The sequence below is a fragment of the Lithobates pipiens genome, unplaced genomic scaffold (genome assembly GCF_037356315.1).
Source record: "Lithobates pipiens isolate NorthernLeopardFrog02 unplaced genomic scaffold, aLitPip1_a1.2 Scaffold_3, whole genome shotgun sequence".
NCBI classification, from domain to species: domain Eukaryota; kingdom Metazoa; phylum Chordata; class Amphibia; order Anura; family Ranidae; genus Lithobates; species Lithobates pipiens.
In genome coordinates, this window is record NW_027507790.1 from 60,596,759 (window position 1) to 60,812,319 (window position 215,561).

Genomic DNA, 215,561 nt, shown 5'->3' on the forward strand with positions numbered 1-215,561 from the left:
CGCAGCTCTGCCGCTGTCATTCGGCGAAGCCGCGACGACGTCACTCCCGCGCATGCGAACGGGAGCCGACACGCGCGGCAGCTCCGTCGTTGAGAATGCCGCGCTCAGAGCGCCTGCGCGCCGCTGTCTACGGCGCATGCGCCGTAGACAGCGGTGCCTGTTTTCGGGCAAATATCTCTTAAACCATATAGGTTTAGGAGATATTTATTAGACCTACAGGTAAGCCTTAATCTAGGCTTACCTGTAGGTCAAAGTGGTTTGTAAGGGTTTACAACCACTTTAAAAAAAAAAAGTGTCACTTTTATTTCTATCACAAGGAATCTAAAAATCCCTTGTAATAGAAAAAAATGATAGGACCTCTTAAATATGAAATCTGGGGTCAAAAAGACCTCAGATCCTATATTTACACTTAAATACAATAAAAAAAAAACACCATTGTCAGAAACCGACCTCCCGACGAAGAGGATACCAGGGTTATGGCAGCTAGCAGGTGCCATAACAAAGATATCCCTCATGAAATTTAGGACGTAAATTGACATGCGGTGGTCCGGAAATGGTTAAACACCCACTGGAGCTCTTTGATGTCAAGCCGTTTTTTTTTTTGTTTAAGAACTTAGCTTTGAGCCACCTCCGACACTTCCGGGAGTATCAGAGGTTCTCATCCTGACCCTCCCCCACCATTCTGACATCACCTGGGCACTAGAAGCTGTAAAGGAAGCTTCATGCCCCTTTTATGGGAGGTGGAGGCTTCCATCTGCCTTCATCCTATAATTCTTTTAGGGTTTGTTTACTCTTGCGGCAAGGGGCAGCCACCCCTCTAAAAAGCGCTGCGCATTCAAATGGCTTTCCACAGGCGATATGCTGCAAAGAAGCGCAGCTGCGGCATAAGTACATCCCTGGCTTTGCGGCTTAAGGGCCCTTTCACATTTGTGCGACTTGGGACTGCAAGTGGTACGCCATGAATTCCAAAGTGTACCATTCATATCTGTGCGACTTCAAAGTAGTCCCTGCACTACTTTGATGCGACTTGAGGTAGAGGTAAAGGGAGAGGTAAAGCAGGGTTACTTACCTGATCCTCTGCTCCCCCGGCAGACGACAGTGCACTATGCTCCAGCAGTGGACCGTCTCTCAGCATCATCACATCCAATGCTATGGATTCTGCATCAGTCTTCTTCCAGACCACTGAAGAATGGGGGAGAAGAGGGTGGGATGGGGGTGGCAGTCTAGCTGAGCAGAAGATCATTAAATCTTTTCCATGCCCCTAGACCTAAATGAGCAGTTGACCCTTGCAGTTTGGGCAGAGCCCCACTCTCCCCTAGACTATACTTGCAGTTTGAGCAGAGCCCCACTCTCCCCTGGACTAAACTTTCAGTTCAGGCAAAGGCCCACTCTTCCCTAGACTAAACTTGCAGTTCGGGCACAGCCTCACTCTCCCCTAGATTACATTTGCATTTCAGGCAGAGCCCTGATCTCCCCTGGATTAAACTTGCAGTTCAGGCAGAGCCCCACTCTCCCCTAGACTATATTTGCAGTTCGAGCAGAGCCCCACTCTCCCCTAGTCTATATTTGCAGTTCGAGCAGAGCCCCACTCTCTCCTGGAGCCCCACTGTAAGGTATATTTTTCAAGATTCCTGTAGCCGTGCTTTAAATATAATAGTTTACATATTTGAACTCTATCCAATAAGTTAAAGCGTACCTTTACCCATTAAAATAATATTTTCTCTCCTAATTCTCCCCTTAACACTTCCTCACCTAGGTGACTATTACATAGGGACCCCTGCTGCCGCCTCCTGGCTCTGTTTGTTGGACTGATGAAAAAATAGACGTAGGGGTGATTTATATGGCGAGTGTGTTCCTTCTTCCTTTTGGAGCTGTTGAATACTAAAGTCATTTCTAGTGGCCAAACACTAAAACAAATCTGCTCCTGATATCGGCGACAGTGTGAGAATTAGATTCTGCAGAGAACCATTTGCTTTTTTTTTCTTCAGCTCCTGGTTCCAGGGCTGCAAAACACACAGCATGAATTTGGTGGGAACTCTGCTCTGCCTGCACTAGCTCCTGCTTCCAGTGAAGTGTAGTTTATTAGTTACATATGACTAAAGGCCCCTACACACGCTTTGATTTTCGGGCGACAGAACGTCCAATTTTTGTGGCATGCTTAGTCTTATGTCGAAAGTGAAGAGGCTACTAACGATACGAGAATTTATTTGACAGAATACAACGTCAGAAGTAACGCAACATGTTGAATAGTTTTGTATGCATTCTTTAGTTTCTGAGCATGCGTAGTCTTGCTCTTATGATTTTTTTTGTACAAAAATCTTACTAATCAATGAAAATCAGATGTGGAGTTCACATCCTAAAAATTTTTATAGTCCGCACCTACAGCTTTTGTCTGCCGAAAAAGTAAAATCGGCTGTTGAAATCACTGTGCTAACGGTAAGATTTGCGGGTGATCAGTCGTCATAACACGATGAAAATCGGGAAAAAATCAAAGTGTGTGTACAGGCCTTTAGGCTTCTGCCAAAACACATCAGCGCTATTGTTTTATGCCGCATACACATGACCAGACTTTGACAGACTTGGTTCGGCGGACTGGAATTTGTCAGACAATTTGATCGCGTGTGGGCTACAGCTGACTTTTTCTTCCCAAAAGTCAAGCGGACCTAGAAATAAAACTTGCTTCAAATCTTTCCGACGGACTCGATTGGTCAAAAAATCCAGTTGTCTGTGTGCTAGTCCGACAGACTAAAACCGACTCTAGGGCAGCTATTGGCTACTGGCTATGAACTTCCTTATTCTACATCATCACGTTCAAATCCGTCAGACTTTTGGAGTGATCGTGTGTGGCCAAGTCCGTTTGTTTGAAAGTCCGTCGGATTGTCTGCCAGACCAAGTCCGTCGAAAAGTCCGATCGTGTGTACGCGACATTACTATCACTTCGATGTAACCAATAAGCTACACTTCAAGGATTCCAGTGTTGCTGGCTCTTTCTATTTCTTAGGACCTTCTGGTACCTCTAATAGCCAAGCCTCCTAGGGAAGGTGGTGTGAATGCCAGAAGACAATTTTGGAAGCTTTCCTCTGCTGGACCCTCTCATATGATCAATTCAGGAACAGACAGCATCTCTGGCAGTGATGGGCGCTTGTTGCACCAGAAATACACGTAAGCTTGTAACCATAGTCTTGTGTCCCTGCTACAGTAGTTTATGTTTACTACATTTTTTTATTTCCCTTTCAGAGTTCTCTGGGGCCTGGCTGACTGATACAGAGTTCCTTAGTGGTGGGCTTAGGGTATCCTGTATTTCAACCCTGTTGTGTGTGAGGTCACATTGAGGGTCAGATTTCATGTGCAACCTGGTTGTTTGCCCTACTGAAGTAAGGTCTGGGCTCTTGAAAAGTCTGAGGCCCCTTTCACACAGAACCCTCCAGTCTCTTCTATGGAGCGGCAGATGTCAGCAGACATGTCCGCTGACACCCACCACCATCCGACCCTGTCTGCCAAAAACAGGCGGATTAGGGGCCTATTCCATATCTGTCCGGCGGATCAGATGAAAAGGATAGGCAGTCTGTTTCCATGTGATTGCCCAATAGAGGAGAGCAGGACCGTGTCCGAAAGATCCCCCGCTGAGCAAGCGGATTCTGCTTCACAGAGGCGACTCGGTGAAAGGGGCCTAAAGAGTAAATGTGTGTTGATGCCAAGGTGCTCCTGTGCCAACTTAAAAAAAAAAAATATATATATATATATTCATAAGTGTGTATATACATGAACTTCTTTTACAGTGTTAAAAAAACTGTCATCTACTAGATCTATTTTGGCTAATCTAAAGCCTTCCGGCTAACCTTAATCTGTGCTACTATTCTTCTCAGCCTCCCAGGAGGTTTGTGCCAGTAAGTCTATATGGATGATGGAGATAGGCAGCATGCATAAACCATTGCAGCTATGATAGCGGTTGTGTTTGACATGCGGAAAGAGCATGCCCAGAGCTATCTGTACCTAGTGCATTATTGGTTGAGACAGAAGTAGTATGCGAGATACAGACTTTGATCGAACCCAAAACTTTTAGAAGAATATCTACAAATTGTTTTCTACATTAAACCATTGTTTTTTTTTTTTTTGTTCATCAATTTCTGAATAGGAAGAAGTGATGTAATGTGACCTATAACATTTGAAGATTCTTCAGGGAGCAATAGCTCTATAGGATAGTGACCAGTCAAGAACTGGAACAGTAAGAACAACCAGTCTTATATTGCTGGAAACTTTTTTTTCATCTTTTTTTTTTTTAAAAGCTGCAAAGTCTAGTAGTCTACGAGCACACCTTTTCCAGAGATAATGATAGCAACACTTTTCTTGTATGAATGGATCTTATCTTAAAATCAAAGATGCCAACTTGTCCAGACTATGTGGGAAAATGGAAAAGGGATTTAGGCATCACCTTGACCAATGATCAAAAATGGAAGATGCTAAAGTTATGTCACAAAACTTAAAGTGGTTAAAAGCATTTTTATTCAATACAATTTTCTCTCTCTATCTATCGTATATACTCGAGTATAGGTCGACTCGAATATAAGCCAAAACCCGTAATTTACCACAAAAAAAACTGGGAAAACTTATTGACTCGCGTATAAGCCGAAGATGAGAAATGCAGCAGCTACTGTAAGTGGAAAAGAGAGTCAACAATGCCCATCTGCAGCTGCATACCTCCCTGTGTACCTCCCTGTGTCCATTGCAGCCTACCTGTGTCCTGTGCATGCCTCCGTGTGCCAATCTGCAGCCTCTGTGTCCTTCTGCAGCTCTGTGCCCATCTGCAGCTCCGTGTGCCATTTTGCACCGATCAGCATGTCATAAAAACATACGGCGGCCATTCCACTGTTCAAAAGCCGCGCCTCCCCGCCTGTGATAGGCGGAACACTCAATTTCCCAGCAGTCAGTGTTCCGCCTAGCACGGACATCCGCTCATCCTCATACTACGGACGAGGATGAGAGGATGTCCGTGATAGGCGGAACACTGACTGCTGGGAAATTGAGTGTTCCGCCTATCACAGACAGGGAGGCGCGGCTTTTGAACAGTGGAAAGGCCGCCGTCTGTCTGCACGACACGCTGATCAGGTAGGCAGACGGCGGTGACTCGAGTATAAGCCGAGGGGGGCACTTTCAGCCTAAAAAAAAAGGGGCTGAAAATCTTGGCTTATACTCGAGTATATACGGTATATCATATGACGTCAGGATATTAAGTCACTGTCTGCCCCCCGGGGGCTTGCATCGTGGCAATCATTGTTGCAGGGAGTCAGTTTGACACACCGAAACACTGATCTAGGTAAAGAGTCTCACGGCTGATCACAGTGTCAACAGGAAGAGCCAGTGATCGGCTTTTCCCCACTCGCATCTGTCAGACGCAAATAGAGGAGAGGCGATCAGCTGCTCCTCTGACGGGGGGGGGGGGTCTGTGCTGAATCGATGAATCGATCAGCGCAGCGCGCCCCCCCCCCCCCCCCCCCCAAGATGCCTACACTGGACCACCAGGGATGCCACCCTAACCACCAGGGATGCCAATCAGTGCCCACAATGGGCATCACTAATTGGCAGGCATTATTTGGCATCCATCAGTAACATATATTAGTGTACAATGCCACCTATCAGTGCCCATCCATGCCGCCTTTCAGTGCCCATCCGTGCCGCATATTGGTGCCCATCAGTGCAGCCCCATCAATGCCCATCAGTGAAGGAGAAAAATTACTTATTTACAAAAGTTTTGTAACAGAAAAAAAAAAAAAAAAAAAAAAAAAAAAGACCAAAGCTTTGGAAAAAGTTATTTGTTTAGCAGAAAATAAAAATCCCAGAGGTGATCAAATACCACCAAAAGAAAGCTCTATTTGTGGGAACAAAATGCAGAAAATTTTGTTTGGGTACAGTTTAGCATGACTGCACAATTGTCATTCAAAGTGCGACAGCGCTGAAAGCTGAAAATTGGTCTGGGCAGGAAGGTGTATAAGTGCCCAGTATTGAAGTGGTTAACATATTCGAGTTCTATGGCTTAACTGCCTAATAGTCTTGCCCAAATATAACAGAGGGCAAGAACAGCTTGCTGCCTATACCAAGTCTGCTGGAACTACAGTTATAGAATGATCATATTTCAATTTTTTCACCATTTTTGGGATTGATAACGTTTTTGACCATGGAGACATGTTTTTGAAGGTGTACAATGGCCACAATGAAAGGATCCCTTTCGGTTTGTCCGGTAGCCAGGTTTTACTTTTTGCATACCTTTCTTAAAGTGACCGATTTTTGGCTTTCCTTATGTTACTGCTCGAATCTCTGGAAGGATCTCTAATGCCGCGTAGACACACAATTGGAATTTTGGTTGGAAAAAGCTCTGATGGTTTTCCCGATGGAATTCCGACGGGATTTCGCTTAAGCTGTCTTGTATACACATGCTCACACCAAAATCCGACTATCAAGAATGTGGTGACGTACGACAGGACTAGAAAAAGGAAGTTCAATACCCAGTAGCCAATAGCTTTCATCTCATAGTTGAATCTGAGCATGCTTGAGTTTTTGCGCGTCGGAATTGCATACACACGATCAGAATTTCCGAAAGTTTTTCCATCTGAAAAATTGAGAACATGCTCTCAAAATTTTTGCTGGCAGGAAATCGGCCAGCTAAATTCCCCATGGAGCATACACATGGTCGTATTTTCCGATGAAAAGCTCTCATCGGTCTTTTGCTGGCCGAAATTCCGATCGTGTGTATGCGGCTTTAGATCTTTGTCTTCTAAGAGGCTGGCCAATATTTCCTCAAGATCTGCAAAATCTCTCCAGATTGCCCAAAAAAAGTTCAAATGAAATGCACAATGTCTTCATCACATGATTGCTTCTTTGGTTCAGAGAATCTTTAGACTGGTTTCTTACTTTCTGAAAGGATTAGTGCCTGGTACACTATCAGTTTTTTTCCGTTCAACCCAGCAGGGCTGAATGAAAAAAGATTGAGGTGCTCTTGTAACTATTGTGTTCTGACAGGGGGACTGCACTGCCCCCCCCCAAGCCAGAAAACACACCGGTCAGTGCTGCCACTGATCAGATGCTGGTTTTTCAGCATGCCCAGTCGGCTTCTGTTGAACTGGCTGATATTCGGCCAGTGTGTACGAGGCTTTATAAAGTTCTCTTTTAGGGTACCCTCATCCTACAAATCTTTTAAATAAGACCCAACTCTCATTCATGAAATCACTGGCAATTTAGTTTAGCCCTCGTGAATTGTCTGGTCGGGTAACCTTTTTTCAATGCTTTTGGGTGATGACTAGTCCAATGTAATAAAATGTTTGTGGACATTGGCTTCCTATAAATGGTACTGTGCATCTTTCCATCATTACTCCTACTTATTTTTAGATCCAGAAAATCCAGAAAGTTTGACTCCATCTGAATCTCGCTGGTTAAGAACATGCCAGTGTTATTGGCTTTCAATTCTTCCACAAAGTGATGAAAAGTTTCTACACTGTCCTTCCATAAGTTGAATACATCATCACTGAACCTTGCCAAGAGCAAGATCCTTAATGTGTAAGTCAGCATGAAGTCACAAAAAAAAGATCACATTTCCTCACCAACCTAAAACAAAGTTGGCATACATAGGGCCACAAGCTTTGTCCATAGGTGTGCCCATAGCTTACACCGTGCCAATATAAATAGAATATTACTGTGTTCCAACACAAACTGAAGCAGCTGTAAAATCCCTTCAGCGGGCTCTCAAAAAGCATGCACAGGCCTGGATGCCTAGGTTATGCGTGATGTTACTATACAATGCTTCTACATGTAGGATGGCAAGATATGTATCCGGTGTGTCAAACTGACTATTTTATTCCCAAATTCATGGGTCTCGTCAGTATAAAAAGGTAACGTGGAACACATACGGGACACCGAACTCTGTCCACATATCTGCTCGTGCTCTCAGTCAAGGTTTGGTTTCCTGAAAAAATGGGATGAGGTCAGGACTCTGTACAAGCCAGTCAAGTTCCTCAAACTCACTCATGCATGTCTTTATGTACCTTGCTTTGTGCACTGGCGCACAGGCATGTTGGAACAGGAAGGGGCCGTCCCCAAACTGTTCCTACTAAGTTGGGAGCATGAAATTGTCCAAAATGACTTGGTATTCTGACGCCTTAAGAGTTCCCTTCACTGGAACCAAGCCCAACCCCACATCATAATCCCCTTTCCACAAAATGATTTGGACCAGTGCACAAAGCAAGGTCCATAAAAACATGGATGAGCAAATTTGGGGTGGATGAACCTGACTGGCCTGTATAGAGTCCTAAACTCAACCTGATAGAACACCTTTGAGATGAATTTGAGTGGCGACTGCTAGCCAGGCCTTCTCATGCAACATCAGTGCCTGACCTCACAAATGCGCTTCTGGAAGAATGGTCAAACGTTCCCATAGACACACTTCTAAGCCTTGTGGACAGCCTTCACAGAAGAGTTGAAGCTATTATAGTTGCAAAGGGTGGGCCAACTCAATATTGAACCCTATAGTCCAGTGATGGCGAACCTTGGCACCCCAGATGTTTTGGAACTACATTTCCCATGATGCTCCACTACACTGCAGAGGGCATGAGCATCATGGGAAATGTAGTTCCAAAACATCTGGAGTGCCGAGGTTCGCCATCACTGCTATAGACTAAGACTGGGATGCCATGTGCGAGTAAAGATACTTTTGAAAATATAGTGTAAGGCCCCTTTCATACGGACGGATAGAATGGTGCTTTTAGCTGCGGATTTTCTACCGCAGCTAAAAGCACACAATGCTTTCCTATGGCCCCATTCACACACAGCGTTTAGCTGCGATTTCGTTACATGCGGTTCGTGGGAATAGAAAAAATAGAATTGAATGCATCCAGGTGCGATGTAGCGCAGCTATATGCACATAACCACAGGTAATCGCAGTCTTTTGTGTCGATTGCGGATAGCAGCGTGAGAAGGGATTCAAGGGACCAAAAAATAAATTAAAAAAAGGGTTGCTACGGGAACGACTTTATTAGACAACTGCAGCTGAACGCAACTGCACAGAAACGCACATAAACGCAGGTAAATGCACTGTACAAATGCAGCTGATCGCTGTGCCTGAAGTCTTGAATTTTACAGAAAAAAAAACAAACATGCTAAACTGCGGCAGAACAGCCGTCCGTGTGAAAGGGGCCTAAGGGACAAACTTTTTAAAACTTCTACAGAATATTTGAAGGTTTGTAGCTCTCAGAATTAAAGACCTAACAAATCAATGACCCATGGCTTAGACATCCAATCTTACTATATAGTACTGTAACTGTATATCTGTACAGGAGATATTTATATCTTATAAACAATGTCTGGGCTCAGAATGGCCTACTTTTTTTTCTTCTTCTTGTTGTTTTAGTACCTTATCTGTCTGCCTACTTATCTCTACTTGCAATGTTAGGAAGTGGACAGAAACAAAGAATTAATTGGACCTTCTTGAAAAAAAATCTGAATAAAAATTTAATGAATAAAAGAAAAAAATTAAAATAAATAAATATCACTGTCCAGGTAGCTTATCCTGTATTCAATTGTTACAGAGCACAAAAACCTGTGTAAAAATTGCACGCCTTCATAATGAATAGAGGGTACTACAAGGCACATTGCATGCCAGTGTAACGTGAAGATCTGTTCATGTCAATTTTTACACTTACTTTTTTATTAGTACACATTCCTAGAGGTATCTTTCAGATAAGCAACAGAACAACAATTCACCATATGCACCTTCACTGCTCATTATAAAATGATCTATTGTTTGCTATAATATACAGCTATACATCATTAGTAGGTTTAAACAAAAGAAATACACATACTTTGGTTGATCACATTTTATTTATTTTTTATTTTTTTTATGTACATTTTCTTATTGAAGTTATACAAATAAATGAAAAAAAAGCAACACACAAAAAATAAAATGGAAGGAAATTAAAAATGAACACACCTTTATCTCAAAATCTATCCACTGCATTCATTTTATTACTAAAACAGACATCCAATTTCAGATTTGTCCCAAGCAATTTCACTACAACTTACATTTTCAAACAAACACATTTCATCCATAAAAGGTTGTTATAAGAACAGAATTAGCTGGGGATATTACTTTAAATTTGACCTACATGTGTGTGAAACCAGCTGTTATTAGATCTCTGTTATTAAGGCTGGGTTCACACCTATGCGAATTTCCCTGCTTCCAATTTGCATAGCAGGAGAATGTGACTGGCTCCCTATGGAGCCGGTTCACATATCTCCGTTTGCGGCTGCGGAGCGCACTGCGTCTTTGGCTCGTTTCAGGGCCGAATTCAGGCATAGATTCGGCCCTGATTCGTCCCTGAAACGGGGAACAGGAACGCACAGTGTTACTGTGCTATCCGCAGCCGGTTCCAGTGTGAACCTGGCCTAAAGGTTTTTCTACTTTCAGCATAAATGGGCATCTGGAACACTTTGGATTTTCTCTGGAACACTTTGGAGATGCCACAGTGGCAAATCCAGCTTTCACTGTGAAAATACATATGGACTCAAATTTCTACCATTTGATGCTAGGAACGCCAGCTTCCACTTATCTGTCATATATATCCTGCAGCCACTATGACACACCAGTGGAAGGGGACAAGGCTTCCCAGCACCTCCAGATTTATAAAATGTTTATCTGGTTCATGAATGGGCAGCATAGTGAAACGCCACAATGGCAGCCTTTGGCATAAATGTTATAGAACACATCATTCATGTCAATGAACCAAAACAGCTCTGTGCAGTCAAAAAACTAGGTTTCAAGACCCAGCCATTTAAAAACACAAGAGTTATTCTTTGCCCTGGCATACCCAGAAAGTAATCTAAACACCTGACTGACAGATATCTAGATGAGGACTTTTTTTTTTTGTGCTGAAAGTGAAAAAAAAATCCTTTAGATGAAACCTGCAAAAGTAGCAGCCACAAAAGATAACCAAGACTCAATCCAGCAGAGTCTTTCTAGGGATTCCTGTAAGTAGGTCAGCTTTGGACTGTAGAACAGAGAATGGAATGGGCATCTACAACCTAATCACTAGCCGATTGCCACAAAGACTACTACAATGTCCTGCACTGAATTGATAAGGCTTAAAAAATAAAGCAGTTCACTCACACATCAGCACACACGAAGCAGACCAATTAGCCTTTGATTATCCTTTATGAATCTCAAGCACGAGGTTTTTTTTTTTTTTTTTTTTACAGAATATCGCTTTCCTGAATACACAATACTCTGTTCCATTATCGTAGCAAAAGAGTTAAAAGGGCACTTTTTTTTTACCTTTTTTTGGGCATTTGATTTTTTTTTTTTTCATTTTTGGCTAACACACAATAAATATCAAATCTTAAGAAACAGACAACATAAAAACGAGAAAAAATGCAATCCAGGTAATGGCAAATAAAATATCGCTACATAACCCTTGTGGCCTGAAGTCATGATAGTACAGAGAAAACCTGCTTTCCTTTTTGGAAAGCCGACCCTTAATGAGTCTTTTTCGGCATTGAAGGGTTTAATGCTTATTGACCAAAACATTAAATAAAAATTCAAGTATTGAGAAACAAAAATTTTAAATGCAGTGGTGCATGATCATGCTATATAAGTGGTTGAAAAAAAACATTTAAGCTGGCCATACCAGACTGCCATTTTGTTGACAAAAGCTCACTGCTTCCTTTTGCTTATTCCGAGTACAATTTTTCAACAACTTTATGCTCAGCTAAACATTTCCAGCATTATGAACATCAAACTACTGATATTCTTGTTGCACATAGCAATCATTTGTGAATTCCATACGTAACAAAGTTATTGCACACAATGCTCAATGACGCATTGCTTATGAAAGACACATAGGATGTGGCCAGCGTCTAGATCATGGCTGCAACACTGCATCAAACAGGTGCTCACGTGTTTTGGGTCCTCCTGGTGACCCCACGGCCTCCATCTGAGGTAACACCGTGAAAATACTATAAAACTTACCATTGTTTACTACCCAACAGAGATGTATGACAACACAAGGCGATACAAACAGAAAAAGATAAGCAATCTACTGCCTGAATATGACCAACTGCTAAAACAAGACCTATAAACCAGGAGTTATGGCATAATACTTCTGGATCTTCGCAGTCCTTATTACATTGTAGCAGCTCCACATAGGTCCAATGGTGGCCACTACAAGAATATTGTCTGTGCCAGGATTTACTATCATTTTTTTTTCCAGATTACTTATTATGGCCAAAAAGTGAATAAAAACAGAAGCCAAAGTCTTTAATGAAGTCACGTGGAATTATTCTGTTGAAATGTATATACTATGAATGATACGGTCCTCTGTAGTGGCAAAATCCCATATGCCAGAACCTAAAGCTACTTTTTAAATCCTTCGAGGACAGTTTTCAGACAGGTCCAAGTACACAAAAAGAATGGCAGCTCGTGTTAAATGAATCCTTTCCATGGCGTACAGAAATAGATCAATTTGGGATGACAAAATTTAGCAAAGGTTTTGCTGATAGGAAGACAAAGCGGCGACAAATGTGGGATTAGCCATACTTACTGCTAGTTACAGTCCAAGAAAATCTACATTATATACATATATCTTTATGTACACTATAGTATATACACTGGTAGTGTAGTACAAAAAGGAAATGAGACCAGAAGTAACCTTGGCTGATGGTAACCTTTCCTCCGAGTCTCTGAAAGCACAGCCCACCATTACACGCAGCCGTTATTGGGGTCACACCTTCTTTGTTTTGGTTGCTGTTCTCAAAGCTTGGTTGTGAATAAAGTGCAAGGTATATATTTTTCAAAAGAACATGCAGCAAAATGGTATTCATCAACACTGCACTATGTCCAATGGAAACATCTGCTTGTGCGATCAGCAGATCCTCCTTCTGTATTTAGTTTCTTTTTCTTGAAGAAAGTTCCTCCTTCAGGATAAGTTTACCAGTTGCATACCTCCCCAATAGTTTTAGTAAACTTTGCAAGATTTACACAAAAGCCCGGAGGGGTTGGTAGAGGATTTATAGCCATGTGTAGAGAAAAGATGTGTTATGGGAAAAATCCTAAAATATATAGTCTTTGCCAGTAGCTGGGATGATATAAAGTCTGTGAAAGATTTCACTCTGTGCAAATTCTTTGTAGTTCCAAGACTTGGCAAGCATTTTGAGGAATTCCCAATTGTCCTACTTGGTTTGTGATCAGCTTTGTGCAGTACAAATATTGTCCTCCTCATTCAGACATTGTATTAGTGCTTAATAAATGAGAACAAGGAGGTATATCCAACCATCAGCACTAGAAAGTAGTTTCACTAATCCTGAATTGTGCAAAATAAACATTTAAAGTGATGTCTGCAGGAAGTATAATAAAAGCAAGGTGCAAGCTACTTACATATAGATTTACATATACCTCCACACTATGAACGTTCAGTACCAGCTGACGATAAAGTAGCATACACAGTGGTGCAGAGGGAGAAATATACTCCTGGCAGACCATCTGAATTCAGGTCCAGGTAAAGGTCCATCAGTCTGCATACCAGGCTATACACCTATATGTATCAGACTGTAATAACACACTGTGTTGCATTGCAGAACTTTGCATATCCTGTTCAGTAGGAAATATGTCCTACTTTCGTAGCATAGTAACATTTTACAGCTTTATGGCTAATCTAGCCATAGTAATGCAAAAGATCCATAACTCGAATTCATGAAGAGTTCCAAATTTTCAGATTCTTACAGCAGTTGAAGGGAATTTACAACTTGATAGAGAGCCACACTATTTTAGACACTGACCAATCTGCAGCCTTGTCTGATGCTAGTACACAGCCTGAAGAATGGCATAAACCTGAAGCTCTGCCACAGTGCTTGCAATGGTTTTTATAGAGTAAGCCACAAATGCACACTTGAACAGGGTGGAGACGAAGCTTTATGCGCAAATGCTGCCTTGAAGTGCATATAGTCGGCGTTCTATGCAAAGTTTACCTGTAAGGAGAAATAGAGGGCATTAATATGTTTAGCAGGACATAAAATCATATCATATTTTTAGTTCTACAACATGGACTGTAATCCGTACCCTAATAAACAGCGTAAACCTAGTTAATATACATGATTTGATCCACAGAATTTGAAAACAATTCAGGTGAATCCAGGTACTCTAAGAGCACATTTAATAGCTGTAATGATGACTACTTACCACACCTTTTAAAGGGTTGCCTACATTTCTAGAATTGGCTGCTTGCATTTCCAGATATTTTAACAACTTCCGTAATGCCCACATACATTTACTGGGGCAGGGCGTCCCGGGTGCGCAAAATCATGTACCTCTATGTGATTTCATGCACGCAGTTCAGGGGGCGCCCACAATGGCCGTTGTGACCCACCGATCGTTCACAGTAGAGACGTATCTGCAGTCTGCCTGTGTAAACAAGGCAAACGCCGGATCTGTCGGGAAGGCAAAGAGAGATCTTGTGATTCCCAGATCTCGCTTTTCCTTCAGTGTGACACTGCCCCACGCAGTTTGTAAGCAGTTCCCTAGGGAACATTTAACCCTTTGATCGCCCCTGGTGTTAACCCCCTTCCCTGCCAGTGTTATTTATACAGTAATCAGTGCATATTTTTAGCAATGATCACTGTAGTGGTGTCACTAGTCCCCAAAAAGTGTCAGTGTCAGATTTGTCTGCCACAATGTCGCAGTTCTGCTAAAAATTGCAGATCGCTGCCATTACTAGTAAAAAAAAAAAAAAAAAGTCTCTAAATCTATCCCGTAGTTTGTAGACGCTATAACTTTTGCGCAAACCAATTAATATTTACTTATTGGGATTTTTTTTTTACCAAAAATATGTAGAATACATATTGGCCTAAAAATTTTTTATTACATTTTTAAAAAAAATTGTGGGTCTTTTTTTTTTTGTTTATAGCGCAAAAAATAAAAAGCGCAGAGGCGATCAAATACCACCAAAAGAAAGCTATTTGTGGGGAAAAAAAACAACAAAAATAATGCGCGGTCATGCAATGCTGTACCCAAATAACATCAATGTTATTTGGGTACATTATTTGGGTTTAACTGACAATTGCGTGGTCATGCAACACTGTACCCAAATTTATTGGCATGACCGCGCAATTGTCAGTTAAAGCGACAGTGTCGTAATGCAAAAAACGGCCTAATCAGGAAGTGGGTAAAACCTTCCAGGACTAAAATGGTTAAAGAAATGTTATACACCCTGCATTCTTCATCTTCCTTTTAATCTATGTTAGGAACTTGTTATAATGCAGTATGTTACAGATTATTAATATTATAGAATAATAAAATATATTAAACAGCATAGCAAGATGACCCATCTATTTAGGTGAATAGTATTTTCTTTTCACCGACTATATAATTACAAGAAATCACCAGTAGAGGTCCTCCTTATTACTTGGAACTACTGCTAACCATTTCTAGCCTGCTGAAAATATCCCTTATGTCAATGTTTACTTTAATCCATCATGAAAACGTTTAGCTTTGAATAATAAGATGGTGATTTATACTACGCAGTATGAAATTTAAGCTTTCCATTCCCGGCTAAGTCACACGCCACAGCCTTCACTCACTTGTTTACCATTTGAGCATTTGTAATGGATCCGCTACCAAATGCCATCATTTTCTTTTCTAGGATTGCGGCTACAGGATTCCTAGAAATTATAATACAAGAGCAGCCAAGAGTGTCTTTCCCAAGTACCACTGTCATATCATTTTACAGGACGACATGGCATTCTGCCACTCTGTCTACAGCCAGAGTACCTTCTCTATGCCACAGCATGGCCGAACGATGGCATCAATGTATAGCCTCATTTAAAGAAAAATAATTGATACAATAACAAGTGAACTCACATTTGCTGATGTTGTCTACATCTGCTTGATCTGTCATGAAGTTGACCAGTCCATCCATCAGAAGTAAAGCTTTATGATACCTCTGAACACAGTCTTCCCTGTGGTTAAACATTTCATCCAGAGCTGCCGACTGTACCTGTGGACATAATTCATAGATAGTTATGGAGTACATATTGGAATTTGGAGGCAGACCTAAAAGTTATCTAGAGGCTTTAATACTTTAAAGCAAAAACACAAATGTCTGCAAGAATAGGGACCACACATTGATTTTTACACTAAAGGCAAAGGCATCCATGTTTATTTAATAAGGCAAAGGACAATGTGTAAATTGCAGAATCCCATTGGAAATAACCTGTAAACATAATTTATTGTTCCGATTACTATAAAAAATTGAATTGCACGGCTTGCTGCAGGTTATAGTACATCATTACTTTTTGTACACTGTTGTATCCAATAAGCCTACAATAAAAATACAAGAATGTTTTTCTTAGCAGCTTAAAGCTGAATTCAGCCACTTTGTGAAACGTGAAGGCAAACTATGCAGTACATGGAGGTGCATGATATTGCCTGGACTTATCTCTATTATTTACTGCTGTGCCAGGGAGACCCTCCAGGATTGGAGAGGAGAGAAGCACATACAACAGCTATACATGGCCCTCCCCTCTGCTGCCCATTCACAGAAGACTTCGCATTTTGTGAATGTGTTCACATAATACCAAAGCGTCTGTGATTGGGCAGGAGGGGCGGGTACAGCAGCTGCAGTGAATCTACTGTTGAAGATGCAGAGATCAGAAGGATCAGCGTTGGGCTCTAGAAACTGTACTATAAACCTATCAGATGTAAATAATAGAGATAAGTCCAGGAGATTTCATGTGTGCCTTCAGTTTTCTCAAAGGAGCTAAATTTCTGGAATTTAGCTTTAATAACTTCTTGGGAACGGTAACAGATACAATTGTATATTTGTCAATCACTTACTATATTCTTTACTGCACAAAAGACAATTGATTTAATTAGTTCAGTTATGCATAGGAAGTGTAAGGAGTGCTCAATAAATTTGATAATTTGTCAACTGTGTTCTTACCATTTGGACAGTGTAGCTGAAGATAAGCTTCTCAGCTGTGATGCTGTTGATTCGATCCATCAACTTCTGTTTGTCAGCAAAGAACCTCTGGAGCCGTATGTTAAGGCAGTGACACGAGGACACACAAGATTTATACAGTTCATTCAACTTCTTCACCACTAAGGGAAACGTAAATTATGCAATACGGTCAGAAACCATCTATACGATCCATATATTACAAAGCAAAATTTTAAACTGTACCTTCTGAGCCCTTAAAAGCTTAAAGGATAACTAAAGGCAAACTTGTTTTTAGTTCTGGATAGAGTGGAGAGAGATTAGAACACCTGTCAGGTTTTTACTGCCATCTGTGCTTCTGTTAAGGAGATTCCCCCTCTCGATTTTTACCATTTACTGGTATCAAAAGTGAAAGAAAGTTCCAATTTTTGGCTGTTACCAGAACAGGAATAGAGGGGAAATCTTTTAATGGGGCACTAGTTCTGGTGACAAGCAAGGATTCGCTCACTTTGGAGAGATTTCCTTTAATTTCCTGTTTTAGCTATGGTACAGGAAGTGAAATCTGCCCGATGGGACACAGTTGGCAAAAGAAATTACAAGGATTATAGGCTACGCTATCCACTTTAACTACTTTGCTTTCTAATGACTGTCTGTGTATTACACGTTTGAATAAGCTAAGGAGAAAACAAATGCATGCATATGGCACAGCTGGTGCCTCTTTTGAACACCTTCTGCTCAAGTGCCACTCTGACACAGAGGCTCCAAAGAAAAAAGTTGGTGTATACTCCTAAAGTATAACTAAAAGGCAAAACTTTTTTTTTTGTGTGGAATGGAGTGGAGAGGGATAAGAACCCCTGTCAATTTTTATTGCTGTCTTTGCCCCCCATTAAGGAAATTTCCCCTCTCCATTTGCCCTGTTTATTATTATTATTATTGAAAGTAAAAGAAAATCCCAAATTTTGGACTGTCCCCAGAAAAGTAAAAAAGAGGGGAAATCTTCCTATGGGGAGTTCTGGTGCCTTGGGGGTCCCCAAGAAATTTCCTTTAATTTTCTGAGATTTATTCTCACTTCCTGTTTTGGCTATGGGACAGGAAGTGAAGGGAAATCTCCGTAATGGGATAGAGATGGCAAAAAAAAAAAGGCTAAAACTACATGGATGAATTTAAACTGTTGCCACAAGAGCAGCCTCCAAATTTTCCACTCGCCTACAGGCTGGTGAACGAGGGTTGCCTGGGAGCATGGGGGTGGGGGCCCAGCACCATCAGAATGCATGATTGAATGGGAGCTGTGCTCCCAGTGATCGCGGAGGGGAGGAGAGAGAGCAGGCGGCCAAATCATCAGAGAGCTGGGACATCGCTGTAACAGCTTACATTTAATTGCCGTGTGTTCCCGCCACTTGCCTTCACACACAGCCTGCCTCCTGGCCCTGGTACTTTGATAGACAGATCACCCGTCCAATCCCGGGATGTTTCACGTATATCAATGTCCCTGGGCCAGGAGGCAGGGATGTGACGACGAGCGGCGGGAACACTCAACAATTGAAATGTAAGCTGTTACAGCAATGTCTCCGCTCTCTGATAATATGGCCACATGCTCTCCTCTCTTTTCCCCTGCACTGATGGACACGGGTGAGGCTGCATTGATGGACACGGGTAGCCGGCATTGTTGGATACTGGTATGCTACATTGTTGGGCATAGGTGAGGCTGCACTTATAAAGTTGTTAATATTTAGAACTTAATTATGCATAAAACATTTAGGAAGTGCTTAGGGGAGAAATTAGGGGTGGGGCAGGGCAGGGTAGGGTAGAGGTAGGGTAGGGATAGGGTAGGGGTGGGGTGGGTCAACTGGTGGTGAGTAACCCTTGAGGCCTGGCTAGTAGCTCAGGACTTGACATTTTGAACCCTGCACTAGAGGATATATTAATTTGCTGCTAGTGCCTTTAAGCTGATGCTTAACTAAAAAAAAATTACTTACCTGTAATGAACTATGTCCCATGTTTTGCAGGCTGATGGATCCTGGGGAAATCTTATGTGTGGGACTTGCCCATCCTCTTCCGGTCTTTGAACTTTCAGCTCCTGCAATGGTTAACAGCTTCTGACCTTCAGGCAGAACAGCAGTCCAGGTGGTCTGGTGGGGACGCACTCCCTTCTTCCTGTTACTCCATTGTGAAAAGTACTTTCATTGATTACACTTCTTGTAACATGATCTGTGAATGGGGGATGGATTCTGAGTCTGATCAGACTCTTCACCCATTCATAAGCTGTGTCAATGAAAGTCCTTTTCTCAATGAAGGAGAAAAGAAGGGAGTGTGTCCCCACCAGACCACCTGTACTGTTGTTCTGCTTGAAGGGCCAAAGCTGTTAACCACTGCAGTGCCAGAGGTTCAGAGGCAGGAAGAGGACAGGCATTACAACACACAAGATTTCTCCAAGTTCCAGCCACCTGCGCACCGTGGGACATATTTAATTACAGGTAAGTGATGTGACTGAAGCTATAGGATTTTTGTTAGTTGAGCTTCAGCTTTAATTAGGCTACAGGAGACTTTTAGCAGCTCAATAACACTGCTAAAATGACTGGTGCTCAATTGCTGGGAGTAGCAATGGATGAAACTGAACTTGCCTTTTAAATTAGATGAATTTATAATGAATGCTAGAAGTAAAAATAAGCTTAAAGAAATGTTGAGTACCCCTATATATAAGCCTGAACTAAACTGAAAAAAATAGGATTTTTGTACTCACCGTAAAATCCTTTTCTCTGAAGTTCATTGATGGACACAGCTCCTTTAAATAGTGACCGTAGGGTTATCACACTGCCTTCCGGAAAGGACTAGGCAGAACATGTAACATGTAAAAACAGTAGAACTGCATAGTTCCGCCCAGGGGGTGCTCCCTCTGGCTATAAGCCCTCAGCCTGCTTCCTGCAGCTCAGTACGTCAACAGGCAGTAAAACGTAAAAATAGAAGGGGTGGGTGCTGTGTCCGTCAATGAACTTCAGAGAAAAGGATTTTACGGTGAGTACATAAAGCCTATTTTCTCTTTCGTTCATTGACGGACACAGCTCCTTTAAATCTTGACCGTAGGGACGTCCCCAAGCAGTGTCAAAACGAGGGGTGGAAACAGCAAAAACATAACTTCACCCACAACTAGAGGCAGGCCTCAACAGAGGAGTTGCCATCTGAAACGACTGCATCAGAACATGCGGCCAATGCATGCATCAAAAAATGCATTTACAACAAAACTAACGTTCTTTAAAAAGAAAAGGGTGTAAATTGCCACTTTTACACAGCCGCCTGCAAAACTTTGCGGCCAAAGTAAGCATGCAAAGATGCGCTTACATCATGCAAGAAAACAAAGGGAAAATGACGGCGGCCACTGGAAAATGGCGCCAGCACATGCAGAGGAAAAGTTCTCACAGGCACTGTAGACACTGAGAAAAAAAAACACAGCACACGGACCCAAACAGCCAGCGCAACTCCTGTCCAGTTCCAGAGCCCAGTCCCCCCACCCACCCGGAGGACCCCCGGCCCAGGTACACGCTCCGCACCTCATGCCCAGTCATACAGCGTCCCCCACATGGGAGAAGGGAAAACAGGGATAGGGAGAGAAGAAAGGGAGAGTGAGAGATCCCCTAATCGACCTTCCCGGGAATGCCCAGATGCTCTATCCTGCTGAGGCAGGGAGAGCTGTACTTACCCATCCGGTTGAAATAGCTGGAGGCATTCCATCACAGACCCATTGCCCGAGCAGTACGGGTGGCTGCTGGCCACAGCACACTGACTCGGACAGCAGAAGCCCGGTCATATGTGTGCCCTGGAGCATATAGCTCACTGGCCACCCCTGGAGCAGAAGGGGCATGTCGTGGCCGACCCAGCGTGTAGCCAGGGCCTGCTCATGCTCGATGGCAGGCTGGGGAGACTAGAAGGATCTATATTATCCAGCCTGCCACCCAGCCGGCTGTTGATAGATCACAGGATCTAAATCTTGCGTAAAAATCCAAAAATCCCCAGGACCAACGGTCCCTTCAAGGAGCCTAGGTCCTTCTTCACTAGGCAGAAAAAAACTGAGCTGCAGGAAGCAGGCTGAGAGGTTATAGCCAGAGGAACTGCCCCCTGGGCGGAACTATGCAGTTCTGCTGTGTTTACATGTATTACATGTTCCGCCTAGTCCTCCCCTTGAAGGTGGCGTGATAACCCTGTGGTCAAGATTTAAAGGAGCGGTGTCTGTTAATGAACGAAAGAGAAAATATATATGTACATAGACTATGGCTCACAATGGACGAGGCAATGAGTGATTAGTGAACTGATATCCTTCTGCACATTTTTAACCAGTTTAATGAATTTATTAATTTTAAATGCACAAAAACCAAATATATAACCCATTTTCTTTGTACAGTATAAAGGATAACTTCACGTAGAGTAAGCAAATACCAAACATGTCATGCATTGCGCACGATCGTAGAATGGCACCAAACTACAGTACTTAAAAATCTCCATAGACAATGAAATTTTACTTTTTATTTTTTGCTTGGGGAATGGCAGTGTTTACATCTGCCAGAGCTGGAAGTGACACCATTCTGGTGTTTCGTCAGATTAGGTGACCCATCAGAATTTGTAACGGAAGGGATATTCCATTGCCGCCATCTTGCTACACCCAACACTTGCCCACAGTAAGAAGGCGGCAAGCAGACATCTTGTTGCACCCACCGGAGTCTTGCATTTCACAATTTTTATCAGTAAACTCAATTTATATGGTGAAATGCAGTATTTTCAAATCCCTCAGACTGTTTTGATGTTGATTTTTAAAGCAGCGTTGTTCTGTCAGATTAGCAAACCTGTGAGATCAGAAGGTTTGCCACTGGCTTTAAAATTCAACATTTAAACAGTCAGATGCATTTTTAAATACTGTATTTTACCATATAAGCTCAGTTTACTGTTAAACATAAGTGTGAAATGCATGACTCCGGTGGGTGTAACAAGATGTCCGCTTGCCGCCTTCTCACTGTATCCTTACTGTGGACGAGTGCTGGGTGTAGCAAGATGGCGGCGATGGAACGTCACTTCCATTTTTCAAATTCTGACGGGTTGTCCAATCTGAGGAAACACTGGCAATCTAGCAGATTAACTGCTAGGATGGCTTTTTCATTCATTCATCACTGGCCGAAAAAAAAAAAAAAAAAAGATATCTCCACTCACTCAAAGTCCACAACGTCATATGTCACCATGCAGGCAAAAAGTTGTTAATCATGTATTGTAACTACTCTAGCTTAGATGTACAATACATACAGAATGAGGCTATGCACTTAGACGTTATTGTGCAGTACACATACAAAAACACTTACCCTGTTTAACCGTGGAAGAGAGACACAGTTTACCAGTCTTGACTTGCTCCATGGCAGTTTGTAGCCCATTCGAGAGAAGCTCTGCTGCTTTCAGATAAAGAACTAGCTGTTCGGCATAACTAGAGAGGAGAAAATAAGTAAACTCCAGGTAGATACTAACAAAAAAATGCAAATTATACTTTTTAAAATAATAGCATTTTTTAGTTTACAGTTTGCACAACCTTTTTTCATAGCTTCAGCCTGCTAACTGCTTCTGTCAAAGAGTCTCTCTCTCTGTGCGGTACAAGTCGGTTGGTGTCGCTCTGCTTGTAAACAAGCCATGTCATTAATATGATTTGAGGTAGTGATCACATGATCGGTAACCATTCCAATTGCTCTATCTGACATGAGAGCTGTTAAATACAGTGTGGTCATATAACTAAGCCTAACGGGTGCTGAATACTTGTTCTGTCACTTGACATTTAATAACATATCCACAGCACTGTGTATTCCGATTTGAGGTGGGAAGTGGTTAATCATTGCTATTCTACAGTTATATCAGGCAGGAAAAAAACGATGGCATTATGTTTGTTTAAATTTCATTTGCCATGATAGAAAACATGGAGGCTGCCAATGCTGACCTTGCTTTTCACAAATTCTAGCAGTGTAGATATTCTGTGTCTGTGTTCAAAGATGTAGCATCCCTTCAAAGTTTTCACATTGCTCTGGCACAGCTGTAACTAATTTAATTTTCCTGATGCTTTTTATTATGTTTTTATTAAAAAAGATTGTACTAAACACAAGACTATGTTTCCTTTATAAAGTACAGTCTGAAAGAAAGAGCCCAATGATGAGGCTGATCAGTAAAATTACAATGGTCCAACTGTGTTCCTGGGACCTCAAAAGGCTTCTCCCACAGGTGGAAGGAAAGAAAACCACTCACTCAATTCCCCCATCAACACAGTCAATATGCTGATGGGGGAATGCCTTCCACAGCGCTATTGTATTTTGCCAGTGAGGGGTCCCAGGGAGCCTTCCTGGGTGGCAGAAGACAATCAATACTTATACTTCTAAAGGATTTAGCCACCAGCAGCAATCAATTGTATATAAAAAATCCGACAGGCTGATTGTACCCAAGTCTATCAACTTGGGTACAATCAGCCCGCCCATAGATGGATCGAGTTTCCGCCGGTCCCTGCTGAATCTGGCGAATTTCGATCCATGTATGGCCGGCTTAAGGTAGAAATAACCTCAGACACTGATAAGCACACGCATACCTTTTTTGATAAACACTGCATAGAGTAAAGTGTCTAGTATAAGCTAAAAGTAATCCATAACACAAATTAGAATTTTCTCATGTCATACCAGTACAAAAAAAGATTCTGATTTGTTACGGGTGATGAACTTAACATGCATATTTATAAAGTACCAAAAAAGACTTTAACCAAACATTCACTGGTGGTGGTGAATCAATCACTGTAATTTAAACATATGGACCTAGAAGGTTTGGTGAATGTCAAGTGTACGGCTTTATAAATATGCCTATTGGTCATTTTCTCCCTGCATGGGGTGTCTAAATATGCCTGTAACTATGTGGCTGTGATGCTCATAACATCATTATATTCACTGGCATTCTAATTACATTTCAGTTAGCATCTGATTATTTTTCTGTTGATCTTCTCATAAGGAATTCTCACCTCCACTCTCTGCTCAGAAGGCTGATCTGATCGGCCACGACACTCTCTTGCATCTGGTACTCAGATGTGACAGATGCACTGGTATCCACAGAGCTTCCCTTGAGGCTGGCAATCTCCATGACTGAATGAGCAAAGGCCAGACTGAACCGTAAGCTGCGGAGGGTGTCCGTGTGCTCTTGCTGAAATTGATTAAAAGGCATTATTGCCAAGACAATAGAAACACAAATACCTATACATCTATTAGACATCATGGATAGATTTGGAACTATTACAAAAAGAGCAAGAATAATCTCTGCTACTGGAGTAGTTCTACACCCTAATCAGTTCAGATTATAAGAACAATATTTTAGCAATATGGCAGTACTAAATTAAACTAAATGCAGAAGGTTTTTACCTTAAAAGGAAAAGTCCAGCCTAGGCACATTCAGCTGAGCTTCTCCTATGGGTCACAGGAATGCAATTAGTTTTGCACTTCTGTGACCCATTTTCAGCAGAGAGCGGTCTGAAGTCCGCTCTCTGCTAACGTCACCAGGATCAGTCCAGGTACCTTCTCATCTTGACTTCAGAAGTCTTGTTTGCCAGGTGCCTAGACTGATGGCAGTCTCAGCGAGCCGCTGATGGCCGCTCCCTGCCCCTCTACAGTTCAGCACTCCAATGAGTGCGGAGGAGCACAGTAAGGAGAGGTGTTGACTGACAGGCAGCGGCTCTCTGCTCGGAGAGGTGAGAGAACCGAGCCATCAGCAGTGTTTGGTGGCTTGGTTCTCAGTGAAGAGGTGGCGGGGGACAGATGCAGCATCGAACCGATGCTGCATCAACCTAGGCAAGAATGAATACAAGATAAAAAAAAAATCCCATACTTCTCTTTTAATGCAGTCTATGCATTAGGGGTAAAAAACAAAAAAACAAAACAAAAACAAACTTCCAATCCTCCCTCATACTTAACCTGAGCCCCATGTCTATCCAGCTCTTTGCCCAAGAGCAACATCGCTGCTCTCTCTCCTCACTGGCTCTGAGGCAGCAGCGGGAGCCACTGCTCCTGCTGCTTTCAATCACAGCTAGTGAGGAGGGAGCGGGGCAGGACACACACATCATGGCTTGAGAGTGAGCATGCATGAGTGCCCCTATAGCAAGTGGTGATTATGGGGGCACTCAGAAGGGAGAGGGGAGCCAGAAGCAATGGCGGGGAACCCGAGAAGAGGAAGAGGTTCGGGGCTGCTCAGTGCAAAGCCATTAAAGTATAACATGTTTGTTATTCAAAAAAAAAAAAAAAAAAAAAAAAAAATTATATATTATATATTATATATATAAAATACCCCCCCACTTACAATCACTATGGGCTCATTCACACCATATGTGCATTAAAAATGGGAAAACCGCAGATTTCACTTGCAGAGACATCAGTTTTCATGCGTGTTTCAGTACGTTTTTATGCACGTTGACATCAGTTTTCATGTGCGTCAGTTATGTGCACTATTTACATCAATGTTGATTCCTGTGCAGAAAACTGCATACATGTTGCGCACTTGATACCAGTATTGTGAACAGGGCAGATAGAGAAACATTGTTTTTTTGTGTCCTTGCAGAATGCGTGCAGAACTACTGACATCTCTGCACCATGGTGTGAACGAGGCCTAAAACTAAGCCCTTGGTCCTGGAACTCAAGAGAAGCTGCATATAAGGATATAGATGCAGTTTCTATAGTAACTTCACTGTTTTTAGAGGTGGGAGGGTATGAGTGTGGACATTCTACTATTCCGCAGCAGATTACCCATGACCTAATTAGCTACTTGCTCATCATGCGTGTTTGCAGCCAAATGCCAAGTGAGCACTAATTGCTCGATATGCTTACAGCTTGATGTATCTCAGGTTTCCAGCTGAGCCTTGCAAGATTTTCCTGTGACTTATTACTGAACTCCTGTGGTTTAGTCCTGTGTACACTTGCTATATCTGGAAAGGTGTGCACAGGAAATGGGAGTCGTCTTTGATGATCTCTATTAATATAGACAGGAAGGGCTAGACTAAAAAAGTGTTGTTCCATCTGTGGTCTCAAACCGCTTGCTATGTCAACATTTTCCATGAACTAAATTACAGTTTGCATAAAGAACTTAACTAAAATATTTGTACCTCCATGAGCGTCTCCTCAGGAAGCTCAGGAACTTCAAACATCACAACTCCTTCAGCATTTGCTGTAGTGGCTTCCGGAAACGTGTACCTGAGGCTGGAGGGTGCTTCAAAGGTCTCACCTCCTGTGCCAACCACAACATGCCTGCCAGTGTATGAGCCAGCTGAGCTTTGAGAACTTGAAGATCCAACTAAAGTGTGAAAAAGAGAAAAAAAGAATAGTGGGTATTAAAAGAAATAAGAAAATTAATCACCATGGACATATAAACTAAAGAAAATAAATGTAAGTGCTGTCCATAACAACCAACTAGAACATGTAGAAATGTAAATTCTTTCTTCATTAGGTATACATAAGGACCGGTATTATTAATACAGGCAGGGATTTACCTGAGAAGAGACGGGTTCGTGCTGTTTGGGTAGTAGCTGTGCCATCAGGGGGAGAACCCACAGTGAAGATGACAGGAGCTGGACTGAGAGAGCCTTGTGCCCCACTGGGAAAATTTCCTCCATAGCCAACTAAAGGTGCTAAAAAAAAACAAAAAAAAAATACTAAACTTTTATAAAAAATACAAGCAAACATTTATAAATAATTTCAAAAGCTTCAAGCAGTTTTTGTGAGGTCTTCAAAAGGACCCTATATCTCCAGTCTTAGAATTCTGAACACAGATTGTAAATTAAACCTGTGCTGAGAGAAATACGGGGACTGCCACTGCTAAAACCTTCTGAAATAGCTAGTTGTCTGGCTGTCTCAGCTTGTAATAATTTCAGAGTCACTGGGTTAAGCAACCAGCTTTTTCAAAAGGAGGGGTCAGTAAATAAAGCTTACTGTGCTTGCTGGCTGCTGTAGCTTGAAACAAGTCTTTAGCACACTTCAGTAGTGTACATTCATTGGGATTAGCACTCTAAACTGGAGCAGAAGGGTGCTTTAGGGTCTTCAAGGAAGATTTTAATAGCTTAGCGAATGTTCACTAAATAGACGGTTCAAATCTCAGCCAGTTCAGCAGGAACCACCCAAGATTCGAACAATGTATGGGCAAGCTGAGTGTACCCAAGTTGATAGATTAAAAGAGGGATTTCACTGGAAAAAAAAATGATTAAAAGCCAGCAGCTATAAATACTACAGCTGCTGACTTTTAATAAATGGACACTCACCTGTCCCAGGGTCCAGCGATGTCGGCAGCCGAGGCAGATCGATCGCTCGGCTCTTGGCTGCTGCTGTCGCCATTCTAGGTGAGGGAATCAGGAAGTGAAGCGTTGCGGCTTCACTTCCCGGTTCCCTACTGCGCATGCGCGAGTCGCGCAGTGCAATAGGAATGGTCCGCGCTGTCTCTGGGACCCGTGTGTGTCCCAGCAGACAGAGTGCCGGGACAGGAAAAGGCATTGACTTATGCCCGGAAGTGGGTGCAAATACCTGTCTTAGACAGGTATCTGCACCCCACCTCCCCCCTGAAAGGTGCCAACTGTGACACTGGAGGGAGGGTTCCGATGAGCGGAAGTTCCACTTTAGGGTGTGTCTCAAAAAATGAGGGGAGCGCTATTGTCCCACACAGCCACAGAGATGTTGCACTAGTTGACCAAGTCATTATGAACTAATTTTCCGTGCAATAATTTTTATTGAGTTTTCAGGAAAATAAGATTCAAAATCGCCCACGCAGGTAGACTAATCTATTACACAGACTGTGAAGCAAATAGTATGACAAATGAACCATAAACTCAGCCAGTGCTAATAAGCTTCTCGGGAGTCTGGACCAGTTTTTAAGATGTTCATATTCCTGTAAAGTTCCACTGAGCCAGTTGTCTGGGTTTCATGTTCAACCAGCAGAAAGTAAGAGAGACATATAAAAGAAAGAAAGATCAGAAAAGAACGAGATAGAGGGAGGAAGGAATGTTAAGTAAGGGTGGAGGGGTAATGTGGAATCCCCAGATACTCAGGGTTTTTTCAGGTGTCACTCCATAGATGGCCTAAACAGGCTGAGTGTAAAGAAGGTAGCGAATAATTGATCCAATGTTTCTGAGAAAATTGGAATGAGAGGCCTTTAAGATACTGGACATCTTTTTCATTTATCATTAAGGTGGTCACACCATCTTCCAGGCCTGAGCAAATGTCCATTTAGCAGATATGAACAGGTAAGATGCTAATTTCTATTGGTAAGGTCCTGTATAGGCCAATGTAATAGGGACAATTTGGCATCCTTACCAATCGTCAGATGAAATAAATTTATATAACAAGCCAAAGACCATTCAGTCAACTGTGGACAAGACCACCAAATATGTTAAATATCCCCTTGTTGGCCAGAATTCCTGAAGCATATATCGCTTTACCAGGGATTTGCATGGGCTATACGGGTAGGAACCCCAATACCAACTCAGAAGTACTTTATTGGATTCAAGGGTCACAGTATTAAAATAACATTTTGCTATGGTTGACCATGCCTGGATTATGAATTAATTTTAAGCAAAAAAATAGCCTTTCCCACCTTTCAGTCAAGGTCTTAAAATAATACATGGGCATAGTTACACAATTTGTGATGTGCAGCTACAGTGAGCCAATCATCTAGGTCTTCTATGATATTATCAGGATTGCCAGTGTGAAAGCCTCCAGCTGTATTACATGGTAGACTTATATTTATCTTGACATAAATAAACCACATAATATTACCTTTGAATTGTGCTCCCACCAGTCACTGAGCAGAGTTCACAAGCACCTAGCAACAAGCTACATCACTCAGAATGACACCATGTTTCCCCAATGGGGGCATGGTAAAACATCTGCCAAGAGCCAGTGATGCTTTCAGAGTGATATAAGCACTGGAAAGGAAAGCTGCCTGCTATGTGAACTAGGGTAACACAAATAGTGGTGCAAGAAGTGGCCCAAAAGACAAAGGATGACACAGCCCATACAGGAAGCACTGGGTGGATTCATATGCACAATCTGAGTATATGGCAAACAGTTTCCTCTAAGAGGAAATCTGTGGGCATCATGCTTAACGTATGAATTATGAATGGAAACAAGGCAATAGAAATGGCATAATGTATAAAGAAAAAAAACATAGTAAAACTTTCAGGGAAAGAAACCTTTGCACAGAAAGTAAAGCTGAACTCCAGGAAAAGTAAAAATCCTTGTTTAGGTCTAAAAATGCACAATGGGTCTAGGGGAATGCAAAAAGCATTTTGAATTACCCAATCATATGCCCCTTGAAGACTCCCTCCATGCTGCAAGATCGCCATTATTATTATACAGGATTTATATAGCACCAACAGTTTGTGCAGCACTTTACAATATAAAGGGGAACAGTAAAATTACAATAAAGTTTAAATACAAAAGGAATAGGAGGGTCCCTGCTCACGGACCTTACAATCTAAAGGAAGGGGGAGCAGGTACAAAAGGTAATAGCTGCAGGGGGCATCTGCAGTCTCTTCTCCCCTATACTCTGGCAGTCACAGGTACTCTGTCATCACAAAGTCCACTGCAGAGGCCACAGCCCTGCACTGGGTGTGAGGGCACCAAGAGACTGTCCCCTCCCAAAGCATAGGGGAGTAGAGGAAAAAGCTGGCTGCCAGGGGATCAGCTAAGAAAAACTGCTGTTCCAGGTCACTTAGATGCAAGCAGGCATTTAACCCTTGTAGTGTGGGGGCAGCCTCACAACAAGGTAGGTTTTTATTTTCTCTAGAGATTTTTTAAAGGGTGTATACTGCACATTTCCCATAGTAAACAGAGAGATCCTGCATTATGCCGAACTTGTAGCCCACCTGCTATTTCCATGGGTTTCTCTGCATTGAGGCTGTCTGTGCTCCCAATCTCAGTAGCTTGTGTTCCAAACGCTGCTTTAAGTAAGAGGTCTGTGAGTCTGCCGGTGCTAAGAGACCTATTGGAAAACAGGCATATAGGTATTCAGACATTAAACCAACTGAACTGTTCAAAGAAAATCGAAATATGTGAAGGGACTACTGTCTTCTATAAACCATTTGTAAGCTCTCTTTCGGCTTGGGAAACATGATCATATATTGTTGGTGCCATTAAATAGTTTGACCTTCTTGCTTCTTTAATACACAAGTCACGTGAGAAGAAAATATAGAAACCACATTGTATATAAAGAGTCTGCCAAGGTTAATGTTAGCGTAAACAAATCGTTATTATGAAAAGAAATGTTTTGTACAGATAAACAGTATAAAAATGAACAGGTTATCAGCATGTGGCAATTCATTCATTACTTGGCATTGGAATTATTTCAGGACACTGATAAGAGTTCATATGAACAAACTTTCCAAGCAGTAGTGTTGATAATAATCTGAGGTGTACACAACTGCACTTCTGTAACACCTTCTAGTAACCCCATCACAAACCTGTGTCCTGAGTAACGTTGGGCATACAGTATTAGAAAATAAAAATAAAAGATTAAAGTGATTGTAAAGTCTTGTTTAAAAAAATAAAAATAAAAAACAGCCCGGATCTTCTCAGGTCCCTCTTAGCTGCTGACTGAGTGGGCACTCGACAGGGAGGGAGACGCCAGTAGCAGCACCTTGTGGGGCACCGAGTCAGAGCTCCATTCAGACACTGAGCCTGACCTGGTCCCACCCCCTCTCTCCCCTGATTGGCTGACTGATTGTCAACCACAGGAGCCAATGGCACCGCTGCTGTGTCTCAGCCAATCAGGAAGAGTGTCCCAGACGGCTTAGACACTCTTGGAAATTACTGGAGAGAGATGGGGCTCGGGTAAGTAATTAGGGGGTGCTGGGGAGGCTGCTACACACAAAAGGTTTTTTATCTTAATGCATAGAATGCATTACGATAAAAAACCTTCTGCCTTTACAACTCCTTTAATCCATGCTTGCTATATATAGCAAACCCCTCTGCTGGGTCAGTGGAGCTTGTCAGAATAACCAAACAGCCACTGTATCCGATTGGGTGAGCCATTTTCTAGCAGGATAAATTAAGTTTTGTAATTTTATTTTCCTTTCCTTCCATCTATGACTGACCAGCTTTATGGCTGGAATAGCATTGACCGTTTGGATTTCTCTTCAGATCATTTTTAGCTGCATTCTTTTAGACCTAATTAATGCTGAATGTGAAAGTAAACGGCAAGGAATTCCTATTGCAATGGTCTTACCCCAGCCAGAAAGTGACACTCGGGTGGAGGTACAGGTAAAATGTAAATATATGCTGGGAACTAAAAAACTTTTTTACAGCATAGTCAAATGTCAAGTGTTAATATCTTCATACTTAAAGTGGTTGTAAACCCTTACAACCAACTTTGACCTACAGGTAAGCCTAGATTAAGGTCCAAGAAATATCTCCTAAACCTATACGGTTTAGGAGATATTTACCCGAAGACAGCCACCGCTGTCTACGGCGCATGCGCCGTAGACAGCGGCACGCAGGCGCACTGGGGCAGGCCGCAGATCGCGGCGATATGCCGCGAGTGCCGGCTCCCGTGCGAATGCGCTGGAGTGAAGTCGCTCCAGGATGCATGGCAGTGGCGAAGAGGAAGACGGAGGACCGCTTCGGGGGCTTCGTTCTCAGGTAAGTTATGCATACTAGCTCATTATGCCTTTGCCTTACAGGGTGTGCTTTTAAAAAAAAAAAAAAAAAAAAACTTGCCTTTACTTCCTCTTTAATATATCACTAAAACAAAATAAATAGATATGCAAATATGAGAAAACCATGTATTTGTATTTTTTTTATCTTGGTGGCAGTATCCATTTTGGCCAATTTGAAAAATGACACAGAGTTACTTTATTGTCTCCTGAATATTCTAAACATCACTAAGCTTCGACCTAGCTGCTAGACTATTCTATCTGTTCAACCTGTGAACAATGTTGCTACTAGTGCAGCTTATGTGGATCGCGTCTACACTAAATTGTTGTTTTTCAAATCGTTAGTTAATGACAACATATAGTGATATTTCAACAACTATATGCCTCAAGGCCCATACACACTATTAGATTTTCTGCAGATTTTTGTTTTCGGATTTACCAAAATCATATAATATGAGGTCAAACCTTAAGAGTTTCAATTTGCATGCAATCAGGCAGGCCCTTGCACTACATGGTTTTGGTAAATCTAAAAGACAAAAATTTTCAGATAATCTAAGTGTGTATGGGGGTCTTAGTCTAGGGCACAATCAATGAAATATATGAAAAATAAGTGCTAAAAAACACTGGGTAAAGTGAATGCTGAGTTTAAAGCTAAACTCCAGGAATTCTGCCATGTTGTAAAATGTGCATGCATTCTGTGAGTTAAATCCAACAAGGTGCTTGCCACCTCCTAGACCTATAATTTATATCCAATGCTTTTATGGAGCACCAGAAAGGAGCTATCAGTATACGCCTAGGGCACCGGCAAGGAGAGACACTGTCTTCTCACAAACAGCAGTTCTGCACGCCTCTGCTGCCCATTCACAGAATCCTTTCTATTTTTCTAAATGTGTTCATATAATACAAAGCACTCTGTGGATGGGCAGGAGCAGGGTATTGGTGGGCACAGCAACTGCATGTGACTGCAGCTGAAGGAGATGAGACCAGAATGTCCAATGTCAGAGTACCAGAAGGGTAGAAATGGCCATCTTCCAGCACTCCAAAGTTCAAGGGATGGCATGCACCTAATTGGACTTAACTCATAATATTCCTGCACACTTTACAAAGTGGCTGAGTTTCTGGAGTTTAGCTTTAAGGTATGTATTAGGAGGCTGAAGAAAAAAAAATAGATGACAGGGTGGAGATAGGCTTTGCATACTCATCTTAACTCTCTCTAATAACATAAAAAAAAGGCCTATACTCCTATAGGTTTACCTGCCAAAAGGACCTTTCCCTTCTTCCACAGGACGTAGACCCAGACCAGGTTGCTGGTACTGGTAATGAACCGCATTTTTCAAGTCTGGGAGAGTCTTGTTCCTGGTTGGGGGAACCACCATCCCTTGCTGAGTTAGAAGAGTTAGCAAGTTTTGGGAGCTGCCTGGCTTGGGAAACTCAAATGGTGATATACACTGCAAAATGGATAACAAATAAAAGAAAGAATGAACAATATGTTAAGTTATTGATTCCTGTTGATTAACATCCATTATTCAAAAACAGGATACATAAAACAGGAAGTTTATTTTAACAAGCAGGCATATAAGGCTTAGGAAACCAAACAGTTTAATGGGGCTTGACTGCTTAAAGAAGACAACAACACAGCCATTTGGGTTTAATTATTTGTTAGACAAAGGCTAGTTAAAAAATAACTGGTTCTCTTGGCAATAAGAAACTGATAAAAACAGACTACTCAAAACATTTAACAAAATGAAGCGAAAGCGAAGGCCACTGTGTCACAGATTCACAGCCTGCAAGTTAAAGCAGTTCTTCGGTCATTAAAAAAAAAAAATTAAAAGAAAGAAGCTACAAAAATTGTAGCTGCTGACTTTTAACCACTTTCAGACCAGACCATTTTGCTGGCTTAAGACCAGAGCACTTTTTGCGATTCGGCACTGCGTCGCTTTAACTGACAATTGCGCGTTCGTGCAACGTGGCTCCCAAACAAAATTTATGTCCTTTTTTCCCACAAATACAGCTTTCTTTTGGTGGTATTTGGTAACCTCTACTATTTGTATTTTTTGCGCTATAAACAAAAAAGAGTGACAATTTTGGGGGAAAAAAAACCACGCATTATTTTTAACTTTTTGCTATAATAAATATCCCCAAAAAATATATAAAAAGCGATTATTGATTGGTTTGTGCAAAAGTTATAGCGTTTACAAAATAGGGGATAGTTTTATGGTATTTTTATTAATATATATATATTTTTTTTTTACTAGTAATGGCGGCGATAAGCGATTTTTATTGTGACTGCGACATTATGGCAGACAAATCAGACATTTTTGACACATTTTTGGGACCATTGTCATTTGTACAGCAATCGGTGCTATACAAATGCACTGATTCCTGTGTAAATGACACTGGCAGCGAAGGGGTTAACCAGGAGGTGGCAGTGTAGGGGTTAAGTGTGTCCTAGGGGCGTGTTTCTAACTGTGGAGGGCATGGCTGTGTTTTACAGATCACAAATCTCTGCTCCAATCATAGGGAGCAGAGATCAGTGTTACTTGTTATTAGGTAGAAAGAGGAGATGCTGTTTACATCAGCATCTCCCCGTTAGACAATCGCGGGTATCCCCGCGGCGATCGAGTCCGCGGGACCCGCGGTCAGACTCACGGAGGTCCTGACCGGCACGCGCCACCGGCAGCACGCAAGCGATGGCACGGCGGCAAATTCAAAGGGACGTACCTGTACGCCCATTTGCCTGTCCGTGCCATTCTGCCAACGTACATCGTCGTGCGCCGGTCGGGAAGCGGTTAATAGACAGACACTTGCCTGTCCAGGGGTCTAGGGCTATCCTCACCCAAAATGTTTTTTCACCGACCTTCGGGTCCCGGTGCCAGCATGTTATCTGTGGATGGCCGTTGTGATTCCTTGCGTGCTTCACAACTGGCTACCCATTGTGTATGCACTAGCCATGCTGCATCCTGGGAGTGGTTCTGCAGTTTTCTAGGACCTGTGAAGTGTCCCAGAAGGCTGCAGGGAGGCGGATAGGAGAGCTTCCACTCAGAACACCTAAAAAAATTAAAAATAAAAATAAAAAACACACAGGAAAACCAGGTACCTGCTACCCAAAAAGATGAAGAGGAGGGGGCAAAAGAAAAAGAGTGAAACTTCCCCTTTTGGGTAAAGTGCTGCTTTAAGAAGCCATTTTTTTTTTTGTGTATGTGTGTGTGTGTGTACTGACAAGGTCATGCATTGCATATATTTTAGAATGATGGCTTTATCCTACATTTTTTGTTTTGCCATTTTACTCACCTTTGTTGGTGACCCCAGTATAGTAGGAAGGGGGCTTCTCTGCATGAACTCAGACAACTTGGGGGAGGACCTGAGAGATCGGGTGGGCTGCAGATTGTGGATCTGTTGGGGGGAACATGGAGGTGTGTGGGCGTCTTTGGGCATTATGGGATCGGAAAGCTGTTTCTTGATTTTCTGCCGGCACGGCTGCAAATCTGACAAGTTAGGAGCGCTATGACGAGATCCCATTCCACAGGAGCTCTGTGTCGGAATGCCTGAAAAATATAGATAACCTAAATTTTTATTATTTATTACCAAGAAGAATGTCTAAAGCATTGACTAAAATTAAACCACAAGTCTAAAATTATAAAACGTCTTCTACACAGATGCAATTAGGCAATTTTAGCTGGACTCCAGCCTCACCTTCAGGTTTTGCACAGTCATACGGACTCCTCTCCTTTACTGAAATTGCCTATTCTGATCTCACTGCACATTTTGAGCTTCTCACAGTGTGCATGAGAAGCTGCAGCAAGTCCAGTAGAGCCCACTTCATTACCTGGCTGGAGAAAGTCCATTATCATCCGGCCCTTTCTCCCCAGCTACATTATCTCTTGCCCACTCCTTTCATTCATTAGATTGCATCTGAATCCTGAAGGTTCAGTATCACATGTGGGCATAACCGAGGAGATTCTGGATGTATATTCAGTCTGCTTAGGAATGCCCACTTTTCCAGACTGACATCCATCCATCAAGGCATTTTGATATTTGGATAACGCTTTCCAAGAGCCAACGCAGCATCAAGACTGAGGGCTCTTGATAAAAGTACTGAGGCAGAGTACTGTGATGTTTTCATGAAACCATGTACAACACATTGTCAGTGTTAGCCCCATCCACTAGCCATGATCTGACTTCATGGCACAGAAAAGCACAACAAAACTGTGATAATATCACTGGGCCGAACATAGGTGATGTAAAAAAAAATGATTTCATTTTAAAATGTTATTAGAATGTTGATGGGAGGAGGAGAAAGGTTAAGAAAAATTTGCAGATTAAATGTCAGATTTAAAATTCTAATTTAATGTTGATCATGCAAAGTAATCTGGAAGAACCCTCACCTGAACGGTCCATAATTTAGTGCTGGAAAAATACCAGTGCTTGTTGAGAGCAAATGTGCCTGTGCATGCATGATTAGGGCTGACTCACTGGGTGACTCAGAATACCAGTGACACAGCATTAACTACTGTTTAGCAAACAAAAAAACCTTAGTTTTCAATTATAGTCTATACTGAAGCCTTTATAAACTAATATGTTAAAACTTGGTCAAATGCTAGGACAAAATAAAGTCAAATTAACTTCTATTTTCACTGAGCTTTAAAGGAACAACATAACGTAGAAGTAAAGTCAGGTATACAGCGACCAGATCTGCTGTGTGTTACAGTGTTGATGATGAAAGCAAACACATCATACATTGCTGTAGTAGGAAATACCTTCACTTTTGCAGAACTCTAGGCAAATTCTAAACACACAGAATAAATACATATAAAAAGGGAAAATGTTTTACCCAACTGATTTCTTTTTACCCCAATTTTTATTTTTGTTCTGGAATTTACCTACTTATTATTGTTAAAGTCTAGCTTAAAGCCCCTCTATGGGATAATGGGGGGAGGGGGGACCTGGACATTCATGTAAAAAAAAAAAAAAAAAAAAATGCTGTTTGACATGTGTATATTATAAGAGGTAAATTTAATTTAGGGAGTCTGTTTCTAAATATAGGTGTCTTTTTGGAAACGGACAACACTGGAACAGCACCTTTTTGCTGAGATATTTCCACTGGTGGACAAACGTAATAATCTTTTACACAGATTTTTTTTTCTGTGCATGACTGATATGGGCTATTTTTATATGAATTTTGGACACAAACTTGTATCACTTGGAATAAATCACTTAATTAGAGCCGATTGTTGGTTTGCCAAGGTTTCTTGGTTTACAGACATAGATGTTATTATGGCAATGTATTTTATGGTTCGGAATTCCTATTTTTCTTTAGAATAAAGCTAATGTACCAGTAGATATTTTTTCCCAGTGTGTGCATGTATATATATATTTATACAATCAGGTACATAAATATTGGGACAGCGAAACAATTCTAATCTTTTTTGGCTCTATACATCACCACAATGGATTTGAAATGAAACTTACAAGATGTGCTTTAACGGCAGACTTTCAGCTTTAATTTGAGGGTATTTACATCCAAATCAGGTGAACAGTGTAGGAATTACAACAGTTTGTATATGTGCCTCACACTTTTTAAAGGGACCAAAAGTAATGGGACGGATTAACAATCATTAATCAAACTTTCACTTAATACTTGGTTGCAAATCCTTTGCAGTCAATTACAGCCTGAAGTCTGGATTGCATAGACATCACCAGACGCTGGGTTTCATCCCTGGTAATGCTCTGCCAGGCCTCTACTGCAACTGTCTTCAGTTCCTGCTTGTTCTTGGGGCATTTTCCCTTCTGTTTTGTCTTCAGCAAGTGAAATGCATGCTCAATAGGATTCAGGTCAGGTGATTGACTTGGCCATTGCATAACATTCCACTTCTTTCACTTTAAAAACTCTTTGGTTGCTTTCACAGTAAGCTTCGAGCCATTGTCCATCTGCACTGTGAAGCGCCGTTCAATGAGTTTTGAAGCAATTTGCTGAATGTGAGCAGATAATATTGCCCGCAACACTTCAGAATTAATCCTGCTGCCTTTGTCAGCAGTCACATCATCAATAAATACAAGAGAGCCAGTTCCATGGGCAGCCATACATGCCCACAACACTACCACCATCATGCTTCACTGATGAGGTGTTATGCTTTGGATCATGAGCAGTTCCTTTCCTTCTCTTCTCTTCCCATCACTCTGATACAAGTTGATCTTGGTCTCATCTGTCCATAGGATGTTGTTCCAGAACTGTGAAGGCTTTTTTAGATGTTGTTTGGCAAACTCGAATCTGGCCTTCCTGTTTGTGAGGCTCACCAATGGTTTACATCTTGTGGCGAAACCTCTGTATTCACTCTGGTGAAGTCTTCTCTTGATGACTGACGCATATACACCTACCGCCTGGAGAGTGTTCTTGATCTGGCCAACTGTTGAGAAGGGTGTTTTCTTCACCAGGGAAAGAATTCTTCGGTCATCCACCACAGTTTTCTGTGGTCTTCCGGGTCTTTTGGTGTTGCTAAGTTCCCCTGTGCGTTCTTTCTTTTTAAGGATGTTACGAACAGTTGATTTGGCCACACCTAATGTTTTTGCTATCTCTGTTTTGTTTTTTCAGCCTAATGATGGCTTGCTTCACTGATAGTGACAGCTCTTTGGATCTCATATTGAGAGTTGACAGCAACAGATTCCAAATGCAAATAGCACACTTGAAATGAACTCTGGACCTTTTATCTGCTCCTTGTAAATGGGATGATGAGGGAATAACACACACCTGGCCATGGAACAGCTGAGCAGCCAATTGTCCCATTACTTTTGGTCCCTTAAAAAGTGGGAGGCACATATACAAACTGTTGTAATTCCTACACCGTTCACCTGATTTGGATGTAAATACCCTCAAATTAAAGCTGAAAGTCTGCAGTTAAAGCACATCTTGTTCATTTCATATCCATTGTGGTGGTGTATAGAGCCAAGATTAGAATTGTGTCGATGTCCCAATATGTATGGGCCTGACTGTATATACACACACACACACACATACACACACACGTATAACACACACATTTTCACACTGAAAATCGGTTGCAAATAGTGTGTGGGTGTAATAAACAGATACCTAAATTCGGGCTGCCTCGAAGGGGCGGGGAGGGGGGCAGGACTAGCGCCATCAGATTACATACAGTGAGAATCTCCTGTTTATTGATTGATGGGCGCTGACCCTTATTTTGCTTCAAAGTTCTTAATTTAAAATAGAAGTTTTTTCCTGAAACTTCCCTCTTAAAATGAAGGTTAAAGTTTCACGTCTGTGTGTGTTATATGCCAATAAATACGGTATATAATAGACAGATATATCTCCATGTCCTTTTTTAACTATGAATGAATAATTTATAAATAAATACAGAGCTGCATTAATTTGTCTTTAATATTTGCTTGGAGTTCAGAATTAAAGTATAACTAAAGGCCAAACCTTTTTTTAGTTTTGGATAGAGTGGAGAAGGAATACAACATCTGTCAGGTTGGCATTGCTGTCTGTGTCCCCGTTAGGGAGATTCACCCTCTCTATTTGTGCCATTTACCATTATCTTCGAAAGTCAGAGTAAAAGAAAATCTTGGATTGTCCCCAGAAAAGTAATAGAGGGGAAACCTCCCTATGGGGACACCAGTTCTGACCTGGGGGTCCCCAAGGAATTCCCTTAATTTGCGGGGATTTCCCTTCACTTCCTGTTTGGCTATGGGACAGGAAGTGAAGGGAAATCCGCGCAATGAAAACACAGATAGCAAAAAATAAATAAAAATCTGACAGGGTTCATAACCCTCTACTATCTAAAATAAAATAATAATAAAAAAAAATAAAAAAAAAAATAAAAAAAAAAAGGTTTTGCCTATAGTTCTACTTTAAATTTCAAACTTCAGCTTTCAATGTCTGTATTCACAAAAGACTTATCAAGAGAATTGTTAAATGTACTGGAGACTTTGCCTAGCATACCATAAACAGGGCTCCTGTTTCTGTGTTCTGCTCCTCCAGGACTGCAGCTAAAATCTTGCACAGGTTGCTCAGGTATAGTCCCCACTGGAAAAAAAAAATGGTATTAATTTTGATCAGTATTAATATATAATAAAAGTACAATAGCAACTTAAAACCTGTACATCTAATTAAGCCAAATTCTGGAAGTGTTTTGTAATGTGCACGTGGGGTCTAACAGTACTATTAGGTTAAAAAATTTAATTTTACAAAGTTAATCTAGGTAGCAGCTGTTTATCCACTGGCTTATGTCAAAACATCTGGGGCTGTGTACTTTATCTATGCAAGTACAAAACATCTCAAACATATTCTGCATTCTGCTTCATATAACCTAGTGAACATTTATTTTATTCTTTACCTTTAATCAAGCTAAAATATAATCAGGCACAGCCATTCACAGCACTATACACAGATCTCGGCTGAAAACATGTAACCTTTCAGAAGGTTGTGGGATAAAACTAAAGTCCATGTATGAAGCCCAGCAAAAGACAGGCAGAGCATTTTAAAAAAGTCCATGAAGATGTGCTTTGGCGGGAACTGTAAACAGAAACCAAATACCGAATGTGACCGTGCTAGCTTACCCTGTGGAGAGGGAATATATGGTTTTGCCCCTCCAAACGAAAGCCTCCTAGCTGGTGCAGCGCTGTACTCTACCGGGAATGGAGGAGAATTCCCAGCTCTTATGATATTGATTGGGTTGGCACTGCTGGACTTTCTCACCATGCCAGATCTGAAAGGAATCAATCTGAAATAAATTACTTAAATAAAATAAATTTATTAGTATGTATATATGCACTAAAAATGTAAAGATTATGTTAAACCTGGTAACAGACAGAAATGGCAGAAATCCGCAATTATTTTGATAAAGAAGTAAACTGTGCAATTATGTACCGCAGGAAAAACAAACCATGTATGCTAGTAACTTGCCAACATACACAGTCAATATATACACTTACTTCTGAGGGGTGTACTGGGTGGGCGACTGCAGATTCTGCTCTATCCTCCGATAATTGTCAATTTGAGTTGGGACTGGAATGGGCACTGACTGCCCATACCTACTTCCTGATGTTTGAGACAGTCTAGAACAGAGAAACACAGTCAATCTATTATAACTTATACAATGCTGCAGTACAAATGAAACAAAAGTTCCTAAATAAGAGAAAAAAGTTACTTGCTCACAATAATTCTAGAAAAAGTTTATTAATTGTCTGTCAAAACAGCAGGATGATCATTCCTACCTGGATGGGCTTGGAGAGCAGCTATAGAGTGGTGTAGGGGAAGGAGTTCGAGCTTGGATCTCCTGGCCAGTTGACGTCAGCAGAGAACTAACAAGGAGAGAAGAACGGGTTATACAACGAAGGTCAGTATAACATATTTAGAATGATGTGCAACTATTTCTATTATTTATATTTATCAATTCAGCTTCTCTATAAAAAGGGACGTAATCATAAATCAATGGAAATTAGACTTACCCACTACACATTAAAGTATCCTGGATAGGCTTGCTTGTAGTAGCTTCAGCAATATCACCTTCAGTATAAAGAATTATGTTAGTTAAATTGGTTGTAAACCCAAAAAATAAATAAAAAACTCTGCATCGCATACTAGCTCATTACGAAATACTTACCTTAGATCGAAGCTGTTGCAGCGGCACCGCACACTGCTTTTACCAGCGACATGTCTCCCAGAGTTATCTCCAGATTTGCAGGCTCTGGCGCTGTGATCGGTCAGGGCACGGATGCTGAAGAAACGGCACAAGTGGACCGTTTCTTCAGTGTGCATGCGCCCATGACGTCGGCGCAAGCGTATATGGTAAATATCTCTTAAACCGTGTAGGTTTAGGAGATATTACCAGTACCTACAGGTAAGCCTTATTATAATAGGCTTATCTGTAGGCACAAGTGGTGTAACTAGGTTTACAACCACTTTAAAGCTATAACGGAATCAAAAGGCGAGCTAAAAGGTTTGCTCTCTATGTATTCTTGCAGAAAACCTGGATATGTGTTTCAAGTTATTCTGAAAAGTTCTCTCTAAAGGAGTCTCCAAACTTTCTAAACAAAGGGACAGTTTATTGCCCTTCAAACTTTAGGGGGCCAGACTGTGGCCAGTGGAAGTAAACATCACCACATCTGGTTCTAGGGGGAGAAACAGTGCCCCATCATTGGTATCATTGGAAGCAATAGTACCCCATTTTTGATGTCAGTTGGCAGAATAGTGTCACTATAGGGCCGGTTAAAAACAAGAAAAGGGTCGCAGTTTGGAGACAACTGTTCTAAATCATAAATTTCTGCGCTCTCCGCTTTGGGTTTAAATAGCATGCCTTTTTTTGTAAGATCCTTGTATATGGTTAAAAGTGAGATGATGGTCTTCACTCACCCCCTTGATCTACCTACATGTATGGAGAGGTTGACGGGGCTCGGAGAGGAGGCGGAGTCGGAAGAGAGGCTTCAGGTATGCTCTAAACCACTTTTCTTTTCCCTTCTTTTTCTCACTTAACTACTTTCTAATACTTTATGACTTGAATAGTTATGGCTGCCTACGGGCAGATGGTTGATATGTTGAGTGCCAGGTGACGGGTGAGGAATGGAGGACTTGGGTGGCCCAACAAAAATTTGGCGACCTGACGCCATGGGACAACCTGACTTGAACAGGGAAATGGCACTTTGGTGCCGCTATTATGCAGGACTGCCCCCCTTCCCCCAGCACGCGGTCGTCTAGGAAGCCGTTGGCCCCACGTGAGTTACCTTGAACGTTAAAGCTGACCAAGCGTATCACGCGTGAGAACCACTTACAAGAGGACAGACCAGTCCTATACTGCACGAACTAGACTGCGGACTGGGATTACTCAGCCCAACAATCAGTTGACCTACCGTGCTGACCCGTCACCTGGTAAATACTCTCTTAGTAACCTAATCAGTACGAAGTTAATTTATGACTGTTGACTATTCATGTTCTTGTTCCCACTACAAGTGAAAAACGAAAAAGGAACGACTGGAGTATTATGTATCAGCATTACCTACAGCAAATGTTTATCCTCTCTGTTCATTTTCATTTTTTTTTCATTCTTTTACTGTATATCAAGCTGTAATACCCTATCTCCTATAAATAAAGATTGTTTAAAAAAAAAAAAAGTGAGATGATGGTATTGGGCTTTAATCTATGACAATAACTATAGTCCAAGTAACACAGTGACCTAAACTGAAGGTCATAAACTTGTAGCTAATCTCAACATTCCAAGAGTGGCAGTTGGCCAACTCAAAGATCTAAATAACATAGAACAAGTAATGTTCTTTAGCGGATTCTACCCTCAAACTACCCTCATCGGGTTTGGGTAAGAAATCTTCTGAACTCAGTTGTACTTGTCACTCTTAGCTATATATTCAACTACCTTTTATCAAAATAAGATTGAAGTTGAAATCTTTCCAAGACCTCCAGCTAGCCCCTCGACAAACTGTTAATTCCTAGAAAATCACACCTGCCAACTAATCTCACGAGGTTTGCACAGGGAAGAGGAAAAAAAAAAAATCAAGTTCTTTGTTTTAAATGCCTGGGAAACAAACCAGACTTTAATTATTATGTTCGGTCTGAGCTGCAATAATTAGCTAGTACCACATAACGATGCAGATCACTGGGGCACAAGCAGAAAAACAAAAGCAGCACAATTGTCCTATTAGCCTTCATGCTGCCTATCACAGTACATGTTTTTTTAACCCATTTCCAGCTATTGAAAACAAATTTATAGAACATCTGGTTCTTAAATGCAGCATTTAAACAAAGCTTTCCACAAAATGCCTATTTCTCAGAAGTATGTGCTATGCTTCATTTTCCTGCCCTGGGCACATCTAGTTTGGCAGGATGAAATCGCCATGACTAGTTAATTATTTAACTACGCTGTCACTTAAAACTTTCACAAAAAAACTTAAGAAAATCTGCCATTGCAGCTGATCTGTTGGTAAAAGAGGCTAATGGTTTATACTGGTTTCCCAGGCTGAGTACAGGGCAGGATTTTATCAACACCATTTAGCTTAGTAAATCAGACCTTACCTAATACTGTATATATCTAATGCCCAAACGTTCTTTTTTCCATATTGGATAAAATAGGAAATGGTTAAGGTGTCCGTTCATGAAACCAAGATGAGCTCCTCTCACATCGTTAGTGGTTTATGAAACTGAGATGATCAGCAGAGAACATGTTCCCCCCGCTGATCATCTCAGCACACAGAGTGCAGAGATGTGATCCCCCTGCCATGTTTATGTAGATATGTAGATAGATATATATGTAGTAGTATGTATGTGTGTGTGTGTGCGCATGAGTGTTTCACAGATTTTCTGGTACAGTAATTTTGCGAGATTAGAGAACCAAGAGTTCTCCACAGTTCGAAGCATTTTTAGACCCCTTCACTCCTCAAAAGGAGAAGCAATCTACACAGCTTCATAAACAGGGCACTCAGAGCACAGCGATCTCCTCTGAGAATGACGAAGAACTCCGCAGTGGTTATTTTTCTGCTGCTTGATAAATGGACACCTATAAATCAGCCACAGGTTTTTCTTTTTCTCACTAGGGAGATTTCCTTTAACTTCCTGTCTCCAGCATACAACAAAATGGAGTGAGTGGAAGTCTATCTGCGAGGGAAATCGGCTCTTACATAGCTAGCACCAAAACAAGCATCTTCACTGGAAGATTTCCATTCTACTCTTGTTCTTATGAAAACTCAAGATTTTGGATTCTATTTAATTTTCTATGTTGGTAGCAGCTATTACCAGTACCAATAGTAAGAGTGAATCTCCCTAGCAGGACCACAGCGAGCAATAAAAACTTGACAGGAGTTTTAAAACGGTGTTGGAACTGTGGGACACTACTTCAGAGTGTGAGAAAACATCAAATTGTCACCTACAAAATTCTGCTAATGTCAGCAGAATTTATCAGTGATCCTTAGGTAACCCTAGACTGCAGTAAAAAAAAAAACTCTTGAGTGAAGGATCCTGGGAAAAAGGGCATTCAACTAGGCCACAATTCAGCTGTCTGCAGCACACATAGACTTAAAAATGTAAATTTGTACAAATGTCCTACCATGTTCAAGTCCATATTTACAAGACATTTTAGCTATAGTTTGTTGTATGATTTTATCTGTGCTGAACTACAGATCCCAAATACAAAAAGGTAGTGACAACATACTAGTCCACAGCAGAAAGATTGCAGCAGAGCTGCAAAAAAAACAATAACCTTATAATAACAATAACCTTTCTGCAGATCAATGACTACTTGCCTAATTGGAGACCGATTTCAATGATAGGTATATATGTAAAATAATGCAATTCTCTCTTCTTTTATCTAAGTGTATCAAACAAACCTTGAGATCCAGGAAACTGTGCAGGCACCATAACAAAATCGTCTGTGTCACAAGATGAGTTTTTGCTGCTGCTTCCACCAGACTCCTTTAAACCCTGAAGAAAGCCAGGAGAGTCAGGCATAGGAGAAACCAGTGTTTTTTCCTGTAGCTGTTGCATTTCTCCAAGTGACTGCTAACGTGAGAGGGTGAAAACAAAGGTGGATTAAAAGAAGTCACAATTTTATTGGTAACATACATCCACAAAAAACACAGGTATCTCACTCAAATATCTTAATTCTAAAGGCATGTACTGTTTCTCTAACTCACATTTATTTACATACTGTACATTATAAGATTCTTTACTTATAATTTTCACTGCATGTTCACTAAAATTATGTTGTGTAGCAAAAATGTTAGGAACCAAAAACAACTCAATCAAAGCAGATTTTGAACACAATTTGTCCTCTTCACTGTCGAGGCATTTTTTCCCATACATATGCTAAAATGCACTTTTTGCCCCTCCCCCCAAACTAATGCATGTATTTTATGAAAGCAGAGCATCTAAAGAAAATAAAAAAAAGTTTTTTATGAATTGTATGATTTTATTATATTGAACAGTATTTTACCAAATGTTGATGAAATGTATTTGCTGTAATAAAAACAAAAACTCCCCAATATAATCATCATACATTTTTTTATGAAATGTAGAGATACAACTGTGTTCAGTTAAAACACCAAATTTATCAAACCACTAAATCATGTGTGCTTGCAAATCAGCAAAAAAAAATACAGTTTTTCATAAGCAGGAACAGTAAAGTAGGCATTGCAATAAAAACAAGCATTGCAATAAAATCCTTTAAGGCCCATGATTTTAATGTTAAACCTAAACGATGCTCCCATTTTTTTTTCTTAATTTCTGTTTATTTTTTAATCATTCTACAATTATAACCCTCACAATGGGATGGCTACCAGCACCAGGATCATAGAGGATCCAGGTGTGTGCCGAGGGTCGTAAAAATACATTTGACTTTTTTTGGGGTCTCTGTCACCCTATAATGAAGCAAGCTTAAACAGTTTCTTCCCTGCATTAGTTACCAAACAGAAACAGGTAGTGGTATTTGTTAACTGTCCAAACTTTTTCTGTTTTGGTGGACTGTATAGGGTATAGCAGTGTTTGAGGATTTTTTTTTTTAACTGGGCATATGCCGACAAAGCTTGGCTAGTTGGGGGGATTATTATCCCAGTTTGTAAAATTAAGATTCTGGAAAATATGTTGAGCAAGCCCCTTTACAACTTTTTAATGCAGGGATTCAGGCAGTTATGGCTACTTAAAAAGGGCCAGTCCACCCAAAACTGGCATTTCAGTTATAGGTAGTACCTAGAGAGTCATCTACAGGCTTATATGTCTTGAGGAATCCAGAAGGTAAATCACTCAAACCAAATCCCTGGCTCCTATTTGGTCAATTTAAAGCCCCGTACACAAGAGCGGACTTTTCAACATCCAAAGTCCGACGGACTGATTCCGTCAGACTATTCGATCGTGTGTGGGCTGCAACGGACTTTTGACTCGCCAAAGTCTGAAGGACTTTAGAATATGGAACATGCTTCAAATTTTTCCGAAGGAACTCCGCCAGACCCGGTCCCTTCGAAAAATTCGCTCGTGTGTATGCTATTCCGACGGACTAAAACCGACGCTAGGGCAGCTATTGGCTACTGGCTATGAACTTCCTTATTCGAATCCAGTAGTACATCATCACGTTCGAATCCGTCGGAGTTTGGTGTGATTGTGTGTGGCCAAGTCCGCTCAGCCGAAAAGTCCGTCAGAACTCTGTCGGAACTCCGGCAGAACTCCGACAGGACTCCTTCGGAAGTCTGTCGGACATAAGTCCTCTTGTGTGTACGGGGCTTTAGAGTTTGGGGACTTTCTACTCACGTTAGAGTGCTCCAATCTACAAAATGTAGAGAGTTAGGACTGTAGTACACTGGGGTGCTGTGAAGTGTCCTTGCAGCTCACACATTAATTTGCAAATGTGTTCAAACTAAACCTCTGGTGAACTGTTAGACAGGACAATTTGGTTTGTTCCAGGCTGGCTGGTAAGTGAGCTGGGAATTTTTCTTTGTTGTTTTTTTTACATGCGTCGCCCTTCCATGTGCTTTTTGCTGCAAAGGCCAGTTATAGGTTGGGGTTGTTGCCATTAGTTTGTACTGTCAATTTTGGAGTTTTTCTGCTCCTCCAACAAGGATATAGTGAACCCCCACAAAATGGACATAGCTGGGGTGAAGACCAGGAATTTCAAGGACAGATATCTCACAACTATAATTTGTTTTAGGTGGACTGACGCAATTTAGTTTTGGGTAGCATGTCATTTATTACATAACAATACAAAACATCATGTGACTAATTACAATAAATAAAAATAGAACAGAGTAATAGTAACCCAACATCTGCTATTTCACCTTATTCAGTGAAACTCCTAATGCTGCTCATAGACAAAAGAATGTTCTCCATGAGCATGCAGCTATTTTCATAAAGGAAATCTGGTTTTAATTGAACTTGCTGTCACAGAATATGTGAGATGAGGGAAAACTACCCAATTTAGTGAAATGATGGACACCAGCCATGAAAAATGTTATGCTATGCTACAGTACAGTGCAAAGCAAGTCAAGAATGATTGTGCAGGTTACATACTGATGTGTGATCCAATTTTATGACAAAGGGTTATAGAAATATTAGTGTGCTTAAGAGTAAACATTTCAAACTATGGACAAATGGTGTACTTACTGGGGGAGATGCCAAGTGTGATGTGGAAGAACTGCTGCAAGAGCTTCCAGACCCTGAACTGGGATAAGAGGGCATTGGCACAGGTACAGCTGGACAGAGACAGAGAGGCATGTCAATATACACAATGACTAGATTACAGTGTACTCTACCAATAACCCCACTGCCAAAACAGAATCTGACGCTGCCACAGATTTCTAGGAATATTATTCACTCTATATCACCTACAGATTATGAAAGCGGGCTGACTGAAATGTTAAAGGAAAACACACACCCCATTATCATACAACAGTCTCCATGCATCTCCTGCATGGCCATGGAAAACACATTTACAAAAAAGGTAAAAACAATTAACGCAAAGTTGTGCCTTGTCCACACAGGGAAAAAAACAACAGGCTTTCCTTGGATTTCCTAACATTTTATTCAGATTTAGAAAGTAAAGAAAATACCTGCTAATTCGGATTATGGAGGAGCATGTGACAGTGCTGGGCCAATCACCAAACACTAGATCTCACAGTACTGTGTAGGCTTTTAAATTCAGTAATTTAAAGATTATAAATGGCACTTCTAACCAAATGGAGTGGCACCATGAGCATAGGCTGCTGGGGCTGGGGGAAGCAAACCAGTAATTTTGTTCTAAATGAACAGCAAGAGGGGTTCCTGGTTAACAATTTAGCATTACAGACCAGGGCCCTTATTTTGGGGCTTCAATGGAGACTACTGCTTGAAACTGTTCCCCAGTGTGGGCTTTTTGTGCTCCAACACCTTGGTAGGATAAATGGCATCTGCCTACACTGGCTTAGTTTGAACCTCCTGTGTGGAAGAAACACTTGGCCATCTACTTTCTTTTTCTTCAATACTTCAATTTTCGATTGGTGCAAAAGTTTGAATAACCCATTGGTTTCTTATATGTAACTCTCTGCACTCTTCTTCCAGATCCACCCACCTGTATAGAATGGTTCACTAGAAAATATGGAATCCAGTTCAACAATCTTTATTAGATTCTACCACAGTCTCAAAGAAAAATGCAAAACTGAAGGTGTACAGTGTGGTTCTGTAACATCAAATTCTTCTTTGTAAATGTGATCTATGCGAATAAAGATTATTGAATATTCCATAATTGTGACAGTGTGACTCATTGGTTGCTTCAGTAACCTACTGAGCAGCACTTGCAAGTTGTAAGGAGTGTGACATGTAAGATACAGTGCCTGTAGGAATAAGCATGCATGTGTCATGATGAAGAATGCAATAGTGTTATGGGCAGAGAAAACAACAAAGAGGGCCCGTTGCTAAATATGAAGGGGCATGTCTGGGAAGATCCTTCTACCAGTGTCCCCGAGAGACAGAAGAAACTAGTGGGTGACACAAATCATCAAAAAACAGACATTTTGAATTGAGTCCTAATATATTAAGATTCGGCACTGTAAATATCACCTACATTTCTTCATGGAGGAGCCTGCATCCAAAAACGAATGATGGAAGAATTCATCTGTGAAGAGAAAAGACGAGACTTTAGAGGCATCCCAAAAATAAATGACATTGAGTGTCAGCACCTCTCTTCAGCTACCAGGTTCAAGAGCTGGAATTCCAGCTTGCCACTGAAAAAAAACCAACAAGCTTGTCTCCATTTGGCCATAAGAATCGCATAGCCAAACCTGGTTAAAGTAAATCTGTCAAGAAAGCTCTAAAGAGCTGTCCTTGCTGACTTATTAGCTGCAATGTTTTCTGGGTCACCAACTTAGAAAAAGTGTAAAGACAGGACCCCTTTATACTTGTACAATTCACCTGCAGTTGTTCCGGGTCAGTGACTCAAAGCACCAAGCAATGGTTTAGTCTGGCTGCCAGGCAACTAGCAATTTTAGAACGAGGGGCCAGAAATTAGAATTTACATGTCTCTCATGGTAAGCTTCCTTTAACCTCTATCATGTATTCATATCAAGTAGGCTTAATGTAAACCTTGTTTTCACATTGTTAAAGCAAAATATCTCGTTCTTGAAAATATATTTTAATTATAATGTGCGTGTGTCTACTCCACACTTTTATTCCCAAGTAGACCACCGTGTACTCCACACTGTCATTTGCAGACTAAGTCAGGACTAATACTATCAGACCGATTTTTCTCTTAATTATAAGTGACTGTCATTGATAATACATGAACAAGTAATTCCCATGTGGAGGAATGTTACTTTATGGATTTATTTACACATCACAACACATATTAATATGAAGCTTTGTGAAATCAAGCAAGTGATTGCAGCCTATTTATGCAAAGCTCTGTAGATGGCCGCTAATGAGACTTTTACTGAGCATAGCATTTTTTTCTGATGGAAAGTCATGTTCAGATTAACCCTTCAAGTACAGGGCAACTATTTATTTTCGTACAAACCATCTACAGATTGCCCAGGCACATCCAAAAAAATACAGTATATCTCTGAAAAAAATTCCCCATTTTTCTGTAACTTTTTATGAGGCTGCATCCAAGCAAATGATGCTTGGCTCTCTTTAATAGCAAGAAAACAGCACATTTGTGATTAATACTTCCCAGATAGCAAGCAATTGAGCTGCAAGTTTGAAAATGACTTGCAAAGCTATTGCTAGACTTGACAGACTTCACAAGTTTTTTTCATAATTACAAGTCCTCATTGCATGACTCCAGATCAACTTTCTTTGCAAACATCCTGCAAGTCTGCTGCAAGTTCTGGTTCAGTTATGTTGTGCATTAGTCATCCCACCACAGGGGTCACTGTGGCTGAATTTTAATGCTGTAGACTTGCAGAGATCTTGCTGTTGACTCACCACTGCAACTTTGCTCTTGCTACAGACATGCCACGCACATTTTCTACAAAATTGGGAGAGTGTCAGCTAGAATTTGTCCTTCAAGTGCTCTGCAAGTGTACAACTCACCAGTGAAAATGTGCAGCAAGTTAACCAGTGAGTTACAATTCAACACTGCCACAAATTTGGAGCAAGTTATCCTTGATTTCTGGGTTGTCTGCTCGTTATTCTACTTACATAAAGTAGGACTACTATTAATAAATACAAATAAAAAATTTGAAACTGTATAAAAGTGGGAATCTTCCCATGGTAACCAATTTGCTTTTATTCAATTTAATGACAACTGCTCAACTTTTTTCAGTTTTTTTACCCATTTGTTTTTCTATTATATCCTCTAAAGATGATTTCTAAAATATTATATATATATATATATATATATATATATATATATATATATATATATATATATATATATATATACATACATACATACATACATACATACCATAAAGGTGTGTATGTGAAAAGCTTCCAACTTCCCAGCGATCACGATCTGAGAACCAACAATTTGGTCACTACAGTGACTAGTAACATGCTCTGACCCAAATGCCTATGTATTCAGAACATGATCTTATAAAATGTATGCAAGGATTTTTGAGAGTCCTCTCTCGCTCTCCTTCAGGGATATTGCACTATTGCACTAAGTCTCCAGAAGAGGTCCTCAGCACAAATTCATTTTGCAGACTGCTGCTTAAAATAACAGACTTATATAAAAATCCTGCCGTTTTAATCGTCTGAAATTACGAAAAGAGGAATAAGGGCAGGACGTTGTATTCAATCCAAAGTTTGAAATGTCCTGCTCAGTTTTGAGAAGATTTCAAAAACCCTGTTTAAAGTTCAGTAAAAAAATGGATTCTAGCAGAGGTTATGGAGCCCATGAAAAGGTAGAGCTCTGCGAAACAATGGCCAATATGATGAGCTCACATCATATCACATCTACAGTATATATATAGGTAGCCTTGTTGTAAAAACATTCTGGTTGAAAAAATAAAAATAAAAATAAAAAATAAAATAAAAAACACGTTATTGATTTATGCACAGCACTGATTTCCAGATGCAATAAAAAAAAAAGAAAAAAAAAAAGAAAATGACAGATACGATTTCAGTTGTTACTAAAGGCAACACAATGAATTTTTGTACTTGCTATAAAACCTATAAATTCAGAAACTGCTTTGCTATATTGCCCTACAGCAGGATTTGGACACAGGCAAGCAAAAAAAAAAAAAAAAAGCTGGAATAACTCCAACCTACCTACTTTTATAAGGCACCAGTTTGGTGCAAAAGCAGAACCAAGCATGATCACAAACACAGAGGGGTTCCTTACTGGTGGTTGATTTATATTACTGCTATGGCTCAGTTTGACAACATCCCGATTGGATGACCCTGCAGTCAGCATTACGGGGACAATTAAATCACCTGAAGCTCCAGAAAATTGATTAGAAGAAAACAATTAGTTTGACGTCCAGGTCCTCTGTACCAATAGGCCATTATCCTTCATGAGGATCTTTCAAGATAATGAAAGAAAATTCAACTCTCCACATCCAGAGCTGGATGTCACCAGGCCAGGGACAGCCCGGACCTCTGTCAGGTGATTTGGTTTGTCCCAAGACTGAACTGACTTGTTCCATGTGATAGAATATTGAGTTGTAGTGGTCTAGAATGGAACTGCGCAAATGGGGTTGCCTTTAAGGGGCAGCCATTGGTCCCGGAACTGTCATGCAGAAGTGCAAAGTTGGGTGGATCCTAGACTCAAAAAAAAAATCCAAGATTGGGAGCAGTGAGTTTTCAATTTATCTTGCATATAAAAACCTCTGGACTGCGTGGTGTATAACATAAGAGCCAGATGGGACTTCTGGTATAAATTAGCTATCTTTCCTGAGCGCTTTGGGAGGCAACGGAACCTCCTGTTGGAGGAGGGGGGGGATACTTGTTTTTTTTAGAAGACACATCTTACTCATGAGCCTATTCCCATCTTTAATGCACCCCCCTCAACCCCTCTTCTATCCCTTAAAGAGGTTGTAAACCAGAGAAAAAAACAAACAAAAAAAAAAACCTGTAAGACAAAGAAATAAATGAGCTAGTATGCATTGCATACTAGCGCATTATAAAATACTTACCTTAGAAAGAAGCCCTGCAGCGGTGCCTGCACATCGCCGAGATGGCTGACATCTTCCCCTGTGTTCCTTCCGGACTCGCAGGCTGCGGTGTTGTGACTGGCCAGAGCTACGATGACTTCACTCCTACGGATGTGCATGGGAGCCGCAAGTCACTGCACAGGGTCCTGAAGAAACGGCACGGGCAGCCTTTCCTTCAGAGTGCATGCAGCAATGATGTAATCGGCAGTGTATATAGCAGTGATGGCAAACCTTGGCACCCCAGATGTTTTGGAACTACATTTCCCGTGATGCTCAACTACACTGCAGAGTGCAAGAGCATCATGGGAAATGTAGTTCCAAAACATCTGGGGTGCCAAGGTTCGCCACCACTGCTATATAGTAATTATTTCCTAAATGGTGCAAGTTTAGGAGATATTTACAGTACCTACAGGTAAGCTTCATTAAAGGTTTACCTGTAGGTATAATCAAACAAGAAGACTTTACTTTCTCTTTAAGCTCTCTCTACTGATCCCCTAACTGCCCACCACACCCACACACACAAAACTTCACACTTTTTTTTTTAATCTTCCTTCATATCTTTCTTTACTAGTTTTTTTCCCTTCCCCTTTGCTTTTCTAAACATTCAGCTTTCACTGGACTAAATTTTTTCCCCTAAGCACTTGTCTGTCTTGGATAATACAATTAGATGTAAAAAGGCATTGCATTATAAGTATTACAAGTTATATCCGAGGTGTGCTTTAGCTGTGTCCTAAATAATAATAAATTATAAAAATAAAAAAAAGGAGAGACCCAGAAACTCCATCATGATTTTTTATTTGCCATTGTCCAAATCCTCCTATAGGCAGCAGTATAACCCAAGTCTCTGAATTCCTACAACCCTCAATCAAAAAACCAAAAAACCAAAACCAAAAAAACAAAAACAAAGGCCTTTTGCACGTGGTACTGATGTTTGTGCAGCTGCTTTTTTTTTTTAGACATAATTTCAGGTGTTTGTTGTGTGCATATTCGCATTTATATTAGCATTCTAGCGCACAATACATTACTAGGGAAAATTCATTAATATTTGCGATTACCGGTGCAAAATACTGACCGGGAGCACAGATTTTTCTTTCTTTTTTTTTCTCCTTCTTTTACTCTAGTAGTGCGTGTGTACAAGCACATTGTAAACACTGAGCTTCATTTTACAGGGCCTTGCGAAAGTATTCGGCCACCTTGAATTTTTCAACCTTTTGCCACATTTCAGGCTTCAAACATAAAGATATAACATTTTTATTTTTTGTGAAGAATCACCAACAAGTGGGATACAATTGTGAAGTGGAACGAAATCTATTGGATTTTTGAAACTTTTTTAACTAATAAAAAAATGAAAAGTGGGGCGTGCAAAATTATTCGGCCCCATTGCGTTAATACTTTGTAGAGCCACCTTTTGCTGCGATTACAGCTGCAAGTCACTTGGTGTATGTCTCTATCAGTTTTGCACATCGAGAGACTGAAATTATTGCTCATTCTTCCTTGCAAAACAGCTCAGTGAGGTTGGATGGAGAGCGTTTGTGAACAGCAGTTTTCAGCTCTTTCCAGATTCTCGATTGGATTCAGGTCTGGACTTTGACTTGGCCATTCTAACACCTGGATACGTTTATTTGTGAACCATTTCTTTGTAGATTTTGCTGTGTTTGGGATCATTGTCTTGTTGGAAGATAAATCTCCGTCCCAGTTTCAGGTCTTTTGAAGACTCCAACAGGTTTTCATCCAGAATGGTCCTGTATTTGGCTGAATCCATCTTCCCCTCATTTTTAACCATCTTCCCTGTCCCTGCTGAAGAAAAGCAGGCCCAAACCATGATGCTGCCACCACCATGTTTGACAGTGGGGATGGTGTGTTGAGGGTGATGAGCTGTGTTGCTTTTACGCCAAACATATAGTTTGGCATTGGGGGCAAAAAGTTTGATTTTGGTTTCATCTGACCAGAGCACCTTCTTCCACATGTTTGGTGTGTCTCCCAGGTGGCTTGTGGCAAACTTTAGAAGAGACTTTTTATGGATATCTTTGAGAAATGGCTTTCTTCTTGCCACTCTTCCATAAAGGCCAGATTTGTGTAGTGTACGACTGATTGTTGTCCTATGGACAGACTCTCCCACCTCAGCTGTAGTTGTCTGCAGTTCATCCAGAGTGATCATGGGCCTCTTGGCTGCATCTCTGATCAGTCTTCTCCTTGTCTGAGCTGAAAGTTTAGAGGGACGGCCAGGTCTTGGTAGATTTGCAGTGGTCTGATACTCCTTCCATTTCAAAATGATCGCTTGCACAGTGCTCCTTTGGGATGTTTAAAGCTTGGGAAATCTTTTTGTATCCAAAACCGGCTTTAAACTTCTCCACAACAGTATTACAGACCTGCCTGGTGTGTTCCTTAGTCTTCATGATGCTCTCTGCGCTTTCAACAGAACCCTGAGACTATCACAGAGCAGGTGCATTTATACAGAGACTTGATTACACACAGGTGGATTCTATTTATCACCATCAGTCATTTAGGACAACATTGGATCATTCAGAGATCCTCGCTGAACTTCTGGAGTGAGTTTGCTGCACTGAAAGTAAAAGGGACCGAATAATTTTGCACGCACCACTTTTCAGTTTTTTATTTGCTAAAAAAGTTTAAATTATCCAATAGATTTCGTTCCACTTCACAATTGTGTCCCACTTGTTGGTGATTCTTCACAAAAAATTAAAATTTTATATCTTTATGTTTGAAGCCTGAAATGTGGCAAAAGGTTGAAAAGTTCAAGGGGGCCGAATACTTGCGCAAGGCACTGTAGATCAGTAAAAAACACTGTACTGAGCTTTTTTCAAGCTTCAGTGTGCAAGAGGCCTTACAGTTCATTTTTTGCTTTTTCTGCTCCCTGTCAATTAGCATTTAAGTTGCATGGTTTCTGCAAAAAATTATTTCCATTGAGATGCTACAAGCCAAATTAGATATGATCTTTGCTAACTGGCAATGATCCCTGTTAAATTGTGGTCAATTATCTGCATTTATAGTATATAGCGGTGTATAAACAACCTACATTTACACATTTTTCTTTCTTTTTTTGTTTGTTTTTAATGTGAAAAATGGCTTAAAATGTAGAGATGCTCATAAATTTCCTTATAAGCTATTTAACATTCAGAAGCATAAAATCATTTTTTACCAAAGTCCATTCGGTCCTTCTGGTTCCTCTGCAGAAGTCCCAAAAGCAGCTGCTTTAAATAACTTGACGTTTCTCGCGGGATGCTGAAACACCAACACAATCATATATGCCAGTTAAACAGCATGTAAATGCAAAGGAACATAAGAACAGAGCGGTGCAAACGAGCAGTAGGAGAGTGAGAACTCACAGTATAGAAAAAATGCTGAGCAGAAAGCTTGAGCAGTTTGCGTGAGTGAAAAGCGAGAGGGGAGTATGTTTGCCAGGTTTAAATTTAACAGTTGCAGGCAGCCTGGGTATTCTTCATCATCACTCCTAAACTAGTGAGGGTGTAGGATTTGTATTTTTAAGGGCACTGGTTATGAGGTGGGTAGCAAAAAATAATGCTCTGTGCAACAGCTAACTGACGACTAAAAAAAAAAAAAAAAAAAAAAAAAAAAAGAAGGATTCATCATGTTGGCACAGTGTTTTTATTAGACTTTCAAATGAGGAAACGATCCACTGCAATCTGGGGACTTAGCAGTACCTAATCATGATAAACAGGTAGAGCAAGTTCATAACTGCTGTGAAATGAAAATACATTACTAATAAAACTGACAGGTCCTCAAAATCCAGCACAACAGCGGCAGTTTAAATAAACTTCGAGAGAAGTGGGGGTGTGAGACGAATAGGAACAAACTGTGGGCTTTTTTTATTATTAAAGTGCCAGAGGGAAGAAATGCCTCAGCTTGTGCTTATTCCCACAAACGAGGGTTGCACTGATACCTTTTTTTATTTTAAACGGAAAGTACTGATACTTGTGCTCAAGTACTCCCCGATACCAATTACTGATACCTTTGTGCTGCGATTTGAGCCCATACAAAAATAAGAAAGCTCAAATCGCACTGAAAAGAAATCACATTCAATTTGAACAGGAATGTGGTACGATTCCTCTCCGAATTGCATGCAGAGTCCCACACCGCTCAAATATGAACCCAAGCTGAAGTCGCTATAACACGACTGAGCTCACACTGGAGCAGTGCAGGAAACCGCATGCAATTCAGACAGGAGTTGAACCGCATTCCTGTTCAAATCACATGCATTCTTTCACTGCAAGATCGGTTTTAGGTTTTCGGAGCATTTGCACATGGTATGCCCCATACACACGAGCAGAATTTCCATCGGAAAAATCTTGGATGGTTTTTCCGATGGAATTCCACTCAAGCTTGGCTTGCATACACACGGTCACACAAGTGTTTGCTGAACTTATGACCGTCAAGAACGCGGTGACGTACAACACTACGACGAGCCGAGAAAATTAAGTTCAATGCTTCCAAGTATGCGTCGAATTGTTTCCGAGCAAGCGTAGGAACTTTGCGCGTCAGAATTGCTACAGATCTGAACTTTTTTTTTCCATCGGAAAGAGACCCTGCTCTCAACCTTTTGCTGGAGGTAATCTCGCCAGCAAAAGTCCGATGGAGCGTACACACGGTCGGAATTTCTGACCAAAAGCTCACATTGGACTTTTGCTGGCAGATTTTCTTATCATGTGTACGGGGCATAGGAGTACTAGTGCAAATGCTTAGCATCGGCACTGACATCAGTGCAAGCCTACCAGATACAAACATTCAATCTCCAGATGTTATTTTCCAGTGTAGGTTTCAGATTGGTATAGGGCTCCACACACGGCCTGAGAAAGTTATTACTGGCCTGTAATTTAGACCCCTTTCACACCGAGGCAGTTTTCAGGCGTTTCAGTGCTAAAAATAGCGCTAGAAAAGTGTCTGAAAACTGCCTCCCATTCATTTGAATGTATGCTTTCACACTGGAGCGGTGCGTTTGTGGGATGGTAGAAAGACCTGCAAGCAGCATCTTTGCCCATTGAAATTAATAGGCAGCGCTTCCAAAGCACAGCAAAACGGTTCTTTTGGGGTGTTTTTTTTAAGTGACCTGCTAGCGCCTGAAAACTACCGCAAAAAACTACCGACGCTTTAGCAGCGCTTTAGTGTGAAGAGGGTCTTAAAGGATGCATGTGTTTGATATTCATTTTTTAAATGCATTGCATTACATGAATAAAAATAAATAAAAAAGGGAAATCATAAAGTTGCTGCCTAAAAGCAAATATAACCTTTCATTTCTGAAACATCACTGGTCATTAAAATGTATGGCCAGGGGGGGGGGGGGGGGGGGGGGGAAGAGGCATCTCTGCAATACAAACTTCCAATGTTTTATTCCTTAAAAAAAAAAAAAATAATAATAATAATAATAGGACAGGACAGAAAATACCTGTCGATTAGCCAGAATTTCAGTTAGATCCTAACTTCCAGAGTGGAACTGACCAATGCTGCCTCTACTGCTTGGACAGTCAAGCCCTCCTTTGCTGGTGTCCAGAAAACCGCATTGTGATACAGATAACGGGAGGGGAAGGTATCCTGTAGTCCAGTCGGTAAGAATTCATCAAGGGTTGACAACACTGACAACAGTGCAACAGAGGCAGCGTTACAGGAAGTTAAAATTCAACTGTATTAATGGCAGGATCAACAGGCATTTTGTATGTACGTGTAGTGTTTATACAGGAAAAAAAAAGCATGGAAAAAATGTGCACGTATTGCAGAGGTGTACAGAATATATTTTTTGTTTTTATTTTGCCATACAATTATTTTTATTTATTTTTATAAAGAAGAGGCATAGCCTGCTCTCAAAAATAATATATTTTTGGCCAAGCTAATCCTAGCTATTCTGGGACAAGACTATGAATATATGCCACTTGATTACTTAGAATCTTCTAATATGAAACAAACCAAAAATGCATTCCAGTGAAATACTGTTTGTGTGTACTATAAACCTTTTCAGAATTAAGATGGTTTCCTCAAATAACCTCATCTCATTTGCTGAAAGGATTAAAAAAGACTTTCTGTCTGAGCCTGGCACTACCAGCTATGCAGTGATAATTAAGGAATGCTAAACAGGGTGCCAAATGTCTAGTGCCCATCTCGCTGGCAGCCTGGAGCTTTAGCACAGAATCAACAGGTGTAAACAGAGAGCAAGTCAATGGAAAAAGGCAGTAATGTTGTAAGAATGATTACTTGGGCGTGAGGGTCTTGTTTTTCTCATAAAAGAGACGAAGGTCCTGTGGGCTGCTGGCCTGAAAAGAGAAAGAAGCTTTAACCAGAGGAGAACTGCACATTTCAGAACTCTTATTTTTATCATGGTCACAAGATAAGTAGGTCATCTTATTGGGTAGCTGAACACCACCTTAACCACAGAGGTTCCGATTTAGAATCGGCATAAAATGGACTAGTTTTTTCTCCTCAAAGAGACTGTATGTAACCACTCTGAGCAACGCAGATTATATATATAGATCTAGATCTATATCTATATCTATATATATATATATATATAAATAAATAAATGTAATTTCGTACTTTCCAAGACAGAAATACCTTTACAGCTCTCTTTCCTTGGCAGTAACAGATTTACTAAATACATTTCACGTACACTTTCACCCAACCGACAATATGATTGGAATGAATGATGAGAGGCACGTTGCAGTGTAACTATACCACTGTGAAGCAAATCTCCCATGCTGATCTTCTCCATCCATTGCTTCCATTGTTCCAGCATGTCAGATTAGGTATTAGCTGAAGCAACTTTAGTGGGAACTTATCGGACACCCATAAAAGTGGAAAACTCTAAGGAGGACCATTTTTGAACCACCTATGGCCAGCTTTACAGGAGTAAGTGGAGGAGACCACAGAGCTACCCGATCACCAAATAACGTTTGGCTACGAATTTGTAGACCTACAGATCATTTTGGGAATAAGGGCACGGATAGATATTTACATTGAGCCAGTATTACACGTGTACTAAATTCCATTGGTGACCATTATACAATTCCTACACACTGCAAAGGAGGAAATTTCTACATTTTTTTTTTACAAGTAAAACAAAATAATTGAGCTCGTTATCTCATTAAATGCACAGATTGGTATGTTACATATATCACACACATTCTTCAGAGAGAATTTCCTATTTCCAGACCATTTTTGTGGCCCTCACCCAGTGTGTCGGGATCATGGCTCCGTGGTAACTGTGCACGGGGGGGGGGGGGTGGGGGGATTACACAACAATGATAGCTGGACACACATTGCACCATTCCAGGTTGGATAACGTCCCAATAGGAGTTCAATAATATTTTACGCTCATCAGCCATGCTGCAGCTCCTATCCCTTCATGTATACTGTATGTGGAGGCATTGACCCCCCCCCCCCCCTTTACTAAGCTATTATGACTGAGCTGTTGCATTACTGATCTTATGCACTGTGCACAGGGTTCCACTCTACAATATGTCAATTGCATGTGATGGTTTGAACAAAATAAGCTTGACAGAGTTAAGCGAAAAATAATAGTACATGGACAATGTAAATCCCCTTTATTTTACGCATATATCGTTTAAAGAGTTCAATGAACCCACCATGCTCAATTCCTAGAAAGCTGTGCAGACTGAGCATGAATGCATTACCACAGAGGGCCTCAACTAAGGGAGGTAACATTCCAATTCTAGCCATTCTTTTTCTGACCCTGACCATTTCTAAAATACTGTTTTGCTGGCTCTAGCCCAACTGTCAAATGAGAATGTATCAGTCAAAGCAATGCAGCATTGAATAATTGAACATTTAAGCAAAAGCAACACTTAATAACAGCAAACAGCTCTACGTAAATAGGTGTACGTAAATATGACCTCCTAAATGTGCCGAATCTGCACAAGTCGGGTGTCAAATGTTCTCCATGTAGCAGAAGTGGAGCTCGGCTGGAATGTAGTGAACTCAGTGTCTCGTATTTTATGACACTGTATACCATTGCACAGAATGCCTGCTCCATCTAACACTCAGCAAGTAAAATAAAAGCCAACTACTGTTACTGAAACTCACAAATGGAGTCAAATGCAAAGCAAAGATTTGTTTTGGAAAAAGTTTTAAGAATGCCATAGTCAAAATTAAGTAAAAAAACAAAAAACACCAATCACTTGATAGATGTCCATCTTTCTCGTGATCAGAATTGTTTCAACTGTCAATTGAGAAGACTTGTTCACATTATCATTTTTCCACAGTGGCTAAACGCAAAATGCTGTGTTTTTTTCTATGCGGGCTATTGTGAACCCTGCCATAAAAGTGTTACTAAACCCAGGAGCCTAAATTCACTATATCTGGTCTCCTACAGTACACAGGACACGGCGATGCAATTATTTCAGTAAATATAAACTGCTAAAAACCTTTTCTCATCAGCAGTTACCTATAGCAGTCTTGTGACTACTACCGGTACTATCAGTTCTTGGTAAAGCTTGCAGGAGGAGTTTTCATACTGCACTGAGCTGTCCTATCAGGATGCAGGACACCTGACCCTATCTCTGAACAGTGCTGATTGGCCCTGTGCTGATCACATGCACCCTTCCAAGGGAAAAAAAAAACCACATCAAACTGAGCATGAGCAGCCTGACTTCAGCAACTATGAGGGTTATTTACTAAAGGCACATCCACTTTGCACTACAAGTGCAGTCGCTGTAGATCTGAGGGGGCCATGCAAGGAAAATAAATAACAGCATTTTAGCTTGCACATGATTGGATGATAAAAATCAGCAGAGCTTCCTCTCAGATATACAGCGACTGCACTTCCAAGTGAACTTGTAGTGCAGAGTGGGTTTGCCTTTAGTAAATCAACCCCTCTGTCTTATCTGGACATGTTCTGGAGTCAGTGGAAGAAAGGGAAGATCTGTGAATACTGGATCAAACACCCCATTTACACAATGCAGAGGATTAACCCCTTAAATGCCACAGTGAGTATAACAAGCATGCTTTACTGCATATACAGACTGATTTTACTGTTGTGGGTTTAGTAAGACTTTAAGTTGCCCATGCTTATTAAGATTTCTCTTGCTTAGCCCTGAGAGCTGAATGAGAGAAAATCACTTCAATTCACCTCAATTTCCTCTTATGTGCTAAACAGCACAGATGGAGGAATCTGCAGTGCTAGATACTATATTCTGACAGCCTGCATCCACTGGCTGTCATAATACCTGAACAGTGCCTGTATCGTATTGGATGAAGGCACTATTTGGTTCAATATGAACAGTCCTGCAGAGTAGTACATGCGCTTCTTCTGTATCAAAATTGATTGCTCTGCTTTTAGTGCACACTGTGCGCTTCTTCACAATGTCATAGTAAATTCTCCTCATTGTATTTCTGTTCTTTCAATCATATAGGCTCAGAATTACATGAAGGCTTTACCTAGGGTAGCCTGCATACAAATGTACGCCTACTCTTCCAGACTGACACCCACCAACCATGGCATTTTTAGAAATTTTCAAAACTGCTCCCAAGAGACAGCCTGATGCCTGTATCTGGGCTGGAGACTCTTGAAAGAAATACTAAGACAGGGTGCGGTGACGTTTTCAGGAAGCTATGTACAACATCCTCCCTCAAGCCATGATCTGCCTACAATGCATAGAGAAGCAATGAAACCCAGTGATGACATCACTGGGTCTTAAATGAGGCAAGCAACGTAAATAGAAAGGTTTATATTATGTTGATGAAGGGGAACCAGTAAAAGCTACGTCATATTCCTGATATGTGTATGTTGTACCATGTACATCCTGCTTTTTTTTGCAATTATGTGTGTGTGTGAAATAGCTGGTGATCCTGCCAGGCCTCCTGCTTTCCCATTTCAAACCGACCATGCTAGGCTTGGAAGCTCATCAGTATGATCAGTTTTCTGGTTGTTCTGGGGGCCCCCCAACCTGCCTGTCCCTAAGACTTGTGCTGTCACTCCCCCCCCCCCCCCGCAGTCTCCACTCTCACCTCCCTAAGCCTCTCTATATATGTCAGTGGCAGCTGGTGCTGGAGGTTTTTTGGGTCCGCACTCACCCCACAGTGGAGCTCCCCTGTACTATCCAACGCTGCAGCTTCTGTCTTCACCTGATGTGCTGTCAGAATAGCGAACCCTTCAGATTAGGAAATGGAAGTGATGTTCCGCCAGCTGCGCATGCGTTCCACCACTAACAGGTTTGCTAATCTGACAGAACACTTGCAGTCAGACAGTCAGAAGACGGGAGCGGACATATTACTACACCCAGCTACGTCTTGAATTTCTGAATAATTTTAGCAAAAAAAGCGAACGTATATAAATACATATAGTGTATTGACATTGGTGATGCTGTTTGGATGTTTAATTTTGAAAGTTTAAACGTTTAGTGCTGAGCAGTGTGGGGTATACCAACATGGCCTCCGTCACCTTCCTACTGCTGCCATCCAGCTTCTTTCAAAATGTAACATCCAAACAGCATCACACATGTCAACATACTATATTTATATACGCTCACGTTATTGCTAAAATTCAAGATGTAGCTGGGTGTAGTAAGATGTCTGCTGCCGCTGTTCTGCCAGATTAGCAAACCCATCAGTAGTGGTGGACACATGCGCAGCTGACGGAAGGTCACTTGGGTGGGATGGCACTGCGCCCCGAGGACAATGCGAAACTTTTTACCAATTGAGGCCCCTGGAATGTGGTCGTGTGACTGAGGGGCTGACGGACCTGGTAGAAAGCTATTGGTCCGGCGCCCTGCACAATCACACAGATGGTGCGAGCTGGGGGGGGGATGTCACTGATAGAGATTTTTAAATTTATATATAATATAAAAATCTCTCATATATATATATATATATACACACACACACACACACACACACACTATAAGGAAACTCAGATTATTCACTCCACAACCACTGCTGGGGTATGCAGCACTGTATGTGGCCAAAAGGTGCAGAGGCGCTGGAGGACTCGGGAACCGCTGACACTTCCGGCTGCTCCAACGTTGGACTTCACCCAGCAGGGTGTGTCTCTGAGTTCTCCAGGAAGCGCTGGGAGCCAACAACCCCACTGACCTCTGGCCACATACAGTAAATATATACACCAGTGACTTGTGTCCTGCTCATCTTGCAAGACCGCGCTCGCATATCAAGTCACGATTTAAAAACATAAAAAAAAAAAAATGTATTGTCTTGCGAAACGCTCGTATACCGCATTACCCGCAAACCAAGGTATCACACTGTACTTTAGTCTATTTAAACTAGAAAAACACTAAATTTTTATTGTTTTAGAAAATAAGCATAAGAAGTCCATCTCTAGTATTCTTCCATAAAAACAAAAGTACTTGTTTGTTGGGGAAGCAGATGCTGTGTAGGAGGAACAATCTAAATATAAAGAAACCATAGAATTCCAAATGGTTGGGAGAGAGTTAATCTAGACAAGAGCCTTGAGAGTGGTGCTTGTGAGCTGCATTTCAGGAAACATGCGGGGCCCCGTTTAAGGTTTTATATCCCTGCTGCTATAGTAGCTAACTGTATAGGAAAATATTTGGTCACTAGAACTGCTTGACGTTTAAATTCAGTCCTATATTAAATATATTGGAGGAGCTTTTTAGGTTTTAGTGAACAAGTGGCTAAACCCAACATCCAAGCTATTTATTATTCATAGGCATCCTCTATTAATTTACTGTTGTACGTTATAGTCCAACGCATATTTGTGGGTACTTATCAGAGATCCACCAAAAAAAAAAAAAAAAAAAAAAAAAAATTCAAGTTTATTCTTAATAAAATGATGTGATCCATATACAGATTCTGAAGGAAAGTATTTAAGTATCTACCGTATATACTCGAGTATAAGCCGAGATTTTCAGCCTCTTTTTTGAGGCTGAAAGTGCCCCCCTCGGCTTATACTCGAGTCATCGCTGTCTGCCTGCTCGATCAGCGTGTCGAGCAGACAGACAGCGGACATTCTATCCTTCAAACGCCGCGCCTCCGCCTCCGCCTTCGCCTGTGATAGGCGGAACACTGAATTTCCCAGCAGCCTGTGTTCCGCCTATCACGGACATCGTCTCATCCTCGTACTACGGACGAGGATGAGACGATGTCCGTGATAGGCGGAACACAGGCTGCTGGGAAATTCAGTGTTCCGCCTATCACAGGCGGAGGCGGAGGCGCGGCGTTTGAAGGATAGAATGGCCGCCGAGGCGCCGACGAAGAGCGGCGATCCTGGCAAGGCACGGGACGGAGGCAAGGCACGACACGGGACGGGACGGGACGGAGGCAAGGCACGACACGGGACGGAGGCAAGGCACGGCACGGGACGGAGGCAAGGCACGGCACGGGACGGAGGCAAGGAGGCAAGGCACGGCACGGGACGGAGGCAAGGAGGCAAGGCACGGGCTCGGGACACAGGTAGGCTGGACACACACACACACACACACACACACACACACACACACACACACGGACACACACACACAGGGATGGATGGATGGATGGATGGAGACACACACACACAGGGATGGATGGATGGAGACACACACACACAGGGATGGATGGATGGATGGATGGATGGAGACACACACACACAGGGATGGATGGATGGATGGACACACACACACACAGGGATGGATGGATGGATGGACACACACACACACAGGGATGGATGGATGGATGGACACACACACACACAGGGATGGATGGATGGATGGACACACACACACACAGGGATGGATGGATGGATGGACACACACACACACACACAGGGATGGATGGACGGACACACAGGGATGGACGGACACACAGGGATGGACGGACACACAGGGATGGACGGACACACACACAGGGATGGACAGGCATGTCTCACCCTCGGCTTATACACGAGTCAATAAGTTTGCCAGTTTTTTTGGGGGTAAATTGGGGGCCTCGGCTTATATTCGGGTCGGCCTATACTCGAGTATATACGGTAATCGGCTTCCTGCTGACACTTTTCAGATGTACGGAATAAGAAAACTAAAGTATCTTGTTGCCAGAAACAACATACCTAATCTTTCTTTAATTTCAACCTGTTCTTGCCAGGAATCAGGCACACAGCCTTGATTATTCTGCTATATCCACTATTTATTTGCTCCTACAGTGATTTACTGTGTTTGCTAGCTTCAGCTTGTTGTCTTCTTTGCTAGCTCATGGTTTCCTTGCGGATAAGAATATAAAAAGTTACAACTTAAATGGGCCTAAACGTGTTAAAAAAAAAAAAAGAAGAGGTCCAAGGGGAAATGACAACTGTCACTGTGCATGATCCCCTGGGATGAAGTCTGAGTTACACTGTTGAGTAGTTCTACTGTTGAGCTAGCAGGGGTAGTATTGCTTTTACCCCCACTAATCAGACACTTGGCCATACCAACCCAAGCAATTGTTAATCTACCCTGCTCAGAGGAGCTCTGCTGTTTCTGGCACGAGACAGCACAATTTCAGAAAGTAACTAAAAAGCAATGATTTCTACAGCTGGGCTAAACCACATAGGAAAAAGCTGAGCACTTCTAAAATGGAACCGCTCAGCGTCTGTTCATGGTTTCCTGGCACAGTCCAAATGCATGATGGTAGGTTAAGTGGCTTCTAAATCACAACTGGCCTTAGTGTATATCTGTGTGTGCAGGCTGAAAAGATTTTAAAGATAAACATCTGCAAAACATGTTGGTGCTATAAACTGTACATAAGTAAACATTATAAAAAGGGTTTTCTACTTAGTAATCAAAAGGTGGAAATCCTATTTAAGCCAAAATGTCCTCATCTTAAAAATTGGGTACACACTGTGGCAGGGCGTGCCCGTGACATGGTTTAATATGGCGGTCTGGGCTAGGCTTTCTGGGAACAAGCACACTAATGGCTCAGGTGTATGTGTTGCATTCATTTTTAAGCCAGAGTTAGAGATCAGGGCCCACCCTCCCAAGGGGGTCAGTGATTGCAAGGGAGCTGCGAGAGGTGCACATTGCACCATATTGTCCAGGAGAGGACAGATTGAGGCATGAGCTTGATTGAAAGACGGTCTAGGACAGACGAACTAGCTAGGACAATGCACAAAAGACACAGATCGAAAAAGGTATAGTGTGTATGTGCATGAGCACTGGATGTGCTTGATGGTCAGGAAGACCAAAACTTTGAAGGTGAGCAGTAAAGCTGCATAGAGGGTCTCAAGGCTGAATGTTATTTGTCCTCATCATATTGATGGTGAGAAGATATCCATGTGAACTTTATTACTTTTAAATAAAAGTGGGCAGGAAAAGCCCTAAAAACATACTTCTGGTGTGGAATAAACTTACTGTATGGTGCTACCAATGCCCTAACTTGTCACAACAGGTAATCGAAATTCAGCCCACTCAGCAGTAACTGGGCGAATTTTGATATGTGTGTAGCCCTAACAGAAGCCAACCTTTATACCAGCTTCTGTTGAATGGTTCTGCTGCAAAACCAGCATTTGATTGACTGCAGCAGGGGGAGGTTTTGGGGTGAGTGTACACAAGTAAAATCTGCAAATCTGTGCAGCCCTTGACACAGCCGTGTCTTATTTTTTTTTCATGTAGCCAAGGATGAGCTCCGGCGTGTTCGCAAACAGCACGTGCAGAGCTCGCCAGGATGTCGGCACTGCGGATCGCTAATTACAGGCGGTGACACATTTTCCGATGCGCAGCTGCAGAGATCGGGAAATGTCTCACTGCCTGCGATTAGCGCAGTGTCAACTTCTTGGCGGGCTCTGCACGTGCTGTTTGCAAAACATGCCGGAGCTCATCCTTACAGCTAACCACAGAGGACATTTTGGCTTCTAGATGCAGCTGTGTGTATGGCCTCATTGATTACCATAGTGCTGCATTTAGATGCATCAAAACTGTACGCTGTACATCCCAAAATGCCTGTACGAATAGGCCCTAAATACATCTGGTAAGGAGGTACATTCGTATTTTTTTTTTTTTTGGAGAAGACACGTCAATCTCAAAAATAAACTGAATTTAACCCAGCACAGGGCTGTAAATTTTCTAAAGTAGACCACACTTCAACTGAAAAAATACTATAGCACTTGTTTGGGTACTAATAGGTCAGTTATAGAGCATGTACATTTTTAAACATTTTGCAACTTTGAGTATTGGATTACTGAACTGTGTAACATGTATTGTGATTTTATTCAACACGGTACTGAGCAGAAGTATAACCTTAGTAAGTTATTGGACTAACGAATGTAAACCTCCCTTAGGGCTACAGCCCAAAAAATACCACTTTCACATGCCTACTGTGCTGTACTATTGAACTTCCATTTTATATGACAAAGTATTGATCTTGCCTCATTTCTGAGAAACATTGAATGACACTGTCACACAGTGTGCTGAAATTCAGGATTTGTCATTTACTACTAAGAATACTATCTTTATTCACTATACAGCACTAATGAATAGAAGAGAGCAGGTATATAATATTTATTTAGTAAGAAAACTGCAATATTCTGCACAGGTTGCATCATTGGCTTCTCCCACTTAAAAAAAAAAAAATAAAAAAAAATGACTGATGCGATCTGTCAACTTGTGTTCAGTCAGTGAACTGAATTGCGAGTCAGGAGAATGGGATGGAATGTGCATAGGGCAATTAACCCGATGAAGCCATTAGACTTCACAGAACCAGAAAGGTCACTGACATTTTGTTTTAGAAAGTGACTTGAAATGAAAGAGTGGGCACAGTGTATGCAGGTTCACTTCTCATCCAGTGCAGAAACTAACCTGTGCCCGGCCAAACCAATCCTGAAGTTGTTTCCTTTTTAAGAGAGCTTCTCATGCATAACACTAAAAAAAACACTAACAAAAATTCCTCAACTTATTTCTGGAGTGCCATGCCTAAGGTGAGCTGGAAGCCAACTAGTCATGTAGAGTGACAAGTATAGAACATGCTGGGAAAAGTTCTCATGATTACAGTGAGCCTGTACTGTGCTAGAACACAGACTGTAAACACACTTGGCCATACGGAAATCTTGGGCCATTTCCAGCAGCAAGGAAGCTTGTAAAATAGATTGTATATATAGCATGTGTTTGTGTATACAGTAAAACCTTGGATTGCGAGCAGAATTCGTTTCCGGGAACATGCTTGTAATCCAGAAGCACTCGTATATCCAAGTTAAATTTCCCCATAAGAAATCATGGAAACTCAGGTGATTCGTTCCACAACCATTTATTAATAAATCCTTCCGTTTATAGTCCATATAAAAAGATTATAGCAATGTGATAGGTTGTGTAACCATAAAATGTCCATCCACAAATGGCAGCTTCTACAAAGGAGATTAGAAGAAAAATCCAGCAGGAGCTACAGAGTATAAAAGAGAAGAGAGGCGCCTCCAAGTGTAGCAATTAGGGGTGCAACGGATTGTCACCGATCCGTGATCCGAACGGGTCACCCCGTTCGGATCGGCACAAGCCATGCTCCGCGGTCTCGGCCTTAGGAAAGACCGTGGCTTCGGCCTAGTTCCGAAGCGGCGGCCATCTTGGTGCACCAGTCGGGGTTTACAATGTGATCGCTCTGTCCAATGACGGAGCGATCACTTGTAAACAAACCGGCATCAGATCTGTACAGTGGAGGGGAGAGATCGGATGGAAGCAGCGATGTGGGCTGCTCTGTGACAAGTGCAGTCACAGCCATCCCTCAATACCCTGCCAATACTCTGCAATGCAATACTCTGCCAATACTCTGCAATGCAATGCCAATACTCTGCAATTCAAATACTCTGCAAATACACTACCAATACTCTGCAATGCAATACCCAGCAATACACTGCCAATACTCTGCAATACCCTGTAATACTCGGTAATACCCAGCCATACTCGGCGATAGCCAGCCGTACCCAGCCATCATGCTCAGCCAATATTACAGTGGGGGAAGATGACGTGGATATTACAGTGGGGACTATATGGTGGTGGAATTTTCATAGGTTTTTGCAAATTCAATTATTTGCTGATCCGATCCGAGACTCTGATCTGAGGAACGATCCGATCTGTGAGTTTTTTGATCCGTTGCACCCCTAGTAGCAATAGGTTTACATTTTATGAAAGTACAACATTTAGCAACTCACATGGTTGATGATTAAAAGAGGCACATCTAAGTATGCAGACATCCGTGGTAAGGCTGTCTACATAAACCATCTTCCGCATCGTCGGCTCTCACCGCTGTCAGTCTGCAATCATGACTGGGAAGACTACCCTCCATTAGAGCGATCAGAAACGAGGCTTGAAGTGCAGGACGTTGATGGCGGTGTGGTCCATGTGTACAGCTTTACCTTGGATGCCTGCATACTTAGATGTGCCTGTTTTAATCATCAACCACGTGAGTTGTACCTTCATTAAATGTAACCATTTTGCTACACCTCTCTTCTCTTTTATAATCACGTGTGACATGACGCTACTTGTAGATCAAGACATCACTTGTTTATCAAGTCAACATTTCTAAAATAAAATGTTGATTGTCTTGCAAAAACGCTCTCAATCCAAAGTTTTACTGTATATTCTTTTATTTTGGAGGCTAAAAAAATTATTTGTTACAGTAGAAGTCCTTCTACAAGTCAGGTATATATGAAAACTTTTTTAACCACTTCAATACAGGGCACTTTCACCCCCTTCCTTCCCAGCCCAATTTTCAGCTTTCAGCGCTCTAGCGCTTTCAGTGACAATTGCGCGGTCATGCTACACTGTACCCAAATGAAATTGTTATCATTTTGTTCGCACAAATAGAGCTTTATTTTGGTGTTATTTATTCACGACTCAGTTTTTTTTTTTTGCGATATAAGCGCAAAAAAAGCGGAAATTTGGGAAAAAAAACAATATTTTCTTTTTTCTATTTGAAAAGAAATCCAATAAAATCAAATTTTGTCATAAATTTAAGCCAAAATGTATTCTGCTACATGTTTTTGGTAAAAAAAATTCCGTTAAGTGTATAATAATTGGTTTGTGTGATCACGGACATATGTACGCAAATGATCATGTACATATGTGTGCAGGTGATCACGTACATATGTGTGCAGATAATCATTGGGACATGTGATTTTAGTGGGACATATGTGGGGGACATGTTTTTATTATTAGGGACATGTGTTTTTATTATTTGGGGACATGTATGTTTTGGGGACATGTGTGTTTTGGGGACATATGTGGGGACTGTGTTTTCACTGTGTGGTGTGTTGTGTGTTTACACTACACTGATGATCAGTGAGTAAAAAGCTGTGAAAAGCAGCCCATACTCACTGATCATCAGCCGGCTGCAGCGTTCTGCTCTCCTCTTCTCAGCGGTGACTTCCGTGTGAGGAGAGGAGAGCCGATTGCCTAGCAACCGGCTGTTTGTTTACATCACATGACGGCCGTGATTGGACACGGCCGTCATGTGATCAGGAGGGCCAATCACAGAGCCCTCCTGCCGATCTGAGATGTGCCGTGTCCGGGTGACACGAGCACATCGGGATCGCGCCGCTGCGCGGGCGCGCGCGCGCGCGCGATCCCGCTGCTCCTGAATGACGTTCCTGAACGTCCTATCAGGAGCAGGCGGCTCCCACCCGCCGTATATATACATTGGCCGGGTGGGAAGTGGTTAAAAATAAAGTATTTGCCCAAGGCCAGGGAACGTGTTCGGCTATCAGCACTTAGCCATTCATGGGAAATATAAAATGACGAAGTTAAAAACCCATTGGACAAGATATACCAAATATATACATACCAAAATATATCAGAAATAATATGAATATATAATATTTTCAAATTCCCAGTCATTAGGAAGAGCTCTAAACATTTACCAGCTGATCCTAACAGTTTGGTTGAAAAAGTCCAGTTTACAGATCTCAATAGCAAAAACATAGTTTTCCTTTAACTGTCCTTTTTGGTTCCTAAGGTATATTTAATGCCATTTGAAAAGATTGGACTAAAACAAACAAACAAACAAACAAACATACACATGTATGGTGGTATAGGAGGAACCAGAAGGTTTAACAATAGCATCAGCATTCAAGGGCATCTATGCCAGCTCTAGAATGGTCTGTTGCCTGAATTCTTGAACAAATCAACTATGCCTGGCCTAGTATTTATCACGTTTTCCCTCTCAGACACTGTGATATTACTGTATATTAAGGGATTACGTAATCTGGAAACATGAACCCACATGTTGATCAGTTTCCTTTTTATGTGTAACTGATCTCAGCCTTGAGAGCCATTGCTCAATGGAAACATCTGCATCCATCAATTGACCTTGATGTGTGCCTCTTGGAAGGGTGATATGCCATAAACAAAGGCTATTTTTGAGCAGGCTTTGCTTGTGTACAACATGTCCTGTAATGGCTCAGGCTACTTAGAATATGTGGAAGTGTCAGATGCCTGGAAGGCGAATGACTGAATTTTACATAACCATCTATTTTCTAAAAAAATAACCAGAGCTGATTATTCTGTTGATAAACAGCATTAGCCCCTTTTTTTAAAAAATTTGATTGTCACACAGGTTCAGAAGTACCGACAATCATAAGCTGTAAATTACCTTTGTTAAACATGTGGAACATTTGTGCCTGACAAACAATTGGAGCTAATCTGCTACAGGCATGTCTAAACTCTTATTGTCTGCAACCCAGATTAAAAGTGGAGTCAGTGTTAGGACTTGCATTTAGATTTGGAGTTGAACGTTGTGTACTAGCAATCTAAAAATCATTATCAGTCACATTACCATATAGAATACAAAAGGTAGTACAAAAACTCTTTATGTGGACCTGAACTCAAAATGTCGATGTTATAAAGGGAGTATCTAGAAAGGCTGAAGAATACCCTGAAAAATTCCTTCTGTATTAAACTGAATAATAATAATAATAATAATAATAATGTACCATTAATGCTCCTGAAAAGAAGCAGTGCACTTCCTAGCATGTAAGTGTGCCTAGCCCATTCTTTGCCTGCATTCCAATAGCTGGAAATCTGTTGAAGAAATAAGGCACTGCTGCCCTTGACAACTAGTCTGATTTGATCTGAGATTTGATGATGTCCCTACTGTGCTTGCTGCAGAGGCGGCTGTACCTGTACTGCATGCATCTCTCTTTCCCCTGCTGCTTTTGGAAGTGTAACGCCACTTTTGTTACAAACTTTGTTGCAGATTCCTACCTTTTGTTATTCTGAAAAAAACAGCAATTTGTTTGCCTGTGTCCATGTTGAAAATTAATGTAAAGGGGAGTGATTTTATAATCATCAATCAGCTGCTGCACTTGCAGGGTTCTAATGAAGAAAGTGGCAGGGTCTGCCTCTCTTTAGATGCGACTTCCCTTTTGGTAATCTCACCAAAAAATGATTTTTTTTTCTGCAGAGGATGCCCAAAATCTGATTTGCATCTTAGAGCAGACTTCGGAGAAAAATCGTCAAGTCAATCACACAAGCTGTGTGCAGAATGCCTCCAGGGTGCTATATTGCTTTTTACAGAAAATTACAGTGCTGATGATCAAGAAGGAAAGGTCATTTTTAATATCTTCTCTTAGAATGTAAAGTCTATTGAGCAGGGCACTCCGATTCCCCCTGTATTGAATTGTAACTGTACTGTCTGCCCTAACGTAAAGCACTGCATAAACTGTTGGCGCTATATATACACCATTAAATTAATATGACTTAATTTTTCCCATAAAAGTGGAGTTACCCTTTAATATCCTCTTACCAGACACTAGCCTTCAGATTGATAGTTGTGACATGAGGAAGCTAAGCACTGTGCCTCTGTCAAAATGGTCACTGCCACCCAGAGACAGAACAAGGCATGGTAAACCCGTATTGGGGGGAAAAGACCATCTCTGCAGGGAGCCCATAAGCAATAATGATGACTAGTCCTTTGCCCACTGAATGCCTTTTTTGGGTTAAAACTTCCACAGTTCAGGTATCCTTTAAGTACTGCCTGATCTCTTTAGCTGCAAATCTTTGTATCTATATCCCTTAGGGCTCATTCACATGAGCAGCTAGGGGGCAGTAAAAACAGGTGGCTGAGGCATGGTTTTACATTCCCTGACCACCCACCTGAACACTGACATGCAGCTACTTAAGGCTGTACCATAGGCCACGTATTTGATGCAGTCAGGGCAAAAATGAAACAGCGTGACACAATTGACGGGTGTTACCAGTGCCGAACAAGACCCAGGGCCAACCTGCAACCTTGTGCAATGCACGCGATTGGTGAAGTGAGGTGGTATTTATAGCATTAAATCAGATGGTGAGGAGGGGACATAGCGCCTCTTCACCACCTGTCAACCCCCCCCCCCCCCACCATGGATCGATCTTCAGATCGCATGTGTACAAGGAAAAGCTGTCGGTGCTACTGCTGACCTCTTTCTAAAAATGTTAGTTCTCTGCTGGATATACAGTACCAGTGGTTGAAATAAAGAAGATTAACATTCTGTGGAGTAGAAAGAACCAAAAAAGTGCGCATTCACAGGGACTCTTCATCAGAGTGATGGTCTATTGGCTTGGTAAAAGACATTTTCCCCAAAGGCCCCAAGTTGTCCAGGGATTGTGCAGAGGCAGACAGCATGGCACGTTACTACATATGCTAAAATGTAGAGGTCGACCGATATATCGGCCGGCCGATATATCGGCCGATATTTGCCGTTTTTTAAATAATCGGCATCGGCCGATTCTGCTGATAAAAAGCCGATTCTACAGCGAGACTTTGAAATGACTTCTGTAAGAAGTCAGTGTGAGTTGCCTGAGTTGTCATAGCAACACTTTCCTCCTCTCTGGGCAGACTGCCAAGAAAAGAACTAAATGTTACAATGTTTACACTGAATGAATGAAGTCATCTCTGTGTAGAAGTTCTCAGTTTAACCATTTAAATACTTTTCTGACACTTGTTGCTTACAAGTAAAAATCCTGTATTTTCTGCCAGAAAATCACTTAGACCCCCAAAAATTATATATATTTTTTTTTAGCAGAGATCCTAGGGAATAAAATAGCGGTTGTTGCAATATTTTATGTCACACGGCATTTGCACAGAGGTCTTTCAAATGCATTTTTTTGGGAAAAAAATACACCATTTAAAAAATAAAAATAAAATAAAAACAGTAAAGTTAGTCCATTTTTTTTTTTTTTGTCCAAAAGTTTTGACTACCCGTTTTTATTTAATATATAGGTTTTTTTTTTTTTTTTTTATCTAGATCATACATACAAGTAAACTGATTGGAGGTTTGTTTTGTTTAATAAAAGTTTAAGTGTAAGAAATTTTCTGTATCACTAATGAAGACTGCTTTCACACTGGAGCGGGCAGGCGTTGATGGTAAAACGCAAGTTTTAGCGGCGCTTTACCATCATTTTAGCGGTGCTATTTGGCTGCTAGTGGGGCACATATAACCCAGCTAGCGGCCAAGGAAGAGGTTAAATGCGCCCATGAAGCACCGCTTCGGCAGTGGTGCCCATTCATATCAATGGGCAGGAGTGGTGGAGGAGCGGTATGCACCACTCCAAACGTGCTGCTTGGAGGACTTTTTTTTTTTAAGATCCTGCCAGCGCATCGCCTCCGTGTGAAAGCACTCTGTCTTTCACACAGACTGCAGGGGAGCCATTTTGCAGGCACTTTACAGGCGCTATTTTTAGCCCAAAAGCGCCTTAAAAAACGCCCCAGTGGGAAAGGTGTGTTAGATCAAGGGGGATTAAAAATAAATAAATAAAATAAAATAAAATCGGCCTAACATATCGGCCCCAAAAAATCGGCATTATATATCGGCTATCGGCCACCATGATTTCTAAATATCGGCATCGGCATCGGCCAGAGAAAAACCCATATCGGTCGACCTCTACTAAAATGTAACACATCTTAAAATATTCAACACACGCTATATTAAACTTTCTCATTACACAACTAATTCAACACTTTTACTGGGTCACTCATTTTCTCACAATATATTAAAAAAAAAAAAAAAACATGGGGTCCTGATGACCAATATCAATGGTCAATTCAGGTGGCAGGATACCAACCCTCCTAATTGGGTGGAGTTCCTCATCAAGACAGGAGAGGCAGTTAAAATAAACAGGGAAGTGGGAATAGGACCCAACTTGTCCTTGCCTTCAATGAAGGAAAAAGAACAAACTGCAGTTTAACCTGATATATCTCTATAAGAACAATAGGAAGAAAAAGTGATTGAAAGGAAAGCATAAACAATAGGACACTACACATGGTAAAAACTGACAACGTTGTCACTTTTAAAAACACAAGCCCATGAGCGCAGCCATATCCAATTCATCCCCACATGTGTCAATCACCTCAAGTCATTTGGTGTAACTTAACACATAATGCTTATGTACATCAGATGAGATGAGTCCTGGGAAACATTGGTAGCACAGACCCGTATTGTGTTTAACCATGGACCTCTAGACTCCCAATTTGCCTTTAAAGCTGCTGCATAAGGGATCTACAGTATTAAAAAAGGCATTGATCATCACAGACAAATGCAATTTTGGGCTGGAAGGTGTCCCTGCCAGTAAATAAACAAGGCAGGTTTGGTTTCCTGGTGTAGCACTATCAGTCATAGAGATGGTAAAGCAGTAGAATTCAGCAGGCGTTGATGTAGCAATATGACTTGAGTCTAGGAGGTAGAACAGATTCACAGTGAGCCCTTTAATCATTCAGCCCCATGTTTCCATAAAACATTTAAGACGGCCCCGCATGAGAGTTGGGTAGAAGGAAATAGTCAGCTGAGTCAAAGCACAAAGCCTCAAAAGGTGTTCAGGCTGTGATCGCTTGCTGGGTATACCAGCTTGAAAAAGACACTGTTTGGACAATATTGAAATCGGTCCTCGATTGCAGGGATAAGGTGGCGATTACAGAGTCCTTTGCAGGGTTGTGAATCTCTGTATTCCTAGTCCTGGTGACACACAGGGTGTCATCTACTTGAAACCAGCATGGGGCTGTCCGGCCATCTCCTTCCGGTTTGAGCACAATCTTAAAGTGAATGCAAACCATTACATACTGCTTTTGCCAACAGGTAAGCCTATAATAAGGCTTACATGTAGGTACTAGATATATCTACTAAACCTACACGGTTTAGGAGATATTTGCCATATACGCTTGCACCAATGTCATCAGTGCATGAGCACTGAAGAAAGGGCACCATAGTGCCCTTTCTTCAGCAGCCTGCCATGACCGTTGGCTCCCGCATGAGTGACGTCATGCAACTCCGGCCAGTCTCTGCTCAGAGCTGTCAAAAAAAAAGAAAAAGCCAATGTTTATCAACATTGGTCAGCGCTTAGAGATACTATGCAACATTTAGTTCTTTAGATCAAAAGGGATGAAATCTTTAGTCAGTAAATTAGGTCAGTTTAACCACTTAAAGACCAGGCCTTTTTCTGACAGTTGTTGCTTACAAGTTTAAAAAAATCTGTATTTTTTGCTAGAAAATTACTTAGAACCTCCAAATTATTATATATATATATATATATATATATATATACACATATACACACACACACACACACACATATACATATATATACACACACACACACACACTTTTTTATTTTTTTTAGACCTAGAGAATAAAATGGAGATTGTTGCAATATTTAATGTCACGCTGTATTTGCACAGAGGTCTTTCAAGCACAATTTTTTGGAAAATCGGTAAAAACCTTCTACTTTTACAACCACTTTAAGAACAATAAAATCACTAAATTTGAAAATGCAGTCATCTAACTCAACCTAACTGAATTGTTGCAATACAGATTTTAGAAGTATCCACTAGATGCAATGAGAACTATTTGGACTTGGTTATTTTGCCAGATCATACTATATCAAAGTTGCAAAAATGTGTTTGTATTTCTTAATTTTGACTGCTCATTAAGCAACATAGTTTAGACGCTTCTCATACAAGCACCAGTGAATATTTTATTAAACTCCTTTGATGTCTGAAATGTCACCCCTCCATGTTCAGGACACCGGTACCCATGCCAAAACTGATGATGGCACGAGACACAATTGTGTCTTATTACACAGACAGGAGTCAGTTTCCTTCACTGACGAATATTACTTCCCGGTGCTGACATACAAGTCTTTTGTTACCCCATTCATAAGCTTGATGAAGCTCTAAGCTCATCTGGACAGGGTTAACAAGAGGTTGATTGCTTTAAAAAGTCATTGTGTGGCCAGTATAAAGGCTATTCTATGATCAGATAAATGAAAGTAACACTGCTTTAAAACCAGCAGAAAACCAAATGTGCAAAAATGAAAAGTTATTGATATAAAAACAAGTACATTTTATGGTTCACTAAGCAGCTGTGGATGTATCAATCAGGTGGATGAAACCTACCTGGAAGGGAGCCTTGCCAGTCAGGCACTGATAGATGATGGTACCGATGCTCCACAAGTCAGCTTTGGCATCATAGTGCTGGGACATAATAACCTCAGGTGCCTTTTAAAAGAAATATGTCACATTATTGGCTGTTGGCATCTGCGTGATAGCATGACATTATCTTTAAATCTCACTAAGAAAGAGATGCAAAACTACAAGAAAAGCATGCATACAGTCTGTCTGTGATTTGTGTCAATGTGTACAATGAATACTTTACATAGATCAGTGTATTTTTTATATAAAATACTTGAACATGTAGGCAACATTAAATGCACCATAGAATGCAAGATCTATATTTAAAATGTTATTAAACCTAAATGGCTATAGTGCGGCAGACCTCAAGACTTACCAGGTTCACTGTCTTTTTCTTCAAACACCTGTAGTCATGCTGTATGTCATCTGTAAAAAGAGGGCTTACCCACAGTACCTGCTTTATGGGGTCTCCAAACCCTTGCAGGGTCCCACGGAGCCACTTCTGCATGCATGCACTCAACATAGGTCTACACATTCAAAAGCCTATAGCAGAAAACCACTTTCCTGCTCCTCCCTCATCCTCATCCTATTAGGGTGACGACAGCAGCCTCAGTTTGCAATGTCCAATTGATTAGTCCCTTGTGACAGGCGCAGTGTGGGCGCTTCCCTATTCGAAAGTTCAGGGAAGAGGAGCAGAGCGCTGTGGAGCCAGTGGAAATCAACACATAAAACATGCAATAACAATAAATGTGCAATTGCAATGCACTACAAAATGATTCACTCCTTGGGCTGCTTGGACCAATTTAAAAGTTTAATGCTACTTTTGTAGTATAACTAAAAGGCTAAACTTTTTTTTTTTTTACTTTTGGAAAGAGTGGAGATGAATTATTCAGTTTTTATTGCTGTCTGTATCCCCATTTTGGAGATTCACCCATTTGTCCCATTTACCATAATCCTTGAAAGTGAAAGTTGGTTGTCCCCAGAAAAGTAATAGAGGGGATCTTCTAATGGGGACACTAGTTTTGGAGATTTGAGGTTCCCCAAAAGATTTGCTTAATTTTCAGGGATTTCTTCTCACTTCCTGTTTTGCTATGGGACAGGAAGTGAATGTAAATCTCCTTAATGGGACAAAGATGGCACAAATAAACCTTACAGGGGTCAAAATCCTGCCTTACTCTAGCTAAAATAACACCAACCCAGTTCATCCTATACACACACATATATTATATATATATATATATATATATATATATATATATATATATATATATATATATATATATATATATATATATATATATATATATATATACACACACACACATACATACACACACACACACACACACCCCCTGGCAGAATTTATGATTTCTCTGCCATTTTTCAGAGAATATGAATAATAACACAAAAACGTTTCTTTCACTCATGGTTAGTGTTTGCCTGAAACCATTTATTATAAATCAACAGTTTTTACTCTTTTTAAATAAGAAGGACAAACAGAAACTACCCAAATGACCCCTATCAAAAGTTTACCTACCCCAGTTCTCAATACCGTGCATTGCCCCCTTTAACATCAATGACAGCTTGAAGTCTTTTGTGGTATTTGTAGATGAGGCTCTTTATCTTCTGAGATGGTAAAGCTGCCCATTCCTCTTGTTAAAAAGCCTCCAGTTCCTATAAATTCTTGGGCTGTCTTGCATGAACTGCATGTTTGAGATTTCCCCAATGTGCTTCAATGATATTGAGGTAAGGAGACTGGGATAGCCACTCAAGAACCTTTACTTTATTCTGCTGTAGCCAATGACAGGTTGACTTGGCCTTGTGTTTTGGATCATTGTCATGTTGGAATGTCCAAGTACATCCCATGCGCAGCTTCCTGGCTGATGAATGCAAAATGTTCCTCCAGTAGTTTTTGATAACATACTGCATTCATCTTGCCATCAATTTTGACCAAATGTCCTGTGCCTTTGTAGCTCACACATCCCCAAAACATCAGCAATCCACCTCCGTGTTTCACAGTAGGAATGGTGTACCTTCCATCATAGGCCTTGTTGACTCATCTCCAAATGTAGCATTTATGGTTGTGGCCAAAAAGCTCAATTTTGGTCTCATCACTCCAAATGATTTTGTGCCATCAGGTTTGAGGCTTGTCTCTGTGCCGTTTGCCCTTTTGTAAGCGGGATACTTTGTGGCATTTGCATATAAATGGCTTTCTTCTGGCGACTCGACCATGCAGCCCATCATTTGAAGTGCCTCCTTATTGTGCATCTCGAAACAGCCACACCACATGTTTTCAGAGAGAGTTCTGTATTTCCCCTGAAGTTATTTGTGGGTTTTTCTTTGCATCCTGAACAATTTTCCTGGCAATTGTGGCTGAAATTTTAGTTGGTCTACATGACCGTGGTTTTGTTTCAACAGAACCCCTCATTTTCCACTTCTTGATTAGAGTTTGAACACTGCTGATTGAGATTCTCAATTCCTTGGATATCTTTTTATATCCCATTCCTGTTTTATACTGTTCAACTACCTTTTCCCGCAGATCCTTGGACAATTCCTTGGCTTTCCTCATGACTCAGAATCCAGAAGCGCCCATGCAGCACTGGATGAAAGATGCAAGGATCTGTCAGGAGTCCAGAAACTCATTGACCTTTTATACACACACACTAATTACATGCAAACAGATCACAGGTGAGGATGGTTACCTTTAATAGCCATTCAAACCCCTTTGTGTCAACCTGTGTGCATGTTATCAGGCCAAAATCACCAGGATATGTAAACTTTTGATCAGGGTCATTTGGGTAGTTTGTTGCAATTATGACTTAAAAAGAGTAATCACAGTTCATTGATAATAAATGGCTTCAGCCAAACACTAACCATGAGTGAAAGAAAAGTTTTTGTGTTATTATTCATATTCCTACATTTTATTTAGTATAATATGAACTGGGTTGGTGTTATTTTAGCTAGAGTAAGGCAAGATTTTGACCCCTGTGTTATCATAAATGTTCTCTGAAAAATGGCCAAGAAATCATAAATTCTGCCAGGGTATATAAAACTTATGAGCGTAACTGTGTATATATAAAATAAATAAATATATATATATATATATATATATATAATATTATATTAATATATATATATATATATAATATTATATTAATATATATATATATATATATATATATATATATAATATTATATATATATATATATATATATATATATATATATATATATATTATATATATATATATATATATATATATATATATATATATATATATATATACACACACACACACACACACACACACACACAATAAATATATATATAATATATATTTATTTTTTATGGCTTGAGGGTGCCAGGGTAACATTAGTTAGAAAATTCCACTTTATATCCAGCTGGCTTTTAAGTATTTATCAGTTAGCAAGGAACAAACTTTGTACTCATTTTTCAGGAACTGTGCAATTTTATATTTTTAGCTGCATGACAAAAATGAATTTCAAATAGTGAGAAAATACATTAATTTTGTGATCCTCATCTACAATAATAAAACCTATAAATGTGTTCTTTTTTTTGCTGCTATGAAAAAAATAAAAATAAAAAAGTAAGAAATATCTTTAAGAAGAAAGAGTGGGGGTCAGATATACAGAGTCTGATTTACAACGATCTTTACGAACGCTTCCATGGAGTGGTACAACGGTCACATAACCACAAACGGTTCTCTAGACCATATCCATTAACCTCAGATGGAATTTTTTCTGTTTTATTCCATGAATCAGACCTATAAAAGGCAATCGTGAAGTTTGCACTAAGAAGGCCGAGCCTTGTGAAGTTCTGTTAATGTAACATACAGGTAGAAGAGAAAAAAAAAAAAAAAAAGACTCGGCAATACAGAGCCTATTCACAGTTTTTCTAACCCTGTACTCTGAATAGCAGATCTACTTAGGATTCAGTGCAGATGTTTAGGCAAAGTGGAGAGAAACATTGTATAAATTAATGTCCGATGTCTGCTTTTGCCTTGAAGCCCAGCTCAGGAGCTGTACAGGACCTGACTAGCAACGAAAGCTTCCAGGATATAAGAGTTCTGAAATCTGCTGGGCACATGCCAGCTGTTTACTTTACAGCTAGGTGTCCAACTGCCAGCAGTCAAGCAGCACAATTCTCCCTGGCAGATGTGACAGTTCCCATCCCCCCAGGCAAAGTATGGAAGCTGCAAAGCTGACTCATTCCCACTCTGATCTTCCAAATATGCCCCCTCTATTCAGATGGTTCTTTCAATGCTACTTGCTTTGGCTAAGCCTACTGTCATTTTTAGCTAGATTTCAGAGCAAATGGATGCGATACTATAAATAACAGATCATAGAATGAAATGGCAGAGACACACCATTGATTTTTTTACACAATAGTGTATGGGCAACAAGAACGCTATAAGAATCACAGTAACAAAGGGTATTCATTATCACAGGCAACCATTTAAACACAACATCTGTAACATATTTTCTATTATTATGACCCCAGGAAGGAAGCAGAGACAGTATGTGTGGGCACACATCACATCTTCAAACATAACAATTACAGATCCCCTTATAATTATTTTACATGGAAATAAAGGGAGTCAACTGAAACCTTCATTGATCTGACTTCATCACACAAAACATTGTTTATATTGTTGTAGAATGAATATCTGTCACATAAATGCCTGTATCTATAAAATGAACAATGCTGTAAATGGCACAACAGACTTTTACTTCTTGGAATTAAAGAAGAGAAAAAATAAACACAAATCCACAGAGAGAGTGCAATATTAAAAAAAATAAAGTTTAAAATCTAGGCAATTTAAAGGCCAACTTCACCTTTTGGGACATGTTACATATTACACCCATATTTAGGGTGTAACATGTAACATGTTCCAGCACAGCACGCCGTCCACCCTGGACAGCAGAAAGGGGTTCCTCTCCCTCACAGCCACTGTCACATTTGAAATTGGCATGGCTTTGTCACCCACACAGCAGCATCATTCCTCTGTATCGGTCAATGAGGCCACAGGTCATAATAACGAATCAATATGGGAGTTGGAGAAGGGGCCAGGGCCAAGCTCAACACTTAGGCCTCAGTCACAGGCCCAAATTAGCTGTGGTGTATCAAGTATGCTTTGGAAACAGGTAACCTGTACAAAGCAGTGACCGGCTGATAATTGCTCCAGTCGTCCACAGTGGACTAGTATACTGCATCCAGATGACACCAGTGAACAGCTGCAGCCGCTATCAGCCCATTAAAGCTTTGTACAGATTTTTTGGCTGGGGCTGTCTGCATAGACCTGGGATTCCATGCACAGTTTTCGGCAACATACTTGCAGCACCTTGGCAGATTTGGCTATGTGAATGTGGCCTTGCAGAAAAAGTTGAGATTTGCATAGAACACTGCCTGCTTATAGCAGGTTTGTCTCATTTTCACTCATAGGAATATGGTTATTACTGATTGCGAATTGCTAAATATAATGTGTGCCTGCAGATCAAATCTTAAGATGCCCAGAGGCATTTACCCGGTTTACAAATCACCTTAAAACATTGTTTTTGTGTGGCCAATAAAAACATTTTTATTATTGTATTACAAATTGCTCCTTACCATGTACATGGGAGATCCACAAAGTGTTGCAGCCATCATGTTGTTTTGCAGGTATCTTGCAAATCCAAAATCAGCTGTGCATAATAAACAACAGAATTCATTAAGAATACCCTTCTTTTAACCAACTAAAAGAATTTAGTTTCGCACAAAGGATAACTGCAATGGAGCTAGTGTTTGTACAAGGTACAAACTATGTATTAAAAGATTAGCCCTTTATTATATATGATCATCCAATGCAGCATATACAAGCTTAATGTGACCCTCTCACTATGCTAAACATCCAGAGTACCTGTAAAAGGAGAGGCAGAACACAACCCAGTTCAGTATAAATGGATATCCCCCGAAATTTGTACGGAAACCAGCACCTCTGGGAATATGCATCTCCAGGTCCCCAGCAGCTCTCTGGTTCCTCCTGCCGATCTTCTCACCATTACAAGAGGCAGTAAGGATGTAGAAGTCAGCAGAAAGAACCGGTGAATGCTGTGGGGGACCTGGAGATAGCCTGATGACCTAATCAGGACAAACAGAGAGGGCAAATCTGTGGACAAAGAAACCAACACAGACTGTGGGAGCAAACAAAGCAATAAAAAAAATAAACAAACTTTCACAGAGGTTCTAGCCCCTCAAATATATTGAGCAGCACAGATGCCAAGTGGTTAGCACTTCCACCTAGCAGCCCTAGGGTCCTTAGTTTGAATTGCAACAACGCTGCATACATTTTCAGTGCTATATAAGTACCGGAAATAATAAAAAATAAAACTAAACATTTTTATTACTACAATATAAATAAAAAAAAAAAAAAAACTAACATTTTTATTATTCATACAATATAGTAATAAGAAAAATGTTTTTTTTTTTTTTTTTTTATAATTACAGGTACTTATATAGCACTGACAATTTATGCAACGATTTACAAATATATATTGTACATTCATACCAGTCTGTGCTAACAAGGAGCTTACAATCTAAGGTCCCTAACTCACATTCATACATAAACATAGCCATCAATTTATCACATTCATACATACACATACTAGGGCCAATTTGGACAGGAGACCATTAACCTACCAGCATGTCTTTGGAGTGTGGGAGGAAACCCACAAAAGCACAGGGAGAAAACATACAAACTCCATGCAGGTAGTGTTGCGACTGCGATTCCAACCGATGACCCTAGTGCTGCTAGGTGGAAGGGCTAAACACTTAGGCCTCTTTCACATGGACTGTCCGTTCAGGTCCTGTCAGTTTTTTTTAGGCGGACCTGAACGGACGCTCCATAGACCTCTCTGGAGCGACAGATGTCAGCGGTGACATGTCCGCTGACATCCAACCCGCTCCAAGCTGAAAAAGTGTGACGGAGGAAAAACCTACTTTTTCATCTGTTTGCGGATCGGATCGGATGACGACGGACTCTACAGTCTGTCTTCATCTGATCCCCCATAGGGTGCAGAGACGGACCTGTCATCTTCCTGCTCAGCGGGGATCGACAGAGCGGGTTCCGTACACGGACAAGTCCGTGTGAAGGGGCCCTTAGCCACTGTGCTGCCCCACTTGGCTTTAGATACTATTTAAATTTTCAGAGCTAGTGCAACAATCACTATAAAACACACATCCAAAAACAAAACATACATAAAATAAACAGCATCAATCAGAACTTAAAACCGCTGTAAGCATGTTAGCTTTGCAGTTCTATTTATTACAGTATTGCATAACAGACCATTGTGGCAAATCATTTGTTCTATACTAACTGAAGATTAGCAAGCCATATTAGTAAGCATTATGGCCACTGTGTGATGCATTCGCTGCTCTGGGTCTGCCTATGGGCACAACTTACCCCACATCCAATGATATTTAAATGCCTTCTCCATGAATTTCTCCTATCTGAGCAGAGAGAATGCACAGCACATAAAACAGATCTGACACATCAATAGCACACTGCCTCTCTGATAGTCAAAGGCTGTCAACAGAGTCCAATTAATGAAAAAGGCTGGACAGTGTCACAGCATGATCGCTATACGGTGTTCACACTACCCCGTACATGAAGACAAACTGCGCTGCATTTATTTGAAAACCTTTATAAAAATCTATTGAAAATCAAAAAAAAAAAAAAAAAAACGCAAGAGGGTGGCAGTGTTCAGGATCATGAAACAAGAATTTCTTTCTGATGGAGCTCAAAAAATAAATCAATCAAATCATTATAAAAATTCCAGTTCCAAAATCAATATGAAAGCATTCAGCAACACAAACATCAACAACAAAATGAATTTCTAGATTAGAGAAGTGTGTCGGGTTGCTCAACCTGTTCACTTCAAGTTGACAAACAGCTGCAGAAAATTGCACATTACAAAACACACACCCCCGATTACTTCAATGCTGACCTCCAGGCAGTAAGAAAAGCACTCATTATCCCGACTGTGTATTTAATATTTGTGAAAAAAACTTGCAAAGCTTAAAAATGCACCAACAACAATTACATTCCTTTGTCAAAGGGGGGGGACTTCCTAATGGCTAGGAACAGTAATGGATAATGGCCAACAGACCTCTTACCAGACCCAGCGCAACCACAGCAGTGATTGTTCGCTCACTCTGGGTTGCCAAAGCCAACTCTGATCAGTAGTCTAGCACCTGTGTACCCTAGCAGTGGCTCAGTCTCCCTCTCCATGATGGTGTGGGTACAGCGCGGCTCCCTCTCCATGATGGTGTGGGTACAGCGCGGCTCCCTCTCCATGATGGTGTGGGCACCGCGCGGCTCCCTCTCCCTGATGGGCAGGGCACCGCGCGGCTCCCTCTCCCTGATGGGCCGGGCACCGCGCGGCTCCCTCTCCCTGATGGGCCGGGCACCGCGCGGCTCCCTCTCCCTGATGGGCCGGGCACCGCGCGGCTCCCTCTCCCTGATGGGCCGGGCACCGCGCGGCTCCCTCTCCCTGATGGGCCGGGCACCGCGCGGCTCCCTCTCCCTGATGGGCCGGGCACCGCGCGGCTCCCTCTCCCTGATGGGCCGGGCACCGCGCGGCTCCCTCTCCCTGATGGGCCGGGCACCGCGCGGCTCCCTCTCCCTGATGGGCCGGGCACCGCGCGGCTCCCTCTCCCTGATGGGCCGGGCACCGCCCGGCTCCCTCTCCCTGATGGGCCGGGCACCGCCCGGCTCCCTCTCCCTGATGGGCCGGGCACCGCGCGGTTCCCTGTTTTCCCCCAGCACAGTCCTCTTTTTTTTCCTTCTCCTATAGCACTCAATTGCTCTGCTTTTCCCATGTTTCAGGCTCCCCCCTCTCCCCCCCAGCATACTGCATGCATGCTGGGGGCTGTAGCCTGCTGCCTCCGGATATAGAGTCACATGTCACCGTCAGAGAGAGAAGCAGAGCAGACTCAGAAAAAAAGTTAGCGGCAGACCCTGCAAGGACCGCACACCTTGGCGATTCCAGGGGGGGCACTGGACCCCCCCTTGTGGACGCCCATGGGTTTAGAAAACCTTCCTTTTTATCGCTGTCTGTGTCCCAGTTAAGATAATGGGTATATGTGTAGGGCTAAATAGATACAGTCATATAAAATAGGATTGTACATCTTATATGACCATTTCTATTTAGCGCAGCACATATACAAATAATTTTTACTTGCAATTGTCTCTTGCTGTGCTAACTGCCAATTCTATTTTTCAGGTGACAGCGCGGTATCTTTCACTTCTACTGTGTCCCTGTTGAGGATATTCATCCTCTCTATTTGTCCTGTTTACCGTGATCACTGAAAGTGAAAGTAAATGAAAATCTCAAAAGAGGAGAAATCTTCCAATGGGGGACACTAGTTCTGATGACAACTTGGGATTCTCCTCTGACTTCCTGTTTTGGCTATGGGACAGGAAGTGATAGGAAATTTCACCAATGGGACATAGATAGATAAGGGTTTATAAACTTTCCCTCGCTTTATCCAAAACTAAAAAAAAATAAAATAAAAATAAAATATATAAAAAAAGTTTTGTCTATAGTTACACTTTAAAATCGGAGTCTTGCAATCCCATACTTAGCAGACACAGATGGATCAAATTTTGTCTGCTTCAGTAGGGACCGGACAAATGTAAATCCATCTACTACCATTTCTGATCGACTTCTATCAAACAGGACTGTCGGAAAACATGTGGTCCGGTTTCATCCAATCTCCCCATAGAGGAGAGTGGGATTCTGACAGATCTGTCTCAGCACAGTGAGCAGAAACGGACCTGTCATCCGCATGCTCAGAGGGGATCAGCGGATCAATCCCCCGCTAAGCAAAACAGAGTCTGTCAGACAGATCAGCCCCATGTGAAAGGGGCCTTAGAGTTGGAGATGGAGAACCAAAGCTAGGAACCAACCAGGATCTTCAGCATGAACATTTACCGACATGCTAGGGGAAAGCAAACTGAGTAGAAGGATGAACCCATCTGTCTGCAGCAGCTCTTTTACTGTCCAATTAGCAGGGTGGGGGGCTGTACTTTTAAAACCTGTATGGCTGCTGTAGTAGAGGCCAAGAATCAGGAATGACTAGCTGTAAAGAATTGTCAATTCTATGGTAAACAATACAGTCACAGTATTGTTTTTCCAATTGTGCATTTACCAGCTCGCATTGAGTTCAGCTTTATTAAAAGAAGTACAGCCAAAGCTCATCTGGCTGTACTTCTCCTGTTCATTCTGCACTCCTGTGACCCTTTTTTCAGTGGATAGTGGCAAGTCCGCTGTCGGCTGACATCACAGAGCCAGTCCAGGCTGGGGCAAAGTCGGGGCAAAGTCGCGACAAAGTTGGGATCCATCCACAACCCTGGACCAGCACCAGGCTCAGCTTCTCAGTGAGCCACCGAGAGCCTGAGTCACCTGCCCATGCCACATCCTAGTGCTCCAGTAAATGCAGAGGGGGGGGGGGCAGAGCAGAGAGCTGGTGACTGACAGTCACTACTTCTCTGCTCACAGAGCTCTGAGAACTGAGTGATCAGTGGTCTTTGATCGCTCGGTTCTCTGTCTTAGAGCCGGCAGGGGACAGATGCAGCAATGGACCTATACTGCTTCCACCTAGGTAAGCATGATTTAAAAAAAAAAAAAAAAAAAAAAAAAACACAAACATCTATTTTAAACCTACACAGAAAAGTAGAAGTGATGAAACTAATTACATTGCAATTTCTGCTATTACAGAAGTATTTGGGCAACACTACAATTTCCCTTACTTCCCTGTACTAGCCCTTAAAGTAGAGAGGTCTTTACAACTTTTAAAAAAAATATTCTAATGCCGTGTACACACGACCGGACTTTGACAGACTGAATTCCGTTGGACTCTTCAATGGAGTTTCGACGGACTTCTGTCAAATCGGACTTATCTACACACAATAAAACCAACGCCCAACAGATTTGACTGTGATGATGTATGACCAGACTAGAATAAGGAAGTTCATAGCCAGTAGCTGCCCTAGTGTTGGTTTTTGTCCATCGGACTAGCATACAGACAAACAAGATTTTTCGACCAGACTCGAGTCCGTCGGAAAGATTTGAAACATGTTTCAAATCTAAAGCAAATCGACAGCAAAGGTCCGATGAAGCCCACACACTGTCGAATTGTCCGACGGATTCGTTCTGTCGGACCTTTGCTGTTGAAAAGTCCGGCCGTGTGTACACAGCATAACAGAAAACATCAGTTTGCTTGCTCTCCCTCAATTTGGTTGGTAGCTATGTGTAACACAGGGTATATAAGGGTAGTTTTATTTTTATTTTTTTCACTTGGGTGGGGTTGAACGAAAAAAAAAAAAGAAGATCCCCCTGTCAACAAAAAAAAATGTGTGATGCAAAGATCTCTTACACTGAGTTATGTTAGTCCGACAGGGGGGCCCTTAACCCCCTCACCAAAATACTATAATCAGCGCTTGCAGCCACTGACAGAGCGGGCGCTGATTCATTGCTGGCTTTTGCAGCAAGAGCGCTCAACAGAATCTGGTTGTTATGCCACGTACAGGCGATCAGAATTTTGGTCGGAAAAAGCTCTGATGGTTTTCCGACAGAATTCCGATGGGATTCCGCTCAAACTGTCTTGCATACACACGGTCACACAAAAGTTCCCTGAACTTTTGAGCGTCAAGAACCTGGTGATGTACAACACTACGACGAGCCGAGAAAATGAAGTGCAATGCTTCCAAGCATGCATCAAATTGTTTCCTAGCATGCGTAGGAATTTTGCGCGTGAGAATTTGTACAGACGACTGGAATTTCTGATCTGAACTTTTTCCGACCGAAAAATAGAGAACATGCTCTCAATCTTTTCCTGGCCGAAATTCCACCAGCAAAAGTCCGATGGAGCATACACACGATTGCTCATATTGGACTTTTTCTGGTGCAATTTCCGATCGTCTGTACGGGGCATTAGACCAGCTTCTGTTGAACAGACAGCGGCACAGATGTACCAAAAGTCAGTCAGTTCCTGCTGAACCAGGCGATTATTGGTATGTGGTTTCTGGGCTTAATGCGATAAAAGAAATAAGTAAGGATGGTCTGACGGAATAAACTACTACATAATGGTCAGGCAACAAAGGCCAAAGGATGCAAGAATGAACAAACATATAACAGGAAAACTGCAGACAGAAAATATTATAGTCAGCTTCGAGTTTAGTCCAGAATGTCTATCTAAAGCAAGCAGTCACCCAAATCTCATAGGGATTTTGTTTCCACAAGACAATATGGCTAAAGATACTGAAGGCATTGTATAAAAGCACACCCTCTATCCATATCATACACTTAGAAATGAAACAGAACTAAAAATAACAACTAGATAAAACACTTGGCTACAAGGCGACAGGAAAGGGAGTTGAAGCAAAGCCAGGATAATGGGAGCGAGGAACCTAGAAAGTCCTGTGATATATGCTCTACAGATCTTATCTATAACAATAAGTCCTATAAAAACAGCACACACCAGATTAAATCTACAAAAAAATATATAAATCTAATGCATGAAATGCTAAATACAGGAACATTTTTTCCAATACAAAAAGAACAAAAAAAAAACAATTTTTTATTTAGACCAACAATGTGTAGATTTATTCAATAAGTTACACAAGCTTGTGCAACACTCCTTTGTTACTATTAATTTAATGAGCAGACTGGCTACTACATGTTGCTGCACATTAATCATTGCACAGCTTTCTCAAATAAACCAAATATTGTTTTCAACAAACATGTAAAGTGCTTAGTTACTGAAAACAATTTGTACTTTTGATCAGATCTAAAAACTTTCATACAGAGGCAGCCTACAATCGTAGCTAAGCATGTCTCACCTATCTTAATGCGAATATTGTTGGGGTTGGACCTACGTCCTCCAGTACATGAAAGAAGGATGTTCTGGGGCTTCAGGTCTCGGTGAATAATTCCCTTGCTATGCAGCATTTTCATGGCTCCCGCAATTTGCTGGAGAAATAGTCGAATGGTGTCTTCGCTCAAGGTCCGCATCGCTAAAAAAAAAAAAAAAAAAAAAAAAAAAACACAAAATAGGTTAACAGCCCAGCACCAAGGATAATTGTATGTGAAAAAGTACTACAAACCTAAATACAATGAAAAAAATAAAAAGGTTTTACAGTGTTATTAAAAAAATATGTACCTGGTTACTGAAACTTAAGGGATAAGTTCACTTAAAAAAAAGTGCATTTATTATTTTATTTTTTGGAGGCTGTAAAAGGTCTCCTACAGGCCTATCTGTGTGCCCATACAAACCGTACGGGCATGCAGATACACCGACAGGAAGGATCAATGAACTACCATGGCGCTCCACAGCGCCTTGGTAGTTCATCGAGAACATCTACAAAGAATGTCAGTACTTGTAGTTCTTTCATTCACAGAACTCTATGAATGAATGACATGGCCACTTGGGCAGAGCCCAGCATGGCTGCACCGATTTTAACAACGGTACCACTGTCCCAAGGAGAGGGGGGAGGGGGGGGGGCATTCGGCATCGGCTGCAACATTGGGAACATGTAGCATGTTCCCAAAGATGAATTTATTTAACATTTAATCAAGGGTCAGTTCACATCAGGAATTGCACAAAGCTTGCTATGTGTTTCTGTGCGATTCACATGCAGTTCTGTGCAGTGAGATTTCAGTCCATTCATTTTGAATGAGCGGAAATCACACCACACACCACCAAAAGTAGTAGTAGCATGCACTACTTTTGGAAACTCACTGTGACCAGATTGCATGGTACTTCTGCATCATATGATACCGTGCAGACAAACGCACTGCGATTGAGACCTACCTTTGGGGTATCATTATCCTAATATTGACAGCCGCTGCAGATAGCTCACCGTTCGTTTTGAACGCCCAGGGGCAGGATCCCAGGGCAAACATTTAAAGTAAATAAAGCTAAGGTGGAAAATGGGGAGGGAGCACTTCAAGGCCTAGATATGCAGTAAAGGATGAATGGGAGATGGTGAGTCTTATCTTGTCTGATGAGGGTCTACCTTTGCATGACTGATGTGTGGTCCAGGATGAATACATAAAATGTAAGCCGTCTGGCTTGGCAGATGCTTTCAGACACACTTATGGTGAACGCTAATAGAAAAATAAAATTATATATATATATATATATATATATATATATATATATATATATATATATATATATATATATATCTTTCTATCTCACACACAAACACACACATATACATACACACACACACAGACATTGTACGTATACAATCTGTATGCACATACAAAATCACAACCAACAGAACATGGAGAAAAGATAGGTCTACTGTATATTCAGCCCATATGTATCAGGTCTTACAGACGACTTGCAGAGAAGGAAGGTTTCTTCCTCCCACTTCTATAAGCAGTACACAAGTAAAAAATGCATGTCATTGTTTTTTTTCTGGCGTTCAACATTAAACAACGCAGAACAGGATAGAGCCATTTACAAGACACATACTATACCAACATAACACAAAATAGTAGCTTTTTTCCATATAAAATATACAATGACTTCAAACAACATTATGTAATTTAGCTGCTCTGTTGCCCTGCCAGTTCTACATGGCTGACAGTAGCTTGGAAAAAAAAAAAAAAAAGCTCTATGCCTTGCCAATTCACTGAACAGAAGGCTGGAGGTTTTTTAAACGCTTATGAAAATAAAGTCTGTGTTGTAACAACGTTTCAGACCAACAAAGGAAATCAAGGGTTAGACTTCCAAGCTAGCGTGGGAATGTGCAGAACTTACTGAGGAGTCTGTGGGGGACTATGCAATATTAATGCACTGGTGATTAACATTTTATATATATATGAGGGCTATTAAAAATACAACAGAACGTACTTTATAAAAATACAATACACAAGAACTCTTTTACACTCTAAGCCCCTGTACACACGGTCGGAGATTTCGACAACCAAATCCGTCGGATTATGCCCGTCGGATCTTGTCCGAAACTGTTGCATACACACGGTCGGACAAAGTTGTCAAAAAATCTGATCTTTCAGAACGTGATGACGTAATTTTGTTACGATGGGACTACATTCAGGCTAGTAGCCAATAGCTTTGATGTAGGAATCTGATCTGAGCATGCGTGGCACTTGGTCCGATCCAAATTCTCTACACATGATCGGAGTAGGTCGGGAAATATTTCCAAGTTGGAAAATTGGGTCCGACGGATATTCCGACGGAATCAGTCCGATGCATACCACACACAGTCGGATTATCCGACAACACGGTCCGATCGGAGAATCAGTCGGAATGTGTCCTACCGTGTGTACAAGGGCTAAACCAAACTTAAACAGGTTGTACCCTCTGGCGGTAAGGATAATTAAAGAGGACCGGAGCTCTGGAAGTTGCGCTCAAAATATAGGAAAGCAAAAGGCTAGTCACCAGTATTGTTCTCTGTGTGGAGGTGGCCATCTTTTTAAGGCCAGGGTTTTGCTTCCTTTTGTCAGAGTATTCAGCACGGAGAACAATGACCAGAAACGGTAGGGACATCAGTAAATCTCACTCCAATATTATGAGACTAGTAGAGGCAACAGTGCCTTAGAGCTCAAACTGCAGCAATAAGGTGGTAGGTAAGCGAGTGTCTAGGTTCCCTAGTATGGGAGGAAGTACAATGCTTTTTTTCCCAGGAGTAATTCCAGACAAAAAAAAAAAGTTAATTTTATTGGAAAGGTTTAGGCACAATTAACATCTTTACATTTCTATAATTTTTCACGTTTTGAGTTGGGTTCCTAATTAAAGTGGCCCTACATGATACAAAGTCACTGTATAATGTTTTACCTAGTTGCATATCAACTGAATAGATAATTTAAGTATCCCCCTCCCATAACATAGTAGTATGTGGAGAATTGTACAGTGATCAAGCTGTAACAAGCTTTATACCAAGTGACATCTGTCACCCAGTTATCACCATCAATACAGTATATACACTGGCTCCTATTAGGTAAACTTTCTATTTAAGAGTTTTTATTGGCTACGCTTTCTATTTGATAGACATGGTAAAGCAGGCTTGAAGAATTATTGGCCCCAGGGCATGAAAGCACACTTTTATAAAGATGAAACCCGTGCATCTCCTATATAACAATCTGTACAATTATGTTAATAGCAGCTGTTGTGATATTTATTACTTTGCTGGTATATACATTCATAGCTCACCGTAATTGCTTTAATAAAGTGGGACTAAACTCTGCAAAATGTTGTCTTCTACCTTCCAACGATGCAAGTGTTACATCCCTGGATAGCCGCTGTCATTTTATCCCTGAGCTACTTCCCAATGTTTTTGGCCTCTTGATTGGCCAGCAGGGGATTACTTGATCGTACGCATGTGTATGGGAGTTAGTCATTCAGGTCCAGCCGCAGTATGGGGGAAATGCATGCTGTGCTCCACATGCACAGCTCAATGTACTTACAAAAGAAGACTGCAAGCAGGCAGGTAAGTGCGTTTTATTACAGCCTTTTGCAAGAAAGTGTTGCCTATTCTAATTATGTGGTAAGTTCCACTTTAAAGCTGGCTATAGATTAATCAAAATTTGGCTGCTTCAGCAGGGAATGGCCGAATTTTAATCCATTCTTGGCTGTTCCAGTTAGGGGGTCGACCTAGTAAACAACTCCTCTCAAATGGGATGGTTGGAAGATACATGGGAGATCAGTGCATGCCGCCAATCGGCTGCAACACTGATCAGTGTATTCTGGCAGTGGAGGAGGATTACTTCATCCATTATGAATGTGTGGATGGGGGAATATATTCCACTGATCAGCCAGTTGGCTGATCAAAAAAAAGAAAATAATCTAATCTATGGTCAGCAAAAGAAATGGCTGGGACAGCAATGTCCATCGCTGAATCATAGATTCTTACATTGCACTCCTTTCCACTGATCTGTTCAGCAGAGTAAGGCAGAGTGGGCACTGAGAAGACACCTTAAGGCAGGGGTGCCCAACCAGTGGCCCGGGGGCCACATGTGGCCCACGACCTTCTTCTGTGGGATGGTAGATTGGCAAGCCCAGATCATGGGTTGCAGACCCGGCATCCCAGAGCATCTGTGTTAATGAAGCCGGCAAAGCAAGCAGCTGTGGAGCAGAGCTGTAAAAGCTGATGGTTCCTGTATAGCGCCATCTCTTGCCATAGGTGAAGTGATGCCAAATGCACTCTGCCAGGGACAGCATCAGCAGATGATACTTGAATGGAAGACTTATTAAAGGTCAGTTTATTACTAAAATTGCAGTGAATATATGGGCATATCTGCGCAGTGGTTACTGGGCTGCTTTAAAACTGATCCGCAGGTGCACCTTCAGGTTACCTGCACTGAGGCATAGACTTTTGTTATTACCTGCAGGTTTGGTGAGCTTTCAGAAAGTGCACCGCACCTCCAGGATATAATAGAAGTCTAGGGCAAAGTGTAACTAACCCACAGGAAAGACACAGGTGCACTGCACTACATTAGTGTGAAAGGCCCCTTTCACACAATCGGTCCAACTCAATCGGACCCTCTATTAACCTCTATGAAACGGCAGATGTAAACAGATTTGTGTCCTTTTACACCCACCTACCTCCAATCTGATTTGCAAAAAAAAAAAAAAAAAAAACAGAAGGGAATTAATCCCCTTCTGTCAGGGCGGATAGGGGGACCCGTAGAGTAGAGTGGGCTGTGTCCATGTCTGCTCTGCACGGACCTGTCACCCGCCTGCTCTACTCATTGTGGCCTGCAACCGGTTACCAAGTCGCTTAAGTGGCCCTCGCTCTTCAAAAGGTTGGGCACCCCTGCCTTAAGGGGTGGATAGGACCCCCGGGAATGCCAACACTTTGAAATGCATTGAAAAAATAAAAAAGGGCTTTGTGTGTTTTATAGGAGAAAACCACTGAAATTTTATCTGCCATTAGCCTGATGAATTTTAAATGCAGAATTCACAAAAATTTATGACAAGAAACCTGTATAGGAAGACATTGGAAGGCTGTCATTAACTTTGATACACTGACCTAGATCAGGTAAGTAGATCAGGAAAGCAGAGTTAGGTCATAACAGCACTAGAGCCACAGGATCAGCAAAACAGCCAGGGAACTAGCATTTTCAGGAGGAGTCGGCAATGGTAGAAGGCAGTGGAGGATTTATAAAGGGGGCAAGAGGTGCAACTGCCCTAAACCCCCTGACAGAAGGCCCCCCCCCCCCCTTTAAAAACAAAACAAATAATAATAAATACACACAAAATATAAAAAAAATCATATAAAATAATAATAAAATATACAATGGTAAAAACACTTTATTTTATGTGTCTTGGGAAGTAATATTTTGCCGGCCTTCATCTGTAAAATTTTTTACTCTGGACTGGTATATTGCATCCTTTTTCATAAACTAATTTTGGCAGCTCAATTGAACCTCACAGATCGCTTTGACTGCATGTATGTGTGCACACATGATGTTATGTCATACATTTTAAAAATGTGAGAATGTCATCGAGAATGTAAATCAACTCTCTGTATGAGGGGCCCCAGGGTCCAAATCTGGCCCTAGCAGGATGCATACTTCCTTACTACAGGTTTCCTTTAAGTAAGTTTGTGGATTCATAAACACTATTAGAATTGAATAATAAAAGCATCCTTTCAGACTACAGCATGCCAACTCCGTGTAATATGTACATTCAGTAAGAGAGGTCCTTGGGGATTTAACAAGCCAAGTACTCCTCTTTGCTCTTCACGCTGTTCAGTAATAAAGTAGTTTATCTGCTCCCAAGACACTGTGCTGGGAAGTAACTATATCCCTTTTGTTTATTTCTGTGAAGTGAAGCTGTGACCAAACCATTCTCCCAGGAATGGGGCTGTTTGTTTTTCCTCTGATCTTCCTGGCACACGGGGTCAGCACATGTGGTCTAGCCAGGTCAACCCCAAGGCCTGACGTAAAGTAATATCCCAAGATCTGGATTAGGAAATTAAAACATAAATAAAGATGCTGGTCTGACATGGCAAGTCATGAAAGCGCTCACCAAAGCCACATTTCTGGAGCAACAGAGTTCAACGTATTCCCAGAGATCCTAGAAAGGAACTGCTAGATACAATTTAACTGTTCACTCTTCGGATGCATCTGTCATTCAGAATACAGACATGGTGCCTTAACCAAGATCAAACCTTTAGGTTTTTTAATTTCATGCATTCTATGCATGAAGATAAACCTTCAGTGGGAAGCAGCCCCCTCAGCCTCCCTAATATTTACTTACCTGAGCCCCATCTAGATCCAGCAATGTTGCATGAGAGACTCGGCTGACTGGGACTCTCCCTCCTGATTTGCTGAGACCCAGCAGCGTGTGCCATCAGCTCCCTTTGCTGTCAAAGTCAGTGAGCCAATGAGGAAAAAGAGGGGGTGGGGCTGAACCGCAGCTCCGTGTCTGAATGGACACAAAGCAGTGGCTCGGGTGCCCCCATAGCAAGCTGCTTGCTTGAGGGGGCCAGGAGCACTGGCAAGAGACCCCAGAAGAGTAGGATCTAGGCTGCTCTGTACAAAACTGCAGAGCAGGCAAGTATGACATTTTTTTGGGAGGGTTAAAAATAACAAAACATGAAGACTTTAGTATCACTTTAACTGCTCACAAAAATTCAACATTTATTCACCAACATCTAGAATTATAGCCACACTGGGCAACAACTTAGAAGCACTCTGAATGTTAAAAAGGACAAACTCAGAAAACCTTAAAAGTGATTGTAAAAGGTAAAATAAAATAAAAAATATATAAAAAAAAACAAAGTCACAAGTGCGGTCCAGTTGGGTCCACCAGACTGTTTTTCAGGCGGACCCGATCAGACCCCCCAGGCTCCACTATCGAGCGCCTACCTCCAATCCGATCCAGGAAAAAAAAAAAAAAAAAAAAAAAAAAGGATTGACAAGGATCGGTTCCCCTCCATCTGGCCGCATTGGATCAGAGGGCAGTCAGAATGGACAGCCAGACTAGAATTATTATTATTATTATACAGCGCCAACAGTTTACGCAGCACTTTACAACTTGGAGGGTAGACAGTACAAATACAATTAGGGCTGCAACTAACGATTATTTTCATAATCGATTAATCGGTTAATAACCTTAAAAAAAAAAAATGATATTATATATATATATATATATAGTGGGTCAAATTGACGTTCATTTTCAACTACAGTGACGGGAAAATTTGGAAATTGAAAATTCCTTTGACCAAGAAGTTTTCTGACAGTGTATGTGGTTTTTGTTTAGAAATGAAGTGAAAATTTCAAACAAAATTCTTTCATTCGGCAAAATTGATCTGTGAGGCCAGCATAAGGCTTGGTACACACCTATGCAGTTTTTACTTTTGAACTGTTTATACAGTGCTTTTTGCTGTGCGTTTTGATTTTTGCACATGTGATTTTACCGCAATTTGCGTTTTTTGCATTTCTTTTGGGCAGATTAAAAAACACAAATTGCTGCAAAATGCATTACATTCTTTTCTGCAGCTTCTCCATTGAAGTATATTGAACCAAAAAAAATAAATTAAAAAAAAAAGCACCATTTTGCATTAAAAGCACCTGACCCTTTCCAAATATGCAGCGGCTGAAAACAGCTCAGATATGAACGTGTCCCATAGGAAACCATGTAAATGAACTGTAGTGCGTTTCTGCAAAAATCACCAATAAACATATAGATGTGAACCAGGCCTAAGATGTTTTGTAACGTAATGGGGTTAAAAAGACTAAAATTAGCCCTTTGTACAAAAAAAAAAAAAAAGCAGATAATCACTACTGGAAGGGGTTCATTTTTTTTTTTTACTGTAGAACAGTGAAAGTAATATTTACAGTAGTGATTGTTGTACTATAAAGGGCTCATTTTAGTTTTTTTTTAACCCCATTATGTTACTGGCTGATTAATCGATTATGAAAATAGTAATCGATTATGAAATTAAATGGATTAGTTGTCGATTAATCGATTAGTTGTTTCAGGCCTAAATACAATACACTTTAATACAGTAAGAATCAGGAGGGCCCTGGTTAGTTCAGAGTCCAGGATTACACCTAGGACTTTGGCGTGGGGTGACAAATTGATAGTCGAGCCGTTGATATTGACGGAGAAAATCAGGGGAAGTGGCACCTGGGGGAGGAAATATCATGAGCTTGTTTTGGATAGCTTGAGTTTGATGAAGTGATGTGACATCCAGGCTAATATGTCTGCTAGTAAGTTGGTGATGTGTGAAGAGACCGATGGAGAGAGCTGGGGGGTGGAGAGATAGATTTGGGTGTCATCAGCATAGAGATTATATTAAAAGCCATGGGAGGCAATCAACTGACCCAGGGAAGTGGTGTAGATTGAGATAAGGAGGAGGTCTGAGAACAGAACCTGGGGGGACCCCAATGGAGAAAGGAAGTAGAGTTGTAAGTTACACTGAAGGAGCCATGGGATAGGTAGGATGAGAACCAGCAAAGAGTACAGTCACAGAGACCAAAGGAGTGACGTTTACTGAGGAGGAAGGGGCGGTCCAATGTGTCAAAGACAGCAGAGATATCCAGGAGAAGTAGTACAGAATAGTGTCCGCTGGTTTTAGCCGTTAGTAGGTAATTTGAGAGTTTAAGAAGAGCAGTTGAGGGCGAAATACGGACTGAAGGGGATCAAGAAGTTTGTTCATGGTCAGATGGTCATTCAGTCGGTTGTAGACCAGTCTCAAGAAGTTTGGAGGAGAAGGCGAATAAGGAGATGGGACATAGGTTGTTCAGATTGATGGAGTCCAGTGAGGGCTTTTTAAGTATGGGGGTGACTAGCGCATGTTTTAGAGAGTTTTGGAAGATGCCACAAGAGAGGGAGAGGTTGAAAATGTGAGTTAGAGAGTGTAGAATCGAGTCAGAGGGTAAGCGTAGCATTTGCAAGGGAGCAGGATCCAGGGGGCAGGTGGTTAGATGAGTGTTAGATAAAAGTTTAGCAACCTCATTAATACTAACAGGGTTGAAAGAGGGAAGTAATGATTGTATCTGTGGACATGGGGTGTTGAGTGGGGTAGGTTTCTGCGCGTTGGAGATCTCCCCATGAATTGTATAATTCTTATTTTTGAAGTGATTGGTGATCTCCTGGGCAGTGATTGAATAAGAGGGCGGAGGCAGACTGTTAACATCTGACTGCCCATAGAGCAGAGCAGGCTGTGTCCATGTCGGCTCTGCCTAAGCAGTGTGGACACGGACCTGCCATCTTCCTTTTCTGCTCAGCTTAGCAGGGGATTGATAGACAGATCCTCTGCTGAGAAAACCAGATTTGGCCCGCATGAAAAGAGCGCTGCATTTCTAACAAGACCAACAGCTATTTTATATACTTGCTGTCCATTGCTTAAAAAATAACTAAAAAAATAATGCAGCCACCACAGTTGAGCACCGGTAAGCTGCAATATTTTACAAAATTTTTTTTAGTGTTTAGTTATCATTTAAAGGACTATGGATCCTCACAATAAGCCTCCTTAAATTAGTTAATTTCCAAGAGCAACTTGTGCAGTCCACATCCTGTGAACAAACTTTAAACCATTTGCACAATTAAAAATGTCCTATTCTGGGTTATTTTTATCTATTTTGCTAGCACACAACATATAGAAGGCTATACTCCAATATTTGACATCTGAATTAACAGTATTTCCACTACTACAGCTCTATGACAGTGATCATAGGCACTCATGTATCCGTTATCTGGGGTACTACGGACGTGAGCAAAACATGCATTTTGTCTTGGAAACGTTTTGTCAAACTAGACACAAATTTCCATAATGAATTACTAGGACATGTCTTATTTTATTCTAACACAATACACAAGCCAAGCATGAAACACACAAGGCAGCTTTCACAGTCACATAAACCCCCCCCCCCCACACACACACACACACAACCGTAATAAAACCTCTTTTTCTGTAGGAAAAAAAAATGTCAACTATCCCACCCGCAAAATGCCAAAGTATATCATTACAGAATCTAAGCTTGTGGTGGGCATGTTATTCACTTTGTGATCTTTAATTATTTCTACACAACATGCTGGAGCAAGTCTGTAATAAATAAGATGGTTTGCTCTTTCAATTCATTTACTTTCCTTTCTTCACAACCCTGCTTTCTTTATGCGCTTTATGTCTCCGAGGTGGTCTTTAGAAGGGTTATTAAAAACAGTCACACAAAAAAAAAAAAAAAAAAAAAGTAAAAAATACTTACTGTGGAGGTAATCAGCCAGGTCTCCGCCGTTGCAATACTAAAAAGTAGAAAAGAAGAAGTTAAAAAGCCTATACAAATGATATATCATACATATTTTTACAGCTTGCTAAGGGATAGATATTAAATTGCGCTACTGGTTTATACCTTGCTTTTAAACAACACTAAAACAGAATTTCCACTTTGTAGTTTATAAGTTTAATGAATGAAGCTTGACCCACCAGTCCTAGGCTGACCAGCCAGCACTAATAGAGAAGGAAAAAAAAAAAAAAAAAAAAAAAAAAAAAAAAAAGGGGGAGGACTCCCTACTGGAGGAAGAAGTGATATGGAGATCAGCAGGTGCAACCAGTGAGTTGTGGGGATAACCATAATTCCGTGCCCCTGGAAGACATTATCTCTAACGAAACGTCGTAGGGAGGAGCGGCGTGCTGACGTCACCGCGATCTATGCTGAACCCGGAAGCGACGGGCAGCGTTGTATGAAGCCGGCCGGCAAAACTTTTAATTGAAAAACGATTCCTTTTTTACATTTTGATGTAAGTGCAGCTTTTTTTTATCTCATTAAAATTTTTTGACTGTATCACACTATGGCGATTCCTCTTGTTTATGCATGTGCTGGGCAATGAGCGGTGTGGCCGTAGGAACATACCATCCACTTGAACAAAGCGTTTAAAGAGATACATCCTCCATGCAGTCCATGTTCAGAGGGAGCGATTTATTTATGGCGATATCTGATCTCTGAGATGGGATCAGTATAGCTGGTATGCGTCAGTATTGTTGGTGGTGGAAAGCCTTTCTCTGCAACTTTGATGACACTTCTTTCCATTGGTGCGGTGTGATAAAACACGGTGGAGATGATAAGCAGAAATTCTGTTGACTGGGAAATGGACTAATATTTGGATATTTATATATAGATTTTATTTGTCTGTATTTTGGACTTCACGTTTTAAACATTTTTTCTTTTTATTTGTTTCACACATTGTTTTGATTCATTATAGCGCAGCTTTTTCGGAAAAATTGATATTTGTAATTGTGGGTATCTCACTTTAAGTTGCAGCTGTTTCTACTGTATTTATCATATTTATTCACCAATTTTTGTCGCATATAATTTTTTTTCACTTTCAAATATTTTTTTAGTATTTGTATTTAGGAATAAGCGCTGTATTATATGGGTTTTATCATAATTCCTATACTCCTGGACGTGTTGGTTTGCCTGTGAACTTAAGGGAGCAACTTTTTCTGAATGGTAAAGCTGGCTAAAACAAAAAAAAACACCTGTGAGGTTCCTTCAGCCACTCAAATGAGGTGGATGGAAGAATCCCCCTTTTTCGGGACATCGTATTCCAATAGCAGCAATCACCCTTGTCAGAATACACCGATCGGTGGATGCAACTAAATTGGATGCATCTGCTGACCAAGGAAAAATTGAGGGGGGGTGGAGAAATTCTGCTATGATGGCCTAGGCAAGCCAATCGATCAGAAGTAGGAGCGGGTGCCTATCAACACTAGGTACCAGCCCCCCTCCCCCAAAAAATAAATCTAAATGTGGCAGAGAGGGTGGTGGAAGAGCAAAACTTAAATATGCCCACTCTTTTACAGGTATGCATCGCCTGACTGACTTTTCTGTAGTGACACGGTCACTGCAACTCCGTCTGTATATGACATTTTTTTTTTTTTTTTACATAAGACCAGTCTTAGAGGCGGTACCTCTATTGCCCTCAATTCAACTCTCAAAACATTGACATTTCTGTGCCCGATATGTTTTTTTTTCCTCCAGTGCCATTTATTTGTATCCACTCTATAGTGTATTGTAGTGATGTAGCAGATTATGGAAGGAGCAACAGAGAGCAAGGGAGAATTTAGATGATCCCAGAAGATTCAGATGAAGGAGATTTACTGGAGTGAAGATCGGCAGTGCATGTGGTGGGGCAAGCAAGTAATTGATAGTATTTTACTAAAACCGCTACCAACAGTTATGAAAAGGGAACAGCAAGCAGAACTGAGCCAAGCCATTCCTCTACTACTACTGCAGAAATATAAACACTCCACAATCTGTCCACAGCTCTTCATGCCAATCCACAACAACACTAACTACTGTATATGCTGCAAAAATAAGCTTCTTTTTGTAATTGGATGTTGTTTAAACCATAAGTATGTTTATGAGCGAGTTGCCAATGGAAAAAAATAAAAAATAAAAAACTCACCTCCATGACCAGATAAACTGAACTGGCCAATTCCTGAAAAGAAATACAAAAAAAAGACAAATAAATAAAGGGCATTGAATGGCAGTAAATACTGGCAATGTGTCAGTGTCACTCAATGGATAAGAAGACTGCACCTGCTCCTTGTACACAACCACACAAAGAACTTTTCTTCTTACATTTAGAAGATCACACAAAGACTTGTATTATTAAGAGGCTCAGTGCAAATCAGATGCAAAACAAGGAGTGCAAATTTACACCTGTCATTAACGGAACACAAGATCAGATAACTAACAGTTAAATACGGGACAGCTTTTTAAGTGTTTTTAGCATCCAGACAGACATTCATAAAGAACATACAGCGCTGCAAATTTTCCAAAACGTGAAACACTTCAATTTAAAGCAAGACAACAAGGTAATGTGGCCGCAGGATTATCGGCATATCTGCATTTACTTTAGGATATTGAAGCAGTGAAATAACGGTGAATTACGACAATTGTTTGCCTTCACTCGTTATTGAACAGTGGGGGAATTCATGAAAGATAAAGTAGACACCCTGTAGTAGGGGGCCACACCAAAATTGTTGGCGTTTTTTGCAGGATTCATGTGCCTATCAGGAACATGAATCGATCGATCGATGCCCAGTACTGAGATTCTAATGTCCATACTGGCAGAGGAATTTTCATAGTTTGGTAGGTTGGGCCTAATGCCTACCCTCTGCTGTGTGCTGTCAATCAAAAGTGGGGCGGACCTGATGGGGAACTAGTCATTCAGTTCCCCATCCAGCTTTGCCCACCCAGTGACACACTATGGGCATTGCCATATTTGGGTAATATCATCGACGCCATCTCTGCTTCCATTTAGGCTACATTCAGACATGCTCCTAACCCGCCACCCCTCTGAAAAGAGGGTCAAGCAATGTGACACCTCCCGTTTTACCCCTTTTTTGCTAAACAAATTCACTGCAACCACATGGATTTGAAGCGATTGCGGGGTGTTTGTAGCGCTCCTCCATTTGCTTAGAGGTATCATCCGCCTGTCGAGTGTGATTAATTGGATGGTTGCGAAACTAAGCATCACAATTGAAGCTAGCTGGGGGATTGGGGGAGGGGGACACTAAAAACGCAACGGTGTCCGACACTAGGGCAGCTATTGGCTACTGGCTATTAAATTCCTTATTCTAGTTCAGTTGTAAGTCATCATTTTCGAATCCGTCAGACTTTGGTGTGATTGTGTGTCTCCAAGTCTGTTCATTCAGAAAGTCCGTCGGAACTCCGCCGAAAGTCTGCCGGGAAGACCGTTGGACCTAGTCTGCCTGAAAGTCCGGTTGTGTGTACGCAGCATCAGAGCTTCATGCCAGGTACACACTGCAAGTTTTTGTTTTTTTTAGCCCAGTGTATTGTGAAACCGGTCAGCGCTCACAGCCATTGGCTTCTGTTGGACCGGCTTCCCACTGAACGGGCCAAACATCAGCCAGTTTCTGTTGAAACGGGTCTATACTCCGCTCGTGTGTACCAGGCTTTACTAAATTCCCAATAGTACAAAGGACAACTGCCACAACCTATAACTAGCCTTAGCAGCACTCAATTTCCCTCTGGTCAGTCCCAACATTCAGTTGTCCAATGGCCCATTGTTGTAAAATTGCCCACTGTCAAAGCCAAAAATACAGTATAATAATACACAGTATATATAATAATTAAAAAAAAGTCCCATTGGTTGTTATGAGCAACATTCATCTTCCTGCAGTGTAATGCAGGAGGAATGTGACTGTCATTAACCTGTACTATGATTTGACAACTGAAAACCTGGGCAGAACTTTTAAATCTTACTAAGAGTACAGACAGGAATATCAACACATACAAAGACAACACCGCCTAAATTCTTTTGCTGGGTGTACTCCACTATACAGAATAGAGCACTTATATTTTTTCCAGGCAGTTACTTCTCGCTAATTTTCCTGTTCTACAAACTCTACATGTACATTCCAAATTAATATATATCTTGTCAGTGTCCCTAAATTCTTTAATTTTACTTCCCTTTTCAGTTTATGTACATCATTAAGGTGTATACTAGGAATTAAAAAAAGTTTACTAGAAGTAAAATACACATTATTTAAAGTATACCTCTGCCCAGATTATGAATATTCAAGTATTTACAAAGTAGAACTATAGGCATTTTGGATAGAGCAAGGAAGGGTCATATTCCCTGTCAGATTTTTTTTTTTTTTCCCCTCGTCATTTGTGTGTCCATTGTGGAGATTTACCTTCACTTCCTGTTCCATAACCAAAACAGGAAGGGAGAGGAAATCCCTGCAAATCAAGATAATTCCCTGGGGACCCCTAGTTCACCAGAACGGTTGGAAGATTTCCCTTTCGTTACTTTTCTGGGGACAACCCAAAATTTGGGGTTTTCTGTTACTTTCACTTTCAATGATAAAAAGGTAAACAAGAAAAATAAAAAGGGTGACTCTCACTAACAAGGCCCATACACATGATCCGAAAATCAAATGAAATATACAGCTTTCAAAATCGATCGTACGATAATCAGCTCTTTAGTACAGAGCTGATCATGACAGTTCATCCGATATTATTTGATCGGATCAAACACAAAAATTTCTCATACGATACCAGATTGTAGGATTCTCGTTTAATCAGTACAGGTGTTGTCCGAAAATACAATAGAAAATACACACGTGACATCACCTCCGATTTTTTATTCTATTGTATGAGAATTTGTCACTTTAGTAACCTCTCCATTTTCGATAAACGACTAGCACGCAAAAAAAAAAAAAAAGGACCACCTGTCACACTAGTGCGAACTGGATGTGCAGAAATCCATATCCAATTCACACCACACAGCCTTAATCAGTTGGCAGGCCTGCCAAGTGCCTGCTCTCATGGAAATTTTATGAACTGAAAATCAATTTCGCCACAATGCCTACAGCTATAGAGGTGATTGAGAGCTTGTTTTAGGGCACAATTTCAAACCGGCATTTCAGTCTGATTTGACAGACATCTGTGCGGGGTTATGCAGATGTCTATTGAAATCTCCCCCGAAGTTGCCAAAAGTAGTGCAGAAATTACTTTTGTGAATCGGTGCGGCACCACAAAGTCAGAATCACACGGATTCAGACAATACCATTGCCCGCAACAGGCTCCAATTAGGCCGGCAATTTGACAAATGGACCCAATGTGAACGTGGGCTTAAAGTGCTTTTACGGCTAACAGAAATCAAGCCCTACTAAACCCTATGTAAAAAGACATCTCAACCATCTACAGGCCTTTTCTGTATTAAAGCGTAATATTCAGTTACTTGCCCTGGACAAGGAAAGCATACACCACCAGATCCTATGATGCAATTGAGGGTCCTCACGGCTTTGTTACCGAGTTTTAAAGAACAGGACACAGATACAAAGTACGTAATGTCAGCTACTGGAATTATTATTACCTGCTTTTCCATTGCACAGCAACAGGTAAATTGGTAACTGGCTACATATTGTTATTTCATCAGCTATTCATTGAAGATCCATTCTGTGTTTTTTTTTTATTAAAACTAGAGTTCTACTTTAAATAGAATATACTGTATCCTTAATCACGTTAGTGTGTGAATTGCAGTCATGTCAATAGATGCAAATGCAACTAAATATATATTAAAACTATCTGATGTTTTTAAAAAGGAGATAATCAGGATAAATAGTGACTATTCCCATTTTGAATATTAACAAAGAGGTCTGCGGTGACAACAGGCCAAGGGCACATTCATACAGGCGCCCTTTACTATTCTGCCTGGTAACAGGGGAGACGAGGTCTCCTCCTACTCTCTCCAGCTGATCTGCAGCCAGCTGCCTTGTGCAGATAAGAGGGCCACTGCAGGCCATCTGCTTATGCAAGGAACACGCAGGCCAGCTTTTCTTCCATTTAAATAGGAACAAAGGAGTGGGGCGTTATTAGGACAAGTGTGGTCTGTCAGATTTCTCCATCTCATTTCCCTGTCAATGTGCTGAAAACAGACGGACACACGTACCTGCCAAGGGCATTTTTGCTGAAAATGAAATGACAAAAAAAAAAACAGAGATGCCTATTTTGCCTGATTTGTCTGACTAAAAAACATTGTGATGAAAGGGCTTGAGCATCAGAAAAGACTATTCTGCATAGAATTTTACCCAAATTAGACAGAGTGGAAAAGGTAATACTGAGCAACAAATCAGAATTTATCTTTTTTCCTGACTGAACTTCAGTAAGTCAAAATTGAATTGTCTGGTATAGGATATTGAGCTTTGCAGATCATTATTGCTTTCTGAAAGTCCCTCCACACTATATAATGGTGCAGCAAAGTAATTTAGTTAATTAATTTAGTTTAGTAATTAAGTTTATTTGTATATTGCGGCACATAGCATTACCACTGCCTAATTATTCTGAATAGGCCCCAACGCAGAAAAGAAAAATTATTCCTTCATTTATTTATTTTTGTTGTCAATGCAGGCTGTTGTTGCACAGGGGTGTTGTGGGGATATTTAAAGTGAACGGCGACAAACATACACAACGCATTGCAGTGTGCTATAATAAAATGCAGTACAAAAAAAGCTACAGGTGAACAAAACATGGGTCTATTGGTTCTAGTTTGTCTTTTCAGAAGAAGGCAAGAGCTTATTGGTTGTACAGACGTGATACCCCTCTATCTGCACCCCCCCGCCCCTTTTCTTCAATGCCGATACCTTACCCACTCCTTTCACCAATCTAATCCCCCATGCCAATATCTGATTATACCCCTCAGTGGTTCTCTCCTTCCCATCCCCAAAGGTCTTGTTAAACACTTGCTAATCCTCCTGGATTCCATACACCCCCCCCATCTGTTTTTTTTTTTTTAAATACCATCTTGGTCAAACCTTTATCCTCCATGTACAGATCTCAGCCCTCGGGAAGACCTCTCCCACCAGTTTATTATTGAAAAATTCTGAGCTTTACAGTCAATGAGCATTTGGGACCCAATTGCCAGGATTGTACATTGGCGGGCTGGTTCAGACAGATACCTACAACCACTTATGGCTTGTTTTGATGTAAAGCCTGGTCCCTTTTCTCACTTTGTAGAAACGTTCTTGTTTTTTGTATGGATTGCCTTATAAATTGATGCTCAACCTTCACATTTTCATCAGGTCACCTAATTAAAATACTGTCAGGGCAATTGATTTGAGGTTTTCAGATGATCGCACATTTTCCTGCACTGCAATGACATACACGCGTTCCCGATACGTTCTCTTATATGTAAATAAAAAAGGTTGTGAAGTGATTAGATTAAGACCAAACATTGGATTGCCTCTCTCAGTAGATAAATTCAATTCTATCCAAAAAGGAGAAAAAAAAAAAAAAAAAAAAAAAAAAAAAAAAACACACACACGTTCCTTTCCTTCTTCCCTTTCTGAAAGGGATGGTTAAAGACCAAAGGGTCACGTGATGTCCATGTCCCAAGTTATTCGCTCCTTTGTTTATATCGAGCAGGGTCCTTCTTCCTATGGGTGGTGGTTTCCAACAGCAGGGTCCTCTTACATCAGTTTCAGAGGCATGGGGGCAGTGAGGGGACAGGGCTCCAAAGAGATCATGAGTGGGGAAAAGCCCAAGTCCCCAGGCCAGAAAATGTTTACAGAGGTAATTGTGAGCATGAGACAATAGAACAATGGATGGGTTAGGAAGAGGTTTTTGAAGACACCACTGATGAAAAAAAGTAATTAATGCAAAATGTTCAGTTTATTTTTGCCCAGTGCTGAACTTTAAAACTGCCATCAAAATTGTTTTGCTATTGGTGCCTCTTTTGGGACTTCCCTTCCTTGCTGTACTTTACACACAACAGGAAGCAAGAACAAATGGTTTCAAATCTTAGTGAAATCCCTTCTTTTTCGACAATTGTCCCCACTGGAAGATTTTCCATTCATTTCTCTTTCAATAACTTAAAATTTTGGATTTTCTCCTACTTTCAGTCCTGGTGGCAAGGGCCACAAATGGCAAATCTTGCCAGCAGGGACACAGAGGGCAAAAAACACCTCAGGCCCCTTTCACACGGACGGACCATGTGTCTGTTTTTTATCCATCCGTTTTCAGATGAAAAAAAAAAAACAGACATACATGTATCCCTATAGGATAGCAGATGTCAGCGGATGAACGCTATGCTCCGTTTCTGATGACGGAGGAAAACCCTACTTTTCCATCCATCTGCAGATTGGATCAGATGTAAATGGACTCTACGGTCCGTCTTCATCTGATCCCCCATAGAGGAGAGCGGCGCTCTGACAGGCCGGTCCCTGCACAGTGTGCAGAGACAGACCTGTCATCTGCCTGCTCAGCGGGGGATCGATGGAGCGATCCCCCGCTGAGAAAAGCGGAGCCTGTACACGGACACGTCAGTGTGAAAGGGCTTAACAGAGGTTCTAACCCTTCCCTACTCCATTTACAAATAAAAAAACAGCTTTTGATACACTATGGTTATCACAAACCTTTGAGCACAAACTACTTACTGCATTGTGCAGCGGAACACGTGTTAATATATTAAGTATTTAAGGATAATCCAGTTCCATTGAGATAGGGTATATTTACACACAAACCATTTAGCCTCCTCTCAGTAAGCAGAATTAAGCCAATTAACCAGGCTTAGCACAGACAGGAGACTGAGGTGATTAGAGTCCTGTCAGTGCCACCTGTGACCTCATATTACGGTACCTACATCCAGCAGGGCATCTGCTGGGCTTTATTAGCTCCAGGGGAGTGACAATACAGTTATTCAGGCTACTCCATGACACACAATGACATTGTGTGAATAAGGGATGACCATTTGATCAATGAAATAATTGTGACAGGGTCTCACCATCCTGGACCACAATCTGGTATCATCTATCATACAGTTCAATAGACAGATATTCTTACGTTAATACAATAAAGGTAAAAGGTTTTAGCATGTCAAATTAAGAAAGAGTCCCTGAAAATACTGGCAAAGATAATATTTTATTGGCATAAACCATGCTGCTTTGGAATACAACTCAAAATTTTAAAAACTGCTGACAGATGCTTCTCTTTGCCTGTCAGCAGTATTGTACATTGAACCTTGCATGCGGCGCTGCTCTTGCTTTTGCGCACGAGTGACGTCATCACAACACAGCTATTCAAATCGGTTGAACAGAATGAATCTGAAAAGAAGACAGGGTGAAGATGGAAGCAGCTGGGACCAGCCGGAGCTTTGATACTGCAGCTCTTGAGGGCTTAGTTTGTCAGGTAAGTCTGCTATAATGTGCTAATATGTGGTGAATACTAGCACATTACGGCATAAGCCCCCTGGGGGCCAATTACAAAGCATAAAAATAAAATAATGTTGGGGAGTGTCCACAATAATGCCACTAAATTCTCATTTACACAGGTGGCTGGAGAATAGTTCTCACAGCCATGGTTATGTTGCAGGCGCAGCAAAAATTACACTACAGGTTGCCATCAGTGGGCAGTACCAGTGCGACATTCAGTCAATGTGGCTGTGCTGCAACCGCATGCACATGGTTGAGGTGTGGTCCTACAGTTTTTCAAGAAATAAAACAGTCAGTGAAGTGGCCAATCACCCCAGAGCTGTGTGTCAAATGGCTCCACCATGGATCGTCATTCAGTGGGGAGCCACAAATGTGAATGAGTCCTAACAGTTACGTTTTCAGGACAAGCGTTTGGGGTGTACCTACTTCTGCTTGGTCCAAGCAGTACAAATGTATACATGGATTGGGCAGAAATATGAAACTTGCTTTAAGCATTACAGGGATTAGAAAGCCATTATTTGAACAACAACAGCCTATAGCGCATGCCTATACACACACACACACACACACACACATCTAAGGAGAAGGTGCTTCACTGCAGCACCCATTGTGCTCTCTATAAATGTGAATGGAGGCTATTATGTTCATATGTCAGTTAACCAGGTACCATTAATTTGTATGGCAGGAATCAGGATGTATTCATTTACCATAACAGAAGACAAAAAAAAGAGGAAATGTTAAGAGGCTTACAATAAAATATAGAGCCACTTATCTGAAATACAACAAAGCATGTAGTGCTGGCTCTGCAGACTGTGCTTCTTTAGAAAAAAGAAATAATATGTTCTAAAGGTTTAAGGCAGATATAGGGCCCAAACATGGCATAAAGGCATTGGTCCTATTCCAACAAGGCTTCGTACAAATGCATGATTTTTTTTTAATGGGGACAGCAACACACACACACACACACACACACACACACACACACACACACACACACACACGCTACAGTACAGTACATCAAGCGAACAACACTTTAATTGGGATTTTCTCAAATCCTAATAACCTCATTAGAGTACTATTCTTTACCAAATGAATTATAGAAGTGACAGCATCATACGTATATATGACATGTCCTGCTCACATCCAATGACTGTAGCCTAGTGTAAGGCACTGCCAGACTGGGATGTAGCTAATGCTTGCCAATCCCAAAGAAAGAACACTAAATTACTAAAGCTGGCCATGCGCTAGTAGAATATTGTGTTCTTTTTTTAAGAATGTTTCTTTTTGTAATCATTAGAAGGGCATTCATTTGTGACTGCACAGGAGGAGAAAATTCGAAGGATAGAAATGTTTTCTTGAACAAATTCTAACAGTCTCTGTGTAGACATTGAATGTACAGATCAGCCTTTCTCAACCTTTTCAACACAGAGGAACCCTTGAAATAGTTCTCCGGTCTCAGGGAACCCCTGCTAAAAATTAGAAATCTACAACTCATGATACATTAGTGTGATGGTCAGTGGTAAGAATGGTCCTTACACTTGTGGTCATTGGGAAGAATTACCTCCTTACAGATAGCTAAAAAGATCAATGGTGTCACTGGGAACTTATCCGAGAGGCAGAAATGGCCCAATGCTGAAGGAGCCCTTAGCAACCTCTGGAGGAACCCTGGTTGAGAATCACTGGTACAGATGATCAATTTTCATACAAAAAAAACTTTTTAGATTTTGGCCATTAAAGTTTGACAAATATTTGGCAATGTCATAATGTTGTGGCTGTTCTTTCCCTTGCGTCTAATCAATCATTCTCTAAACCTTTTACTTGAAGACTTTAAACAAATGAGGGATTGGTGATTCAAAAGAGGACAAGTGAAAAGGACATGGAAGCAGCGTCCAGAAAAGGCATGCAGAGTGCAAAGGACTAGTCACCAGTATCATCTTTGGGTTTCTATACAGTAGCTGATCATTTCTCCATCACTGGCTTACCATGCCTTGTTCTACACAGTCTGTGTGGTGGCAACCATTCTGGTGGAGTTAAGGCTTTGCCTCATGACTAGTGATTGGAGGACAGGTGGAGCAAGAATCAAAAAGTAGCAGCAAAAGTGCAGAAACATATCATTTTGTGCCTCTTTTTGTTAATACCTTGAACAATCCCCTCACAGATAGCCCAGAAGTTCCAAAACAGAAACGGTAGATCCTAAAGGCTGAGCTAAGCAGCCAATATTAAATACAATTATATGTAGGCTACAGGCTGTTTCTTCCACCTCTGAGTCTATCCACTGTGGATGGATCATTATGACTATTTGTGATGTCATGGTAGGATAACAGGGGCTGGAGGACAGAAGAGAAGTGGCAGTCCACTATCATCACAGGAGTGTAAATTGTAACTTATCAACAGCTTGAAGCTGACCAAGCCTATGGCCTATATGGTCTGTGCAAGGGACCCAGCCCTGGCCGATTGGATAGATGAAGAACTTACTTCTGAACTCTAGAAGAGTGTTGTATGAAAAAGGAACTTCGCCTCCTTGCAGTGATAACCTAAGATTTAGATTACACACTGCTTGAGAAACTAGCTAGCAAGTAATCACCACATTCCATAAAAGTCAGATTGCTAGAATTCAAAGTAAAAGAAAATCTTGAAAATTGGGTTGTCATTAGAACAGGAATAGAGGGGAAATTTTTCAGGGACACTGGTTTTAGTGACAACAAGGGATTTCCCTTTTTGAATATGGGACAAAAATGAAAGGAAATCTCCTTAATGGGACACAAAGTGCATAAAAAAAAAGTCAGGGATCAAAACTCTAATGCCACCTACACACGCCCGGACTTTGACAGAAAAGGTCAGACGGAACGAATCCGTCGGACAATTTGATCGTGTGTGGGCTCCATCAGACCATTGCTGTCCAAAAATCTGACGGACTTTAGAAATAGAACATGTTTCAAATTTTTTCGCTGGACCCAGTTCCTATCGAGAAATCTGCTCGTGTGTATGCTAGTCCGACGAACAAAAACCGACTCTAGGGTAGCTATTGGCTACGGGCTATGAACTTCCTTATTCTAGTCCAGTCGTACGTCATCAAGTTCGAATCCGTCGGACTTTGGTGTGATTACGTGTGGCCAAGTCCGTTCATTCAGAAAGTCTGTCGGAACTCTGCCGAAAGTTCATCGGGAAGACGGTCAGACCTAGTCCGTCGAAAAGTCCGGTTGTGTGTACGCGGCATTATACTCAATTTAAATTTTTTTTTTTATGGATAGCCATAAATTGACTAAGAGGTGGTAACAACTGTTTGTAGTGATTGAAGTGCTGGTTTTAGTTTATGGAGATTTTTTTTTTTACTTGTTGTTGATCCATGCAACCTGGATAATCCTTCAATCTTCTTCTAAAAAGTGCGTATAATGCCAATTCAGCCCAACAGGCTAGCTTCTTTAGAAATGGCAGGTTCTGACAAGCAACATGCATGTATTCTGTCTCTCAGAAAATAATCTGCCAGTCTAGGGCTAATAGAGAAAAATATCTGCCAGTCTAGGGCAGTGATGGCGAACCTTGGCACCCCAGATGTTTTGGAACTACATTTCCCATGATCCTCATGCACTCTGCAGTGTAGCTGAGCATCATGGGAAATGTAGTTCCAAAACATCTGGGGTGACAAGGTTCGCCATCACTGGTCTAGGGCCAACTGAAGGCAAAATTTGAATGTTTGCATGTTTCTACATTTAAAGAAAATGGAAACCTTATGACATACCCAAAAGTATTTTTTTTTAATATTAATAAATGTGTATAGTTTGAATATAAAACAAATATTTGGAATATATATTCTATATAATATATTTTGAATATAAATCATATTTGTGTATTTGATTATTCAATTTACAAAGTTTATGACTAACCTAAGGCCAAGAAATAACCAGCACATACGTTGGTGGTCTTCAACGTGCTGCAATAAAGGAGTGTCTGGTGGTAAATCTGCAAGGCTAAGACTTTAATAAATAGGATCGGCCCTAGTCAAGCATTTGTTGTGTCTGCTCTGATGTTTGATGTGAACACAGCTGACCTAAATCCTTCAGCCTGTCCTCATACAAACCCCGCTCTTTGGAAACACAATAAGCTTGCAGTTCTGTCTATCAAGCTGCAAGGTAGCACCAGGACACAGGTGCAATGAGGGTGTACATAAACTCTGTGCGAACAGTAAAAGAGAGATAACACTTTTATAATGTATTCTTTGCCTTGATTTCATACTGCTGGCTACTCTGGGTGAAAACACACTGTGACATTTTGCGCAAACATTCTTTGTTGATAGCCATTTAAAATGACGCAACTTACGCGCGCAACAAAACAGCTTGGCGATACATATTTTGAGGCTTTGTTTAAATACCAACACTGCCAATATCCAAAGGAGATGAAACTAAATGTCATTTCAGTATGAGGGTGTGATACACAAACACTCAGTGTATATTGGCTGAAGCCTAGAACACGCCTCCAGACGTAAATAGGGCCAATGGAAATGTCTACTGCATACAAACAATCTGTAGGAGAGTCGCAGTGACAACCTCAGTGAACCTGTTACCAGACTACTCTATAAAGTAACAACGTCTAGAAAGATCAAGTAACATAAGCTACACTGTTCTGCTTCTAAAAACTCCTTCACTGTCTGTACAGGCAAACCCAAACATTTCAGTAGGTCATGGAGACGCCCACATAGCTTTGTGGAAGGTGAAGAATGTCTGAACTCCATTAAAAATTAAAGTGGTTGTAAACCCTTACATAAACCCAGTGGAGTGACAAACCTCTGGTGGTACACAGAGATTAAACAAATCATCCTACATAAAGTTGTACGTGTTTACCCTGCAGTGTTCTCTTCTCTACATCTGTTCAAATTCCAGGATTTATAAAGCTTGTCTGGGAAATCAGAAAAAAGGGGGGGGGGAATCTGAAGTCAACACTGCAGAGCTCAGTGAGAAGAACTTTGAGAGCAGATTTGAGTGGAGTGGAGGGGACAAAGTGCTTATAAACAGATCTGAGGCTGTCAATCAGCTGGAGGTCCCATCGCTGTCACCATTTTTCTTTTGGTGTCAAGAAAACTTCTCAGAAGTAGTTCATGCTGCTGGCGAAGGAACAAGGCGCTCTTAATTGAGACAAATACCCACTATAGAGGGCTCCTCCATAACATGATATTGTTTATTACAGATTACAGCTATAACGTTAATGAAGAGCACAGGGTGTGGAGCACTCAAGACCCCGATACTGTTAGATATCCAAGTTGGGGACGGTTGGCCATAGATGCACAAATTCCTTCACCCACACAAGCGAGGTGGATGGAGGAATCCTCCCCGCTGTGCAATTGTATTCCAACAGAGGGACTCCTCTGCTGTCAGATTACTCTGATCCGTGCTGCAGTCTCTGATTGACAAAAGTATTCCAACGTTCCCATTTGACAGAAGTCAGTTGTTAGATCAACTTGTGTCAAGCAGGAATGACCATACATGAATTTAACATTTTGCCAGCCCCTGCTAAACCAGCTGAATTGCAATACAGCTATGGCCAGTTTATGTTGTCTAGTATGGTGGCTTATTCTAGCCATCTCTTTAGTATGTAAAGTAACATATGTAACAATAACAATAACAAATAACAATGTAACAATGTGACCAAAAGGTATAAAAAGGAGAAAAGTGTCAAATAGATTGCTAAAATTAGGGGTGTCCAGTCCGCAGGCCGCATGCTGCCCTAGAGCAGTGGTCATCAACCCTGTCCTCAGGGCCCACGAACAGGCCAGGTTTGCAAGATAACTGAAATACATCACAGGGGATATAATTTGCTGCTCAGTGATTGCAGTATTCTAGTTTGCATCTCTCCAAGGGGATACATAAAACCTGGCCTGTTAGTGGGCCCTGAGGACAGGGTTTATGACCACTGCCCAGAGAGATTAGCATGCAGCCCAGACCCGTCTGGAGATGTTGGGCATGCTGTGCATGCACAACAGCCTACAAAGACATGCCGGGCAAATGCACCTAGAGGGATCCTGGGGCTGCCATGTTTGCAAAAGCACTCGCAGCAAGGAATGCAAGGGCACCAGGTAAGTACATGCTGCATTGCTGTTTCCCTCGACATGAGAAAGGGGCCAGGAGCAACACAGAGGGACCCGAGAAGAGGAGGATCCCGGCTGCCCTATGCAAATTCACTGGGGGGGGGGGCTCCCCAGGTAGAGCTCCTCTAAGTAGACCAGCATTTGGGGTAAGGGTCAGTGGTATTGGTGGGGGGATTTTCATCAGCACGTGTCGTATGGATTTATCTGGATCCATATCTATGAACTTTCCATCTCCCAATGATATAGACTTTATTCATGTTCAATACACGCTGCATTTATTCTATATTGTTTTTTTACCAGAAAACTGTGCTAGCTGCTTTTTATTTAGTTTCTTTTTATATTGCAATACATCTCAAGTGCAGGCGTTTTGAGATTTTTTTGATTGGATCTAGGAAGGTGCCTCCTAAACCCCTCCCCCTGCCCAAAACTCCCCACAGCACATGCATAGGCTACGTTCACATTGGCAATTAGGGCCAGTGCGAAGTGTAGTGGCAGTTCCTCCTGACTTGTCATTATAGTGAATGGGCCCAGTGGCCGCACCTACTCACTGAGAGCAGCAGGAGGAACTGCTCTTCAGCTATCCTTATTGTTAGTGTATTATATGTGACAACTTCTTTTCTTTCAATGTGGCCCAGGAAGGTAAAAAAAAAGGTTGAACATCCCTAGTTTAGATTTTTTATTTATTTTTTTTATATATTTTATTTATTGGCAATAAAAAAAGCCAATACATTGAGGGTTCCAAAGGGCCCCTCTTTATCAAGGCATAGAAATGCTGGATTAGGAGTGATCTGGACAATGAGAAATAAAAATCCAGGAATGGAAGATTTTATTCAGGATTGCAAAACCCGCTCCAGGTGCTTGTTTGGCAACCACAACTCCGCATACTGTGCTATAGTTTAACAAATGAGTGTATATAAAAGTCAGATTACAGCTGTGACTTCCATAACAATATTACACAGGGGTTTTTTTGTTCAATGAACTCAAATTTGCACCTTTTATTATGGGACCAAATGTCTCCGATAAGCCATTAACTATTAACTCACTGCACTGCGGTGTTATCTTCAGGGACAATTATCCAGCCATCTGTGCGCTCTGCTGACAATCACCCAGTGGGTGTGGCCAAGGTTGTTCACCGGCAGCAGGTGGGGGCCACTAAGACAAGGTATATGCAACAGCTGCTAAATGGAAGAATATAGCAACATCTTTGTTGTCTATTTAAGCCCCAGCCTACACCTGCGAGATTTATCATGCGATTTGATAGTTTCAGTCGCACCCTATTGCCAACAATGGAACTGTTCATATCACTGTGACTTGTGTCGCAGCAATTATGAAAAAAGGTTCCTGCATTACTTATTACCTATTTCATTGCGACTTGCAAAGACTTCCGTTACATGAAGTCGCAATTAAATCAGCAGTGCAAATCGTACCGATATATGGTTTTGAAATCATGCTAAAGCAGCGCGATTAGTTGACCTGTCTTGTAAGGAGATTGTCAGAAATAATCATTTTCTAGCAGACCATACCATCACAGGGCCATATCATTTTCCTGCAACATCCTGCTTTAAATAAACAGTCTGAGGATTTTAGTAGTCATTTACTAAAACTGGAGGGTGCAACATCTGGGGCAACTCTGCATAGAAACCAATCAGCTTCCAGATTTTTTGTCAAAGCTTAATGGAACAAGCTGAAGTTAGAAGCTGATTGGCTATCACGCACAGCTGCACCCGATTCTGAGTGCACCAGTTCTAGTACATCTACCCCATTGTATCTGAGATGATCATTGAGTACAATACAAACATTCATTTCCTTTGATCAATTTTCAATATTAACAGTTTATTGAAAAAAGTAAATAGAAATCAAACTGATGGTTTCTGAATTGATCAATTGCTCTATACGCTAAAAAATCCACCTGAAGCATACATTTGTATTGTGCATCTGATCCTTTAAAATGGATTGAAAGCAACTAAAATGGCAATAAAAAAAAAAAAAAAAGGAGGATAATTGCTAGGTTTGAGCAGAATATAAAAAAGGATCATTTCACTGAACAGAGTGTTGGGCCTTCATCGTGCCAATGTGGTGTTATTTACTAGCCTTAACCTATACTTGGGTTTTTATGACTAAAATGTCATGCATGTCCAATAGAGCTGCACGATTCTGGCCAAAATGAGAATCAGGATTTTTTTTTTTATTTTTTTTTTCCATTGTCCATTTTTTTGCATGCTAATCTCGCGTCGAATCTGATGAATTTACTAAAGTTACGAAAATTCTCGTACGACAGGATAAAAATTCAGAAGTGATGTAATGTGTTGTAATGCATTTCTCAACGACAGCTGTACTGATTAAAATCTGGCATTGTATGAATAAAAAATTTCCGTGCATGTTCGATAGAATAATATCAGATAAATTGTCCTGATCGGCTCTCGAACGATCTGATTATCGTACGATCAATTTGATTTTCGGATCATGTTTACAGGGCATTAGGCTGACCATACACTATACAGTTTCCTCTGTAGTGTAAGGGCCTGCCTGATAGCACACAAATTGAAAAGGGTTTAAGTTTTGACCCTAGCTTATATAGGGTTTGGTAAATCGAAAGGACCGTTGAGCAATAAAATTGTATAGTGTATGGCCAGCCTAACTCCCAGATTTTTAATATGTTAAATCTACAACCAACTATATAGTCCAAGGGGCTACCAAGAAAATATTGCCGATCTGACAAAAACGAATTCCTGAAAATTTTTATTTTGTTTGTTTATTTCAGGTACTTACATAGCGCCATCAATTTACAAAGAGCTTTCCATATATATTATGAGACTCGTAGGCTGGTAAAACAGCAAAACCAAGTAGATGCCAACTATAAAAAATTACCAAACACACACACACACACACACACACCACCAGAATACAAAATTTAAACAAGAATTTCCTTTTTTTCACTTCTATCCTCCTGACTCATCACTGTTTATTAGCATCCACATTGGTATTTTGTCGAATTTCAGTTTAATGAATTATTTCCTCTAGATGACTTGAAGCATCAGTTATCTATGCATGTAAACGTGATAACATGAGTGAAGACTAAAGCATCTCTGTTTCATAGCACACAAGTGACACTAGGCTGAGTCATGATCTTAAAAAAATAATCGCAGCAACCTTGCTGAACAACACCCTGCCACATTCAACTGTTGTCAACAACATAGCAGTCCTTTATGCAACTTTTTCCTGTGGTCCATTTGATAGTTTTCTTTGTTATATATTACATTTATACTTTTTCTCATAATCTATAGATTGTTCAGGAATCAAAAAATAAATAAAAAAAAAGAGACAGAGGAGGTCCCAAAGAATTGGAATATCCCTAATTAATCTAATAAAATCTAAAATTGTATCATTTAAAACATTTAGTCCTTTATGACAATTCTGATGTCTCACTGAGCTCCCAGGTCAGATGTCTTTACAGCACACCAATAAACAAAAGTAAATGGCTCTATTTTGACCAATAGGGTGACAGGACAAATGAAGATTATGGACTGGCAAACTGATCCTGAATTGATTTGTTGTGGTCTTTCATGGGCTGGTGTCCCCAAGAAAAAACACATGGCGAGACCAATCTTTGTAGTACAAGAACCTGTTGTTCCAGAATAAATGTGCCTAACAGAACTGTTATATGAACATTTAACACCTTTCTCCTCTCATCTCACTGAAAAAAAAAGGGAAGGAGGAATGGGTTCCCAAGAGTTTTCAAAGGAGTTGCACAGGAAAACAAGAATGCAAGAATGCAAGTATTCATTGTTGTCCCATAAAGTAGGCAACCCTTAGGCCGGATCCACGCTGTAACCCGCTGAACATTGCACAGGGGCGCTGTGCGTTCCTGTTCCCTGGTTCAGGGCCCATTCTATGCCTGAATTCGGCCCTGAAATTGAGCCAAAGATGCACAGCATTTCTGTGCATTGCGCTCCGCAGCTGCAGCGGAGATATGTGAACCGGCTCCATAGGGAGCCAGTCACATTCTCCTGCTATGCAAATTGGATGCAGGGAAATCTGCATTTAATTTGCATAGGTGTGAACCAAGCCCAAGCCTAAACCAAGCAATATACTAGGCCAGTGATGGCGACCCTTGGCACCCCAGATGTTTTGGAACTACATTTCCCATGATGCTCAACTACACTGCAGAGTGCAGGAGCATCATGGGAAATGTAGTTTCAAAACATCTGGGGTGCCAAGGTTCGCCATCACTGTACTAGGCCAACACTCGTTGGGTGGGTTATTTATGGCTACCCCAACACTAAATGACAACAGAATGTAATCTGTCACTGTTACTACCCCACATGTGCATAGCTAAACTTTGTCAGCCAGTGAGAGACTGTCCTAGACCAGTGGTCTCCAAACTGTGGCCCTTTGCTTGTCCTTTATCTAGCCCTTGGGGCACTATTCCTGCCACTGATACTAAACACTATTCTGCCAACTGACACCAACAACGGTGCACCATTTCTCACACTGACAAAAAAAGCCCCAACAATGGGACACTATACCTCCCAATAATGCCATTGATGGGGCACTATTCCTCCCACTAATACCAAATGTGGCAATGTTTACTCGCACTGATGCCAGAAAAATTTCCGCACCCGCTAGCTTAAAATTATTATATATACATATATACACACACACACACACACACATATATATTTACACCTATGTTATCCATTCTCCACTCTGCCTGCAGAATTTTGGGCATCTACAAAAATTTACTTGGAGAAGCTCAACCCCTGCTGCACTCGGATTTCCATGTCATGAGCAACAAGACTGGGGACACGTGGCACCCACATCACAATTCAAACAATCCTGCGATGGAGGGTACCAGTGCTGTAGTGGGCATTCATGCATTACAGCACGTTTCCCAAGGGGTCTAGAGTGGGGCTAGCAGCTCTTTAATAGTGAATCAGAGTGACCTACACTGCCCTACAATATTAACAAATCTTTCTAGATGCTACCCACAGCACCCCTGTGTATAAATATACTAAATTGTTATAGGTCATTAAAGAAGGGAGTGGGGATAAGATGGAGGCCCCCCAATGTGCTGATCAGGAGCATGGGGTCAGGCGGGCGTCCTTCATTCTCCTACTCTCTCTCTCTCTCTCTCTACCTATTCTGTAAATTTCCTCCTGTCTTATGTCTGTATACACGATTCTACGAGTCTTCATCTACCTTTCCCACTTCTCCTCTTTCTCCCCTTTCACCTTAACATAAGTCACATGAATGATTAATAATTAGGCTAGTGGTGTAACGCAGGACTTGAATCCAGCTTTAAATGTGCATAGGTAGTGGTGTATTGTCTAAAATTATGTATTGTCGTTTTTCTATATTTTTTTTTTTTTACAAAACCCATGGCTCTCTAAAGCCAGGACTGTACAACCATGCCATTGAATAGAAGTATAGGCGGTCCATTCGTTATATGCCACATGCCATACTGAGTAATGTAGCTTGTGACTACCTTTCCTCATTTACTGTACCTTGTTGTTTTTCTGTATCTTTGTTAAAAATTGGAAATTCAATAAAAATATGTTGTTTAAAAAAAAAAAAAAAAAAAAATAAAAAGGAGGGAGTGTAGGAATTCCCAGGAAACCACTGACTACATATGTTATCTTCTTAACAGCACACAGTGTGAATTATTAACGTTTACTTTAGCTTTTTATCTCAATCTCAAATTGTCTAATCCAGGGATAGGCAACCCCCGGTACTGGTGCCACCAGTGGCACACAAAGCCTCTTTTGCTGGCACTTGACTATCCCCATCAGCAGAGCAGTGCAGGGAAGTGTCAGTGAGACACGAATGCATTCCAATTTCAGAATTCCCCACATACACTGAGGGGGAGGCACTGCACCCCCACACGTTGTAAAAGAAGGGAAACATTGTTTGGTTCTCTAACTTTGCTGTAGCTGCGAATGTCAGCTTTTGTGATGGGGAAGAGATTGGGTGCAGTGCTGCTGAGAGGATGATGACTGTCATTGACCACTGCTAAAACCAATCACAGTCCTGCTAGCCCCGCCCACCATCTGGTGGAAAATGACTTGCTTGGTTGCCAGTACCAATCTCAGAAAGAAGGGATTTCACTGTGATTGAGAAAACCCCAATCAGGTGACAGTTTGTGGAATTACTGTTGAGCTTCTGGGAACTTTGTTGAAATTTTTCCTGAACATTTGTGTCACTTACTACTGAACCCCGGCACTATGTGTCCCTTTAAGCCAGAGCCAGTATTCAGCGCAATGAAAATCATACCCAACTTTTGCTGCAGCGCAGAGCGCTGCAATTTTTCTCAGCTGCGAGGGCCCAACTTATGATCCTGCACACAGGCCCACTGTTTTCAGAAAATGCCCCTGCCCTGAGCTCATCATTGCGCATCTATTCCATATGCTTGTATATGGAATCACATACAACGTTGGCTGGATGCCAGAGGTGGATCAGCAGGATGAGTGTGCCAGGACAGGTAGATGTGTCTTATCTCTGCCTCCTTTCACCACTCTGCATATCACATACCGTATATCATAGAGGAGAAGAGGGTGGAGCAGGAGGGTACAGCGGTGGGGAAGAGATGTGCAGGGGGTTACAGAGGTGGGGCAGATGTGCAGGGTAGTACAGTGGTGGGGCAGATGAGCAGGTGGTACAGTGATCTGAGGTGTGGAGTTGCAGGAATTGGGGCTGATCTGAGGTGAGAGTGCAGGATGTTAATTTCTCACTACTAAATGTAGTAGTAGTTTACAGCATTTACTTTATAAAAAAAATCCTTATTGTGATTGAGTGTGAAGTTAAAAAAAAAAAAAAAAATTAATAAAAGCTCTCAAATTTCTTTGAAAAACATTTTTTGCCACACAGTGTCTAATAACAGACAAATATATATATATCAAAAATAAAAAGCACACAATACAATGAATGATTTACACATAAATAAATAAAGAAGGGAAGGAGCATAGTAGAAGACTCTTTCAAAAGCAGTAAGGAATCCTATTGATATGGGGAAACTGCTCCAAGTCTGCTCCGGTTTTACCAAATCAGCTTCTGCGTGTCAGCTGAGTAGCCCTGAACCAAGAAATCTGTACTGTCAACCAAGAGGCATTATCCAATGAGATGGCTGGACACAAAGTAGTACTATATCTTACACTACCTATTCTTTTACTGTAAGGAAAAGAGGCCAAAAAAAAAGAAAAAAAGTTTGCTAGAAATGGGCAAATGTAATTATCTATATAATTATATGAGAAAACAAATACTGCCCATTTAAGTTTTTATCACTTTAAATGAATCACTGAATAAAACATCTAAATAATGACTAATGATGTTATTCACATGCACCATGCCCTGATGTGCCGTAAGTGCTGTAATTTGTTGCATAATAAAACAGGTTTACAGCACATCCAATGGAAATAAATAAATAGAATAAAACATTTCTGCCATACTAGAAGTCCAGCATCACTTCCTGCATGGCAGGTGCCTGAAAACAGACATGTGTAGTGTACCTTTTATTTCTCAGCTAAAGAATTTAGATGTGTGACTGGCATATCCTAATGTAGAATTCAAATGAAGTCTGACTAGATGTACACTTATCTGTAATTAAAATGCTGGATAGTTAAAGTAGACCTTCACCTGAAATGACAGTCAGCATCATTCCATACATACAATCAGCCTGTTACACAATCATTTTTTTTTTTTTTTTTTTTTTCAGAAAGCAATAGCTACATCCAAGCTACTTTGTCAATGTTTTTTTTTTTATTATTATTTTTTTTTTTTTTAAGCCATACCTGGTATGTCCAATGCCTATGATTGGTTATAGATCACTGCACTTGATTGGGTTAGTATAAGACTTTTTGGCATAACTCATCACATGCTGCTCACCAAGCCCTAGATGATTTTTGCAAGAACAATGGCCAATAACTAGAGAAGTTGGCTCTATTTCTAGACAACATCTATGCTGCTATGCTATAACACAGCAGTTCTGAGCAGCAGTACAGCGATCCAGGTAACATCCCTGGTGCTAATTTTCGATCAGGGTCACCCAAACTAGGGAAGTTTTGCATTTAGAAGGTTCAGTGTGTTCTGCCAGTCAGGAATGCTCCCAGCTGTCAGAATACAATAGTGCTGCGGGATTCCCTGACTTTTCACTAACTGTTTTCAATGGGAAATCAAGCAGTTTTTTCCCCTCCACCCATGGGCAGGAGGAGAGGAGGGGTGGACACAGAGGCTGCATGCAATTCTGCAGCCTTAGAACCTGAGACCAGAGGGTCCAGCATCAGAAGCATAGCAATAGTTATAGTTCTGACACTCAGAAAAAAAAAAAGCAAACTGTAAATTAAAGAGATGGAATGGACCTTGCTGGACTTAACCACTACTGATCCAGCACATTTTACAAAGTAGCTGAATTGTGTGTTGAGTTATTTTGAGGGAACAGCAAATGTACAGTGTTATACAAGCTGTACACTCACTACTTTACACTGTAGCAAAGTGTAATTTCTTCAGTGTTGTCACATGAAAAGATATAATAAAATATTTACAAAAATGTGAGGGGCGTACTCACTTTTGTGAGATACTGTATATGAAAGCTCAGTGACTTGCTAGGTAGGAAGCAAGTAATACATCACCAGAACACGCACCTTACAAAAAAAATAAAAAAATTCAGCAACTTTAGCAACCATATTTCCCTCTTCACAGATTCTTCCCAAAAACACAAAAAAGTAACTGTAAAATGTAATCAAGGTATCTGGGGACACAATCAAGTGTAGCATCCAGGAGCCAGCCAGTTCCAGTTAGTCTGTGAAATTTAGATCAGCTTGTTCTTGCTTTATTATCACTTGTTTGCATTAGCTGCTAAGCATCTTACACAAACAGTGCAAAGTACATCATGCTATAGAGAAATATTATATTGCATGTTAAGAGACGAGGAACCAAACCGGTGGGAAAGTACTTAAGATAAAGTTCCAATCTCTAATGATTATTTAGTGGCTACACAACTTCATGACACTAGTGGTTTATTAATGGATGTAACAAACATCCATACAAATGTGTGCATACATCCACACCAACAATTCGGAGAGGTCCAATTATTTCAGTTGAATCATTCAGTATTTAAAGATATCCATTACAATGTTGAATATGTTCATTTTACATAAAACAGCAAGGGGGGGGGGGGGGGGGGGGGGGTTGTTCAATGAACAGCAGAAGAGGTAGAAATATTGAAAGAAAAAAAATATAAGTGTGTCTAAAGCCCCATACACACCATCAGATTTTCTGCAGATTTTTGTCTTTACCAAAACTATAAAATATGAGGTCAAACCTTAAGTGTTTCAATGTGTATGCAATCAGGCAGGCCCTTGCACTACATGGTTTTGGTAAATCTGAAGACAAAAATCAGCAGAAACTCTGATAGTATGTATGGGGCTTTAGCCTAGGATCATAGAATTTTTGTATCAGAAAACATTACAAAGCCATATGTGAGAACAAAGAAAATGTGACCTGTCACAACATGACCAATCTTCAACATGTCGGAGTACATGTTTCATTTTCATTGTTCTCCATTCACTCAGCCTTTCCCTGCCAGAATGTCCCATTTGCCCAGTATATCCCAACTCAAACACCGTGTACTTAGCCACCGCGGCAGACAGACTTGTAGTTACAATCAGGGCTGCTGTTAGAAATCACGGGGCCCTGTACACCATACCCGACAGCCGACCCCCCCCAAAATATAAAATATCTTTGCTAAAATGCCACAGATGCTATTGCTTTGCAGCCATGACTGAAATTATGCCCCTGTTGAGCAAGACACATTCACATAAATAGTGCTGCTCTGCAACTGCCCCTCAACAGCGTGCAAAGCATACTGTCGTGGTGTAATATGCTGCGTACACGAGATCAGAATTTTGGCCAGCAAAAGAGCTATGAGAGCTTTTCATCAGAAAACGTGACCGTGTGTATGCTCCATCGGAATTTAGCTGGCCGAATTTCCACCAGCAAAGATTTGATAGCATGTTCTCAATTTTCTATCAGAAATTCCGATCATGTGTATGCAATTCCGACGCTCAGATTCAACTATGAGATGGAAGCTATTGGCTACTAGGTGTTGAACTTTCTTTTTATAGTCCCGCCGTACGTGTTGTACGTCACTGCGTTCTTGGCGGTCGGAATTTGATGCGACCATGTGTAGGCAAGACAGTTTGAGCGGAATTCCGATGGGAAAATCATCAGAGCTTTTTCCGATGAGAATCATGTGTACGTGGCATTAGTGTGGGGATAAAGCAGGCAGTGAGGAGGCATATTGCCTCACTCAGCCAGAGGAAGAAAACCGGTAGCTCAGAGAAGGATCCCCAAGAGTCACAAGGCACTACAGCCAACCCTCCTGCTCGGCAGGTACCCGGGCCCTTCTTTTGAACTGATGAAGTCCTGGAACAGGAGGGCCAGCTGTACTACCTTATCAGCGGCCCTGGTTTCAATGGACTGGGAGGTCGCTAATGAGCACCCTTCTAATCTACCGACACGTCTTTCAGCTCTCAAACAGAAAGATCTTAGCCCATGTCTGGGTACAGAGCCCAACTAAAATACAGTTATAAATAAACTCCATTGGAGAAAGAGATGTTAGAGTGCATTGAAAACATTTTTTTAAGCTTTACATAGATTAGGGAAAGTTTAGAACCTTTGTCAGGTTGTCATTGCTTTCTGTGTCTCCACAGATCTACAGAACAGGAAGTGAAGGGAAATATATCCAATGATCAAAGGGGGAAAGGGAGAAAAAAAATAAAAATTAAAAAAAATACAAAAAAAAAGGCTGTTTTAACCATTTCCTACTAGAGCTGCACGATTCTGGCCAAAATGAGAATCACAATTTGTTTGCTTAGAATAAAAAGATCACGATTCTCTCACAACATAAAATCTTTCACATTATACAAAAAAAAATTAAAAATGAAACCAACAAATGTCAGAAAAAGGTTTAGTGTTTAAACTTTTTTCACTTACACACAAAGTCTATTCCATTGACAAATTGTTACAATGTTTATACTTAAAGTGGTTGTAAACCCTTACAACCAAACTTTGACCTACAGGTAAGCCTAGATTAAGGCTTACCTGTAGGTCCAAGAAATATCTCCTAAACCTACACGGTTTAGGAGATATTTGCCGAAAGGCAGGCGCACTGAGCGCGCCACGGTCAACGGCGATATGCCGCGAGTGCTCCCGTGCACAACATCACCCTCAACTACGTAACTATCCTTTACAGCCAAGGAAGCTGCTTCTGTTTGATCTGCAACTAACGTTGGTGCTGCACACGTGATCAGCTATGACACCAGCCATTTAATGGTTTGACAGTTAGGTTGAGGACACAATCAAATGTGACAGTTAGCAATCCCAGCATTCCAGGAATGTAACAGTTTTTTTTTTAAACTGATGGGTTTAGTTCTGCTTTGAGTTACTGCTGTTCAGGGGATCCGGGCTTCAGCGAAGTGGCAGTTTATGGCAAGAAGAAACAGGAGCCATGCTGGAGAAAATTTACGGCACATACCAATTTTGGTAGCACAACACAATGTGGAATGTAAGTTTCTGGCTAAAAAAACATTTTTTTTTTAAATCAAAGTTGTTACGGGTAAAGTTCCACATTAACCACTTGCCAACTGCTGCACGCCGGTATACGTCGGCACAATGGTAGCATTGGGCAAATGGGCATACCTGTACGTCCCCTTTAACCACTTCTCGATCACCTCACGCAGATATACTGTGGCAGAAGGGTGTGTACAGGCAGATTAACGTACCTGTACATTGCCCTTAGGAGGCGGCTTGCGGGGAGCTCCATAAGTGTGATCGCAGGTCCCACGGACTCAATGTAAGTGGGAATACCTGCAATCGTCTCGCGGAGGAAGAACGGGGAAATGCTGATGTAAACAAGCATTCCCTGTTCTCTCGTTCTGCCTAATGACACTGATCACAGCTCCCTGTGATCGGAATCGGTGATCAGTGTCGTGTCACACATAGCCACCCCCAAGTTAGAATCACTCCCTAGGACACAGCTAACCCCTACAGAGCCATTTATTGGTTAACCCCTTCACTGCCAGTGACATTTACACAGTAATCAATGCATTTTTAATTGTACCAATTGCTGTATAAATGTAAATGGTCCCAAAGGTGTCTGATCTGTCTGCCATAATGTCGCAGTTCCGATAAAATAAATAAAAAAATAATAATAATCTGTGATCGCTGCCATTACTAGTAAAAATAAAAAAACGCCATAAAACTATAACTTATTTTGTAGACGTTATAACTTTTGTGCAAACTAATCAATAAATGCTTATTGCTAATTTTTTTTGGTTTATAGTGCAAAAAATAAAAACCGCAAAAGGTGATCAAATACCACCAAAAGAAAGCTCTAATTGTGGGGGGGGGGGGGGGGCAAAGGACATCAATTTTGTTTGGGAGCCACGTCGCACGACCGCGCAATTGTCAGTTAAAGTGACGCAATGGCGAATCACAAAACGTGCTCTGGTCAGGAAGGGGGTAAAATCTTCCGTGACTGAAGCGGTTAAACAACATACATAAGGATGTAAACATACCAATACATAATGTTTACTAAATAGATCCAAACAATCCAATGTTATACATATTGAAGAATCGGGTATGTCAATGAGCTAGCCGTTCTCCCATGTCCTACACACACACACACACACACACCACAACAAAACCACTGCAAATCATGTACTCGGTCGGCTGTCAGGCTATGGCAGCGCTGACACCGCGCACACTGTCGGGAGTTGTAGTTCCGGTCTGCACACAGGCAATGCAAACAACAGCGACTTCGAACTACAAATCCCGAAGGCCTGCGCGCATCCTGACAGCTGGGCGGCGTTTTCTTAGAATTCCGTGACGCACTACAGAGCGTGGAGCCAATGAGCGCGCAGCGAGGTGGAATGTCAACAAACAAGGAGACGACCACGTGATAATGAAAGCCGAAGGGGGAGAATGCAGAGGCTGCTGGCCGTGGATGGGGGGGGGGGGGAGTTGTGTGAATGGAGTGATTGTCCCCCTGCCTCAAACCTTACAACTCTCACACAGCAAACTGACATTATATAGAGTCCGATAACTAAAGAAAGCCACACACATCAAGGAGGGGCCCAATCTAACACAGGACACATTGCCAGATGTCAGTGAAATCAATAGATCGTTTTTATTATTGACACTAAAAATAGATGGGTTTAATCATTTACCTGGAAATCATATAAGGCGACAATGTTTTCATGTTTCAGCTCCTGGAATGGAAACACCAACTGTCAATTTCAATATTACACCATCAAACTGCCAATCTGTCCCTCATCACACCACAAACACTGGGCTTACCTTCAGGATTTTGATTTCCTTCCCTAAAAGGGTCTGAGATTTGGCCAGGTTTTTCTTATTGATGCATTTTACTGCAACCTCCAGGTCCTGCTTCTGTGAATGGAACACAACACAATGTAAACCTTCCCCCCAGATGATGGAATATCACAGAAAATATACAATTCAGGATGACAACACTAGTCCAGACATGTCCTGCCCACAATCCAGGGAGTACACAGTACACCTCCAGAGGATGGCCAGGAACACTCCATGTGCCAAAGCCTGGATTTATTTATGTCCCATGCTGGGGTTCCTAGAATAGCTCTAATCTTAGAAGGCTGACCAGTTTTATAATACAAATATCCCCTATTAAATTGCAGCACTGTGTCCCAAGCACTTTGTCATGTGTTATTAGAATATCTACAATGCATGTGTTTGGTAGCATCACCTTCCACCCAAAAAAAACAAACAAACAGCCAGCCAGGTATTTCTGTAAACAACCATTCAGTGCAGATGTTTTTGTTTCTTCATTTATCTCACAGGTAAGTTCTGGGGCCTTGCAGTGCTTGGACCTGGTGCTTCTTTTTGGTTCAAAAATGGCCCCTTTATCTTATTTATTTTTTAGAGTTTGTAGCCTCCCCAACCCCTTTACCTGCGTAAACACTATAGCTCCCCACCCCTTTACCTCCGTAAACACTGTAGCTCCCCACCCCTTTACCTCCGTAAACACTATAGCTCCCCACCCCTTTACCTCCGTAAACACTGTAGCTCCCCACCCCTTTACCTGCGTAAACACTGTAGCTCCCCACCCCTTTACCTGCGTAAACACTGTAGCTCCCCACCCCTTTACCTCCGTAAACACTGTAGCTCCCCACCCCTTTACCTCCGTAAACACTGTAGCTCCCCACCCCTTTACCTCCGTAAACACTGTAGCTCCCCACCCCTTTACCTCCGTAAACACTGTAGCTCCCCACCCCTTTACCTCCGTAAACACTGTAGCTCCCCACCCCTTTACCCCTGTAAATACTGTAGCTCCCCACCCCTTTACCTCCGTAAACACTGTAGTTCCCCACCCCTTTACCTCCGTAAACACTGTAGTTCCCCACCCCTTTACCCCTGTAAATACTGTAGCTCCCCACCCCTTTACCTCCGTAAACACTGTAGCTCCCCACCCCTTTACCCCTGTAAATACTGTAGCTCCCCACCCCTTTACCTCCGTAAACACTGTAGTTCCCCACCCCTTTACCTCCGTAAACACTGTAGTTCCCCACCCCTTTATCTCCATGGAGTTTGTAGCCCCCCCACCCCTTTATCTGTGTGGAGTTTGTAGGCCCCTCCTCAATCTACATTATCCCCCCCCCAAAACCCCCCATCTACATGGAGTTTGTATGCCCCAAGCCCTGGCTATGTGTGTGGGTTTTCTTAAAATAATCAAAAAGGCAAAGAGGATGACTGAAAGACAATAAGAATAAGACAATAACAGAGACACTCTGCTAGGAACTCCATAGGGAAAAAATTTGATGTTACATTGAAACGTGTGTGTGTGTGTGTGTGTGTGTGATATATCTTTAGATACAGTAAGGAAGGGTTAGAACCCCTGTCTGGTTTTATTGTCTGTGTGAGATTTACCTTCTCTATTAGTCCTTGTGAGTTGTTACCAGATCAAAACAGAAGGGACATCTACCACTAGGTACATTAGACTCTCTTAGTGGCACCCCCCCCCCCCCAATCGAAAAACACTGTGTGCTTTGGGGTATGTGAAATCGAACAATGTTACAGCGCTATGCAGCCGCAATTTTAAAAAGAGTTGAGGACCTTTCTCCCATGTTTTCCGCAGGCCCAAACATGGCACACAGAACCCACACAAGTATGAACCTAGCCTAAAAGTGTATTATAGCCTCTAGCCTTGGGAGTGAGAACTTCTTACTTCCTGTTGTGTCCACAGGACAGGAAGTGGAGGAAAATCTTCCCAATGGGTCGTTGGTGGTTTAACCCTTTCAAACTAAAAAGGTACACACACACACACACACTGAATGGTTCTATATAATCTTCACTGAGGACTATATATAGAAGTGTCAGCAGTCCTATAAATAAAAGGAAAAACAAGGGAAGGATGTAAACACACAATGACAAAGTGCCAGCCTTTCTCCCTTACCTCTTTGTGTCTGCCTTTAAAGACCACAGCAAAAGCTCCATGACCGATCAGGTCTTTCCGACTAAACTCAAACTTGCCCACAGACTCCATGGCCGATTCCTGGCCAGCGACAAGGGCTGGGGGTTTAGGGATGAAGTAGAGAAATGATGATGAGGAGGAGAGGAGGGGGGAGAAGAGGCGATCAGGAGCTGAGGAGCAGCTGGAAGAGAAGAGCTGCTCTCCTGTCCACCTCCCTTCTGCTGAGGATCAGGCTCCTGGGGCTCACTGACATGGGTTGCTGCTCCCAGCGCTCCGAGCTCCCCTGCTGCATGATGCTTGGAGATGTGTCCGGACTGGAAGGGGTGACGGTGCCCCTAGAAGAGGAGGACAGAAGGCCCCCCTCCCATACACAAGCCGTCAAGTGCCATGCTCATGGAACCTGTATCTCTGTCTGTCTGTCTGTCCGCTTTGTTTACAGGCCGGTCCTCCGCACTCAGCCTGCTGCTACTGCTGTCACCGCTGGGAGCTGATAATAGAGGCCCACAGCCGATTGCACAGCGTAGTCCTACAGCGGCTGGGCAGCACTGCGCAGGCGCGGCGGCGGCTCCAGAAGGCAGGGACTGCGCATGTCTATGCGAACCTGCTGCTGTTGCTTTGTTATTGCTGAGTGCTTTAAGTAACCCGAGCGGCCATAGAGGACAATGCTGAGGCGTGCAGGGGAAGCTCAAGCGTTCCACCTGTTGTTCTACTGCTGCTTTCTTTTACATTCAAGAAAGAATGGGTGCAAGTTACCTGTAACGGAACACCATTGCACCCTGAGGAGGAATCATGTTTAACATTAGGGTCACATATGTGTGCATGTCTGCGCACGCACGTCTCAGGTACAGCCGCCCAATCATTGGAACGGGTGGCTGTACCAGCAAGAAACATGACCCATTTTTAAAAACGCGGCACAGCGAAATGCGTGGTGCTGAGGTATCACACGTACAAAAACACATGCAGGAGCTTAAGGGTGGGTGCCGGTAAGAATCCATGGAACTTCCATCCAATTTGGGAGAAAGGACAACTAGAGGACATTGGAAAACCATGGCGCATTTCTGGTTGGCATTCCAAGGGTGTACATTTTATATACCAATGACCATTTAAAAACCTTTAGGCCAGGTTCACATATGTGCAAATTAGATGTGGGTTTCCTCGCATTCAAATCACATGACATGCGAGTGTGACCAGCTCTCATTGGACAGCCACGGTCCATATTCCAAAAGGGTCCTGTGCGTGTTTTGGGTCCAATTCAGGAAACATTTCGGACCTGATTTGCGCCCAAACCAGTGAACAGGAATGCACCGGACCCCATGCTGGGAACCATGACCACACATATGTGAACTCCGCCTTAAAGTGGTTGTTAAGCCACTAAGTAAATTACATGCAACTCTGTTAGAAAGAGTCCTATGCTGCAGTGTCTGCGCTTTTTAAAAAAATATACCCATTTCTACCCAAATTCACCGCTCGGCGCTCACGTGACTGCTCGTTGCTCCCTCTCCTGATCTGACAGCTAGAGCAGGAGGGGCCGAGAATCCCCCGCTGACGTCAGTCAGGAGGAGTGAGCTGAGACGCCAGCCGGGGAGGACGGGAGCAGCGACAAGTCACTTGAGCGCCGAGCAGTGAATTCAGGTAGAAATGGGCATATTTTTTTACAAAGCACATACACTGCAGCATAGGACGCTTTCTAACAGAGGGGATTGAGTATAATTGACACTGTAATTTCAGCAGCAGGAAGGGAGGGGCGGGCACTGTCACTAGCTGACAGGCAGGGAGGATGGGGGAAAGAAGACAGACCAGGGCTGCGGATGATGGAGGCACGTAAACTGACCACGTTGTCAGGGCTCAGCAGCCATAATAAACCGTGGTTAGTTTACAGGGTAGAGGACAGAACCAGGCAGGATCAGCCACGTATTCCAGATGGTACAGGGGGCCAAATTACACAGCACAAGTGCTGTGCTGTTTATCATGCTTTAAAGTAACAGGATCCAATTTTTGATTTGCTTACAGACTGAGTTTGGTATCCCCATATCTAGTTTTTATCAATACCTTCAGATCCACCATGCACTTTCTACTCAGTCCAGGTCTTAATCTCTTAACCACGTAGACATCAGTGTTGCCAACCTACCATAGTGAAATCTACTGACATGACACCCAAAATTTACTGACATAGCCAAGTTTTAAATTTTTTTTTTTCAATTTTTTTTTTTATTATTGATGTTTACCAAGAAAACAAAGAGTAGAGCCATTCACAGAATATAAGCACAATGTTCACAAAGATCACAGTAAAGACAGTATGAAAAAGTCATGAGCATAACTACCTTGAATGACATGGCTTTGATGAATGCAGTATTACTGCTGGGACATTATAGTGCTAAATAACAACATAGATAAACTGATATACCTTGAAAATAAATCATAAGTAAAAAGAGAAAAAAAGAAGGAAAGGGGGAAAGAATAAGATTAAGATGTCATTGTGAGAGCTTGTTTTCGGACTTTGGACAGATCCTCCTGGAGATGCCATAATTCCCAGATCTTATTGTGGGCTTTCATTCTATCCTGTATTCTAGCAGTCATTTCCTCCATCAACTCCACATCTTTAACCCTAGTGTACAGGGAATCTAAGGAGGGGGGAGAACGCTACTTCCAGCTAAGTGCGACAAGACAGCTCGCTGCTGCGAGGATATGTCAGAGCAGCTTCTTATGGGGTTTGGCAATTTTCAGTGGGGAGAGGCCCAGCAAGAAGAGTTTCGGTGTCAAAGGAAGAGGCACCCCTAAAAGGCGACCCAGCAACTGTTGAGTTGAGTGGACAATGGACAGCTCCATTATATATATGGAGTAGGGTACCCTTATCCCTATGGCAGCGCCAACATTGGTCAGAACTAGTGGGGTAAATGGCATGGAGCACATCCGGTGTCAGGTACTACATGTAGATAATTTTATAGGCATTTTCCTTTATAGATAGTACAAAAGTAACTTTTAGCTGCCTGGGACCAGATCACCTGCCACTTTTTCATCATGTAAGCATGTTTGCCTTGAGCTGGGTTGTAATAGGCATTCAATATCTGGTAAATATCGGAAATCAATCCCTTCCGTGCAGAGCCTTCCAAAATCATACGTTCAAAAGAGGACGGAGAGGAAAATTGCAAATTTGGGGTTATGGTTTGGGCATAATGGCGAATCTGCAGATATCCATAAAACACCTGGCAAGGTAAGTCAAATTTATCCTGAAGTTCGGCAAACGGCAGCAATTTCTGTGTCCTAGGATTTACTACATGTCCGAAATGGAATAGATTCCATGATGCCCAGGGAGAGTACATCCAGTGAGTGAGGCTATCAGGCACTTTGGGTTTGTAGAGGAAAGAGGTCAGCAGTGATTTTTCAGACAGCCAAGTTTTTACTGGCATTTCCCAAAGTTACAAAATTTTAGGTTTTAAGTGTAAATTTCAATATTTAGTATAGAAACAAGTACAATATGCAATAAGCAATGTGATTTAAGATAGATATTAAGGCAAAAAACATATTTCTTATTTTATTTTCAATACAGTAGCCAGGAAAATAGAAATTGACTCTCACAATGACACTTCGGTCCATTCAGACCTGATCATGGGCAGAATCGCCACGATTTCGTCCACGATTTAAAATTGCTGCAAAACACCCCAATTGCACCATGATTTTGCCACAATTGTCGCACAGTAAATCATGTACCAAAGAACATGAGCTTCTTTTGGGCGACAACATCACGTGTTGCGGTTTGCATCAAAATTGCTGCGTGATTGGGGTGCCATTGGAAGTAATCGTGGCTATTCCCTCTGCGATCAAGTAAGAATGGCGCTTGACAGTAATGTGCAGCAGCACAGATGATGATGACACCTCACTGACACCACACTTCCTATCCTGAGCCACAGTGACAGTCTCTATCCACGGTAGGTGGTCCCTTCAGTCCACTCCAGTCCAAACAGCACTGACAGTTGCACTCTGGACTTGGCTTGCTCCTGTCCCGCAGACCTGCACACAATGCTCCAGCTGCTCCGCTCGACTCCCTTGCACCATAACATCACCTCTGCCAGACCGCTGCCCAAACACACTGTAGCAGGCACTTGGATAGTCTCGTCTGGCCCCAGACCAGAACTGGGCATGTGCAGTTCCAAGCTGAGTGTCACAGACATATTTTTCACTGGTAACCTTTTCCTGTTACTGGCTTTTCCTGTTACTGGCAGGAGAAAAATGCCTGTTTTTTACTGACTGCCAGTAGAAATACTGACGGTTGGCAACACCAATAGACACTCCACTCATAGATCCACTAGCTAATGTTACTGACAAGAAAGGTCTTATATCATCTCTGTATGGATCTCTTTTGCTTCGCTTTCAAAGTACTTTGGTGCTTCATGGCAGGAGAAGATGGTCTATCGATATCTCTATCAGAGATGGAGAGATTTAGCAGTCTATATTGGAATAAGTACCTTTAATGTCTATTTCTCCTACTCAACACTTGTCACAGCTTCTTGTCACAGCTTCTCCCCTTAAATTCTATAATTGGCACTGTAGAGAGAGTCCGGAATGTCCCAGGTGTGGAGATACCCCTATTGAACATTTACATACTGTATACGCTGTTGGAACAGAGTAATTTCTGTTATCAACCAGGCAGTTCAGGTGTCCCTACATAATGACCCTTTAACCTGTATTTTAGGGTTCTTAGATGAAGAACTATTCACTCCCCATGCCCGGACTGCCATTTCTCAACTATTGTTTTTAGCACATAAATGTATTCTGTTAAAATGGATAGCGCCTTTACCACCTACGTTTGAGGACTGGCGTACCCAAGTTAGCTCTGCATTGCTTAAAGAAAGGCATATTTTGAAGCACCATGGTGCTCCTTTTAATTTCAATAAATGATGGCACCCTTGGCTACAGGTAGCGGGTTAGGCCCCATTAGCCCTTGTATCTTTACAACTCTTACTATGCTAATTTCTTTGCCAAGGATGTGCTCAAGCAGACTAAACTTGGATTGCTGGGGTGTGAGTACAAGTTATCTACTTATAACGAGAACTAACATGTTAATAGTGTGCTGTTAGCACTTGGATGGTTTTAAAGCGGTAGTAAACTTCTTAAAAAAATACAAATAAAAAATTCCCCCCAAAGACAAATGTATAATGTGCTAGTATGCATACATTATGCTAGACTCGCCTTAAAACAAAGCCCTCTAGCGGCATGCTGTCATCGCTGACTGGGCTTCCATCTTCCCCTGGTCTTTTTTCCGGGTTTGCAGCCTCAGGCTACGTGAGTGGCCAAAGCCGCGATGACATAACTCCTGTTCATGTGTGGGAGGGAGATATTCACTGTACTATTATAGGCTTTCCTATAAGCACAAGTATAAGCAAAAAAACTAAGTTTACACTTTAAGTCTGGATCTGTTTATTGTTTTTATACTTTTTCTAGGCATACATTTGCTTTTGACCTCACATTAAAAAGGGGATTAATTCCAGAGATAAAAACAATAATTCTTCCACTCTAAAAGACTCTGGTCCAGCCGCACCTAGAGAATGCTGTCCAGTTCTGGGCACTGGTCCTCAGGAAGGATGTACTGGAAATGAAGGGAGTACAAAGAAGTGCAACAAAGCTAATAAAGGGTCTGGAGGATATTAGTTATGAGGAAAGGTTGTGAACACTGAACTTATTCTCTCTGGAGAAGAGACGCTTGAGAGGGGATATGATTTCAATATACAAATACCATACTGGTGACCTCACAATAGGGGTAAAGCGTTTTCGCGGAAGGGAGTTTAACAAGACTCGTGGCCACTCATTAAAATTAGAAGAAAAGAGGTTGAACCTTAAACTACATAGAGGGTTCTTTAATGTAAGAGCGGCAAGGATGTGGAATTCCCTTCCACAGGTGGTGGTTTCAGTGGGGGGATTGATAGTTTCAAGAAACTATTAGATAAACACCTAAACGACCGCAACATACAGGGATATACAATGTAATACTGACATATAATCACACACATAGGTTGGACTTGATGGACTTGTGTCTTTTTTCGACCTCACCTACTATGTAACTATGTAACAATGTATCTTGTTTGTCGGTAGTAAGAATACATCTCTCATTATCTACAGTGCCATGAAAAAGTAATCATACTCCTTAAAATTTTTCACATTTTGTCAAGTTACAACCAAAAACGTAAATATACTTTACTGGGATTTTATGTGATAGACCAAAACAAAGTGGCACATAATTGTGAAGTGGAAGGAAAATGATAAATGGTTTTCAAATATTTTTACAAATACATCTATGAAAAGTGTGGCGTGCATTTGTATTCAGCCTCCTGAGTCAATACTTTGTAGAACCACCTTTCACTGCAATTATAGCTGCAAGTCTTTTGGGTATGTCTCTACCAGCTTTTCATATCTAGAGAGTGACATTTTTGCTCATTCTTCTTTGAAAAATAGCTCAAGTTCTGTCAGATTGGATGTAGAACGTCTATGAACAGCAATTTTCAAGTCTTGCCACAGATTCTCAATTGGATTTAGGTCTGGACTTTGACTGGGCCATTCTAACACATGAATATGCTTTGATCTATGTATGTTTAGGGTCACTGTCCTGCTGGAAGGTGAATCTCCACTCCAGTCTGAAGTTCTGTGAGGGTCAGGAAGGTTATGCACAGGTTTCCCAACTGCACATATGTGAACCTAGGCTAAGACCTTATTTAAATTTGCGATGGGGGGTGGTATTAAGACCATTGAGCCACATTTTTACCCCCCCTTTTGTACCAGTGTCTAGCTCTGTGGGAGGCTAAATATGGCTTCATCATCTGGTTGATGAAGTCTACACCTCTCATATTTAAAATTTTATAGTAGTGGACATAGAGAGGCTTTTCATCAACACCAAATGCGGAGTCAGTCTGGACTGTCGTGTCTGGGCGAATGGAAGACAGGTTCAATACATCACGTTTGTCCACCATTTTACTGCTAGTAGTGCTTCATTCTGCAAGTAGATTTTCTCCCCCTTTCTAAGTGGGCTGTTAATGAGCCATTGGGGGAAGCTCCTGTGATTAGGTTGCACAGTGCCACAGCAGCCAATTTTTTAAAAGTAACAAATGTATAAAAAGTGTCACGCTTGAATAAAAGTTGTCCACGTACAATTAGTACCTCTTACGGAACATGGGTGACAACAAATCCTACGCTATCTTACCACTGCTCCCCATGTAGTCTGGTCATTTAAGGAGCCTTACTTGACCTGTCTTTTCCCTCATAAATTGGTATGTACAGCCTATGGCCCTCTCACAGATCTTATACCTTTTGACCCCATCTCTGGCACAGTTGCGCACAGTTGCTTGGGAGATATTGCAAGCCTGCCAGTTAGGCCCCCTTCACACGGGGCGGATCAGTAATGATCTGCCCAGTGATGATCCGCTCGCTCAGCGGGGATCGCTCCGTTGATCGCTCCTCACACTTTGCAGGGACCGCCCTGTCAGCTCTCCGCTCTCCTCTATGGGGATCGGATGAGCACGGACCATCTGTCCGTGCTCATCCGATCCACTCTGCAGACGGATTGAAAAATAGGATTTTCCTCCGTCTGCAGAATCGGACCATAGCGGAGGCGGACAATAGCGGGTGTCTGCGGATGTGCATCCGCAGACACCCGCTATCCCATAGGGATGCATGTATGTCCGTATTTCATCCGCAAACGGATGGATGAAATACGGACATACTGTCCGCATGTGTGAAAGGGGCCTAAAATATACAAGGGACAATTGTCAATGAAATGCATAAAATGCGTTGTTATCTCATATATTTTCCTGGCCATTGCAGCAGAGAACATGGGTATGTGATGAACTGGGTCTGTGGACCAATATGACCGCAATTCATTATTTTTTGTATTGCCCACGTAAAGGGTTAGGCCCAAGGACACAGACCCGGGCACAGGCCACAGCCCTGTACAGACCCGTACAGACCCATACAGACACTATACTAATAGTAGCAGTGATCAGCGACTTATAGTGTGATGGTCAATCAAAGACTGGTCTTAATTGACATAGGCTGGGAGGGACACTAACTGACTACAATGATCATTGATAATACTGTACATTCTCACTGTATTAATGATACTGGCTGGGTGACAGGATGATCAGGAGGGCAATCAAATGGTTAACTGAGCGCCTAACAAGTTTATGTGTGATTTTACTCACAAACTGGCTGGCATTGCTTCCTAATCTCATTTACTATTCAGAGCTGAGTTTAGGAAGCAAAGCAAAACCAGTCAGATCTGCCTGGCTTGTGTGTTTACTAACACACTCAGATCTCTGTGCTGTGGTTGGCCACATCCATCAGCAGGTTTTGGCTGCGAGCTTGCTGACAAATCTATGCTGTGTCCAAAGACAGCACAAGAAGAAGGAAAGGTAAACCAAGAAGCTCCTGCAACGCGCAGGGATACAACAAAGCACCGGCCAGCAGTATATGTTCAACTACTGCTTGGTAAGTGATTAAAAAGTACTAGGCCTAGCTCAGATTAAGGGGGAGCACCCACAAAACGTGTTAACTGTACCCCGTGTTTTGTGCATGTCCATACACTGTGTTTATGGCCTTTTGTCATTTGCATTTTGTGAGTACCCACTTTTATACAAAAATGTCTTATTATTACATTATCTCTGGTAATGCATTAGGTATGCGCGCATTCCATTTCTGTTTTTCTTGTAGCTCCTTTGGGATTACCCCATCTTAGGAAGGCAGCGTCCACCTAGTTTTGGGATACCATATATACCTTTCACACCACCATTTAATCTGACATCTGTTACTCCACACCATGGAAGAACTATTAGTGCTGGGAGTGACTGTGTTTTGTATAATTAGCATATGAGGATGAGGGGTCAGTAATTGCAGCTACATATTTCTTTTCTTGAGAGGGGTACGGAAAGGAGATGGTCAAAGTCCAGAATAGCTAATGCTCCTGAGGCAAAGATAACTCAAACAGAATGTACTGTATTTTAAATAAAAATCAGAGGGAAGGAATGGAATCTGCCAGTCTTGCTGACAACAACCAGATTACAGATGTTTTTCAGTGCAGACTTTTATGGGAAGCAAAAGCCTTATTTTTTGTAAGAAGCAACAGAACAGCTCTTATATGGTACAATCCCCATACTAAGATATACAGGAGCTTCAACCATTGTATACTCCAGAGATTATGACATACACAGGGTGATGTAAATATCCCTTAAAAAAAAAAAAAAAATTCAATGGTACAGATCATACAAATCAATTCATTCAAATAAATTAACATCAATAAACAAATACATAAGAATGTATAAAAAGTGCCAAGCAGAAAAGCATATAAATGCGCTTACATATAGTATGTATGTACGGTATTTAGGCTCCAAATCATGTTTGCATTAACAAGTCCAAAACTCCACCCAACTTGTTTCATCTCAACAGGATGTCTTCAGGGGAAATATAACCTCACACTTCCTGTATAAATAACCATACTTAGCCCTGCCCGTAGCCCTTTAGATTGACAGAACATTGCTCTATTTGTGGGAACTTATTGTTATTGTTATTTTTACTATAAAATGGCACAGAAATGCCATGCATTACCTGCTAGATTCAGTTCTAGTGGCAGAATCCAGAAGTTGCAATCTTACATTGGATCCCCAACCCTATACAACCATTTATTTTGGTAATAATCATAGCTAAACAGATATAAATATAGTTCAGCATTCTAGAGTGTATAACGTATAGCATAGCTACCGACCTGGTAATAAACCTTCATATACAATGTTTTCTATAATTTTTTACTAAAATCAATTATCTTTTTGACCATTTAGAATAAATATTTTTTGTTTTTAGATATTTACCATGGTTTATGCTTCTGATGAGCGGCTATAAGGCCGCGAAACGCATCAAGCCGCACACTTTACTATCATTCTACCATGGACCAATTTATATTCTCTGTGATTTTATTCATGTTTATAATCAATCAGTTTATGAATTATGTTTATTCCTTTTCAATTTTTATTTTATTTTTTTTCCCCTTTTCTTATATATTTTTTTGTTATATTTAGTTTTGTTTTAAATTTACCTATGTTTATAAAAATGTATCCATTGTCTGTTCTATAATTTTTTCAATGATTGCAGACTACTATGTAACTTATGTTCTAAATGATCAAATGCTTTTGGAGGTTATATACCCATTTAGTTGTATGTTAGATTATACAACATGAATAAACAGTATTTCCCAGTCACTTGACTTCCTTTTGTGCTGCTGTGTGCTTCATATAAAGTCCCACCACTTGCTCTCAATTTTAAGCTACCAGAGTGCAGAGGCTACAAGTGTGTAATGGATAGCACAAAAGTAAGGGTGCAGAGATCAGTGTATTTCTACCCTTACATTTACGGTAAGTGTAGAAGTGCCCCCTTAAATTGGTGGTCAGTACATAATTGCCCTTATTACATTAGTAGTGAATGGTGAAGTGCCCAGTTACATGGAAGTTCTGTGCTAACTCAGCTAAATACGCACACCTTCCTTGCCCTGCCCTTGGTACACCACTGGCAGAGATTGCCATGTGCTGTGAGCAGCTGGTTAGTTTGGATTACTAACAAGAACGTCTAATGCCGCGTATACACGATCGGATTTTCCAACAACAAATGTTGGATGTGAGCTTGTTGGCGGAAAGTTCAACTATGTGTATGTTCCATCGAACATTTGTTGTTGGACTTTCCGCCAACAAATGTTGGCTAGCAGGTTCTCAAATTTTCCACCAACAAATGTTTGTTGTCGGACTTTCCGATCCAGTGTACGCAAGTCCGTCGGACAAAAGTCCATGCATGCTGGAACCGCTCGGTCTTGTAAAACTAGCGTTCGTACTGGAGATATCACGTACGTCACTACGGTCGTAATTGTTGGTCAACCGTGTGTGTGCAAGTTGGAACACCCTTCGAACAAAAATCCATGGTTTTGTTGTCGGAAAGTCTGATCATGTGTAAGGGGCATAAAGCCTCATACACACGATCAAACTTTATACAAACTTTCCCGTGGATTTCTGTACAAAGGGTGTTGCCCGTGAAATTGTTAAGCATACACATGATCTGACTTTTTCATCCAACTTTAACCAAATCACGTGTTTTTTCTGCTCTTTACCGCCAACTTTGATCAACTTCTGTATTGTTGTCTGATCTTTTGCATTTGTCCTGAGCCTGCATGTTTGTAAATTCCGATGGTTTTCTGTACACACTTGGACTTTGCTCCATCGTAATTATGTTGTGGAAAAGTTTGTCTGTTCGCACAGCCAACTTTTATCCGATGAAAACCAAAAAAGTTTGTCCGATGGAGCATACACACGGTTGGATGTTGCCTTAAAACATCTAATTTGCATGTTTATGTCAAAAAGTCTGATCGTGTGTACGGGCCTTAAGAATTACATGAGCTGTGAGCAGCAGGTCAGGGCTGTTCACTAATATTTAGGCTTTGTAATATATCTTTATATGATGGTGAATAGTGATGGACGAACTTCCGACGGGACGTTTCGCGAACGCGAAACGCGAACGGACACAAACGTTCGCGAAAACGACCGTTCGCCGCGGGCTCCATTGACTTCAATGGGAGGCGAATTTCGCAAACCTTTAGGTCGAATTTGCGGCCACGGGGTAATTATTAGGGGGTAGCACGTAGTCCCACCACCTGGACAATAGCATAATACATGTATGAGGTGAATTTGGGATCGATAACTACAAGCATTTTTTTTTTATTTGGGAAATTGTTCTGACAATTCAGGACTATGGAGCTAATGAAGGCAATGGAGGAGAGGGAAGGTCAGGGACCAGGGTAGGCAAACAAGAGGGTGCAGGAGATACAGAGCACTGACAGCAGCACCGTAATACAGAGCACTGACATCAGCACCGTGACATACAGCGCTGACAGCAGCTCCGTGACATACAGCGCTGACAGCAGCTCCGTGACATACAGCGCTGACAGCATCTCCGTGACATACAGCGCTGACAGCAGCTCCGTGACATACAGCGCTGACAGCAGCTCCGTGACATACAGCGCTGACAGCAGCACCGTGACATACAGCGCTGACAGCAGCTCCGTGACATACAGCGCTGACAGCAGCTCCGTGACATACAGCGCTGACAGCAGCTCCGTGACATACAGCACTGACAGCAGCTCCGTGACATACAGCGCTGACAGCAGCTCCGTGACATACAGCGCTGACAGCAGCACCGTGACATACAGCGCTGACAGCAGCTCCGTGACATACAGCGCTGACAGCAGCTCCGTGACATACAGCACTGACAGCAGCTCCGTGACATACAGCGCTGACAGCAGCTCCGTGACATACAGCGCTGACAGCAGCACCGTGACATACAGCGCTGACAGCAGCTCCGTGACATACAGCGCTGACAGCAGCTCCGTGACATACAGCGCTGACAGCAGCTCCGTGACATACAGCGCTGACAGCAGCTCCGTGACATACAGCGCTGACAGCAGCTCCGTGACATACAGCGCTGACAGCAGCTCCGTGACATACAGCGCTGACAGCAGCTCCGTGACATACAGCGCTGACAGCAGCACCGTGACATACAGCGCTGACAGCAGCTCCGTGACATACAGCGCTGACAGCAGCACCGTGACATACAGCGCTGACAGCAGCTCCGTGACATACAGCGCTGACAGCAGCTCCGTGACATACAGCACTGACAGCAGCTCCGTGACATACAGCGCTGACAGCAGCTCCGTGACATACAGCGCTGACAGCAGCACCGTGACATACAGCGCTGACAGCAGCTCCGTGACATACAGCGCTGACAGCAGCTCCGTGACATACAGCGCTGACAGCAGCTCCGTGACATACAGCGCTGACAGCAGCTCCGTGACATACAGCGCTGACAGCAGCTCCGTGACATACAGCGCTGACAGCAGCTCCGTGACATACAGCGCTGACAGCAGCTCCGTGACATACAGCGCTGACAGCAGCACCGTGACATACAGCGCTGACAGCAGCTCCGTGACATACAGCGCTGACAGCAGCTCCGTGACATACAGCGCTGACAGCAGCACCGTGACATACAGCGCTGACAGCAGCTCCGTGACATACAGCGCTGACAGCAGCTCCGTGACATACAGCGCTGACAGCAGCTCCGTGACATACAGCGCTGACAGCAGCTCCGTGACATACAGCGCTGACAGCAGCTCCGTGACATACAGCGCTGACAGCAGCTCCGTGACATACAGCGCTGACAGCAGCTCCGTGACATACAGCGCTGACAGCAGCTCCGTGACATACAGCGCTGACAGCAGCTCCGTGACATACAGCGCTGACAGCAGCTCCGTGACATACAGCGCTGACAGCAGCTCCGTGACATACAGCGCTGACAGCAGCTCCGTGACATACAGCGCTGACAGCAGCTCCGTGACATACAGCGCTGACAGCAGCACCGTAAGCAGCCCCAGGAGGAAGTCAGCACAGCACAGGGATGGTGTGATCCCCTCATAATAAGAACCCCCAGGAGGAAGTCAGCACAGCACAGGGATGGTGGGAGCCCCTCATAATAAGAACACCCAGGAGGAAGTCAGCACAGCACAGGGATGGTGGGAACCCCTCATAATAAGCAGCCCCAGTAGAAATATGACACCGCTCAACCTCTTCAAAGAGGAGGGTAGGGGCATATAGTACGGTGTGCTTTTTTGGGTCAGGGAAGTGAGCCAAATGAATTAAGAAGGTCTGTGTGCTTGATTCCAAAAATTGTTTATAGACATATACATGGTCTACTGATCACATGTGTTGAATTCCTCCGAGATCCATGCCTCATTCATTTTTAGAAATGTGAGGTAGTTAACACTGTGGTGAGCTAGGCGAGTACGCTTATCGGTCACAATCCCCCCTGCTGCGCTGAACGTCCTTTCGGACAGGACACTGGATGAGGGGCAAGCCAACAGTTCGATTGCAAATTGGGCAAGCTCTGGCCAGAGGTCAAGCCTGCCCACCCAGTAGTCTAGGGGTTCATCACTCCTCAGAGCGTCCACATCGGCCGTTAACCCAATGTAGTCGGACACCTGACGGTCTAGGCGTTCCCTGATGCTGGATCCGGATGACACCTGTCGATGGGTCGGCTGAAAGAATGACCTCATATCCGAAGTCACCAACACATCTTCAAACCGGCCTCTTCTTGCAGGCGCTGTTGGATTGGTACCCGCAAATCCTTCTCTGGGAGTGGGAATTGCTCCTCTGCCAGCGCACGCAAAAGCAGAATGCAGCATTTCTCGAAGCAAGGCCTGGAAGTGCTGCATTCTGACAGCCCTCTGCGACGGCGGTAACATTTCCGCCATTTTGTGTTTGTACCGGGGGTCTAAGTACGTTGCCACCCAGTACTGGTCCTTGACCCTCATGCTTTTTATACGGGGGTCCCTATTAAAACACTGGAGCATGAAGGCCCCCATTTGCACTAAAGTGGAAGCGGTGTGGTGGCCTGGCTCCTGCTCATCATCCAGGATAATGTCGTCCTCTTCATTCTCCTCTCCCCATCCTCGCACAACAGGGATCCCAGAAAGGTTTAAAGCATGCTCTTCTTGCTCCTGCTCATCCGCCCCGGCACCATCCTCCTCTGACTCCTCATCAGACTCCTGTTGTTGACTTGTCTCAGATAGAGTAGCCCCCCCTGGGAATTCATCCAGCATTGCGACTTCCTCATCTTCCCGCTCCTGCTCCTCCACAGCCTGATCAATGACACGACGCAATGCACGCTCCAGAAAGAAGGCATAAGGTACCATGTCACTGATGGCGCCATGGCTGCGACTGACCAGTTTGGTGATCTCCTCAAATGGCCGCAGAAGTCTGCATGTGTCGCGCATGAGCAGCCACTGGCGCGGTGAAAAAAAACCCAGCTCCCCAGAACCGTTTCTTTCGCAGAGTTCATACAGGTAGACGTTAACTGCACGTTTCTGCTGGAGCAGCCTATCAAGCATATAGAAGGTTGAGTTCCATCGCGTCGGGCAATCGCAAATAAGACGTCTGACCGGCAGATGGTGTCGCCGCTGAATGTCAGCAAGGCGAGCCATGGCCGTGTAAGATCTTCTGAAATGGGCCGAGATTTTCCTTGCCTGCCGCAAGATGTCCTGGACCCCAGGGTATTTGACAAGGAATCGCTGCACGACCAAGTTTAAGACGTGTGCCATGCACGGCACGTGCGTGATTTTGCCCTGTTTCAATGCGCTAAGCAGATTGGCACCGTTGTCACACACCACTTTACCAACTGTCAAATTGAGCGGTGTTAGCCACTCATCTGCCTGTGAACGCAAAGCTGAAAGGAGTGCCGGGCCAGTGTGGCTCTTTGCTTCCAGGCACAACAGACGCAGCACGGCATGGCAACGTCTCACCTGGCATGTGGAATAGGTTCTGGGGAGCTTGGGCGGTGCAGTGGAAGAGACGCTAGCAGCGGAAAAGGAGGAGGCAGCTGAGGAGGAGAGGGAGGAGGATGGAGTAGGAGGAGGAGAAGAAGAGTCAGGCCTGCATGCAATCCGTGGCGGTAAAACCAAATCTACACGGGTGCCACGGGTTACATGCTTGACGGCCGTCAGAAGGTTCACCCAGTGGGCAGTAAAACTGATATACCTTCCCTGCCCGTGTTTGCTAGACCACGTGTCTGTGGTCAGATGTATCTTGGCACCGACACTGTGTGCCAGAGATACATTCACTTGCCGCTGAACATGGCCATATAGCTCTGGGATGCCCTTCTCTGAGAAATACTTCCTTCCTGGGACCTTCCATTGTGGTGTTCCAATGGCCACAAATTTGCGAAAGGCCTCCGAGTCCACCAGTTTATATGGCAGTAGTTGGCGGGCTATGAGTTCTGACAAGCCAGCCGCCAACCGTTGGGCAAGAGGGTTATCCGGCGTCATCATTTTTTTACGCTCAAACATTAGGCCCACGGAAGCCTGCCTTTTTGCAGAAAAATGTGAGCTTGGCGTGATGGAAGGTGGAGTGGAGGACAATTGTGAGGAGAGAGGAGAAGGAGAAGTAGAAGACGAGGCTGGACGGTGAGAGCCTGCAGTGTGGCTTTGTGTGTTCCGTTGCTCCCACTGGGCTCGGTGATGGCTGCTCATGTGCCTTCTTAAGGCGGTCGTCCCTAGGTGAGTATTGGGCTTACCGCGACTAACGCGTTGACTGCAAAGATTGCAGATGGCAACGCTATTGTCAGCAGCGGACACGTTAAAAAAAGCCCACACTGCGGAGCCATGTGCCGGTGTCCTGGGAGCGCCAGATGTGACCGTACATGGTCGATGACTCGCTCCTGATACATTTGCAGTCTGCTTTGTCCCTGCTGTGCAATGTAAGTCATTGCTGCTTCTCCTCCCTATCTGCTGGTCCATATCTCCCTCTGAACTCCCCTCCTCTTCCTCTCTTGTGGGCACCCACGTGACATCACTAGACACGTCATCATCAACGTCACCTTCCCCACCGCTATAAGTAGAGTAGGCAGCAACACCGGGGACCAACCTCCTCCTTGGGCTGATCTGGGTACTGGCGTCAGACTGCTGAGTAGCGCTTGTTGCTACCTCCTCTTCCTGATCCAATACCAAGAGTGGCTGCGCATCAGAAATGTCCTCTTGATATGGATCGGAAAATAATTCCAGTGACTCAAGCGGAAGGTATGTGGTGGTGGTGGTGGTGGTCGTGTTGTTGGTGGTAGTGTCTTTGGGGGTGCACATAGCAGAGAGTGAAGAAGAGGGTGCAGATCGAGAGGATGAGGAGGGTGCAGAAGAGTAAGGCTGAGCGAGCCACTCAACCAAGTCTGGTGCATCCTTTAAAGTAATTGAACGCACCTTCTGCAACTTCCCACTTTGGCTCAAGCCTGTTGCTCCTGCCCTACCCCTACCACCCCTGCGGAAGGGCCTGCCTCTTCCTCTGCATGTCATTTTTTAAATGACCCTGTGACAAAACTCTTAGTCCCTATACCGCTGAAGGACTGCTGCAGTATAGGTGAGCGGTCAGCAGTGGTGCACGTCAACCCTATCTATTGTGGACCTATAGCGGTCCTTACAGAACAGCAGACTGTACCGCACTCAAGCCTATGTACCGTAGCACCCTATACCAAGTTACCAGTCCTTATAAGAACTTTTGTGGACCAAGCAGGTTGTGTATTAGTGTTTAGCAGACTGTACGTCAGTCCCTATACCGCTGAAGGACTGCTGCAGTATAGGGCAGCGGTCAGCAGTGGTGCACGTCAACCCTATCTATTGTGGACCGATAGCGGTCCTTACAGAACAGCAGACTGTACCGCACTCAAGCCTATGTACCGTAGCACCCTATACCAAGTTACCAGTCCTTATAAGAACTTTTGTGGACCAAGCAGGTTGTGTATTAGTGTTTAGCAGACTGTACGTCAGTCCCTATACCGCTGAAGGACTGCTGCAGTATAGGGCAGCGGTCAGCAGTGGTGCACGTCAACCCTATCTATTGTGGACCGATAGCGGTCCTTACAGAACAGCAGACTGTACCGCACTCAAGCCTATGTACCGTAGCACCCTATACCAAGTTACCAGTCCTTATAAGAACTTTTGTGGAACAAGCAGGTTGTGTGTTAGTGATTAGCAGACTGTACGTCAGTCCCTATACCAATGAAGGACTGCTGCAGTATAGGGCAGCGGTCAGCAGTAGTGCACGGCAACCCTATGTATTGTGGACCGATAGCGGTCCTTACAGAACAGCAGACTGTACCGCACTCAAGCCTATGTACCGTAGCACCCTATACCAAGTTACCAGTCCTTATAAGAACTTTTGTGGACCAAGCAGGTTGTGTATTAGTGTTTAGCAGACTGTACGTCAGTCCCTATACCGCTGAAGGACTGCTGCAGTATAGGGCAGCGGTCAGCAGTGGTGCACGTCAACCCTATGTATTGTGGACCGATAGCGGTCCTTACAGAACAGCAGACTGTAACGCACTCAGGCCTATGTACCGTAGCACCCTATACCAAGTTACCAGTCCTTATAAGAACTTTTGTGGACCAAGCAGGTTGTGTGTTAGTGATTAGCAGACTGTACGTCAGTCCCTATACCGCTGAAGGACTGCTGCAGTATAGGGCAGCGGTCAGCAGTAGTGCACGGCAACCCTATGTATTGTGGACCGATAGCGGTCCTTACAGAACAGCAGACTGTAACGCACTCAGGCCTATGTACCGTAGCACCCTATACCAAGTTACCAGTCCTTATAAAAACTTTTGTGGACCAAGCAGGTTGTGTGTTAGTGTTTAGCAGACTGTGCGTCAGTCCCTATACCGCTGAAGGACTGCTGCAGTATAGGGCAGCGGTCAGCAGTGGTGCACGTCAACCCTATCTATTGTGGACCGATAGCGGTCCTTACAGAACAGCAGACTGTACCGCACTCAAGCCTATGTACCGTAGCACCCTATACCAAGTTACCAGTCCTTATAAGAACTTTTGTGGACCAAGCAGGTTGTGTATTAGTGTTTAGCAGACTGTACGTCAGTCCCTATACCGCTGAAGGACTGCTGCAGTATAGGGCAGCGGTCAGCAGTGGTGCACGTCAACCCTATCTATTGTGGACCGATAGCGGTCCTTACAGAACAGCAGACTGTACCGCACTCAAGCCTATGTACCGTAGCACCCTATACCAAGTTACCAGTCCTTATAAGAACTTTTGTGGACCAAGCAGGTTGTGTATTAGTGTTTAGCAGACTGTACGTCAGTCCCTATACCGCTGAAGGACTGCTGCAGTATAGGGCAGCGGTCAGCAGTGGTGCACGTCAACCCTATCTATTGTGGACCGATAGCGGTCCTTACAGAACAGCAGACTGTACCGCACTCAAGCCTATGTACCGTAGCACCCTATACCAAGTTACCAGTCCTTATAAGAACTTTTGTGGAACAAGCAGGTTGTGTGTTAGTGATTAGCAGACTGTACGTCAGTCCCTATACCAATGAAGGACTGCTGCAGTATAGGGCAGCGGTCAGCAGTAGTGCACGGCAACCCTATGTATTGTGGACCGATAGCGGTCCTTACAGAACAGCAGACTGTACCGCACTCAAGCCTATGTACCGTAGCACCCTATACCAAGTTACCAGTCCTTATAAGAACTTTTGTGGACCAAGCAGGTTGTGTGTTAGTGATTAGCAGACTGTACGTCAGTCCCTATACCAATGAAGGACTGCTGCAGTATAGGGCAGCGGTCAGCAGTAGTGCACGGCAACCCTATGTATTGTGGACCGATAGCGGTCCTTACAGAACAGCAGACTGTACCGCACTCAAGCCTATGTACCGTAGCACCCTATACCAAGTTACCAGTCCTTATAAGAACTTTTGTGGACCAAGCAGGTTGTGTGTTAGTGATTAGCAGACTGTACGTCAGTCCCTATACCAATGAAGGACTGCTGCAGTATAGGGCAGCGGTCAGCAGTAGTGCACGGCAACCCTATGTATTGTGGACCGATAGCGGTCCTTACAGAACAGCAGACTGTACCGCACCCAAGCCTATGTACCGTAGCACCCTAGACAGACCAAGTTACCAGTCCTGATAAAGAGCTTTGTGGAACAAGTGAGTTGTGAATGATTAGCAGACTGCAGCAGAAGGGCAGCAGTCAAGTATAATATTCTTTCTATATTTGGAAGAAAGAATATTATACGTGTACAAGCCTATTACCGTACCACTGATACCAGTCCTGAAAAGAACCTTTGTGGAACTAATAGTAACAGCAAGTCTTTAAAATTATCCTCACTGCCTGACACACTGCTTCCTGCCTGTCCCTATACAAATTGGCAAAAAAGAGTAGGCTGGAACGATTAGCTGGAACAGCTCTTTTGTGGACCTGATAGTAACAGCTAATGATGATGATGATGATGATGATGAAGAAAGACTAATCTGGCTGAGCTGTCCCTAAAATAGCAGCATACAGCGCTCTGTCCCTTTATCTAAACTGACAAAAGAAACTCAGGCTGCTGACCTAACACCTATACCAGTCCTGAAAAGAACTTTTGTGTACCAAATAGCTAGCGTTTTCTCTGTCCCTACTCCACACAGGATCCTTTCCCTACAGTGACAGAAGAAAGAATGTAAAATGGCCACCGGATCGGGTGTATTTATAGGTTAGGGGGAATGTCCAAGTGTCCATGAGCTGTCATGTCTCAATTGGTTGTCCTGTAACACATGATAAACGTGTCACGAAAGGTTAAAGTTCTTGTATACATTAAACACGTAAGTCCGCCGGGGCGAACGACGGAAAAAGGCGTTCGAACCCGCGGACGGCGAAAGTCGGAAATTCGCCGCGAAACGACCGCCGGGCGAACCGTTCGGCCATCACTAATGGTGAAATGAATGTAGAAGCTACAAACTCTAACATTGGGCTTACTCAATTGATTTTGCTGGAGGCATGCACTATTGTATTACACACACTGAATAAAAAGTTTGCGGGAGGTAGAGTGCAAGCCCTTGAGCTTTTTAAGAGGATCTTTGTTTGCAGAACCCATTGAAACAGCTAGTCTGCCTTTTGTACCTGAAATATTGTTGATGGCTGTTCAGAATTGAATTAAGGCCAATTTTTCTTTAGATTTACCAAAACCATATAATATGAGGTCAAACCTAAATACTTTCAATTTTTATGCAATCAGACAGGCCCTTGCACTACATAGTTGAAGGTAAATCTAAAGGAAATTGTATAAGAAAACTGGATAATGTATGGCCAGAATGGACTACCAGGGGTGCCATGTAACAAGGCCATTGCCAAGGGCAGACTACTACACTAAGAACATACAGTATATTACCAGGAAAGCTGCTATGGATATACACATATATCACCTGCCACTTTATTAGGTACGCCTTGTTAGTACCGGGTTGGACCCCCTTTTGCTTTCAGAACTGCCTTTATTCTTTGTGGTATAGACTTAACAAGGTGTTGGAAACATTCCTCAGAGGTTTGGTCCATATTGACAGGAGGCAGAACATCCATGATACGAATCTCCCATCCTATCACATGCCAATGGTGCTCTATTGGACTGAGATCTGATGACTGTGGAGGCCATTGGAGCACAGTGATCTCATTGTCATATTCAATTGGTGAGATGATTTGAGGTTTGTGACATGGTACATTATCCTGCTGGAAGTGGCCATCAGAAGATGGGTACACTGTAGTCATAAAGGGGTGGACATGGTCAGCAACAATACTCAGGTAGACCGTGGCATTTAAACAGGGCGCAGTTGTTACTAAGAAAGTATGCCAAGAAAATATCTCCCACACCATTACACCACCAGACTGAACTGTTGATACAAGGCAGGATGGATCCATGCTATCATGTTGTTTACTGACCCTACCATCTGAATGTCGCAGCTGAAATCGAGGCTCATGAGACCAGGCAACATTTTTCCAATCTTTTATTGTCCAATTTTGGTGACCCTGTGCGAATTGTAGCCTCAGTTTCCTGTTCTTAGCTGACAGGAGTGGCACCCGATGTAGTCTTCTGCTGCTGTAGCCCATCTTCAATGTGTTGTGTGTTCAGAGATGGTATTCTGCATACCTTGGTTTTACCGAGTGGTTATTTAAGTTACTCTTCCTTTTTTATCATCTCAAACCAGTCTGCCCATTCTCCTCTGACCTATGACATCAACAATGCATTTTTTGTCCACACAACTGCCACTCACTAGATATTTTCTCTTTTTCGGGCCATTTTCTGTAAACCCTAGAGATGGTTGTGTGTGAAAATCTCAGTATATCAGCAGTTTTAGAAATACTCAGACCAGCCCATCTGGCGCAAACAACCATGCCATGTTTAAAGTAATTTAAATCCTCTTTCTTCTCCATTCTGATGCTCAGTTTGAACTTCAGTAAGTCGTCTTCACCACGTCTAGATGACTAAATGCACTGAGTTGCTGCCTTATGATTGTCTGATTATCAATTTGTGTTACCAAGCAATTGAACAGGTGTACCTAATAAAGTAGCGGGTGAGTGTGTATTAATAGGAACAGACACTACCAGAGTGAAGAGCTACCTACCATTTCCAGGGAGAGTAACAGGAAACAATATTTTCAAAGATAAACAATGCCAGAGTCATTATTTAGAACACATATTGTAAGTACTTGACTCAAGACAATTGCAGGGGCAGGGCCCAATCCTTCCTTCCACTTAACTTTTTTTGTCTTTAACCTATTGCCATCCACATAATTCATATATGTGACAGCAGGGAGAATGGGCCTAAATGCCCACATGGCTCACTACATGCTCCCAGCACAGGACCAAGCTGCCACAGACAACTCCTGGCCTCAGTTTGTGCCTGAGAGCTGACAGTGCATGCTCCAGATCATGTGACCATTGTGACAGCCTATTGTGGTGATCACATGATCTGAAAGACTGCCCCGCCTCCCATTGATAAGACCCAGTTAAAGGGCAGGGTGGGGTTAGAAACACCAACAATGTCAGCTAACAGAGCAGTTTTGCTATGGGCCTGTTTTCACTTGCTTTGGTCTTGTGACGATAGTATCAGGTTGATACTATTAAGAAAGTGCATTTGACCTGCTTACCTCTTTCCGATCTACATTTGACTGGCTTCAAGAAGATTTTGCCTTCCCATAGACTTGTATGGGAAGCAAAACATATCTAAAGCTTAGTACACATGATTAATTTTTTTTTTTCAGCGGGTTGAATGGAAAAAAAACTGACAGCTCCAGTCAGAGCTGCTGTACTAACATTTCAATGTTAGTGCATCAATCTCCCCCGCTGTGCTATTGGGTTCTGACAGGGGGACGGCCCTCTGAGTCACTGGCTGAGAACACCGATTGGGAGCCGGTTGGCTGCTGGTTTTCCAGCATGCATGTCCAAAAGAAGCCATACGAGCGGCCAGCTTCTGTCGGACCAGCTGCCATACATACGGGGCAAATGTTGGCAGTTTTTTTATTGAACTGGCCCTTGTCACCTGACATTTGGCCCATGTGTACTAGGCTTTATGGTGAGAACAAAAAAAAACATGGAAAACGAGACTTTATCGGTGCGGAGTCAGATGAAAAGTAATCAATATATAAAAAATATTCCTTTATTGGAAAAATAGAATACAAATACATGTATTCCATAAAACCAAATAAACAAAGGAAAGGAGGTACAAATTATGGCTAAATGCCTAATGTTTTACAGCTCAGACAACGCAGCAGTAGATGACAAGCTTCCCAACATGTTTCGCCCTCAAATCGGGCTTCCTCAGTGGATGTTGGTCGTTCGCGATATGTACCACCTTCTAATAAGAAAATAACAAATCCACAAATTAATTGACATCACAGAGTTATAACAATTACATCAACACTATAAACAATGATTATCATGTGACTGCGTCTTCACTATGGAAATGTTAATGTCTACCCGTGTTTCTAAAAACAAAGAGACCAGAAACTGCTGGGACATATAGATGAGCCGCCTTGTCAAACCAGCCGTAGGCCAAAGGTGGCCATAGATGACATGAAAAAGACCAGCTAGAAAAGAGGAAAGAGAAAATATCTATGTGTATGTATAAATGAGAAAAATATCTATCAATAACCCAAATATTGATTTAGCTTGAATAAAACAGTAACTTTTCAGCAGCAGAAGATTCTCATTCTCCCTCTTAACTGTGAGGCCGCGTACACACGCGGGGACTGTTCGCCCAACTTTGTCCGCTAAACAGTGTTTCGGCAAACAGTCCGCTCGTGTGTGGGCTTTCCGCGGACAGTTTCAGCGAACAGTCCGCTGAACAAGGTTTTTCGGAAATTCCGAAAAACTGTCCGCTGAAACCTTGTTTCAGCGAACAGTCCGCTCGTGTGTAGGCTTGTTCGTCAAACTAAGTTCCGCGCATGCTCAGAAAGGATTTACACGCCGAAAGTTATAATGCAGTGTATAGGACGTCGTATTTTTCGTCCCGTCGTACGTGCCGTTCACGTCATCGCGCACGGTTTCAGCAAACTGTTCGTCCGTCGTGTGTGGCCATGTCCGTCCATGCTAATTTTGAGCGGACTGTTTGCCGAAACTGTTTGACGGACAAAGTTGGGCGAACAGTCCCCGCGTGTGTACGCGGCCTGAGAGAAAAACATGGGATTATGGGTAAATCTTATACCCATAAACCCATGCCTTTTCCTTCTAGTTAAGAGGGCTGGGCTGGACGGGAACATTTGTCTTTTAGATACATGCCCCTTCTATGACACTGCAGTTAGAGGAGAGCCTCCATTGCAGCATTTTTATTGAACAAAGTGAGCGGGGTTTGCATTAAATTGAATGTTTAATATCTCTGAAACCGAACCGGCACAAGCGCTAATTTTTGCGGCACAAATCAGCACAAACGCGGCACTAATGAATGGTATATTATTTATTCAGGTTTTACAAACATGGTGTGCCATCTTCACACAGCTTACTTAGAGTACACTTCCAGTTTGGACATTTAAACAAAAAATGGATCCACCAAACCAGACAAGAAACAGGAAGTGGGCTGTATAAAGTATTTACTGGCAGAAAAAAATGTTTTACTATCCAACGTTAAAACAACAATGGGGAGAAAATTTAAAAGATGGAAAGAAAACTGCTGAGTATTTCGGCATTTATTCAAGAATTGCTATATTATAATAGTCTACCCCACTGCCTTTTGTCTGCTGGTGCTAGTGGAACACCTATTCATATTAAGAAAAAAAAAAAAAATGAAAGTATTGAGAGTTTTCTCAAATACACTCTTCAGAATGGGAATGGTAATATCGGATTGGAGAGAAAGCATGTGCTCAAAGAGGTAACCTTCTACTGACCCTCTATGGAGTTGTGTGTGTGCGAGGAGCCGTCCATGCCAAGAGAACACAGTGATTAATTCTAGCAGCTATAGCCACTGGCAATAATAACATGCTTAAAATCAGACATGCTGGTTGTACCCAAGTCAGTCAATAGATCAACTTGGGTACAATCAGCCTGCCCATAGGTAAATCAAATCTCAGCCTGTCTCTGCTGCACTGGCTGAGATTCAATCCATCTATGCAGGGCCAGGACAAGGGGTGGGCAGGATGGACGGTTGCCCTGGGCACTGTGGTATCATGTGAGTTTGAGGGCACCACAAATAGATTGGAGGTGGGGTGATTTGTGTTGGAAAAGGGAACTTGGGGGGTACTAAGAACTAAGAACTAAGAGCAGTGACAGGCACTCATCAAGAGTGCCTAACTATGCCCGCTCTTTCTGACCAGCTCCACCATTCATATAAGTTGTACTACACCTTCTATGAATGAAACTTGATCCATAAATGGAGGGGGCAGACCTTTCAATCATCTGCCCATCCTCCACTCTTAGATCGATGGATGAGAATTTCACCTAAGATAAGCACAAAGGACTTAATTTATGTCCCTTGTGCTTATTTTTTCAATTTCTTTTTTTAACTGCATTAGGGCTAAGATGACCCCACTGGCTGCTGAATACAACAACAGACAGGGGAGATTTCTTCATCTGCGCTCAAAGTAAAGGTAGATGAAGGCAATTTAAGCAAACTTTCTGACTCAAACAAACATGGAGTTAGGGGGAAAAAAAAGGGGGTGGGGAATGTTGGGGTTGAGGTGTTGTCCATCCCATAGGGTTGCATGCCTATCTGCCTCTTACAGCTCCTGAAATATATTGTGTTTATATATATATATATATATACATATATATATATATATATATATATATTGTATCCAGGGGTACCAGATCTTCACTTAGGATGACTGATAGTTCCATTAATCATCAGCCTAGATTGTGGTGTAATGTCGCATGCACTAGCAGGGGGGCGTGGCATCATGCGGCCCATTTTGCACACATGCAGAATGACATATATTTTTTAAATAGTGACATGGGAGCAGGGATGCTGGCTGCACAACAGCAGGCCTGAAAAGATCTCCACAAGAAGGAAAGGCAAATGGACCTAGAAAAGTGTACTTGTTTATGTGTTATAAATGATTGCCCTTTTGTTGCTTGGGGTGGGGAGGTCCTCTTTAAGCAAATATCTAAATTTCATGAGCTGCAAAAGATGAAGTTGTACTTTATTGGTGGTCCCCCTTCTCTATATAAATCATTCAATAATCACTGAAGATTTACTGTATCTGCAATAGCTATAGTAGATTGTTATTTTACAAATACATTCTCTTTTACAGTATCAAGATTATTAGAATCTGGGGACCTCTACTGGTCAGCATCCGTAATTAAATCGAAATATTCAAGGCAGAGTTCAAAATAAATACTAAAACCTCTTCAATTATATTGTAAGTCATGCACTCCATGCTAGTCGTTTGTATAGGGAGAAAAGATGATTCTGAATTTCAGAAACGGCTTCTAATGGACTGTCCGTTTTTGCTGCATGTCACCGACGGTGTCCCTGGAAATGAAAATCTATGTAAATATTTGGTTTAATGCCTTGGCTGGTAGCAGTGTTTTAGGAGCTCAAACTAGTCACTAAAATAAACATAAGCAAACCAAATATTACTGAGATTCCAGCACTGGAAAAAAAGGTATATATACATATGATATCTCTTTATATTTTAGGATTCTGATATGTAAAGCAGAGCTTTGGGGGGTTCTTGTTTTCTTTTTTAATCTGTTGCCCAGAAATCAATACATTCTAAAAAATACTTTGCAATGTATTATTTTTGTTTTCTTTCATTAGCATAAAAATTTGGGGCGTGCACCTGTCACCACTTCTTTCACTTTTTCATTTCAATCATTTTTATTTCTTTATTTTATTTATTTATTTGAAAAACAGCAATCCTGAGATGCAGTGGCAGTTGGTGCTCCTGATCTGTGCCCCAAGCCCACCCTTTTTTGAAGCCAATTAGAGCCTCAGGCTCTAATCATGTGCTTTAAAAAAAAAAGAAAAAATTGGAATCCATGTGTCCGGTGCCCTGCATGTAGATTTGGGGATCCGACGCATGAATGGGGGGGGGGGGGGTGCGGCGCCCCACATGGAGTGGCCGCCACTGCTGAGATGTAGAAACTGTGAAAAGTAAGTACTTTATGAGAAAATAAATATGGCAATTGTTATAAGCAAATATAAGTTACAGTGGCCTGCTTTTGTCATGCTTCCATAGCATGTTTCTGATAAACATAAATATAGAGAAAGGCCACCTAAACTCAAACCTCAGCAACACTTAGTCCCCACTTATGCAGAAAATGCCAAAAAGAAATTTGGCATTTGGGACTTTGTGAGTTGTGCTAAAAAAAAAAAACATCAAACAAGGTATAAAAAATGTACAAAATGTATTACACAAATATTTAAAATGACTAACAAGAAGACATTAATATCATTTGATTACAATCACAACATTAATATTCACATATCAAGCATGTAATTACAACATAACACCCATGATTGTTTGATGCGTGTAATGAACAATTCAAGAAGGCTTAAGGCTCTCTACGCGTTTCATGGGGTAGCACCCAATTTTTCAGGAGACAGCCAATATATGATTTTTTGTATGGGTATATCCACAGAAATTAACATGTAAAAAACAAAAAACTAAAAAAAAACCCCCCAGCAATTAAATAGAGATTAGTGCATTTAAGTTAAAGGAATACATCCCAATGAGAGATGGAATTCCAAGCTGTGTATAAGGCTCAATTTTGACTGAATCAAAAATGTACAAAATAGTGTAGAATGATTGGCATGTGTCTAATGGCATCAGGATCACAATACTATGGAAAAGAATCCATAGGGATGGTTCCAAACCGGGAACTGATGGTGTAGGAGAGACCCGGGGCCAAATAACAGAAAAGAGGGCCAAAGACGCAAAAAACCCCTATAATAGGGACAAAGGTAAAACTCAGTGATGGCATATATCCTAGGAAATTACAAGAGCTGCACTATATAAAAGGTGAACAGTACAATAATAATTAACATGCTTAGAGATAGCTGAGTGGATAGATAGTGAGCGTGAGAAAGGGAGGTGTGTATTATGTAGCATTTTCTGAGAAACATCTGTGATTTTGTGTAGGGTCTTTAGGGAAAAGAAAGTGCTTTAGACCTTTTGCAAGATATATTTATTGCAAACCTTTGACTATGCTAAAAGTACTCAATAGCAGCCACCCTATAAAAAAAGAGGGTTGAATACTTATGTTACTGGAGGGGAAGAAAATGTACTGGGCGCTGTTGTTTTTCTTTCAACTGCTATGTTACTATTGTGTTCTAGAGTAGTGTTTATCTAGCTAGAGGCACCTTCCAAAATAATGGACAGTCTTGAGGTGACCTATTCTAAAATGTAAAAACTACTCTTATAGTTTTACATAATACAGCAACATCAATACACGTAGGACACCTAACGTTAGAGGTGATTTATACTTCCAAAGCAAATACACTTTTGCAAACTGGCACTGACTAGTATTCCGGTGTTTCTCTTCTCCCTCAGTTTTTCTCCATCACTTAGCTAATGAGACACCGAAGCTGATAGGCAAGGGAGGTTCAAACAAGAATGATATGCAGGCAATTGACATTCTCCTTATCAACTGATGATGCCAGGAGGTTGGCAGCTAGAAGGTTGTAACGGTGTACAATGAAAACCTGTGGCTTTGTGTAACTAAAAGGCAGGTTTCATCCACTTGTTGGATTGGGGCAATTTTTAGGCATTTTGTCAAGGCACCTTTGAAGAAACCTCAAGGCATTCCAGGGTTGAAAAAGCTAATCACATGGTACAGATCGGCTGGGATCGACCCTGTCTGTACCATGTGGTCACCCTGAACAATCACAGCTAGCAACACAATTGTACATAATGAATGGCATAAATCAAAGCCATTCATTGTTAACAATAGTCATGTGATCTGAAGTGATTGGTCACAGCTGCGTGCAAGCTGTTTTGCGGGAGGACGTTAGATGACGTCCACCCGGAACGACAAAGGTCCCGCCCAGCCGTCATTTAAAAATAGGATGGGCAGGAAGTGGTTAAAAAATGCTGCTTACATTTTTACATGCTTAAAAAATCTATTTAGCTGTCTCTGTCTTTTGATGTTAACCACTTTAACCCCCTTCCTGACCAGGCCAATTTACTTTGAATGACACTGTATCCATATGAAATTATTATAATTCTTTTCACACAAATAGAGCTTTCATTTGGTGGTATTTAATCACCACTGTTTTATTTTTATTTTTTGCTAAACAAACAAAAAAAGACTGAAAAAATTGAAAAAAAAAACGTTTTTCATATTTTGTTGTAAATGTAGCGGATGAAATTTGGGATCAAATGTCACACTCATGTAAATTTAGTTTTTGCCTCAGGACAATAAAGGTTCTGGGGGTTAATTGTGTAGGTAGGCCTTAACACCAGTCTGGCCAGGCTGTGTTTGGCAGTTCTGCCTGGTCATGTGGATGGTGAGGTGCACATGACAGGCCAGAACCGGGTCTGGTTGGATGTTTTGGTATCGGCCTTCTTGAGTCAATCAGTGGGAGTGCCGGGGCCCGCTGAGGAGTCTGGGAGGGCGTACTTAAGGGGGTATGGGTCACGTGTTCGGGGTTCCAGAATTGTACGTGAGACCTGTGTGGTCTGTTCTGGTTCCAGGACCGGGTAGTCCCGTGAGGGGTCCCGGTCACGGGGTGTTCGACACCCCGAAACATGCTCCTATCAGTGGCCCCTGATAGACCTGCCTGGTCTGGGGTAGGGATCCGTCCATTCCCAAGTCTCAGAACCTGCTGGTCCGAGGCGCAGTAACTGAGGGAGTATTCACAGTGTCCAGTTGTGCTCTCGGCTTGGAGGGACACCACAGCTCATGGAAGTGACCGGGGGAGGACTCTTCGGAGGAGGGTCGGCAAGTGGCATCCTGAGAAGTGCCTGGTTACTGAGTTGGGAAGGACATTGACGAATTCACACTTTTCCAGTACCCATGAGGAGACGGGAAACGTTCCAGGTACGGTGGAAAGAGGTTCCTGTTCACCCTTAGTTGTTCATTCAAGTTCTGAGTCAACATGCTGACTGCCATGATCTCTGGCTAGAGATCTGTTCAGCCTTGAAGTACCCAGCTGCGAGTGGCTACTCTCTGGGTGGAAATAGAGACTTTGCTAGACCTACAGTTCAAGGTGCCTGAGTTCTTCACCCGTGCCCTTTGTTCCCTAAGAGACGGTGTTATTTGAAAGTTCTACTGCAAAATAAACCTTTTTAAAAGGACTTCATCTGTGTCAGTGTACAAGTCGTTGGGTATCAACCTTGGGAACCCCTAGAAGTGGAAGAGCAAGCCAAGAGAAGGTAACCGGTAAGCCCATTAAGTCAAGGCCACCCTGCAACGGGTTATGGCTGCTACATAAAATTTTGCAAACAGGTAATTTTTCTTCTTCACTTTAATGTGCGCTGATGAGGCTGCACTGATGAGGCAGCACTGATAGGTGGCACTGATGGGCACTGATGAGGTGCAACTGGTGGGCACTGATCAGGAGGCACTGATGAGGCTGCACTGATGGATGGCACTGATGGGCACTGATAGGCGGTACTGAGAGTTGGCACTGATAAGTGGCACTGATACGCGGCACTGATGAGCCCTGGTAGGCGACACTGATAATGAAGCACTGATGGGCACTGATAAGTGGCACTGGTGGGCACTGATTAGCAGTACTAATACGCACTAATAGATGGCACTGGTGGGTACTGATCAGCAGCACTAGAGGGCACTGATTAGTATCACTGAAGGGCACTAAGGGGATTGATATCTCTCTAACAGAAGCTGGTTAAGGGCTTTCCTCTTCTTCCTGCTGACCTTATAAACGCCTAAAGGAGGGTAAATGCTCCTAAGTGCTAGGTACGTTTAGCATTTGAGCATTCATTAATTTGAATGGCCAGAATAAATTATTATTTTGGTCAATTAAATTAATAAACGCCCAAGTGCTTGATGCACCTAAACGCAAGCGTCAAGTGTTTTTTCTGCCAAAACTCTGCAGCAAGGAGGAAGGGGGTCTAGGAGAGTTAGCAAAATGTCCTGTGTGCATGAGGCCTTAAACAATTTCGTTGAAAAGCACAGAAAAATTCAGTCTTTTAACCACTTGCTGACTGGCTCATGCCGATATATGGCGGCAAAGTGGTTCGGTCCTGCGAATCGCCGTATGAGTATGTCACGTGCACGAGAGCAGGAATCGCTTTTTCTGCCAAAACTCTGCAGCAAGGAGGAAGGGGGTCTAGGAGAGTTAGCAAAATGTCCTGTGTGCATGAGGTCTTAAACAATTTTGTTGAAAAAGCACAGAAAAATTCTGTCTTTACACCACTTGCCGACCGGCTCACGATGATATACGGCAGCAAAGTGGTTTGGTCCTGCAACTCGCCGAATGGGTATGTCGCGTGCACGAGAGCAGGAACAGGGATTTGTGTGTGTAAACATACAAACGCCTGTTCTGTCAGGGGAGAAGAGACATATTGTTTGTTCCTACTAAGTAGGAACAACGATATGTCTCTTCCTCTAGTCAGTCCTATCCCCTCACAATTAGAACACACCTAGGGACACACATTTAACCCCTTAACCACTTCAGCTCCGGACCAATAAACACCTTAAGGACCAGAGGTCTTTTTCCAATTTCGCACTGCGCTGCTTTAACTGGTAATTGCGCGGTCATGCAATATTGCACCCAAACGAAATTTGCGTCCTTTTCTTCCCACAAATAGAGATTTCTTTTGATGGTATTTGATTGCCTCTGCGATTTTTTTTTTTTTTGCGATATAAATGGAAAAAGAGCGAAAATTTTGAAAAAAAAAGATATTGTCTTCTTTTTGTTATAAGAAAAATCGAATAAACTAAATTTTAGTCATACATTGAGGGCAAAATTTATTCAGCCACATGTCTTTAGTAAAAAAAATGTCAATAAGCGTATATTTTTTGGTTTGCACAAAAGTTATAGTGTCTACAAACTAGAGTACATTTTCTGGAATTTACACAGCTTTTAATTTATGACTGCCTATCTCATTTCTTGAGGTGCTAAAATGGCAGGGCAGTACAAACCCCCCCCCAAATGACCCCATTTTGGAAAGTAGACACCCCAAGGAAATTGCTGATGGGTATGTTGAGCCCATTGAATATTTTTTTTTTTGTCCTAAGGGATTGAATAATGACAAAAAAAAAAATTTTTTTTTACAAAAAGTTGTCACTAAATGATATATTGCTCACACATGCCAAGGTTATATGTGGAATTGCACCCCAAAATATATTCCGCTACTTCTCCCGAGTATGGGGATACCACATGTGTGGGACTTTTTGGGAGTCTAGTCGCGCACGGCACCCCGAAAACCAATCACCACCTTCAGGATTTCTAAGGGTGCAAATTTTTGATTTAACTCCTCACTACCTATCACAGTTTCGAAGGCCATAAAATGCCAAAATAGCACAAAACCCCCCAAAATGACCCCATTTTGGAAAGAAGACACCCCAAGCTATTTACTGAGAGGCATGTTGAGTCCATGGAATATTTTATATTTTGCCACAAGTTGCGGGAATATTACAAACTTTTTTTTTTGCACAAAGTTGTCACTAAATGATATATTGCTCACACATGCTATGGGCATATGTGAAATGACACCCCAAAGTACATTCTGCTGCTTCTCCTGAGTACGGGGATACCACATGTGTGGGACTTTTTGGGAGCCTAGCCGCGTACGGGACCCCGAAATCCAAGCACCGCCTTCAGGATTTCTAAGGGCATACATTTTTTATTTTACTCCTCACTACCTATCACTACCTATCACAGTTTTGAAGGCCATAAAATGCCAAGATGGCACAAAACCCCCCCAAATGACCCCATTTTGGAAAGTAGACACCCCAAGCTATTTGCTGAGGGCCATGTTGAGACCATTGAATATTTTTTTTTTGTCCCAAGGGATTGAATAATGACAAAAAATAAAAAAAAAATTATTTTTTTTACAAAAAGTTGTCACTAAATGATATATTGCTCACACATGCCATGGTTATATGTGGAATTGCACCCCAAAATATATTCCGCTATTTCTCCCGAGTATGGGGATACCACATGTGTGGGACTTTTTGGGAGTCTAGTCGCGCACGGCACCCCGAAAACCAATCACCACCTTCAGGATTTCTAAGGGTGCAAATTTTTGATTTAACTCCTCACTACCTATCACAGTTTCGAAGGCCATAAAATGCCAAAATAGCACAAAACCCCCCAAAATGACCCCATTTTGGAAAGAAGACACCCCAAGCTATTTACTGAGAGGCATGTTGAGTCCATGGAATTTTTTATATTTTGCCAAAAGTTGCGGGAATATTACAAACTTTTTTTTTTTGCACAAAGTTGTCACTAAATGATATATTGCTCACACATGCTATGGGCAGAAGTCAAATTACACCCCAAAATAAATTCTGCTGCTTCTCCCGAGTACGGGGATACCACATGTGGGGGACTTTTTTGGAGCCTAGCCACGTACGGGACCCCGAAAACCAAGCACTGCCTTCCGGATTTAAATATAAAATGCTACCAAAAAAACTGTTAGCGATCGCAGGGATCAGGCCTGACTCTGCGATCGCTGCAGTTATGTGTTTAGTGTTTTGTAAGTGACAGCGATCGATCGATACTGCACTTGGGTGGGCTGGGCAGAGGGGCAAAACGCAGGTGCTAGCAGGTATCTGGGCTGATCCCGCTAACAATGCGTTTTTTTGGAACCCTGAACTGCTGGGGACGCTAGTATAGATCTGATCAGATCAGATATTGATCTGTTCAGATTCTATACCACTACGGGAGGTGTATGCTTTGCGCGTGGGTGTTAGCGGTACTGGCACTAACCTAGCGCTGCCTGGGGCGACGCAGACCCTGACCCTAAAACCTAATTGATATCACCCGCCGGGTGATCAGGGGGTTAAACCTTTATTGGGTAATAAATGGTGGGTGCCCTGATGCTATAAAAAGCAAACTAACCAGAGTCACCCGTAACACTTATACGGTGATCAGTGGTGAAAGGGTTAACTAGGGGCAATCAGGGGGTTCAAATTTTTATTAGGTAGTATATGGGGGTCCCTGGCGCTATATAAAAACCTGACGGGGAACCTAAATAACTAACTGGCTAACCAGCGTCACCAGTGACACTTATACTGTGATCGCTGGTGAAAGGGTTAACTAGGGGCAATCAGGGGGTTAAAAACATTATTGGGTAGTATATCGGGGTACCTAGCGCTATAAAAACCTGGCGGTGAACCTAAAAAAATAACTAGCTACCTAGCGACAGTAGCGACACTGATGCAGCGATCAGAAAAATGATCGCTTAGTGACACTGGCAAAAGGGGGTGAAAGAATTAACTAGGGGCAATCAGGATGTTAAAACCATTATTGGGTAGTATATCGGGGTACCTAGCGCTATAAAAACCTGGCGGTGAACCGAAAAAAATAACTAGCTACCTAGCGACAGTAGCGACACTGATGCAGCGATCAGAAAAATGATCGCTTAGTGACACTGGCAAAAGGGGGTGAAAGGGTTAACTAGGGGCAATCAGGATGTTAAAACCATTATTGGGTAGTATATCGGGGTACCTAGCGCTATAAAAACCTGGCGGTGAACCTAAAAAAATAACTAGCTACCTAGCGACAGTAGCGACACTGATGCAGCGATCAGAAAAATGATCGCTTAGTGACACTGGCAAAAGGGGGTGAAAGGGTTAACTAGGGGCAATCAGGATGTTAAAACCATTATTGGGTAGTATATCGGGGTACCTAGCGATATAAAAACCTGGCGGTGAACCTAAAAAAATAACTAGCTACCTAGCGACAGTAGCGACACTAATGCAGCGATCAGAAAAATGATCGCTTAGTGACAGTGGCAAAAGGGGGTGAAAGGGTTAACTAGGGGCAATCAGGATGTTAAAACCATTATTGGGTAGTATATCGGGGTACCTAGCGCTATAAAAACCTGGCGGTGAACCTAAAAAAATAACTAGCTACCTAGCGACAGTAGCGACACTGATGCAGCGATCAGAAAAATGATCGCTTAGTGACAGTGGCAAAAGGGGGTGAAAGGGTTAACTAGGTGCAATCAGGATGTTAAAACCATTATTGGGTAGTATATCGGGGTACCTAGCGATATAAAAACGTGGCGGTGAACCTAAAAAAATAACTAGCTACCTAGCGACACTAGCGACACTGATGCAGCGATCAGAAAAATTATCGCTTAGTGACACTGGCAAAAGGGGGTGAAAGGGTTAACTCTAGGGGCAATCAGGGGGTTAAATCTTTATTGGGGGGTGATAGGGGGCTACCCTGGACCTAACACTAACTGCCCTGACAGTTTTTTCTTTTACAACTGACACTGAATGCATTGATCAGTAAAGAAATGATCAATGCAATCAGTGACACTGTGACTGGGGGGGGGGAGGGGGGGCGGGGAGGGATCGGGGGGGCGATCGGGGGGGGGATCGGGGGGGGGGGGGGTTTGTGTACCTGTGTGTACCTACATGTCAGTGTAGTGTTGGTGCACACTTACTACGGCCATCCCCTCATCACGGATCGCTGCTGGAGGGAAACGGACCGCCGTATCCAGCGGGAGGGGGTCCGATCGGACCCCCCACCCGCTGGAAGGCAGGCACGTACATCTACGTGCTTGTGCCTGCCTGTGCCATTCTGATGACGTATAATGGCAATACGGCGGTCCTTAAGTGGTTAATCGGCCCCTAGTGTTAACCCCTTCCCTGCCAGCGACATTTACATAGTAAATAGTGCATTTTTTATAGCAGTGATCGTTGTATAAATGTCAATGGTCCCAAAAATGTGTCAAAAGTGTCCGATCTGTCCGCTGCAATGTTGCAATACCGCTAACAATCGCAGATCACCATCATTGCAAGTAAAAAAATAAAAATGCCATAAAAATGCCATAAATCTTTTCCATAGTTTGTAGACGCTATAACTTTTGCGCAAACCTATCAATCTACACTTATTGCGATTTTTTTTACCAAAAATATGTAGACGAATATATATTGGCCTAAACTGAGGAAGAAATGTGTTTTTTAAAAACATTTTTGGGGATATTTATTATAGCAAAAAGTAAAAAATATATATATTTTTTTCAAAATTGTTGCTCTTTTTTTGTTTATAGCCCAAAAAATAAAAACCACAGCCAAAAGAAAACTCTATGTGTGGGAGAAAAGAATGTCAATTTTGTTTGAGTACAGCATCGCAACGACCGCGCAATTGTCAGTTAAAGCGAAGCAGCGCCGTAACGCAAAAAACTGCCTGGTCATTAAGCAGCCAAATCTTCCGGTCTGTAAGTGGTTAAATGGTTACTTGTGTTTTTCCTCTCTCTGCATAACCTTTCATTTAGTTGCTGGAATGGGAGGGAACGGGAATACTATAGAGTGTCACATGATTAATAGCCCTGGGTCTACTTGGATCACTGACATCACATCCATGATGGTGGCCCCCAGCAGAAGTCTCTGGGCTTTTGGGTGTCTAAACAAGGAAGGCTTTTACAAGTCAACAACATGCAAACCAACAAAAAAAGAACACTTATACAATCTTATGAGAAGATTGTTATTGAAATAATTAGTTGTCTGATTGTAGTACAATGTAGGTACAGGCTAGTATTATGGGGGGACATATTTGTATGACCTACACACACAAGATACTTTAAGAATGCAGGTTCTGTGGTTGTATATTGTTGGGCTTGGTACATGATAAGTTTGGACCTTACCTAACCAAGTAAGGAATTTTATCAGCTTAATAAAGAGGCTTAGTAAAAGCATTTATTGCTGCACTACATGAGAGAATTTATCTCAAGGCTTTATGTACTCAATTTACCACCACTTTTTCAAGGTAAAACCTCAGATAACAGGTTTAGATAGAAATGATCTCCAGAATTCACACTTGAACATTTCAAGCTTCATTTAAATGTATCCAGCATCAGGCAAAACTATTTCTTATACTAATACTTGTCCTATTAAGCCTTGTTCACACTACGTATATTACTATACACAATGCTGCATTTATAGCACTGAAAATGTCATGCCTAGGAGAAAATCGATTGTTTTCAATAGGCCTAATGTGTTATGTTGTGGTCTGTTGGAAAATGTCCTATATATTGCATTTTCCTCTGTTGATATGCATATTTAATTCAATCTTATTGAATGGATTATTGAAAATACATGTAAAATCAATACTAAATGCTCCATGATTGGCATTTGGCAAGGGTGAGGCTAGATCATTGTATTGTTGAACAGACTTTATACAATGCTGAAACCTTTTACTTTTTAAATTCAAGCGATATTAAGTAGACATCAGGCCGCGTACACACACGGGGACTGTTCGCTCAACTTTGTCCGTCAAACAGTTTCAGCGGACAGTCCGCTCAAAATTAGCATGGACGGACTTGCCCACACACGACGAACGAACAGTCCGCTGAAACCGTGCGCGATGACGTGAACGGCACGTACGACGGGACGAAAAATACGACGTCCTATACACTGCAATGCAAACTTCGGCGTGTAAATCCTTTCTGAGCATGCGCGGAACTTAGTTTGACGAACAAGCCTACACACGAGGGGACTGTTCTTTGTTTCAGCGGACAGTTTTTCTGAATTTCCGAAAAACTTTGTTCAGCAGACTGTCCGCTGAAACTGTCCGCTGAAAGCCCACACACGAGCGGACTGTCCGCCGAAACACTGTTCAGCGGACAAAGTTGAGCGAACAGTCCCCGCGTGTGTACGCGGCCTCAGTGATCAAATATTAATATAAAGTTCTTTAAATTTAATTTAATACTGTATTGGATGTATCTCTGAGGCAGTCGGCTTGTCCGGCGAAACCGGTCAGGTCTCAAATCTGATCCACTGCACCCCAGCACCCCAAGGACCCACCCCTTTTACCATCTACGAGATTGAGCGTGGAAAACAAGACTTTGTTACTCACTGGACTTACTCAGGATGGCTAAGTATTGCCTTTACTATTTTAATGTGGGTAATTAGCTAATGTCTGCACTATTATATGGTATACTGCAAGGACGGGGGCTCTTGATGACAAACCTTTGCAGTGGTTGGTTATATGGCACATACTCCCAGAGAACTTTGTGTGGAGTTTCCAGCTATCTATACCCTTACTGAAAATCATTGAATTCACCATAGAATGGATAAGCATCTGCCTATACGTGGGTAACCAGCTGATGTCATGATATGCAATTGTATGTGTGTACTGCGATACAGAGATTTAAAATCACCAAGGATCCCAGGTGAAAGATCTGTGATATTGCCTGGTGTGACATACATACTTATAAAATGAAACTTAAAGAAGTTATGTTGCCTTATGTTGACATCAGAGATAACCTCAGTGGAGTTTCCAGATATCTGCACCCTACACATAGAGAGCCTTAAACCTGGTAAACACCACTTGTTTTATTTCCGTTCAACCAAAAAAAAAAGACTTTTCCAGCCAGAGCCGCTGTACTAACGATCTGACGTTAGTGCAGCAATCTCCCCTGCTGTTCTTTTGTGTTCTGACTGTTCTGACTGGGGGGTGTCCCCCCCCCCCACCAGAATACTTCAATCAACTCTCTCAGCCATTGGCTGAGAGCACTGATCGGGAGCCGGTCGGCTGCTGGCTTTCCAGCATGCTCGTCCTACAGAAGCTGGCCAAATGGTTGGCTTCTGTCGGACCTGCTGCCATACACATGGGCCAAATGTCAGACGGTCTGTATTGAACTGGCTGATGTCGCCCGACATTCGGCCCATGTGTACTAGACTTTACAATCACTTGGCTTATGGAGATGTTTCCTGATACATGGTCATGATGTCTGGACATACTGTATGTCTTCTCCCCTTCTTTCTGGTAATACAAGGATGCATATGTAGCAAGGTTTGGTCTAATGAGAACCTCCAGAGTTATAGACAGTTGACATCCTTCTATGTAGAGTGGGTTACAAGGCATGGTGGGTGTAATGAAATGTAGATTCATGGGTGCCAGAGACTTCTTGAATGTAAAGAGATTTATTTTCTCTTGAACAGAACTGTGGGAGAGAGGGTTAGGGTCAGGACACCCTTGAGTAGTTATAATGTTAATTAGCAGACTTCGAGACTAGAGGTAGACAGCCATGCAGGGAAAAGTCTCCTGCAGGACACCACATCTGTATGTGTAGGATCGCTGTCTCCTATTGCTCCTATGGCACAGTCTTATAACAGTCTCTAACACAAGTTGTAACGAACTTCTGTACTTCCTCTGCAATCATTTCATGTAGATATTCACTCCACTGAGCTCCCAGTCTCTCCTCACTAGACTTGCTGATCCGCTGCCACTGGATCTCTTGAGCTCTTCCAACCTTCTCACTGAGTATCTATTGGGTCCCTAGCTTGGCACTCACAGATACTCCTCAAGCGTCATGCCAATGGCTTGCTTGGTCCCAGGCTGCTTTGCAAGTGTCACCTCTGCTGGCTGGGTCCCTGGCTTGACACCTGCTGAAGTATACCAAATCTTCACCATTCCCGGTTGGTAAGAATACTGCTCTGGTACTTTCTTCAGCTACTGACTGTGGTCCCTGGTAGTAAGGTGGTTGGTCCCTTAGTGGCGACAGCTTCCCCTCTTCCTCCGACCACAACAGGTTCTCCAGCCAGCAGAACCGTTACTTATGTTTGTACCTCAAGCTGCAGTCCCAACCCTACACTGCACTCTCTTGCTTCTGGATAGGCCCTCAGACAGCCTAACAGCCAGATGTCTCCGGGATAAGCCTCAGACTCTGGCCTAGCAGCCTGGGGCAGCACAACACACGTCCACTCGGACAGCCGTCCAGGTGGCACAGAACACCGATCACCTGACCTCACCCAAAAAAATTGCTCTCTCAAGGGACCCAAGAAGATCCCTGCCCATTGGCTTACATACCCCATCTATTCCTAATCTATCCTTGCAATGCCCTTCTCTGATCTAATGTCACCAGATACCAGGCCACCTAGTGACAGAAGAGAGAAGTACAGCAATTTCAGTATTAAGGTGGAATCAATTGATCTCCTATCAATTGGCCCAGCAACTATAACTGGCAGGTGAATTTACTAGCAACCCTGACTAACCAGCAGGGTGCTACACATATACCAGTGGTCTGATGACTTTCTTATGTACCTTTTTAATTGTACATGGCGCTTACAAACTGATATAATAGAACCAACAGAAGATCCTTCTATATGTGTAGAGCTTGCATGTTGCCAAGCCAATATATGCTTTATATCTGTGATCAAGGTGTTCACATAAAGTGGGATTCATTTATATCCCTACCACTATTTTTTCACTTCTTTTCATACTACAAGTAAAAGCGTAAATGTATTTTATTGGTATTTTATATAATAGACCAGTGATGGCGAACCTTGTCACCCCAGATGTTTTGGAACTACATTTCCCATGATGCTCATGCACTCTGCAGTGTAGTTGAGCATCATGGGAAATGTAGTTCCAAAACATCTGGAGTGCCAAGGTTCGCCATCACTGTAATAGACCAACACAAAGTGGCACATAATGGTGGAGTGGGAAGAAAATGATAAATGTTTTTTAATTGTTTTTACAAATATATATCTGAAAAGTATGGCATGCATTTGTATTCACCCCCATATTACTCTGATACCTCTAACTAAAATCGTTAGTGGAACCAATTGCCTTCAGAAGTCACCTAATTAGTTCACCTGCGTGTAATTTAAAGCGGTTCTTCACCCTAAAGGGGAAGTTCCGCTAATCTGATCCCTCCCCCCCCACAATCGGCACCTTTCAGGGGGGAGGGGGGTGCAGTTACCTGGATAATCCAGGTATCTGCACCCACTTCCGGGCAGACCCCCGCAGACGCCCCGCCCCCCCCCCATTGTGTTCTGGGAAACACACAGTTCCCAGGACACAGCGGGGATCTGAAGAGACACGCAGCGTAACTCGCGTATGCGCAGTAGGGAACCGGGCAGTGAAGCCGCCATGCTTCACTTCCCGATTCCCTGACACAGGATGGCGGCGGTGGCAGCAGCGAGACGAGCGATCGCTCGTCATCTGCCGCTGACATCGCTGGACCCTGGGACAGGTAAGTGTGATTTTATTAAAAGTCAGCAGCTGCAAAATTAGTAGCTGCTGGCTTTTAATATTTTTTTTTTTAGGTGCAGAACCACTCTCAGTATAAAGACAGCTGTTCTGTGATGCCCTCAGAGGTTTGTTAGAGAACCTTAGTGAACCACAGCATCATAAAGGCCAAGGAACACTTCAGACAGGTCAGGGATAAAGTTGTGGAGAAGTTTAAAGCAGGGTTAGGTTATAAAAAACATCCCAAGCTTTGAACATCTCACGGAGCACTGTTAAATCCATCATCCAAAAATGGAAAGCGTATGGTACAACTAAAAATCTATGGCCATCCACCTAAACTGACAGGTCGGGCAAGGAGAGCATTAATCATTAAATGACGTCACTCCCGCGCATGCGCACAGGAGCCGACACGCGCGGCATCTCCGTCGTTGAAGATGCCGCGCTCAGTGCGCCTGCGTGCTGCTGTCTATGGCCTGCGTGCTGCTGTCTATGGCCTGCGTGCTGCTGTCTATGGCCTGCGTGCTGCTGTCTATGGCGGCAAATATCTCCTAAGCCGTATAGGTTTAGGAGATATTTCTTGGACCTACAGGTAAGCCTTAATCTAGGCGTACCTGTAGGTCAAAGTGTGTTGTAAGGGTTTACAACCACTTTAATGAATACAGAAAGGAAACATAATAATTGTTTTTTAGAGAGTCTATTGGGACAAATGATACATATTGAGTAGTTTGGAAACAAATGAAAGAATCTGATTTTAGAAGTTAGCTGTTGCAGTACAGGGATGTGTATGAACATATACAATGACATGAAAAACTATATTGGTTTTATTACTTTGCATATGCTATACAACAAAGATTATATATATTTTTTTGGGGGGTCTAAGTAGGACCAGGCAGAAGAAGAGGCAGAAAAGGCACCCACCTTCACTGCTGTGCTGCAGGGACTGCAGCTACTATTGTAGCTTTCATTCATGAATTACTGTTATGTGTAGGAAAAAACCCTATTGGACAATATTTTACCCCTTATGAACGCTTTGTGAACCCGAAATAATTGTTATTAACGCCTTTATTCTATTCTTCCCTTGTTTTTAATTTTTTTATTTTGTATGTAGACTTTTTAATTTTTTACATCTTTGCATCTGTAAGTGATTTTTTAATAACTTGTATGTAGACTTTTTTACATTTGCGTTTGTTCCTATTTGAAGCGCCAAATAAAGAAATTATAACTGGTTGTAGTTAACCCTAATTAGTTCCTTTAACCCTATAAATTTGATGTGTCATACCATAAAAAGGAAAACTGATTTGTTTTAAATAAATCGACTGATTTAATGTTGAATAATCAAATTAAAAAAACTCACTCAAGAATTTGTATGTCTTTTTGTGACACAGTTTCAGTCCAGTAGCTTTAAAACAAAGTGTCCTAGAAGGATAGCGGTACAGGGATTTATCCCATTCTTCACATCTTTGCTATGGCAGAAATGATAAATGCCAGCTTGTTACCACCTTGTTTCTATCATTCGAATTTTTTATACATCATTGGTTTGTTGTTACGGAGCAGTGCACATAACATTGATGATGAGGACATTAGCAACATATAGCAGACATTTAGGCTTTGCATTTGATCATTTTACAGTAGGTAATGACAGTTTATTGCGGCTTGGTTTCCATGGCTTAAATGCGTATACTAAAGTGGGATATTACAGAGTTCAAGAACTGGTTAAAGTAATAAATGTGCAGGGGGATTTACTATGCTGGCTGTGTAAATATGAAGCAGTCATAAAATGTGAGCAACTGAAAGAAGACACTTGTTAATATGGATGGCAAAGCATGTACCATCTGCAGTACTACTAGATGTTCCATGAGTCTAAATTCTTACGAAATGTACCTAGAGATAAGTTTTGAAATATTACCCCCACACTTTCCAGTGACTGCTATATCTTGTTATGAGCATCTGTAAAATAAAAGGTAAAAAAAACCTCCAATAAACAGAGTTTTATTTATTTAATTATGTTTTACTGTATTTTTACCTAGTAACTTGCAAGTAACACACTTCCTGTCCTAGGGTGACAACCCTCACTCACAGTGATTTATGGAGGATCAACATTGTCACCCTAGGACAGAAGTATTAGGACAACTCCTTCTTATCTCCATAACATTAGAGGGTCTGTTTTATAGTTCACAGAATTAAACTGGGCAGGGTTGTTACCACTGAATAGCGCACAGGAACATGGAAGCTTGTAGGAAGATGTTAGGACCGCATTGTAAGTCTCCTTGACAATTCTGATACAATGATGATTCTGCTACTAGATGTCCCCACATGTCCCCAATTTATCTGCGCCATCACGGAAAGGTCTGTGTCACAATTGGACACCAAGCTCTTTCAAGATTTTAGTGGCCATTTTGGCACAAACATGATTGTAGGCAGGTTGCAATGCATTTCATTCGTTTCCAGCAACCGACCCAGGTTGGTTAAGAAATTTTTACTTAGTTCCCGGGCTTTTGATTTTAGCGGGCCCACCCGTGTCATAAAAGGAAGACTGCTAAGGAAGACTGCTAAAAGGGAGTCAGTTGGTGAACAGCAGGAGTAGTAACGGAGTGGCAAACACTGGCCAAGGACTGCAGTATAGTCGCACCGGGAAGAAGACACCAGGAGCCATGGACAGCACCCAAATCATTAACAATACCTATATAGACTCTTGCCTCATAGAGGTATGCCTGAGCCACTACATCATGTTAGTTAGGATTAGGGAAATGCCATTGTTCTTGCTGTATTATGCTACATTTCAACAGTAAAGTTTGTTAACCGTTCTAAGCCTGGTCTGAAATTATTTAAAGGGGTGTACGCTGGTTCTAGCGTACTGTATTTCTTCTGTAATTGCACTATGGGGTATGAAGTAACACTACTACAGAGGGTTAACTTGGCAAAGACAAGGAAGAGAAGAGTAGTTGCTATGGATAACCAACTGAAGGAACAAGCTACAGCAACCCGTCGTTAAGCGTGGTACCTGGTAAGGTAACATGTCCTCTGGTAGTGAGGGGGCCAGTGTTCTGGCTCCCTCCCTATCAGTCTGTCTTCCATGGCAACAGAGAGCAGACGAATGTTAAACAGCTCTATGGTCTTTAGGCTCAGCACGTCCCTCCTAATGCCAACATACAAGTACAGTGTGTAGTGACATGGTAAAAGTCTCTTTTCAGAGCAACTCTGCTCTTTATTACTGCACACAGTCAAAGCTCATCTCTAAGTCGGGAAGCTGCCTTAATGTTTGATTGTTCACAGTCCCCGCCCTGTCCTGGGCATTGATGAGCGTTCTCCACACGAGTGTTACCCTACTTCCATGAGTGTAGTCAGAGCTGGGACAGGGTCATCTACAGCCCAGGGCGAACATGAAAAACTGTGCCCCCCCTCCCAATATGTTTGAGTTAAATGTGTCAGCAAACCCCCCCCCCCCCAAAACAAAATTAAGCACTAATCTGCATGCTTACCTCCAAGCATAAATCCCCCCTCCTCCCTATACAAATTCTCCCCCCTGCTGAAATCCCCCCTCCCAGCACAAATCTTTGCCTCCCCAAATCCCCCAGCACAAATGGACCCCCAAAAATTACCCTCTGAGTTCACATCCTCCCTCCCACTCCCAGCACAAATTCCCCCCCCCCCCAATTTACCCTCCTAGCACAAATACCCCCCAATCATCTCTACTAGCACAAATCCCCCCAAATAACAAAAATCCCCTCCTAGCACAATTTCCCTCTCCCCTCTACCATGTCACCTCTTCTAGCACAAACCCCTCTCCTAGCACAAATTCCCCTAAAGGCTGGGTTTACACCATCGCCGCATCTGGCTCACAGAAGGGTTCCGGTGTGTTCTGGTTCACCGTTTCATATCCAATTTCAGCCTGAATTTTGGGCTGAATTCAGACCTGAAAAGGACCAAAAGATGCACAACGTTTTTGGGCAAAAAGCACCGGACCTGCTGTGCAGATATGTGAACCGGCTCCATAGAGAGCCGGTCAAAATCTCCTGCTATTGTGTATTGAATTTGGAGAATCCACATCCAATTTGCAATGGTGTGAACCCAGCCTAAATCACCACTCATAGCACAACCCCCTAAATTTCTCCTCCTAGAACAATTCTTACCCCTTGCTATCCGCCAATTCCCCCTTTCAACACAAATCTACTCCTCCTCAATCTCTTTGCAGTGCTCCCACCTCATGTGATGATGATACCACAGTGCCCAGGGCAGCCTTCCCTCCTGCCCACCCCTTTGCCCAGCTTTGGGCACAGTAGACCTTGCCTCCATGATGTATATATATTATGTACTGTGTCATGAAAAGGGTCCTGGTTTGAAAAGCAGAGGGGACAGCCACCATCATGTGAAGTGAAGAATTTATTCCATTTGGCCCCCCATTCTATAGAGCAGGGCTGTTCCCCAACAATGAGAGAGTCTTTCATAACTGAGAGGAAACATGAGGGCTTCCTTTTAGAAGGGGAGGACCGCTAAGGGTTTCAGAATAGAGACTGAAAAGCATCACGAGTTTCGGGGATGGAAAGCACTCTACCCAAATGACAGCGAGCCTCACATTAAAGGATCGCAAGAATGGCGTCCTGCTGGGTAGAGTACATTTATTGGAATTTTCTTGCTCAGTTTATGGACCCCACCTATCCTCTTTTTGGTCTAACATACAACAGTGTTTGGGCATTGCTGATGATGTGGACTGCCCTCTTTAACATGGAACCTTACTCAGAAGTCCTGCTAGATAACTTCAGGTTGTCCCATTTTTCAGGTATAGCAATGAGCATGTATAACATTAGAAAAAAAGTATACCGTTTAGAAATCAAGTAATACGCTGTCTCCCCCTGCTCTACACATGCTCAGTTGCTCTCTATTGTTAAGCCTAGTACACACAATCAGAAAATCAGTGATCGTATGATAATCTGATCGTTAGTACACAGCTTTCAAGAGCCGGTCACGACTGTTCATCCAAAATTATCTGAAGGGACAAACACAAAAAAAGTTCTCGTATGAAACCAGATCGTATGATTTTCATTTAATCAGTAATTTTTAATCTGGAAAAAAAACTGAAGAGCAAGACCACGCATGCAAATAAACAAAATAATATATTACTATACAATATAACACATTACTTCACTTCCAAATTTGTATTCTGTCATACAAGGATTTTCATAAGTTTAGTAACCTCTTCATTTTCAATACAAGAGTAGCATGCAAAAAAAAAATGGACGATCATTTGTCCGATATTCTCATCATGTGTACAAGGCTTTAAGCACTGCTGAATTTGTAGAGGCCAATCTGCTGACAGCCTTAAAGCGGAATTAAACCCTCCTATCCTTTACAGCCAAGGAAGCTGCTTCCGTTTGATCTGCAACTGCTGCATGGTGCTGCACATGTGATCAGTTATAACACCAGCCAATTGATGGTTTGACAGTTTGGTTCAGGAAACAAGCAAATGTGACAGTTAGCAAATAGCAATCCTGACATTCCAGGAATGTAACTGTTTTTTAAACCGTTAAATTGATGAATTTAGTTCCAATTTATGATTTACTGCTCAAGCTCTGGGTTTCAGAAAAATGGCAGCCTCTGGCAAGAAGAAACAGGAGCCATGCTGGAGGCGATTTACAGTACAATCATTTTGGTAGCATAATTATTAAAGTATTACTAACCCCATGACCCTGCATTCACTATCTCTGGTCTCCCACAGTACACAGAACATGAAAATGCAATTATTTTTGTAAATGTAAACTGCTAAATACCTTTTCTTATCAGCAGTATATAGCAGTTTTGTGACTTATATCAGTGTCTGGTTAAAGCTTGTAGGAGGAGTTTTCATTCTGCTCTGACTGTCATATGAGGCTGCAGAACCCCTGACCCTCTGTCTGGACAGTGCTGATTGGCCCTGTGCTGATCACATGCACCCTCTCCAGCAATACACACCAAACTGAGCATGTGCAGAGTGACTCCAAAGGCTCTTTCTTATCAGGAAATGGATTGGGTACAGTGGAAGAAGGGGAGGATAATAGAAGACAGGATTAAACTGCCTTTTTACACAATGTAGAGGAGTAACCTTAGGTTCCACAGTGAGTATAACAAGCATGCTTTACTGCATATATGGACTAATTTTACTGTTGTGGATTTAGTAACATCGATGTGTATATTCCCTACTAAAGAACATTATTTTTTATCAAGTTATGGGTAAAGTTCCACTTTACCCACTTCCGGGCAAACCCTCACACATAATCGGCAGCAGGTCTGTGCGAACCGACATACCTGTATATCAGTCTGGGCATTAGATACAGCAGGCGCACACCCGCCATGTCCGCCGGCCACCCGCGATCACGGTGAAATGAGGCAGAACGGGGATCTGCCTATGTAAACAAGGCTCCTAGTGATCAGGAACAGTGATCTCCCTCTACTCCCAGTGAGCCTATCCCCATGACAGTTAAAAAGCACCTCCCTAGGGAACACTTAACTCTTTGATCACCACTAGTGTTAACCCCTTCCCTGCCAGTGCCATTTATACAGTCAACAGTGCATTTTTATAGCACTGTTCACTGTATTGGTGTCACTGGTCACCAAAAAGTGTCACTTGGGGTCCGATTTGTCTGCTAAAATTTGCAGATTGCCACCATTATTAGTAAAAACTTTAAAAAGTCCCTAAATCTTTCCCCTGGTTTGTAGATGCTATAACTTTTGCGCAAACCAATCAACTTTTTACCAAAAATATGTAGCAGAATACATATTGTCCTAAATTGATGAATACATTTTTTTTTCATTTTTTTGGGGGATATGCATTATAGCAGAAAGTAAAAAATATTGTTTGTTTTTTTTTCAAAATTGTCAATTGTTTATAAAAAAACAAAAAATGCAGAGGTGATCAAATACCACCAAAAGAAAGCTCTATTTGTGGGGGGAAAAAAAGGACATCAATTTTGTTTGGGTACAATGTTGCATGACTGCGCAATTGTCAGTTAAAGTGACGCAGTGCCGTATCGCAACAATATCTATATACAGTAGGTGTCTATATATATTCCTTCTAAAGTCCCCTTTTTTACTTCTTCAAGTTTGGGGTAGGAGTGATTGCATTAAGATTTTAAATGGGATGGTGCTATGGAAAGATAGTTTTAGAAAAATATGGTTTTGCCCTTGTTGAGAAATAAATGACTCTACAGTGGTGACTGTGCTGCTTCCATACAATGAAGTAACGCCCTGTACACACGGTCGGAATTTCCCACGGAAAATGTGCGATCGGATCTTGTTGTCGGAAAATCTGATCGTGTGTGGGCTCCACCCAACTTTTTCCGTCAGAATTTCCGACACACAAAGTTTGAGAGCAGGATCTAAAATTTTCCGATAACAAAATCCGAGCGTTTAAATTCTGATCGTGTGTAGACAATTTCTACGGACCAAGTGCCACGCATGCTCAGAATAAATTACGAGACGAAAGCTATTGGCTACTGCCCTCTTTATAGTCCCGTCGTACGTGTTGTACGTCACTGCGTTCTGAACGATCGGATTTTCTGCCAACTTTATGTGATTATGAGTATGCAAGACAAGTTTGAGCCAAAATCCGGCTGAAAAAATCTGATGGATTTTGTAGTCGGTATGTCCAACCGTCCTACCTACTGTATGCAAATATAAGGTGCAGAAAATATATTTTCAAACATTACCAGCTGTATGGGTCTTAGGGATCTAAGTACAAGCTATTCATGTTCATCCTGCCACCCACCCTGGACTCTAAGATGAGGGTGGATAAGCCACCATTGTAACAGTCTATAAGATGCAGCACCCAACAGAGGTGATTTCCTTGTGTTCATCTCAGAGGGTGGGGTATGTGGCAATGGTATCATCAGCGCACCTAAGAGCCAATTTACTAAGATTTACAGTAGTTATTTTAATTGAGTTTAGTATTTTATTAAAAAATCATTAAAGAAAAAGTCAAATAAAACATGGTGAAGAAAAATTGCTTGATTATGCTTTAGTGAAATGATCCTTAAAACTCAAGGTACACTAGTTATGAATCTACCAATAGATTGCTAATGGCTAACTGGCTAATCCCAACAAGAAAAGCTTAGAGTTGGGTTAAAAAAACATGGGTGCCACCTACTGGCCAGTCTGTACTTCAGCCAGAGTTCAATGATGGGAATTAGATAAAGCTAAGGGAGCAAGCACAGGGGAAAGGACACATACAGTATGTAGAAATTGTGTCAAATGCTTGAGGCAAGGTTGCAGGACCTCTCTTCTCTCAGGTAAGCAATCAATTACATCTGACACTGAAATCTATATAGCTGGGCTGATATTAACAACCAATGTAAAGAGGCACTACAGCATTAATTACCAATGTGAAGGGGCATGTCACTACAAACCCAAAGGTGAATTTGACCACACATGAAAGGGTGCTCTACACTGATGACAAAGGTAAGGAGGCACTTAACTACTGACAACCAATGTAAGAGGCTTTTTCACCACTGATCACCAACATAAAGGGCAAGTCACCAATGTAAGGGACATCAGAACACTTACCACCACTATAAGGGGCCATTTCTTTTCATGACTGATCACTAAGGAAAGGGTGTACTTCTTCTCCTCTCTACAGCCTGAATTTATACAGCTTTCTGAGCAGTGGCAGCAGTTGCTTAATTTTTTATTTTTTGGAGGGGGGGGGCAAACGAACGCCAAATCCCACCTGCGAAAGACGGAAGGGAATGCTGTGTCGTCCCCCCCAGGAGGTGGAAGGGAATGCGGCGTTCCCCCCCAGCGGGAGACGAACGGAATGCAGCGATTCCCCTCCTCAAGGAAGACGGACGGGAGCTACAGCTCCTCGCTTCGGGGCCATTGCTTCCCCTCAAGGCCAAACAGGAAGTGGGTCTTGACTGACAGAGCTGAGGCTGTCCCTCCCCAGTCACCATTTTTCTCTTGGTGTCAGTAAAACTTTCTATAAGTGATTCAATGAAGCTTAGTGCTCTTAAAGTGGATGTAAACCCAATGTGAAAAAACAAACAAAAAACTAACACCTGTAAGATAAAGGTATAATGTGCTAGTTCGCTTCTGCATGCAAGCTTAGCAGGACGGGGCGCGTTTAAACTTTTTTTGCTTATTTCTTTTATTTTTTATTTTTACACTGTCTAAAAAAAAGGAAAATAATTGTGTCACTTTTATTCCTATTACAAGGAATGTAAACATCCCTTGTAGCATGACAGGACCTCTTAAATATGAGATCTGGGGCCAAAAAGACCTCAGATCTCATATTTACACTAAAATGCAATAAAAAAGAAAAAAAAAGTTGTCATTTAAAAAAAATGAAAAAAACTAGAATGTCCTTTTAAGAGCTATGGGCGGAAGTGACGTTTTGACTGCTAGCTGCTGCCATAACAAAAATATCCATCCTCAAAGTGAGGATGTACATTAGCGTGAGGCGGTCCGGAAGTTGTTAAAGTTTGAACATGCACTACAGACCAGTGTTCATTTTTACGTTAAATTTAAATTTAGTTTTAGTCATACTCTTTTCCCTTAAATGCCATTTTAGTTTTAGTCGTATTTTTGTCATCTCAATTGTTTTAGTTTTAATCATATTTTAGTAGACTAAAATAGTATTAATTTAGTCAACGAAAATGTTTTAGTCGACAAAATGAACACTGCTTGGCAGACTTCAAGTAAAGTATCTACTTCAGCTGCCTAAGTAACTTCAGGCTTATCCAGGCTCCATTATCAACAGGTCTTATAGTGAATGTCTTTTCCTGGTGGGCCTGTGGCTAACGCCCCTATTGTACTTTCATTAATGTGGCTTGGGTCTGTTTCGTTGAGTTAAGTTATTTATAACACTATTTTTTATTAAAACTTTTCCTATTGTCTCATGTGTACTTTGTTTAAAGCAGCTGTGTGAGGTGTGTGATGATACTTCTAGTACAGTTTAAATACTTTAGGTGCTTTTTGCTAACAAATAATTGAGCACCAGGGGAGTTTTCACGTCACTGTTGTTGCATCTCAACCCATGTAATTTTCCCTTAGGGCCATAAACAATGCCTTTGTGGCTTTGTTAGTTTCTAAGAAGTCTCTACTTTAGGATGATTCAAACAGTATCCCTGTTCCTCTGAGGGATGGCTGATTTCTTGAAAGATTCAGCTATGCCGCCAAATAATAAGGGCGCCGAGCTACACAGCTAGAAGCTGCAATCATTTTTTCACCATTACTGAATGTCATGAATAACATGATAGAAGAAAAGAGTTTGCACAGTATGTAGAGTTTGAAGTTTTAATACTGATTAGATGATTTGATTCTGGTTATCCACATCTTATATGAACTATAATAGTAAGACAATAAAGTAAAAAAAACAGAATCGTAGGGGACCAGGGTACTTAAGTGCAGAGAAAACATCCTTTGGAGACTCAGAGGAATATAGAATGTACATCATTCAGACCATCAGCAACTAACCAAACGTGATCAAAAATGTGTTGGTGGACAGACCCTTTAACTTTATATTGCATTCTTTAAATTGCAATTTAGCCACCAGGTACTTAGATATGGCATTAGCTATGCCAGTGCATCTAGATTAATTCAAGTTTTTTTTACATGTTTTAGCTGTAAACTCTTATGCCACGTACACACAATCAGACTTTCCGACAGACTAGGTCCGACGGAATCAGTCCGTCGGACAATCCGATCGTGTGTGGTCTAATCCGATCGTTTTTCATTAAAAAAATCCGATGGACCTAGAAATAGAACGTTTCAAATCTGTCCGACGGACTCAATTCCTATCGGGAAAACCATTCGTCTGTATGCTGGTCTGACGGACCAAATACGACGCAAGGGCAGCTATTGGCTACTGGCTATTTAACTTCCTTTTTTAGTCCCGTCTTACGTCATCACGCTCAAAACTAACAGACTTTCGAATGGACTTAGTGCGTTTGTGTGTGGCCAAGTCCGTTCATTCAGAAAGTCAGTCGGAACTCCGCCAAAAGTCGGTCGGGAAGACCATCAGACCTAGTCTGCCGGAAAGTCTGGTCGTGTGTACACGGCATTAGCCTATAAAAAACATCATAACAACCCTAAAAGCTTCATTAAACATATCACATAAAATAAATAACAAAAATTCATCAAAAATACCTTGAAATGCATGGGTTAACTGCATGAAAACCAATGGTATGCCTGTGTTGCAGCCAAACTTCAGTACAGTAGTGTGAAACTAGCCTTAGGGGTGGTGAGGAGGGATAGGTGGAAGAGGCAGATGTTAGCGTTTGAGGTGACAAGGTGGATTACAATGAGGTGAGGGACAATGTTGGATGATGAGGATGGGTCACATTGAGTGTTGGGAAGGGTTAGTGTTATGATTGAGGTTAAAGAAAAAAATGTATATTGGGGGTACATTATGGGCTGGAGGGTGGGGACTGTTGTCTGTGATGGATTCAACCAGCTCCCCCCTCTATGAGAATACCTGTAGTCTAGACAGTACCCACCCACCTAGCTCCTAGATGAAGTACTGACAACACCTGGTGTCCACGATGAGCATCATTTGCCACTTCATGTCCTTGTTCCTGGCATTCACCTGCCGACATCACACCACCAGCTTCACACATTAATGGCCATATCTGTGGGGGAAGGGAGCTTACTGATCTCTCTACATGGCTGTTAGTACTCCAAGGCCAATATCATGCTCCCAGTATGGGAACTCTTTGAAAAAATAAAAAAATAAAACCCTACAACAGTGAGTTGCATGAGGGAGCGGCCATCATGTGATGATTACGCCACCCCCATGAAATCATTCTCTACAGCTATTACCTTTTGTACCACCACCCCCTCCAATTAGAATGTAAGCTCTATGAGCAGGGCCCTCCTGTACTTTTGTATTGAACTGTACTGTAATTGTGTTGTCCTCCCCTATACACTGTAAATCGCTGCATAAACTATTGGCGCTATATAGATAGTGTATAATAATATAATAATGATTACCAAGGGGGAGGGGGGATGGTCAGATGTGAAATAATGGGGGCCTTCCACATACTGATCTGACAATCTGTGCTCATTCACTCATCTACAACTGGATATGTGCTCAGATCCTGAAGAGCCTTATGTATGACTGAAATGGCAGTCACAAATGGCTGCTACATTGCAGGCCAGGTCCTGTGTGTAGCCATTCTCAATAAGGAATGAAAATCTGCATGGTGCCTAACTGTACAGGCCATCTCCCAGCTATTGAATGTGCAGCATATGTACTAATATACAGTAGGTGACCTCTGAGCCTTATGATTGTAGTTCCTTACCCTCAATGGTTCCAGGCTGAATTACTGGCACAAAGGTCACCACAAATGTTACAATCTGACCAAACAATCGGTGTACAATCAATTTTAGATCTACTAAAATTATTTAAAATGAGGACCTACCTACTTATTCTGCCCACTCAGTTTTTTTCCAATCATGCCGGCCCTTGTACTACATAGTTGTTGGCATATCGTAAGGAGATTGTACAGATTATGAGGTGTGTTGTGAGATCAATACTACCTGGGGTCTTTAGGATGTCTGCTCTGTGTCCAGCATCCCCCAGTCAGTGAGACTGGCTGAGTTGGCTGTGTTGCCTACATAGAGTGCATAGAGCCCCATCCTCTCTGTCCTGTCCCATACCACCCTGCCTGACCCATTTCTATGGACAGAGCCTAGTCCCTCCCACCTCTGGTAATGCCACGTGTCTCTACTCTGCACAGAGTAGTGACTTACCCCAGAATACCACTTATCTACACAGTGTGCCCATCATCTAGCAACCAGCTATGTCCCTGCTAGAGTGCAGGTCACGTGCACATGCCTTCAACCACACTTGGCTATAAATGACTGTAATTACAACTTATGTCATAGGCTTGTGCACAAGGGAAGGGTTATATAAATGGCTGTTCACTGCTGGAGAAGCTGTTTATACCTGAGTTCCATGTAGTGAAGAGAATGAACAAGAAGCTGCCTTTTATGTCAACTGGGAGGTACATAAGCCACCTTCTATAAGCCACCATCAATCATTCTCCAAAGTTTATACATTGAATTCATTAGTCTGTACCTGGGGAGTGGGAATGCAAGCTATTTTATGAGGATGGATTAGTTCCTTTAACCGATAAAATATCAATTTGGCATTGCTATATCAATGACATGATCTTGATATAGAAGGGGCCTCTTGACCTGCTAAATCAATTTCTAAGTAAACGTAATTGCAATTATTTCAATTTGTCTTTTACAATGATTTCACATCCAACTACTATAATTTTTTTGATGTGGAAGTACAGGTGGGTGTAGATGGATGACCAATTGGTGATCTGTTATGGAAGAAAATTGCGGGCAGTAATCTACATCCTGTTTCCATACCAAGCCATTGGCCAAATCCATTGCTTATGGACAATTCTTACGGCTATGCCACAGTTGCTCGAATGACATCTTTTTTTTCATCAGGCAAAACAGTTGTGAGAACATCTTAGTGAAAGTGACTACAGTCAAAAATGTTTAAAACAGGCCTTTAAGAAGGCTAGATATCAGTCCCTCAATTATTTACTCTATAAAAGTAAAATCACAAATAGAGAGCAAACTTCTGGGATTATTCTCACTTATTCCAAATAACACCCCCAAATAAGACAAATTTTGCAAAACATTGGCACTTCCTAACAGACTCTGTCATTGGTGGTTTGGTTCCACCAAAAACCTGCAATTACTTTCCACAAATATCCTCTCTTAAGAACAGACTTGTACATAGTCATTATCTGGGGTTCAATATAAAAGATTCTTGTAAAACCAAGGGAACTTTTTTAAGCGGTAGTTGCAAATATTGTAAATATATTAACACTGATAGGGATTTGAGAATACCGAATAGTGAGCTATATAAACCAGGTCATTTTGTGAACTATGTGCATTGTGAAATGCAGTTGTGGTAGTTTCTTCATTGAGAAAACTAAATGTCAGTGGTGAAAAAAGGATTCATAACCATGTGTATGCTATAAAGATGGGCAACCTTTTTCTCCTATTGGAACCAATTGAAAAAGGTAAAGATGCCCCAAGGGATTGTATGGGTGGGGTTTATAAGTTATTCAATACAAAAAATATATAATCAAAAAATATAACAAAATTTTATTCATAAATCACAATACATAATAATGACAAAAAAGAGAGAAAAGGTACTGTATACATGCATTAACTCTTGCAGAATGTACAAAGGAAATCTCTAAGGTATAAGAGCATCACTCCAAAAATACATACACTCCAAAAATCCAACATGTTTCGGATTGCTATTTATATGTCTAATTCCTTCTTCTGGGATTTCAAAGAGAAACTGCAATGTCATAGCATAGGGGTAAATAAAAATGTACTGTTAACAATACATATTAAAAACAGCATTGGCCAGAGATCAAGCAGAAAATACAATGGAAGCTCAAGCACACTTACTGAGAAATTTAGAGGCAGGGCAGTGTTGATTAAAATCAGGTGAAACTCCAACACTTCGGTCTCCAGATTGATGTCAGAAAGTGATTACAAATAGCTGGAAATCAATTAGTTATAGGCTCCACATTGTTTCTGATGATGTCAGAAAAACAAAGGGTCAACACTCCTATTGGGGAGACATGTAGCCTATGTCTATTGGTATCGTTTCCCCATGTTATCCAGAGTGGCCTTCAACTGCATCCATTTTGATGCAGGGGAAGGGGGGCAGTTACTGAGATAAAGCATTGCTTCAAAGGGAATTGTGATGGATTCTCAAACTCAGGGCCATTGTATCCCTGAGTCCTGACCTCTGCCCACCCTCCCTACAGATCGTGCTCTGTGTTCACTGTGAACTCCAGTGCTGGATGCAGGGTTTGGCTAGAGCAGTGCTTCTGCTGAGGGGGTTTCTGCACTATGATGCCCTGTTTCATTTGTATGGTATCATGCAGTGGTTGGAGCAACTGAATGTCCTCCAACATCTATTCATGAGATCCTGAGCATTGCTGGAGATTAGTGATAATGCTATGATTAATCCGGATACTCCTTATTGGGCACATTGAATGGTTATTTGGTGTGATAAGACGTGATCTGGTGAGTTTGCACTTCATGTGGGTTAGCTGGAGTGTGGCATGGAGTCTGCCTGTCTTTGTCATCACCACGGATGTTCCCCCCGTTCACTCTTCACATTGATGTAAATTAAAAACCTACTACACACTATCAATTTTTTCTGTTACATTTTACTTTATGGAGGAAATTAGGTCTTACCATACATCAGCAACAGTGGGCTCCATCAGAAGGTCCACTCTAGCACCTTGAATGTGTGTTACATGCAAGCTGTTTTTTGCATCTGGTGAGTGCCCATTTCTACCACATTTCTACTACATGGACTATTATATGGTTACACAGAGTTTGGACTGATTCATTACTTTTTTGCATTGGACATTATTATCTATTTTGTATTGTATTCATTAGCGCTGCAATTTTTTTATTTTTATCATTGAAAGCGCTGGGTTGAATGAGTTGGAAAGTTTTCAGCCTTTTTGGCAGGATATTTTCTAAAACTAAAAAAGAAACCACCATGGTTTAACATCTTCCGCTATATTGTTCTCACTTATACATGGGAGTAGGTTTATTTTTGTTTTGTAATTATGTTTGATGTAAACAGTATATGATTCATGTTTTGTTTAAATTAATTTTCACATTTGAGTTTGCAAACAATAATATTTGGTCTTGCCATTTATATTCTTGTCTTATTTTTGGTATTTTTTGTATGTTTAGTCCTTGCAACCATGTTTTCTCTCCCGTTTCTTCCCTTTTTGGGGGCCTTGATGTGGGGGAGCCTGAGACTGACATTGCACGTGCAGCCCCTTCCCTCTTAGGCGGTTGGGGTGTTGTGGTGATGTCCTGGGAGGCAGTGGCTCCTTTGGAATACACCCAAGATTGTGTTCGGGGGTGCACCTCTGAGTCCCATGTCTGGTTCCTCCCCACTTCAGGCCATTGGAGTGCATAGGGCTCCTAAGGTTGCCACTGTTTGCTGCCACCACACAATGTGCGTAACGCCACCACATCGATTTTAGTCACAGTGTGCAATGGAGGATCCACAGAGGAAAAATCCAGTGCCCCTGCAGGGGCACCGAAAGGGACCTCCCCTTCCTATTGGGCTGTATTTAAATGGCCCTCCAGATGGCATGGTGGACACTGCATATGCTGGTGGTGGTGGAAGCAATCAGCGATGTCACTGGAGGAGCCATTCATTCAAGCATTTTACAAGTAGGTGGATTTTTTTTTTATTTGACCATTGGTGGCTGTTTCCTTTTTTTTTTTTTGTTTGTGGAATTATGGGGATATTTTTTATGGGAAAAAAATCTCTGTACTGTACATATGCATAAAATAATAATAAAATAAATAAAGAAACGGGAAATTCTATTCATTTTTTAGTTTGTTTTACTGTTTATTTCTTGCAGCACCCTATGAGAGCTCTGCATATGTTTTGGCACCTGGCCTCTCCTCCCTGCCTCCCTGCCTCCCTGCCTCCCTGAATGGTTCTTTCATGCACTGAAAGTGGTTGTACACCCTTTACAACCACTTTTACCTACAGGTAAGCCTATATTAAGGCTTACCTGTAGGTGCTGAAAATAACTCCTAAACCTCCACTGTTTAGGAGATTTTTACAAAAAAGCCATGCGCCGATGACTATGGTGCATGCGCCAATGTCTAAAGCAAATGCGCACTTTAGAAAGGGCACATCGTACCATTTCTAATAGGGGCCATGCCGTGACTGGCGGGAGTGACATCATGCGTCTCCAGCCAGTCACAGAGCCGGAGTTCGCTGCCCCGGAAGGAAGAGCGGTGAAAATGGACGCTTCCTGCTAGTGGGGACAGTGGTGACATCGCAGGCTTCAGTTTCAGGTAAGTGACACATAATGGGCTACTATGCGATGCATAGTAGCCCATTATGCTTTACCTTTGCATTGAAATAAAGAGGAAGTAAAACTCACCAGGGTTTACTTCCTCTTGAAGTCCTTGGTATTAATATGCATCTACCAGCCATATTATCCTGAAGTAAGTGATGTAATGAATTGGTTAATACAACTTTCACTTATCCAACAATAGGATGCTAGAAGGCATCAGGATGATGTGATGTATTTAAACGCAACGGGCATGTGGGCAGAAGTCTTTCTTATGTTACAGATTTATGTCACAATATTAATCCCAATTTGGTTGATTGTAAGATCAGAAAATGCACCGTGTTTAGTTTTTTGATATCTGTTAACCTAGTTTAAGCCTTGTGGGATATACAGTATTTCCAAAGCTATGGCCCATACTGTAGATTTTTAGCTGTAAACAATAAAGTTTGCATGGATTTTAATCCCTCTTTTTTTCTATTTGTTTGTGTGCCCCCAAAAAAACACACCACATGCATTTTCCAGTTTATATATCTTCCTGTTTATAAGTGTCATCATTTGAACAATTTCTCTTTAAACTTAGGTACTGACTGTAAGAAATGTTTTGCACCAATAAATATAGATGTGCGCTGCTGGAATGGAGTATTGTATTACTGTCAGTGGGTTTTCGATTTATAATGATGTGCCAATGGTGCCACCCTCCTGTAAGAAAATGTCAATGTCTAGGAAGAGTTTTTTTTCTCTACTATATACAATTGTGAATTTAAGATTGTATTAATTTTGATTCAAGATAATAATAAAGTCTGATAGTTCTACCTCATCACCACTCCACGCCAACAGCATGTCATCTATAGATCTGTACCAACATAATATGTTGGGCAGATATCTAGCAACGCTCTCATCTGAAAATAGTTGATGCACCCCCCCATTTACAAGTTCACATATGATGGTGCACAAGTGCCCATAACCACCATCTGTACCTGTTAATGAATAATAATAATGAATGAAACACTTCTACCTTCCTGTCAGTGCTCCAGTGCTGTGATGTTCTAATCTGCATTTGACACTTCAATAAAGTATTTGAGCTTCCAGGGGAGTGTGTGGCTATTCCATTTCTATTGTTACTTGGAGAAAATGGGAGCTGTCTAAGATAAACACATTTTTGTTAAAATATGTGCTAGAAGCTGTAAAATTAACCGATTAAAAGGTCAGAATGTATTTTTCCTTTATCTCAAAAAACTCTACTACTTTGAGACCTAAAGCATGTGGAATGCTTGAGTATAACTCCTTGATGTTAATAGCTATCAAAAGACACCCAACAGGGAAGAAGATCTCAATAGGTCGGTGTGTCTTGTATGTACGATGTCAGACCTGTGACATGAAGTCGTAAGTATTTATCAACTAGTTGACTTGCTGGTTCTGTCTTTGACCCAATCCCAGAAATAATTGGCCCTACAGATTGGTGCCTTAAATTCTTGTGAGTTTTGGTGGGGTGAAGAAAGAGGTGACTCTATTGCTTCTCTGCCTTTTCACTAAGATCAAGTGTAAAAAGAGGTGACTCTAAGACATTGGATTTGATTACTATCATATAGCTCTATATTGATTATCCATTCTAAATACGCATTAGATTGTATTTTATCAAGTTCCTTACTAAAATTTCAATGTGACCTTCTCCAAGATTGGTCTGTACCATTACCTGTTTTTAAGAATATCAGCAGATATTCCTATATTGTAAGGAATCCATCACTACCACATTCCCACCTTTATCTGATGGCTTAATTACTAATCCCTCATTCTTACTCAAGCCCTTAATTGCCTTTTGTTGCAGGGGGTTAGATTGCCTCTTCAGGGTTTCGCTAACGGCAACAACTTTGAACTTACACTACCAGAAGAAGAAAGTCTGAACAATCTACTTCTGTAGTATATGCCAAGAAAAATTGACGATGATGAGATTAGAAAGAGAACGGTTGTAGTCCTGGAAGATGGTCCCCTGGGCCTGAAGGTACTCATCATGCTACACATTGACTACAGCTGTGGGGATGACACTGGGTGATCTCGCAAGACTAGTACAAAACTGTCTTCTTTTTAGATCTCTCATTCATCAATTCTCTAGAACTCTGACCCGAGGTGCTGGCACTTAAGAATTGTAAGATGCTTCAATCAGAGTGTAATGATTTTATTACACCAAGTAAGGTATTAGTTTCTTACTGCTGTCAGTCTGGTTGTCCTGGCACAACTGTAAAATGGGAAGGAAGGTGTACTCTTTTACAGAAAACAGACAGCAGGACCTTATTGCCTGACCAATTCAGGAGATTGCAAATATGTGTTTTTGGGAAATGTAAAATGTGTGATGGGCATGAAGAGATGAATAGATGTAATTGTAATTGAATAGAAGTGCCCCTGATTGTAGATAATGTAATGATTTTATTAAACTAAGTCGGGTATCAGTCTCTTCATTGCTGTTGGTCTGGTTGCCCTGGCATAATTGTAAAATGGGGAGGAAGGTATACCCTTTTACAGGAGGACAGACAACAGGACTTTTTTGTCTGGAAACACCAGATCAGGAGATTTTATTTTTGCTTCAGTGATCACAGGGTATAAAGAGAAGGGAGTCGGCAGGGGGTGATATTGATCCTGAAGTGAAGTTTTGACCCTTCTCCATCTTTCTCAAAGTAATACAAAAAACCCTCTGAAATGAAAAATAAATAACAAATATCCTTCTATAGTGTGTACCTGTCTTGATCCAAAGCATCTAATGTGGTTGATATCTGTTCTCTTCTCTGTTTATTATCTGTATAAGTCACTTCTTGCAGTCTCTGCCAACACCATAGAATCCTGGGAGATGGACCAGCTCCCCTGGCATCAAGAGGAGGGATTGACAGCTTCAATTGTGTAGAGGGCAGTGTGTTCATTCCCTCCTTTAGGTCTCAGATTACATTTAGCTTTCCTCTCTGTGTGCTGTGCAGTGTGTGATATCTGACCCCCACCCCCTGCCTTCTGAAGCTCTAAAATGCTCTAAAATGTGTACTTTAGAAAACTGTAGAGGAGGAAAGGCTGCAGATAAACAGGTACACCTTGTGTAGGAAGGTTTGTTTCAGCTCTGTGTATAACCTGAGGCTAGTCACCGCAGTACGTAAATGAACAGGTTTACAACCACCAGACCGCCCACCGCATATACAGTATACTGAGGCAGGGCGGCCCAGCTGTGCAAAATCACTTACCTGGCGATCGTTTAGATGAAAGGCAGAAGGGCGGTCTGCCTTGTTTACATAGGCAGACTGTCCTTCTGCCTTTCCTCCTGTTCTGTCAGGAAAAAAAAGAGAGATCGTGTGTTTCTGCTAATTAGAAACATGGATCTCTCTTTTCATACAGTACATCCACTCCTCTCACAGAAAGCATTCCCTAGGGGCACACTTAATCCCTTGATCGCCCTGGGTGTTAACCTCTACCCTACCAGTGTCATTTATACAGTGACAGTGTATGTTTTAGCACTGATCGCTGTATTGGTGTTACTGGTCCCCAAAAAGTGTCACTTAGTGTCAGATTTGTCCGCCGCAATTTTGCAGTCCTGCTAAAAATCGCGGATTGCCGCCATTACTAGTAGAAAAAAAAAAGTACATAAAATATTGTGTTTTTTTTTACCAAAAATATGTATCAGAATACATATTGGCCTAAATTGATGAAGAAATTAGATTTACATTTTTTTTTATTGGGTATGTTTTAAAGCAGAAAGTAAAATATATATTTTTTTTTCTTAAATTGTCGGGCTTTTTTTGTTTATAGCGCAAAAAATAAATACGCAGAGGTGATTAAATACCACCAAAAGAAAGCTCTATTTGTGGGGAGAAAAAGACATCAATATTATTTGGGTACAGCATCGCATGACTGCGCAATTGTCAGTTATAACAATGCAGTGCCGTATCGCAAAAAAAATAGCCTGGTCAGGAAGGGGGTAAAACCTTTCTGGAGCTGTGGTTAAAGTGGTTGTAAACCCTTACAAACCACTTTGACCTACAGGTAAGCCTAGATTAAGGCTTACCTGTAAGTACAAGAAATATCTCCTAAACCTACACGGTTTAGGAGATATTTACAAAAAGACAGCCACCGCTGTCTACGGCGAATGCGCTGCAGACAGCGGTGCGCAGCTGCACTGGGCAGGCCGCAGATCGCGGCGACATGCCGCTCGTGTCGGCTCCCGTGCGAATGCTCGGGAGTGACATAATCACGGCTCCGGCGAATCACAGCGCCGGAGTAGCGAGACCCGGAAGTCCCTCCGGGATACATGGCAGCGGCGAACATGAAGAAGGAGGACCGATTCGGGAGCTCATTATGCCTTTGCCTTGCAGGTTGCTTTTTTTTTTTTTTCAACTGCCTTTACTTCCTCTTTACCAAGCTGTCTAATTTAACAGCATGCTGTTTTTCATCCACTTCTAATTCTATTAACATGTTCAGTTTAATAAATCTTTTTTTTCTTTGTAAAAATGTGTGCTTTAGCAAATGTTGCTGTCCAAAAGCCTAAACATCTCTAGGCTGGCAGCAGTATTTGAGAGGAAATATTTTGACATGTGTTTACTTCATTCAGGGTATTTCTTTCATCTCATTTCCCCACTCAAAATATATCTAGTAAAGATTGGCACCATTACAGACAGTCTATCAATTCCAGCTAGCCAAGCATGAAAACTTTTCTTTATCCCCAGAGCTGTGTAACATGTCTGATTAATGCAATATTCTGATGTAGTGCCTTCAAATAAAGAGAAATATACTGAATAAGAATAAACATGCAATTTTAATTTGTCGCTCTATCCAAATAATTACAAGGAAATGATCATTACAAATATATGTGTGTTCCTGTGTTCATAATGTTCTTGTATTTTGCCATGCATCAGCAGCAGATTAATTGAAGCTTTGGCCTGATTTTATTTAGTGTTCATAGGCACTTCCTCCTTCCAGGTATAGGAAGTGTACATATAGTGTGTATTTAATATATATATATATATATATATATATATATATATATATATATATATATATATATATATGCGTAGCGGATGACATTTGGGATCAAATGTCATATGCATTGTAAATTTAGTTTTTGCCTCGGGACCCTACAGTACTGAGGGTTAATTGTGTAGGTAGGCCTTAACACCAGTCTGGCCAGGCCGTGATTGAAGTTTTGCCTGGTCATGTGAATGGATGTTTTGGTATGGCCCTCTCGGAGCTAATCAGCGGGAGTGCCGGGCCAGCTGAGGAGTCTGGGAGGGAGTATTTAAACAGGTGTGGGTCACGTGTTCAGGGTTCCGGATTTATTCGTGAGACCCCTGTGGTCTGTTCTGGTTCCAGGACCGGGGTAGCCCCGTGAGGGGTCCCGGTCACGGGATGTCTGACATCCCACAGCATGTTCCTGTCAGAGGCCCCCGTTAGAGCCAACTGGTCTGGAGTAGGGATCCTTCTGTTCCGGAGTCTCTTCCTGCTGGTCCGAGGCGCTGTAACTGAGGGAGGACTCAAAGTGTCCGGGTGTGTTCTGGACTTGGAGGGGCACCACAGCTCGTGCAAGTGACCGGGGGAGGACTCTTCGGAGGAGGGCCGGCAAGTGGCATCCTGAGAAGTGCCTGGTTACTGAGTTGGGAAGGACATTGACGAGTTCACACTTTTCCAGTACTTCAAAGGAAGCGGGAAACATTCCAGGTACGGTCGGAAAAAGGTTCCTGTTCATCTTCAGTTGAATGTTCAAGTTTTGAGTCAACGTGCTGACTGCCATGATCTCTGGCTAGAGGTCTGTTCAGCCTTGAAGTACCCAGCTGCGAGTGGCTACTCTCTGGGTGGAAGTAAAGACTTGTTAAACCTGCAGTTGAAGGTACCTGAGTTCTTCACCTGTGCCCTCTGTTCCCTAAGAGACTGTGTTTTGTGAAAGTTCTACTGCAAAATAAAACCTTTTGAAAGGACTTTATCTGTGTCAGTGTACAAGTCGTATATATACAGTGAGGCAAAAAAGTATTTAGTCAGCCACCAATTGTGCAAGTTCTCCCACTTAAAAAGATGAGAGAGGCCTGTAATTGACATCATAGGTATACCTCAACTATTAGAGCCAAAATGTGGAAACAAATCCAGACAATCACATTGTCTGATTTTTGAAAGAATTTATTTGCAAATTATGGTGGAAAATAAGTATTTGATCAATATCAAAAGTTCATCTCAATACTTTGTTATATATCCTTTGTTGGCAATGACAGAGGTCAAACGTTTTCTGTATGTCTTCACAAGGTTGTCACACATTGTTGCTGGTATGTTGGCCCATTCTTCCATGCAGATCTCCTCTAGAGCAGTGATGTTTTGGGGCTGTCACTGAGCAACACGGACTTTCAACTTCCTCCAAAGGTTTTCTATGGGGTTGAGATCTGGAGACTGGCTAGGCCACTCCAGGAACTTGAAATGCTTCTTACTAAGCCACTCCTTTGTTGCCTGGGTGGTGTGTTTGGGATCATTGTCATGCTGAAAGACCCAGCCACGTTTCATCTTCAATGCCCTTGCTGATGAGAGGAGGTTTGCACTCAAAATCTCACAATACATGGCCCCATTCATTTTTTCATGTACATGGATCAGTCGCCCTGTTCCCTTTGCAGAGAAACAGCCCCAAAGCATGATGTTGCCATCCCCATGCTTCACAGTACCTATGGTGACTGGACTTTTTGACAGCAAAGGTCCGATGGAACTAATCTGTTGGATAATTGGATCGTGTGTGGGCTCCATTGGACCTTTGCTGTCCAAAAATCTGATGGACTTTAGAAATAGAACGTTTAAATTTTTTCCGCCGGACTCAGTTGCTATGGAGAAATCCGCTCGTCTGTATACTACTCCGACGGATGAAAACTGATGCTAGGGCAGCTTTGGCTACTGGCTATGAACTTCCTTAGTCTGGTCCGTTCATTCGGAAAGTCCGTCGTAACTCCGCCGAAAGTCCGTCGGGAAGACCGTCAGACCTAGTCTGCTGGAAAGTCCCGTCGTGTGTACGTGGCATAAGAGTAACACTGTGGTGCCAGACAATCAAACTGACTGGTCATATGTGCCTTAGAAAACTGAGCCTTTGCAGGTAAGCCTACATTCAGTAAGAAACTGAATACACTCTATAGCTGCTAATAGGGGGACGACCAGGATCAAAATCTTCCAGCCTGTCAACCATCCAGCGACTTGCTTGAAAAAAAGAAAAATACAAAAGTAACTTAGAATCTCCAAGAGGAAAGTTCTATGTCCTAACTCCGACCTATACAATAGGCTGATAATTTAGTTGTCCACAGCTTTGAAAGGGGGTTTTGGCCACTCTCAGGGGCTGCCACCTGGGCTGTGTTTTTTTAGTGCTCCTACTGTTCTTCTCTTGCAGGTAGTGATATACCCAGTTGGTGATTATATAAACCAGAGCTGTATCCTCCAAAAAACAAAATAAAAAACAGGTTCTTGGACTTACCTGTAGAATCCCTTTTTTGGGGGTACATCACAGGACACAAGAGAAGTAATTCTGTGTGCTGTAGTGTACTCCAAAAAATTGATTTTTTACAGTTGCAAATCCTGTTTTTTTAATTGTACAACACAGAGCACAGCAGAGCTAACTCTTGGATCGTTGAGACGTCTAATAGTAATTCCATGAGGGGCAGGCAAAAGCAAACAGCTAACAGGCCTACAACTTTGGTGACATTACTTTCCTGTAATGAAGGATTTCCCTTACTTTGCAGGCAGCTGGATCCTGGAGAAATCTTTACTGCAAGGATGCCCCTTCCTCTTGGCTGAGCTTCCGTCATGTAAGGGGCCAATAGGCTGGGCTCCAGGCTAAACTGCTGTGAAAAAATCGCCCAACAGGGACCTGCCCTTCCTCTCTTAAAGAGTGGCCTTACTTTGTGTACCGCCTTGATTATTTACATACAGTTGTGCTCATAAGTTTACATAGTTACATAGTAGGTGAGGTTGAAAAAAGACACAAGTCCATCAAGTCCAACCTATGTGTGGGAATATATGTCAGTATTACATTGTATATCCCTGTATGTTGTGGTCATTCAGGTGCTTAGCTAATAGTTTTTTGAAACTATCGATGCTCCCCACTAATACCACCGCCTGTGGAAGGGAATTCCACATCCTTGCCACTCTTACAGTAAAGAACCCCCTACGTAGTTTAAGGTTAAACCTCTTTTCTTATAATTTTAATGAGTGGCCACATGTCTTGTTAAACTCCCGTCTTCGAAAAAGTTTTATCCCTATTGGAGTCACCAGGGCTCAAGCGTCTCTTCTCCAGAGAGAATAAGTTCAGTGCTTGCAACCTTTCCTCATAACTAATATCTTCCAGACCCTTTATTAGATTTGTTGCCCTTCTTTGTACTCGCTCCATTTCCAGTACATCCTTCCTGAGGACCGGGGCAGCATACTCTAGGTGTGGCCATACCAGAGTCTTGTAGAGCAGGAGAATTATCGTTTTATCTCTGGAGTTGATCCACTTTTTAATACATGCCAATATTCTGTTTGCTTTGTTAGCACCTATCATCTACTAGGACCCCCAAGTCCTTTCTCATCCTAGAGTATAGTGTATACTATAGTGCAATCCCAGTGTATAGATTGCATTCATATTTTGCCACCCAAATGCATTGTTTTACATTTTTCTACATTTGCCATGTAGTTGCCCATCCCATTATTTTGTTTAGATCTTTTTCCAAGGTTTTCACATCCTGCTGAGAAGTTATTGCCCTGCTTAGCTTAGTATTGTCAGAGATTCAACTGTTTACCCCATCCTCCAGGTAGTTTATGAACAAATTAAATAGGATTGGTCCCAGCACAGGACCCTGAGGGACCCCACTACCCACCCCTGACCATTCCGAGTAATCCCCATTTATCACCACGGTCTGAACTCGGCCTTGTAGCCAGTTTTCCATCCATGTACCCTATGGTCCATGTCAACAAACCTTATTTTGTACCATAAACATTTATGGGGAACTGTGTCAAATACTTTTGCAAAATCCAGATACACTACATGTACGGGCCTTCCTTTATTTAGGTGGCAACTCACCTCCTCATAGAAGGTTAATAGATTGGTTTAACAAGAACAATTCTTCATGAATCCATGTTGATTACTGCTAATCATACCATTCTTATAACTAAAATCTTGTATATAGTCCCTTATCATCCCCTCCAAGAGCTTCCATACTATTGAGGTTAGGCTAACTGTTCTATAATTCCCAGGGATGTATTTTTGGCCCTTTTTAAATATTGGTGTTACATTGGCTTTTCTCGAATCAGCTGGTATCATTCCAATCAGTAGACTGTCAGTAAAAATTAGGAACAATGGTCTGGCAATTACTTGACTGAGTTCCCTAAGTACCCTCGGGTGTAAGCCATCTGGTCCCAGTGATTAATTAATGTTAAGTTTTGCAAGTCTAATTTTAATTCTGTCATCTTTTAACCATAGAGGTGCTTTCTGTGATGCGTCATGAGGATAAACACTGCAGTTTCGGTTACTGAAGCCCCCCCAATTCCCTTGTGAAGCCTGAAGAGGAGAATAAATTTAATAACTTTGCCTCTCCATGTCCTTCCTCATTCTTTATGGGGCCAATATGGTTTGTCCTCTCTTTTTTACTGTTTACATACTTAAATACTTTCTTGGGATTTTTCCTGCTTTCCTCCACTATGTGTCTTTCGTGTTCTATCTTAGCCGTCCTAATTGCACCCTTACATTTCTTGTTGCATTCTTTATAAAGTCTGAATGCTGATGATGATCCCTCAGCCTTGAATTTCTTGAAGGCCTTCTCCTTTGCTTTTATATGCATTTTTTAATTGGAGTTAAGCCATCCGGAACTTTTGTTTGCTCTTTTAAATTTATTACCCAATGGGATGCATTGGCTAATGCCCTTATTTAATACGCTCTTAAAGCAAACCCGTCTCTCCTCTGTGTTCTTTATTCCTAAGATTTTATTACAATTTATGCCTCCTAGCAAGGGTTATAGTTTAGGAAAATTGTCTCTTTTTAAATTCAGTCTTTGTATTCCCCTTATGTTTCCTAAATTGCCCGTATTTCCACATCCATGATCAAGTCTGTATTGTTGATAATCAGTATATCCAGTAATGCTTTATTTCTAGTTGGTGCGTCTACCATCTGAACCATGAAAATTACCTTCAAGACATTTAGGAACTGGCGAGCCTTATGCCGCGTACACACGATCAGAATTCTTGTTGGAAAAAGCTCTGATGGTTTTCCTGACGGAATTCCGACGGAATTCTGCTCAAGCTGTGTTGCCTACACACGGTCACACCAAATTTAGAACGTTTAGAATGTGGTGACGTACAACACGTACGACGGGACTAGAAAAAGGAAGTTCAATAGCCAGTAGCCAATAGCTTCCGTCTCGTAGTTGAATCTGAGCATGCGTGATTTTTGGTGTGTTGGAATTGCATACACACCTTCAAAATTTCTGATAGAAAATTTTTCCGTTGGGAAAATTGAGAACATGCTATCAATTTTTGGCTGGCAGAAATTCAGACAGCTAAATTCCGATGGAGCATACACACGGTTGCATTTTCCAATGAAAAGCTCTCATCTGTCTTTTTCTGGCCGGAATTCCGAGTGTGTACGCAGCATAAGACAAATGCGTAGTTCCCTCTGCCCAGTCTATGTCTGGATAATTAGAATCCCCTATTATCCCCCATTATCATAATACTTCCCATCCTTGCTGCTAATCCAAATTGTGATAGGAGATCCGTCTCCCCCTCCTTGCTCTAGCTCTACCCATAAGGATTCCACCTTGTAATGTACCTTAGGTGTGAGCCTGACATGCGGAGGGAGACCTCCCGTATGGCCCCGGTTTGGAGACCACTGGAGTGGGGACAGTGGTGGTAAGAGCACAGTGAGGTAAGGATGCCTGTTCGGTCCTCACTGCTTGGAGTGGTGTAGCCAAGTTGAAGCTGGAACAGCTGGTACTGGAAGAAGCGGATGCAGGCTGGCAGATGTGGCAGATGCAGATCATCAGGTGCAGGTTTGCAGAACAGTGGATGTAGGTCGGCAAGTGCAGAGCAGCGGATGCAGGACAGTAGCGGAGTCAGACTAGCTGGGTCATACACATCAAGGCAAACAGCAAAAACGGCAGGCAGAGAGTAGTCAGAATCCAGGCTGGGTCTTGGCAACAGGCAATCAGGCAGGTAGCTTAAGCAGGGTCAAACAAGTCGAGGTCAGGACTGGAGACAGAAGCAAGGTCAGGAAGCGATTTCAAACACAGGAACATGATGCAGGTACAGAATCAGGAACACAGGTAACCAAAGCAGATCAAACCACAAGAGCAACATTCCAGGAGCATCTTTTATAGGCTGCTGGGCACCAAAGCGTGTCTAATGCGCGCAAAGTCCGTGATTTGCGTGTGTGCATAGGCGTAGGTGGGCAGTATGTCCCTGACACACCTCCTCCCTAGCTCCCTTAGTGAAGTCATCTCTCACTTTCACTTGTTCACTTCCCCTTTTTTACCCCCCTATCCCTATACCCTTGAATGGTTGCCAGCCAATAATGAGAGCTGTTGAACCAGGTCTCTGAATTTCCCACAAAATCCAAATCCTTGTACAACAGTATATCTAGTTTACCCATCTTGTTTGCCAGGCTTCTGGCATTAGTGAACATGCCACTTAGTTTAGACTGGTCGCATACTTTCCACTTATTGGGTGTTCCGAGATTGCAACTAGGACTTGTTACTATACTTACCTTGGGTTTATGTGCTTTAGTCAACTTACCACTAATGCCCCCACTACTACCCTCTGGAATATGTTCTGCACTGACTATCTCTACCTCTGGGCCCTCCTTCCCATTGTCTGGTTTACAAACCCCTCTAACATTTTGTCCATCTTTACTCCCAGCTGATCTGCACCCTCCTCATTTAGGTGCAGTCCGTCCCTTCTATAGTACTGTTGACCGACTGAGAAGTTGGCCCAGTCCTCCAGGAACCCAAACCCCTCCTTACTACACCAGCTCCTCAGCCATTTACTTGCTAATCTCTCTCAGCCTTTATGGTGTGGTTCGAGGTACCGATAGTATTCCTGAGAATACTACCTTGGATGTCCTTTTCCTCAATTTAGCTCCCAAGTCCCTGAAATCGTTGTTTAGGACACTCCAACTGTGTCTGACTTTGTCATTGGTGCCAACGTGCACCATGACAGCCAGGTCTTCCCCAGCCCCTCCCAGTAATCTGTCCACCAGATCCATGATGTGCCAAACCCGAGCGCCCGGTAGACAACATACAATTCGGCGATTCAGGTCTTTGTTACAGATTGCCCTCTCTGTCCTTCTACGAATTGTGTCCCCTACCACCAGAATCTGTCTGTCCTTTCCCTACGCTTCCCCCCACTCTCACTGGAGGAGTTCTTCCCCTGGCAGCTAGGAGAGTCCCTCAGCTCCAGCAGCAGGGCTCGAGTCCTGTGGGAACGGCGTCCCTGAACTTTTTTCACAGCAGGAACGCCATTCCCTTTGCAGGATTAGAGCCACCCGAGCTGAATGAGATGCATGCAGAGTAGCGTAGGAAGCGCCTGTCTGTAATAAGTTCTCTCTCATGTCACTCAGCGCTGTTCGCTCCCTGGCAGCCCCTCCTTTCTTCTCGTCTATCCCCTTCGGCTTGTGACATCATCTGGGATAGACAAGAATAGAGGAGGGGCCGCCGGGGAGAGAAGAGTGCTGTGTGACATGAGAGAGAACTTACTACAGACAGGCGATTCCTGCGCTACTCTGCATGCTGGCTAGTAAGATCCCCAGATGTGCCCTGTAATGTGCCCCGTGCTCTGATGTGCTATGTGCCCTAATGTGCCCCATGCCCTGATGTGCTATGTGCCCCAATGTGCCCTGATGTGCTATGTGCCCCAATGTGCCCTGAAGTGCTGTGTGCCTCATAATGTGCCCTGATCTGCTATGCGCCCCAATGTGCCCCATAATGCCCTGATGTGCCCCGATGTGCCCCATGCCATGATATGCCATGTGCCCTGATGTGCTATGTGCCCTGTCCCCTGATGTGCCATGTGACCTGATGTGCTATGTGCCCTTATGTGCTATGTGCCCTGATGTGCTATGTGCCCCATAATGTGCCCTGATGTGCCCCATAATGTGCCCCAATGTGCCATGTGCCCTGTGCCCCATGCCCTGATGTACCATGTGCCCTAATGTGCCCCAGGCCTTGATGTGCTATGTGCCCTGTGCCCTGATGTGTTATGTGCCCCATAGTGTGCCCTTATGTACTATGTGCCCCATAATGTGCCCTGATGTGCCCTGATATGCCCCATGCCCTGATGTGCTATGTGCCCCATTCCCTGATGTGCCATGTGCTCTGATGTGTTATGTGCCCTGATGTTCCATGTGGCCTGATGTGCCCCATGCCCTCATGTGCCCTGTGCCCTTATGTGCTATGTGCCCCATAATGTGCCCCATCATGTGCCCTGATGTGCCATAATGTGCCTGATGAGCCATGTGCCCCGTGCCCTGATGTGGCCTGTGGCCTGATGTGCCCCATGCCCTGAGGTGCTCCGTGTCCTGATGTGCCCCATGCCCTTATGTGCCCCATGCCCTTATGTGCCCCATAATTTGCCCTGATGTGCCCCATAATGTGCCCTGATGTCCCCCGATGTGCCATGTGCCCTGTGCCCTGATGTGCCATGTGCCCCATGCCCTGATGTGCTATGTGCCCCATAATGTACCCTGATGTGCTATGTGCCCTGATGTGCCCCATAATGTGCCATAATGTGCCCTGATGTCCCCCGAGCCCTGATGTACCCCATGCCCTGATGTGCTATGTTCCCTGATGTGCTATGTGCCCTGATGTGCCATTTGGCCTGATGTGCCCCATGCCCTTATGTGCCCCGTGTCCTTTTGTGCTATGTGCCCTGATGTACTATGTGCCCCATAATGAATGTGCCCTGATGTGCCCCATAATGTGCCCTGATGTGCCATAATGTGCCCCGATGTGCCATGTGTCCCATGCCCCGATGTGCTCCCGTGCCCTGATGTACCATGTGGCCTGATGTGCCCCATGCCCTGAGGTGCCCCATGCCCTGATGTGCCCCGATGTCCTATTTTTTTTTTTGGTGGGGAAGTGGATCTTGGGTGGGAGTTCCCACACTTTTTTTCCCCAGGACTTGACCCCTGTCCAGCAGTGCTGGTCCCTGACTGGTTTCACCAATGTCACTCAATGGAGAGTACTTATTGAGATGCTCCAGCCCTGGATTGGCCTCCCTGGCACTTCCCCCTCTACCCTTCCTGACTATCACCCATCTACTCTTTTCTAGTGACTGCACCTCTTTGTCTCCACCCACCTCTGTGTTGGCCCCTGCCGGGTACGTTCCCGGCTCTTCTTTAGTATGGGGGTTCTTCTCAGTGCTGACAGTTGCTTATCCAGATTCAGAACCTGGGCTTCCAGGGAAACTATGTGCTTACATACCCTGACAGAATTTGTGATTTCTTGGCCATTTTTCAGAGAATATGAATGATAACACAAAAACTTTTCTTTCACTCATGGTTAGTGTTTGGCTGAAGCCATTTATTATCAATCAACTGTATTTACTCTTTTTTAATCATAATGACAACAGAAACTACCCAAATGACCCTGATCAAAAGTTTATATACCCCAGTTCTTAATACCGTGTATTGCCTCCTTTAACATCAATGACAGCTTGAAGTCTTTTGTGGTATTTGTGGATGAGGCTCTTTATCTTCTCAAATGGTAAAGCTGCCCATTCCTCTTGGCAAAAAGCCTCCAGTTCCTGTAAATTCTTGAATTGTCTCGCATGAACTGCACATTTGAGATCTCCCCAGAGTGGCTCAATGATATTGAGGGCAGGAGATTGAGATGGCCACTCCAGAACCTTCACTTTATTCTGCTGTAGCCAATAACAGGTCGACTTGGCCTTGTGTTTTGGATCATTGTCATGTTGGAATGTCCAAGTACATCCCATGCGCAGCTTCCTGGCTGACGAAAGCAAATATTCCTCTACTATTATTTGATAACAAAATGTATTCATCTTGCCATCAATTTTGGCCAAATTTCCTGTGTCTATGTAGCTCACACATCCCCAAAACATCAGCAATCAACCTCTGTGCTTCACAGTAGGAATGGTGTACCTTTCGTCATAGGCCTTGTTGACTCATCTCCAAATTTATGGAGGTGTGGTTGTGTGCCAGAAGGTTTGAGGCTTGTCTCTGTGCTGTTTGGTGTGTTGTAAGAGGAATACTTTGTGCCATTTGCGTAGTAATGGCTTTCTTCTGGCCACTAGACCATGCAGCCCATCTTTCTTCAAGTGCATTCTTATTGTGCATCTTGAAACAGCCACACGACATGTTTTCAGAGAGTCCTGTATTTCACCAGAACTTATTTGTGGGTTTTTCTTTGCATCCCGAACAATTTTCTTGGCAGTTGTGGCTGTGCAGCACTGGATGAAAGATGCAAGGGTCTGTCAGGAGTCCAGAAACTCATTGACCTTTTATACACACACACTAATTACAAGCAAACAGATCACAGATGAGGATGATTACCTTTAATAACCATTCAAACCCCTTTGTGTCAACTTGTGTACATGTTATCAGGCCAAAATCACCAGGGTATGTAAACTTTTGATCAGGGTCATTTGGGTAGTTTCTGTTGTCATTATGATTTAAAAAGCGTAAACACAGTTGATTGATAATAAATGGCTTCAGCCAAACACTAACCATGAGTGAAAGAAAAGTTTTTATGTTATTCATATTATCTGAATAATGGCCAAGAAATCATAAATTCTGCCAGGGTATGTAAACTTATGAGCACAACTGTATATGAATATAACTTGCTGTAGAATGGATACTTATATATATTTACATTCTAGAATACTGTATATTATTTTCCACCTTATGAAGACTCTTTATGAGTTGAAACGCATTGAGAATCTTTTGTTGCCATCTGAATGACACTTTGATGGATGGAACTTCATATGATGCAGAGCTTTACTGATGCATTGGTTGTTACATACTCTTGATGCAGCCCTCAAAATTTTCACTCGCCTCCTCACATTTTGCGAGTGAAAATTTGTTGGGGGCGAGTGGAGAGGGGGCGCTGAGAGCAGATGAGTGACACTGAGTGCCCAGCTCTCCAGCTGCCTGAACGATAGGAGTGATGCTGCTGTCACTCCTATCATTCCAACCAACACACAGTGCAGGGTCCAATGGCTGCTGGAGGGAGGGTTGTGCTCCCCCTCCCTCCAGCTCCAAGACTGGCAGTTTCAGGCTCTGGCTGCTTGTTGTGTGGGTGGGATGGGGATGCATCAATCTTCTGAGATCCTGTCCACCTGCTTGAATCGTACGCTGCTGACCTGCCAATTCGCCTGTCCATCTGTCTGAACAGCCCACCTGCTCACCCGTCCATCTGCCTGAACCGCCCACTCGTCCACATGCCTGCCTGTACTCCTGAAAGAGGGAGATGTGAACTTACCAGGAGTTAGTGTGTGCTGAGGTAAGCTCAGCTAACTACTGGTTTCATTGTTCCAGATCCCTGTCCAGCACCATAGCGTTAGGGCAATGGGACTGGAACAGGCTGAAGGGGTTAGCATTGCCATGTCCACCAATGCAGGTGGGGGGAGGTCAGTGGCAGTGAAGATTAATCCCCCCACATGCATTGGTCCTCATGGCAGTGAAATTTTAACCCACCACCCCCTTCTGCATGTGTGATAATGTCAATGAAAGTTAACCCCCTCCCCCCACATTGGGGGTTATGGGAGGGGTTACATTCCAAAGCCACTAACCACCAATGTAGGAGAGGGGGATATCAATACTGACACCTGTGCTATCGGTTATTAATGCGTCCACTGACTTCAATGCTGGGAGTTACTAATGCGTCCTCTGATACCAGTGTTGGGGGTTATTATGATGTCCACTGACATCAATGCTAGGGGTTATATATGCATTCTTTGATACCTGCATTGGGGGTTATTATGGCGTCTGTTTAAAACAAGGTAAAGGTGTGATGCGCTAATTTCCAACCGTACATATAAAACAATAGTGAATAAATGAACTAAACCTTTAAAATAAAAAACTTAATAAGGTGCAGATATACAATGAGAAAAAATATTTATACAATATTTAAAAGTGCAAACGTGCATTAATGCATTAAATACAATATTTAAAAGTGCAGACGTGCATTAATGTAACTAAAAGTGGTCAAGTGCATAATGTTTATAAAATATATAAAGATAGCTCAAAAGTGGCTAAGTGCATATATTATGCTGCAAACCAAAAATGCATAAACACGAGTATAGTGTAAAAGTGATTAATTAAGTGAAAAAAACTTGTTTATAACAAAAAGTGACAGATGATGATATAAAAACAAAATAAAATCTCCGTGGTTACAGTGAAGCACATTAAAGTGTCCCATACATAATCGGATGATGTGACTAGATGAACACACTAAATTAAAGTGCAGCGTGCTGAGCCAACAATCCTTCTGTGGTGGTCCGTGCAAGTGATGCTAATAAAATGCAATTACCTCAACGCTGTGAGGTAAACAGCGGAATTAGTACAGGGCAACCAGGTAACCAGGGACGATCACAAGGATGGCTATGTAGCAGGTTCTTAGAGACTCTTCCAGCTTCCTCATATGTGATATATGGTGCACTCACAGGGATAGATCAGAGAGGACTGCCATAGTGTAGTATTTAAAACGTGTGATATTTATTTAAAAGAAAATAGATACCACTCACAAACGAAGCTTAAAACAATGCACAGTGATACAGCAGCAGACCGGATATGGACGTCACTTCTGGGTTCCGTTCCTACGCGTTACGTCGTGTAGACTTCAACTGGGAACTAATCCCAGTTGAAGTCTACACGACGTAACGCGTAGGAACGGAACCCGGAAGTGACGTCCATATCCGGTCTGCTGCTGTATCACTGTGCATTGTTTTAAGCTTCGTTTGTGAGTAGTATCTATTTTCTTTTAAATAAATATCACACGTTTTAAATACTACACTATGGCAGTCCTCTCTGATCTATCCCTGTGAGTGCACCATATATCACATATGAGGAAGCTGGAAGAGTCTCTAAGAACCTGCTACATAGCCATCCTTGTGATCGTCCCTGGTTACCTGGTTGCCCTGTACTAATTCCGCTGTTTACCTCACAGCGTCAACAGGTAGTTGACAGGGTGTATGGGCACAGCTGGCTTTTCAGGGACAGCGTCTGGCTCCTGCTAGGTGGTACTTACAGGTAACAGCTCCCAGACTGGGCTGCAGGCCGAGACATATTTCCAGCTTTCTTCCTCAATGTCACTTGTCTTCACAGGGGACTCACCAGCTTCAGGCTCAACCCCGCCAGACCCAACCCTGCCTTTCGCAGTCACTTCAAGGCCCGTTCCAGCCTTCCGGGACTTCGTGGTAGAGACCTGATCACAGATCCATGCTCACTCGGCGTTAGTTTGCTCATCGCAGTGCCCACACCGGATCCAGGCACTGACCACTGTGGTAGGCCTCCTGCAACCAGGACATATCAGACACAGCCTCTCCGTTCTCTCAATCAACCCGAGGGCGAATCCCCCTCAATGTTCCAGCCACACACCAGTATTCACCAGTGTCACCTCATGCATGTCGGGCAACCAGGTTAGTGCTGGGTATACATGTGCACCATCCACCATCTTGCTCCTCTCTCTCCACAGCCAGGTCTCACTGGGTTTCCTCCGGGGTGTGGCTCTGCCCCCAAGCTTCCAGACTGGCTAGCGCTCGCAGTTCAAATAAGTAGGCTTGTTCCCGTACATTCTGCAGTAACCTCTTCTTGACTGGACTGAAACTTGCAGGCATAGGCAGTAAACTGGTAGTTGTAATGTACAGGCTGTTACTTGCAGAACTTGTCAGGACATGCCACACATCATCGACTGTGCCCAAGCAACTGGGAGCAAATGGCAGCAAGCATTTAATGTGGTTGCCATGAGCAACAGCAAAGTCTGTAACACAGGTCACACTGCTTGTAGCAGGGTTAGGACAGTCCTTAACATCAGCCGTGGTTGACCCCCCTCCTGGCTTACTCCGATCACCATGGGCAACAGCAGACATTTCCGTGCACACTTTACTGTTCTCAGCAGTACATTTCAGCACAAAGTCACTTTTTCTAGCCCAATGCAGATCGCTGGACATTTTGGAATCCACGGCACTTGACTTAGGCAACATAGTCACAGTGTGGCAGAGCACATACTGTAACTCCATTTCCCGTTTTTAATCCCCACAGTGGTCCTGGTAGAAAAGCATAGTCCTCTGGCTTGATGAACTCCTGTTGCTGGAAGCAGCAGCCATGCAGGGTACCGTGGACAATATCCCGGACGAGCACCTCAAATGTAGTTCACCCCTAAGGAGCCGCAGATGAACTTGAATCCCCACCCTGCACAGCCAGGCATACTGAATTTTTACAGGCACTTCAGAGACAGAAAACAGTCCGTGACTTTTTTTTGTTATTTATTGAGGGTTAATAACTTGGATGGGGATGGGAGGTTATGGGATGCCCATTTAACTTCAACAACAAAACTTCAATGACAACTTCAGGGACATCTTCCTATACACAGTCTATATATAGTGTCCTTGAAACTCCTACTGCACTTCACTTGCTTGCAGTTTCTCGCTGGATCACTGTTTGTGGACCCGACAGGCACAGTCAGATTTAGCAATGCAATGCTTTTTGCAGGCAGGAACTCAAAGCTCCTTGTTGTGTAGCAGATTACAGTGATCAGCTTGTGCACAGGAGTAGCCTCCTGTGGCTACTGGTCCCAGAACCACCTCTTCAGGCACTGCCAACCCACCTGGCTGCAGCTGCCTGTTTCACTAGCCCTCCAGGCTAACTTTCCTCCACAGTCCTCCAGACTGGCTCTCACCAGCCCACCAAGCTGACGCCACAGGAGCTCTCCTAGGGAAGGGATGAAGACTTGGAACATCGCTGTCTTCAGAAAGAACTGACTAAATGTGGCAGTCTCCCCCCTTGTAAGTCCCCAGTAGTGCTGCTCTACTCACACTGTCCTCTTACTTGCTCCCTTGCCTCCAGGAAGGCCTTCCTCTGTATGTTGTGCAGGATCCTTCCAGCACCAAGCCCCAGCCCAAGGTCACCCCCTCCCCAGACTGGAGGGTACACCTGAGGGCCACCAACAGCCTCCACTGGTCTCAATCTCCATCTTCCACCCAACTGCCCTGCTGGTGTGGCTCATACCTATTTATGAGGTAAGCCTTGCCCCCTGCCAGCCCTTTACTGGGAATTGGCTGAGGCCCTCATAATTATTCCAGGCAGCTCCTCCTAACCTCCATCCACTAGGTTTAGAAGCTTCTATAACCTTCTAGACCAGGGAGAGGCACCAGAAGAGCTGTCAGAATGAGTCATCCAGCCCTGACTCACTGAACACTGACCCAGATTAACAGCTCAGGCTTAGCCCTGAGCTAACTGAATGTGCCTTTACTAACAGAACCTACACTAAAAAAAACTATCCTACATCTAGCACACGCTAGAGGGTGATACATGCGGAAACTCTCTTCCTTCGAGTATTGCTTAGGAGGCATAAATAACTTGTCTGGAAGGACACAATCCTTGAACAGACCTTCTTCAGTATGAGGATGCAACAATAAGGACTTGGTGGGTACTAATACTTTAGGCCCTGAAGGTTCCAGCAGGGACAATTTCAAGTTTTTTTTGGACCTCCTCTGTAAGAATACTCACCTAGGACTTTTGAGGAAGAGACACATGAGGGCTTGGCCCTCACACATCTGCTGAGATGTGTGTATTCACATGCACCAAAATTCAGGGTGCTGTGGCACCATGTTATTTTGAAAAAGGGTTTCACCTCCAATTTGCTTACCTTTGCAGAACAGGATGATGTTAGGCTTAATGACCACAGTTGTAAGACTTTCCAGCATGCCATTTTATCTCCCCAGTGGGCAGCATTCAGCAGAAGTGATGGTGAACATGACCTTAGGAGGCATGATATATATATATGAATGCCGCATCTATTTACATATCAATGCCGTTGGTCCACTATTTACATAATAATGCTGCCGCTATTTACATATCCATGCAGGTTATTTACATGCAAACACAGGGTCTGCAGGTGAGTGATCTGTACAGGACAATAGGGCAGAGCTGGGTAGCATTAGTAACAGAACTTCACACTAGAAGAGATCTATATGGACAGGAGTGGTGGGCTGGAGAAATTTATAGAGGACTGCAAGAGATATAAACGTGGTGACCTGGCGTCCAGTACATTTACTGCAGGGATGGATGGCCCCCTGTTGGCTTGATATTTGTATTCACATCATTAAGCTATAGAAGTGAAGGAGTGGAAGACCCCTGGTGGTGGAGAACAAGATAAACAGGAGAATTCCCTAAGTCAGATGCGATTTAACAAAGGAGTGGAGGTGAGAGTTCTGAGAGCCCAGACTTGGATCTCCCTGATTATTTTGTTCTCTTCTATGTGTGGGAACAAACTTTTTATATATATTTTTTGATACATCTTTTTGATTTACCATTTGAGAGACCTTTTATACCCGGATTGATGAGATGGTGCATACTTTTTACATAATTTAGGACTATTACCAGTGACATATTCCATTTTGCCTTGAATCACCTATTATTGTATATATTGATTTCTATATATTTTTTATATTATTTATTATACACTATTTTTGCGCAGGATCACTATGTACTTTATTTGAGTACCTGTCACAGTCCATCTGAGTATCCGAGTACCTGTCAGCCCATCTGAGTACCCAAGTACCTGAGTACCTGTCACAGCTCATCCGAGTACCCGAGTACCTGTCACAGTCTATCTGAGTACCTGTCCCAGTCCATCTGAGCCCCTGAATATCTGAGTACCTGTCACAGTCCATCTAAGTACCTGTCACAGTCCATCTGAGTACCCGAGTACCTGTCACAGCCCATCTGAGTACCTGAGTACCTGTCACAGCCCATCTGAGTACCTGAGTACCTGTCACAGTTCACCTGAATACCTGAGTACCTGTCACAGTCTATCTGAGTACCTGTCACAGTTCATTTGAGTACCCGAATACCTGTCACAGTCCATCGTAGTACCCGAGTACCTGTCAGCAGCCTATCGGAGTACCCGAGTAAATGTCACCAGCCCGTCGGAGTAATGGGGTACCTGTCACCAGCCCGTCGGAGTAACAGAGTACTTGTTTCCAGCCCATCAGAGTACCCGAGTACCTATTTGCAGCCCATGCCTCATAGAATACACGTTGAGGTGTTTGCTTTCCAAAATGGGGTCCTTTTGGGGGTAATTACATTGTCCTGGTGCTCCACGACCTTCAAAAGTGTGATAGGTAGGAATAAAATGAGATGTGTAATTTATGCTTGTAGAACGCCTGAAGATACTACTTCAATGTTGAACCTCTGTACATGGCCAGGCTGTGTAAAAGTCTCACACATGTGGTATCGCAATACTCAGGAGGAGTAGCAGAATGTGTTTTGGGGTGTTATTTTTGCTATATACATGCTATGTGTTAGAAATATCTTATAAATGGACAACTTTGTGTAAAAAAAAAAGATTTTCATTTTCTTTCCACGTTTTCTGAAGACTTGTGTAAAAAAATTAACTGTTCAAAAAACTCATAATGCTTCATAGAATATACTTTGGGGTGTTTGCTTTCCAACATGGGGTCATTTTGTGGGTAATTCCATTGTCCTAGTGCTCTGGGGCCTTCACAAATGTAATAGGTCCTTAGGAAATTAGAGGTGGCATTTATGCTCCTAGAACCCATGACGGTGCTCCCTGCATGTTGGACCTCTCTGTGTGGTATCACCATAGAAGAGTTGCAAAATGTATTTTGGGGTGTAATTGGAAGTATGCATATGCTGTGTATGAGAAATAACTTGTTTTTATGACAATTTTGTAAAAAACAAAACAAAAAAAAATCATTCTTCTTTTTCCCAAGAATTGTGGGAAAAATTACAACTTCAAAAAACTCAGCATGCCTCTTACTAAATACCTTGGACTTTCTAGTTTTCAAAAAGGGGTCATTTGGGGGGTATTTGTACTTTCCTGACATTTCAGAGCCTCAAGAAATGAGATAGGCCATCAGTGCATCAGGTGTGATCAGATGTGATCAATTTTTAATAATTTGCACCATAGCTTGTAGACTCTCTAACTTTCAAAGAGACTAAATAATATCCACTAATTTGGGTTATTTTTACCAAAGAGATGTAGCAGTATTTATTTTTTTGCCCAAATTTATGAACAAAAATTACTTATTTGCAAAATGTTATCATAGAAACTAAAAATAAGTGTTTTTTTTAAAAAAAATTCGCTCTTTTTTCACTTATGTCGCAAAAATTAAAAAACCCAGTGGTGATTATATACCACCAAAAGAAAGCTTTATTTGTATGAAAAAAATGATAAAAATTTTGTTTGGGTACAGTGCTGCATGACAGTAATTTGCATTCAAAGTGTGAGAGCGCTGAAAGCTAAAAATTGGTCTGGGAAGGAAGGGAGAATAAATGCCCTGTGTTGAAGTGGTTAAAAGCGGTCCTAGAAATATTATATACATTCAGCTACCATTGTGCTCTGCTGGGATTTTAGTTTGTCCTTGCACCATTAAAAAGGTATGGGCTTCTTCCAAGCATACCTGCTCTTAATTTACACATTGCTGTATATGCTATCATAGATTAGAAATAGGACTGCACTTTACAGAGGGGCCTTTAATGAGTAAGGTTGGCTTCCACATAGATTTGAAGATGTAGTGCAACTAAAACCTTTGTTTTTATTGCAAATTGTTAGAAGGTGTATTTTTTTTATTTTTTGCTGGCTATCTCGTATGTGTGCTGAGAAATACATTTTATATCACTTGCTCTGTGCAAAGTTCTTCCATGTACACCTTACTCCAAAAGCTAGCTATAAATTAAAATGGTTGCCATTCTTGTTTAGTCAGCTAGCAGATAAAGACCAGATTTTAGGTTTCTGAAGCTTAGGCAATATATGCAGGTCAAAGAAAACAAAATGGCATCAGCCCATTAAATTATAACTAGTAGGATGCGTATAGAAGGAGGTATTAAGCAAAAGTGTAAAAAAAAAAGTAATTCTGTGCAATTAGTCCTGCTATCTAGCAATGGAACCTAATTAAAACATGCTTCTTACATTATGATAAAAAATTAAAAAGTTTTTATACATTTGCAGACCTATCTTGTAGCTACAGTATACCACTTTCAATAAGCACCTGGAAATACAGTCCGGCTTATTTTATCTTTTTGCAAAATTGCAATAGCCACTGTGTGGAAAAGTCCGGTGGTGGACATCACCTTGCTGAAGCGTAAGCTGACCTGGATTATGGTTCACAAAAGATGGTGAGTGTCTTAAAGGATAAACAACCTCTATTTGATAACATATGGTACCCCTGGCTCTCTTATCTACAGGTTCCAGATACCTAAAGGTGGTCTCCTTGGCGAGATAGCGTTTTGGATTCCTGGATCTCTGGACGGACGTCCCTTGTTCCCTTCTCTTCTTTTCCTTCTTTTGCTCTTTTGAGACTCTCTTTCTAAATTGATTTTGATGATAATGCTGGGTCTTGTATCCTGACTTTTGGTCCTATAGGAGGCTTATCACAGTATGGAACCTGTTATATCTTCGAATTTTATTGTTAAAATTTTTGATGGGTTCACTTTGGGTTTCTCCCTTTGGGCTAGTCCCTTGCGTCTAGTAACGTAACGGTTACATATACTACCTGATCGAGACATGGAACTATACCAATATCCCTTGATCTTAATACTACTGTATGCCTTTACCATTCTTGATAGCCTCAGCAATGTAAAAAGGTCTACTAAACTGTATTAGGGCTGGTTCACACCACAAAACACACTCCAGATTTATTTCGGGTTTGTTTCTACATGCACGTTTTCGGATGCATTCCATATGCTTTTTTTTTTTTTTTTTTCAGTGTTTTTTTTTACAATACTGGGTCTGGTTTTGATTTTTAGCAGATTCTGGTGCACTGTTGATGTATTTTACAGCATTTCAGTACAGTCCAGTGCAGGAAAAATGCAGCACGTTCTACTTTTTTTTCTGGAACACCCTGGAACTGACCACACTGATGTGAACTATGCCACTGGAAACCATATACAGTGAATATAAAAAGTCTACACAGCCGCGTTAAACTGTCAGGTTTTTATGATGTAAAAAAAGAGACAAAGATAAATAATTTCATAACTTTTTCCACCTTTAATGTGACCTATAAACTGTACAACTCAATTGAAAAAAAAAACTGAAATCTTTTAGGGGGGTAGTAAAACTAAGAACTAAAATAATGTGGTTGCATAAGTGTGCACACCCTCTTATAACTGGGGATGTAGCTGTGTTTGAATTAAGCAATCACATTCATGTTAAATAGGAGTCAGTAACACTTGCCATTATGTAAAGTGCCTCTGATTAACCCCAAATAAAGTTCAGCAGTTCGAGTAG

The 215,561-nt window shown here is 42.2% G+C and overlaps 1 protein-coding gene across 4 annotated transcripts; it reads right to left on the minus strand.

Moving 5' to 3' along the window:
• Positions 1–9,845: 9,845 nt before the first annotated feature.
• On the minus strand, positions 9,846–132,895 carry ULK1 (unc-51 like autophagy activating kinase 1). 4 transcript variants are annotated; one of them, XM_077461768.1, is made up of 28 exons: positions 132,326–132,895; positions 130,192–130,284; positions 130,062–130,103; positions 103,487–103,519; positions 101,287–101,323; positions 90,936–91,109; positions 83,663–83,736; positions 78,019–78,120; positions 58,930–58,988; positions 55,868–55,950; positions 49,176–49,226; positions 47,741–47,829; positions 44,980–45,148; positions 41,101–41,158; positions 40,867–40,953; positions 40,585–40,707; positions 40,210–40,373; positions 39,593–39,676; positions 34,927–35,180; positions 32,890–33,083; positions 29,851–29,966; positions 26,488–26,625; positions 26,104–26,291; positions 23,980–24,158; positions 22,304–22,422; positions 16,971–17,128; positions 15,890–16,025; positions 9,846–14,001 (listed from the first exon to the last, which is right to left on the minus strand). In XM_077461768.1, exons 1-28 carry the CDS (start codon positions 132,413–132,415, stop codon positions 13,946–13,948), a joined length of 3,150 nt encoding a protein of 1,049 aa, XP_077317894.1. In that variant the 5' UTR covers positions 132,416–132,895; the 3' UTR covers positions 9,846–13,945. The 4 variants fall into 4 exon arrangements, with proteins under 4 accessions (XP_077317894.1, XP_077317893.1, XP_077317897.1 ...); XM_077461767.1 differs by having other exon boundaries at positions 44,980–45,151; XM_077461771.1 differs by having other exon boundaries at positions 40,210–40,358; positions 132,326–132,894.
• Positions 132,896–215,561: the final 82,666 nt, after the last annotated feature.

Bases quoted from the DNA above. Each gene is read 5' to 3' on its own strand.
- ULK1 (XM_077461767.1), bottom strand. From the start codon at position 132,415: ATGGAGTCTGTGGGCAAGTTTGAGTTTAGTCGGAAAGACCTGATCGGT. The intron at 58,989-78,018 runs GTAGGTTTCATC...TTCTCTTTTCAG, and splicing joins CTGGCAAGGCTCCCTTCCAG to GCCAGCAGCCCACAGGACCT. The intron at 49,227-55,867 runs GTAAAAAATGAT...TTCTCTTCACAG, and splicing joins GAAGGACCGAATGGACTTTG to ATGAATTCTTCCATCATTCG.